General features: G+C 53.8%; 12 protein-coding genes and 1 pseudogene across 28 annotated transcripts; 10 read left to right on the top strand and 3 right to left on the bottom strand.

Annotated features, from left to right (window-relative positions):
- Nucleotides 1-5321: 5321 nt before the first annotated feature.
- Nucleotides 5322-7308, top strand: LOC115831256 (hemoglobin subunit zeta). Its single transcript, XM_030798791.1, has 3 exons — nt 5322-5681; nt 6756-6960; nt 7077-7308. Exons 1-3 carry the CDS (start codon nt 5587-5589, stop codon nt 7203-7205), a joined length of 429 nt encoding a protein of 142 aa, XP_030654651.1. The 5' UTR covers nt 5322-5586; the 3' UTR covers nt 7206-7308.
- Nucleotides 7309-15546: 8238 nt separating this feature from the next.
- On the top strand, nt 15547-17230 carry LOC115831255 (hemoglobin subunit zeta). Its single transcript, XM_030798790.1, has 3 exons — nt 15547-15664; nt 16780-16984; nt 17102-17230. The coding sequence occupies exons 1-3, from the start codon at nt 15570-15572 to the stop codon at nt 17228-17230; spliced, it is 429 nt and encodes a 142-aa protein (XP_030654650.1). The 5' UTR covers nt 15547-15569.
- Nucleotides 17231-18049: 819 nt separating this feature from the next.
- On the top strand, nt 18050-18837 carry HBM (hemoglobin subunit mu). The gene is made up of 3 exons (XM_003269099.3): nt 18050-18159; nt 18339-18543; nt 18649-18837. The coding sequence occupies exons 1-3, from the start codon at nt 18068-18070 to the stop codon at nt 18775-18777; spliced, it is 426 nt and encodes a 141-aa protein (XP_003269147.1). The 5' UTR covers nt 18050-18067; the 3' UTR covers nt 18778-18837.
- Nucleotides 18838-24934: 6097 nt separating this feature from the next.
- Nucleotides 24935-30045, top strand: LOC100583507 (hemoglobin subunit alpha-1). Of its 2 annotated transcripts, XM_030798788.1 has the most exons (4): nt 24935-25076; nt 25198-25402; nt 25546-25722; nt 30011-30045. In XM_030798788.1, exons 1-3 carry the CDS (start codon nt 24982-24984, stop codon nt 25672-25674), a joined length of 429 nt encoding a protein of 142 aa, XP_030654648.1. In that variant the 5' UTR covers nt 24935-24981; the 3' UTR covers nt 25675-25722; nt 30011-30045. The 2 variants fall into 2 exon arrangements, with proteins under 2 accessions (XP_030654648.1, XP_003269148.1); XM_003269100.3 differs by lacking the exon at nt 30011-30045 and having other exon boundaries at nt 25546-25784.
- LOC115830409 (hemoglobin subunit alpha-1-like) lies at nt 29227-30073 on the top strand. Its single transcript, XM_030798787.1, has 3 exons — nt 29227-29365; nt 29486-29690; nt 29834-30073. The coding sequence occupies exons 1-3, from the start codon at nt 29271-29273 to the stop codon at nt 29960-29962; spliced, it is 429 nt and encodes a 142-aa protein (XP_030654647.1). The 5' UTR covers nt 29227-29270; the 3' UTR covers nt 29963-30073.
- Nucleotides 30074-33347: 3274 nt separating this feature from the next.
- Nucleotides 33348-34061, top strand: HBQ1 (hemoglobin subunit theta 1). Its single transcript, XM_003269101.4, has 3 exons — nt 33348-33464; nt 33550-33754; nt 33863-34061. The coding sequence occupies exons 1-3, from the start codon at nt 33370-33372 to the stop codon at nt 33989-33991; spliced, it is 429 nt and encodes a 142-aa protein (XP_003269149.1). The 5' UTR covers nt 33348-33369; the 3' UTR covers nt 33992-34061.
- Nucleotides 34062-44718: 10657 nt separating this feature from the next.
- Nucleotides 44719-87650, bottom strand: LUC7L (LUC7 like). 7 transcript variants are annotated; one of them, XM_030798786.1, is made up of 11 exons: nt 87447-87619; nt 86501-86570; nt 85410-85504; nt 77747-77845; nt 64412-64522; nt 62335-62478; nt 54764-54940; nt 48769-48857; nt 46293-46322; nt 45722-45889; nt 44719-45089 (listed from the first exon to the last, which is right to left on the bottom strand). In XM_030798786.1, exons 4-11 carry the CDS (start codon nt 77840-77842, stop codon nt 44948-44950), a joined length of 957 nt encoding a protein of 318 aa, XP_030654646.1. In that variant the 5' UTR covers nt 77843-77845; nt 85410-85504; nt 86501-86570; nt 87447-87619; the 3' UTR covers nt 44719-44947. The 7 variants fall into 7 exon arrangements, with proteins under 7 accessions (XP_030654646.1, XP_030654644.1, XP_030654645.1 ...); XM_030798784.1 differs by lacking the exon at nt 87447-87619 and adding an exon at nt 86869-87428; XM_030798781.1 differs by adding an exon at nt 83939-84104 and having other exon boundaries at nt 44723-45089; nt 85410-86570; nt 87447-87650.
- A 1585-nt stretch (nt 87651-89235) lies between these two features.
- Nucleotides 89236-89686, top strand: LOC115831251 (annotated as a pseudogene).
- A 3186-nt stretch (nt 89687-92872) lies between these two features.
- FAM234A (family with sequence similarity 234 member A) lies at nt 92873-126761 on the top strand. 3 transcript variants are annotated; one of them, XM_003269103.4, is made up of 13 exons: nt 92873-93184; nt 108811-108916; nt 114009-114309; nt 120196-120312; nt 120682-120873; nt 122091-122221; nt 122743-122875; nt 123074-123203; nt 123893-124033; nt 124330-124405; nt 124636-124791; nt 125238-125340; nt 125435-126761. In XM_003269103.4, the coding sequence occupies exons 3-13, from the start codon at nt 114042-114044 to the stop codon at nt 125644-125646; spliced, it is 1659 nt and encodes a 552-aa protein (XP_003269151.1). In that variant the 5' UTR covers nt 92873-93184; nt 108811-108916; nt 114009-114041; the 3' UTR covers nt 125647-126761. The 3 variants fall into 3 exon arrangements, with proteins under 3 accessions (XP_003269151.1, XP_030653733.1, XP_030653734.1); XM_030797873.1 differs by lacking the exon at nt 92873-93184 and adding an exon at nt 98886-99486; XM_030797874.1 differs by lacking the exons at nt 92873-93184; nt 108811-108916 and adding an exon at nt 112309-112499.
- A 2063-nt stretch (nt 126762-128824) lies between these two features.
- Nucleotides 128825-137714, bottom strand: RGS11 (regulator of G protein signaling 11). 3 transcript variants are annotated; one of them, XM_030797875.1, is made up of 17 exons: nt 137419-137714; nt 136973-137069; nt 136854-136904; nt 136552-136658; nt 135747-135798; nt 135576-135634; nt 135296-135372; nt 135015-135096; nt 134402-134470; nt 133064-133093; nt 132923-132984; nt 132718-132831; nt 132500-132615; nt 132279-132366; nt 132058-132196; nt 130021-130103; nt 128825-129901 (listed from the first exon to the last, which is right to left on the bottom strand). In XM_030797875.1, exons 1-17 carry the CDS (start codon nt 137479-137481, stop codon nt 129787-129789), a joined length of 1404 nt encoding a protein of 467 aa, XP_030653735.1. In that variant the 5' UTR covers nt 137482-137714; the 3' UTR covers nt 128825-129786. The 3 variants fall into 3 exon arrangements, with proteins under 3 accessions (XP_030653735.1, XP_030653737.1, XP_030653736.1); XM_030797877.1 differs by lacking the exon at nt 136973-137069 and having other exon boundaries at nt 137419-137512; XM_030797876.1 differs by lacking the exons at nt 135576-135634; nt 135747-135798 and having other exon boundaries at nt 137419-137712.
- Nucleotides 137715-142678: 4964 nt separating this feature from the next.
- Nucleotides 142679-145246, top strand: ARHGDIG (Rho GDP dissociation inhibitor gamma). Its single transcript, XM_030798701.1, has 6 exons — nt 142679-143045; nt 143987-144166; nt 144266-144349; nt 144546-144622; nt 144716-144779; nt 144869-145246. The coding sequence occupies exons 1-6, from the start codon at nt 142973-142975 to the stop codon at nt 145066-145068; spliced, it is 678 nt and encodes a 225-aa protein (XP_030654561.1). The 5' UTR covers nt 142679-142972; the 3' UTR covers nt 145069-145246.
- A 106-nt stretch (nt 145247-145352) lies between these two features.
- On the top strand, nt 145353-149782 carry PDIA2 (protein disulfide isomerase family A member 2). Of its 5 annotated transcripts, none has more exons than XM_030798695.1 (11): nt 145353-145606; nt 146607-146813; nt 146878-147011; nt 147097-147234; nt 147329-147445; nt 147557-147682; nt 147792-147989; nt 148934-149054; nt 149135-149316; nt 149416-149526; nt 149644-149782. In XM_030798695.1, exons 1-11 carry the CDS (start codon nt 145405-145407, stop codon nt 149686-149688), a joined length of 1581 nt encoding a protein of 526 aa, XP_030654555.1. In that variant the 5' UTR covers nt 145353-145404; the 3' UTR covers nt 149689-149782. The 5 variants fall into 5 exon arrangements, with proteins under 5 accessions (XP_030654555.1, XP_030654558.1, XP_030654556.1 ...); XM_030798698.1 differs by having other exon boundaries at nt 147193-147234; nt 149644-149773; XM_030798696.1 differs by having other exon boundaries at nt 147142-147234; nt 149644-149773.
- Nucleotides 149783-149978: 196 nt separating this feature from the next.
- Nucleotides 149979-216071, bottom strand: AXIN1 (axin 1). 2 transcript variants are annotated; one of them, XM_030798693.1, is made up of 11 exons: nt 215718-216071; nt 209511-210469; nt 176479-176619; nt 172258-172354; nt 166570-166707; nt 160413-160942; nt 159770-159940; nt 156248-156493; nt 153657-153764; nt 151943-152110; nt 149979-150773 (listed from the first exon to the last, which is right to left on the bottom strand). In XM_030798693.1, the coding sequence occupies exons 2-11, from the start codon at nt 210386-210388 to the stop codon at nt 150647-150649; spliced, it is 2604 nt and encodes an 867-aa protein (XP_030654553.1). In that variant the 5' UTR covers nt 210389-210469; nt 215718-216071; the 3' UTR covers nt 149979-150646. The 2 variants fall into 2 exon arrangements, with proteins under 2 accessions (XP_030654553.1, XP_030654554.1); XM_030798694.1 differs by lacking the exon at nt 153657-153764 and having other exon boundaries at nt 149980-150773.
- Nucleotides 216072-216567: the final 496 nt, after the last annotated feature.

Raw genomic sequence — 216567 nt, 5'->3', positions numbered from 1 at the left:
AGAGACGGGCTTTCACCATGTTGGCCAGGTTGGTCTTGATCTCCTGACCTCAAGCGATCCACCTCCTTCGGCCTCCCAAAGTGTTGGGATTACAGGCATGAGCCACTGCGCCTGGCCTGCTTTTGTTTCTCTTTTTTTTTTTTTTTTTTTTTTTTTTTTTTGAGACAGAGTCTCACTTTGTTGCCCAGGCTGTAGTGCAATGGCGCAATCTCACTGCAAGCTCCGCCTCCCAGGTTCACGCCATTCTCCTGCCTCAGCCTCCTGAGTAGCTGGGACTACAGGCGCCTGTCGCCACGCCCGGCTAATTTTTTGTATTTTTTTAGTAGAGATGGGGTTTCACCAAGTTAGCCAGGATGGTCTCGATCTGCTGACCTCATGATCCACCCACCTCGGCCTCCCAAAATGCTGGGATTACAGGCGTGAGCCACCGCGCCCGGCCCTGCTTTTGTTTCTTTTGGGCATATATCTAGGAATGAAATAGCTGGGTCACAGGGCAACTCTGTTTAGTCTTTTGAGGAACTCGCAAGTTGTTTTCCACGATGTCTGCACCATTTGACAGTCTCACCAGCAGTATATAAAGATTTCCATTTCTTTTTTTTTTTTTTTTTTTTTTTTTTTTTTTTTGAGACGGAGTCTCGCTTTATCACCCAGGCTGGAGTGCAGTGGCGCGATCTCGGCTCACTGCAAGCTCCGCTTTCCGGGTTTACGCCATTCTCCTGCCTCAGCCTCTCCGAGTAGCTGGGACTACAGGCGCCCACCACCACGCCCGGCTAATTTTTTTGTATTTTTAGTAGAGACGGGGTTTCACCGTGGTCTCGATCTCCTGACCTCGTGATTCGCCCGCCTCGGCCTCCCAAAGTGCTGGGATTACAAGCGTGAGCCACCGCGCCCGGCCTAAAGATTTCCATTTCTTCACATTCTTGCCAACAGTTGTTATTGTGTCTTTTTAAACATAGTCATCCTAGTAGATGTGAAGTGGTATCTATGGTTTTGATTTGTATTTCCCTAGTGACTAACGATGTTGTGCATCTTTTTACATGTTTATTGGCCATTGGTATATTTTCTTTTTTTTTTTTTTTGAGACAGTCTCGCTCTGTTGCCCAGTCTGGAGTGCAATGGCGCAATCTCGGCTCACTGCAACCTCTGCCTCCTGGGTTCAAGCGATTCTCCTGCCTCAGCCTCCCAAGTACCTGGAATTACAGGCGCCCGCCACCAAACACAGCTAGTTTTTGTATTTTTAGTAGAGATGGGGTTTCGCCATGTTGGCCAGGCTGTTCTCAAACTCCTGATCTCAAGTGATCTGCCCGCCTTCATGTATATCTTCTTTAATAGAAATGTGCATTAAAGCCGGGCACGGTGGCGCACGCCTATAATCCCAGCACTTTGGGAGGCCAAGGCGGGCGGATCTCCTGAGGTTGGGAGTTCAAGACCAGCCTGACCAACAGGGAGGAACCCCTTCTCTACTAAAAATACAAAATTAGCCGGGTGTGGTGGCACATGCCTGTAATCCCAGCTACTCAGGAGGCTGAGGCAGGAAAATCACTTGAACCCAGGAGGCGGAGTTTGCAGTGAGCTGAGATTGTGCCATTGCACTCCAGCCTGGGCGAGAAGAGCAAAACTCTGCCTCAAAAAAAAAAAACAAACAACAAAAACCTGTTAGCCGGCTGTGGTGGTGCACACCTGTGGTCCCAGCTACTCAGGAGGCTGAGGCATGACAATCTCTTGAACCCAGGAGGCAGAGGTTGCAGTGAGCCGAGACTGCGCCATTGCACTCCAGCCTGGGCAACAAGAGCAAAACTCCGTCTCAAAAAAAAAAAAATGCATTAAAATTATTTGCAATTTTTCTTTTTTTAATTATTTATCTATGAGAGACAGGGTCTCGGTCTGTCACCCAGGCTGGAGTTAGGGTGAGATCCTAGCTTACTGCAGTCTCAAACTCCTTAGCTCAAGTGATGCTCCCACCTCAGCCTTCCAAGAAACTGGGACTACGGGCGCACTATGCCTTGCTAATTTTTGTTTGTTTGTTTGTTTGTTTTCTGTTTTTTGAGACGGAGTTTCACTCTGTCACCCAGGCTGGAGTGCAGTGGCGCAATCTCGGCTCACTGCAACCTCTGCCTCCTGGGTTCAAGCGATTCTCCTGCCTCAGCCTCCTGAGTAGCTGTGACTACAGGTGTGCAACACCACGCCCAGCTAATTTTTGTATTTTCGGTAGAGACGGGGTTTCACCATGTTGGCCAAGATGTTCTCGACTTCCTGACCTCGTGATCTGTCCCAATTGGCCTCCCAAAGCGCTGGGATTACAGGACTCAGCCACCATGCCCAGCCAATTTTTTTTTTTTTTTTGAGACGGAGTCTCGCTATGTCACCCAGGCTGGAGTGCAGTGGCGCAACCTCCGCTCAATGCAAGCTCCGCCTCCCGGGTTCACACCATTCCCCTGCCTCAGCCTCCCCAGCAGCTGGGAATGCAGGTGCATGCCGCCACGCCCGGCTAATTTTTTGTATTTTTAGTAGAAACAGGGTTTCACCGTGTTAGCCAGGTTGGTCTCGATCTCCTGACCTCATGATCCGCCTGCCTCGGCCTCCCAAAGTGCTGGGATTACAGGCTTGAGCCACTGCGCCTGGCCAGCCAATTTTTTTTAAGAGACGGGGGTCTCACTGTGTTGCCCAGGCTAATCTTGAATTCCTGGGTTCAAACCATCCTCTCTCCTCGGGCTCTGAAAGTGCTGAGATCACAGGCGTGAACCACCACACCCAGCTGCCATTTTAAAATTGATTACTTGTCTATTTATTATTGAGTTGTAAGATATTTTGGGCCAAGCACAGTGGCTAACACCTGTAATCCCAGCACTTTAAGAGGCTAAGGTGGGCAAATCACTTGAGGTCAGGAGTTCGAGGCCAGGCTGGCCAACATGGCAAAACACCATCTCTACTAAAAATACAAAAAAGTTAGCTAGGCGTGGCCGGGCACGGTGACTCACGCCTGTAATCCCAGCACTTTGGGAGGCCGAGGCGGGTGGATCACCTGAGGTCGGGGGCTCAAGACCAGCCGGACCAACATGGAGAAACCCCGACTCTGCTAAAAATACAAAATTAGACGGGTGTGGTGGTGCATGCCTGTAGTCCCAGCTACTCACGAAGCTGAGGCAGGAGAATGGCTTGAGCCCAGGAGGCAGAGGTTGTGGTGAGCTGAGATCATGCCATTGTACTCCAACCTGGGCCACAAGAGTGAAATTCTGTCTCAAAAAAAAAAAAAAAAAAAACTGTTAGCCGGCCGTGGTGGTGCACATCTGTGGTCCCAGCTACTCAGGAGGCTGAGGTAGGAGAATCGCTTGAACCCAGGAGGCGGAGGTTGCAGTGAGCCAGGATTGTGCCACTGCACTCCAGTCTGGGTGACAGAGCAAGACTCTGTCTAAAAAAAAAACAAAAACAAAAAAGATATTTTGTATGTGTTTGGATAACTTCCCTATCAGATATATGATTTGCAAATATTTTTCTCTCATTCTGTGAGACATTATTCAATTTTAAGACATCACAGGGCTATACTAATCAAGACACTGGTTGTGGTAAAGAATGGACACATACAACAGAGCAGAGAGTCCAGAAATTGACCCACAAACCTATGCCCCATTCATTTTTTATGAATAAGTGCAAGAAGCCAACTGAATAGAAAGCGTATAGCCTTTTCAACAAATAGTGCTGGAACAACTGGACATCCATAGGCAAAAAACAAACAAGCAAACAGAAGAATCTGGACCTGCCCTTCACACCTCAGACAAAAGTCATCTCAAAATGGATTCTACATCTCAATATAAACATAAACTACACAACTTTAGAAGAAAACAGAGGTGAAACTCTGTGTTCCATGGTTAGGCAGACAGTTCCTAGGCATGGCACTAAGTAAGATTCATTTAAAATTTTTTGACAAATTGGACTTTATTAAAACTTTTGCTCTACAAAAGACAATGTTAAGAGAATGAACAAGCTACAGACTAGGAGAAAACATTTGCAAATTGCATATCTGACAAGGGATTGCATCCAGAAGTACACAGAATTCTAAAAATTCATCTGTAAGAGAATAAACCACCCAATTTTAAAATGGGCAAAACAGGCCGGGCGCAGTGGCTCACGCCTGTGATCCCAGCACTTTGGGAGGCTGAGGCGGGCGGATCACAAGGTCAGGAGATTGAGACCATCCTGGCTAACACGGTGAAACGCTGTCTCTACTAAAAATACAAAAAATTAGCCGGGCATGGTGGCGGGCACCTGTAGTCCCAGCTACTCAGAAGGCTGAGGCAGGAGAATGGCGTGAACCTGGGAGGCGGAGCTTGTAGTGAGTGGAGATCGCACCACTGCACTTCAGCCTGGGCAACAGAGTGAGACTCCGTCTCAAAAAAAAAAAAAAAAAAAGGGCAAAATACTTGAAAAGATATTGAAAGATATTGGCTAGGCGCGCTGCCTCATGCCTGTAATCCCAGCACTTTGGGAGGCCAAGGCGGGTGGATCACAAGGTAAGGAGTTCAAGACCAGCCTGGCCAAGATGGTGAAACCCCCTCTCTACTAAAAAAAAAAAAAAAAAAAAAAAAAAAAAAAATGGCCGGGCACAGTGGCTCATACCTGTAATCCTAGCACTTTAGGAGGCTGAGGGAGGTGGATCAGGAGGTCAGGAGATCGAGACCATCCTGGCCAACATGGTGAAACCCCATCTCTACGAAAATACAAAAATTAGCCAGGCATGATGCCGGGTGCCTGTAATCCCAGCTACTCGTGAGGCTGGCACAGAAGAATCACTTGAACCAGGGAGTCAGAGGTGCAGTGAGCTGAGCTCGCACCACTGCGCTCCACCCTGGGTGACAAATCAAGATTCCATCTCAAAAAAAGAAAAAAAAATTAAAAGGAATATTTGCCTCATTATGTTACAATAACTAATATGGAAAGCAATACTGCAGTCCCTATTAGCACATGACATTAGGTGAATTCTCCTTCGTCCCCGGACCTGCTGTCTCCTCCTGCTTGTCAGGGGACAGACTCACTACGTCTCCCCTCAGTGCTGGGTGGACCTAACCCTTGCTTTCTTGAAGGAAACCCACGAATCCCAGAGACAAAGGGAAAGGGCACTGGTATGTGGTTGGGCACAGCTGCCTGAGGTCGGTGTCAGCCGACCGTGGGGCATGTGCCCAGGAGGCTGCTTACTGGGCCCTGCTCCTCTGGTTTCCCGAAAGTCATGATTCTGAAATGAATAAAGACGGTGCAGAACTGGACTGCAAATGCTGGAGTGACCTCCTGGGAGGGTGGGGCCCCTATCTCTCCTAGACTCTGTGGTCAGACTCTGGCCAACTCCCCCTCTAAGGCCACAGGAGAGGAACAGGAGTGACAGCCCCCAAACCCCAGTCCCACCGGCCCTGAGGGCCCCTTTGTCACTAGATCTGATAAGAAACTCCACCCCTGCAGCCCCCTCCCCTCACCTGACCAATGGCCACAGCCTGGCTGGGCCCAGCTCCCTGTATATAAGGGGACCCTAGGGGCTGAGCACTACCAAGGCCAGTCCTGAGCAGGCCCAACTCCAGTGCAGCCGCCCACCCTGCCGCCATGTCTCTGACCAACACCGAGAGGACCATCATTGTGTCCCTGTGGGCCAAGATCTCCACGCAGGCCGACACCATCGGCACCGAGACTCTGGAGAGGTGAGCGTCAGACGGGACTGCCAGAGGGACTGGGTGGGAGGCCAGGTATGTGAGTGGGGACAGTGGGGAGGGGGCGGTGGGGAGGGGACAGTGGGGAGGGGACCGTGGGGAGGGGACAGTGGGGAGGGGCGGTGGGGACAGTGAGGAGGGGACAGTGAGGAGGGGACCGTGGGGAGGGGAGAGTGAGGAGGGGACTGTAGGGAGGTGACAGTGGGGAGGGGACAGTGGGGAGGGGACTGAGGAAGGGACAGTGGGGAGGGGACAGTGGGGAGGGACAGTAAGGAGGGGACCATGGGGAGGGGACTGTGGGGAGGGGACAGTGGGGAGGGGACAGTGAGGAGGGGACAGTGGGGAGGGGACAGTGGGGAGGGGACAGTGAGGAGGGGACAGTGGGGAGGAGACAGTGGGGACAGATAGCCTTCCCTCTCAGTGAGGAGGGCAGGGTAAGGAGGGTACGATTAGAACTTGCACAGGCATCTGGGCTCTCTGAGACCTGGGCAGGCACAGGCCCGGGTTCTGACAAGCAGAGGGTGAAAGGGTTCGTTCTAGGCCTGAAGGGCCTTACGGGGCAGTCAGGGCACTACAGCCTCTAAAGTCCCAGCATCTGGGATAAGGGCACTGTCCCAGCGTCAAAGTCCCAGCATCTGATCCCCTGGGAGGGCCAGGGAGCTCTTCCTTCCCTGGAACGCTGCTGGGAGGTCATGAGCCTGTAGAAGGGGTGGCGGGCAACCCAGTCTGGGGCTGGGAGGGAAGTCCTGTGGCCAGAGGAGACAGTGGAGGGGCTGGGGACACCAGGCGTGCTGGAGGCGGAGGGCGGGAGATTTGGGGACCAGGCTGCACAGAACCGGTTGGAAGCAGGGCGATCAGCCGGGAGCTGCAGGGGCCCGGGGAGCCTCTAGCCCAGGGCAGCCTGGGAGGGACAGCTGCCTGGGCACCCGGGCACCGCGAGGAGGGGCTGGGGCCTGCTGCGGGGTCGCAGATGTGCCCTGGTGCTCGGAGAGGGCCGCAGGGCGCGTGGGCCGTGGGCGGGAGGCTGCGCTGCTGGGAGCTCACGGCCCCCGCCCCCCGTCCCAGGCTCTTCCTCAGCCACCCGCAGACCAAGACCTACTTCCCGCACTTCGACCTGCACCCGGGGTCCGCGCAGTTGCGCGCGCACGGCTCCAAGGTGGTGGCCGCCGTGGGCGACGCGGTGAAGAGCATCGACAACATCGGCGCCGCCCTGTCCAAGCTGAGCGAGCTGCACGCCTACATCCTGCGCGTGGACCCGGTCAACTTCAAGGTGCGCGGGGCGCGGTGCGGGCGGGGCGGGGTCCCGGCGGGGCGGGGCGGGGCGGGGTCGCGGGGCGGGGCCCGGGCTAGGCCCCGCCCCCCGCGCGGAGCCGCCCCCGCCCCCAGCTCCTGTCCCACTGTCTGCTGGTCACCCTGGCCGCGCGCTTCCCTGCCGACTTCACGGCCGAGGCCCACGCCGCCTGGGACAAGTTCCTATCGGTGGTATCCTCTGTCCTGACCGAGAAGTACCGCTGAGCACCGCCTCCGGGACCCCCAGGACAGGCTGCGGCCCCTCCCCTGCCCTCGAGGTTCCCCAGCCCCACTGACCGCGTAATGCGCCAATAAACCAATGAACGAAGCAGCGTCCACCTGGTCTCTGTTTTCCCTGGGCGGCGGGCGCGTGGGGAGGCGCAACGGGAGGAGGGCGCCCGGGCTGTCTCGGGACCACTGCTGGGCCGCAGGGATCCTTGCACCGACCCCAGGGTCTCTAAGAGGCAGAGGGATGTGCAGCTCCCGGGGCGGGAGCGGGGGGCACTGGGGACCCCGGCGTGTGGAAAAGGGGTGCAGTTAGGCCTTTGCGGAGGAGGGAGCAGTGCTGGCGCCCACCCACCGCGGCTCTCCCTGGAACCTCCGTGGTCTTCCTTCTTTATTTCTCCCGAATGTGTCCTATTTCCTGATTTCAGAACGATCAGGACGAAGAGGGAGTGATGGGCCTCTGCGCTCACTCATTCCTTCTTCCATTCCTCAATGAAACATTTACTGGGCATAAGACAGCCTAGGCATGTTTCTGGGCTATGGGTACCGCAGCTGAAATAAAGCCCTCTGCCCCGTGGGGCTGACAATCTACTGGGGGATACAGACGTGATATAGACAGATCACAGTTCACAGAAATGAGACAGGAAAAGAGGCTGAGCCTCACTCATAGGAGAAACGCAAGTTAAACTACACAAAAATAAAAAACCTCACTGAGATCCATGTCTCACCTCCCTGATAGGCAAAAATCCAAGAGTTTGATCAGACTGCAGGCGCCCCTTCTCCACTGGGCACCCCTCATCCAGGGCAGAGGGCGCCAAGCCCGGGGCGCAGGTCCACCGCGGCATCTCATTTGCTAAAGACCTGAAAACCCAGGTGTCCATCATCAGGACTAACTGGAAAAACCAAGGGTATCCGCACCACGGAGAGCTCGACTGAAAAAAAATGAGGGTAATTTCCTTTTTTTTTTTTTTTTTTGAGACGGAGTCGCTCTGTCGCCCAGGCTGGAGTGCAGTGGCACGATCTCGGCTCACTGCAAGCTCTGCCTCCCGGGCTCACGCCATTCTCCTCCCTCAGCCTCCCCAGTAGCTGGGACTACAGGCACCTGCCACTACGCCTGGCTAATTTTTTGTATGTTTGATAGAGACAGGGTTTCAGCCTGTTAGCCAGGATAGTCTCGATCTCCTGACCTCGTGATCCGCCCGCCTCAGCCTCCCAAAGTGCTGGGATTACAGGCGTGAGCCACCGCGCCCGGCCTAAAATGAGGATAATTTCTAATAATGAAAATAAAGAGGTTAGAATAGTGTATATACAATGGTAGAACAGACGGGAAACACGAATATGCGTGTACACATATATGTGAGCTTATGCATAACTATGTGTGAGGCTGTGTGTGGACATGTGTGTGTGTGCACAGCCCTGTATGTTCCCACATGTGCTTATTTCTGCAAAAATGAACCATGGGAGGACAAACTGGAAATGAATACAAATAATAAGGTGGGTAGGGATGGAGGGGAAGGTGGAAGGAAGCTCCTCCAAGTCTCTCTACATAGTTTTGACCTTTGAATTGTGTAAATATTTTACATTATCAAAAATAAATTCAGGCTGGGCATGGTGGCTCACACCTGTAGTCCTAGCACTTTGGGAGTCCAAGGGGAGAGGATTGCTTGAGGCCAGGAGTTGAAGGCCACCCTGGCCAACATAGAGACACCCTGTCTTTAAAAAAAATTACAAAATTAAGGCCAGGTGCGGTGGCTCACGCCTGTAATCCCAGCACTTTGGGAGGCCGAGGCGGGGAGATCACGAGGTCAGGAGATCAAGACCATCCTGGCTAACATGGTGAAACCCCGTCTCTACTAAAAAGTAGAAAAAATTAGCTGGGCGTCGTGGTGGGCCCCTGTAGTCCCAGCTACTCGGGGGAGGCTGAGGCAGGAGAACGGTGTGAACCCAGGAGGCGGAGCTTGCAGTGAGCCAAGTTTGTGCCACTGCCCTTCAGCCTGGGTAACAGAGCAAGACTCCATCTCAAAAAAAAAAAAAAAATACAAAATTAATAAGATTAAAATAAAAAGAGTGGCCTTGACAGTGGCTCAAGCCTCTAATCCTAGCACTTTGGGAGGCCAAGGCTGGAGGATCACTTGATGCCAAGAGTCGAAGTCCAGCCTACGTAACACAGCAGGACCTTGTCTCAAAAAGATTAAAAAATTAACTGGGCATGGTAGCAGCAGATGATTCAGGTTAGGTAAGCCTCCAAATTGGGGGTTAGCCGGGGGGGGGGGTTCTTGGCTTTGCCCAGGAAGGAATTCAAGGGCAAGTTGGTGGTGTTAAACAGCAACCCTGATATCGAAGCCACAGCAGACAGCAGGAGCAGAACACTGCTCCTTACAGAGCAGGAGTACCCCATAGGCAGTGTGCACAGGAGAGCAGCTCAGAGGCACTGCTGCACTCATCTTTATACCCACTTTTAATTATATGCAAATTAAGGGAAAGTTTATGCACAAGTTTCTAGGATGAGTGTGGTAACTTCTGGGTGGTCCAGTCACTGCCATGGAAAGGGATGGTACTCTCTGGGTGTTGCCATGGCGATGGTAAACTCCCATGGCACACTGGTGGGCGTGTCTTATGGAAAGCTGCTTCTGCCCTACTTGTTTTAGCTGGTCCTCAATTTGGTCCGGTGTCCGAGCCCAACCTCCGGAGTACATGTGGAGTCCCACCTCCTACCTCACACCTGCAGTGCTATCTACTCAGGAGGCTGAGGCTGGAGGATTGCTGGAGCCCAGATGTTGAAGGCTACAGTGAACTATGACTGTGCCACTGCACTCCAGCCTGAGCGACACAGCAATACTCTGTCTCTAAAAAAGCAAAACACACAAACAAAAAGAGTGGCTGGGTGCTAAGATTCACACTTGGAATCTTAGCACTTTGGGAGGCCAAGGTGGGATGGTCACTTGAGCCTGGGAGTTAAAGACCAGCCTAGCCAACACAGCAAAACTTTATCTCTACTAAAAAATATATGTATTTTTTCATTAGCCGGACGTGGTGGTGCACCTGCAGTCCCAGCTACTTGGGAGGCTGGGTTGGGGGTGGAGGGGAGTATCACTTGAGCCCAGAAGTTCCAGGCTGTAGTAAGCTATGACTGCACCACTGCACTCCAGCCTGGGCAACAGAGAGAGACTTTATCTATATAAAAAAAAAAAAAGAGAGAGAGAGAGAGAAAATTGAACACTCCTAATTGAAAACCCCCAAACTGAAAACCAACTTAAATAAATGAACCAATGTAAGAATGTGGTGATATAATAATCAGAAAAAAGAATTGTTCCAGGTGACTTCTGAACACAGAAACTTGGCTATGACTGAAAGAACTGCAAAGACACTCTAACACTCTGTAGTTTATTGTTCCTAATAATATATATATAATAATTTCATAACCTTTTATTTTGAAACACATTCAAATTATCAAGAAATAAAAACGCCGTGCAAGAATAAGACAAAGATGGAGAAAGAAGGATGAGTGCTGGTGGTTTGGGGCTTTTAGGGGGTGATGGAAACATTCTAAAATTGATTATGGTGATGGTCGCACAATTATGTGAACACATTAAAAATTATTGAAATGGGCCAGGGGTGGTGGCTCACCCCTGTAATCCCAGCACTTTGGGAGGCCAAGGCGGGCAGATTACCTGAGGTCAGGAGTTCGAGACTAACCTGGCTAACATGGTGAAACCCCCGTCTCTACTAAAAATGCAAAAATTAGCCACGCATGGTGGCACATGCCTGTAATCCCAGCTACTTGGGAGGCTGAGGCAGGAGAATTGCTTGAGTCTAAGAGACAGAGGTTGCAGTGAGCCGAGATCGTGCCACTGAACTCCAGCTTGGCCGACAGAGTGAGACTCTGTCTCAAAAAAAAAAATTATTGAAATGTACACATTAAGTGGGTGAATTTTATCTCAATAAAACTGTTGAATAAAATAACAAGAATATTAAAAACTCTTGAATACTATTCATCCACACTCTCCAGCTGTTGACATTCTACCACACTGGCCTGCCCTCTGTCTTGCACCCACTTGCTGTTTCTCTCGGAGCCGTTGGAGAGGGGGATACAAACATTAATACTCTAAATATCCTCCATATACTGTGTATTTCCTAAAATCAACAAGGACATTAGCCTGCATAGCCAGAGAACAACCATCAAAATCAGATTAGCCGGGCGTGGTGGCGGGTGCCTGTAGTCCCAGCTACTCGGGAGGCTGAGGCAGAAGAATGGCGTGAACCCGGCAGGCGGAGCTTGCAGTGAGCTGAGATTGCGCCACTGCATTCCAGCCTGGGTGACAGAGCAAGACTCCGTCTCAAAAAAAAAAAAAAAAAAAAATCAGGTTAATATTGATCCAAGTCCACTTATCAACAGAAGCACGAACAAGTTCAAGACCCTTTTGAAAGCAGATACCAGCCATTTACTCCATCCCAAAGTACTGAGGGTCCTGCGAATTTAACCGTGTTAATGTGGTCTTTTGATGTTATTAACTGAGGAAAATGGATGTTCTTTATAATATTTATTTATTTATTTATTTTTCTTTTTTGAGACAGAATCTTGCTCTGTCGCCCAGGCTGGAGTGCAGTGGCACAATCTTGGTTCACTGCAACCTCTGCCTCCTGGGTTCAAGAGGTTCTCCTGCCTCAGCCTCCCAAGTAGCTGGGATTACAGGTGCACGCCACCATGCCTGCCTAATTTTTGTATTTTTAGTAGAGACGGGGTTTCACCATGTTGGACAGGCTGGTCTCAAACTCCTGACATGGTAGCCTGTAATCCCAGCTACTCAGGAGGCTGAGGCAGGAGAATGGCTTGAACCCAGGAGGTGGTGGTTGCAGTGAGCTGAGATTGTGCCACTGCACTCCAGCCTGGGAGACAGAGGAAGACTCCGTCAAAAAAAAAAAAAAAAATTCCTGAAGCTCCTCTTGAGCTTACATTCTAGTGGACTATAAACAGAAACATTGTTTTCCCTGTGGAAAAAGAAAAGCAGGGCAACTAGGGGCTTAGACAGAGGAGGAGAGGATTGAGATTTTAAATGGGTTGGCCACTATAGGTCTATTAACATGGTGACATTTGAGGGAGTGGCAACACTAGGGAACAGGCTTCAGAGGAGTGGCCAGGAGCTAGGGATAGAGGGAGGGAGGACAGGCCTCGTCTGTCTTTTCCTCCCTGTGTAAGTTTCAGGAGTGAGTGGGTGGGGGGGGTGTCGACGGTGCTGTGCTCTCTGGCCTGAGCCTCAGGAAGGAAGGGCAGTGGAGTAGGTTTTGTGGGGAATTTCAGGGCTGCATTGTAGAGATGATTTGCTGGAGACACACAGATGAGGACATCAAATACATCCCTGGATCAGACCCTGAGGCCTGAGTCCACAAGAGAGGTCTGTATGGACACACCCGTCAGTGGGAGCACCAGGACACAGACGGAGGCTAATGGCATGTTGTAGACAGGATGGGTGCTGAGCTGCCACACCCACATTATTAGAAAATAACAGCACAGGCTTGGGGTGGAGGCAGGACACAAGACTATCCAGAAGGAGAAAGAAAGCTGAAAAGCTGTTGGTGCAAGGAAGCTCCTGGTAGTGCCAATGGCTTGGGCATAGGCTGTGAGGGTGCCCGGGACGGCCTGTGGGGCACAGGCTGCAAGAGGTGCCAGGGATGGCTTGTGGGGCACAGGCTGTGAGGGAGCCCGGAACGGCTTGTGGGGCACAGGCTGCAAGAGGTGCCAGGGACGGCTTGTGGGGCACAGGCTGTGAGGGTGCCCGGGACGGCTTGTGGGGCACAGGCTGTGAGGGTGCCCGGGACGGCTTGTGGGGCACAGGCTGTGAGGGTGCCCGGGACGGCTTGTGGGGCACAGGCTGTGAGGGAGCCCGGGACGGCTTGTGGGGCACAGGCTGTGAGGGTGCCCGGGACGGCTTGTGGGGCACAGGCTGTGAGGGTGCCGGGGACGGCTTGTGGGGCACAGGCTGTGAGGGAGCCCGGGATGGCTTGTGGGGCACAGGATGTGAGGGAGCCCGGGACGGCTTGTGGGGCACAGGCTGCGAGAGGTGCCGGGGACCGCTTGTGGGGCACAGGCTGTGAGGGTGCCCGGGAAGGCTTGCAGCTACAGGGAGGAAAGACTTGGTGCTGTGGGCCTGCCTTGGGGCTGGGGGAACAGCCCTTATCTCCTGCCCTCAGGATCTCCCGGCCCCTCTCGCCCAGGCCCCTGCAGCCCCCTGCCCCAACCTCTGAGGACCAAAGGCACCCCTGCTTGGGAAGACGGGGCTCAGGGGAGTCCACCTGACCTGGTTCTAACCCAGGCCGATTTACCATTGCTGACATCCTAGCACACGCATCCCTCTGCCCCACGCACCCAACCCCAAGGCCTGGTACACTGCAGGCCCCAAGGTCCTGTGCATCCTTTCAATACCCTCCTCACCTGCCCCCCCTACCCCGACTCTGGCTGGAGACCCCCCTCCAGGGAGTTTTCAAAACAAAGGGTGTTAGTCTCCCGTGGGATCCCCTCACCCCTGCAGCCTGGGGTCTGAAAGCTGCCCCCATGGTGTGCAGTGCTAAACTTCCAACTTACTCCAAGCCAGCGGTGACAGCCCCCCAGGGCAGGAAGGGCACCCACAGTGAGCCTCAAACAGCTAATTTTGCAACTATAAGTCCATATAATTGTCTTGAAAAGTAATTTGTTTCAAAAACAAACCAATACTCTTGAGTTTCCTTCTACTAATTCCCCTTCTAGAGGTCTATCATGAGGAAAAGATCCAAAGCACTGATATTCTTCATGGAGTTGTTTATAATAGAAGAAAATTGGAGCTTCTTCACAAAGGGGAGCTCTGCAGGCTGAAGCCGTAACCAGCCACCGATTCGCACAGGAGCTGCATCGCACCTGTCAGCGGGGATGGGGGCACACTTGCTGACGCAGCAACTGAAAAGAATCAGCGTGTGAAGATGCATTTTCTCTCTACTCCTTTTTTTTTGTTTGTTTGAGGCAGAACCTTGCTCTGTCACCCAGGCTGGAGTGCAGTGATGCAACCTCATCGCAACCACGAACCACCACGTGCGGCCCCAGGAGCAAGCCACCACGCCCAGCCTTTTGTTCCCTTGTTTTAAAAAATCCTCTATTTAAGAAAGATATGCTTGGGCCGGGCACAGTGGTTCACGCTTGTAATCCCAGCACTTTCAGGGGCCGAGGCAGGCAGATCACCTGAGGTCAAGAGTTCGAGACCAGCCTGGCCAATATATGGTGAAATTCCACCTGTACTAAAAATACAAAAATTAGCCAGGCGTGGTGGTGCGCGCCTGTAATCCCAGCTACTCAGGAGACTGAAGCAGGAGAATCACTTGAACCCAGGAGGCAGAGGTTACAGTGAATCAAAATCATGCCAACACACTCCAGTCTGGGAGACAGAGCGAGACTCCATCTCAGAAACAAACTAATAAACAAAATTTTTATATCTACCTTTAATTTATATAAATTTAAAATACATGCATAAAATCATACCCTTTTCAAGCACACGTACTAATGAAAACGAATATATTCAGCACATCACAACGGTCGTCTAATGGAGGAGGGGGTAGTTAATACACAGAGAGGATAAAAAGAAATAAATCAGTAGAGCTGAAGGAGGGTCCCCTCCCGGCTGCGATGAGAACATAGCAGAATTGTAGGCCTGCATGACCTCACCTTCTGTGAAGAGTCCGGCCTCCCAAGCCAATTTCCTGCCTAGGTGCCCGGCTCAGAGTGTCCCCCACAAGGCTACTGGAGGAGAACCCCAGACCCAACCTCATTCAGACGAGGGGGCTACACAGCGGAGGTGGGAGAGGTCTGTCCCTTCCCACCCTGTGACACTGGGCCCCACTTTCTCTCCAGGGGGTCTCGGTTTCCTCATTTGCAAACTGGAGCTCATGAAGTGGGCCAGAGAAGTTTCAGTGAAGTGAGGAATGGATCGCCCCTCTGCCAGGGCCCACGTGCTCTAGGTCACCCTGTCATCACAGGGACACGGAGGTCACGGACAGTCACTCCTGAGGCCAGTCTGGGCTGGGGTGGCCACGTGGACTCTCATGCCCAGATCGGGGCCCCAATCTCCCTGAACCTGGGGCTCCAGCTGTGGCTCAGGGGTGGGCAGAAGGGGAGACAGAAGTGATAGCTTCCTCAGCCCCCAGTCCCACTGGCCCTGAGGGCCCCTTTGTCACTGGATCTGATAAGAAACTCCACCCCTGCAGCCCCCTCCCCTCACCTGACCAACGGCCACAGCCTGGCTGGGCCCAGCTCCCTGTATATAAGGGGACCCTGGGGGCTGAGCACTACCAAGGCCAGTCCTGAGCAGGCCCAACTCCAGTGCAGCCGCCCACCCTGCCGCCATGTCTCTGACCAACACCGAGAGGACCATCATTGTGTCCCTGTGGGCCAAGATCTCCACGCAGGCCGACACCATCGGCACCGAGACTCTGGAGAGGTGAGCGTCAGACGGGACTGCCAGAGGGACTGGGTGGGAGGCCAGGTATGTGAGTGGGGACAGTGGGGAGGGGACCGTGGGGAGGGCACTGTGGGGAGGGGACTGTGCGGAGGGGACGGTGGGGAGGGGGCAGTGGGGAGGGGATAGTGGGGAGGGGACCGTGGGGAGGGGACAGTGGGGAGGGGGCGGTGGGGACAGTGAGGAAGGGACAGTGAGGAGGGGACCGTGGGGAGGGGAGAGTGAGGAGGGGACTGTAGGGAGGTGACAGTGGGGAGGGGACAGTGGGGAGGGGACTGAGGAAGGGACAGTGGGGAGGGGACAGTGGGGAGGGGACAGTAAGGAGGGGACCATGGGGAGGGGACTGTGGGGAGGGACAGTGGGAGGGGACAGTGAGGAGGGGACAGTGGGGAGGGACAGTGAGGAGGGGACAGTGGGGAGGAGACAGTGGGGACAGATAGCCTTCCCTCTCAGTGAGGAGGGCAGGGTAAGGAGGGTACGATTAGAACTTGCACAGGCATCTGGGCTCGCTGAGACCTGGGCAGGCACAGGCCCGGGTTCTGACAAGCAGAGGGTGAAAGGGTTCGTTCTAGGCCTGAAGGGCCTTACGGGGCAGTCAGGGCACTACAGCCTCTAAAGTCCCAGCATCTGGGATAACGGCACTGTTCCAGCGTCAAAGTCCCAGCATCTGATCCCCTGGGAGGGCCAGGGAGCTTTTCCTTCCCTGGAACGCTGCTGGGAGGTCATGAGCCTGCAGAAGAGGTGGCGGGCAACCCAGTCTGGGGCTGGGAGGGAAGTCCTGTGGCCAGAGGAGACGGTGGAGGGGCTGGGGACACCAGGCGTGCTGGAGGCGGAGGGCGGGAGATTTGGGGACCAGGCTGCACAGAACCGGTTGGAAGCAGGGCGATCAGCCGGGAGCTGCAGGGGCCCGGGGGGCCTCTAGCCCAGGGCAGCCTGGGAGGGACAGCTGCCTGGGCACCCGGGCACCGCGAGGAGGGGCTGGGGCCTGCTGCGGGGTCGCAGATGTGCCCTGGTGCTCGGAGAGGGCCGCAGGGCGCGTGGGCCGTGGGCGGGAGGCTGCGCTGCTGGGAGCTCACGGCCCCCGCCCCCCGTCCCAGGCTCTTCCTCAGCCACCCGCAGACCAAGACCTACTTCCCGCACTTCGACCTGCACCCGGGGTCCGCGCAGTTGCGCGCGCACGGCTCCAAGGTGGTGGCCGCCGTGGGCGACGCGGTGAAGAGCATCGACAACATCGGCGCCGCCCTGTCCAAGCTGAGCGAGCTGCACGCCTACATCCTGCGCGTGGACCCGGTCAACTTCAAGGTGCGCGGGGCGCGGTGCGGGCGGGGCGGGGTCCCGGCGGGGCGGGGCGTGGGTGGAGTCGCGGGGCGGGGCCCGGGCTAGGCCCCGCCCCCCGCGCTGAGCCGCCCCCGCCCCCAGCTCCTGTCCCACTGTCTGCTGGTCACCCTGGCCGCGCGCTTCCCTGCCGACTTCACGGCCGAGGCCCACGCCGCCTGGGACAAGTTCCTATCGGTGGTATCCTCTGTCCTGACCGAGAAGTACCGCTGAGCACCGCCTCCGGGACCCCCAGGACAGGCTGCGGCCCCTCCCCTGCCCTTCACCCTCCCACAATTCCTGCCCTGACTCCAATAAATGGATGAGGACGGAGCGATCTGGGCTCTGTGTTCTCGGTATTGGAGGGAAGGAGCGGAGAAGCTGAGTGATGGGTCCGGGGGCTTCGCAGGAACTCGGTCGTCCCCGCTGTCGTCGCGGCCTGGGAGTCACTTAGGGGGCGCTTTGGGGAGGTTCTTGCCCCCGAGCACCGGAGCTGAAGCCCGGGTGCAGCAGAGCAGTCCCGGGCGGCCCACGGCGTCTCCTGGGGTTCTTGAGTCAGACGGGCGTTGGTGCGCCTCCCAGCTTCCCATATCGCACAAAGACTGTCACTTCACTAGCGTATTGGGAGCGTGTCGGGACTCAGGGAACTTTTCCACAAAGCCTGACGTCGGAAGCCCGGGACTCTGGCAGCTGCGGGGATCCCTGAGGCCGGTCCCTCCCCGACTCCTAAGAGCAGGGGGTTTCCTGCCCCGTGTTCTCTCCGGTTCCTCCCGTGTGCTCCCTCCTGGCAGAGCAGTAACCTCACCCGAGGGGAGTCATTACGGATGCCCCTAAAGTCTGCAGTAAAGGTGCCCACGCGCAACAGCGTGGGTTAATGCCAGAAACCCTGGGATCCCGGAGGTCGAGGCCTCCACATAGACGGGAACCCGGGCTGGCTACGTTCCCCGGCGCAGGCCGAGAGTCCCCGCGTTCCCGCCGCGCTCGGGCCGATAAGGACGGGCGGGGTGCCCGGAGGATCTATAAGGAGGCCAGGGAGGCGGGCGCGGCCCCCAGAGCACGTCAGGCGGCGCCATGCTCAGCGCCCAGGAGCGCGCCCAAATCGCGCAGGTCTGGGACCTGATTGCGGGCCACGAGGCGCAATTCGGGGCGGAGCTGCTGCTCAGGTCGGTAGAGGCGGGGTCTCCGGGAGCTCGGGGAGGTGGAGATGAGGGTTTTGGGCGCGTGGGCCGCCAACGCCATCCGAGGTCCTTCGGGTGCGGACCCCCGGGGCTCTGGGCGGTGGGGGCGCTAGTGAAGCCCCACGCAGTCGCCCTCCTCCCCGGTCACTGACCTGGTCCTGCAGGCTCTTCACAGTGTACCCCAGCACCAAGGTCTACTTCCCGCACCTGAGCGCCTGCCAGGACGCGACGCAGCTGCTGAGCCACGGGCAGCGCATGCTGGCGGCGGTGGGCGCGGCGGTGCAGCACATGGACAACCTCCGCGCTGCGCTGAGCCCGCTGGCGGACCTGCACGCGCTCGTGCTCCGCGTGGACCCAACCAACTTTCCGGTGAGGCCTTTCCGGCAGGGGCAATGGCGCAGCGCGCAGCCGGGCGAGGGGCTCTGCGGGTCCCTAGCGGGGCAGACCCTGTCTCACCAGCCCCTTCTCCTGCAGCTGCTAATCCAGTGTTTCCACGTCGTGCTGGCCTCCCACCTGCAGGACGAGTTCACCGTGCAAATGCAAGCGGCGTGGGACAAGTTCCTGACTGGTGTGGCCGTGGTGCTGACCGAAAAATACCGCTGAGCCCTGTGCTGCGCAGGCCTTGGTCTGTGCCTGTCAATAAACAGAGGCCCCAAACATCTGCCCCTGCCTGTGTGGTCTTTGGGGAGCTAGCAAAACGAGGTCACTATTGTTGGCCAGAGAGGCTCAGGGACCTAAAAGGAGCCTCCTAGAACTCTCAAATGCGCCCCACCCCCGGAGGTTTGTCCTCCCATGGCGGGGAGTGCGGTGGGGCAGAGGGAGCACTGTGATGTGGCGGGGGTGGGGGGGTGGCCTTCAATTTCAACTCTTGAATCAGGCTTCCAACCATACTGTTCGTAAAGCACTTCCCCGTTCACGCATTTATTCATTGATTCTCCCTCCATCCCCACTTCCTGCTGGGACCTGTAGATGCTAATCCTGGCCCCTTTTGAGGGAGATGCAGAAACCGAGGTCCCAGAGCCAAATGTGCAGCCTAATTAGTTGGCCCAGAGCAGAGGGCTCCGCAGACCTGTTCCTTTCCCCTTCCTTCCCCCATGGACACTTCCTCGGCAGCAAACCTGCGCTAGCCTGGTTAGCCCTGCCTGTGACCCTGCAGCCCTGGGGGTGAGGTCGGGAGGAAGTCCTCAGTGGCTACAATTTGGCAGACAGGTTTAGGCTTCCAGCCTGCTCACTGACAAGCTGTGCGACCCTGGGCGTGTCCCAGAGCTCTCGGGCCTTTACCTACGGAACAGAAAAACAACGTCCAACTCACGAGAGTTTTGAAATAATTTTTGAAAGCATAACACAGGGTGGGTGCCAGCAGCCTCGTTGCCACCCCACCCGTCCACCCAGCCCCAGCTGCCATGTCTCAGTCTCTGCAGGTGCCCAGGCCAAGGCACTCCCTCCCCCAGGTTCCCTCTTCTCCCTCCCCAGGACGGGGAAGGGAATCTTAGGGCTCCACCCCAGGCTTTTCAGACAAAGAACAGGGGCTGAGGAAAGAGTGGGACCTTGGAGGTCTCCAAACCCCGAATAGGGCTGGCTCCAGGTTGGCCATCCTGGGTCTGTGTGGGGAGCACTGAATGAGGCCTGGCACCCAGGTCTGACCCGGCGGTCAGCAACGAGGGCTGAAGAGAGCTGCTGGAAGCAGAGCCCTGACTGTGAGTCAGCCAAACTCCCGCCAGCAGTCACTGCCAGTGACCTGTTGCCCTGCACTGCCTGGGACACCAGCCCAGTAGTTTGGAGAACTTGGCCCCATGTTATTTATCTACATCCCCCAACTGTTGTTTTGTTTTTGGGGGTCTTTTGTTTTGCTTTGTTTTTGTTTTTGAGACAGGCCCTTGCTCTGTCGCCCTGGCTGGAGTGCAGTGGCACGGTTTTGGCTCACCGCAGCCTCAACCTCCTGGGTTCAAGTGGTTTTCCCACCTCTGTCTCCCGAGTAGCTGGGATTACAGGCATGGGCTGCCATTCCTGGCTAATTTTTGTATTTTTAATAGAGACACAGTTTCACCATGTTGATCAGGCTGGTCTCAAACTCCTGACCTCAAGTGATCTGCCCTCCTCGGTCTCCCAAAGTGCTGGGATGACAGGCGTGAGCCACCACACCCAGCCCCCGCAACTGTTTACATGGATAATTAACAGCTTTTGGTCCGAGGCAGAGCTTGTGTGAACGCAGCTTATGTTTCACTTTGGAAAAACTGTGCTCTTCTCTCCATCCAGGAAGCTGCCTGGGTCTGGGCCATATGTGGATACCTTATGGGTATAAGCGGCTCAGGACCCTGTGTGGAAGCTCAGGACAATGGGAGCAGGAAGGCTACCATGTAGAGAGCTGGGTCTCTGTTTGGGCAGGACTAAGAGACGCAGGGCAGCCTTGGGCAACCTGCCTACTCTCACTCACTCCTCCTGTGCCAGACACCTCCTGGCAACTTGCCAGCCAACGACCCTGCATCCCAGGCATGAGAGCTCCTACTCTCCCCCACCTTTCACTTCTGAGCTTACACAGAACCTGCCACGGTGCCGTCTCCTGAGGACAAGGCTAACACCAAGGCGGTCTGGGAGAAGGTTGGCGACCACGCTGCTGACTATGCCACAGAGGCCCTGGAGAGGCAAGGACCCTCCTCTCCCCACTCACACCTTGGGTCCAACACCCACTCCAGGGCTCCACCGGCCACCCCTAACCATTCTTGCCCTGGACCCAGCCCCCAGCCCCTCACTCTTTGCTTCCCCCTGAAGCATGTTCCTGATCTTCCTCTCACTTGGCCCTGAGTTATGGCTCAGCCCAGATCAAGAAACAATGCAAGTAGGTGGCCAACACGCTGACCAATGCCGTGGCCCACTTAGACGACATGCCCAATGACTTGTCTGAGCTGAGGAAGCTGCACGTCGACAAGCTGTGGGTGGACCCGGGCAACATCAGGGTGAGCTTTGGGCAGGGAGGAATCTAGGCTGTGGGGGCAGATGGCCTTCCTCATAGGACAGACCATCCCACGCGTTCACGGAGGTGGAGCACAGGTGGCGGTCGTATCTACATCCCTTGACTCTCTCTCCACAGTTCCTGGGTAAATGCCACACCCTTCCCAGTTTACCCATGTGGTGCCTCCATGGACAAATTATTTGCTTTTGTGAGTGCTGTGTTGACCTCAAAATACCATTAAGCTGGAGCATTGGTGGTCCTGCCCCCTGCCTGCTGGGCCTCCCACCAGGCCCCCCTCCCCTCGCTGTCCCAGCACGTCCTGATCTTTGAATAAAGTCCCAGTGGGCAGCAGCCTGTGTGTGCCTGGGTTCTCTCTGTCCCGGAATGTGCCAGCCATCGGGGTTTTTTCCTGTTTCTGACCAAGGACCTCTCTGCAGCTGCATGGGGTTGGGGAGGGAGAACTGCAGGGAGTATGGGAGGGGAAGCTGAGGTGGGCCTGCTCAAGAGAAGGTGCTGAACCAGCCCCTGTCCTGAGAGGTGCCAGGCCTGCAGGCAGCGGCTCAGGAGCTGCGGAGGAGAGAGGCATCCAGGGTTCTACTCAGGGAGTCTCAGCACCGCCACCCTCCTTTGAAATCTCCCTGGTTGAACCCAGTTAAACATTCACTGTCCATCAAAACAACACAAAACAAAACAAACTAGCAAAATAGGCTGTTCCCGATGCAAGTGCAGGTGCCAGAACATTTCTCTCATTCCCACCCCTTCCTGCCAGAGGGTAGGTGGCTGGAGTGAGGGTGCTGGCCCTACCCACGCTTCCTCTGTCATGGTAACCCTCTGAGAGCAGCCCAGTCAGTGGGGAAGGAGGAAGGGGCTGGGATGCTCACAGCCGGCAGCCCACACCTGCTGAAGGGGAGACTCTTCAGCAGAGCACCTTGCGGCCTTACTCCTGCACTTCTCCTGCACTTTGCACGGTGCATTCAGAACTCGCTGTGTGTCCAGCCCTGAGCTCCCAGCTAATTGCGCCACCCAGGGCCTCTGGGACCTCCTGGTGCTTCTGCTTCCTGTGCTGCCAGCAACTTCTGGAAACGTCCCTGTCCCCGGTGCTGAAGTCCTGGAATCCATGCTGGGAAGTTGCACAGCCCACCTGGCTCTCAGCCAGCCTAGGAACACGAGCAGCACTTCCAGCCCAGCCCCTATCCCAGAGCAAGCCTCCCCCTCCGCACTCACAGTACTGGATTGAGCTTTGGGGAGGGTGGAGAGGGCCCTGTCACTGCTTTTCTTCTGGACATGGACCTCTCTGAATTATTGGGGAGTTCCCTCCCCTTCTCCACCACCCACTCTTCCTGTGCCTCACAGCCCAGAGCACTGTTACTTAAGAATAAACACTTAAAAAAAAAAAACTAAAATCCGACAGGCATGGTGGCTCACGCCTGTAATCCCAGCACATTGGGAGGCCGAGGTGGGCGGATCACCTGAGGTCGGGAGTTCGAGACCAGCCTGACCAATATGGAGAAACCCCGGTTCTACTAAAAATACTAAAAATTAGCCGGGCGTGGTGGCACATGCCTGTAATCCCAGCTACAGGGAGGCTGAGGCAGGAGAATCGCTTGAACCCGGGAGGCAGAGGTTGTGGTGAGCTGAGATCGCGCCATTGCACTCCAGCCTGGGAAACAAGAGGAAAACTCCGTCTCAAAAAATAAATAAAAAAATAAATAAATAAATAAATAAACAAACTAAAATCCATCCATGCTTTCACACACACACTCACACACACACACACACACACCCTTTGTTGTGTTACTTAAAGTAGGAGAGAGTCTCTCTTTCCCGTCTCCTCACACCCACCCCCAGAAGAGACCAAAATGAAGCGTTTGGGACTCAGCCTATGGGCCCCATCCCATGCTGAGGGAACAGAGCTACATCTACAACTACTGCCGCAGGCCCTCTTTTTGGATGAAAATACCATCATACCATAAACACCTGTGTACAACTTCCTATTCTCAGTGAACTGTCTCCCGTACACCCCTTTCAGCCAGTTCATTCAGCTCTGTGCCACTCCACAGTCTCACTGATTATTTCTATATTTCCATCATGATCCCCCCAAAAATCACCACTTTATTTATTTATGTATTTATTTTTTTGAAACAGAGTCTCGCTGTGTCGCCAGGCTAGAGTGCTGTGGCAGGATCTCGGCTCACTGCAACCTCCAACTCCCTGGTTCAAGGGATTCTCCAGCCTCCACCTCCCGAGTAACTGGGATTACAGGCACGCGCCACCACACCCAGCTGATTTTTGTATTTTTAGTAGAGATGGGGTTTCACTATGTTGGCCAGGATCGTCTGGATCTCCTGACCTCATGATCCACCGGCCTCAGCCTCCCAAAATGCTGGGATTTCAGGCGAGAGCCACCATGTCCGGCCACCTTATTTTTATTTTATTTATTTATCTATTTATTTATATATTTGTTTGTTTGTTTGTTTGTTTATTTTGAGGCGGAGTTTCGCTCTTGTTGCCCAGGCTGGAGTGCAATGGCACAATCTCGGCTCCCCGCATCTCCCTCCCGGGTTCAAGCGATTCTCCTGCCTCAGCCTCCTGAGTAACTGGGATTACAGCCACGTGCCACCGATCCCGGCTAATTTTGTATTTTTAGTAGAGACGGGGTTTCTCCAGGTTGGTCAGCTTGGTCTCAAACTCCCGACCTCAGATGATCCACCGCCTTGACCTCCCAAAGTGCTGGGACTACAGGCGTCAGCCACCGAGCCTGGCCAAACCATCACTTTTCATGAACAGGGATGCACCCACTGGCACTCTTGCACCTCCCACCCTCCCCACCCCGCGCCAAGTCCACCCCTTCCTTCCTCACCCCACATCCCCCCACCTACATTCTGCAACCACAGGGGCCTTTTCTCCCCTGTCCCTTCCCTTCCCAGAGCCAAGTTTGTTTATCTGTTTACAACGACTATTTACCTAGCAAGTCTTCCATCAGATCGCATTTGGAGAGCTGGGGGTGTCACAGTGAACCACGACCTCTAGGCCAGTGGGAGAGTCAGTCACACAAACTGTGAGTCCATGACTTGGGGCTTAGCCAGCACCCACCACCCCCACGCGCCACCCCGCAACCCCGGGTAGAGGAGTCTGAATCTGGAGCCGCCCCCAGCACAGCCCCGTGCTTTTTGCGTCCTGGTATTTGTTCCTTCCCGGTGCCTGTCACTCAAGCACACTAGTGACTATCGCCAGAGGGAAAGGGAGCTGGAGGAAGCGAGGCTGGAGAGCAGGAGGGGCTCTGCGCAGAAATTCTTTTGAGTTCCTATGGGCCAGGGCGTCCGGGTGCCCGCATTCCTCTCCGCCCCGGGTTGGGCGAAGGCTCCCGGCTCGCACTCGCTCGCCCGTGTGTTCCCTGATCCCGCTGGCGTTGATGCGCGTCCAGCGCGTGCCAGGCCGGGGCGGGGGTGCGGGCTGACTTTCTCCCTCACTAGGGACGCTCGGGCGCCCGAAAGGAAAGGGTGGCGCTGCGCTGCGCGGTGGAAGAGCCGACAGCGCCCGACCCCAGCGGGCCGGCCCCACCGGCGCCGCTACCGCCCTGCTCCCGGGCAAGCGGGATGGGCGGGAGTGGAGTGGCGGTGGAGGGTGGACAAGTCCTGGCGCCCGCCCCGCGTGCGCCCCTAGGGGAGGCCAAGCCCGCCGCCCGGCCCGGCGCAGGCCCCGCCTGGGACTCCCCTGCGGTCCAGGCCGCGCCCCGGGCTCCGCGCCAGCCAATGAGCGCCGCCCGGCCGGGCGTGCCCCCGCGCCCCAAGCATAAACCCTGGCGCGCTCGCGGCCCGGCACTCTTCTGGTCCCCACAGACTCAGAAAGAACCCACCATGGTGCTGTCTCCTGCCGACAAGAACAACGTCAAGGCCGCCTGGGGCAAGGTCGGCGCGCACGCCGGCGACTATGGTGCGGAGGCCCTGGAGAGGTGAGGCTCCCTCCCTCCCCTGCTCCGACCCGGGCTCCTCTCCCGCCCTGACCCACCGGCCACCCTAAACCGTCCTGGCCCCGGGCCCAAACCCCACCCCTCACTCTGCTTCTCCCCGCAGGATGTTCCTGTCCTTCCCCACCACCAAGACCTACTTCCCCCACTTCGACCTGAGCCATGGCTCTGCCCAGGTTAAGGGCCACGGCAAGAAGGTGGCCGACGCGCTGACCAACGCCGTGGCGCACGTGGACGACATGCCCAACGCGCTGTCCGCCCTGAGCGACCTGCACGCGCACAAGCTTCGGGTGGACCCGGTCAACTTCAAGGTGAGCGGCGGGCCGGGAGCGATCTGGGTCGAGGGGCGAGATGGCGCCTTCCTCGCAGGGCAGAGCATCCAGCGGGTTGCGGGAGGTGTAGCGCAGGCGGCGGCTGCGGGCCCTGGGCCCCACTGACCCTCTTCTCTGCACAGCTCCTGAGCCACTGCCTGCTGGTGACCCTGGCCGCCCACCACCCCGCCGAGTTCACCCCTGCGGTGCACGCCTCCCTGGACAAGTTCCTGGCTTCTGTGAGCACCGTGCTGACCTCCAAATACCGTTAAGCTGGAGCCTCGGTGGCCGTTCCTCCTGCCCGCTGGGCCTCCCGCCAGGCCCTCCTCCCCTCCTTGCACTGGCCCTTCCTGGTCTTTGAATAAAGTCTGAGTGGGCGGCAGCCTGTGTGTGCCTGGGTTCTCTCTGTCCCGGAATGTGCCAGCCATCGGGGTTTTTTCCTGTTTCTGACCAAGGACCTCTCTGCAGCTGCATGGGGTTGGGGAGGGAGAACTGCAGGGAGTATGGGAGGGGAAGCTGAGGTGGGCCTGCTCAAGAGAAGGTGCTGAACCAGCCCCTGTCCTGAGAGGTGCCAGGCCTGCAGGCAGTGGCTCAGGAGCTGCGGAGGAGAGAGGCATCCAGGGTTCTACTCAGGGAGTCTCAGCACCGCCACCCTCCTTTGAAATCTCCCTGGTTGAACCCAGTTAAACATTCACTGTCCATCAAAACAACACAAAACAAAACAAACTAGCAAAATAGGCTGTTCCCGATGCAAGTGCAGGTGCCAGAACATTTCTCTCATTCCCACCCCTTCCTGCCAGAGGGTAGGTGGCTGGAGTGAGGGTGCTGGCCCTACCCACGCTTCCTCTGTCATGGTAACCCTCTGAGAGCAGCCCAGTCAGTGGGGAAGGAGGAAGGGGCTGGGATGCTCACAGCCGGCAGCCCACACCTGCTGAAGGGGAGACTCTTCAGCAGAGCACCTTGCGGCCTTACTCCTGCACTTCTCCTGCACTTTGCACGGTGCATTCAGAACTCGCTGTGTGTCCAGCCCTGAGCTCCCAGCTAATTGCGCCACCCAGGGCCTCTGGGACCTCCTGGTGCTTCTGCTTCCTGTGCTGCCAGCAACTTCTGGAAACGTCCCTGTCCCCGGTGCTGAAGTCCTGGAATCCATGCTGGGAAGTTGCACAGCCCACCTGGCTCTCAGCCAGCCTAGGAACACGAGCAGCACCTCCAGCCCAGCCCCTATCCCAGAGCAAGCCTCCCCCTCCGCACTCACAGTACTGGATTGAGCTTTGGGGAGGGTGGAGAGGGCCCTGTCACTGCTTTTCTTCTGGACATGGACCTCTCTGAATTGTTGGGGAGTTCCCTCCCCCTCTCCACCACCCACTCTTCCTGTGCCTCACAGCCCAGAGCACTGTTATTTAAGAATAAACACTTAAAAAAAAAAAAACTAAAATCCGACAGGCATGGTGGCTTATGCCTGTAATCCCAGCACTTTGGGAGGCCGAGGTGGGCAGATCACCTGAGGTCGGGAGTTTGAGACCAGCCTGACCAATATGGAGAAACCCCGGTTCTACTGAAAATACAAAATTAGCCGGGCGTGGTGGCACATGCCTGTAATCCCAGCTACAGGGAGGCTGAGGCAGGAGAATCGCTTGAACCCGGGAGGCAGAGGTTGTGGTGAGCTGAGATCGCGCCATTGCACTCCAGCCTGGGAAACAAGAGGAAAACTCCGTCTCAATAAATAAATAAATAAATAAATAAACAAACTAAAATCCATCCATGCTTTCACACTCACACACACACACACACACACACACATCCTTTGTTGTGTTACTTAAAGTAGGATAGAGTCTCTCTTTCCCGTCTCCTCACACCCACCCCCAGAAGAGACCAAAATGAAGCGTTTGGGACTCAGCCTATGGGCCCCATCCCATGCTGAGGGAACAGAGCTACATCTACAACTACGGCCGCAGGCCCTCTTTTTGGACGAAAATACCATCATACCATAAACACCTGTGTACAACTTCCTATTCTCAGTGAACTGTCTCCCGTACACCCCTTTCAGCCAGTTCATTCAGCTCTGTGCCACTCCACAGTCTCACTGATTATTTCTATATTTCCATCATGATCCCCCCAAAAATCACCACTTTATTTATTTATGTATTTATTTTTTTGAAACAGAGTCTCGCTGTGTCGCCAGGCTAGAGTGCTGTGGCAGGATCTCGGCTCACTGCAACCTCCACCTCCCTGGTTCAAGGGATTCTCCAGCCTCCACCTCCCGAGTAACTGGGATTACAGGCACGCACCACCACACCCAGCTGATTTTTGTATTTTTAGTAGAGATGGGGTTTCACTATGTTGGCCAGGATCGTCTGGATCTCCTGACCTCATGATCCACCGGCCTCAGCCTCCCAAAATGCTGGGATTTCAGGCGAGAGCCACCATGTCCGGCCACCTTATTTTTATTTTATTTATTTATCTATTTATTATTTGTTTGTTTGTTTGTTTGTTTGGAGGCGCGCAGTTTCCCTCTTCTTGCCCAGGCTGGAGTGCAATGGCACAATCTCGGCTCCCCGCATCTCCCTCCCGGGTTCAAGCGATTCTCCTGCCTCAGCCTCCTGAGTAACTGGGATTACAGCCACGTGCCACCGATCCCGGCTAATTTTGTATTTTTAGTAGAGACGGGGTTTCTCCAGGTTGGTCAGCCTGGTCTCAAACTCCCGACCTCAGATGATCCACTGCCTTGACCTCCCAAAGTGCTGGGACTACAGGCGTCAGCCACCGAGCCTGGCCAAACCATCACTTTTCATGAACAGGGATGCACCCACTGGCACTCTTGCACCTCCCACCCTCCCCACCCCGCGCCAAGTCCACCCCTTCCTTCCTCACCCCACATCCCCCCACCTACATTCTGCAACCACAGGGGCCTTTTCTCCCCTGTCCTTTCCCTTCCCAGAGCCAAGTTTGTTCATCTGTTTACAACGACTATTTACCTAGCAAGTCTTCCATCAGATCGCATTTGGAGAGCTGGGGGTGTCACAGTGAACCACGACCTCTAGGCCAGTGGGAGAGTCAGTCACACAAACTGTGAGTCCATGACTTGGGGCTTAGCCAGCACCCACCACCCCCACGCGCCACCCCGCAACCCCGGGTAGAGGAGTCTGAATCTGGAGCCGCCCCCAGCACAGCCCCGTGCTTTTTGCGTCCTGGTATTTGTTCCTTCCCGGTGCCTGTCACTCAAGCACACTAGTGACTATCGCCAGAGGGAAAGGGAGCTGGAGGAAGCGAGGCTGGAGAGCAGGAGGGGCTCTGCGCAGAAATTCTTTTGAGTTCCTATGGGCCAGGGCGTCCGGGTGCCCGCATTCCTCTCCGCCCCGGGTTGGGCGAAGGCTCCCGGCTCGCACTCGCTCGCCCGTGTGTTCCCTGATCCCGCTGGCGTTGATGCGCGTCCAGCGCGTGCCAGGCCGGGGCGGGGGTGCGGGCTGACTTTCTCCCTCACTAGGGACGCTCGGGCGCCCGAAAGGAAAGGGTGGCGCTGCGCTGCGCGGTGGAAGAGCCGACAGCGCCCGACCCCAGCGGGCCGGCCCCACCAGCGCCGCTACCGCCCTGCTCCCGGGCAAGCGGGATGGGCGGGAGTGGAGTGGCAGTGGAGGGTGGAGAAGTCCTGGCCCCCGCCCCGCGTGCGCCCCCAGGGGAGGCCAAGCCCGCCGCCCGGCCCGGCGCAGGCCCCGCCCGGGACTCCCCTGCGGTCCAGGCCGCGCCCCGGGCTCCGCGCCAGCCAATGAGCGCCGCCCGGCCGGGCGTGCCCCCGCGCCCCAAGCATAAACCCTGGCGCGCTCGCGGCCCGGCACTCTTCTGGTCCCCACAGACTCAGAAAGAACCCACCATGGTGCTGTCTCCTGCCGACAAGAACAACGTCAAGGCCGCCTGGGGCAAGGTCGGCGCGCACGCCGGCGACTATGGTGCGGAGGCCCTGGAGAGGTGAGGCTCCCTCCCCCCCTGCTCCGACCCGGGCTCCTCTCCCGCCCTGACCCACCGGCCACCCTAAACCGTCCTGGCCCCGGGCCCAAACCCCACCCCTCACTCTGCTTCTCCCCGCAGGATGTTCCTGTCCTTCCCCACCACCAAGACCTACTTCCCCCACTTCGACCTGAGCCATGGCTCTGCCCAGGTTAAGGGCCACGGCAAGAAGGTGGCCGACGCGCTGACCAACGCCGTGGAGCACGTGGACGACATGCCCAACGCGCTGTCCGCCCTGAGCGACCTGCACGCGCACAAGCTTCGGGTGGACCCGGTCAACTTCAAGGTGAGCGGCGGGCCGGGAGCGATCTGGGTCGAGGGGCGAGATGGCGCCTTCCTCGCAGGGCAGAGCATCCAGCGGGTTGCGGGAGGTGTAGCGCAGGCGGCGGCTGCGGGCCCTGGGCCCCACTGACCCTCTTCTCTGCACAGCTCCTGAGCCACTGCTTGCTGGTGACCCTGGCCGCCCACCACCCCGCCGAGTTCACCCCTGCGGTGCACGCCTCCCTGGACAAGTTCCTGGCTTCTGTGAGCACCGTGCTGACCTCCAAATACCGTTAAGCTGGAGCCTCGGTGGCCGTTCCTCCTGCCCGCTGGGCCTCCCGCCAGGCCCTCCTCCCCTTCCTGCACCCGTACCCCCCTGGTCTTTGAATAAAGTCTGAGTGGGCGGCAGCCTGTGTGTGCCTGAGTTTCTTCCCTCAGCAAACGTGCCAGGGATGGGCGTGGAGAGCAGCTGGGACACACATGGCTAGGACCTCTCTGCAGCTGGATAGGGCAGGAAAAGGCAGGGCCGGGAGGAGGGGATGGAGGAGGGAAAGTTGAGCCATCGCGAAGTCCAACTGGAAAAACGCTGGACCCTAGAGTGCTTTGACGATGCATTTGCTCTTTCTCAAGTTTCATTGCCAAGCGTTTCAGATTCAATGCAGGTTTGCTGAAATAATGAATTTATCCATCTTTACGTTTCTGAGCACTCTTGTGCCAAGAACTGGCTGGCTTTCTGCCTGGGACTTCACTGGTTTCCCAGAGGGTCCTCCCAGATATGGGTGGTGGGTAGGTCAGAGAAGTCCCACTCCAGCGTGGCTGCATTGATCCCCCATCGTTCCCACTAGTCTCCGTAAAACCTCCCAGATACAGGCACAGTCTAGATGAAATCAGGGGTGAGGGGTGCAACTGCAAGCCCCAGACAGGCTTGTTCCACTTTCACCCCCAGGCCACCCCAGGGGTTCCACTTTCACCCCCAGGCCACCCCAGGATGCTCACACTCCAGACACTGATGCCCTGGGGCTGTCAAGATCAGGAGGTTGTCTCTGGGCCCAGCTCAGGGCCCAGCTCAGCACCCATTCAGCTCCCCTGAGGCTGGGGAGCCTGTCCCATTGCGACTGGAGAGGAGAGCGGGGCCACAGAGGCCTGGCTAGAGGGTCCCTTCTCCCTGGTGTGTGTTTTCTCTCTGCTGAGCAGGCTTGCAGTGCCTGGGGTATCAGAGGGAGGGTTCCCGGACCTGGTAGCCATAAAGCCCTGGCCCTCAGCTGATAGCAATATCTTTTCTTCCCTGAGCCCATGAATCACTCTTGGTAAATACCTATGGCAGGCCCTCTGCCTGCGTTTGTGATGTCCTTCCCGCAGCCTGTGGGTACAGTATCGACTGTCAGGAAGACGGTGTCTTCATTATTTCATCAGGAAGAATGGAGGTCAGACCTAAAGGTAGAAATATGTCAAATGTACAGCAGTGGGCTGGTTGGAGTGCAGCAGTTTTTACAATTAATTGATCAGAACCAGTTATAAATTTATCATTTCCTTCTCTACTCCTGCTGCTTCAGTTGACTAAGCCTAAGAAAAAATTATAAAAATTGGCCAGGTGCAGTGGCTCACACCTGTAATCCCAGCACTTTGGGAGGCTGAGGCAGGTGGATCACCTAAAGTCAGGGGTTCGAGACCAGCCTAGCCACCATGGTGAAACTCCGTCTCTACTAAAAAGACAAAAATTGTCCTGGTGTGCTGACTCACACCTGCAAACCCAGCACTTTGGGTGGTGGAGGTTGCAGTGAGTCAAGATCACGCCATTGCACTCCAGCTTCGGCAACAAGAGCGAAACTCTGTCTCAAAAAAAAAAAAAATTTAATTTAATTTAATTTAATTTAAAAATTACGGCCGGGCGCAGTGGCTCACGCCTGTAATCCCAGCACTTTGGGAGGCCGAGGCGGGTGGATCACGAGGTCAGGAGATCGAGACCATCCTGGCTAACATGGTGAAACCCCGTCTCTACTAAAAATACAAAAAAAATTAGCCGGGCGAGGTGGCCGGCGCCTGTAGTCCCAGCTACGCGGGAGGCTGAGGCAGGAGAATGGCGTGAACCCCGGGGGGCGGAGCCTGCAGTGAGCCGAGATCGCACCACTGCACTCCAGCCTGGGTGAAAGAGCAAGACTTCTTCTCAAAAAAAAAAAAAAAAAAAAAAAATTAGCCTGGTGGCTGGGCGCAGTGGCTCATGCCTGTAATCCCAGCACTTCGAGAGGCCAAGATGGGCAGATCACAAGGTCAGGAGTTCGAGACCAGTCTGGCCAATATGGTGAAACCTCACCTCTACCAAAAATACAAAAAATTAGCCGGGTGTGGTGGCGCGCACCTGTAATCCCAGCTACTCGGGAGGCTGAGGCAGGAGAATCACTTGAACCCAGGAGGCAGAAGTTTCAGTGACCTGAGATCACACCATTGCACTCTAGCCTGGGCAACAAGAGCGAAACTCCATCTCAAAAAAAAATTATAAAAATAATACATCAGTAGATGAATGGGTAAACAAAATGTGGTGGTCTATACACACAATGGAATATTATTCAGCCATAGAAAGAAATGACGCACTGAAAGGATGTAGCTGCACCTTGCAAATATTTAACAAGTAAAAGAAGCCGGACACCAAACGTCACATATTGTATGACCCCATCTATATGCAATATCCACTGCAGTCAAATCCATAGGGACCAAAAGCAGATTAGTGGCTGCCGGGGCCGGAGTTACTGTTAATGAGTACAGAGTTGGCGTTTGGGGTGATGAAAAAGTTCTGACCTAGATAGTGGTGATGGCTGCATAACACTAAGTGTTCTTAATATCACCAAATTTTATACCTGAAAATGGCTAAAATGGTAATTTATGTCTATTTTATCACTTTTTTTTAAAACAAAAAAGGTATAAGGGGTACAGCAGAGTGTTGCATATGCATTTACTATTATTCTTGGGTTACATCCCAGGCACTCAATAAATGTTCATTGCCCTGAAGAAACACCTGCTACGAGTTAGGCACCTGACAGTTGTTATCCGTTTAATTCTCACAATCTGAGAAGAAATTGTTACCCTCATTTTATATAATAAATGAGAAATTAGACTCGGGCAAGTGTCACAATAGAATCAAGAGGCAGAATAAACTGACTTCCAATCCCAAATCCATGCCGAAATTCAGTGTTATAATAATATATATGGCCAGGCGCGGTGGCTCACGCCTGTAATCCCAGAACTTTGGGAGGCTGAGGCGGGAGGATCACCTGAGGTCGGGAGTTTGAGATCAGCCTGACGAACATGGTGAAACCCCGTCTCTACTAAAAATACAAAATTGGCATGGTGGCATGCACCTGTAATCCCAGTTACTGGGGAGGCTGAGTTTGAACTCGGGAGGCGAAGGTTGCAGTAAGCCCGAATCGCGCCACTGCACTCATCGCACCCGGCCAATTATTGTGTTTTTAGTAGAGACTAAAAACCATATGGTGAACACCTAAGACGGGGGGCCTTGGATCCAGGGCGATTCAGAGCGCCCCGGTCGGAGCTGTCGGAGATCGAGCGCGCGCGGTCCCGGGATCCCGGACGAGGCCCTGGATCCCAGGGCGGCGAGGCTGCAGCGCGGCGCCCCCTGGAGGCCGCGGGACACCTGGCCGGTCCGCGCATGCGTAGCGGAGGCGCAAGGCGCGGCGGGTTCTAGCGCCGGGATGGCGCTGTCCGCGGAGGACCGGGCGCTGGTGCGCGCCCTGTGGAAGAAGCTGGGCAGCAACGTCGGCGTCTACGCGACAGAGGCCCTGGAGAGGTGCGGCGAGGCTGGGCGCCCCCGTCCCCAAGGGCCCTCCCTCCCCAAGCCCCCCGGACACGCCTTACCCACGTTCCTCTCGCAGGACCTTCCTGGCCTTCCCCGCCACGAAGACCTACTTCTCCCACCTGGACCTGAGCCCCGGCTCCTCCCAGGTCAGAGCCCACGGCCAGAAGGTGGCGGACGCGCTGAGCCTCGCCGTGGAGCGCCTGGACGACCTACCCCACGCGCTGTCCGCGCTGAGCCACCTGCACGCGTGCCAGCTGCGAGTGGACCCGGCCAGCTTCCAGGTGAGTGGCTGTCGTGCTGGGCCCCTGTCCCCGGGAGGGCCCCGGCGGGGCGGGTGCGGGGGCGTGCGGGGTGGGTGCAGGCGAGTGAGCCTTGAGCGCTCGCCGCAGCTCCTGGGCCACTGCCTGCTGGTAACCCTCGCCCGGCACTACCCCGGAGACTTCAGCCCCGCGCTGCAGGCGTCGCTGGACAAGTTCCTGAGCCACGTGATCTCGGCGCTGACTTCCGAGTACCGCTGAACTGTGGGTGGGTGGCCGCGGGACCCCCAGGCGACCTTCCCCGTGTTTGAGTAAAGCCTCCCCAAGGCGCAGACTTCTTGCCGTGCTCTCTCGAGGGCAGGACGCGAGTGAGAGGAAGGCGCCGCCCCTCCCCAAGGAAAGGCAAGGGCCTGGGGTGCACCCCCAGTGCCCAGATCCAGGCGCGCCTCGTTCCACCCCCAGCAGGTTTGGGGCCTCGGCCACGGGGGCACCGAACTGCGTGCGGCCTGACCCTCCCGAATGGGGTGGTAGGTGGGAGCCGCGGGTCGCCCCGGGCAGCGGGCTGCGAGGACGGCCGACTCTGCCCATCCCCAGGGCGGCTGGCTTCGTCCTCCCCACTCTGGGCCAAGCACGCAGCCCAGACCCAGCGCGAGAACTCCGCACCTGCAGCCTGAACGCAAGCTGGCGGCCTGAGGGCTTGGGGCTGACTCGGAGCAGGTTAGGGAACAGCGCCCCCTCCCGGCCAGAGCCGGTACGTGCGCAGCGCCCAGCCGCCGCGGCTGTGGCCTGGAATTGGGGACCTGGGGTGCCGGGGGGGTTGTGGTGGGGGAGGTGGGACCAGCCCCAGCACCTAGCCACGTAGCAGGCGAGGTGGACCAGGAACCGACCCAGACGCCTGCCGTCACCCGACACCACTACGGAGAGTGAAGCTTTTTTATATTTGTCCACATAAAACCAATCATGGTCATTGCAGAACTTCGGAAAACAACGCTTGCTGCACCTTCCTGTGTATCCCAGGTCCAGGAATGGGTGCAGCACATCCTTCAGCTCCCGCTTGACACGCAGAAAACTGTGTCATGTCTAAACAAGAACAGGACATGGCTGTCACATCCAAGAGCACGTGTAACACAGACATGCCACACACACACACACACACACACACACGGGGTAGAGACAGGCCCCATCCAGACCCCTAACACTTAATGCGTAGCTGTTCCAGTCTTCTAGGCACATGTAGAGATGCTTTTCCTCAGAAATGGTATTCTCAAGGTGACACTGAGGAAAAGTGGACAGGCCGGGCGCGGTGGCTGACGCCTGTAATCCCAGCACTCCGGGAGGCTGAGGTGGGCGGAACACGAGGTCAGGAGATCGACACCATCCTGGCTAACACTATGAAACCCCGTCTGCACTAAAAGTACAAAAAATTAGCTGGGCGTGGTGGCGGGCGCCTGTAGTCCCAGCTACTCAGGAGGCTGAGGCGGGAGGATGGCTTGAACCCGGGAGGCAGAGGTTGCGGTGAGCTGAGATCATACCATTGCACTCCAGCTTGAGTGACAGAGCGAGACTCCGTCTCAAAAAAAAAAGGAGGGGGAGTCAGGGGGAGGAGCCAGAGAAAATATTTTCTACATGTGGCAGATAAAGGTTATTATCTCTACTACATTGGATCTCCAGGCAGGGCGTGGTGGCTCACGCCTGTAATCCCAGCACTTTGGGAAGCAGAAGCGGGTGGATCACCTGAGGTCAGGAGTCTGAGACCAGCCTGGCCAACATGGTGAAACACTGTCTCTACTAAAAATACAAAAATTAGCCAGGCGTGGTGGCGGGTGCCTGTAATCCCAGCTATTCTGGAGACTGAGGCAGGAGAATCACTTAAACCAGGGAGGCGGAGGTTACAGTGAGCTGAGATCGAGCCACTGCACTCCAGCCTGGGTGACAGAGCGAAACTCTGTCTCAAAAGAAAAAAGAGATAGATCTCCAAATTATCTTTCTTCTGGCCCTATACTCCCTTTCTAGTCAGTCAACCTAACAGAAAAATAAGCCAGAAGATAGGCAGCTCAGATGGACGAAGGGCCAATGGACATTTGCAGTGATGTTCAAAGACATGCACCTAGCTGGGCACACGGTGGCTCACACCTGTACTCCCAGCACTTGGAGAGGCTGTGGGAAGACTGCTTCAGCCCAGGAGTTTGAGACCAGCCTGGGCAATATAGGGAGACCCTGTCTCTATAAAAAATTTAAAAATTAGCCAGGCGTGGTGGTGTGTGCCTGTAATCCCAGCTATTCAGGACACTGAGGTGGGAGAATCACTTAAGCAGGGCAGGTAAGGCTGCAGTGAGCTGTGATCGTGCCCTTGCACTCCAGCCTGGGTGACAGAGTGAGATCCCGTCTCAAAAAAAAAAAAAAAAAAGCTGGGCGCGGTGGCTCACGCCTGTAATCCCAGTACTTTGGGAGGGTGAGGTGGGTGGATCACAACGTCAGGAGGTCGAAACTATCCTGGACAACATGGTGAAACCCCATCTCTACTAAAAATACAAAAATTCGCTGGGCATGGCGACATGTGCCATAATCCCAGCTACTCTGGAGCCTGAGGCAGGAGAATCACTTGAATTGGGGAGGTGGAGTTTGCGGTGAGCCAAGACCCCGCCACTGCACTCCAGCCTGGTGACAGAGCTAGACTCTGTCTCAAAAAAAAAAAAAAAGGAAAATAAAAAATATGATGCAGAACCACTATATTCATAAACAGGAGACAGATTAAATTATGGTAGAGTCACCAGGGAATGCTGTGTACCCATCACAGAGAATCAGTCTGAACGCAGACACGGAGCAATGGCAAGACCTTCATATAACAGATCATGCCACAGCCAGTATGTAAAGCGTAAATCCATGTTTATACTAACGTAACCACAATACAACTTGACAATACATACCAAACACTGGCAGCAGTCTTCCATGGCTGTGGGACTACAGGGATAGAGAAGGCAACTGTTACCACTTGATATAATCCCAGAAAAGGAAGGCAGTTGGGGGGGTGATTTTTCTTTTTTTTTTTTTTTTTTTCTTTTTTGAGAGGGAGTCTGTCACCCAGGCTGGAGTGCAGTGGCGCGATCTCGGCTCACCGCAAGCTCCGCCTCCTGGATTCATGCCATTCTCCCGCCTCAGCCTTCCGAGTAGCTGGGACTACAGGCGCCCACCACCATGCCCGGCTAATTTTTTGTATTTTTAGTAGAGACGGGGTTTCACCATTCACAGGATGGTCTCGATCTCCTGACCTCGTGATCCGCCCGCCTCGGCCTCCCAAAGTGCTGGGATTACAGGCGTGAGGCACTGCGCCCGGCCAGGGGGTGAGTGATTTTTCATGTGTCTGTATGGTTTTGAAAACTTTGCAGAAAACCTTGCTGTGAATATTTATAGCTAAAATTGTATACACATACATTATTTCCTGGAGGGATTTTTACAGATGTGGAATTTCTGGGGCAAGTGTACCCATTGCTACAGCTTTTGGGTAATATTGCCAAAATTGTCTTTATTAGTTTCACCAGTGGGGGCCCAGTGCCTGCGTCCTTGACTGCTCCTCTTCATGGTTGGGAGCTGACATTTATTTGATTAGTGATGTCTTTTTAAAATTTAATCGGCCGGGCACGGTGGCTCACACCTGTAATCCCAGCACTTTGGGAGCCCAGGGCACCCGGGGTCAGGAAATTGACACCAGCCTGGCTAACATGGCGAAACCCCATCTCTACCAAAAATATAAAAATTAGCCAAGTGTGGTGGCGGGCACCTGTAGTTCCAGTTACTCGGGAAGCTGAGGCAGGAGAATGGTGTGAACCTGGGAGGCAGAGGTTGCAGTGAGATCACACCGTGCAATTCAGCCTCGGCGACAGAGCGAAACTTTTTTTTTTTTTTTGAGACGGAGTCTCACTCTTGTTGCCCAGGCTGGAGTGCATGGTGTGACCTCGGCTCACTGCAACCTCCGCCTCCCAGGTTCAAGCCATTCTCTCACCTCAGCCTCTCGAGTAGCTGGGATTACAGGCATGTGCCACCACGCCTGGCTAATTTTGTATTATCAGTAGAGACAGGGTTTCTCCATGTTGGTCAGACTGGTCTCAAGCTCCCAACCTCAGGTGATCCGCCTGCCTCGGCCTCCCAAAGTGCTGGGATTACAGGCGTGAGCCATCTCGCCTGGCCAAGACTCCCCCTAAAAAACAAACAAACAAACAAAAAACACCAAAACCAAAAAACCTTAATCCTCAGTATGATAATATCTGTCATTCCCACCTCCTCCATGTTAATCACCGGTTTTTGTCCTTGGCCTGTTTTCCCACTGCGGTGTTGCCCGTAGGGGCCTTTCTTCTGTGAACCTGTAGACCTGCAGTCCATCTTACATCATGTTTTTCTTTTTCTTTTTATTGAGACAGAGTCTCACTCTGTCACCCAGGCTGGAGTGCTGTGGCACAATCTCGGCTCACTGCCAACCTCTGCCATCTGAGTTCAAGCAATTCTCTCACCTCAGCTTCCCAAGTAGCTGCGACTACAGGCACGTGCCACGACGCCAAGCTGATTTTTTTGTATTTTTAGTAGAGAGGGGGTTTCACCATGTTGGTCGGGCTGGTCTTAAACTCCCGACCTCAGGTGATCTGCTTGCCTCAGCCTCCCCAAGTGCTGGGATTACAGGCTTGAGCCACCGCGCCTGGACACATCATGTTGTTTTTCTGTCTTTATTTTTGGGTGATCCTAACCACCTCTCCCCTCAGGCCTCGGGCCCCTGTACTGGCTCCAGGGCTTTGCTTGCTCTGGGCCATGGTTTTCAACCTCGGCAGAGAGGCTGCAGTTTCATTTCTGTGTAACTAAAAATACTGACTAACATTTTTAAATCTTAAAAAATTTAAAATAGGGCCGGGCGCGGTGGCTCACGCCTGTAATCCCAGCACCCTGGGAGGCCGAGGCGGGCGGATCACAAGGTCAGGAGATCGAGATCATCCTGGCTAACACGGTGAAACCCCGTCTCTACTAAAAATACAAAAAATTAGCTGGGTGTGGTGGCAGGCGCCTGTAGTCCCAGCTAATTGGGAGGCTGAGGCAGAATGGCGTGAACCCGGGAGGCAGAGCTTGCAGTGAGTCAAGATTGCGCCACTGCACTCCAGCCTGGGCGAAGGACCAAGACTCCGTCTCAAAAAAAAGACCGGGGACGGTGGCTCACGCCTGTAATCCCACCACTTTGGGAGGCTGAGGCGGGCTGATCACGATGTCAGGAGATCTAGGCCATCCTGGCCAACATGTTGAAACCCCGTTTCTACTAAAAATATAAAAACTGGGCGTGGTGGTGCATGCCTGTACTCCCAGCTACTCGGGAGGCTAAGGCAGGAGAATCACTTGAACCAGAGTTGGAGGTTGGAGTGAGCTGAGATTGCACTACTGCACTCCGGCCTTGCAACAGAGCGAGACTCCGTCTCAAACAAAAAAAGAAAAAAGCTGGCCCCTAGTCCACCCATGAGCCCCCCTCTTGGGTCCACGTTCTAGTTTCTGTCCTTGGGGTAGCTCGAGTCAGCCTCACCTCAATCATCCTGTGTGCTCCCACAGCACAGGACCTGTGGCTGCTGCACCCTTGCACACAGGAGCAAGCACTTGGAGCCCAGGAGGTTGAGGGGCCCTGGGGAAGCACCAGGCTCTCAAGACTCCTGTAACTAAGTGTGGACACCCTCTTGGGCCTGGGATTACATCTGGAGCATCACTGAAGTTGGAAGAGCCAGACCCCATCCTCCCTGGAGATGTGGAGGTTGGAGGGAGCTGGCCCTGGCTCAAGGGCTCAGCCCACTTGGTACAGAACCCACCCAGAGGTGCAGATCTAGGGGAGCAGCTGTGGGCCCTCCACACTGTTGGGGAGACTCATAGGCCCACTCATGTCCAGGGGAATTAGCACTCTGCCTTTTTTTTTTTTTTTTTGAGATGGAGTCTTGCTCTGTCACCCAGGCTAGAGTGCAGTGGTGCAATCTCAACTCACTGCAATCTCCACCCCCCGGGTTCAAGCGAATCTCCTGCCTCAGCCTCCCAAGTAGCTGGGATTACAGGCGCCCGCCACACCTGGCTCATTTTTATATTTTCAGTAGAGACGGGGTTTCACCATATTGGCCAGGATGGTCTCAATCTCTTAACCTCGTGATCCGCCTGCCTTGGCCTCCCAAACTGCTGGGATTGCAGATGTGAGCCACCGCGCCCGGCCATACTCTACCTTTTCAAAGCCACCCCTGCACAGGTGGTGGTGAAGGCTGCGCAACAATGTAGATACACGTCATGCCACTGAACTGTACACTGAAAACCTGTTACAACAGCACGTTTTGTGTGCACTTTACTGTAATAAAAAATGTTCCATCCTGGCCGGGCGCGGTGGCTCATGCCTATAATCCCAGCGCTTTGGGAGGCCGAGGCGGGCAGATCATGAGGTCAGGAGGTTGAGACTTTCCTGGCTAACATAGTGAAACCCCGTCTCTATGAAAAAAATTAGCCAGGCGTGATGGCGGGCGCCTGTAGTCCCAGCTACTCGGGAGGCTGAGGCTGGAGAATGGCGTGAACCCAGGAGGCGGAGCTTGCAGTGAGCCGAGATCGCGCCATTGCACTCCAGCCTGGGCGACAGAGCAAGACTCCGTCTCAAAACAAACAAAAAAGTTCCATCGGGGCCAACATGGCTCTGGCTCCAGGCTGCCACCCCATCCCCCAAAGGATGCTACCCCAGAAGGGGGTCCTCGGCCTGCTCCAGCACCTGCCTGTCCCATGATGGCTGCATACTGGGGTAGGAAACGGCCTCCGCATCCTCCCCTTCTCCCCCCAGGACTACCCTTAACATACTCAGGGCTTCGGTCAGGGCCCATGCGCTCCCCAAGACCAAGGGGATCCTGTGCAGGAGGCAAAGGTAGCACCAGGCACAGCCCCTGTCCAGCTAGTTTGGCGTCGACAGCACAGCACCTACCAGAGCCATTCACCTTTAAAAAAATCACTGCCAGCTGTGGTGACTCTCACCTGTAATCCTAGTGCTTTGAGGCAGAGGTGGGAAGACTGCTTGAGCCCAGGAGTTCAAGGCTGCAGTGAGCCATGACTACACCACTGCACTCCAGCATGGGTGACACAGCAAGCGTCGTCTCAAAAAAAAATAATAATTTTGGCCAGGCGCAGTGGCTTACGCCTGTGATCCCAGCACTTTGGGAGGCCAAGGCAGGTGGATCACGAGGTCAGGAATCCAAGACCAGCCTGGCCAAGATGGTGAAACCTTGTCTCTAGTAAAAACACAAAAACTATCCAGGCATGGTGGTGGGCCCCTGTATTCCCAGCTAGTCGGGAGGCTGAGGCAGAGGTTGCAGTGAGCCGAGATTGCATCACCGCACTCTAGTCTAGCAGATAGAACGAGACTCTGTCTCAAAAAAAAAAAAAAATTTTTTTTAATCGCCAAATGTTCTGGAGAGGCCCCCTTCTCTTCTGTTCTCCTCCAGCCTGGGCTGCAGGCCAAGCTGGTCCCTGTGGGTGGAGACAAGGGCCTGTTCCACCTGACACTACAGACTCCTTCACATGGGAGGGATACACTTGCAGACCCATTTATCTCCCAGTAGCCACCTTCAGCGAGATTTACTGGTACTGTGGTGGAAAGGAAGGACTCACTGTATTGGATGAAAAAAGTGAAAACATGGGTCTCCCATAGCAGACTCTGACAGCAGAACCTTGTGTGGGTTATTTGGGAGTAGGGAGCAAGGAAGAGCTGTTGTGGGTGGTATCAGCAAAACTGCACTGGGGGCATGAAGCTCAGTTTGGTCAGCACCACCTGGCAGGTGTACAAAGAGTCCACCCGACTGTCACAGTAGAGGCAGGGGCTCCTCTCCCTGCACAGATGGTGCCCCGGAGGCTACCACGGACGGCCGAGGACACCGATGCTGCATCCCAGGAGGACCTGTCCTTCAGCTGTAATCAGCAGATACAGGGGACAGGATGTGAGTACTGAAGGCCAGGGGCACAGCACCTTTCCTGTAAACCCCACGCCCTGACCCTGTGCCCCCCACCAAAAAAAAAAAAAAAAACTGTTTGTCTACACATACAAATTTATGCCTAGATGTAAAAAGATCCAAACGATTCACAGTGGGAATGGCTCTGAGGGTGAGGCTGTCTGCTTAAGGCCCAGGGAAACCCAGGGTGCGAACCAACACTCATCACCCAGGCAGCCACAGCCATGACCACAACGTGGGCTTGGGAACAGGGAGCCCAGACCCAGCCACTCCCTCCTAGAAAACGAAGAGGAAAGCACATCTGCTGAACAAGTACCTCGAGTCCCACGTGCAGGAAAAGGTGCAGCTAAGGGATACTGACACGGGAGGAATACGGACACGGGAGGAATAGCGACACCAGAGGAATACAGACATGGGAGGAATAGCGACACCGGAGGAATACGGACACAGGAGGAATCGGGACACGGGAGGAATAGCGACACCGGAGGAATACGGACACGGCAGGAATAGCGACACCGGAGGAATATGGACACGGGAGGAATAGCGACACCGGAGGAATACAGACACGGAGGAATACGGACACGGGAGGAATAGCGACACGGGAGGAATAGCGACACGGGAGGAATACGGACACGGGAGGAATAGCGACACGGGAGGAATACGGACACGGGAGGAATAGCGACACGGAGGAATACGGACACGGGAGGAATAGCGACACGGGAGGAATACGGACACGGGAGGAATACGGACACGGGAGGAATAGCGACACGGGAGGAACAGTGACACGGGAGGAATACGGACACGGGAGGAATACGACACGGAGGAATAGGACACGGGAGGAATAGGACACGGGAGGAATACGGACACGGGAGGAATAGCGACACGGGAGGAATAGGACACGGGAGGAAGGAACGGGGGAATAGCGACACGGGAGGAATACGGATACGGGGGAATAGCGACACGGGAGGAATACGGACACGGGAGGAATACGGACACGGGAGGAATACGGATACGGAGGAATACGGACACGGGAGGAATAGCGACACCGGAGGAATAGGACACGGGCGGAATAACGACACGGGAGGAATAGCAACACCAGAGGAATACGGACACGGGAGGAATAGCGACACAGGAGGAATAGCAACACCAGAGAATACGGACACGGGCGGAATAGCGACACGGGAGGAATAGCGACACCGAGGAATACGGACACGGGCGGAATAGCGACACGGGAGGAATAGCAACACTGGAGGAATACGGACACGGGAGGAATAGCGACACGGGAGGAATAGCGACACGGAGGAATACGACACGGAGGAATAGCGACACGGGGAAGCGACGGGAGGAATACCAACATGGGTGATGCCTGCAAAGCACAGCATCAGTCCCAAGTGACTACTGTGCAGGGCGGCCCCTTCCACCCTCCTTTCCTTGGAGACAATTGGCTGGGCTAGACCAGTGTCACGGGCTGGCAGAGCAGCCCGTCTACCCATCTGTCCTCCTGGAAGGGACAGCCTGTGGCAGGAGAGCCAGAGCAGGGCCACCAGCTACACTGTGATACCGGTGACGAAAAGACCCAGACCACAGCACCTGTGTGCGCCCACTGAGCCAACCAGCTCAAGGGTGGCATCTGTACCTCTGCAGAAACAGAGTGGATGAGGATGGCTGTGTGTTAACAATGTGAACCTCAGGAATTCCCTCCAAAAAATCTCCCAGAGTGAAAAAGAGAAGGAGCTCCCATCATCTACACGTTAGCAGTTATCTTTTCAGAAGGGCTTCATTTTGGGTTTTTGGGGGGTTTTTTTGAGAGAGAGTCTTGCTGTCATCCAGGCTGGATGCAATCTTGACTCACTGCAACCTCCGGCTCCCGGGTCCAAGCGATTCTCCTGTCTCAGCCTCCCAAGCAGCTGCGATTACAGGTGTCCACCACCACGCCCAGCTAATTTTTTTATGTTGGTAGAGACAGGGTTTCACCATGTTGGCCAGGCTGGTCTCTAACTCCTGACCTCAGGTTATCTGCCTCCCAAAGTGTTGGGATTACAAGCGTGAGCCACCGCGTCCCCCTTTATTTTGGTCTTAAAGTACCTGCCTGATGTACAGCAGGTACGTTAGAAAGAACTGAAAGGTGTTGGCAGGGCGCAGTGGCTCACGCCTGTCATCCCAGCACTGTGGGACGCCGAGGTGGGTGGATCCTGAGGTCAGGAGATCGAGACCACGGTGAAACCCCGTCTCTACTAAAAACACAAAAAATTAGCCGGGCGAGGTGGCGGGCACCTGTAGTCCCAGCTACTCAGGAGGCTGAGGCAGAAGAATGGCGTGAACCCGGGAGGCGGAGCTTGTAGTGAGCCGAGATTGCGCCACTGCACTCCAGCCTGGGCGACAGAGCGAGACTCCATCTCAAAAAAAAAAAGAAAAAAAAAAGAAAGAAGAGAGAGGTGGGAAACATAATCAGCCCACATGGGACATGAGTCAAACCATCTTTTTTTTTTTTTTTTTTTGAGACAGGGCTTTCTTGTCACCCAGGCTGGAGTGCAGTGGCGGAATCAAGGTTTGCCTCAGTCTCCTGAGCTCAACAGATCCTCCTGCCTCAGCCTTCCGAGTAGTAGCTGGGACTACAGGCATGTGTCACCATGCCCAGCCCCATAGGTCTTTGTTTTGTGCTAGTAACTTCAAAAGGGGACGTGCAGTGTAACTCACCTGAGTCCCAAGTTAAGGCTGTGGTAGCAGCTCACAGGACAGCTTTTCCTAAATAAATAAATGCAGAATGGGGACCCCTCCCTCCTCCCCATGGGAGATGGGCAGCTCAGACACTCAGAAGTTTGTGTGGGACCGAGCAAACAAACAGCCATGCACACCTGGGTCCTGTCAGTCAGGTGCAGGGGACAGGAAATGCCCTGCCATCTACTGGATGCCAGAAGACAAGACGTGGCCCACAAGTCACGGTTTCTGTGAGGTGATGGTGGCATTGGTACAGGGTCACAGTGAAAAGCCTCTAAGCAGAGGACAGCAGAAACCCCACTGCAGCCTCAGGAGGCAGTCATCAGATTTATTTATTCCTACTCAACATGACCCCAGAACACAGGAGCAACTCTGTACAATTCTAGAAACTCACAGCTAGCTCCAAAACAATAGAAATTTTAAACTACAAAAGATGAGTTGTATTCAGCAAATATAAAGGGTAATTTTAGACTGTGTGAACGTTTATCAGACTATTTACAGCACCCGGGAGACGGGTTCAGATCTCGCCGGCCTCCTTCTCTTCTGACCTCCGTGAAGCCATCTTCCCGTTGGAGCTCTCAAGCCTCCAGTCCGGGGGCCCTCGCTCGCTCCGCCCGCTCTCCCAGGACTCCTCTCTGGATGCCCGCTCTCTGGAGAACCTGGGAAATGGGAACCAGAGGCTCAGTGGAGGCTGCTGCCCCCCTTCTGCTGGCCGCTCAGGCACTGACAATGGGCCCGCAGACCAGGCCAGGCAAGGCCCTACATCCCCTATACCCAGAAACCCCCCAGAGGCCAGCCAGACTTGCCCACCACATACGGAGTGTTAGCCATTAAAAAATAACCTTTGCAAAGATTTTTAATAAGGAGAGCCTTCACTGTAACACAAACAGTGCAAAGGAGAATACAACACTATATGCAACACAGAACACGACACTACGTAAAAACACAATGGAAAAAAAAATATCAAAAACAAAAACCAAAACAGAGGTAAGCAGGGCCTGGTCAGGACATACGTCTCAGCCACGCTGAGCATGGACACAACAGTGCACAGGCCCCAGGACGCAGGCAGGGAACAGTGTACGTGCAGCCCCTGCAGCATCACCTGGCGCCGTGCGAGCTCCTCCACAGCCCTCTCCCCTCTTCCCAGACCTGAGTCCCGTTCACGACCCCAGCCCTACTCCTGAGTGCGAGCCCAGCCCCATCCCCACCAGACACGGCCCTCAGCAGACCCTGGGAACACAGAGAAGGGCTCACTCCTGGTTGCAGCTACCGAAGGAGTCAGAGTAGTTACTTGTATTTCGCACTCCGGTCCCGGGAAGCCCGACGATGTCCCCGGCTGTGGCTCCGGGAACGGCTGCGGTGGCGCCGATGTCTATCTCGGGACCGGGACCGGGACAACTTCCGTCGCTCTCGGGAGGTAGATCTTGACCGCCTCCGACGCCGATCCCGGGAGCGTGACCTGAAAATTCAGAAGGTTCCAAGGCTGAGACTATATGGGTGCCAACACTACCAGGGCCCCACCCCTCAGCAGATTCTGCTCGCTGCTTTACTGACATTTTCCCCTTTACTCCCACAAATTTAGGTTTAAAATATTTCCATCAGTTCATCTCCAATGGCTAGGAGCTTTCCAATGAGGCCTCCTGAAAACATCTGGCCTGGATACTCCTGTCACCCTGCAGGCCCCGACCTTCCCTCTCATTAACACTGGGAACCCTCCACGGCACCAAGCAACCCCTTGCCCTGTGCGCTTCACAAGCCAGCCCTAACTGCCAGATAACATTTGTAAAGGCATAATCATTAAGAAAAATGCTTATGGGAAAAAAAATTTGACTGAGAACATTTTAATGGACCTGGAAACCTACCTCCTGCGATCTCTGGTTCTTGATCCCGACCTAAAAAGGGGAAAAAAAGATGAACGAGGCCAGGCATGATGGTTCACACCTGTAATCCTAGCACTTCGGGGAGGCCTAGGCGGGCAATCACCTGAGGTCACGAGTTGGAGACCAGTCTGGCCAACATGGTGAAACCTCGTCTCTACTGAAAACACAAAACCTGGCCAAGCGTGGTGGCGGGCGCCTGTATTTCCAGCTACTCAGGAGACTGAGGCAGGAGAATCACTTGGACCCAGGAGGCAGAGGTTGCAGTGAGCTGAGATTGTGCCATTGCACTCCAGCCTGGGCAACAAGAATAAAACTTTGTCTCAAAAAAAAAAAAAAAAAAAAGTGAATGACTTCCCGAAAGCACCTCTATTCCTCACTCTCTTGGGGGAGGACTCCAAATCTAAGAAGTGAGGCACTTCCCCCAAAGACCTGCTGTTTTCAAGCTGCCTGTACGTTCCCAGTCTGAATGAGAAGTGCCAATGCTCCCATCCCCACAGCCACTCTGTGGCAGCCACTCTGTGGCAGTCACTCTGCGGCACACTCAGTGTCACCTGAGCCTCACAGACGGGCCCACATCCAAGCATCCCCACAGCCACTCTGCGACAGTCACTCTGCGGCACACTCAGTGTCACCTGAGCCTCACAGAGGGGGCCACATCCGAGCATCAGATGCAGCCCTGTAACATTACAAGGGCCGTGAAAAGTCTGTGCACACTGACTGTGCTGCACTCAAGTCCTGCAAATGATTCTCCAGTCTTTACAACAGACACCAGCACAGGATGTGTAGACAGCAAGTGGGGCATACCAAAAACACAGAAAAGTGAAAGCAAAGCCCTAAGTTCCAGACACAGGTGAGAGTCATCAGCTCATTCTGCCACACAACCAGAGGCTAAAAAAGGCAAACTATGAGGCCTCATTCTATGCCCATAAGCCATTAAGGTCAAGTGGCCCCACGTACACCCACAACACGAATGGCCTAAACATGACAGTGCATGTAAAAATGTCCAACTCCATGCAAAAAATGGATTGTGTGTTTTGCTTAATACTTTTTTCTATACTGTTTAAGTTTCTGTACAATCAGAATCTCCTGCTGGATCATGAAAACAACAAATGGCCGGGTGCGGTGGCTCACGCCTGTAATCCCAGCACTTTGGGAGGCCGAGGCGGGCGGATCATGAGGTCAACAGATCGAGACCAGCCTGGCCAACATGGTGAAACCCTGTCTCTATTAAAAATACAAAAATTAGCTGGGCGTAGTCCACAGGCCTGTAGTCCCAGCTACTCGGGAGGCAGAGGCAGGAGACTCGCTTGAACCCAGGGGGTGGAGGCTGCAGTGAGCCGAGATCGCACCACTGCACTCCAGCCTGGTGACAGAGTGAGACCCTGTCTCAAAAACAAACACAATAAACATTCGCCCTGAGTTATGCACCGAGGAATTCTTTCAGGAAAAGTGGTTTGGGAACCTTCCTGGACAACGAGCTGTGTCCAGGAGGATGTGGTTACTTCTGGCTCCTATCTCTTCTTTGAACTCCAATCAGACTCAACAGCCCCACCTCAAGATGGCCTCTCAAGCTGAGTGTGGCCAGAGGCATCTTCTACTTCCCACCTCCTCCCACTCCAATACACCACACCCAGCCTTCCAACCTCACCAAGCAGCAACTCCAGGCCAGAAACTGGGAGACCAGCTTCACTTCCTCCTCTGCACACTTCACACACTACCAGCAAATCCCATCAATTCTATCCCAGAACTTTCCCGGACTCCTTCCGCCCCTTACCTGGCTTAAACTGCCACCTCCTCCATCTGGATTCTCCCACCTAGCTCCCCAAGGTCCTGCTGCTTCCACTCCAGCCCAGCACGCTTGCCAAAGGGGAGCAGGCATCACCCCTCCTCTGTAAACAGGTGTCCAATGGCCCCACAGCACTCAGTAAATAAACAGCAGTGCCCGCACCCAGCCTCCAGCAGCTTGGATCCTTTACTTGACTGCCATGCACACACAGTCCTGCACTTGGCCGCGTTTTGTTTTGTTGGACTGAATATGCTGTTTACTTCTTTTTTTTTGAGATGGAGTGTCTGTTGCCCAGGCTAGAGTGCAGTGGCATGATCTCGGCTCACTGCAACCTCTGCCTCCCGGGTTCAAGTGATTCTCCCACCTCAGCCTCCGAGTAGCTAGGATTACAGGCGCAGGCCAGCACACCCAGCTAATTCCTGTATTTTTAGTAGAGACGAGGTTTCACCATGTTGGCCAGGCTGGTCTCGAACCCGTGACCCTCAAGTGATCTGCCCGCCTCAGCCTCCAAAAGTGATGGATTATAGGCGTGAGTACCGGGCCTGGCCTTACTACTCTCTTTTATAATGGCCTATTGAACAGGCCCTGACTATTCCAATCAACAGTGGAATGGACACAGCAGGGAATGCCTGAGGCCAGTGCAGCCCATCCAGTGCCAGCCCTCAGGCTCACCTCCTGCTCAGACGCTCCTCCCGTTCCCTCTCCTCTCTCCTCCTCAAGCGATCCTGATTTCTCTTCTCCTGCTTTTCAGCGACAGTTTTCTAAATAAATGAAACAAAAAATGACGGAAGAGCAAGTTACACAAACCAGAGTGTGAATGCTACTTAACAAATCACCTTTATATGAGCTCAGTATTGGTAATTTAAAAATTGAAGAGACACTTTTAGGATATGGGAACCCCTTTTTTTTTTTTTTTTTGAAACGGTGTCTCACTGTCACCAGGCTGGAGTTCAGTGGCGTGATCTCAGCTCACTGCAACTTCTGCCTCCCGAGTTCAACCGATTCTTCTGCCTCAGCCTCCCAAGTAGCTGGGATTACAGGCACACGCTACCACACCCAACTAATTTTTGTATTTTTAGTAGAGATGGGGTTTCACCGTGTTAGCCAGGATGGTCATGATCTCTTGACCCTGTGACCCGCCCGCCTCAGCCTCCCAAAGTGCTGGGATTACAGGCGCGCGCCACCGTGCCTGGCCAACACATTCATTTTTAAAACTTCTTAATGAAGAAGATAACACATGAAAAAATGCTTTATCATTACATTTTTTTTTTCCTGAGACGGAGTCTTGCTCTGTTGCCCAAGCTGGAGTGCAGTGGCGTGATCTTCGCTGACTGAAGCCTCTGCCTCCCAGGTTCAAGCGATTCTTCTGCCTCAGTCTCCTGAGTAGCTGGGATTACAAGCACGCCAGCACGGCCGGCTAATTTTTGTATGTTTAGTAGAGACGGGGTTTCACCACGTTGGTCTGGCTGGTCTCAAACTCCTAACCTCGTGATCCGCCTGCCTCGGCCTCCCAAAGTGCTGCAACTACAGGCGTGAGGCACTGAACCCGGCCTCGTTTACATTTACTTTTTTTTTTTTTTTTTTTTTTTTTGAGACGGAGTCTCACTCTGTCACCCAGGCTGGAGTGCAGTGGCGCAATCTCGGCTCATGGCAAGCTCCGCCTCTCAGGTTCACGCCATTCTCCTGTCTCAGCCTCCCGAGTAGCTGGGACTACAGGTGCCCGCCACCATGCCCGGCTAATTTTTTGTATTTTTACTAGAGACAGGGTTTCACTGTGTTAGCCAGGATGGTCTCGATCTCCTGACCTCGTCATCCGCTCACCTCAGCCTCCCACAGTGCTGGGATTATAGGCATGAGCCACCGTGCCTGGCCACTTTTTTTTTTTGAAACAGGGTCTTGCTCTGTCCACCCAGGCTGGATGGAGTGCAGTGGCGCAATCACAGCTCACCGGAGCCTTGACCTCCCAGGCTCAAGCAAGCCTCTTTACCTCCACCTCCTGAGTAGCTGGGACTATAGGCATGTGCCACCATGGCGGACTAATCTTCAAACATTTTTTATAGAGATGGGATCTTGCTATGTTGCCCAGGCTGGTCTTGAACTCCTCAACTCAAGCAATACTCCTGCCTTGGCCTCCCAGAGTGCTGGGGTTACAGGCCTGAACCACCCAGCCTATCATTAGATTTTAACAATTTGATAACAAACTGTCTATTCTAAGTGGTGCTATACTTCTAACTCACAGGGAATTGATCACATTGTTTCAAACCAACCCAGATAGCTAGGAGACTCTACAAACTTTATGGTAAAAAAGAGCAGATGTATCTGATCAAACACATCTTGCTACTGGGAGCAGAATCCCTGCAGCCAAAAAGCAGCCCAACCTCAGGGTGCTGGGTGCTACGCTGGCTTTAGACCAAACTGAGTTGAAGGACAGCAGGCCAGGGGAGGTGGACTACAAATCCTCTGCAACTGGCTTTCAACACAGGATGATGTGAATCATCAGGCTTGATTAAGAAAGCAATGTAAGGGGATGAGAAACCTCACCAATGAAAATATCATCAACACCAGCTGAGTGGAACAGCACCGGGCACCGTTCTGTGTACCCCCTACTCCCAATATCAACTCTAAGACATTTAATGCCCCTCATCTGTGTCAAGTGAAGCCCTGAGTGGGAGCAAGTCAGAGCCAGTAAGACAAAGAATCACTAGTCTTCTCCGTCCAGAGAGCCACGACGGCATAAGGATAATCTTCCATACCCAGTGTGGATGACAGCACACTCCCCACAAGGGCAGGGCAAGGATGACTGGCATCTCCAGCTCTACACCTTCACCCATGCTCATCCTGTGTCTGAAGCAGGGCACGCATGGATGGACACCTTTAAGGTTACATTTAAGGATGGCATTTAAGCCAGGTATGGTGGCTCACGCCATTTCAGCACTCTGGGAGGCTGAACTGGGAGGATCATGTGAGGCCAGGAGTTTGAGACCAGCCTGGGAAACATAGTAAGACCTCCTATCTAAAAAAGAAAATAAAATTAGCCAGATATGGTGGTGCATGCCTGTAGTCTCTGCTACTCAGGAGACTCAGGACACAGGATCACCTGAGTCCAGGAGTTCCAGGTTACAGTGACAATAAGCTATCAGCTACCATCACATCACTACACTCCATCCTGGGTGCCAGAGGGAAACCCTGTCTCTGAAAAAAAAAAAAAAAAAAAAAAAAAAAACCTCTGTTGTCTAGGTTGCAGTGTAGTGGCGTGATCACAGTTCACTGCAGCCTTGAGCCCCAAGGTCCAGACAACCCTCTCACCTCAGCCTCCTGAGTAGCTGGAACTACAGGCACACACCACCATGCCTGGCTAATTTTTACATTTTTGGTAGACAGGGTCTCCTTATGTTGCCCACCCTGGTCTCAAACTCCTGGATTGAATCAATTCTCTTGTCTTGGCCTCCTAAAGACTGGAATTACAGGCGTGAGCCACCATACCCAGCCTCATGGACGGCAATTTTTAAAAAAATTAAGGATTAGCCAGGTGCAGCGGCTCTTGTGTAATCCCAGCACTTTGGGAGGCCGAGGCAGGTGGATACCTCTGGGACTACTGTGAGTGAAGCCTCCTCCAATTAGGGCACATAACTCCCACTCTCCTTATCATTAAGAGGTGCACTTCCAAATACATTTTGCCCTGTTACTTTATTAATTGTTTATCAAAGTCTGTAATACAAGTTGTATTGTTCTGGTCAACTCTATACTGCAATGATAAAACAAGCTTTCTAACCAAGTTAATGCTTCTTAAGGCAGAAGGGAAAAACATTTCACAATATTCACATTTCTAATGCAGAGATACACATTAAGGAAATAAGAGATTGCAGATATTAAAAAAAAAAATACTACATCAGGGCCAAGCACTGTGGCCCATGCCTGTAATCCCAGCACTTTGGGAGGCCAAGATAGGTGGATTACCTGAGCTTAGGAGTTCGAGATCAGCCTGGGCAACATGGCGAAACCCCATCTCTACTGAAAACACAAAAATGAGCCAGGCGTGGTGGCACGCACCTATAGTACCAGCTACTTGGGGGGCTGAGGCAAGAGAATCTCTTGAACCTGGGAGGTGGAGGTTACAGTGAGCTGAGATCGTAACAATGCACTCCAGCCTGGGTGACAGAGCAAGATCGTGCCTCAAAAAAAAAAAAAAAAAACTACAGTAGGACAAAATTCTGGGCTGTGAAATGAAAATATAATGTAAAGGAGAAATGGGAAAGTAACATTTCCAGCGGCTAAGAAACAATTTTTTCTTTTTAAGACAAAGTCTCACTCTGTTGACCAGGCTAGAGTGCAGGGGCTCGATTTCAGCTCACTGCAACCTCTGCCTCCCGGGTTCAAGTGATTCTCCTGCCTCAGCCTGCCAAGTAGATGGGAATACAAATGTGCACCACCATGCCCGGATAATTTTTGTGTTTTCAGTAGAGACAGGGTTTTGCTATGTTTGCCAGGCTGGTCTCGAACTCCTGACTTAAGTGATCCGCCCTCCTCAGCCTCCCAAAGTGCTGAGATTACAGGTGTGAGCCACCGCACCTGGCCAAAAGCAAATTTTTAATGGAATGGTAAATGCATACAAAATTGTGATTTATAATTCTATTGGATATATAGATACTTTTACGTCTTTTTTTTTTTTTTTTTTTTTTTTTTGAGACACAGTCTCACTCTGTCGCCCAAGCTGAAGTGCAGTGGCGCAATCTCGGCTCAGTGCAAGCTCCGCCTCCCGGGTTGACACCATTCTCTTGCCTCAGCCTCCCGAGTAGCTGGGACTACAGGTGCCTGCCACCACGCTCGGCTAATTTTTGTATTTTTAGTAGAGACAGGGTTTCACCTTGTTAGCCAGGATGGTCTCAATCTCCTGACCCCGTGATCTGCCCACCTTGGCCTCCCGAAGTGCTGGGATTACAGGCTGAGCCACTGCGCCCAGCCTTCTTTTCTTTTTTTGAGACGGAGTCTTGCTCTGTCTCCCAGGCTGGAGAGCAGTGGCGCGATTTCAGGTCACTGCTACCTCTGCCTCCCAGGTCAAGCAATTCTCCTGCCTCAGCCTCCCGAGTAGCCGGGATTACAGGCGTGAGCCACTGCGCCCAGCCTCACTTTTACTTCTTTCATACCTATAAACTTATAAAAAATTCCAACTTAAAAATGTGACAGAGTACATTGCTTTTCAAAATTCTCTCCGGAACACGGAAGCAAAATGTTTCAAGACCAGTGGCCAAGAATAACCTCACTGCTGCATCAGCTCCCATCACAGTCCCAGGTTCACACAATCACCTATGGGACCCTCCTGAGGTGCACAGCCCTGCCATATGCCGCCTGAGTGAGCAGCTCCTTCCTGGGGCACACAAGGCCCTCAGCTGTGGTCACTGCAGCATTCTGCAGTCAGCGACATGTCTGTCCCTCCACTACACTTCAGGTATACAGGGGGAGGCTGGTTAATTTCCCACCATCCTATCCTGAGGTACCTAGTATGAGGTAAGGGGGGCTCCATCAGTGTGAAGGGAGACAATTCAAAGTAGTGGAAATATGTCCAACCTTCCTTCTTGGCATTCTGTACTCAAAGTTTGTAAATGTCGGTCCGGTGCGGTGGCTCACGCCTGTGGTCCCAGCACTTTGGGAGGCTAAGGCGGGCGGATCACGAGGTCAGGAGATGGAGACCATCCTAGCTAACATGATGAAGCCCCGCCTCTACTAAAAATACAACAACAACAACAACAATTAGCCAGGCGTGGTGGTGGGCACCTGTAGTCCCAGCTACTCTGGAGGCTGAGGCAGGAAAATGGTGTGAATCTGGGAGGCGGAGCTTGCAGTGAGCCGAGATGGCACCACTGCACTCCAGCCTGGGTGACAGAGCGAGACTCCGTCTTAAAAAAAAAAAAAAAGTTTTTAAATGTCTTAGAGCCTTGAAGAAGGAACAGAGGTTATCTCTGGGCCGGGATGGTACAATGCTACCAGAAAAACCCCATCCTCACCCCGCCTTTCTGAGGTGGCTCACAGGCAAGGAGCCAGGATATGTGACATTCTGTCTTGACCAGAGATTCTTTCTCATCTCCTAACAGAAGTTATTTCAGAGATACACAACGAGCGGTACGTATCCTGGGAATAGGCTCTGCCATTTTCTCCCCTTAACAACAGGGTCCAAAATAAATCTCCAAGGCTCCTTTGGACTCTGAGCTATCATGTCTCTTGTGTGAACCCAAGTGATGAAATCTGAGTATTTCACTATAAAACTCAACTTCTTAGAGATCAGAACATAAGTTTTTTTTTTTTTTTTTTTTTGAGATGCAGTCTCACTCTATCGCCCAGGCTGGAGTGTAATGGCATGATCTCGGCTCACTGCAACCTCTGCCTCCCGGGTTTAAGCAATTCTCCTGCCCCAGCCTCCCAAGTGGCTGAGAATACAGGTTCACACCAACACACCTGGCTGATTTTTTGGTAGAGACGGGGTTTCACCATGTTGGTCAGGCTGGTCTCGAACTCCTGACCTCAGGTGATCCGCCCGCCTTGGCCTCCCAAAGTGCTGGGATTATAGGCATGAGCCACTGCACCCGGCCAAAACACAAGGTTTTTAAAAATTAAAGAAATGTGAAAAACACCCCAAGACGACTCAGCTTTCTCCAGAAACAGATGAACGTACCCTCAACTGATCAAGCTTCTCTCGGATCTGAATGAACCCCAAGTGTAACTTGCCGCCGAAGTGGTCTGCCAGGCGACGGTCATTGTCATGGAGACCAAGGTAGGCTGAACAGACCTCACAGACACGCAGCTTTTGCTGCTGAAAACTGGATGCAGGCATGGAATTTCTGTATTCTTCCTGGAGAAGGAAAATGGAAAAATAAAAGTGAGGTATACAGAACTGCCACCACAAATTCAATTTTTCTTTTTTTTTTTTTTTTTTTTTTTTGAGACGGAGTCTTGCTCTGTCACCCAGGCTGGAGGCAGTGGCGCAATCTCGGCTCACTGCAAGCCCCGCCTCCCGGGTTCACGCCATTCTCCTGCCTCAGCCTCTCCGAGTAGCTGGGACTACAGGTGCCCGCCATCACACTCGGCTAATTTTTTATATTTTTAGTAGAGACAGGGTTTCACCATGGTCTCGATCTCCTGACCTCGTGATCCGCCCGCCTCGGCCTCCCAAAGTGTTGGGATTACAAGCGTGAGCCACCGCGCCCAGCCCACAAATTCAATTTCTAAAATGAAAATATTTGATAAGATGACAGAGGTGACTTTTAAGCAAATATTAAAAAAACACAAACAAAACTTGAGATATTTATAGCCAACGCAATTTTCACTGTTTATTTAAGAAATGCGGCCAGGCACGGTCCCAGCACTTTGCAAGGCTGGGGCGGGCAGATCATGAGGTCAAGAGATCAAGACCAGGCCGGGCGCGGTGGCTCACGCCTGCGATCCCAGCACTTTGGGAGGCTGAGGCGGGCAGATCACCTGAGGTCCGGAGCTCGAGACCAGCCTGACCGACATGGAGAAACCCCGTCTCTATTAAAAATACAAAATTAGCCGGGTGTGGTGGCGCATGCCTGTAATCCCAGCTATTCCAGAGGCTGAGGCAGGAGAATGGCTTGAACCCGGGAGGGCGGAGGTTGCTGTGAGCCGAGATCACGCAGGCAACAAGAGCAAAACACTGTCTCAAAAAAAAAAAAAAAAGAGAGAGAGAGATCAAGACCATCCTGGCCAAATTTGTGAAACCCTGTCTCTACTAAAAATACAAAAATCAGCTGGGTGTGGTGGCACATGCCTGTAGTCCCACCTACTCAGGAGGCTGCGTCAGGAGAATCACTCGAACCTGGGAAGCGGAGGTTGCAGTGAGCCAAAACCGTGCCACTGCACCCCAGCCTGGCAAGAGAGCGAGACTCCGTCTAAAAAAAAAAAAAATGCACTAACAGGTTAGGCTCAGTGACTCATGCCTGTAATCCCAGCACTCCGAGAGGCCAAGGCAGACGGATCACTTGAGGCTAGGAGTTCAAGACAAGCCTGGCCAACATAGCAAAACCCTGTCTTTATTAAAAATACAAAAATTGGCCGGGCACGGTGACTCATGCCTGTAATCCCAGCACTTTGGGAGGCCAAGGCGGGCGGATCACGAGATCACGAGATCGCGACCATCCTGGCTAACACGGTGAAACCCCATCTCTACTAAAAAAATAGAAAAAATTAGCCGGGCGTGGTGGCGGGCGCCTGTAGTCCCAGCTACTCGGGAGGCTGAGGCAGGAGAACGGTGCAAACGTGAGAGGCAGAGCTTGCAGTGAGCCAAGATCGTGCCACTGAGTGACAGCGAGAGACTCCGTCTCAAAAAACAAACAAACAAACACAAAAAAACAAAAATTAGCCAGCCAAGGTGGCAGGCATCTGTAATTCCAGCCACTGGGGAGGCCGAGGCACGAATTGCTTAAGCCCAGGAGGTGGAGGTTGCAGTGAGCTGAGATCACGCCACTGCATTCCAACCTGGAGGATAGAGGAAAACTCCAAAAAGAAAAAAAAAAATTGTATTCCAGGCCTGGTGCAGTTACTCACACCTATAATCTCAGCACTTTAGGAGAATGAAGCAGGAGGACCACTTGGGCCCAGGAGACTGAGATCATCCTGACCAACACAGGAAGACTCAGTCTCTAAAAATAAAAAAATAATTAGCCCGATGTCGTGGCACGCGCCTATAGTCCCACCTACTCAAGAGACTGATTCGAGAGGACTGCTTGAGACCAGGAGATTGAAGGGGCAGTGACCTGTGACTGCACCACTGTACTTCAGCCTGGGCGACGCTGGCTGACAGCAGAACCCTCTAATATTAAAAAAATAGGCTGGGCACAGTGGCTCACGCCTGTAATCCCAGCACTTTGGGAGGCCAAGGCAGGTGGATCACAAGGTCAGGAGTCCGAGATGGTGAAACCCCATCTCTATTAAAAATACAGGCCAGGCGCGGTGGCTCACGCTTGTAATCCCAGCACTTTGGGAAGCCGAGGCAGGCAGATCACGAGGTCAGGAGATCGAGACCACAGTGAAACCCCGTTTCTCCTAAAAATACAAAAAAAATTAGCCAGCCGTGGTGGTGGGCGCCTGTAGTCCCAGCTACTCGGAGAGGCTGAGGCGGGAGAATGACGTGAACCTGGGAGGCGGAGCTTGCAGTGAGCCAAGACTGCGCCACTGCACTCCAGCCTGGGCGACAGAGTGAGACTCCGTCTCAAAAAAAAAAAAAAAAAAAAAAAATTAGCCAGGCATGGTGGCTGGCACCTGTAATCCCAGCTACTTGGGAGGCTGAGTCTGAGAATTACTTGAGCCGGGAGTCAGAGGATGCAGTGATGCAGTGAGCCGAGATCGCACCACAGCAATCCACCCCGGGTGACAGAGCGAGACTCTGTCTGAAAAAAAAAAAGAAAAATGTAGACAAGGAAATAGCATGAACTTGAATTTCCATTACAGTATGCTACACAACTAAAAAAAAAAACAAAAAAACACCTTAAGCAACAACAATATAATATTGTGGTACACAAATATTCATAACATTACTCTGTCCCCTTCTATAGTTTTGAAACCTTAAATGCCACCCTCTAACATCTTTCAAAATAAACTCTGATTATGTTGAGTAAAAAAAAGTCAGTCCCAAAAGGTTACCTACTGTATGATTCCATTTACATAACTTTATTTTTTATTTTTTTTTGAGACGGAGTCTCGCTCTGTCACCCAGGCTGGAGTGCAGTGGCACAATCTCAGCTCACTACAAGCTCTGCCTTCTGGGTCCACGCCATTCTCCTGCCTCAGCCTCCTGAGTAGCTGGGACTACAGGCACACGCCACCACGCCCGGCTAATTTTTTGTATTTTTAGTAGAGACGGGGTATCACCATGTTATCCAGGATGGTCTCCATCTCCTGACCTTGTGATCCACCCGCCTCGGCCTCCCAAAGTGATGGGATTACAGGTGTGAGCCACTGCACCTGGATTTTTTTTTTTTTTTTTTTTTTTTTTTTGAGACTGAGTCTTGCTCTGTCACCCAGGTTGGAGTGCAATGGCGCGATCTCTACTCGCTGCAACCTCCACCTCCCAGGTTCAAGCGATTCTCCTACTTCAGCCTCCCAAATAGATGGGATTACAGGTGCCCACCACCACGCCTGGCCAATTTTTGTATTTTTAGTAGAAATGGGGTTTCACCAAGTTGGCCAGGCTGGTCTTGAACTCCTGACCTCAAGTGATGCACCTACCTTGGCTTCCCAAAGTGCTGGGATTACAGGCATGAGCAACCGTGCCCGGCCAAATTTTTAACTTCTTTGTAAAGATGGGGTATCCCTATGTTGCCCAGGCTGGTCTCAAACTCCTGGACTCAAGCAATCCTCCTGCCTCAACCTTCCAAAGTGTTGAGATTACAGGCATGAGCCACCACACCCACTCGCCATAAGCTTTTACTCTGGGCAGAAGGCGGCAAAAGGGGAGTCAGCGTATCACATGGCAACAGAAGGAGTGAGACAGAGAGGAGGACCTAGGCTCCTTTAACCAATCAGCTCTGAGGTGAAATTATCCCAGGGAGGGCACCAAGCCATTGATGAGGGAACCACGCCCATGACCCAAATACCTCCCACTAGACCCCACCTCCAACACTGGAGGTCACGTTTCAACATGAGACTTGGACGTGCCACACATCCAAACTATATCAAGTGTTATTTTTTATCTTTTATACTGTATTTTTACTGTACCTTTTCTATGTTTACATACCCAAATATTTAGGGGCCCACTGTGTTGCAACTGCTTATAGTATTCAGCACAGTAACATGCTGTGTAGGTGTGGAGCCCAGGAGCAATGGGCTCTACCATACAGCCCACATGGCTATACCATCCAGGTAAGCACACTCTATAACGTTCTCACAGTGATGAACATGGAACGCACTTCTCAGAATATTTAATCCTTGTCATTAAGAAAGATATGACTGTGCTAATATCAGAAATTAAAGACAGGACATCATTACGGATCCACGCACTTTATAGGAATAACATAACTCTTAAAAACAATAACAACTCTATGCCCACAAAAGCGATAAACTAGATGAAATGGACCAATCCCTTGAAAGACAGCCAGGAGCAGTGGCTCACACCTGCAATCCCAGCACTTTGACAGGCTGAGGCAGGTGGATCACTTGAGGTCAGGAGTTTGAGACCAGCCTGACCAACACGGTGAAACCCCGTTTTCTCTACTAAAAATACAAAAATCAGCTGGGCATGGTGGCGGGCACCTGTAATCTCAGCTGCTCAAGAGGCTGAGGCAGGATAATCACTTGAACCCAGGAGTTGGAGGTTGCAGCGAGCCATCGCAACACCACACTCCAGCCTGGGCAACAGAGAGAGACTCCATGTCAAAAAAATAATAATAATGTTGAAAGACACAATCTGCCAAAACTCACACAAGAAGAAATAGATGATCTGAATGGATCTGTATATTAATAACCTTCCAAAACAGAAAGTATCAGGTCCAGATGGGTTTACTGGTGAATTCCACCAAAGCATTAGGGAGGAAATCATGCCAATTCTCTACAATCGCTTTCAGAAAATAGAAGCAGAGAGAATATTTCCTAACTCCTTCTATGGGGACATTACCATACTACCAAAACCAGATGAAGGTATTACAAGAGGCCAGGCATCATGCCTCTAATCCCAGCACTTTGGGAAGCAGAGCTGGGCAGATCGCTTGAGCCAAGGATTTCAAGACCAGCCTTGACAACATGGTGAAATACAGTCTCTCCACAAAGTACGAAAAATTAGCTGGGCTTGGTGGCATGCGCCTTCAGTCCTAGCTATTTGAAAGGCTGAGGCGGGAGGATCAAATGAGCCCAGGAGATCAAACCTTCAGTGAGCCAAGATCATGCCACTGCACTCCGTCTCAGGGCGGGAAGCGGGGTGGAGGCAGGGAGGGCTGGGCGTGGTGGCTCACACCTGTAATCCCAGCACTTTGGGAGGCCAAGGTAGGCGGATCATGAGGTCAGGAGATCGAGGCCATCCTGGCTAACACGGTTAAATCACATCTCTACTAAAAACACAAAAAACTAGCCAGGTATGGTGGCACACACCTATAGTCTCAGCTACTCGGGAGGCTGAGGCTGGAGAATCGCTTGAACCCGGGAGGCGGAGGTTGCAGTGAGCCAAGATCACGCCACTGCACTCCAGCCTGGGCGAATGAATGAGACTCCATCTCAAAAAAAACACAAAAAACACAAAAACAAAAACCAAAAAACAAATGACCAATTATACCAGCACCCACAAGAATGAAATATTTAGGTAGAAATCTAACAAAATATGTATAAGATCTTCAGTATGAGGAAAATTACAAGACTCATAAAAGGTATCAAATGGCCTGGCGAAGTGGCTCACACCTGTGATCCCAGCACTTTGGGAGGCCAATGCAGATGGATCACCTGAGGTCAGAAGTTCGAGACCAGCTTGGCCAACATGGTGAAACCCCATCCCTACTAGAAATGCAAAAAAAAAAAAAAAAAAAAATTAGCCATGGGCCAAGCATGGTGGCTCACTCCTGTAATCCCAGCACTTTGGGAGGCCGAGGCAGGTGGACCACGAGGTCAGGAGATCGAGACCATCCTGGCTAACATGGTGAAACCCGTCTCTACTGACAATACAAAAAAATTAGCCGGGTGTGGTGGTGGGCGCCTGTAGTCCCAGCTACTCTAGAGGCTGAGGAAGAAGAATGGTGTGAATCCAGGAGGTGGAGCTTGCAGTGAGCTGAGATCGCGCCACTGCACTCCAGCCTGGGGGACAGAGCGAGACTCCATCTCAAAAAAAAAAAAAAAAAGAAAGAGAAAATAATAAGGAAGAGAAAATAAAATACATTTATAGTACTGTGCTGTAATGATCCATTCTGTATGTTTATACTGCTCATTTATAAGATGAATTGTCTGTCTGAAATGGTAGCAATTGCAGCTGCAGACCTCAATCTTATGTATATATCAAGCAACTCAACTTTTTCTTGTAATATCATGACTGTTCTTACCTTCTTGGGAGCATTTTCAGCATCACTAGTGGCATATGGGTCCTATGGCATTACTCAAAGTTTATGGTACTACAGAGAATACGATGGAAAACGCCTGGGAACCCTGTGAGCTCGCTTTTTACTGCAGTAGGAATGTACTGGAGAGATGAACTGCTCCTTTGGAGATGATGAGTGTCACACGGTGTTTCAAGGGGATACTCACAACCCTTGAGCTCCACACAATAGCAACAGGAAGTGGCATGAATTATTACACCAGTACGGTACCTATTACAGTTACTCTTAGGCAGCCCTGATTTAATACTTCATCTCTGCACTACGTTTGTTTACACCTCTCGACGGCAAATGGTGTCATGTATGGTCTGTAAGCGTTTGCATGTAGCCTTTTCTTTTTTAGAGACAGGGTCTTGCTATGTTGTCCAGGCTGGACTCCAAAACTCCTAGGATTAAGGGATCCTCTCATCTCAGCCTCCCCAACAGCTAAGACTAAAGCCAAGAGCCACCATAGCTGGCCATATGCTTAAGTTTTGGCAAATGTTACCTTTTCATAATAGATTTGTGTATATCTTAGAGCAGTAAATAAAAGACTAGTATCCACATATATTTTATATATTCATGACATATCTAACATTTTCTACAGACTCTGGGTGATAATGACGAGCCAATGTAGACCCACTGACTGGGCAGATCCTAGGAATGGAGGAGGCTGTCTGAGGAGGGGGTACATGGAGAATCCCTGTACTTTCCTCTCAATTTAGCTAAGAAGCTAAAACTGCTTGAAAAAACAAAGTTTATAATTTTTTTTTTTTTTTTTTTTTTTGAGATGGAGTCTTGCTCTGTCACCCAGGCTGGAGTTCAGCGGCGCGATCTCAGCTCACTGCAAGCTCCGCCTCCCGGGTTCACGCCATTCTCCTGCCTCAGCCTCCGGAGTAGCTGGGACTCCAGGCGCCTGGCGCCACGCCCGGCTAATTTTTTTGTATTTTTAGTAGAGACGGGGATTCACTGTGTTAGCCAGGATGGTCTTATCTCCTGACCTCATGATCCACCCACCTCAGCCTCCCAAAGTGCTGGGATTACAGGCATGAGCCACTGTGCTGGGCACAAAGTTTATAAATTTTTAAAAAAATGGGAGCAAGCATGGGCTACATTAATTCAAATGGTCAACTCTGCCAAATTACCAAGATTTCTCTTGCCCTAAGACATTTCTCTCACCAACCTCAGCTTCTTTTTTCTTCGCACGAACTTTTTCCACTTCCATAAGAATCTTCTGGGATTCATCCACATTACCTTCAGCCCCTAGCTGTTCGGCTTTAGCAAGGAGTTTTCCTATTTCTTCATTTAACTCATGTACTTTTTCTGCCTGTGAGGAGAAAGAATGAGGTAAGCAGACATCTAAAAACGAAAGTGAACGCAAAGGCAACAAGGGTTTCTCCTGCTCCATTTCCAGCCTGTTCTACTGAAAATAAGCGGAAGAGCTACAGAAGGCATCCTTACTGCCAGCATTGAGACTGTAACCACAAACGAATCCTGCGTTCCAATGAAACCAGTAGCACCTTTGTCACTTCCAACATGGTTCCAAGGATCATCACAGATTGGTCATTGTCTAGGCTGTCTCGCTTTATGACTTTTTCTTCTGTGTATGGGTAACAAAATGTCTAGGTTTAAATGTACAGATTTAAGCTATAAGCCAAATACCTAATTACTAGGATTTACCTTCTGAAACAAAACAGCACTTTTGGTCAAATTAGCAATTGCGTAAATCCTAAGAAATGCTTTCACAGCACTGAAAAGAAAAAAACAAGGAGAGACTTAGCCCCACTGAAGAGAAAAACAGAAGAGTGATGTAAATGGCACTCAGTCTAATTCCGTATAAATCTACCTCCTTTTTCATTCTACGATATGGATGTACCACAGTATGACCATTTCCTTACCAATTCTTTCCAGTTTTATGTGGAGATATTAAAGTTTAAAACAACATGCAGAGGCTGGGCATGCTGGCTCACACCTGTAATCCCAGCACTTCGGGGGGACAAGACGGGAGGATCGCTTAAGCCCAAGAGTTCCAGACCAGCCTGGGCAACAGACTCCATCTTTATTTAAAAAAAAAAAAAAAAAAAAAAGATGGCTGGGCGCAGTGGCTCATGCCTGTAATCCCAGCACTTTGGGAAAATGAGACGGGGGGATCACGATGTCAAGAGATCGAGACTATCTTGACTAACACGGTGAAACCCCGTCTGTACTGAAAATACAAAAAATTAGCTGGGCATGGTGGCGGGAGCTGTAGTCCCAGCTACTCGGGATGCCAAGGCAGGAGAATGGCGTAAACCCGGGAGGCAGAGCTTGCAGTGAGTCGAGATCACGCCACTGCCCTCCAGCCTGGGCGACAGAGCAAGACTCTGTCTCTTAAAAAAAAAAAAAAAAAAAACCGACAATAATTTCTTTTTTCTTTTGAGGCAGGGTATCACTCTGTTATCCAAGCTGAAGCAAAGTAGCATGATCATAGCTCATTGAAGCCTCAGTCTCCCCAGGCTCAAGTGATCCTCCCATCTCAGCCTCCTGAGGAACTGGGATACGCATGTGCACCACCAAGCCTGGCTAATATATGTATTTTTTGTAGAGATGGGGTTTCTTCATGTCGCTCAGGCTGGTCTAAAACTCCTGGGCTCAAGCAGTCTGCCCCCACCTTGGTGTCCCAAAGTGCTAGGACTACAAGCATAAGCCACCAAACTCAGCGAAGAATGCATTAAAATTAAATAATAATAATAATAAACCATGTACAGAGGACGAAAATGGACAGAATAAAAAGACAGAGGTAGCAGCTCCTGAGGGATGAGAATTCAATGACACATGAACGCTTGATCACAGCCCTCTATCCTTAACTGGAGTAAGGCAGAGAGTACTGTCCACACAATCAGTGCTGAGGGTGAGTTAATAGCTAATGACAAAGCTGGACGCGGTGGCTCATGCCTGTAATCCCAGCATTTTGGGAGGCTGAGGCGGGCAGATCACAAGGTCAGGAGATCGAGACCATCCTGGCTAACATGGTGAAACCATGTCTCTACTAAAAATACAAAAAATTAGCTGGGCGTGGTGGCGGGCGTCTGTAGCCCCAGCTACTCGGAAGGCTGAGGCAGGAGAATGTTGTGAACCCGGGAGGCAGAGCTTGCAGTGAGCTGAGATCGCGCCACTGCACTCCAGCCTGGGTGACAGAGGGAGACTCCATCTCAAAAAAAAGCTATTGACAAGCCAGTATTTTCAAGAACACACCAGACAGCAAAGCCACCCAAGCATACCTTTGCAGAAACTTCCGCACTGATTTCCTCCTGTGTTTCTGCCAGCCGCTTCTTGGCGAGCTCAGTTCTCCGATCACATTCCGCAATAAAGGACTCCAAGTGATCCATTGCCTAGCACGGGAAAAGCAGAGCGCTACAATCAATTCTGTGTAAAAGCGTAAAGTCTTAGAACCCATTTGCTTGATAGGAAATACACTCCTAGGTTCGTTTCTTTAAAGCCTGTCGATTCAAGGGGAAGATCTTAAACTACACTACCACTAACACATTCATATTGCATTAAATCAAGGGGATCTGTTAAACAGAATGATTGTTTGGAAGCATGGTCTTCTCATTTGATTTACTTATTTCCAAAATTTGTAAAAGGACCTCCAACCCTCAATAACATTACAAAGAAATTCTGAGGAAAATTAAAACACTTGGCAGCAATTCATAGAGTTCTCGGAGGGACAGAAGAGGTTGAGCCTAGACTCGTTCTGGAGCCCTCTTCTGGGGAGTTGTGAGAGATGCGTATGATGTACTCACTGGTCTTTGTGAGCCACGTAAATATTATTCCCTCATGTTCTGAGGGTAGGGTCCCCCCTTTCACCTCAAAAACAAAACAATAGAACAAATATTACTGACAGCTATGAGTACATTTCGTTATTGCCTACTGTCTAAAGTACCAGGAAAAACTGGTTGCTATTTACCCAAAGAGATAAAAGAAAAGAAGCCGTAGGCGTCTAATTGCTTACTCTGAAAAGGGTGGTGGGAAACATTAAGGGAACTGTCATATACTAAGGTTAATTCACCATAACTAGGCAAAGGCTAACGTAATTTCAGATAAAAATACAGACAGGAATGGGGGCAGTGGCTCACACTTGTAATCCCAGCACTTTGGGAGGCCAAGGTGGGCGGATCATCTGAGGTCAGGAGTTCAAGACCAGTCTGGCCAACATGGTCTCTAATAAAAATACAAAAATTAGTCGGGCATGTAGCGGGTGCCTGTAATCCCAGCTACTCAGGAGGCTGAGGCAGGAGAATCGCTTGAGCCTGGGGGGCAGAAGTTGTAGTGAACCGAGACTGGACCACTGCACTCCAGCCTAGGCAACAGCGCAAGACTCCGTATCAAAAAAAAAACAAAAACAACAACAAAAAAAGGCAGGGCCCAGTGGCTCACACCTGTAATCCCAGCACTTTGGGAGGCCGAGGCGGGATGATCCATGAGGTCAGAGGTTCGAAACCAGCTTTGCCGATATGGTGAAGCCCTATCTCTACTAAAAACAGAAAAATTAGCTGGGCGTGGTGGCATGCACCTCTAGTCCCAGCTACTCGGGAGGCTGGGGCAGAAGAATCACTTGAATCTGGGAGGCAGAGGTTGCAGTGAGTCGAGATGGCACCACTGCACTCCAGCCTGTGCAATAGCAAGGTTCCATCTCAAAAAAAAAAAAAATAGGGCATCACTTTTCCAACTGTCAGCCAGTGACCAGTAGTAAGAAACACTAACATTAAACCATGAGTCAGCTTGCTAATGTCAGCATCATGATAAACGTAAATAAGTTTGTTTTGCAATGATGACAGGTTTAGATAGCATGATCTTTTACCAAAAACTAAATTTTAGGTGGAGATGAGAAGGCAGGAAAACACTAAGGGGTGATAATCTATGTCACCGCTTCTAAAATGGACAGGAGACAGTAGGTCAGCTGTAATAAACTGCTCCACAATGGATTACACGGACACTGGATAAGATGATGATCTTCTCTAGAAATCTTCAATATTTTTTTTCAAAAACATGCATACTTGGGAGTAGGTCAAGATAGGAAGAAGCTCCAAGTCTCCTGGTGCCCAGTCTCCCAAGAAGCTGGAGGAAGCAGAGGCAGCATCACTGATGAAGGCTGACTCCCAGATATCACTCCATAATTTTGGAATTCAAAAACTGCCTCTTGGCCAGGTGCAATAGCTCACGCCTGTAATCTCAGCACTTTGGGAGGCCAAGGCGGGTGGATCACATGAGGTCAGGAGTTCAAGACCAGCTTGACCAACATGGAGAAACCCCATCTCTACTAAAAATATAAAATTAACCGCGAGTGGTGGCGCATGCCTGTAATCTCAGCTACTTGGGAGGCTGAGGCAGGAGAATCGCTTGAACCTGGGAGGCGGAGGTTGCAGGGAGCCAAGATCACACCACTGCACTCCAGCCTGGGCGACAGAGCGAGACTGGCTCAAACAGTAAAAAACAACTATAAATGGTAAACTTCACAACAGAGAACAAGCCAACCAAGAGCTGCCAAGTTCTTTGAAAGGTGGCTTTCTGTTCTACTGCCCTCTCCATTCAAAGTGTTTCTCAACTTTAGCCTGTTTCTTAAAAGAGCAGATTTAAATGATAAAAAAAGACATTCGATTCCAAAAACTAAGTCCTAATCACAACCTACCACCTACTAGAAAGTCACCCAACCTCTCTATCTCTGAGCGGCGTTATGAAACATAAGCCCTAAAAGCACCTGAGCACAGACAGCACCAGCACAAAGGCCTGTGCCCTAACAGTATGGCAAAACTGGGCAATATCAGCACATCATCTCCACTGAGGAGGCTGTCCCTCCACACATGGACTGCCTGGTGCTGTTCCCAGCTCTCCCGGCCCAGCGGCAATGACACAGGCCGGTGGTCACTGAGCCTAAGAAAAGCCCATGCTGTCAGTCAGAACTGTCACAGCAGACAGGTGCCCTTGTGCTGCGCTGGGCACGTGCGCTAAACACCTCAAAAGAGCTGCAGAGGGGCTGGGCGCAGTGGCTCACGCCTGTAATCCTAGCACTTTGGGAGGCTGAGGCAGTTGGATCACCTGAGGTCAGGAGTTTCAGACCAGCCTGACCAACATGGAGAAACCCCATCTCTACTAAAAATACAAAATTAGCCGGGCGTGGTGGTGCACGTCTGTAATCCCAGCCACTCAGGAGGCCGAGGCAGGACAATCACTTGAACCCGGGAGGCGGAGGTTGCCGTGAGCTGAGATCATGCCATTGCACTCCAACCTGGGCAACAAGAGCGAAATTCCGTCTCAAAAAAAACAGCCGCAGAGGAGCTCGTCGGGTCTCCACTGCATGGATATGAAAGTAAAGTACAGATCGGCCGGGCGTGGTGGCTCACGCTTGTAATCCCAGCACTTTGGGAGGCCGAGGCGGGCGGATCACGAGGTCAGGAGATCGAGACCACGGTGAAACCCCGTCCCTACTAAAAATACAAAAAATTAGCCAGGCGTGGTGGCGGGCGCCTGTAGTCCCAGCTACTCGGAGAGGCTGAGGCAGGAGAATGGCGTGAACCCAGGAGGCAGAGCTTGCAGTGGGCCAAGATCGTGCCACTGCACTCCAGCCTGGGCGACAGAGCGAGACTCCGTCTCAAGACAAAAAAAAAAAAAAAAAAAAAAAAGAAAGTAAAGTACAGCTACCAAGCCACTAAGTAAGCAATGGAGTCAGGATCCAAGGACCCTTGTGGTCTGGCTCCAAAGACCTGCACTTTATCCTCACAAATCTGGGGCAGCCATCGTCAGCCCGGTTTATAGATGAAAAAAAGAAGGTGAAATAGCTTGCCCAGGGTCACACGGGGACTCTAACTCAAGACACCTGACTTAGAAAAATGTAACTCTTATACTGGACATCTGCAAGACAGGAAAACTACATAAAATCAGAACTGGTCTCATGTGGTATATTAAAAACAGCTTTGAAATGAGCCCATATATGTTGTTTGGAAAACTTTTCAAAACATCACATGGCCAAACATGGCAGTAAAGGTTAATTACACTTTTGCTGAATTACAAAGACACATTCATTACATTTTCAGCATGTGAACACTAAAGAAATACACATTTTTTTTTTTTTTCCCAAGAGGATCTTGCTCTGTCACCCAGGCTAGAATACAGTGGTACAATCACGGCTCACTTTAGCCTTGACCTCTCAGGTTCAAACCATCCTTTCACCTCAGCCTCCAAAGCAGGTAGGACTATGGGAACACATCACTATACCCAGCTAAAATTTCTGATTTTGTAGAGACTTTGCCCAGGCTGGTCTCGAACTCCTGGGCTCAAGCAATCTTCCGGCCTCCGCCTCCCACTAAAGTACTGGGATTACAGTGTGAGCGCACACCTGGCCGTCTGTGACTTTTTCAGAGCTTAATTTAATATGATTAACATTGCTGTTTAACAGTTTACAAGTTGAGAAACTTAGTTTATTTATAGACTGCCCTTTAACAAATATAGCACACATCCTTTCCTAGGCAACTCCTGGATAAAACAAATCAAGGCCTGGGTCTGTTGTGTCAGGCTGAGGCTGACTCAGGCTGGAAGGAGCCAATGATGAGGACAGGAAGGGCATCTTCTCCCAGGTAAAATAACTGAGTACTGGGAGGATCCCGGGTAGAAATGTGCCAGGAGTTCCATCCATCAAGCTTAAGGTGATGGTCCAGGCAGAAAATAAAGGCCCACAGTTGTCTTTTCTTTTTGGAAGGGGACGGGGAGACACAGCGTCATCTTGTCACCCAGGCTGGAGTACAGAGGCAACATCTGAGCTCACTGCAACCTCCGCCTCCCAGGCTCAAGCAATTCCCCTGCCTCAGCCTCCCGAGTAGCTAGGATTGCAGGCGCACACCACCACACTTGGCTAATTTTATTTTTGTATTTTTATTAGAGACAGGTTATCACCATGTTGGTCAGACTGGTCTCGAACTCCTGACCTCAGGCAATCCGTCCGTCTCGGCCTCCCGAAGTGCTGAGATTATAGGCGTGAGCCACTGTACCCGGCCAGAAAACTTTTTTCTTTTTTTTTTTAAGACCGAGTCTCGCACTGTTTCCTGGACTGGAGTGCAGTGGCGCAATCTCGGCTCACTGCAACCTCTGCCTCCCAGGTTGAACCGATTTTCTTGCCTCACTCTCCAAAGTAGCTGGGATTACAGGTGCCCACCATCACGCCTGGCTAATGTTTTCTATTTTTAGTAGAGATGGGGTTTCACTATCTTGGCCAGGAAGGTCTCCATCTCCTGACCTTGTAATCTCTCCACCTCAGCCTCCCAAAGTGCTGAGATTACAGGCGTGAGCCACTGTGCCTGGCTTGAGTTGAAATCTTTATATCTTTATATTTTGTGTCTTTGTTTTGTGTTCTCATAAGCAATTTTTTTTTTTGAAATGGAGTCTTTTTTTTTTTTTTTTTTTTGAGATGGAGTCTCGCTCTGTCACCCAGGCTGGAGTGCAGTGGTGCGATCTCAGCTCACTGCAAGCTCCGCCTCCCGGGTTCACGCCATTCTCCTGCCTCAGCCTCTCCGAGAAGCTGGAACTACAGGCGCCCGCCACCACGCCCGGCTAATTTTTTTGTATTTTTAGTAGAGATGGGGTTTCACCGTGGTCTCGATCTCCTGACCTCGTGATCCGCCCACCTCGGCCTCCCAAAGTGCTGGGATTACAAGCGTGAGCCACCGCGCCCAGCCTTGAAATGGAGTCTTGCTCTGTCGCCCAGGCTAGAGCGCAATGGCACGATCTCGGCTCACTGCAACCTCTGCCTCCTGGGTTCAAGCTATTCTCCCACCTCAGCTTCCTGAGTAGCTGGGATTACAGGTGCATGCCACCACACCCAGCTAATTTTTATATTTTTAGTAGAGACAGTGTTTCACCGTGTTGGTCAGGCTGGTATCCTGACCTCGTGATCCGCCCACCTCAGCCTCCCACAGTGCTGGGATTACAGGTGTGAGCCACCACACCCAGCTAATTTTTAGTAGGTTTACTGTCAGCTGGATCGACCCCACCCACCTCCCACAGTGCTGGGATTACAGGTGTGAGCCACCACACCCAGCTAATTTTTATATTTTTAGTAGAGACAGTGTTTCACCTTGTTGGTCGGGCTGGTATCCTGACCTCGTGATCCGCCCACCTCGGCCTCCCACAGTGCTGGGATTACAGGTGTGAGCCGCCGTGCCCTGCCTATCATAAGCAATTTGAAGTCATTAGATAGCTTTCACAAACATTAGTTAGAAGGGCAGAGTCTATCACATAGGTTCATTGTAATTTACTCATTCATTTCCCTTCTTGGGCATTTTTCTTGGATCCAAATTTCAATCTCATAAACAATTTTGTCATAAGTATCATTTATTCATTCATTTATTGATCTGAGACAGACTCTTGTTCTGTTCTCCAGGCTAGAGCACAGTGGGGCAACCACAGCTCACTTCAGCCTTGATCTTCTGGGCTCAACTGATCCTCCAGCCTTAGCCCCTCGATTAGCTGGGACTACAGTTGCAGGCCACCTTGTATGGCTAATTTTTTTGGTATTTTCTGTACAGACAGGGTTTGTCATGTTGCCCAGGCTAGTCTCCAACTGGGCTCACACGACCCACCCGCCCCAGTTTCCCAAAGAGCTGGGATTACAGGCATGGACCACTGCACCCGGCCCACAAACATCTTTACTATAACCATGTTTGCATGTATTTCCAATTACTTTCTTAGGATAGAGATTTCTAGAAATAAGTCACAAGGCAGAGATACTTTTAGGCCAGGCATGGTGGCTTGTGACTGTAATCCCAGAACTTAGAAGACGGGAAGTAGGAGAACAGCTGGAGGCCAGGAGTTGGAGGCTACCGTGAGCTATGATCACGTCACTGCAATCCAGCCTGGGCAGAACAAGATCCTATCTCAATAGTTGTATTACATCTTTTTTTCTTCTTAAAATAAGTTACAATAAACATCTTTTCTCTGCATTCATTTTCACATATCCTTAAGATACATTTCCAACAGTGGAATTCTGGAACAAAATGTTTAAAACACCAACAGTAGGCCAGGCGCAATGGCTCACGCCTGTAATCCCAGCACATTGGGAGGGCGAGGTGGGCGGATCACGAGGTCAGGAGCTTGAGACCATCCTCGCTAACACAGTGAAACCTTGTCTACTGAAAATACAAAAAATTGGGATGGGTGCGGTGGCTCACACCTGTAATCCCAGAACTTTGGGAGGCTGAGGCAAATGGATCACAAGCTCAAGAGTTCGAGACCAGCCTGACCAGCATTGTAAAACCCCCTCTCTACTAAAAATACAAAAAACTAGCCGGGCATGGTGGCGCGTGCCTGTAATCCCAGCTACTCGGGAGGCTGAGGTAGGAGAGTTGCTTGAACCCGGCAGGCGGAGGTTGCAGCGAGCCGAGATCATCGTGCCATTGCACTCCAGCCTGGGCGACAAAAGCAAAACTCCGTCTCAAAAAAAAAAAAATTATAAGAAAATTGGCCGGGTGTGGTGACATGCGCATGTAGTCCCAGCTACTCAGGAGGCTGAGGCGGGAAAATCGCTTGAACCGGGAAGGCAGAGGTTGCAGTGAGCCAAGATCATGCCACCGTACTCCAGCCTGGACGAGAGTGAGACACTGTCTCAAAAAAACAAAACAAAACAAAACAAAAACACCAACAGTGCCTTGACAGATCACTCTCCCACAACACTGCTGCTCTACCACACCCAGCTAATTTTCTGTTTTTTTTCTAGAAACATGTTCTTCAGGCAAAAACTCCTGGGCTCAAGGGATCCTTCACTTTTGGCCTCCGAAAGTGACAGGGTGACAAGCAGCAGCCACCTTGCCTGCCCAGCCCGGTTTACTCTTTTTTTTTTTTTTTTGAGACGAGTCTCGCTCTGTCGCCCAGGCTATAGTGCAGTGGCGCGATCTTGGCTCACTGCAACCTCTGCCTCCTAGGTTCAAGTGATTCTCCTGCCTCGGCCTCCCGAGCAGCTGGGATTACAGGCGCCCGCCACCACACCCGGCTAATTTTCAATTTTTAGTAGAGATGGGGGTTTCTCCATGTTGGTCAGGCTGGTCTCAAACTCCTGACCTCAGGTGATCTGCCAGCCTCAGCCTCCCAAAGTGCTTGGGTAACAGGCATGAGCCACCGCGCTTGGCCCTGGTTTACTCTTAATTCTTTGAGGGAGGAGGACCTTTTTCTTTTCCACATATTTATAAACACTGGTAATCAAATAGTTTTTTTTTTTTTTTTTTTTGAGACAGAGTCTTGCTCTGTTGTCCAGGCTGGAGTGCAGTGGCGCAACGTCGGCTCACTGCAACCTCCGCCTCCTGGGCTCAAGTGATTCTCCTGCCTCAGCCTCCCAAGTAGCTGGGACTACAGGTGCTGGCCACAATGACCGGCTGATTTTTGTATTTTCAGTAGACACGGTGTTGTACTGTATCGGCCAGGTTGGTCTTGAACTCCTGGCCTTGTGATCTGCCCACCTCAGCCTCCCAAAGTGCTAAGATTAAAGGCGTGAGCCACCTTGCCTGACCTAAACATTTTAATATGAGCCCCCTGTAAGGTCAAAAATGACTTTTAGGGAGTGGGAGATGCAGGTAATTCTCAGGGAGTAACTCTTGTATATTGTACATTTTCACATAGGACAAAAAGGTCTCTTATCTGTTCTAGCCCTCTAACCCACTCTCTCAAGGCACATGCCACCACGCCTGGCTAACTCTGGCATTTTTTTGTAGAGACGGGGTTTCCCCATGTTGCCCAGGCTGGTCTCGAACTCCTACGCTCAAGCAATCCACCTGCCTCAGCCTCCCAAAGTGTTGGGATTACAGGCGTGAGCCACCACACGCATGGCCAAGGCTACTATTTTATTTATTTTTTTTTATTTTTATTTTTTAGTAGAGACAGGGTTTCAATATATTGGCCGGGATGGTCTCGAACTCCTGACATCGTGATCCGCCCACCTCGGCCTCCCAAACTGCTAGGATTACAAGCTTGAGCCACCGCGCCCGGCCAAGGCTACTATTTTAAATACAATTTTTTTTTTTTTGAGACAGAGTTTCGCTCTGTCACCCAAGCAGAATAAAGTGCAATGGTGTGATCCCAGCACACTGCAACCTTCACCACTTGGGTTCAAGCCATTCTCTTGCCTCAGCCTCCCGAGTAGTTGGGATTACAGGAGCGCACCACCATGCCCAGCTAATTTTTGTATTTTTAGAAGAGGCAGGGTTTCACCATGTTGGCCAGGCTAGTCTTGAACTCCCGACCTCAGGTGATCCACTCACCTCAGCCTCTCAAATTGCTGGAATTACAGCTGTGAGCCACCACACACGGTCCAAGAATTTATTCTTTACTGGGAATTGCATTCCTGTATCAAATGAAACATCTCAGGTACCCCCAAAATACATACACCTATTATGTAGCCACGACAAATTTTTAAAATAGGCTGGGCACAGTGGCTCACGTCTGTAATCTCAACACTTTGGGAGGCTAAGGCGGGTGGATCACCTGCGGTCAGGAGTTTGAGACCAGCCTGGCCAACATGGCAAAACCCTGTCTCTACTAAAAATACAAAAATTAGCCAGGTGTAGCGATGTGCACCTGTAATCCCAGCTACTCAGGAGGCTGAGGCAGGATAACCACTTGAAACCAGGAGGCGGAGGTTGCAGTGGGCCAAGATCACACCACTGCACTACAGCCTGGGCCACAAGAGTGAGACTCAGTCTCAAAAAAAAAATTCTTTTTTTAATAAATAAATAGAATTTACTCGAGGCTAGGTGCAGTGGCTCACGCCTATAATCACAACACTTTGGGAGGCCAAGGCAGGTGGATCACCTGAGGTCAGGAGTTTGAGACCAGCCTGACCAACATGGTGAAACTCCATCTCTACTAAGAATACAAAAATTAGCTGGGCATGGTGGCAGGTGCCTGTAATCACACCTACTCAGGAGGCTGAGGTAGGAGAATCGCTTGAACCCAGGAGGTGGAGGTTACAGTGAGCTAAGAGCATGCCACCGCACTCCAACCGAGGCAACAAGAGTGAGACTCTGTCTCCAAAAAAAAAAAGGAAGAATTTATGTAAAATGTATTGACATCTTGTAATGCAAGGGGAGGGACCCTTTCCCTTGGGTTTTATATTTTTCACTGGCTCCCTCATCCCATGCTCAGTTCTTTCCCAGTCTTCACTCAAGAACCAGAATGGCATCAAACCCCTCTACTAACCTCTGGTCATACTAGCGATGGATGATTAGGGATTAAAAAATAGTTAAAACTGAGTGAGTTTAAATCATGTATTCTTACCAGGCACAGTGTAATCACACCTGTAAACCCAGCACTTTGGGAGGGTGAGGTGGGCGGATCACCTAAGGTCAAGAGTTCAAGATGAGCCTGGCCAACATGGCGAAACCACGTCTCTACTAAAAATACAAAAATTAGCTGGGTGTGGTGGCAGGCACTTGTAATCTCAGCTATTTGGGAGGCTGAGGCAGGAGAATCGCTTAAACCCAGCAGGCAGAGGCTGCAGTGAGCCGAGATCACACCACCGCACTCCAGCCTGGGTGACAGAGTGAGACTCGACCTCAAAAAAAAAAAGAAAAAAAAATCACGTGCCGGGTGCGGTGGCTCACGCCTGTAATCCCAGCACTTTGGGAGGCCAAGGCGGGTGGATCACGAGGTCAGGAGATCGAGACCATCCTGGCTAACACAGTGAAACCCCATCTCTACTAAAAATACAAAAAAAAAATTAGCCGGGCGTGATGGCGGGCGCCTGTAGTTCCAGCTACTCGGGAGGCTGAGGCAGAAGAATGGCGTGAACCCGGGAGGCGGAGCTTGCAGTGAGCCGAGATTGCGCCACTGCACTCCAGCCTGGGTGACAGAACGAGACGCGGTCTCAAAAAAAAAAAAAAAAAAAAAAATCACGTATTATTTATGGAGGCAGGAGTGAACACTGATTTTAAAGAGTAAAAAAATACCATATATTACAATGGTCTGTGGCCTAACAAAAAAATCATAGTACATAAACAGATATGCAGGTTGACTGTGATATCAAAATTTCATAGTGATGGCAGGGTGAGGGGTGAAATGGGACAATTAGAAGAAAAAGTCTAGGCCAGGCACGGTGGCTCACGGCTGTAATCCCACCACTCTGGGAGCCCGAGGTGGGTGCATCATGAGGTCAGGAGTTCAAGACCAGCCTGGCCAATATGGTGAAACCCTGTCTCCACTAAAAATACAAAAAAACTAGCCGGGCATCGTGGCGCACACCTGTAGTCCCAGCTACTCAGGAGGCTGAGGCAGGAGAACAGCTTAAACCCAGGAGGCAGAGGTTGCAATGAGCCAGGACTGCACCACTGCATTCCAGCTTGGGCAACAGAGAGAGACTGTCTCAAAAAAACAGAAAAAAAAAGTCTAAAAAGGCTCCACTGGGGGCAACAATGAAAAAAAGCTGAAAAGGCCGGGTGCGGTGGCTCACGCTTGTAATCCCAGCACTTTGGGAGGCCAAGGCGGGCAGATCACGAGGTCAGGAGATCGAGACCATGGTGAAACCCCGTCTCTACTAAAAATACAAAAAATTAGCCGGGCGTGGTGGCGGGCGCCTGTAGTCCCCGCTACTCGGAGAGGCTGAGGCAGGAGAATGGCGTGAACCCGGGAGGCGGAGCTTGCAGTGAGCCAAGATTGCGCCACTGCACTCCAACCTGGGCGACAGAGCGAGACTCCGTCTAAAAAAAAAAAAAAAAAAAAAAAAAAAGCTGAAAAATGCTACTCTAAATGGATTTACTGGCCAGGCACAGTGGCTCACACCTGAAATCCCAACACCTGTAAGAGGCCAAGGTGGCAGGATCACTTGAAGGCAGAAGCTTGAGACCAGCCTGGGCAACACAGTAAGACCCCGTCTCTACCAAAAAAAAAAAAAAAAGCTGGCCGTGGTGGCACACACCTGTACCCTCAACTACTCAGGAACCCGACGCAGGGGTATCACTGAGCCCAAGAGGTCAAGGTTACAGCAAGCCATCATCACGCCACTGCCCTCCAGCCTGGGTGAAAGAACAAGACCCTGCCTCAAAAATAAATACGCCGGGCGCGGTGGCTCACAGCTGTAATCCCAGCGCTTTGGGAGGCCGAGGCGGGCGGATCACAAGGTCAGGAGATCGAGACCAGCCTGGCCAACATGGTAAAACCCCATCTCTACCAAAAATACAAAAATGAGTTGGGCATGGTGGTGCATGCCTGTAATCCCAGCTATTTGGGAGGCTGAGGCAGGAGAATCACTTGAACCAGGGAGTCGGAGGTTGCAATGAGCCGAGATGGTGCCACTGCACTCTAGCCTGGTGACAGAGCAAGACTCTGTCTCAAAATAAATAAATAAATAAAAATTAAAATAAATTAAATAAATAATTAGCTAGACATTGTCGTGTGCATCTGTACTACTAGCTATTTAGGAGACTGTGGAAGAAGGATCACCTGAGCCCAGCAATTCACTTACAGTCAGCTATAATCATGCTACTGCACTCCAGCCTGGGCAACAGAGTGAAACTCTGTATCAAAAAGAAAAAGAAGCTAGGCGCGGAGGCTCAAGCCTGTAATCCCAGCACTTTGGGAGGCTGAGGTGGGCAGATCACCTGAGGTCGAGAGTTCGAGACCAGCCTGACCAACATGGAGAAACACCATCTCTACTAAAAATACAAAATCATCCGGGCGTGGTGGCTCAAGCCCGTATTCCCAGCTCCTCGGGAGGCTGAGGCAGGAGAATCGCTTGAACTCTGGAGGAGGTTGCAGTGAGCCGAGATCGCGCCATTGCTCTCCAGCCTGAGCAACAAGAGCAAAACTCCATCGCAAAAAAAAAAAAAGAATTTACTAATGTAGATAAAATAACTACTGAATACTAAAAAACGCAAATTAACATCAGAAAGAAATGCCATTTTACAACCACTAAACTGCAAAAATTAAATAGTCTGATAATACAAAGTGTTGGTGAGCGTGCAGACATTGCTATGGGACTTCACCAAAGAGAAACAAGAAGACAACATTACAAAATTGTCTCGCGAGGATAAATACGAGTATCTCCTACAAACCAGCAATCCCTCTCCTAGGAATATACCCAAAATAAATCCTTATCCACGTGACAAGGAAGTTATGCAAAAATATTCATATTGTCTACAATAGCAAAACTAGAATCAATCTAAATCTCTATGAATAAAGGGAAGATCGTTTGAGAATTATTCAAGCAGCAATTAAAACAATATGCAACCACCTGGGTAAACAGAAACATAATACTGAACCAAAAAAATCTAACTTTAAAGACTCTATACTATGAAACCATTCAAAACTAAGCAAAAATAAACACTGTTCAAGGACTCATAAAAATGTAATTAAAATTTTTAAAAGCAACAAAATGAGATAACACATTATCATTTAGGATAGTGATGGGACGTTGGACATAAGATATAAACAGTACTGGCTGTATTTTAGCTCTCAGCTTCAGTGGCAGGATAACAAGCAACTACTTTACTATTTTGCTTCATAACTTACGTTATGTTACAATTTTCTTGTTAGTTCAATATTGGGTTCTTCGCAGTAGGAATAAATCAACATTAAATAAAACTTACATCCAATTCAAAAAACAGGTCTCTTTCTTTACTTGCAATCTCATAATCTGCTCGGAGGGCCAAGTCGTGGATTTTGGTACATTCTCCTAAATCCATGCGCTGTGGGAAAGAAAAAATGTAGACCTGAGTACCTACATACTGCAGAAAGCACATAACAGGACTTGGTGTTTCAACTGTCACCAACATAAATGATCATTTTTGGAACACTGACACTGCAATAAGAAAATTACGAAAGGAGATATGGCTGAGAAGCCTCATTTCACTTATACCATCATGACTACGTGATACTTGAAACCGATACATTTAATAGTGTAAAGTTTCTATTTTAGACCCAGAGATAATTGGACTGTAATCATGACAACTAAATTAATTGGCTTTTGCCAGTTTTTGAGAAGGAGTCTCATTCTGTCACCCAGGCTGGAGTGCAGTGGCGCGATCTCGGCTTACTGTAACCTCCGCCTCCTGGGTTCAAGCAATTCTCCTTCCTCATTCTCCCAAGTAGCTGGGATTACAGGCACGTGATACCACATCCAGCTAATTTTTCTTCTTTTTTTTTTGTATTTTCAGGAGAGACGAGGTTTCGCCACATTGGCCAGGCCAGTCCCGAACTCCTGACCTCAAGTAATACACCCACCTTGGCCTCCCAAAGCGCTGGCATTACAGGTGTGAGCCATGGTGCCCAGCCAGTTTTATTTATGCATCAGTCCAAGGATTCAGTAAATGGCAACATGTGGGGTGGCAGAGATAGGAAAGGGCCAGGGTTGGGCGTGGTCGCTCACGCCTGTAATCCCAGCACTCTGGGAGGGTGAGGCAGGCGGATCACTTGAGGTCAGGAGTTCAAGGCCAGCCTGCCCAACATGATGAAACCCAGTCTCCACTAAAACTACAAAAATTAGCCAGGTGTGGTGGCGGGGCACCTGTAATCCCAGCTACTCGGAGAGCTGAGACGCAAGAATCGCTTGAACCCAGGAGGTAGAGTTTGCAGTGAGCCGAGACTGTGCCACTGCACTCCAGCCTGGGTGATAAAGTGAGACTCTGTCTCAAAAAAGGGGGAAAAAAAGGAAAGGGCCAGAAAACAGTCTGACTGCAACAAGTTTCTAGGCATTGTCTTGCAATCTTGACTACTTGAGATGCTCGATGCCTAAGATGCAGAGACAGAGGAAGAGGAAAGAGCAGACAGAAGTTAGATTTTGGCAATTACATCACAAACTAACACTTGGCTTTGTGTAGCTGATTGTGTATCAAAGGGAATAAAGGAGAACAAGCTGGTTCATAGCCAAATAAATGCTCTACACATTTTCTTAACCTGGGAAATGACCCTGGACATCTAAGTGAGGACAGATAATTGTCCCACTCAGTTTCTCCATTTGACAAACAAAACGTTCCAACACTAAAACAAAATGATTTATGTTGTCAGTAAGAACAGCATGATGTGCTATTATGTGCACCATATGCAGTACAATTAGGTAGCAGTGTATGATTTTAATCTAAATCCTAAGTATAGGACTCTATGCAGACACCTTCTGCCTCTGGCCATCTACACAGCAACAGGGAGGTTTGTGTGCTGAGGATCATGGTGTCAAGTTATAGAGTGCATGAGTGCATGTTAACAAAACCCAACATCCCAACTAGGAGACACCCCCAGTAGGACAAAAGAACATGTCTACATAACCAGGAAAAGAAAAAAAAAAAAAAAAAGGACGTTAGTACCAGTTGCAGTGGCACATGTCTGTAATCCCAACACCTTTGGGAGGGCAAGATGGGAGGATCACTTGAGCCCAGGAGTTTGAGACCTGTAATCCCAGCCTGTAATCCCAGCACTTTGGGAGGCTGAGGTGGGCAGATCACCTGAGGTCGAGAGTTGGGCGGATCACGTGAGGTCAGGAGTTCAAGACCAGCCTGACCAACATGGAGAAACCCCATCTCTACTGAAAATACAAAATTAGCTGGGCATGGTGGCACATGGCTGTAATCCCAGCTACTTGGGAGGCTGCGGCAGGAGAATCGCTTGAACCTGGGAGGCGGAGGTTGCGGAGAGCCAGGATTGCACTCCAGCCTGGGCAACAAGAGCGAAACTCCATCTCAAAAAAAAAAAAAAAAAAAAAAAAATAAAAAGACAGGGGTCTCTGTTGCTCAGACGAGTGCAGTGGCTCAGTCACAGCTCACTGAAGCCTTGACCTCCCAGGCTCAAGTGATCCTCTCACCTCAGCCTCCCAAGTAGCTGGGACTACAGGCACATACCACCACACCCAGCTAATTGTTAATTTTTTCATAGAGACAGGGTCTTGCTATGTTGCCCAGGCCACCTCGCCCAGCTTTTTAAAGAGACCCGTCTTTGAAAAAAAAAAAAACGGCCGGGCGCGGTGGCTCACGCCTGCAATCCCAGCACTTTGGAAGGCCGAGGCGGGCGGAGCACAGCGTCAGGAGATCAAGACCATCCTGGCTAACACGGTGAAACCCCGTCTCTACCAAAAATACAAAAAAAAATGAGCCAGGCGCCTTAGTCCCAGCTACTCGGGAGGCTGAGGCAGAACAATGGCATGTACTCCAGCCTGAGCGACAGAGCGAGACTGCGTCTCGAAAAAATAAAATAAAATAAAATAAATAAAAAAAGAAAGCACGTGGCATGCTCACTAACAAAACATCCTTCAGTATCACCAATAACAAAGATAACATGGAGGCGGCAGACAACGGGTCTGCCTTGTATGGTGATCTTTATTTTGACGAAAGATTGACTTTTCTCCTTTATCATTCTTACTCTGAAGTCAGATGGGACTCACTTTATGGTTGGTTACACAGAAGACCTAGAGATAGGACAACAGTGGTTCTGGAAGCCAAATTTGCAATTAAAATCACTGTCACTGAAAATCTGACAACTTTTACTTCATTCACTCTGTTTTTTTTCTGAGATGGAGTCTCACTCTGTAGCCCAGGCTAGAGTGCAGTGGCATGATCTCAGCTCACTGCAACCTCAGCCTCCCAGATTCAAGTAATCCTCCTGCCTCAGCCTCCCAAATAGCTGGGACTACAGGGGCAAGCCACCACACCCGGCTAATTTTTTTGTATTTTTAGTAGAGACGGATTTTCACCATGTTGGCCAGGCTGGTCTCAAACTCCTGACCTCAAGTGATCCACCCGCCTCATCGTCCTCCCAAAGTGCTGGGATTACAGGTATGAGCCACCGTGCCTGGCCTCATTTACTCTTCTAAGTTCTGGGTGTTGTCCTTTAAAATATATAGTTTCCACAAACTAAGCACTGTAGCTGAAAAATGAATGGTAGCTATGAGAAAAAATGCTTTAAACTAATCAAGGCTTTGTTGTTCAAAGAAAAAACTACTACCAAAGGAAGTAGACCCTAAAACCTTAAGTACAACAAAGCATTCAGCGCAAACTGATTTCCATTATAAAAACCTCAACTGTCAAGAAAGATATGATATTAGAAAACCTCATGAGTCCAGGCGCGGTGGCTCACGCCTGTAAACCCAGCACTTTGGGAGGCCGAGGCAGGCAGATCACCTTAGGTCAGAAGTTCGTGACCAGCCTGGCCAGCGTGGTGAAACTCCATCTCTACTAAAAATACAAAAATTAGCTGGGTGTGTTGGCGCACGTTTGTAATCCCAGCTACTCGGGAGGCTGAGGCAGGAGAACTGCTTGAGCCCAGGAGGCGGAGGTTGCAATGAGCTGAGATCGAGCCATTATACTCCAGCCTGGGCAACAAGAGCGAAACTCAGTCTCAAAACAACAACAAAAAAAGAAACCTCATGAGGCCAGACGAGGTGGCTCATGCCTGTAATCCCAGCACTTTGGGAGGCAGAGGTGGGCGGATAACCTGAAGTCAGGAGTTTAAGACCAGCCTGGCCAACAGGGTGAAACCCCATCTCTACTAAAAATACAAAAAATTAGCCGGGTGTGGTGGCGGGCGCCTGTGATCCCAGCTACTCGGGAGGCTGAGGCAGGAGAGTTGCTTGAACCAAGGAGGCAGAGGTTGCAGTGAGCAGAGATCCCACCATGCACTACAGCCTGGGCAACAGAGTGAGACTCCATCTACAAAAAAAACACCTCGCATGAAGCAAAATTCAGCACTTACTTTTCAATGTGAGAGCTCCCGAAACAGTCCCTGCTAAAGCACACTGAGGATAGGCTTGAGTTCTATGATTAGCCTCTTTGGATGTACCTTTCCAGCTTTGCCAAGGAGGCAGGGAAAACTACTACTGGCCATTCTCCTGGATGCCTAACGTCAAGCAGAGCTGAAATATCACATTCATTAAGTCCTTCCACAATATTCCAGATAGCTGCTAAATCCAGTGTGTCAGGTGTTTTTTACTCAACAACCTGTATTCTCTTCTGTACCTTCTACTGGTCTAACACTGCTGACCAGAAGGGCACCAAAGGTTACGGAACCTTCAGAAAACAGTTCTGGCCGGGCGCGGTGTCTCATGCCTGTAATCCCAGCACTCTGGGAGGCCGAGGTGGGTGAATCACAAGGTTAGGAGTTTGAGACCAGCCTGGCCAATATGGTGAAACCCTGTCTCTACTAAAAATACAAAAATTAGCTGGGTGTGGTGTTGCACACCTGTAGACCCAGCTACTCAGGAGGCTGAGACAGAAGAATCGCCTGAACCTGGGAAGCAGAGGTTGCAGTGAGCCAAGATCATGCCACTGCACTCCAGCCTGGGTAACAGAGCAAGACAGCGTCTCAAAAAAAAAAAAAAAAAAAAAACAAGAAAACAAAAAAACCCAGCAAGGATCAATCCCTACAACAAACGCCATCTGAATTTCCAATCCTTACTCCATTCGACTGTCAGCAGCCTCTGACATTTGTTCATTCACACCTTTGCAAGGCACTTTCTTCACATGCACACAGGTCTCCTGGGTTTCCTCCTCCCCCTCAGGATGCTTCTCTAACCCCCGTTGCTGAGCTGCCCCTGCCCGATCCCAAACACCGGAGTGACGGCCCTCAATCCATGGTCTCTTGTCATAGGCTTCCAGAACCTCTGCCTCGCTCTCTCGCTGCTAATTCACACCAGTCCAGAAACATCACTGGCATTCCTTCTGTTCCTCTGCACTCTCCTCCACCCAGACCACCAAATCCCAAACTTTACTCATGTTCTTTCTCACCATTCGGGTCTCTGCTCACATGTCCCTGAGAGGCCTTTCCTCATCCTCCAATCTGCAACAGCTCATTATCTACTCATTTACTTATTCACTGGGTATCCTCTTCTCCCACTAGATGAGAGTAGAGACTTTATTGGCACACTATCTCCAGTGCCTGGCACAGAGTAGGTGTCCAATAAATATCTAGTGAATCGATCTATAACAATAAACATTTGTGTGAAATAACCTCACTCTGGCCGGGTACGGTGGCTCACACCTGTAATCCCAGCACTTTGGGAGGCCAAGGTGGGTGGACCATGAGGTCAGGAGTTCCAGACTAGCCTGGTCAACACGGTGAAACCCCGTTTCTACTGAAAATACAAAAATTAACCGGGCGAGGTGGTGCATGCCTGTAATCCCAGCTACTGGGGAGGGTGAGGCAAGAGAATAAGTGAACCCAGGAGGCAGAGGTTGCGGTGAGCCATGATCACGCCACTGCACTCCAGCCTGGGCAACAAGAGCGAAACTCCGTCTCTTTTTTTTTTTTTTTTGAGACGGAGTTTCGCTCTTGTTGCCCAGGCTGGAGTGCAATGGCTCGATCTCGGCTCACCACAACCTCTGCCTCCCGGGTTCAAGCGATTCTCCTGCCTCAGTCTCCCGAGTAGCTGGAATTACAGGCATGGACCACCACGCCCAGCTAATTTTGTATTTTAATAGAGACGGGGTTTCTCTATGTTGGTCAGGCTGGTCTTAAACTCCCAACCTCAGGTGATCCACCCACCTGAGCCTCCCAAAGTGCTGGGATTACAGGCGTGAGCCACCGCGCCCAGCCTGAAATTCTGTCTCAAAAAAAAAAAGAAAAGAAACACTCACTCAGATTATTTTTCTCACCAGTATTCTGCAGCTATGCTACACAGTGTCTGGCCAAGGAAAACATGGTTGAAATCTTCCCAAGAGTGCACATCTATCTGCTCCCTCCGACTTCCTTCACTATGGGTTTATCAAGAATTCCAAGTTGTGCATCCTATGAAAATACCCTACAGTGAAACTGCCTTTGACGAGTTGAAATCATTAATCTGTATTGACCTCGGTACCCACAACAATCTGCGGCAAACAGTAACGTTTTCCCACTCCAGGCCAAACAGCAGACAACACCCCAAGGAACAGAGGCACAAGGTTTGGCATTCATTTCGCATTTGCTGTCAGAAAAGTCAGCTTGAGAAGATTTAATACATCTGAGCGGTTTTCCAGGAGGTGCTCCTCCCTAATAAAAGCAATGATTCATCATGAAGAAAACATCCTCTAACATATGCACGCTCCATTCTTAAAATGAGAGGTAGTTTTTATTTTTTTATTTTTTATTTTTTTTGAGACGGAGTCTCGCTCTGTCACCCAGGCTGGAGTGCAGTGGCGCGATCTCGGCTCACTGCAAGCTCTGCCTCCCGGGTTCACGCCATTCTCCTGCCTCAGCCTCTCCGAGTAGCTGGGACTACAGGCGCCCGCCACCACGCCCAGCTAATTTTTTGTATTTTTAGTAGAGACGGGGTTTCACCATGGTCTCGATCTCCTGACCTCGTGATCCGCCCGTCTCGGCCTCCCAAAGTGCTGGGATTACAAGCGTGAGCCACCGCGCCCAGCCGAGAGGGTAGTTTTTAACCCCCCGTGAGGTGGCTGTGAAATCTTAAAACAGGGGTGGTCTCTACAGGACTCCTTTTCTCTCAGTGGCTTAATCACCATGGATAATCTTCCACTATTCAGTCTTTTCAAATTCTTACTTCGAATAAATGCACAATAAACACGTTTATCTGTTTTGTTCATCTGAAGTGAACTTAAAATTGTAGGGTTCTATATTCATTAGATAGCATGTTGATTTCTTGAAAGGGTGGCACAACACAAAACTACAAAATCAACGTATCCTCAACTGATTTTTAAAAACCAAAGAATTTGGGGAAGAAAATGTGCCTTGCTAGATCAAAAGTCTTCCACACAATCAACTTGAGGTCAAACAAACCCACACAGAATCTCCAAAGAACTTCAGGCTGACCTAAAGCATATTTTTTGCCACAGCCAAATTAGAATACTTGCCCTATTTAGTTGTGAATATCTCAGTATAAATGACTTTACAAAAAAATCTGGTAACTTTACAGACAGAATTTTGTAAGTGAAATTTGTTCCATAATATAAAACCCTACCAAATGAATAGAATCTATCATTTTAAGGGCATCAGGGATTTCTGCCTGTTAAAGAGTGGAGGATTGAGCAAGGAGCAGTGGCTCATGCCCGTAGTCCCAGCTGCTCAAGAGGCTGAGATGGTAGGATCGCTGGAGCCCAGGAGTTCGAGGCTGCAGCGAGCTGCGATCACACCATTGCACTTCAGCCTGGGCAGCACAGAGTGAGACTCCATCGCATGCGTGCATACGTATATACGAGTGGAGGATTACCTGCTGTAATTCAGCCACTTAGAGAAAAAGAGATTTAAGTTAAAACAAAATTCGACACAGAAAAACCATCACTGCCTATACAGCACTCATGTCAGAGTGTTCCGTGAGGTCCCCCAAAATGCACCTACCGTCCCAGCCAGGATGTCATGGGGGCAGCAGTCCAGAAGGTGACTCTTGCAGACACGGTCATCTGTAAACTTGACCCTCTGTCTGGTTTCGTCTCCTGAAATTCATTTGTGGTTTTAAATAAGACAATATTATCACATTAACCACAAAAAAAAACTAGTATAACAATTCACCTGGATGATTTGCAGACTATCATGTCTGTGTTCTCCCCATCAAATACAACGAAAAGCTGATCTAAAGATATTTACAAGTGGAGTGGAATACACGTTTTTTTTGAGGCTAATTATATCATGAAGAATCACACTTAATGAGATCTGACTCCATCATTGTACCAAAGAAGTCAAGGAGTCAGACGTAAACAGCTGAGCACCAAAAGGTCATTGGCTCCACATATACATGTGGCAATGAGATTCCAAAACCCAAGCTAATCAGAGGTCCATGAACCACCAAGGGTGACTTATAGAGCTGGTAACTGCCACCAACAAAAGCTACTTATTAATCTAATCTTTTTGTTACGAACAAATGCAGAGGCAGTATTTTGCCTAAAACTGAATGAAGAAGAAAGCTTTCAAACTCTATCGAAGACTGTTAAATAATCTCGATCTATTCTTCCTATGTCCCTTTCGTTCCCACCCTTAAAAAAGAGAGTTGCTACCTGGGAGTCACTTTTAACAAGACAATACCAAAAAAAGCAAAAAAGGAACTAGGTTAGTCAATACACACTGTGAGCTCCAACACATACTGTACCCATCTGCATTCTTCAAGACCTCAGCTGCAGAATTTTATGCCCGCTGTTGAAAAGTGTTAAAGGAAAAGTTTTCTTGCCCACACCTGCAGTAAGGAAGTCAGGGGAATGATACATAAAAGTAAAGGTAAAGTGGTATGTGACAAATTTTAAAGCTAGTCTGTGTATACAACACAGAGCTGTGCAACGCTAGAGGAGGAATATATTTTAGGATTTGCAAGCATCCAGGATTAATGTAGTGTCTTTTTATTGAAAATGTTTTCTTTCTAAACTACACTTTTAAAGTTACTTGTGAAAAAAAGCAAACACTTTTTTGTTATAACAGCTTAGAAATTGGTTGTGACTCACGGCTCGATGAACATGAGGCTTTCTGCAACTCCCTTGCAGATTGATGTAGGCAGGCAAAGATACACTGAACCTTTATAAATAAAATAGAGGGGCCACAATTGTTCAGTTTGTATGAAATAAAAATATGGGAAGCAATTCAAAAGCAACTCAATATACAAAGAAAGCTAAAAAGCACTTATTCACCTATGAAATAAAGTGCAAATAATCTGCACAGCCCTGAGAATGTGCCAGTGTGAACTTACAACTTCATTACTCAGCAGAAAAGAAAACACAAACCACAGCAGGTATACAGTTTTGCAAAGATGCAACCGCTTTCTCCTGTGACAACCATCACGATCTTGAGCCCCTCCCTACACAGTACAACCTACCTAACGACTGTCAAGCGCTGGCTACACAGAGGCTCTCCTGTGTGCTGGGGGGAAGGGGGCAGCTGGAGAAGGACTCGGCAGAAACCCACGTTAGAAAAGCTCAGTTTACGGCTCCCCTTGCAATGGTACAGAACCACAGCGGGCCAGGGTTTCGAGGCCCATCCGGCTCCCTCGGGTGTAGCTTCTTCCCAAGGAGCCTCGGAAGAGTTCTGCCACCCGGCTGCCAGCGACCTGGAGGCCACGTTGATGCCAGCCCTCCGCCGGCTCCACAGTTCGCGGAGGGGCACGGAGCCGCGGCGCCCGCCGGGGAGGAAGTAGCAGGACGGTAAATAGGAAGGAGGCTGAAGCCCCATCCATGGCGCAGACTCCGAGAGAGGAGCCCGACCTGGACCCACGGCCGCCTCAGAGACGAACCGGCTTAGACAAAGGCCCGGCGCCTGCGGTCGGCGCGCGGGGGAGGAGGAGCGGTGCCCCGCGCAGGCGCAGGCGCAGACGATCGCGGCCCCCGCCTCAGGCCGCCCGGCGGCCTCGCCTCACTCCCACCCCAGACCCTCGCCTGGTTGACCGCTCTGACTCACCGTCCCGAGCCGTGCCCATGAGCTGGTCCAGCAGGGCCCGCATCTGCGCCTGGGCGGACATAGTAGCCGGCGGAGGCGACGGGGTCGGCCGCAACGGCTTCTCTCAGGCAGGCAGTGGCAGCGGCGTCGACAAATGATGGTCGCGTCGGCCTCGAGCCCACTCGGCTCTTTCCCGCCGCGGGGGACGCCGGGAGGAAGTACGACGGCGCCGGCGCACGCCCTGCTGGGAAATGTAGTTTCTGGGGTGGGTGCTTAGGGAGGCCTAGGCTCTGAGTGGTCGCAAGTTGTCCAACGGCGGAACCAAAATCCCAACCCTGATTTTACTCTAGACCCCCAGGAACTCAAACGAGTCTCTACGAAGGGTAAGCTACAATAAAATGAAATACAGTCAATCAAAAACAAGATAAATCCGTGCTTTTTCTAAGCTAGCCATGAAACCGTGGGCATATTATTTAGCTCCCCGACGCTCGTTTTTTTAAATCTGTGAAATGAGGATTCTAAATGTGCCCCTCATATGATTTTTGTGAAAGTTAAATAAAGCATGGAATTTTATTTATTTTGAGCGAGGGTCTTGCTCCGTCGCCCAGGCTGGAGTGCAGTGGCGCGATTACCGCTCACTGCAGCCTCGACCTCCCCGGCTCCTTATCCTCCCTCCTCAGCCCGGCAAAGTATTGGGATTACTGGTGTGAACCACCATGTTTGGCCATCAGTCATGGCATTAATATTAGGTTCTATGATTACAACCTCCTGGTTGTCCTTCTGTGAGCTCATGGTCTACCGTCCCAGGGACTAAAAAAAGCCATATGTAAGCAATTACTTTGTGATAATAGAATTATAGCATGCACTTATGTGTGCATAGTCTGGCATATACTTCTATTATATTAAACCTCTATTATTTATTTATTTATTCTTGAGACGGAGTTTCGCCCAGGCTGAGTGCAATGGCGCGATCTTGGCTCACCGCAACCTCCGCCTCCTGAGTTCAAGCGATTCTCTTGCCTCAGCCTCCCAAAGTGCTGGGGTTACAGGCATAAGCCACCGCGCCTGGCCTTTATTTTTTATTTGTTTTTTTTTTTTTTGAGACGGAGTCTTGCTCTGTCACTCAGGCTGGAGTGCAGTGGCGCGATCTCGGCTCACTGTAAGCTCCGCCTCCCGGGTTGAAGCGATTCTCCTGCCTCAGTCTCCCCAGTAGCTGGAATTTCAGGCGCCAGCCACCCCCTCCTGCTAATTTTTGAATGTTAAGTAGAGATGGGGTTTCACCATGCCGGCCAGGCTGGTCTCAAAGTCTTGACCTCAAGTAGCTGGGACTACAGGTGCCAGCCACCACGCCCGGTTGATTTTTGTATTTTCGGTAGACACGGTGTTGTGCCATATTGGCCAGGCTGGTCTTGAACTCCTGACCTTGTGATCTGCCTGCCTCGGCCTCCCAAAGTGCTGAGATTACAGGCGTGAGCCACCGTACCCGGCCGTATTTTTTTTTTTTTTTTTTTGAGACGGAGTCTCCCTCTGTCGCCCCGCCTGGAGTGCAGTGGCGCGATCTCGGCTCCCTGCATCCTCTGACTCCTGGGTTCAAGCGATTCTCCTGCCTCAGTCTCCCCAGTAGCTGGGATTACAGGCACCCGCCATCATGCCCGGCTAACTTTTTTTTTGTACTTTTGTAGAGACGGGGTTTTGCCATGTTGGCCAGGCTGTTCTTAAACTCCTAACCTCAGGTGATCCGCCCACCTCAGCCTCCCAAAGTCCTGGGATTACAGCTGTGAGCCACAACGCCAGGCCCCTGCTCTCTATTTAAAATAAATAAATAGGGTGTCGGTTGGGCTGCTCGGTTCGAATTCCGCAGTCCCAGCCCTTCCCCATGGCCGACCCTGAGAAGTTGCAGGTTTCTTCGCTGTCCCCGCCGCCGCCTCCTTCTCCCTCCTCTTCAGACGCCTCTGCAGCATCTTCCCCGGGCAGCCCAGTGAGTTTGGGCTGGCCAGTTCCGAGCAGGAGCAGAGGCCGAACGGTGGACCCGCTGGCGGAAGTGGAGCTGCAGATCCGAGACGCAGCCTTTTCATTAACCAAACTTCTTGAAGCCACATCTGCAATATCAGCTCAAGTGGAAGAACTTGCCTTCAAATGTCCAGAAAAGGCACGTTTCCTTAAAACGTGGCGGGACCTCTTGAAAGAACGCTATGATTCTTTGAAACTTGATGACTAATTTGGCATACTTCGTTGTTTAACAATGACTGCAATAATTCATACTTCTTTTTTTTTTTTTTTTTTCTTTTTTTGAGACAGAGTCTCGCTGTCGCCCAGGCTGGAGTGCAGTGGCGCGATCTCGGCTCACTGCAGGCTCCGCCCCCCGGGGTTCACGCCATTCTCCTGCCTCAGCCTCCCGAGTAGCTGGGACTACAGGCGCCCGCCATCTCACCCGGCTAATTTTTTGTATTTTTAGTAGAGACGGGGTTTCACTGTGTTAGCCAGGATGGTCTCGATCTCCTGACCTCGTGATCCGCCCGCCTCGGCCTCCCAAAGTGCTGGGATTACAAGCGTGAGCCACCGCGCCCGGCCGGTTTTCTTGGCTTTTGTGAAAGCAGAATACCGATGCTATTTTTGTTGCGGACCAGTACTTGTTTGTCCTTAAATACTTTATGCCTCTGAACTTTCGTAGAATCCTTTATGAAAGTTAACTTCATCAAAAGATGGTTAATATTAATAGAGCCACAGGGCTACCAGTAGCAAACTAGGTGGACCATTATTTGTTTTGCAACAAGATGCTAAGCATGGCAGAGTTTGAAGTTGCATTTCATCTTAAGGACCAAGGGACGTAACTTTAAGGTTGCCAATGGTGGATCCAGCTCCATTAGGCTACGTTGTCTACAGCTAATGATTGTGCTTTATTCTGTATTCCCAGCACCTAAAACAGGATAACACAACACTCACTGTTTGTTGAATACAAGAGTTAACAAACATAAAAAAATAAAAATAAATACATAAATAAATATAGGCCAGGTGTGGTGGCATGTGCCTCTAGTCCCAGCTACTTAGGAAGCTGAGGTTGGAGGATGGACTGAACCTGGGTGGTTGAGGTTGCAGTAAGCTGTGATCACACCCCTGCACGGCACCCTGGGCAAAAGAACGAGACCCTGTCTCAAAAACGAAATTAAAACTTAAAAAACAGGCCAGGCTGGGGGCAGTGGCTCATGCCTGTAATCTCAGCACTTTGGGAGGCCGAGGCAGGTGGATCACCTGAGGTCGGGAGTTTGAAGCCAGCCTGACCAACATGGAGAAATCCTATCTCTACTAAAAATACAAAATTAGCCAGGCATGGTGACGCATGCCTGTAATCCCAGCTACTTGGGAGGCTGAGGCAGGAGAATCGCTTGAACTCCGGAGGTAGAGGTTGCGGTGAGCTGATATTGTGCCATTGCACTCCAGCCTGGGCAACAAAAGCAAAACTCCATCTCCCCCCACCAAAAAAAAATAGGCCGATCACGGTGGCTCACGCCTGTTAATCCCAACGCTTTGGGAGGCCGAGGTGGGTGGATGACGAGGTAAGGAGTTCAAGACCAGGCTGGCCAACATGGTGAAACCCTGTCTCTACTAAAAATACAAAAAAACTAGCCTGGCATGGTGGCACACGCCTGTAGTCCCAGCTACTCAGGAGGCTGAGGCAGGAGAATCACTTGAACCCAGGAGGTGGAGGTTGCAGTAAGCCAAGATTGTGCCACTGCACTCCAGCCTGAGCAACAGAGGGAGACTCCGTCTCAAAAAAAAAAAAAAACAGGCCAGGAGTGGTCTATTTTGACACTCCACCTCAAAAAAATTAAATTAATTAATTAAAAAATAAATTTTAAAAAATCATTTCACAAATGATAATTTAATATCATTGCTGCCCTGGAAGGGGGAAAAAAAGACTTACTCTGAGAATACAACAAAGACTGTTCATGGGCTGGAAGCATCAAAAGTCCAGACACGGTAAGACAAGTTTTGTTTTCACTTGTCTTGAGACGGAGTCTCAGTCTGTCGCCCAGGCTGGAGTGCAGTGGTGTGATCTTGGCTCGCTGCAAGCTCTGCCTCCCAGGTTCACACCATTCTCCTGCCTCACCCTCCCAAGTAGCTGGGACTACAGGCGCCCGCCACCAGGCCTGGCTAATTTTCTTGTATTTTTAGTAGAGATGGGGTTTCACCGTGTTAGCCAGGATGGTCTCGATCTCCTGACCTTGAGATCCGCCTGCCTCGGCCTCCCAAAGTGCTGGGATTATAGGCATGAGCCACTGTGCCCGGCTGACAAGTTTTAAATAATGTTTTAAGGCATGACTTTGCTTCCAATTGGCCATTTGAACAAAGCAATTAAATCATCTGAATTACACACCTACCAAACTGCCACAGTTATTAGAAATCAGACAACTGCCAGGCACAGTGGCTCATGCTTGAAATCCCAGCACTTTGGGAGGCCAAAGCAGGAGATCACTTGAGTCCAGGAGTTCAAGACCAGCCTGGGTAATATGGCAAAACCCCATCTCTACAAAAAAGTAAAAAAATTAGCTGGGCATGGTGGCTTACAGCTGTAGTCCTAGCTACTCCTGAGGCTGAGGTGAGAAGATCACTTGTGCCTGGGAAGCAGAGGTTGCAGTAAGCTATGATCCCGCCACTGCACTTGAGCCTGAGGGACAGAGGGAGACCCCATCTTTTTTTTTTTTTTTTTTTTGATACGGAGTTTCACTCTAGTTGCCCAGCCTGGAGTTCAATGGCGAGATCTCAGTTCACTGCAACCTCTGCCTCCCAGGTTGAAGCAACTCTCCTGCCTCACCCTCCCGAGTAGCTAGGATTACAAGCATGCACCACCAAGTTCGGCTAATTTTGTATTTTTAGTAGAAACTGGGTTTCTACATGTTGGTCAGGCTGGTCTTGAACTCCAGACCTCAGGTGATCCACCTGCCTCGGCCTCCCAAAGTGCTGAGATTACAGGCATGAGCCCCTGGCCTTTTTTTTTTTTTTTTTTTTTTTGATACAGGGTCTGGGGCTGTTGCCCAGGCCGGAGTGCAGTGGCACAGTCTCGGCTCACTGTAACCTCCGCCTCCTGGGTTCACGCCATTCTCCTGCCTCAACCTCCCCAGCAGCTGGGACTACAGGCGTACGCCACCGCGCCCGGCTGATTTTTTGTATTTTTAGTAGAGACGGGGTTTCACCGTGTTGGCCAGGATGATCTCGATCTCCTGATCTCATGATCCACCCGCCTAGGCCTCCCAAAGTGCTCGGATTACAGGCGTGAGCCACCGCCCCCGGCCCTGGCACAATATTTCATGGCCGAAAATTCGCATCCTCAGTGCCAGCAATTCTCCTCGTGGTCAAAGAGGAGAAACACTGAGGGGAGCACCCGGAGGCGGGGGCGAGGACGGAGATCGGGGGTCTACGTCGAGAAAGAAGGCGGGAAGAGGACAAAGTCCGGAGAGGACGGGGAGGGGAGGGAGGACGCAGGGAAGGAGGAGAAAGAGGACGGAGAGGAGCGAGGACGGAGGGAGGACGAGAACGAAGAGGGGCGAGGACGTTCAGCATCCATTGCGACAGCGACAAACAGGAGACGGCCAAGTTCCCGGCGGAGGCAGCGCCCACCATACGCGTTGCTGAGCAACCGAAGCCTGGCGGCGGGGCGGGGTCCGAGCCCGCGCATTTCCGGCCCCGCCCGCCCGGCTGGTCGGAAGTGACGCCAGGGGGCGGGGCCAGCGGCGCGGGCGGGTGAGCGGGCGCGGCGGCAGGTGAGTGAGCGCGGCCTCGTCCTCGCGCGTGCCCGCCGCAGGGGCGCCGCAGGCCTCCCCTTCGCTCTGGGACGCGGTTCCCCTGCCTCGGCGACCCCGGCCCCCGGGTTCCCCAGTCCCTCGGCCCCTGGAGGACCCCGCCCCGCCCGTGCTGCCGCCCAGCTCCTCGGCCTTACAGGAGTCGGGTGCGGGCCGGGAGGCTGCGGCGGGACCCCAGGTCCCTCAGCGGGTCGGCAGCAGCGCCTCTGGAGGCTGATTCTTTCGGGTTTCCCCCATTGCCGCAGCCTGGGTTTCAGTGGCGTTCAGAACAAGCCCCAGTGTTCCTCAAAGCGGGGTTTTACCTCCCGGCAGGGAGCTCCCCTCCGTGGCGCCGCGTAGGTGAGCCGGCCGTGGCCGCTTTCGCTCTTGGTGCCGCCCGGGTTTCCTGAGTGTTTTTTTATGGTGGAAGAATGTGGATGAGAAGCCTCACGGGGACCAGAGAGGCGTGTCCTCTCTCAGGACGCTGTCTGCAAGCTTGTCCGTCCGGCACCCCGGGAAAGCGCCCCGAGCGCAGCCGAGGTTGCTCGTCTGTGGGAGGGACTCGGGCGTAGAACACAAAACAGAGGCTAGAAGGGAGGAAAACACTGTGATTAGCGTTCCTGGCTCTCCCCTACGTTGGTTGGCCGAGAGTTGTCAAGGAGAGAGTTTGCCCTTGGACAGACTGATAGGTTATCAGGGTAGGCAATTTCGTTTACTCTCGGGTTCTAAACCTTGTGATTCCAGCTGAGGAGGCTGTGATGCGCTCCCTTCCATGTACTGGCTGCCGGTGTCTTTACGGCGCCGGCATCAGATCACACTACTTCCTTTATTGCAATTTCAGTCTGCATTCAATTAGAGCAGAATAACTCAACAAATAATCTCCGAGTGTCTGCTGGGAACCAGGGATGGTTGTAGGAACTTCCTGTCCTCAAGGAGCTTCTATTCTACTGGAGGATACAGATAGTAAATTAGATAAAAAACAGAGCTTGCAAAGCCGGCGCGGTGGCTCACGCCTGTGTCCCAGCACTTTGGGAGGCCGAGGCAGGCAGATCACCTGAGGTCAGGAGTTGGAGAGCAGCATGGCCAACGTGGTGAAATCCCGTCTCTACTAAAAATAAGAAAATTAGCCGAGTGTGGTGGCAGGTGCCTGTAATCCCAGCTACTCGGGAGGTTGAGGCAGGAGAAGCGCTTGAACCTGGGAGGGGAAGTTGCGGTGAGCCGAGATCGCGCCATTGCACTCTAGCCTGGGTGACAAGAGCAAGACTTCATCTCAAAAAAAAAAAAAAAAAAAAAAAGGAGTAAGTGCAGAGCAGGAGAGGAGGAAATAATGAGAATGACCCTGACTTCAAGTGGACATGGATTTGGGCATTTTACCAGTTTTCTGAGTCCTTGCCTCACTGATTGGGATGCTTTTGGCATCAAGTGTGGAGAACATATTGAAACTAGTTCACGCTATGGAAGCGTTCCATTGGCTTTCGCTCTGGGAAGTCCAAGGAACCAGAAATAAGATGGGGTCAAGGGCTTGAATGAGATCATCAGGATTTAGAAATGGTGGAGGATTCCGTCTTTTTTTTTTTTCTTTTTTTCTTTTCCTTCAGACGGAGTTTCGCTCTTGTTGCCCAGACTGGAGTGCAGTGGCAAGATCTCAGCTCGCTGCAGGCCGGGCGCGGTGGCTCGCGCTTGTAATCTCAGCACTTTGGGAGGCCGAGGCGGGTGGATCACGAGGTCAGGAGATCGAGACCACGGTGAAACCCCGTCTCTTCTAAAAATACAAAAAATTAGCCGGGCGTGGTGGCGGGCGCCTGTAGTCCCAGCTAGTCGGAGAGACTGAGGCAGGAGAATGGCGTGAACCCGGGAGGTGGAGCTTGCAGTGAGCCGAGATCGCGCCACTACACTGCAGCCTGGGTGACAGAGTGAGACTCCGTCTCAAAAAAAAAAAAAAAAAAAAAGATCTCAGCTCACTGCAACCTTTGCCTCCCGGGTTCAAGTGATTCTCCCCACTCAGCCTCCCAAGTAGCTGGGATTACAGGCGCCCGCCACCACACTCAGCTAATTTTTTTTTTTTTTGTATTTTTAGTAGAGAGGGGTTTCACCATGTTGGCCAGGCCAGTCTCAAACTCCTGACCTCAGGTGATCCACCCGCCTCCGCCTCCCAAAGTGCTGGGATTACAGGTGTGAGCCACCGCACCTGGCCCTCTTTTTTTCCTTTTGCTTCACACTCCTGAGTATCTGGGACTACAGGCATGTGCCACCGTATTTATTTTTCTTAAAAAAATTTTGTTTTGGGTGGTCACAGTGGCTCATGCCTGTAATCCCAGCACTTTGGGAGGCTGGGGTAGGCGGATCACTAGGTCAAGAGATCGAGACCATCCTGTCCAACATGGTGAAATCCAGTGTCTACTAAAAATATAAAAATTAGCTGGGCGTGGTGGCGCACACCTGTAATCCCAGCTACTTGGGAGGCTGAGGCAGGAGAATCGCTTGAACCCAGGAGGCAGAGGTTGCATTGAGCCGAGATCGCGCCACTACACTCTGGTGACATAAGCGAGACTCTGTCTCAAAAAAAAATAAATAGGCCGGGCGCGGTGCCTAACGCCTGTAATCCCAGGGCTTTGGGAGGCCGAGGTGGGCGGATCACGAGGTCAGGAGATCGAGACCATCCTGGCTAACCCAGTGAAATCCCGTCTCTACTAAAAATACAAAAAATTAGCCAGGCGTGGTGATGGGCGCCTGTAGTCCCAGCCACTCCGGAGGCTGAGGCAGGAGAATGGCGTGAACCCGGGAGGCGGAGGTTGCAGTGAGCAGAGATCGCGCCACTGCACTCCAGCCTGGGCAACACAGTGAGTCTCAAAAAAAAAAAGCCGGGCGCGGTGGCTCAAGCCTGTAATCCCAGCACTTTGGGAGGCCGAGGCGGGCGGATCACGAGGTCAGGAGATCGAGACCATCCTGGCTAACACAGTGAAACCCCGTCTCTACTAAAAATACACAAAATTAGCCGGGCGTGTTGGCGGGCGCCTGTAGTCCCAGCTACTCGGGAGGCTGAGGCAGGAGAATGGCGTGAACCCCGGGAGGCGGAGCTTGCAGTGAGCCGAGATCGCGCCACTGCACTCCAGCCTGGAGGACAGAGCAAGACTCCGTCTCAAAAAAAAAAAAAAAAAAATCCCTGACTGGGCGTGGTGAGTCACGCCTGTAATTCCAACACTTTGGGAGGCTGAGGTGGGTGGATCACGAGTTCAGGAGATCGAGACCATCCTGGCTAACGTGGTGAAACCCCATCTCTACTAAAAAAAAAAAAATTAGCCGGTGTCATGGCACATGCCTGTAGTCCCAGCTACTCAGGAGGCTGAGGCAGGAGAGTTGCTTGAACTCAGGAGGCGGAGGTTGCGATGAGCCGAGATCGCGCCACTACACTCCAGCCTAGGCGACAGAGAGAGACTACGTCTCAAAAATAAAAAAAATACCATCCTGGCTAACACAGTGAAACCCCGTCTCTACTAAAAAATACAAAAAATTAGCCCGGCATAGTGGCGGGCGCCTGTAGTCCCAGCTACTCGGGAGGCTGAGGCAGGAGAATGGCGTGAAACCGGCAGGCAGGGCTTGCAGTGAGCCGAGATGGCGCCACTGCACTCCAGCACTCCAGCCTGGGTGACAGAGCGAGACTCCATCTCAAAAAAAAAATAAAAATAAAAATTTAAAAATTAAAAAAACCCTGCAAACTTGGTGAATTTTTTACCCACTCGTGCTTTGCAAAATTCTTCATGGAACTTAGATTATCTCAGAATGTAAAAAAAAAAAGAAAAGAATGCTGACTCCTAACCAAATAACTATGAAGCAGATGCTGAGAGATCAAAGGAGCAAATCTAAAAATCATCAGAGGCGGGGCCTTGGGGAGAAGTATGCTGGCTTACAGACGAAAATGACTGGCTCTTTGTTGATAACTGTTGATAACTCTTGGACCTGGGTAATGGGTTTATGGGGCTGGTGTTATCTGCTTTTGTTAATGTTTGAGCATTTACATAATAAAGGTTTTTTTTTTTTTTCATCGTATATAGAAAGGAGAACTCACTATGTTGCCCAGGCTGGTCGCAAACTCCTGGGCTCAAGTAGTCTTCCCTCCTCTGCCTCTTGAAGTGCTGAGATTATAGGCATGAGACACTGTTGTACCCAGGCGAGTTAAAAAAACGCCACACTTTGAGACGAATTAAGAGTCCTTTATTAAGCCAGCGGCCAAAGAGATGGCTAATGCTCAAAACTCTTGGCCACGAGGAAGGGGCTCGATTAACTTTTATACCTAGGTTTAGGAAGGGGAGGGGGACTCAAATGTAATAATTCTACAGAAGTAAAAACATGCAAGAATCAAAAGAATCAAAATGGTTACAGAGGGATAAACAACTTAAAAGACAAATGGTTACAAGAAGAGCAACGGTACCAGGTTCAAGGTTCTAAATCTTTCATTATAATTAGATGTAGGGTCTACGCCGCACAGGAAATCAAGGTTGTATGTTGTTATCTCTTGGAGAAAATTCCTGGAAACTTCGTACGTTGTTGGTGTTGGTAACTTATCAGTTAACTGGGCTCCTTCGAAACGCTGAGGATCCGTTTACCCAGGACAACTCCTCACGGAAGGGGGTTGAGTGAGGAGCCCTAGTGTCTTGTAAATTAAGGGGTCAGTTGGAGTTCATCGGCTTTCCTAGCTAGAGAGAGTCTTATTTACATGAGAAGCAAGGCTAGGTGATTTAAAGAGATAAACAGGACAAAATTCAAAGTAACGAGTTGAAGTAAAAACAAGGTTAGGCATTTCAACACCACACCTGGGTCAAAGGTTTAAAAAAAAATGATAAAAGAAGTAAATTGAGGCTACTGTGGGCACACTGCCCATGGGTTAGCCCTGCTGTGCAAGGATCAGAAAAAAAACAGAAATTGAAGCTAAGGCCTAATTAACTGGCTTATCTTGTAGAGTTTAGCAGAAGTGATCAAGTTTAGAGTTTATCTTTTTCTTTCTCTGCCCCCTACTTAATGAAAGACAGAAATGAGTAACATGGCCGGGCGCGGTGGCTCACACCTGTAATCCCAGCACTTTGGGAGGCCAAGGCAGGCAGATCACTTGAGATCAGGAGTTCAAGACCAGGCTGGCCAACATGATGAAACCAAAATACAAAAGTTAGCCAGGCGTGGTGGCGGGCGTGTGTAGTCTCAGCTACTCGGGAGGATGAGGCAGGAGACTCGCTTGAACCCAGGAGGCGGAGGTTGCAGTGAGCTGAGATCGCACCACTGCATTCCAGCCTGGGCGACAGAGCAAGACTCTTGACTCAAGAAAATAAAAATAAAAATAAATAAAAATTGTGCCGGGTGCGATGGCTCACGCCTGTAATCCCAACACTTTGGGAGGCCAAGGCGGGCGGATCATGAGGTCAGGAGATCGAGACCATGTTGGCTAACGTGGTGAAACTCCATCTCTACTAAAAATACAAAAAAACTAGTCGGACGTGGTGGCCGGCACCTGTAGTCCCAGCTACTCGGGAGGCTGAGGCAGGAGAATGGCATGAACCCAGGAGGCAGAGCTTGCAGTGAGCGGAGATTGCGCCACTGCAGTCCAGCCTGGGTGACATAGCGAGGCCCCATCTCAAAATAATAATAATAATAATAATAATTTGTGGGGGAGTCACAGAAAATCTGCCTTGGAATTCAGGAGAAAGGCTTACCCCATGGTATTTTCTGGAGAGACTACAAAACTTCTTCTGTGTAATAGTTACCCATCAGCTGTTTGCCCTCGACTTATTCTTAGGAGGCATTGTGAGCCCTTCTCAAGTACTGTAAAAGTTTTTCAGTTCTGCAAGGGAAAGGAACTTGTGTTTGGGCTTTTTGAGTGCTGACTGCATGTGCTGTGATACTTTTGCCTTTGTCATGGAACCATGATCTTTAAAATGGTTCTGGAAAAATGGTTAAGGGCCTGTTCTTTGTCTTGCGATTATTCTTGGTAGAGAGAGAAATGGCTGCTTGCTGTAAACAACTGGACGCAGTAGCTGTCCTTGTCTGGCATCTGCTTTGCTCAGCTGAAGCATTGTCTCATTGGCTGCTGTGGGTGTCTCTGAAGCTCACGTTGAATTGCTGTCAGATGCCCGGAGTGCTCTTGGTGATGACACAGCCACATTGTGTAAATACATTTCTTAAGTCATTTGTGTGTATAGCAGCTGGATTTGGGGACAAGCATTTGGGCACACTTGCTACAAGATTGGTTAGTGATTATGGACGATGAAGTCTGTCGGAAAATTCAGATCTTGATTGTGAGTTATCTTACTTGTCTTTTAAATTCTCTTTCATCCATTTGGCTCAGGGGGCACAGCAGACATCTTCCTGGCCTTAAATAGCTTTCTGTCTGCCAGGTAAGAGAAGTATGATGAGTGCTTTGAGAGAAAAATACTGAGTTCTCTGGGGTGGAATGTGGTTAACCAGGGTCAGTGGGGGTCACCCCAAACTTACTTAAGGCTTGAGCCACTGCATCTGGGCTTTTTTTTTTTTTTTTTTGAGACAGAGTCTTGCTCTCTTTGCCCAGGCTGGAGTACAATGGTGCGATCTCGGCTCACTGCAACCTCTGCCTCCTGGGTTAAAGCTATTCTCCTGCTTCAGCCTCCCTAGTAGCTGGGACTATAGGCGCATGCTACCATGCCGGCTAATTTTTGTACTTTTAGTAGAGATGGGGTTTCACCATGTTGGCCAGGTTGGTCTCGAACTCCTGACCTCAAGTGATCCAGCCGCCTAGGCCTCCTAAAGTGCTGGGATTACAGTTGTGAGCTACCACACCTAGCTGGGCTTATTATTATTATTTTAATCCATTGACAAAGTCCTTCCAGTTTCTGTTTCTAACTGGTGAAACTAGATAGTAACATTAATCTATAATCACAGTTTTCCTCTAAATATTAACTAAATATTTTATCCATTTAAAACACTGTTTTCTTCTCTTTTTTTTTGAGACCGGGTCTTGCCCTGTTGCCTAGACTGGAATGCAGTGGTGCGATCTCCGCTCACCAGAGCCTTGACCTCCCAGGCTCAAGGGAACCTCGGTTTCTCGCGTAGCTGGGACTAGAGGCACATACCGCCACACCCGGCTAGTTTTGTATTTTTTTGTAGAGGCGGGGTTTTGCCATGTTCCCAGGCTGGTGTCGAACTCCTGAGCTCGAGTGATCTTCCTGCCTTCTGCTTTAGCCTCCCGAAGTTGCTGGGATTACAAGTGTATGCTACTGCGCCTAGCCTGAAAACACTATCTTGACCACAGAGGAGGTCTACACAAAAAGAAAGAAAAAAAAAAAAACTGTCTGCTTCAGGCTGGGCACGGCGGTGTACACCTTTAATTCTAGCACTTTGGGAGGCAGAGGTGGGAGGATCACGTGAAACCAGGAGTTACAAAGAAGCCTGGGCAATATAGTGAGGCTCTCATTTCTACAAAATATTTAAAGATTAGCTGAACAAAAATTAGCTGGTGCATGCCTGTGCTGCCAGCTACTGGGGAGCCTGAGGTGGGAGGATCTCTTGAGCCTGGGGGATTCAAGGCTGCAGTGAGCCATTATTGCACCACTTCATTCTAGCCTGGACAACAGAGCAAGACCCTGTGTCAAAAAAGAAAAGTTTTCATCAAATTTCTGCAATTAAAAAAAGTAGAGGCCGGGCGTGGTGGCTCAGGCCTGTAATCCCAGCACTTTGGGAGGCTGAGGTGGGCGGATCACGAGGTCAGGAGATCGAGACCATCCTGGCTAACAGTGAAACCCCATCTCTACTAAAAATACAAAAAATTAGCCGGGTGTGGTGGCGGGCGCCTGTAGTCCCAGCTACTGGGGAGGCTGAGGCAGGAGAATGGCTTGAACCTGGGAGGTGGAGCTTGCAGTAAGCCGAGATCGCGCCACTGCATTCCAGCCTGGGCACAGAGCAAGACTCCATCTAAAAAAAAAAAAAAAAAAGGGCGGGGGGGAATTAGAGGCCAGGCTCAGTGGCTCACGCCTGTAATCCCAGCACTTTGGGAGGCCAAGGCGGGCGGATCACTTGAGGTCAGGAGTTCAAGACCAGCCTGACCAACATGGAGAAACCCCTTCCCTAATAAAAATACAGAATTAGCTGGGTGTGGTGGCGCACGCCTGTAATCCCGGCTACTGGAGGCTGAGGCAGGAGAATCGCTTGAAACCAGGAGGCGGAGGTTGCAGTCAGCCGAGATCGCACCACTGCACTCCAGCCCAGGTGACAGTGCATGACTCCGTCTCAAAAAAAAAAAAAAAAGCAATTAGAATGAGACTTTTGTTTTTATTTTCTGTTCTCTGTGACTCAATAAGCTTCTTAGAGAAAGAACCCTTGGAGAAAAGGGAGAGAACTGTTACTTCCTTTCTGCATGGCCTGTGGTATTCCTGCCCTAGCCCTGCCGAAATGTTAATGAGCTGTGCAAACTGTTGCTGGATTGTTTTGTTCTTCCTCCTAATCAGAGTTTTCCTCAGGACTGGGTAGCCTGTGGACCCCCTGGAGGACAGACAGGTGTGGCAGCCTCAGTGGCCTGGAGTGGACAGCTGGTTTACTGATAGCCCTTTTTTTTGAGACAGAGTCTTGGTCTGTCGCCCAGGCTGGAGTGCCCTAGTACAATCTTGGCTCACTGCATCCTCTACCTCCCAGGCTGAAGTGATTCTCATGCTTCAGCCTTCCCAGTAGCTGAGACTACAGGCAGACACCATCATACCCACCTAATTTTGTATTTTTAGTAGAGACAGGGTTTCACCATGTTGGCCAGCCTGGTCTTGAACTCCTGTCCTCAAGTGATCTGTCCACCTCGGCCTCCCAAAATGCTGGGATTATAGGCATGAGTCACCATGGGCTTACTGACAGTTGTGTAGGCCAGAGGAATAATCTGAATAACCATATATGAGGTATTGTGTTTATCTTTCTTTCTTCAAGTTATTCTTCAAGTTATTCTTGGTGTCAGCTCCTTTTTTTTTTTGAGACGGAGTCTCGCTCTGTCGCCCAAGCTGGAGTGCAATGGCGCTATCTCAGCTCACTGCAACCTCTGCCCCCCGGGTTCAAGCGATTCTCCTGCCTCAGCCTCCTGAGTAGCTGGGATTACTGATGCGCATCACCATGCCTGGTTAATTTTTTGTATTTTTAGTAGAGGTGGGGTTTCACCATGTCAGCCAAACTGGTCTCGAACTCTTGACCTTGCAATCTACCCACCTCGGCCTCCCAAAGTGCTGGGATTACAGGCGTGAGCTACCACACCCAGCCAGTGTCAGGTCTTTTACCTTAATTAATATGTATTGTAGGCCAGGCGCGGTAGCTCACGCCTGTAATCCCAGCACTTTGGGAGGCCGAGGTGGGCGGATCACGAGGTCAGGAGATCGAGACCATCCTGGCTAACACAGTGAAACCCCGTCTCTACTATAAATACAAAAAATTAGCCGGGCGAGGTGGCGGCCGCCTGTAGTCCCAGCTACTTGGGAGGCTGAGGCAGGAGAATGGCGTGAACTCCGGGGGCGGAGCCTACAGTGAGCCGAGATCACGCCACTGCACTCCAGCCTGGGCGACAGCAAGACTCCGGCTCAAAAAAAAAAAAAAAAAAAAAATATGTATTGTATTGACACATTTTCTTTTCTTTCTGAGCCCTCACTTTTTTTTTTTTTTTTTTTTTTGAAACAGGGTCTCACTCTGTTACCCAAAGTGGAATGTAGTGTAATGATCACAGCTCACTGCAGCCTCAACCTCTTGGGCTCAAGCTAACCTCCCACCTCAGCCTCCCAGGTAGCTGGGACTACAAGCACGTGCCACTACACCTAATTTTATTTTATTTTTTGTAGAGATGGGGTCTCCCCATGTTGCCCAGACTGGTCTCGAACTCCTGGCCTCAAGTCATCCTCCTGCCTCAGCCTCCCAAAGCACTAGGATTATAGGTGTGAACCACCCTGCCCGGCCATGAAGTTAAATTTTTGGTTATTAGCGTGTTGAGTTCTGTTTTCTGTTTTTTTAAATAGCCACATGGCCTGACTCTCTGTGTTCAATGGTATGGATGCTAAAGTACAGCAAGGACAGTGCCTTGCTCAAGTCTCTCTGACCTGGGTCCATGGGGATTTTCTCTGCCAGTCAGGTTCCTGAAGCTCTGGCTACTGCTCCTGGTATTTTTAATGACCACAGTAGAGAAAAACATTCATATCTTCTTGCCGTTGATGAGCAAATCTTTGGACCTATCTCATGGTGTCCTTATTTGCAAACTGGTTGAATCGTCAACTGCCTGGCTTTGGCTGCCTTGCTGTTTTGGCTTGTAATAAGTACCCCTATTTCTGGTGGCTGAGTCAAGTTTCCAAAAAGGAAGTCTTACCTGGAGATCCTGTGAAGGAATTCCTGACCAGCTTTTTAATTTTCCAAAGACAGGCCTTATTAGTGTTAAACACACACCCCTTTTCTGTGGCCAGGCCGGTGTCAAAGCTTGTGCAGAGGCTGTATAGCAGTAAGAGTTCCCACCCCTTGGGGCATTCTCATCGTCACCACATTGCCTGACTTTGGAGACGACCCCTTTTAAACTCTGGCATTTGCTCAGGTAAGTATTTGGGGAGTATTATTATAAATGCTGTGCATATCCGTGTTTTCCCCACAGTGGAAAGGAAAATGGTTTTTTTTTTTTTTTTGAGTTGGAGTCTCACTCTGTCGCCCAGGCTGGAGTGCAGTGGTGCGATCTCGGCTCACTGCAACCTCCTCCTCCCGGGTTCACGCCATTCTCCTGCCTCAGCCTCCCGAGTAGCTGGGACTACAGGCGCCCGCCACCACGCCCGGCTAAGTTTTTCTATTTTTAGTAGAGACGGGGTTTCACCGTGTTAGCTAGGACGGTCTCGATCTCCTGACCTCGTGATCCGCCCCCCCTCGGCCCCCCAAAGTGCTGGGATTACAGGCGTGAGCCATTGCGCCCGGCCGGAAAATGATTTTAATGGATGGTTTTGAGGAAGCCGGTGATCGTTTTGTAATGGAGAATTGTAACATGCCAGGGGTTTGGCTCTTCTTTCAGTATTTCTTCAGGCTACCACAAAACTCCACTATTGATATTCTTCCAAAAATAAACAAAACACTGAAAGAACTCCTGCCTTTGGAACAAAATAGCTTCATATTAAGGTAGCTTTGAGGCACAAACCAAGCTGCCTGTGGAGAAGCTGGTTCTTCCTCTAAAACTTACATGAACCTCTGACCCCACGCCCCCTCACTAAAGGTTTTCTTTTCTCTTTTGATTTTTTATTTTATACTTTTTATTTTGGACTACTTCCACATTCACAAGATGTTGCAAAAATAGCACAGGGCTGGACCCTGCAGTCTGCTTCCCTGAATGGTAACATCTTTTTTTTTTTTTTTTTTTTTTTTGAGACGGAATTTTGCTCTTGTTGCCCAGGCTGGTGTGCAATGGCACGATCTCGGCTCACTGCAACCTCTGCCTCCCAGGTTCAAGTGATTCTCCTGCCGCAGCCTCCCGAGTAGCTGAGGTTACAGGCATGCACCACCACGCCCGGCTAATTTTTTTTTGTATTTTTAGTAGAGATGGGGTTTCTCCATGTTGGTCAGGCTGGTCTCAAACTCCCGACCTCAGGTAATCTGCCCGCCTCAGCCTCCCAACGTGCTGGGATTACAGGCGTGAGCCACCTCGCCCGACCAATAACTACCATTCCGGGGGGAGGCGGGAGGGACAGCATTAGGAGATATACCTAATGCTAAATGATGAGTTAATGGGTGCAGCAAACCAACATGGCACATGGATACATATGTAACAAACCTGCATATTGTGCACATGTACCCTAAAACCTAAAGTATAATTAAAAAAAAAAAAACTACCATTTCAAATTCCCACTACTATTGTACTACAGACCTGTTATCCTATAGTCTCACCAACACATTTTAAAATGCTTAACTTTTAGGCTGGGCGTGGCCCACACTTTGGGAGGCTGAGACAGGCGGATCACTTGGGCCCTGGAGTTCGAGACCAGCCTGGGCAACATGGCGATACTCCGTCTTTACAAAAAATACAAAAATTTGCCCGGTGCGGTGGTGCACACCTGTGGTCCCAGCTACTTGATAGGCTGAGGTGGGAGAATCTCTTGAACTCAGAAGGAGGAGGTTGCAGTGAGCCTAGATCACCACTGCCCTCCAGCCTGGGCCACAGAATGAGACCCTGTCTCAAGATAAAATAAAATGAAATGCTTAACTTTGGTTAATGTCATTGGTCCTGCTGTGTCTATGAGTGAGACTGAGCGTGTTTCCTGTGGGCACCGGCCACTGGCGTGTGCCCTTCAGTGAACTGCCCAGTTTTGAATTCGTTTCCTGTTTCCCCACTGGGGTCGTTGCCTTTCTTTTGTGGATTTGTGAAAACCTTAGGAATATTTATCCTGGTTTGTTTTGTGGAGCTAACGACAATCTTTTGGCTTCCCTGGGCCACATTGGAAGAATTGTCTTAGGCCACACGTGAAGTACACTAACACTAATGATAGCTGATGAGCTGAAAAAAGAAATTGCAAAAAAATCTCTGAATGTTTTAAGAAAGTTTATGAATTTGTGTTAGGCCACACTTCAAGCCATCCTGGGCCGAGGGTTGGATGAGCTTGGGTTAGACATTTCATAATATATTTAGTCCGTCAGTGTTTTTCTTAATGATTTCCGCCTTTGGGGTCATGCTTTCAAGACTTTCCCTAACAATACATAAACATTCTCTTCTATTTTCTTTTAGTTTAATGTTTGTTGAAAATAATGTTTACATTTTTGGCCAGGTGCAGTGGCTCACACCTGTAATCCCAGCGCTTTGAGAGACTGAGGTGGGTAGATCACGAGGTCAGCAGTTCTAGACCAGCCTGACCATCATGGTGAAACCCCGTCTCTACTAAAAATACAAAAATTAGCCGGGTGTGTTGGTGGGTGCCTGTAGTCCCAGCTACTCAGGAGGCCGAGGCAGGAGAATCACTTGAACCCAGGAGGCAGAGGTTGCAGTGAGCCAAGATCACGCCGTTGTACTTCAGCCTAGGTGAAAGAGCAAGATTCCATCTCAAAAATAATAATAATAATAATAATAATGTTTACATTTTTAATTCATCTGGAGTTTATCTTGATTGGTGGATTTTTTTTTTTTTTGAGACAAGGTCTCACTCTCACCCAGGCTGGAGCACAGTGGTGCAATCTCGGCTCACCGCAACCTCTGCCTCCAGGGTTCAAGCAATTCTCCTGCCACAGCCTCCTGAGTAGCTGGTGGTTTTTTTTGTTTGTTTGTTTTGAGACAGGGTCTTGCTCTGTTGCCCAGGCTGGAGTCCAGTGGTGCAATCTCGGCTCACTGCAAGCTCCACCTCCCAGGTTCACACCATTCTCCTGCCTCAGCCTCCCCAGTAGCTGGGACTACAGGCGCCCGCCACCATACCCAGCTAATTTTTTGTATTTTTAGTAGAGATGGGATTTCACTGTGTTAGCCAGGATGGTCTCGATCTCCTCACCTCACGATCCGCCTGCCTCGGCCTCCCAAAGTGTTGGGATTACAGGCGTGAGCCACCGCACTCGGCCTTTTTTTTTTTTTTTTTTTAAGAGAAGTCTCGCTCTTGTCCCTCAGGCTTGAGTGTGATGGCTCAATCTCGGCTGACTGCAACCTCTGCCTCCCAGGTTCAAACAATTATCCTGCCGTTGACTCCCAAGTGGCTGGGATTATGGTATCTGCCACCACGTCTGACTAATGTTTGTATTTTTTAGTAGAGATGGGGTTTCACCATGTTGGCCAGGCTGGTCTCGAACTCCTGACCTTGCGATCCGCCCGCCTCGGCCTCCCAAAGGGCTGGGACTACAGGCGTGAGCCACCGTGCCTGGCCTTATTAATGATTTTTAAACCAGTTTCTCACAAACTCTTTTGATCTTAGATCAGTCTGTGTTTTTCACAAATGCCTCGATGGCTGGCTCACAGTTTTAGAAGCCTGTGTTTGCCAGTTAAAATGATAATCCTCCCAAAAATGTTCAGTGCCATTTTCTACCCTGACCTGGGTTCGCCCAAGTGGTGGGAGAGTGCCCATGGGGGCATGACTGTCTGGGAACCCTCTCAGAGTGGAGCCCAGTGCTGGGTTCAGGTGGATGCTCATTGTTTTGCGTCCCGTAATGGGGCTTTGCCTTCTGAAGCCTCTGTTTCTGTTTTCCCTCACACATGTATGACATGTCTTATTTCATTCCGCTCTGCAGGTGAGGACACTGGCCAAATTGTAGGTGCTCACAAGATAAAGATGACCCAAATCCCCAACTGTGTTACTAATGAGCATTTAGAGAGTTTTTTCCTTTTGTCCTAAATCGTGTTACAGAGATGGTCCGTGCGTGGGGGAAATGTTTGTCCTTTCAGCCAGGCTCTCCAATTCAAAAGGCAGGAATTGAGAAAATGACAGGACTTTCTCCATCCCTGCCACAGAATGCCCAGTTTGGTCTGATTTAACATGACACATCATACTGCAGAGATAAGAAGGTAGTTTGAATTTTATTTTTCCTTTAATTTTTCCTTATAACTCGACCATTCTAGTCACATTTTTTTCATATAGATTGTATACTTTATATACTCCATGCTTATCCTCACAGAGATTACTTCTGGAAGGACCCATATGAAACCGGTACCATGCTTCCCCTCTTGAGCCTGGGAGCCACAAGATGAAAGGAGATTTACCCTTTTATACTTTTTAAGTTTTGTGGGTTTTTTTGAAACAGGGTCTTTTTCTGTTGCCCAGGCTGGAGTGTAGTGGCCTAGCCATGGCTCACTGCAGCCTTGGCCTGCTGGGTTCAAGCAATCCTCCTGCCTCAGCCTCCTGAGTAGCTGGGACTACAGGTGCCCACCACCACACCTGACTGAGTTTTGTATTTTTTGGTGGAGATGAAGTGTCCCCATGTTGTCCAGGCTGGTCTCAAACTCCTAGGCTCAAGCGACCCACCTGCCTCAGCCCCCCAAAGTGCTGGGATTACAGGTGTGAGGCACTGCACCCGGCCTTTTTAAATGTTGCATACATTTATTACTGATTTTTTTAAATTATAAATCCAAACTACATTAATAGTAATTGTCTTGCAGCGTCCTTTGGTCATAGCTTAGGTATTAGAAGAATGATTAAGAAAGGGAGCGATGTAATTTACCAGCTTGAGGTCTGCATTTGGATTGACTTTGCTAAGCTTGCTGTGACCTCTAAGGAACAGAAAACCCAGAATGTAGGCCAGGCGGCATCTTCAGAGGAAGAGGCCCTTTCCCCTTTGTCTTGCTTGCTTCCAGGCTGGCTGTGGGGGGATGGATTCTCCCCTTGAGGGTCAGGAGATGTCTGGCCATCATCTGGTAGTCAGAGTGGGATGAACCGAACAAGGGCAGACTTCTCGGCCTGTCTTCTCTGCTTGGCTGCACCCTGGAATCAGCTGGAGAGTGCCAGCAGCCGCTCCTGACTGGGACCCCACACCCCGAGTGGCCAACTTAGTCCTTCTGGGGTGTGGCATCAGGATTGCGAAAGCACCCAAGTTATTTTCATGCGGAGCCACCGAGAGTCATGTCTTTGGAAGGATCTAAGTTCCTGACCTGACACCTTCCAGGCTGCCTCAGCTGCACTTGACAAGTGGCTTTATGACCCTAGGTCCACCTGGGCTTGCGAAGGCACAGATTCCCTGTCCACAGATCACGACCAGATGCACCAGCAGGAGTCCACATCGAGCGCGTCCTCCGGGCACTCCCACGACCAGGTAGGTCAGGACTCCTGGGCCCATGGATGGATCGGTTGTGTTTTCAGATGCCTGGTGGTGGCGGTTGATGCCCCCTCCTTGAGTAGTACTTTCCTGCACGCTTTCTCTGATGCTCTGGCTTCCACCAGATGAGGACAGCTGAGGCTCAGAGCTCGAATTTCTTGGCTGTAATTTTAAAGCTCTTCAGTGTAAAGCCGTAAAGATAGAAATCCAGAATTGTAGCATTCTGGTTCTTACTCCGTTTTCTTTCCTTTGCCAAAGGAATCTATGTTTTATTTATTTATTTATTTTTATTTTTTTTTTTAGACGGAGTCTCGCTCTGTTGCCCAGGCTGGAAGTGCAGTGGTGCGATCTCGGCTCACTGCAAGCTCCGCCCCCCGGGTTCACGCCATTCTCCTGCCGCAGCCTCCTATAGGCGCACGCCGACACACCCAGCTAATTTTTTGTAGTTTTAGTAGAGACGGGGTTTCACTGTGTTAGCCAGGATGGTCTCGATCTCCTGACCTCGTGATCCTCCTACCTCGGCCTCCCAAAGTGCTGGGATTACAGGCGTGAGCCACCGCACCCAGCCAGGAATCTACGTTTTAAACATTTCACATATCCCTTCCTTGGGGACACGGCGGCTAGATTTGCTGAACAAATGGCCGTCTCCTCTTCTTCAAGCCCTGGCCCCAGCCCCTCAGGCCCTGGCAATGAGACACTCCTACATTCTGTTGCTGGCTTTTTCCCTAGTTACCTTTTCTAGACAGCCCATCCTGCCTTCCCCACCCCCATGCCAGCTGCTTGGGTTTAATGAGGTCCTTGGTCATGACTCATTGTTTGATTTTCCGTGGTCTAACGCATTGCCTTTGATAAGCATATCTTTTCTGACTTCCAAGATGTTAAAACTTAAGCCTCAGCACCTAGGAGAATGCACACATTTTTTCTTATTGTGGCAAAATATACGTAACATAAAATCTGCCATTAGTAGCATTTGGTATAATCACAGCATTTTGTAACCGTCACCACTGTTTTCATCATCCCACAAAGAAACCCCACAGCCCACAGCGGTCACTCCCGACTCTCCCTGTTCCCAGCACCTGGCATCCACGTGTCTACTTCCTGCCTCTGTGGATTTGCCTGTTCTGGGCATTTCTTTTTTTTTTTTTTTTTTTGAGACGGAGTGTCGCTCTGTCGCCCAGGCTGGAGTGCAGTGGCGTGATCTCGGCTCACTGTAAGCTCCGCCTCCTGGGTTCACGCCATTCTCCTGCCTCAGCCTCTCCGAGTAGCTGGGACTACAGGCGCCCGCCACCACGCCCGGCTAATTTTTTTGTATTTTTAGTAGAGACGGGGTTTCACCGTGGTCTCGATCTCCTGACCTTGTGATCTGCCCGCCTTGGCCTCCCAAAGTGCTGGGATTACAAGCGTGAGCCACCGTGCCTGGCCTGTTCTAGGCATTTCATAGAACGGGAATCACACCACAGGTGACCTTTGTGTCCTAGTTATTTCATTTAGCATAATTTTATAACGTGTCAGAATTTTATTTTTTACTATGGCTGAAAAACACACCACTGCATTATGGTGTAATTGTATTATGGATAGGCCACATTTTGTTTATCCATTCATATGTTTTGTTTTGTTTTGTTTTGTTTTTGAGAAGGAGTCTTCCTCTATTGCCCAGGCTGGAGTGCAGTGGTGCAATCTTGGCTCATTGTAATGTCCACCTCCCGGGTTCAAGCGATTCTCCCGCCTAAGCCTCCCGAGTAGCTGGGATTACAGGCACCTGCCACCATGTCCGGCTAGTTTTTTTTGTATTTTTAGTAGAGATGGCTTTCACCCTATTGGCCAGGCTGGTCTCGAACTCCTGACCTCGTGATCCGCCCACCTTGGCCTCTCAAAGTGCTGGGATCACAGGCGTGAGCCACTGAGCCTGGCAATATGTTCATATGTTGTTGGACATCTGGGTTGTTTCTGTGTTTTGGCTGTTGTTAATAATGAACCAATATCAACATTTATTTACAGGTTTTTGTTTGAGCTTCTGCAGTGGGGTTTTTGTTTTTGTTTTTGTTTTTGAGACAGAGTCTTGCTCTGTCACCCAGGTGGGAGTGCAGTGGTGTGATCTCAGCTCACTGCAGCCTCCGCCCCCCTGGACTCTAGTGATCTTTCTACCTCAGCCTCCGGATAGCTGGGACCACAGGCAAGTGCCACCATACCCAGCTAATTTTTTTGGTATTTTTAGTAGAGACAGGGTCTCGCCACATTGCCCACGCTGGTCTCAAACTCCTGAGCTGAAGCAATCCACTCACTCGGCCTCCCAAAGTGCTGCGATTACAGGCATAAGCCACCATGCCTAACCAGGTTTTGTTTTTTTTTTTTTTTAAGAGATGGGGTCTTGGCCGGGCGTGGTGGCTCACGCCTATAATCCCAGCAGTTTGGGAGGCCAGTGTGGGCCGATCACGAGGTCAGGAGATCGAGACCATCGTGGCTAACATGGTGCAACCCCATCTCTACTAAAAATACAAAAAATTAGCCAGGCATGGTGGCGGACGCCTGTAGTCCCAGCTATTCGGGAGGCTGAGGCAGGAGAATGGCGTGAACAGGGGAGGCAGAGCTTGCCGTGAGCCGAGATTGTGCCACTGCACTCCAGCCTGGGCAACAGAATGAGACTCCGTCTCAAAAAAAAAAAAAAAAAAGATGGGGTCTCACTCTGTTGCCCAGGCCAGAGTGCAGTGGCATGATCAGAGCTCACTGCAGCCTTGAGCGATCCTCAAGGGATCCTCCTGCTTTGGCCTCCCAAAGTACGGCATTACAGGCATGAGCCACTGTGCTGGCCATGTCTCTGTTTTTCTGTTTTTTTTTTTTTGTTTTTTTTTTTTTGAGACGGAGTCTCGCTCTGTCACCCAGGCTGGAGTGCAGTGGCGCAATCTTGGCTCACTACAACCTCTGCCTCCCAGGTTCAAGCCATTGTCCTGCCTCAGCCTCCCGAGTAGCTGGGACTACAGGCACCCACCACCACGCCTGGCTAATTTTTGTATTTTTAGTAGAGATAGGGTTTTCACCATGTTGTCCAGGTTGGTCTCAGTCTCTTGACCTTGTGATCTGCCTGCCTCGGCCTCTCAAAAGTGCTGCGATTACAGGCGTGAGCCACCGTGCCCGGCTGGAAAGTCTCTGTTTTTAATTCTTGTGGGTGTACACCTAGGACTGGACTTGCTGGAGAATATGGTAGTTCTATGTTTAACTTTTTGAGGGTCTGCCAGACTATTTTTCACAGCAGCTGCATCATTTTACAGTCCCACCAGCAATGTACGATGGTTCTCATTTCTCCACATCCTCACCCAGACTCGTCGTTTTTCCCTTTTAAAATTAAAGCCATTCTAGTGGCATACACAGGTTATTAAGTGAATTACTTTTATTAGATAATTAGGAAAAGACAAAGTCTGAGTGAACAGTTGAAAACAAAAGCCAGCAGTCCCTTATCTCTCTGTCTTCCTGACCCTTCCCCAGAGGGTGTGGCTTTCAGCTCAGCTTTTCCTCGCTGACCTCCGCACGCCCTCTTTCATCTTTCACCCCTCCCTTTGCTGTGAACTGTTGACTTCCTTTTTGGGTAGGTGAAGGTTTTACCTCAAATCTGCATGATCATGTCCAGTCTCTCAGTATGATGTGTTAGGACATCGGTTTGGTTGTTTAAAAGGGACCAAAATAACAAACATCTTGCCTGAGACATGGAAGTTTGTTTTTTTCTCCTTTTATACAGTCGAAGCAGCTCAGGCTGGGTGGTGGCGGTTGGCAGATACCAGGGGCCCTGTGCCCTTCCCATCTTCAAATGTGTTTTCTGTTTTTGTTTCTAAGACAGCGGCTGCCGGTTTCCCCACCACATCCACCCCCAGTCCAGCCAGCGGGAACCAGGGCAAGGAGAGGGCATGTTTTTCCCCTCAGAATCAGGGCTCAGAAGTTACTCCCAGCACCGAGCTCACTCCACATGGCTGTCCCCTGTCCTCCCCTGCGGACTTCTGTTTGAATATATTTTATTTATTTTTTTCTAGTTAGTCTGTGCTTATCCATGAACATATTTTATTAATAATAATTAGGTAGTGTTTGAATGTTTACTGTGTATCAGATGATCTTATAAGTACTTTATATGCATTTTTTTTTTTTTTTTTTTTTTTTTTTTTTTTTTTTTTGAGACGGAGTCTTGCTCTGTCGCCCAGGAGGGACTGCAGTGGCGCTATCTTGGCTCACTGCCAGCTCCGCCTCCCGGGTTCACGCCATTCTCCTACCTCAGCCTCCCGAGTAGCTGGGACTACAGGCACCCGCTACTGCGCCCGGCTAATTTTTTTTGTATTTTTAGTAGAGAGGGGGTTTCACCATGTTAGCCAGGATGGTCTCGATCTCCTGACCTTGTGATCCGCCTGCCTCGGCCTCCCAAAGTGCTGGTATTACAGGCGTGAGCCACCACGCCCGTCTGCATTTAGTTATTTAATCCTTAGACCAGGCTTCTAAAGTAGATATTGTTTCTTTTACAGATAAGGAAACTGAGGCACAGTTCAGTCGAAGCACATGTCCTGGTCACACAGCTAGGGAGGTGCAAGGCTGCCCACCCAGAGCCCATCTTCACTCCGGGTACTTTGAATTTTGGGTCTGTGGCCCTCCAGGGAGTCCATGTGTGCGCACCTGGGTCACGTTTTCCATCTGTGCGTGAGGCTGGTGGAAGGTGGCTCAGATGTGCTCAGAGGCTGAGTAGGTGGCGCTTAGTTAACATGCTGGGTGTGGGTTTCAGCGTCCTCAGCCCAGGCCCGGCACTGCCCTGGAGCTCATTCAGCATTTCCTGGGTTAGGCAGGCAGGAAGCACCGGCGTGTTCAGGATGAAAATAGTTCCTGCCTGCTGGCTCTACACAGCTAATTCGCCTTTCCATATTAATTAGAGACCTTCTTAAGTATGATCTGTTAAGACTGACACCCTAAACATTTATTTAGCTTTTATTTCCTGGGCTGATTGCCCATAGTTACAGCTGCAGCCAGCTCCCCAAGAAGCTGACGCCAGCAGACCCCTCTGTGCTGCAGCTTTGTGCCGTGGGACTGCTGGCCTCACCGACCTCTTGCTTTATCAACACAGTGACCAGGAGTTAAACTTTGGGATGTGCCCGTGATGTTGGACCACAAGGACTTAGAAGCCGAAATCCACCCCTTGAAAAATGAAGAAAGAAAATCGCAGGAAAATCTGGGAAATCCATCAAAAAATGAGGATAACGTGAAAAGCGCGCCTCCACAGTCCCGGCTTTCCCGGTGCCGAGCGGCGGCGTTTTTTCTTTCACTGTTTCTCTGCCTTTTTGTGGTGTTCGTCGTCTCATTCGTCATCCCGTGTCCAGACCGGCCAGCGTCACAGCGAATGTGGAGGGTCGACTACAGTGCCGCTGGTAAGCCTCGGCTTCCCCGCCCAGTGGTGTCCAAAGCAGCTCTTCCCAGGGGATGGGGCGGAGGGGGCAGAACTGTGTCTGTGAGTCTAGAAGTGGCCTTTAAACAGTGAATCAATCCCAAGTGGCTGCCAGTTCTACGTCCAAGGTTTTCCTGGAGTTTTAGGGAGCGATAGAGCAGCCTTTTTATTTTTGAGATGGAGTTTTGCTCTTGTTGCCCAGGCTGGAGTGCAATGGCACAATCTCAGCTCACCGCAACCTCTACCTCCGGAGTTCAGGCGATTCTCCTGCCTTAGCCTCCCAAGTAGCCGGGATTACAGGCGTGCAGCACCACGCCCAGCTAATTTTGTATTTTCAGTAGAGATAGGGTTTCTCCATGTTGGTCAGGCTGGTCTTGAACTCCTGACCTCAGGTGATCTGCCCACTTCGGCTTCCCAAAGTGCTGGGATTACAGGCATGAGCCACCACATCCGGCCTCAGTTCTCCCCTTTTTTTTTTTTTTTTTTTTTTTTTTTGAGAGGGAGTCTCAGAGTCTCGCTCTGTCGCCCAGGCTGGAGTGCAGTGGCACGATCTCGGCTCACTGCAAGCTCCGCCTCCTGGGTTCACGCCATTCTCCTGCCTCAGCCTCCTGAGTAGCTGGGACTACAGGCGCCCACGACCACGCCCAGCTAATTTTTTCTATTTTTGGTAGAGACGGGGTTTCACCGTGTTAGCCAGGATGGTCTCGATCTCCTGACCTCATGATCTGCCTGCCTCGGCCTCCCAAAGTGCTGGGATTACAGGCGTGAGCCACCCCACCCAGCCAGTTCTCCCTTTTTTTAGGAAGGATGAGTCGGGTAAATAAACAAAAGTAGCCTATTTGGGTAGTTTTCTAAATTAAAAAATTTAATGAAACAGACCTTCTGGGTGAAAGATACAGAGAAGGCTGTCATAAAATGTAAAAAACATGTACCAGCTTGTATGGTCCAGTCTTGCTAGGGTGACCCAACTCACATCCTGGTTAGTGAAAGGAAAGTACCCACTCATTCCTGTCTCCTGACCTTGCCATTCTGGAGTCTTGGCTGTTAGACGAAAAGCAATGGAATCAGCCTTAGTCAGGACATTGTGCTTCTAGAAGAACAGCAGCTGCAGTCACCCACGTCAGTGGGCGTGAGCACTGACAGCCGCAGTGCTTCCTGGCAGAGAATTCAGGGCTTCTCCAGTGCCCTCAATAGGGTTTCTTGTTGAAACCTCACTTAGGGTCAGTTTGTGTTCAAAAAAAATTTTTTTTTTTTGAGATGGAGTCTTGCTCTGTCGCCCAGGCTGGAGTGCAGTGGCGCAGTCTTGGCTCACTGCAAGCTCTGCCTCTTGGGTTCATGCCATTCTGCTGCCTCAGCCTCCCTAGTAGCTGGGATTACAGACGTCTGCCACCACACCCGTCTACTTTTTTGTATTTTTTAGTAGAGATGGGGTTTCACCATGTTAGCCAGGATGGTCTCCATCTCCTGACCTCGTGATCCACCTGCCTCGGCCTCCCAAAGCGCTGAGATTACAGGCATGAGGCACGCTGTTTGGCCATTTTTTTTCTTTTTTATTTTTTCTGAGACGGAGTTTCGCCCTTATTGCCCAGGCTGGAGTGCAGTGGCATGATCTTGGCTCACTGCAACCTCCACTTCCCGGATTCAAGCCATTCTACTGCCTCAGCCTCCCTAGTAGCTGGGATTACAGGCATGTGCCACCATGCCTGGCTAATTTTGTATTTTTAGTAGAGACGGGGTTTCTCCATGTTGGTCAGACTGGTCTCAAACTCCCTACCTCAGGGGATCCTCCTGCGTCAGCCTCCCAGAGTGCCGGGATTATAGGCGTGAGCCAACAGGCCCAGCCCAATTTTTGTATTCTTTTTAATTTTTTTTAATTTCTATTTTAATTTAATTTTTTTTTTCTTTGAGAAGGAATCTCTCTCTGTCGCCCAGGCTGAAGAGCAGTGGCGCGATCTCGGCTCACTGCAAGCTCCACCTCCCGGGTTCACGCCATTCTCCTGCCTCAGCCTCCCAAGTAGCTGGGACTACAGGCACCCGCTGCCACGCCCAGATAATTTTTTGTATTTTTGGTAGAGATGGGGTTTCACCATGTTAGCCAGGATGGTCTTGATCTCCTGACCTCCTGATCTGCCCGCCTCGGCCTCCCAAAGTGCTGGGATTACAGGCATGAGCCACCACGCCTGGCCAATTTTTGTATTCTTAGTAGAGATGGGGTTTTACCATGTTGGCCAGGCTGTTCTTGAACTCTGTTTTTTGTTTGTTTGTTTTTTTTCTAAAGAGACGATGTCTTGCTCTGTCGCCCAGGCTGGAGTGCAGTGGCGCGAGCTCGGCTCACTGCAGGCTCTGCCTCCGGGGTTCAAACGATTATCGTCCCTCAGCCTCCCGAGTAGCTGGGATTACAGGTACATGCCACCACACCCAGCTAATTTTTTGTATTTTTAGTAGACACAGGGTTTCACACGTTGGCCAGGATGGTCTCAATCTCCTGACTTGGTTATCCGCCCGCCTTGGCCTCCCAAAGTGCTGGGATTATGAGCCACTGCACCTGGCTGGTCTTGAACTCTTGGCCTTGTGATCCACCCACCTTGACGTCCCAACGTGCTGGGATTACAGGTGTGAGCCACAGCACCTGGCCCTAATTTTGTATTTTTCGTAAAGATGGGGTTTTACCATGTTAGCCAGGCTGCTCTTGAACTCCTGATTTTTTTTTTTTTTTTTTTTTTTGAGACGGAGTCTCGCTGTGTCACCCAGGTTGGAGTGCAGTGGTACGATCTCGGCTCACTGCAAGCTCCGCCTCCCGGGTTCCCGCCATTCTCCTGCCTCAGCCTCTCTGAGTAGCTGGGACTACAGGTGCCCGCCACCACGCCCGGCTAATTTTTTGTATTTTTAGTAGAGACGGGGTTTCACCGTGGTGTCGACCTCCTGACCTCGTGATCCGCCCGCCTCGGCCTCCCAAAGTGCTGGGATTACAAGCGTGAGCCACCGGGCCCGGCCTTGAACTCCTGATTTTAAGTGGTCCTCCTCCCTGAGCCTCCCAACCTGCTGGGATTACAGGCATAAGTCACGACACCTGGCCCAATTCAGTGATTTGTAGTCAATTTGTAGAGTTATGTAGCTGTCTGTACAATTCCATTTTAGAATATTTCCATCATCCCTAAAAGATTCCTCGGCTGGGCGCGGTGTATCACGCTTGTAATCCCAGCACTTTGGGAGGCCGAGGCAGACGGATCACGAGGTCAGGAGATCGAGACCACGGTGAAACCCCGTCTCTACTAAAAATACAAAAAATTAGCCGGGCGTGGTCGCGGGCGCCTGTAGTCCCAGCTACTCGGAGAGGCTGAAGCAGGAGAATGGCGGGAACCCGGGAGGCGGAGCTTGCAGTGAGCTGAGATCGCGCCACTGCACTCCAGCCTGGGGGACAGAGCAAGACTCCATCTCAAAAAAAAAAAAAAAAAAAAGATTCCTCAAGAGGCTGGGCACAGACCCCATCTCTACAAAAAATACAAAAATCAGCCAGGCGTGGTGGCATGCAGCTGTGGTCCCAGCTACTTGGGAGGCTGAGGTAGGAGTATCACTTACACCTGGAAGGTTGAGGCTGCAGTGAGCTGTGATGGCACCACTGCACTCCAGCCTGGGTGACAGAGGGAGACCCTGTCTCAAAAAAAGAAAAGTCCTCATTACCTTTGCCATCACTCCCTGTTCCCTCCTCTCCTAGCCCTGGGCAGCCTAGTCTCCTGTCTGCAAAGATTAGTCTTTTTTTTTTTTTAGACGGAGTTTTGCTCTTGTTGCCCAGGCTGGAGTGCAACGGCACGATCTCGGCTCGATCTCGGCTCATCGCAACCTCCCCCTCCCAGGTTCAAGTGATTCTCCTGCCCCAGCCTCCCAAGTAGCTGGAATTGCAGGCGTGCACCACCACGCCCAGCTAATTTTGTATTTTTAGTAGAGATGGGGTCCCTCCATGTTGGTCAGGCTGGTCTCAAATTCCCGACCTTAGGTGATCCGCCTGCCTCAGCCTCCCAAAGTGCTGGGATTACAGGCGTGAGCCACCACGCTCGGTCGTAACTTTTGTATTTTTAGTAGAGGCGTGGTTTCACCATGTCGGCCAGGCTGATCTCAAACTCCTGACCTCAAGTGATCCGCCTACCTCGGCCTCCCAACGTGCTGGGATTGCCAGTGTGAGCCACTGCACCAGCCTGTTCCCTCTCTTGATAGTGCCCTTTGGTGCATAAAAGCTTTCAGTTTCAATGAAGCCCATTTTTCTTTCCTGTGCTTTTTTTTTTTTTTTTTTGGAGACAGTCTTGCTCTGTCATCCAGGCTGGAGAGTGCAGTGGCGTGATCTCAGCTCACTGCAACCTCCACCTCCCGGGTTCAAGCGATTCTCCTGCCTCAGCCTCCCAAGTAGCTGGGATTACAGGTGCCTGCCACCACGCCTGGCTGATTTATGTATTTTTAGTAGAGACAGGGTTTCGCCATATTGGTCAGGCTGGTCTCAAACTCCTGACCTCAGGTGATCCACCCGCCTTAGCCTCCCATAGTGCTGGGATTACAGGCGTGAGCCACCACACCTGGCCTTGTGTGTTTTGGATCAAAGAAACCACCAGATCCCTTGTCATGAAGATTTTTCCCTGTTTTTTTTTCTAAGAGTTTTATAATTTTAGCTCTTACGTTTAGGTCTTTGATTCATTTTGAGTTCATTTTTGTGCATGACATAAAGATTCAACTTCATGCTGGGCGCAGTGGCTGACACCTGTATTTCCAGCAGTTTCAGAGGCTGAGACAGGAGGATCACTTGAGGCCTGGAGTTCAAGGCCAGCCTGGACAACGTAGCCAGACCCTGACTCTAAAAAAAGGAGGGGCGGGGTTCAACTTTATTCTTTTTTTTTTTTTTTTTTGAGGTGGAGTCTCGCTCTGTTGCCCAGGCTGGAGTGCAGTGGCTCAATCTCAGCTGACTGCAGCCTCCACCTCCTGGGTTCAAGTGATTCTCCTGCCTCAGCCTCCCAAGTAGCTGGAACTATAGGCGCCCGCCACCACGCCTGGCTAATTTCTGTATTTTTAGTAGAGAAAGGGGTTTCACCATATTAGCCAGGCTTGTCTCAAGACTCCTGACCTTGTGATCCACCTGCCTCGGCCTCCTAAAGTGCTAGGATTATAGGTGTGAGCCACCTCTCCCGGCCTATTTTTTTGTTTTTGTTTTGTTTTTTGAGATGGACTCTCGCTCTGTCAGCCAGGCTGGAGTGCAGTGGTGCAGTCTCGTTCACTACAACCTCTGCCTCCTGGGTTCAAACGATTCTTCTGCCTCCGCCTCCCGAGTAGCTGGGATTACAGGCGCGCACCACCACACCCAGCTAATTTTTTGTATTTTTAGTAGAGACAGGGTTTCAAACATTGGCCAGGATGGTCTCAATCTCCTGACCTCGTTATCTGCCCTCCTCGGCCTCCCAAAGTGCTGGGATTACAGGCGTGAGCCACCTCGCCCGGCCGACTTCACTCTTTTGGTGTTTGATTTTAGGGCATAAAGTTTCTCACTTGAGTCCTTGAATGAAAGGAAGTGTAAACCCTGACGAGTATGGAGTGTGGACTGTCTAGATGCCCCCTGGTCTAGGGAGGGATTTATCCCTGAACAGAATGTGCCAGAACATCCATTCTTAATGCCCAGATGTCCTGCTTCTTCCTTTCTGAAGGTTAACACTGGGCATTGTTGTCCACCCCCTTGTGTTCAGGAAGGAAATGACTCATCCTAGTGAGGAAGAAGCCACCGTCCTCGCTGGGTGCCCTCACAGTGGCGGGTTCCATGGAGCAGAGAAGTAGGTCGTGGTGGGCCTGATCGTTCCTGGAAACCAGGCATATGGCCCGTGGTTTTCTCTTTCAGTTATCTATGACTTTCTGGCTATGGATGATATAAACGGGGACAGGATCCAGGATGTTCTTTTTCTTTATAAAAACACCAACAGCAGCAACAATTTCAGCCGATCCTGTGTGGACGAAGGTAATTGCATTTTATATGAAAAAGGAGGAGCTCCCTGTAGAAGGAATCGTCATTTTGGGTCACCCTCTCGCTTTCAGTGTTTGGGGGAAGCAGGTGGTGGTGTTTCTGGAACCCATCTTGTCATCCTTCTTGACAGGACCAGAAAGAGGCATGGAAGCCCAGTCCCAGCACCGCCCTGGCCACTGAGCCCCTATGGGGTCAGCATTAGAGCCCTGGGAGCCTGCAAGATAAAGGAGATCCACCTGGGAGGGAGGGGCTGTGGCCTAGGAGAGGTGTGAGGAAGACAGACCTGGAAGAGCACATGCTGGGGCTGGCCAGCCTGCCTGCCCGGATGCTGTAACAGTGAGGTGTTGGTGTCTCTCCCTACAGGCTTTTCCTCTCCCTGCACCTTTGCAGCTGCTGTGTCGGGGGCCAACGGCAGCACGCTCTGGGAGAGACCTGTGGCCCAAGATGTGGCCCTCGTGGAGTGTGCTGTGCCCCAGCCAAGAGGCAGTGAGGCACCTTCTGCCTGCATCCTTGTGGGCAGACCCGGTTCTTTCATTGCAGTCGACGTGTTCACAGGTAGGCCAGCCAGGCAGTGGGGTTCTCACTGAGGGCCTCTCACCTGAGCCGCCTCACCCTGAGGGCCAATGCCAGGAGGCCCCGACGAGGCTCAGCCCTGTGATCTTGAGGGTGGCTGGATGCGAAGGAAGGTTATGGGGAGAACCTCTAAGTGAGGCTGCAAGCGTGTGGAAGGCACGCGCCTCGGCTGCCTTCAGCTGCACTGTGTCTGTTACCTCCCGTTACACCTTGCTGGTGGGCTGTAACACACAGGGGCAGTCCGAAGTCACCTGCTGTGGGGTAGCAGAGAGGAGGAGCGGCTTGGCCGCTGGCTGCTCTTGGGGTGTCAGTGGTGGCAGTGCCCAGGGCGAGCCCAGAACATGAACCTGCATTCATCCCGTCGGGGAGATCGGGGCCTGTCAGTGCCCCTAAGCCTGAGGGTGCAGGCGAGCCGCAGCGGAGCTGGCCTCGTGGAAGCACGAGGGAAAGAATTCGTGGTGCGGGGGGCCGTGTGTGTGCGGGCTCCTTGCACCTCATCACGGTCTGGAAGAATTCTGTGCCTAGATTTGGTGAATATTCACATTTCCCTTACAAGTTGTCATTTTAAGGATATGGAGGAGAATAAAGAGCAGGCTGAAAGTATTTTAAGAATCAAGGAATCTGTCTTTAAAAAAAGGTTTGGATGAGATTGTATGTGCGTAAGGAGTTGCATTGGGACCTGTGGTCAGTAGATCGCCTCCGAGCGCACACCTCCATTCTTGCCTTCTATGTGGAGGGCAGAGGAAGGGGCCACTCAGCCGGGGCCTGCATGGCACCAAGGGCACGCCTGCAACCCCAGCAGGAGGCAGGGGTTTCCAGAGATGGGTGAGGTCAGGCTTCATCCACTTGGGCGGGAGGGTCGGCATTAGCCCTAGATGTTCTAGGACACGCAGATAGGAGAAAAGGAAGGGGGAACTCTGCGGTTCCCAGGAATGAGGCTGTCAGCGTTTGGCGTATCGCCACCGAGTCTCCATACACGGGCAGGACGTGTGTCCACCACCTCCGCGTGCTGCTCCTTTACAAGCACAGCAGGGCCGCCCTCCCCTCCTGTTGGCATCTCTGCTCTGAGTGTGCAGTGAGCCATGGGGTCACGAGGGTGACGCCTCAACAGGAGCCTGCCTGTCACAGGCCGTGCAGTTGCCCGGCTGCTGTTGAAGGGGACTCAGGGCCACGTTCCGTGACCGTGTGCTTGATTTTAGGGGAAACCCTATGGAACCACAGCAGCAGCTTCAGCAGGAATGCGTCCGTCCTGAGCCCTCTGCTGCAGGTGCCTGATGTGGACGGCGATGGGGCCCCAGACCTGCTGGTTCTCACCCAGGAGCAGGAGGAGGTACAGCCCAGCCCGGCTTTCCTCCCAAGTCACCAAGGCCACCTGCCCAAGGCCCTGCTCTGCCTCCCCATCTGCTGCCACTTCCCAGACAGGATTTGGGTCTGACCACTTGTCGGGGACTCACCCAGAGCCCCACGTTCCCAACTCCCATAGACCCAGCATACTCAGGGGACTCCACCTCTACCAGGAAGCTTTGGGGCCTCCCCAAGAACGGTGGAGTACACACTTCCCATCTGTGCTGTTGCAGTGTTGGGGGTGAAGCTCTGAGGGCTGGGAGCACCTGCGAGGCACTGGGGCTGCCCTGCCTGCCTCGTGCCCCGTGCAGTGTGGAGGCACTGACCATCGTGTCAGACTCTCTGATGTCAGCGCCTCTTTCCTCAAAACCAAGAGCCTGTGGGCCCCTAACCCTTCCACATCTCCCGCTGTAGAGTGCCCTGCCCCTGCGCTCAGGTCCCTCCCTTCCTGGGCCTGTGTCATTGCAGGTGGTCCCTCTCTTCCTGTGTCATCCTGTGTCCTTGCAGGTTAGTGGCCACCTCTACTCCAGCAGCACCGGGCACCAGATTGGCCTCAGAGGCAGCCTCGGTGTGGACGGGGAAAGTGGCTTCCTCCTTCACGTCACCAGGACGGGTGCCCACTACATCCTCTTTCCCTGCGGTATGTTGTTTCTGCCATATCCCTGGCCGGCCTCACTCACGGAGCATGACTACCCTGCAGCTCCTCAGGTCCTGCTTCAGCTCTCGAGGTGCTGGAGTCAGGAAGCCCAGGGACCTGGCTCCATGTGGCACGGCATGCTCCTGGTCCGGGTTCACAGCGTGACCCTGGTGACCTCGCGCCCTTCTGTGTTTTGAATAGCAAGCTCCCTCTGCGGCTGCTCTGTGAAGGGTCTCTACGAGAAGGTGACCGGGAGCGGCGGCCCGTTCAAGAGTGACCCGCACTGGGAGAGCATGCTCAATGCCACCACCCGCAGGGTGCTTTCCCACAGGTGGGTCTGGGCCGCGGCCTTTCTCCACGCAGAGCGCCCACCCCGTGGCTCAGCTCCCCCCAACCCAGTGTTCGGACAATCTGTGTGGAGCCCAGAGCAGCCCCACAGGCAGGGAGGTGCTGGGGGTACCGCAAGGTCACCCTGGGCTCAGATGTGAGAAATGGTCAAATAAAAGCCGAGTAAAGAGAAGAAAGGTTCCCGACGCTGTGCCTGTCTCCACAGAAAGTGGGGGCTTTCTTCTCTTTTCTGTTTTGTTTTGTTTTTTTAAGACAGAGTCCTGCCCTGTGCCCCAGGCTGGAGGGCAGTGGTGCGATCTCGGTTCACTGCAACCTCCACCTCCCGGGTTCAAGTGATTCTCCTGCCCCAGCCTCCTGAGTAGCTGGGATTACAGGCACGCGCCTCCACGGCCAGCTAATTTTTGCATTTTTAGTAGAGATGGGGTTTCACCATGTTGGTCAGGCTGGTCTCGAACTTCTGACTTCATGATCCGCCCGCCTCAGCCTCCCAAAGTGCTGGAATTACAGGCGTGAGCCACTGTGCCCAGCTCTTCTCTTTTCAAGCTGTAGAACTGAGAAACGGGTTATGGGGGCCTGAGAGGAGCCCCCTGAGATGGGCGGTGCCAGGGCCTCCACTGGGTGTCTGAGGCTGCCCCGGGACCCGGTGCCCGTTTCTCCCACTTTCCTGTCTAGCTCTGGAGCAGTGCGCTACCTGATGCATGTCCCAGGGAACGCCGGTGCAGATGTGCTCCTTGTGGGCTCAGAGGCCTTCGTGCTGCTGGACGGGCAGGAGCTGACGCCTCGCTGGACACCCAAGGCAGCCCATGTCCTAAGGTACGGGGTCTCCCCAAGGACTGCGCAGGTGCTGCACCCCTTCCCAGCACCCCGGGCACGTCCCGTTGGCTGGCGAGGAGACAGCGCTGGGGGTGGGGCCGGAGGCTGTGTGCTGCTGCCAGGGCCTCTTGCCTGTCTTTGGTACTGCCCCTTGCCCCAGACGTCAGCTCCATGTCCTGGGCCCTGGTCCAGATGTGGCCACGGGAGGCTGAGGGGCGGACCTGTTCCTGGGTGCTTCCTTCATCTCAGTCTCCTCACTGAGACCCCTCGTGAGCGCTTCCTCCATATTGTTCCAGAAAACCCATCTTCGGCCACTACAAACCAGACACCTTGGCTGTAGTCGTTGAAAACGGAACTGGCACCGACAGACAGGTTCGCTGTTCTTCCTTCGGAGGTGGCACCTTTGTTCTTAGCTGAGGAGAGACTGGTCTAAGCAGACAGGCTTAGGAGCTGCTGCCCTCAGAGCTGCTGAGAAGGTTCTGCCTCCCTCAGAGCATCTGCCTCCAGGGCTGGCGTGGCTGAGGGCACGTGTACCTGTGCAAGCCTCGAGGTTTTCCCGGTAGCCCCCACGTTGGCCCCCACAGTGTCCCCTCCCCCGCCAGATTCTGTTCCTGGACCTTGGCACTGGAGCCGTCCTGTGTAGCCTAGCCCTCCCGAGCCTCCCTGGGGGTCCACTGTCCGCCAGCCTGCCGACTGCAGACCACCGCTCAGCCTTCTTCTTCTGGGGCCTCCACGAGCTGGGGAGCACCAGCGAGACGGTACGGGGGCCACCCTTGGAGCAGCCATGGTGGGAGCCAGGGCCAGAGACCCAGGCCTGAGCTCTACCTGGAAGTGCCCAGAAGCTCATCGGTGCCTGGGCAACCTCAAATAAGTTGAAGTCCAGTGACAGTCAGTCAGGATAAGGTGGTGCAAGCTGAGGGAAAGTGACCTTAGAGCAGTCCAGCGAGAAGGGGCTGATGGCCTTGGGTGAATAGGGGAGCACACAGCCATGCCCTGAAGGGAGTGGCTGCCGGCAAGGACCAGTGTCAGGACCAGGTTGGGCGGGAGGACCTGGGAGGTGGCCACAGAGCAGGGGGCTGGCGTTTGGGGGACCCAGATAGGGCTCCAGGCGGACCTAGAGCTCCAGGCATGGTCACTCTGACGGCAGTGTCCTGTGGGAGTGCTCAGTGAAGGGTGCGGGGCCCATTGCTGGTTCTCGCTCCAGGAGAGCGGGGAGGCCCGGCACAGCCTGTACATGTTCCACCCCACCCTGCCGCGCGTGCTGCTGGAGCTGGCCAACGTCTCTACCCACATCGTTGCCTTCGATGGTGAGCGCGGCCTCGGCCAGGGACCCGGGTGTTCCGCGGGGTCTGCCCTGGCTGCTCCTGAGCTGCCCTGACAGCTGTGTCCCCCACCCTGCAGCCGTCCTGTTTGAGCCAAGCCGCCACGCCGCCTACGTCCTTCTGACAGGCCCGGCAGACTCAGAGGCTCCTGGCCTGGTCTCTGTGATCAAGCACAAGGTTCGGGACCTCGTCCCAAGCAGCAGGGTGGTCCGCCTGGGCGAGGGTGGGCCAGACAGTGACCAGGCCATCAGGGACCGGTTCTCCCGGCTGCGGTACCGGAGTGAGGCATAGAGGCATGCCAGCCAGAGCCTGTGGAGAGCCTCCGCCTGCTGACACTAAACGTCCTGGGAAGTGGGCCCTTCCCTGGGTCTCTGCACTGACTCCCCGACTCCTGACCCTGGTGATGGTCGCCACTGGGCGGCAGCAGCCTTCCCAGTCCTCCATGATCACACCCACGGACGTGCACGGGTGAGGGGACACCCTGGGCCTCTCTCCCACCCAGCGTCCTCCCTGAGTCCCCACACGGCCTCACTCTGCACCCCACCAGGGTCCTGCTCACACCAGGCAGCCTTCATAGTGGTCTCCCTGGGCCACCTTGGGCAGAGCTGGGTCGTGCAGCACCCCATCCTTACCCGGTGCCCTCTCCTTGCCAGCTTCTCCCCAGGCCAGAGCGGCCAGCGCGTAGAAAGAACCAGGGTGTCCCCAGGACAGGCCGTCCCCCACCCCATCCTGTAGAAGTCCATTCCCCTTTTCCCTCCTGTGCTCTGCCCCCCAGGGAGTCATGGAGCTCAGGGCACTAGGCTCTGGGGCAGCCTCAGGGCCTCAACGGGAACCTGAGACAGCTCCAGCTTTGCAGCCCTTCCCGGAGCCACAGGGGGATCCTCTAGCATGGGGCGTGTGACTGGGTTCCTTTGACCAGTCCTGTGAGGAAGCCTGGAGCAAGGGTCTCTCCCAGCAGGATGGGTGGGTCCTGCTCTGGAGCTGAGCCCGTGGCCGCTCACAGGTGTCCTTAGTGGTGTTGCAGCTGTGTACTGGCTGCATGTGCTGTGACTATCCCGAGGAACTGCCTATGGAATGCGTGTTTGGGTCAGTCTGTGCCCTCTCAGTAGACACTGGAGCTGCTCTATCCCTGAAGAGGCCCCGTGCCCCAGGCATGGCAAGCACCTGCCTCTGCCCTTCCGGTGCTCACATGCCCCCGCCGTGTCACCCGATGCAGGACTCACCTCTGTGCCTTGCTGCTCCTGAGGCCCTAGGGCAGCCATGGTGCTCTGTGCTGCTCAGGCCACCCAGGCCACAGAGCCTGAGCTTCGTAGCCAAAGCAGCCTGATGACCCACCCACCAAGGAAGAAAGCAGAATAAACATTTTTGCACTGCCTGAAAAACCCCCGTGGTCAGGCGTGAGCCTAGCGTGTGTGCGTCTGCCTGTCTCTGTGCTCCCTAAGGAAAATGGATTTGTTCCTGGAGGAGTGACCAGGAATTTGCTGGCCAGCCTGGGTCAGGGTGGGGAGGGCTGCTGAGGCTAGCACCCTCACCCAGACCCGCTCGGTCAGAAACTGGGCACCCAGCAATCTTGACAGCCTCAGGGGGTCTCCAGTTTGAGGACCCCTGCCCAATAAGCCGGGCACCCTGGCCACGTGCAAGTGGTGTGCTCCCACCTGGAACAGACGGTGGCCTCGGCACCCTGTGACGTCTGAGGGCAGCGTGAAGGGATGATGGTGAGGCGGGGGTGAGCTCTGGTGACCCTGCAGGCAAGAGGAGCCCAGGCAGGGGCTTCCCAGAGATGCAGCTTTGGGTGTGGCAGCAGTGAGGGGCAGGCAGGTGCTTTAGAGAACCCTGCAGGAGTGTCTCACGAGCACGTATGCAAGTATGAAAAGGCCTGCTTCCTGGCCGCACAGGTATAACCTTGTTCCTGGTGCTCCTTCCAAGGTGTGGGAAGGGACAGGGAGAATGAGGTTGAACAGGTGGGTGCTCTCGTGCCAGGAAGCAGTTCTCTTGTCCCTGAGAAAAGTAACCCTGCCCAGAAGGCCTTGAGTATGAAAGGGCCATAGGGCTCTGGGGACACGTCCTATAAGTGAGAACCGCCAGACGGGCAGGGTGGGGGCTGGAGGGAGAGGGGAAGGTTCACTGGGGTTGCAAGAGCTGCCCCTTGACAGCGTGGGAGGGAGTGCAGGGGGTCACCAAAGGGAGGGGACACCCTGCAGGTCACAGGAGCAGCTGTGCCCTTGGCCACAGGGGTGGGCGGGGCCGTCAGCCCCACCTTGAGAAGCCAGAGTTGAGGGGCTGGGCCAAGGAGTGCCGTTGCTGGTGGGCAGAGGTTTCCCTCCCTGCAGGAACAGCCTGCACCCCTGGACTGTGAAGAAGGGATTCTTGCCCTGTGGTCACTGCAGGCCCTAGGGTCTGGGTCATGCCATGCCATACACTCGGCAGCTCTGCGGCCTTAGGGCAGGCTGGGGACAACTGCCCCTGCCCACAGGCTTCCTTAACAGTTTCCTCACTGTTCCCCCTCTGGAGGGCAGGCGTCCCCACACACTACCCTGCTCACCCTAGCCCACCAGAGCACAGTGCCCCTGGCTGTCTCCTCCCAAAGACCAAATGCCCCAAGTCTGCTGCCTGGGTCTGAGAGGGCCAAGTCCCTCCTCCACCATCAACTCCACACACCTGGGATCTGCCCCTCCCTCACCACACAATGCACACATCACATGCACAATACATTCACACATATGTACTATACATGTGCACACCTCATACATGCAGTGTGCACCACACATGCATCCTACACAACACATGCACACATGCCACATATGCATGCCTCACAGTACACCTGCACACATGCACTACACACAATTGTGCATGTGCTATGCATACACACGTATGCCTCACAGTGCTACACATGCATCATACATGACGTGCACACACCACATATGCATGCCTCACATTACACCTGCATATGTGCACTACACAATTGTGCATGTGCTATGCATACACACACGTGTGCCTCACAGTGCTACACATGCATCATACACATGACACATGCACACACACCACATATGCATGCCTCACATTACACCTGCATATGTGCACTACACAATTGTGCATGTGCTATGCATACACACAACGTGTGCCTCACAGTGCTACACATGCATCACACACTATACGTGCACACAGACCACATATGCATGCCTCACAGTACACCTGCACACGTGCACTACACACAATCACATGCTATGCATACACACCACGTGTGCCTCACAGTGCTACACATGCATCATACACATGACACATGCACACACACCACATATGCATGCCTCACAGTACACCTGCACACGTGCACTACACACAGTCACACGTGCTATGCATACACACCACACGTGTGCCTCACAGTGCTACACATGCATCATATGCACACGCACACCACACCTATGCATGTGTCACATGCACAGTCACACCACAAGCTGCACCCACAGCAGGATGGGCTCAGAGCCAGGGCCCAAGGGTCCTTTATTTGTGTGCTGGAAGCTGTTGGGAGTGACTGGATGTGAGCCAGCCCTATGGGTGGGGATGGCACCGCCCTACCGCCGAGATAGTTGAAGCTGCACCCCCAAAAGGAGCCAGCGGTACCTTCACCCAGTCCGGGGGAGTGGTGGGGCACTTGGGGGATGGGGAGCAATGCCAGCTCACGAAGGAAGGCTTGGGCAGGGAGGATCAGGGACACCTGGCAAGGATCCACCCTATGGAATCGGGGGCCTCGTCAGTGGGGTGACAACGTCAGAGTTGTCTTTAAATCTGGGGGGGAAGCCGCGGCCTCGAGGTGTAAAAGCAGGTGCTGGCGCACCTGTGGACAAATTCTGGAATGCGTTTGGCGAGGGAGGAATAGGCGCAGCTCCGGAAGGCAGTGAGCTCGAGGCAGCCTCAGCACCGCACTCTTGGGTCCTCTTCCAGGGTCACACTGGGCGACAGAGGAGAGGCTTGGATGGGGCAGAGCTCGCGCTGAGACCTGCATGTCCACATCTTGTGACGGGTGTGTGGGAAGCCACCCGTCTGTGCATCTTGCTTCTGGGTATTTGCTGGTTGATTTACTGGTTTTGGAGATGGGGATGGGCACCCGGTGCTGGACTGAAGACCAGAGAAGGTGGAGCTCCGTGCGGCCTCGGTCTCACCTCTCTTCAGGTAACAGGCGCTGCCCTGACCCAAGCTGAGCCAGTGAACCCCCTCCCTGGGAACCCACACCTGGACCCGTTCCTTCTGGGCAGGGAGGGCTTGCTGGAGGGAGGGAGGCTGTGCACCCCACAGCAAGACTGGGCCCCCTGGGCACAAGGGGACACTGGCGCTGGGTTCAGCAGCCACCAGGACCTGGGCCAAGACGGGGGTGGCTGCTGCATTCACGCAGGATGTTGAGCTGCAGGGACTAGAGTGGCAGATGGGCCAGGTCCACTAGGCCACCCCATCTCCACCCCCAGGGCCACAAGCCGCTGTGGGCTCCACAGGGGTGGGAAGGAGTGCAGGGCTGGGGCTCCAGTGCCGTGGCCTCCACGTGAACGGGAACATGCTGTGGGCGAGAAGGGGGCTGAGAACAGGCTGGCCAGCTGGTGTCCTGCACACCTCACTGCAGGGCCTCAGCAGACCCCAGGCCGCAGCCGCCAGCCACAGGGCACTGCCTAGGCTCACCGTCTCTTCGTCTCCAGTGGGATCCCAGCCTCTGCCAGGAGGCCCTTGTACGTGTCAGACTTCAGGAACCTTGGGTAGGAGTCCTACAAGAGACAGCGTCCAGCCCCTGACCCTTCTGCCTCCTCACCTCTCAGCCAGCTCCCCGCAAAGGGGCAGCCAAACATTGCTGGAGCCTCCTCCAGCCACAGAGTCTCCGGCGGCCAGGGTGCTGGAGGCAGCCCCCCCAGACCTGCCTAGACCAAGGCAGACTCAGGGAGACCTGAACTCCCGTCTGCCTGGGCCATGTCACAGCAAAAATGGCAAGAGCCCTGGTGGCCATGTGTAGAGGAATAAACCGCAGCACCTCCTCAGCCATTACCAGGAACCAGGAATGGCTCCGTGTTCCCCACAGAGTGAGGGCAGGGTTGTGGAGTCAAATAAAAAAACAAGGTAGGCCGCGTATGGTGGCTCACGCCTGTAGTCCCAGCATCTGGGGAGGCTGAGGTGGGCTGATTGCCTGAGCCCAGGAGTTCAAGACCGGCCTGGGCAACATAGTGAGATCCCATCTCCAAAAAAAAATCAAAAATTGGCTGTGTGTGATGGTGCGTGCTGGGAAGAGAGCCAGGAAGCCAGCATCAGGTGCCAGGGACGCAGCACGAGGCTCAGGGGCTGGCAGCCACACGTGGGGCCATGCGAACGTCATGAAAGAATAATGCTGGTTACAGTGAAACCCATCAAACACGGTGAGATCTGAGTCTGCAGTGCTCTTAACAACATCCAAACTTGGCCAGGCATGGTGGCTCACGCCTGTGATCCCAACACTTTGGGAGGCTGAGGCAGAGGGATCCCTTGAGTCCAGGAGTTCAAGACCAGCCTGGGCAACATGGCAAAATCCCTCTACAAAAGATTTTTTAAATTAGCTAGGTGTGGTAGCGTGGAGAGGCTGAGGCAAGAGGACCACTTGAGCCTGGGAGGTTGAGGCTGCAGTGAGCCAAAATTGAGCCCGGCCGGAAATTTTCAAATATCAACAAAAATAAAGCCTGGCTCAGTAGCTCATGCCTGTAATCCCAGCACTTTGAGGGGCTGAGGCAGGCGGATCACCTGAGGCAGGAGTTGGAAACCAGCCTGGCCAACATGGTGAAACCCCATCTCTACTAAAAATACAAAAATTAGGTGGGCATGGTGGTGTGCACCTGTAATCCCAGCTACTTGGGAGGCTGAAGCAGGAGAATTGCTTGAACCCGGGAGGCAGAGATTGTAGTGAGCCGAGATTGTGCCACTGCACTCCAGCCTGGGTGACAAGAGTGAGACGCTTTCTCAAAAAATAATAATAATAATAAATAAAAGGGCGGGGCTTCATGTCTCACAGCTGTAATCCTAGCACTTTGGGAGGCCAAGGCGGGTGGAACCCGGGAGGCAGAGGTTGCAGTGAGCCGAGATTGTGCCACTGCACTCCAGCCTGGGTGACCGAGTGAGACTTTATCTCAAAAAAAAAAAAAAAAAAAGCAAGAAAAGGCTGGGCGCAGTGGTTCATGCCTGTAATCCCAGCACTTTGGGAGGCTGAGGCGGGCAGATCATAAGGTCAGGAGATCGAGACCAGCCTGGCCAACACGGTGAAACCCCGTCTCTACTAAAAATACAAAAAATTAGCCGAGTATGGTGATGGGCGCCTGTAATTCCAGCTACTCGGGAGGCTGAGGCAGGAGAATGGCGTGAACCTGGGAGGCAGAGCTTGCAGTGAGCAGAGATCGTGCCACTGCACTCCAGCCTGGACGACAGAGTGAGACTCACCTCAAAACAAAACTTTTTAGATCGAAGCTTGACCCTTATTAGGCATGTATCTGGGCCAGGCCTTCAGCCCCTCTGAACCCGGAGTGGGTTCAGGACGGAACGCTGACAGGAGAGCGGCCAGGGCGGCCCCAACCAGGTGGGGAAGGCGCTCCCCAGGGGCAGAGTCAATGCGGGCAGTGCCTGTGCGGACAGAGCCCTTGAGGGTGGGGACATGGAGGCCTGTCTGGGATGCCCCCTCCCGCCCCTCCAGGCTGGCCCAGCACCCACCTTCTTCATGAGCATGTATATGTGTAGCTGGGCGTCATCCAGGACGTAGCGGTGGGGCTGGCGCAGCCCCTCCAGGGTCTGCTCCATGGTCCGGCTGTCAATGTTGACCCAGCGGGCAGCTCCGGGGGCCAGGAACTGCCTAGGGGTGGGGACAGCATTGGGTAGTCCTGGCTGGGTGCACCTGCCCGTTGGCCAATCGGTGCCCACCACACGGCACTTACTGGTACACGGCACCCACCAGGGTGGGGACCTGGGCCTGCGCTCCATATCGAAGCTCCTCACATGCCTCCCAGAAGCTGAGGTTTTCTCCTGGGGGGCCGGGCACCCAGTCAAGGATCCCATCCAGAGTGGCAGCCAGGGCCAGGGGGGTTCCCAGGGAGCTGATGGAAACTGAGGCGGGAGCCTCCCCACTGGGACTGGAGCAGGGGCTGGGGGTTCTCACCGCTGAACTCCTTTCCCAGAAAGTCCATGAAGTGGGCCCGCCCCACGGGGTCCTCCAGGAGCTCCCGGAAGCTGAAGCCCCATCTCTCCACACGGAGCTTTGTGGGGGCAGCCACCCTGGGGGGAGGGTGGGGCTGTTGGGGAGGGTGGGGACTGACCCTCCTGCATCCCCCCAGACTGGGAGCACAACCGCAGTCCCCCTGCCCCGCCTGGGCTCACGTGGGGGCATTCATGACCCAGTAGGCGTCGTGGTCTGAGATCCAGGGATTGCTGGGCAGGCACCCCGACACGAGGGGGTCGTGGGGTCCATGCTGGCCGCAGAAACTCAGGTACCTGGAAGGGGGTATCGGGGCTGGTGCAGGAGGGGCCTCAGGAGCCAGGGCACTCAGCAGGGGTCTCCAGCTGCCACCCTCACCCCACTCACGCCTCAAGGCAGACGGAGGACTTCACCCGGGTCCTGTCCAGCGCTCTCCTGCAGTACTCGATCTAGGGTGTGGGGCCTGTGAGTCAGGTCCCGGGCTGCGGAAGGCACCTGGCACCCTCCACTCCCAGCCCCAGGACTTACCTCCCGCTTATAGAAATCTGCACTCTTGGTCTAGAAGGGGACAGGTGGGCTGCAGTTAGACGCAGGTCCCCTGCTGGGGCCAAAATCCCCAGCTGGAGGGCACCTCCCCAGGCTGAGCCCCTGCCCCATAGACCTGGCAGAGATGGTGGCCCAGGTCCCCAGTCCCGCCCCTTGGAGCCCCTTCTTCCAATCAGGGATCTGACTTTCGAGGAGACCTCTGGGGGCCTAAGGTCTGGCGATCTGCAGAATATTCCACGGAACCCTCAGGTTCTCAAAGTTGCAACTGTGAGTAACATGTCATATTTTTTCTTTTCTTTATTATTTTTCTGAGACAGAGTTTCACTCTTGTTGCCCAGGCTGGAGTGCAGTGATGCGATCTCGGCTCACCGCAACCTCCACCTCCCAGATTCAAGCTATTCTCCTGCCTCAGCCTCTCAAGTAGCTGGGATTACAGGCATGCGCCACCACGCCCAGCTAATTTTGTATTTTTAGTGGGGACGGGGTTTCTCCATGTTGATCTGGCTGGTCTCGAACTCCTGAACTCAGGTGATCCGCCTGGGTCGGCCTCCCAAAGTGCTGGGATTAGAGACATGAGCCACCGCGCCCGGCCATGTCATATTTTCAAACGTATTTAAATTATGTTTTTAAACAACACATTCTTGAGAAATACTACAAATGGGAAGCACTGGGGAACCAGGTGTGACTCATTGAGTTCATCAGTCAGGGCCTCGCTGGGGCCAGAGCAGAGGAGGCAGACGCGCTGCGAGTCCTAGCCTGTGTCCCCACTCTCTCTGACCAGCTTTGTATGGGGAAATGTTAGGGTCGTGAACTTAAGAAGTTTTATCAGTGAGGTTCTAGGTGCATCTTTGTGATGTTGGGTCTGGATGGGACTTGGTTTGAACAAAGGGTTTTGCTGCTGCAGGGCTCAGATTCTCCCTCTGGTCTGGTCCCTCTGGTTCTGGAGGCCTCCACCTGGAGGGAGGTTGCTGGATCTGCTCAGGTCTGTCAGGCCGTAACCCTGCTTGTCACCCCTCCAATTCCCAGCAAACCCTGATACTGTTCTGGAGAAGAGCCCCCTTCCTCCCTGCCAGCCCCCTCGTCCCCACCACTCCACTTACCTGCACCCAGGGCAGCAGGTGGGAGGGGAGAGAAAGCGAGAGTTAGCAGGGGCCTGGGGAACGGGGAGTGACTGGGAGTGAGCAGGGGCTTGGGGAGGCTGCACCAAGTGCCCTCTGGGTGGACTAAATGACGGGCAGACGGGCAGTCCCATGGTGGGTCCAGCAGGGTGCAGCTGGTGTGCAGGGCGAGAGGGCGGCCAGCACGCACGCAGGGGCTCACCATGTGCACACGGCTGGCGGCACAGGATCCCCGCCCTGGACCCTGCTCCAGCACGTTGGGGGCCCCGGGCTGCGGAGGGGAGACGAGAGGAGGTGGGGATGCAGTTCCGGTGGCCTGCTGACCCCCTTTAAGGCTGAGTCTTCCTCCCAGACCCCCATGTGGAAACTGACACTCAAAGGAACTCGGAAAGAGTCCCGACCTAGCCTTCAGCTGTCTCTTCTCTGCTCACCAACTCCAAATGGCCTGTCCGCCGGGCCTCCCCACAGCCCCAGTTGCTCCCGGCCTGTGAACTTGGTCCCCACACGGCAGCCAAGGCCGCCCCCACTCTGCCTCCTCTTGAGGCAGTCTGCAGTCCCCCCAGTCTGGCATCCCTGTGACTCTCCCTTGGGCCCAGAGAGAAGCTGGCTTGTCTTGTGGTCTAGGGATGGAGACCTGGGTTCTGATTAGCAGAAACGCAACTAAGTCACAAAGTGAAAACGTCCTGCCCCCACCAGGAGCTCCAAGGCAGGCCCTTCCACAGGCTCAAAACGGTGGTCCTGAGAGCTCCTGTCAGGGAAGCACGCTGACCCCTGCGCTGGCCAGCGACCCCCACCCTCACCGCAGGTGGGCTTACCGGGGGCCTGTTCACCAGCCAGTAGGTCTGCTCCTGGCAGGCAATGACCAGCCTGTCCCCCTTCCTGCGCTGCTTGGCTGCCCTGGGAGGAGGAGGAGGCTGTTAAGGGCTTGCCCTGCACACAGCAGCCCCTCCGACCCCACCCTCAGGCCTGGACCTGGGCAGGCAGCCACACCCAGGGGTGCCCTCCACGGTCCCAGGGCCACCAGAATCTGGCCTGGGCTGGGCTTCCTGAGTAGCCTGGGTTGGGCGCCTGCAGGTGGGGCGGGGCGGGGCCTCACCGCAGCTGCTCCCTCGCCTGCATCAGCACCAGGTCCCACGCGTGGTTGATCTTCTTGTGTAGCCGGTCGTAGCACTCCTGGGGGCAGCGAGGTCTCCAGTGGGTCACCCCGGCCCCTGCCCCAGTGACACTGTGTGGGGAGTTGGGGGGTTGGGGACTGTCTTGGGTTTTGGGGCCTGGGCTGTATGTTCTGGGGTAAACTGTGAGGCCCCGGGGGCCGTGAGTGAGGCTTCGGTTCCTCCAGCTGTACCCGGCTGGGGCGGGGAGGGTGGGGGTCCCACCTTCTCATAGTCCACCAGGGTCCCCCGTTTTCGGATGTTCTTCTTGGCCAGGTAGATGGCTGGAAGGACAGGGACAGCCTGCAGAGGGACCAGCTCTACCCTGCCCCACGGCATCACCCTGAGGTCCCCAGTCCTGGGAGCTTATCTGGGGCCAGCCGTCCCCTTGCTCACCATAGTCCAGCTCTGCAGCCGGCCACAGGGTACTTGTCCAGAAGTACGGGGTCTGGTGTGGTGCAGGGAGAAGGTGTCCAGGACGCCTGCGTCTGTGCCTCCCCAGTGTCACCCCACCCTCAGACCTCCCTGGGAAGAAGCCTGGGCTGGGCAGGGGGTGTCTGAGGGTCTCCTTGCCTGCCCACCACCCAGAGACTCCACTGACCACTGGCCAGTCTCTCCACCTGGAACTGAGGTCAACTTGATCCTTGGGGCCCTGTTCAGGGACTGCCTCCCTCACTGGTCACCCTAAGCCCCCATTCATGGCGGGGTGGGGCCTGGGGGAGGGGTACAACATGGCGGGGTCTGTGCCTGGGGAGGGGTACAACTGACAGCAGGTCTGCCCGGGACCCTGATGTGGTTAGGGAGGGCAGGAATAACTGACGGCAGGTCTGCCCCAGGACCCTGACGTGGTTAGGGAGGGCAGGAATGCTGTCCTTAGGCCTCCACAGCCCCTCCCTCAGGGACTGGGCCTAAGGACCCCCAGGAAGACGGCAGAATCCTCTGCAGATACGACCCCTTGTGGGGCCCTGCTGTGGCCCCCAGGAAAACAGGCTCCGTCCCTCAGCCGGTCCTTCTCACCACATCGGTATTTGCAGTCCAAGACTTTTGGGGAGGGGACGATGGACCACCAGCCCACGGTGACATGGTGGAGTCCCACTCCAATCCCAGCAAGCTCGGTGCCCCTCCTGTCTCCCCAAGTTGGCAAGCTGGGTGGGTGGGGGTGGGGGTCCCACTGGCTCCCACCTGCGCCCCCGAGCCTGACCTGGAACCTGTAGGGCGTCTCGTCTGGCCGGAGCATGAGGCTACGGGGGTCGCGCAGCGGGTAGATGTAGCCATGCTGCACCAGGACGGCGCCCAGGTGCAGGGCCTCTGGGGAGGAGTGGGACGGTGAGCGCGGGGCCGCGGAAGCGGGCGAGGGCGGGACGAGCCGGGCCTCCTCTCCCGCATGTGCTCCCCACCCCAGCGCGCTCTGCAGGGCTCTGAGAACTGCCAGCCCCCAGGAAAACCCAGGCCTAGGCCACCAGCCCAGTGACCCCAGGGCCCAGTGGGCCGCAGGGCGCTCACCCTCCTCCGAGACGCAGAACTTCTGGGCCAACCACTGCACGACGTTGCTGCCTGCACGGGAGAGACGGAGGTGGAAGGAGGCCGAGGAGCGCACGCAGCCCCGCCCCGGCGCGCCTCACCTGTCACCGCGTGGGGAATGACGGTGACCAGCAGGCGCTGGCTCCGCATCTTCACGCCCTGGTCGGGGTCCTGCATGCTCACGACCACCCGCTCCATCTGGGCGGAGGGAGTCGTCAGGGGGTGCTCTGGCCGCCCCCGCAACCCTGATTCCCTGGCACGGCACCGGCCGGGATGCCCCAGATCCGGGAGCGCGGAGATTAACGCGCGGCGGCGGCAGATTCCAGGCCACAGCTGGCGGCGGGCACGCGGGGCGGGCCGGGGAGGGCCGGGGAGACCCCGGGAGACCCCCAAGGGGCCCCTGGCCTCGCCGCCCCGCCCGGCCTCGCAGAGCCGCCGCCCCAGGCCCGCCCCGCCCCGCGCGCCCCCGTGCCCCATGCTCTCCGGCCCCTCCCGGCCTCGGGCGCCGGGAAATCGGGGGACGGCGGGACACCCACCCGCCTCGCACCTTCCTCAGATGCGGCATCTGCGCCCCGGGGCGGCCGGGGGGCGGCGCGGGGCCGGCGGCCATGGCTGCTGGGCGAGGCCGGCGGGGATGACCGAGCGTCCCGCCCAGCCCCGCCCCGCGCCGCGCCGCGCCCGGGTTAACCCTCGGGCCGCGAGGCCAGAGTGGCCGAGGCCCCAGTTCGGGTCTAAGAGACACGGCCAGAGTCGCCCAGGCCCCAGTTAGGGTCTAAGAGTCACGGCCACGGCCCAGAGGCAAACGAGCCGGCCCCCCAAGAGCGACCCGAGTCACCCCGCCCGGGTCCCGGGACGCTGAGGCCCTCGTGGGTGGAGGCGAAGTGGGACGGGGAGGGGGTATGTGGGCCGGGACCGTGGGGGGATGTGAGGGGATGGAGCTCAGCTGCAGCAGGGGTTGGTCTCTGGGAAAAGGAGAAGGGCTCATCAGGGAGGGGAGGTTACTATGGGGAGGGTCTCAGGGAGGGCAGCGGAGGGGATGGGGGTTCAGAGAGGGAGAGGGGTTCCCTGAGTAGAGGAGACCCGTAGGGAGAGTGAACTGGGGTGGAAAACGTGGTTTAGGGCCCACTGTAACCCCGATCCTATGTGTGGGGCCCTGAGGACGTTCAGGGACCAGAGGCCTGGCTGTGGGGCCGGGGCCGGGGCCAGGGGCCTGACTGCCCGAGGCCTTGTGTCCTGCGATGCTTGTGGCCAAGGCTGCACACGTTGCTGTGACAGCGGCTGGTTTGGGGCAGGGTACATGAGAGATTGGGTGCCCACACCAGCTCTCTACATGGGCTGGATGCCGGGTGTCAGTGGAGCACGTGGCTGCTGCAGAGTGTGACCCAGCTGTCCCCATCTCCTGCTGTGGGTCCCTTATCGGGGGTCCTTCCAGGAGAGTGGCTGATGGCTCATGGCTCACTTCCCTCAGTTTCACACAGGCCTGGGTGGGCCCGCTGGGGAATGGGCAGAAACCCTGCCCAGGGCACCCTGACACTGTTGGAGAGGAGCTTTACTGCAGGGAGGACCTCAACAGACACCCACCTAGTGTCACCGACAGCCGCCTGGCTTCAGGCCCCACTCCACTCCCAGCTCTCTCCCTCCTCCAGTGGCTGTGTCTGTCCCCCAGGTGCACCCCAGCCAGGGCCAGGCTCTTCAGGCCCCACTGGGCAGTCTCGGTTCACTGCAACCTCCGCCTCCCGAATTCAAGCAATTCTCATGCCTCAGCCTCCTGAGTAGCTGGGATTACAGGCTCCCGCCACCACGCCTGGCTAATTTTTATTTTTGTTTTTGTTTTTGAGACGGAGTCTCACTGTGTCACCCAAGCTGGAGTGCAGTAATTCGGTCTTGGCTCACTGCAGCCTCTGCCTCCTGGGTTCCAGCGATTCTCCTGCCTCAGCCTCCTAGGTAGCTGGGATTACAGGCACACGCCACCACACCCAGCTAATTTTTGTATTTTTAGTAGAGATGGGGATTCACCATGTTGGCCAGGCTGGTCTCGAACTCCTGACCTCAGGTGATCTGCCTGCCTTGGCCTCCCAAAGTGCTAGGCTTACAGGTGTGAGCCACTGTGCCTGGCCAATTTTGGTAAGTTTAGTAGAGATGGGGGTTCACCATGTTGCCCAGGCTGGTCTTGAACTCCTGACCTCAGGTGATCCACCTGCCTCGGCCTCCCAAAGTGCTGGGATTACAGGCGTGAGCCACTGTGCCAGGTCGGATAATTTTTTTTTTTTTTTTTTTTGAGACGGAGTCTCGCTCTGTCGCCCAGGCTGGAGTGCAGTGGCGCAATCTCGGCTCACTGCAAGCTCCGCCTGCCGGGTTCACACCATTCTCCTGCCTCAGCCTCCCGAGTAGCTGGGACTACAGGCACCCGCCACCACGCCTGGCTAATTTTTTGTGTTTTTAGTAGAGACGGGGTTTCACCGTGGTCTCGATCTCCTGACCTCGTGATCCGCCCGCCTCGGCCCCCCAAAGTGCTGGGATTACAGGCGTGAGCCACTGCGCCCGGCTATTTTTTTTATTTTTATTTATTTTTTTTGAGACGGAGTCTTTCTCTGTCCCCCAGGGTGGAGTGCAGTGGCGCAATCTCAGCTCACTGCAAGCTCCGCCTCCCGGGTTCACGCCATTCTCCTGCCTCAGCCTCCCGAGTAGCTGGGACTACAGGGGCCCGCCACCACGCCCGGCTAATTTTTTGTATTTTTTACTAGAGCCGGGGTTTCACCGTGTTAGCCAGGATGGTCTCGATCCCCTGACTTTGTGATCCGCCCGCCTCGGCCTCCCAAAGTGCTGGGATTACAGGCTTGAGCCACCGCACCTGGCCGGATAATTTTGTAAAAATTAAGTTGAGGTCTCACTATGTTGCCCAAGGTGGTCACGAACTCCTGGGCTTAGTCCATCCTTCTGCCTCAGCCTCCCAACGTGCTGAGATTACAGGCATGCCCAGCCAGCATCTTTTTTTTTTTTTTTTTTTTTTTGAGACTGAGTTTTGCTCTGTCAGGCTGGAGCGCAATGGCGCCATCTCGTCTCACTGCAACCTCCTCCTCCCAGGTTCAAGCAATTCTTCTGCCTCAGCCTCCTGAGTAGCTGAGATTACAGGCGCCCGCCACCACGCCCGGCTATTTTTTGTATTTTTAGTAGAGACAGCGTTTCACTATGTTGGCCAGGCTGGTCTTGAATTCCTGACCTTAGGTGATCTGCCCACCTCGGCCTCCCAAAGTGCTGGGATTACAGGCTTGAGCCACCGAGCCGAGCCTCAGCATCATTTTTAAAAGGTGTAAATGAGTCTATTTCTGCTTTCTTTCTTTTTTTTAATTATTCATTTATTTTGAGATGGAGTTTCACTCTTGTTGCCTACGCTGGAGTGCAATGGCGCAATCTCAGGTCACTGCAACCTCCGCCTCCCGGGTTCAAGTGATTCTCCTGCCTCAGCTCCCAAGTAGCTGGGATTACAGGCATGCGCCACCATGCCTGGCTAATTTTTTTTTTTTTTTTTTTTTTTTTGCATTTTTAGTAGAGATGGGGTTTCACCGTGTTGGCCAGGCTGGTCTCAAACTTCCTGACCTCAAGTGATCCACCTGCCTTGGCTGGTCTTGAATTCCTGACCTTAGGTGATCTGGCCACCTTGGCCTCCCAAAGTGCTGGGATTACAGGCATGAGCCACTGCGCCTGGCCACTACTTTTTTTTTTCTTTCATTTTTATTTTTGTAGATAAATATACACGTAGCCCCTTGCTTATCCCTGTCTGTAAGGGCCTCAGTTTCTTGCTGTGTTGCCTAGGCTGGCTGATCTTGAACTCCTGGCCTCAAGTGATCCTCCTGCCTCAGCCTCCTAAATGTTGGGATTACAGGCATGAGCCATGGCACCTGGCTATGTATTTATTTTTTGAGGGATGGTGGTCTCATTGTGTCACCCAGGCTGGAGTGCAGTGGTGCAATCATAAACTCACTGCAGCCTCAAACTTCTCAGCTCAGGTGATTCTCCCACCCCAGCCTCCTGAGTAGCTGGGACTACAGATGTGCACCACCACATCTGGTCTATTTCTGCTTTATTGGAGGCAGAGTACCTCTCCCCATCCTTACCCACTCAGAGGGTGCTAGGGGCTGGGCAGGGTGGGCGGTTGGCCTTGGGCTAGGAGCCCCTAACATAGTGGTCTGTGGTCTGAGTGCATTTCCCTTGCTGGAGAGGCCAGGTTCGGCATGAGCTGGGGCAGGGGGCTTGTGGGGTCTCTTACTCCAGGGTACCATCTCGCTTGGATCCCAGTGAGCCGTCCCATGCCCCACACAGGGGGGTGAGGTGGCCCAGGTGTGGCTGCCCTGTCTGCACGGGTGGGCATCCATGGTAGCTGTGAGGCAGAATAGGGAATGAGGGTAGCCAAGGGTTGCGCATAAGAAACGGAACAGCAGGTGCAGCCAGTTCTACGCAGGATTGGGCAGCACACAGGCCACATCCTGGCTCTTGTGATAACAAGACAGAAGTTTTCACTTCACCTCTGATTGGTCTCGGGCCAATCCTTCATAGGGTGTAGCCAATTGGAGGCCTCTAAGGGGCACGAGGGCTGTGGTCAGTTTCCTTTGCTTAATAAAAATCCTAATTACAGAGGCTCTGGAGCTGCTTGCTCGAGCCCACTCCCACTCTGTGAATTGCCTTGCGTAAATCTGTGCTTTCTTTACTCCGTTCTGACTCAGTTCTTTTGTTTCCTTGTGTTTGGTTGTTCTTTTGTTACTTTGTGCGTTTTGTTCAATTCTTTGTTCAACCCACCAAGAACCTGGACAACTCACCTCCAAGACCTTCTATCCGGTAACAGCTGCAGGAGCTGGAGCTGTGGGCCTGGAGACAAGTGTCCTAACAGCCCCCGCTCCCTGCAGCGAAGGGTCAGCAGAGGTGGCGCTCTAGGGGGGCCTGGGCCCAAGCTCATAGAATTCTGCCCTGGAAAGGTTGTGGGCAGTTGGGGGGCCAAGGGAGACTGTCCCCACCCAAACCCCAATGCTCCCTAGCACTCAAGGTGGTCTTCTGCTCAATCGAGGAGCTCCTTGGCAAGGTCGTGTCTAATTTCTGGGGTCCCTGGAACAAGGAATAGGTGGCCAGGGGTGTCTAAGAAAGGGACTCAGGCTGGTGTTCGGACCCCTTGTCCCTTATTCAGACCGAGGCCTTTGGTTCTGCTGTCGCAGCCAGGGGCTGCTCACCCCTGTCCCCTGCCGGTTCCCATCCCATCCACCCACAGGTCTCAGTTTAGCTGTCAATATCAGAAGCCCCCTCTGTGCTTCGGTCTCTGTACTCCGCCCCCTTGTCACTGTCCTCTCCCTGAGGACGTGGGGGCTCGGTGATTGGGTTTCCAAGAGCCCTGCAGGTCACCCCCTCGGGAACTCACACAGCCCAGCCAGGTCGCTAAGCCTTTGAGGGGCCCTTGTTGCCTCTGTGGCTCCAGACGCACCTCGGTGTGTGTGCGACCCGTGCCCACTGTGGTCCCGCCCTGCTGATGACTGTGAACCTGTAGGGTGTTGGGTCAGCCCCTCACCCCAAGGCTGGGCAGGCCCCAGGAGTACCCCTCGGCCCAGACAGAAGCTCCGTCAGGAATGGGGGAGGGGGAGCACGGTCCGGCCCCAGGTGTGTCCGCGGATAATGAGACCCTGGGGATAGGGGCGCACCTGCGCCACGGCGCCCCGCAGAGGGTTTCCCAGGAGACTCCCTCAGGCTCCCGCCGCGCCGTGGGGGTGGGGCAGCCCTGCTGGTCAGAGCCGGGCACGGGCCGGGCGGGGATCGTGACCGCGGCTGCGTGCGTCCGCGTCCAGGCGCTTCTGTGCGGGGTCCTGGCGCGGCGGCGGGGGCGACCCGGGTGCCGGCGCCGTGCGGGCGACACGCGCGTCTCTGCGGGGCTGCGCGGGGTCCGCGGAGCGGCTGGGGGCGCGCGGCGCGGGCGCGGCGCTGGGCGCGGGGGGCGCTCCCGGCCGGGATGAGCTCACCGCAGTCGCGCCGGGGCTGAGCGCCGAGCGGGGCGGCGGCGGGGCGGCGGCGGGGCGGGCGGCGGCTCCTCGGCGGCTCCGCGGCTGCCCGGGCCGCGCGCCACCATGCTGGGCCTGGACGCGTGCGAGCTGGGGGCGCAGCTGCTGGAGCTGCTCCGGCTGGCGCTGTGCGCCCGAGGTGAGCGGGCCGGGCAGGGGCCGGCGGCCAAGTGGGCGGGGGGCTCGGCTGGGTCTCAGCCCCGGGCGGGGAGTAGCCCCTCCCCCGCGGCAACTTTGGGGGCGCGCATGGGGACCTCGCGGCGCAGATCCCTGGCTGGGGTCTGGCAGGGGTGGGGGACTTCATCCAGGCTCCACCCCTGTGGGGAAGCGAGCCAGGTGCGGACGGGTCCGCTTGTGAAGCGGCGGGGCTGGGACCCTCTCCCCCTGGACACCGCCGTCCGGAGCCCCTTTCCCCTGGGTGGGGCTGGGGCTGGGGCTCGGGCTCAGGCTCTGTAGGGTGTGTGGTGATCCCCGAGAAGACTGGAGCGAAGTGGGCAGGGACTCAGAAACCCCTGCCCAGGGCACCAGGGAGAGGGGCTTCAGGAGACCACCAGCCCGGGGCACCATGGGAGGCGGCGCAGAGCCTGAGCCCAGGGATTTGGAGAGAGCCGCTCCCAACACCCCAGCACCATGGGGAGGAACTCCTCGACTGTGGGAAGGTGTTCAGAGACCCCGGCCCAGAGCAGGATGGTAGAGGACCCTGGAGGGCCTCTAGGTTTGGGGGGCCGCCGAGGGCGGCTGCTCTCTAGCAGGTAGCCCCTGACCCTGTGCTGCCCTCATTTGAAGGCTTTGCTCCCCCACCCTTTGGTCTCCGAGTCAGGGAGGGGGCCCTTGCGGACATCTGGGCCAGAGAAGCTGCAGGCCTGCCGGTCTCTGGAGGCCCCTCCTGAAGGTCTGGGTGCGGTGCGGCACCTCCCCAGGCCGCCCTGCCCTCTCTGCTGGCTCTCTCCCTGAGCCCCCAGAGGCTTCCTTGAGTCCCTTTGGGCAGTGGGAGGTACAGCTGGCCGGAGGGGCTGCAGCCTGATGCCCGAATGCCAGGGTCTGCTAGTGGCTGCTGCTCACGCCCCTCCCCACCCCCAGTCCTCCTGGCTGACAAGGAGGGTGGGCCGCCGGCAGTGGACGAGGTGCTGGATGAGGCTGTGCCCGAGTACCGGGCGCCGGGTAGGAAGAGCCTCTTGGAGATCCGGCAGCTGGACCCGGACGACAGGAGCCTGGCCAAGTACAAGCGGGTGCTGCTGGGGCCCCTGCCACCGGCCGTGGGTATGGCAGGGGCCTGGGCTTGGAGGGCTGGGTCTGGGGGGCTGGTGGGGAGCCCGGTGGGGGTGGGGGGCATCCTGCAGACTTCCAGTTTCTCCTCAGACCCAAGCCTGCCCAATGTGCAGGTGACCAGGCTGACACTCCTGTCTGAGCAGGCTCCAGGGCCCGTCGTCATGGATCTCACAGGTAACTCGCAGGATGCTGCACCCTGAACCCAGGTAGGGCCCTCCCAGTCACGCTTCTACATCCCTGCGTTCCTCGTTCCTCGCCCTGGGCCATCACAATCGCAGACCTCGTGGGTACCACACCCCACGTGGGGGATCCTGGATTGGGTCTCAGCCTGTAGGGGGAGTTCGGACCCTAGCTGCAGTTTCCACAATAGGGGACCTGGCTCTTCTGAAGGACCAGGTGTTTGTCCTGAAGGAAGGTGTTGATTACAGAGTGAAGATCACCTTCAAGGTGAGAGCCAGGGCAATGGGCGGAGGGGATGGGGGTGGGGGCAACAGCCAGAGGCCTGGCCCCCAGAGGAACCCCTAAAGCCTCTGTTCCCAGGTCCACAGGGAGATTGTCAGCGGCCTCAAGTGTCTGCACCACACCTACCGCCGGGGCCTGCGCGGTGAGGACAGCGGTGGGGGGAACGGGGGGGGGGGGCGGAGGGAAGCGGGGTCGGAGAGAGGACAGCCCTGATGCCCTCGCCCTCCCTAGTGGACAAGACCGTCTACATGCTGGGCAGCTACGGCCCGAGTGCGCAGGAGTATGAGTTTGTGACTCCGGTGGAGGAAGCGCCGAGGGGTGCGCTGGTGCGGGGCCCCTACCTGGTGGTCTCCCTCTTCACCGACGATGACAGGACACACCACCTGTCCTGGGAGTGGGGTCTCCGCATCTGCCAGGACTGGAAGGACTGAACCCCCAGTCCTTGTCTCCTCCACCTCCCTCAGTTGCTGCACAGGGACCCCCAAGCATCCCCAGCACCCCCCCGTGAGTGACCAGACCCTCCCCTGCTGTCCCTGCTCTGTGCCGGGAGCCCCGGGGCCTGGCGCTGTCCCCCTGAGCTGTACCATTAAACATGGCCCTGTCTCGGTGCCCTGCGTGTCGTCTCTTTCTGCCTCCCCTCCCCTGGGGGCTGGGGGCGGCCGCATGGGCCTTATCTTTGCTGGGACTGGGCCTGTGTGCCACGTGGCAGCTGCTGCTTGGCTTCTGGCCCCCTTATCTGCCCCTACCCCACGCGCCCTGGCAGCACCATGAGCCGCCAACTTCTGCCTGTCCTGCTGCTGCTGCTGCTGCTCAGGGCTTCGTGCCCATGGGGTCAGGAACAGGGACCCAAGAGCCCCTCGGAGGAGCCTCCAGAGGAGGAAATCCCCAAGGAGGATGGGATCTTGGTGCTGAGCCGCCACACCCTGGGCCTGGCCCTGCGGGAGCACCCTGCCCTGCTGGTGGAATTCTGTGAGTGCCGGGGCCAGTGGGGCTGGGACCGGCGGGGACCGGCAGGGCCCACTTGGGGGCCCCACCCTTTGCTGGCAAATGCAGGGCATGTGCCCAAGAGGGGCCTCCCGGCAGGCACCTGTCCCCACTGTGCCCAGGAGCTCTCTAGGAGGGGCCTGGGGGTCTGGTTGGGGCAGGCAGGAGCAGTGGTAGTACTGGGGGTACCCACAGGACATGAGAACACCTGTGCCTCCCTGCTCGGCCAGCGGCCACGGTGCCAGAGTCGCTGCCTTGCCAGCCACTACTCTGGCTGCCAGGGGATCTCACAGGCTGCAGAGGCCCAGGCAGTGTTCAGGCTTTGGGGGCCCATGGAGGTCCCTGGTGCGTGTGCCCTGTGGTCTTTTCCCAATGCTTGACACACATGGGAACTGTTCTTGCCCGGGAGGCCTTCACAGGCAGCCACATGGGCCCGGGAGCGCCAGCCTTACAGAGCATGAAAGGGAGGGGTCTTTTTATTTTTTGAGATGGAGTTTTGGTCTTGTTGCCCAGGCTGGAGTGCAATGGCCCAATCTGGGCTCACTGCAACTTCCGCCTCCCGGGTTCAAGCAATTCTCCTGCCTCAGCCTTCTGAGTAGCTGGTATTATAGGCATATGCAACCAATCCTGGCTAATATTTTTTGTATTTTTAGTAGAGATGGGGTTTTTCCATGTTGGTCAGGCTGGTCTCGAACTCCCAACCTTAGGTGATATGCCCACCTCTGCCTCCCAAAGTGCTGGGATTACTGGTGTGAGCCACTGAGCCTGGCTGTAGGGAGGGGGGGTCTTTCAAGCTCTCCCAAGCCTTGCTGGTCCCTGTGCTGCAGGCTCGGGGGCCACGAAGAGGCGCTGGTGCTCGGCTTGTCCACGGCCAGGGCTCAGGGCAGAATGGAGGAGCACGCTTGTTCCCTGCTGGGTTGTCAGGTGTGGAGAGGGTGCTCCTGGGGTTGTGGTGGCCTGGGGCACTCACGGCCCCGTCCCCCAGATGCCCCGTGGTGTAGGCACTGCCAGGCCCTGGCCCCCGAGTACAGCAAGGCAGCTGCCATGCTCGCGGCCGAGTCAACGATGGTCACGCTGGCCAAGGTGGATGGACCTGCGCAGCCCGAGCTGGCTGAGGAGTTTGGTGTGACGGAGTATCCCACGCTCAAGTTCTTCCGCAATGGGAACCGCACGCACCCAGAGGAGTACACAGGTGCGGGGCAGGCCGGTCACTGGGGGGCGGTGGCCAGGCCCAGGCTGAGGGGGACTCCCTGCAGGACCACGGGAGGCTGAGGGCATTGCTGAGTGGCTGCGACGGCGGGTGGGGCCCAGTGCCATGCGGCTGGAGGACGAGGTGGCCGCCCAGGCGCTGATTGATGGCCGGGACCTGGTGGTCATCGGCTTCTTCCAGGTGAGCCACTGGGCGTGGGGGGCCAGGCCGTGGCGGCAGTGACTGTGGGTGGGACCTGGTGGCCTCACAGGGCCGGGCCCCTCAGGACCTGCAGGACGGGGACGTGGTCACCTTCTTGGCGCTGGCCCAGGATGCCCTGGACATGACCTTTGGCCTCACAGACCGGCCGCGGCTCTTTGAGCAGTTCGGCCTCACCAAGGACACTGTGGTTCTCTTCAAGAAGGTAGGTCAGGCCGAGGCGTGGGTTGGGGTCCGGCTGCAGCGCCCGCTGTGACCCACCTGCTGCAGCGCCCGCTGACCCACCTGCTGCTGTCCAGTTTGATGAGGGGCGGGCAGACTTCCCAGTGGACGAGGAGCTTGGCCTGGACCTGGGGGATCTGTCACGCTTCCTGGTCACACACAGCATGCGCCTGGTTACCGAGTTCAACAGCCAGGTGCGTAGGCTGCAGTGCCTGGACTGGGGGTGCCCCAGGGTGGAAGAGTCCAGAGATGGGGGTGCCTAGGCTGGGGGTCCTGTGGAGTCGTGAGCACCCTCTCTACTTTAGACGTCTGCCAAGATCTTTGCGGCCAGGATCCTCAACCACCTGCTGCTGTTTGTCAACCAGACGCTGGCTGCACACCGGGAGCTCCTAGCGGGCTTTGGGGAGGCAGCTCCCCGCTTCCGGGGGCAGGTACTGGGGTCCAGCGGGAGGGGCAGCTGGATGGGGGTAGGTACTGGGGGGCTGGGGGGGGAGGGGCAGCGGGAGAGTGGCTGGTGCCAGCATGGACTCCCTGCCACAGGTGCTGTTCGTGGTGGTGGACGTGGCGGCGGGCAATGAGCACGTGCTGCAGTACTTTGGCCTCAAGGCTGAGGCAGCCCCCACCCTGCGCTTAGTCAACCTTGAGACGACTAAAAAGTACGCGCCTGTGGATGGGGGCCCTGTCACCGTAGCGTCCATCACTGCTTTCTGCCATGGAGTCCTCAACGGCCAAGTCAAGGTCCGCTGCAGACTGGTCATAGCAGAAGGGGAACCCTGATCTCACCCGACCAGCTTGGCAGGGGGTGGGAACAGCACCTCTCAGGGCCCCCCGCCTGTGCAGGCCCCACAGAGGCCCCCCCGAGGCCCCCCCTACCCCGCAGAGGCCCCCCCTACCCCGCAGAGGCCCCCCCTACCCCGCAGAGGCCCCCCCTACCCCGCAGAGGCCCCCCTACCCCGCAGAGGCCCCCCGTACCCTGTTCCCCGCAGAGGTCCCCCCGTACCCTGTTCCCCGCAGAGGTCCCCCCGTACCCTGTTCCCCGCAGAGGTCCCCCCGTACCCTGTTCCCCGCAGAGGTCCCCCCGCACCCTGTTCCCCGCAGAGGTCCCCCCGCACCCTGTTCCCCGCAGAGGTCCCCCCCGCACCCTGTTCCCCGCAGAGGTCCCCCCCGCACCCTGTTTCCCCGCAGAGGTCCCCCCGCACCCTGTTACCCCGCAGAGGTCCCCCCGCACCCTGTTCCCCGCAGAGGTCCCCCCGCACCCTGTTCCCCGCAGAGGTCCCCCCGCACCCTGTTCCCCGCAGAGGTCCCCCCGCACCCTGTTCCCCGCAGAGGTCCCCCCGCACCCTGTTCCCCGCAGAGGTCCCCCCCGCACCCTGTTCCCCGCAGAGGTCCCCCCGCACCCTGTTCCCCGCAGAGGTCCCCCCGCACCCTGTTTCCCCGCAGAGGTCCCCCCCGCACCCTGTTCCCCGCAGAGGTCCCCCCTGTACCCTGTTCCCCGCAGAGGTCCCCCCCTGTACCCTGTTCCCCGCAGAGGTCCCCCCTGTACTCTGTTTTCCCAACCCCGCAGCGGCCCCCCTTTATCCCACAGAGGCCCCCCTACACCCCGCAGAGGCCCCCCTACACCCCGCAGTTCTCCCAACCCCGCAGAGGACCCTTGGCAAAGTGCCTGTCCTGGTTTCCCCCAGCCCTATCTCCTGAGCCAGGAGGTACCCCCTGATTGGGATCAGCGGCCCGTTAAGACCCTCGTGGGCAAGAATTTTGAGCAGGTGGCTTTTGACGAAACCAAGAATGTGTTTGTCAAGTTCTGTGAGTCCTGGGGAAGGCAGACGCGGTGTGGGCTGGGCAGGGGGTGCCCAGATAGCCGCACTCAACAGCCCCCATCCTAGATGCCCCGTGGTGCACCCACTGCAAGGAGATGGCCCCTGCCTGGGAGGCGCTGGCTGAGAAGTACCAAGACCACGAGGACGTCGTCATTGCTGAGCTGGACGCCACGGCCAATGAGCTGGACGCCTTCGCTGTGCACGGCTTCCCTACCCTCAAGTACTTCCCAGCAGGGCCAGGTCGGAAGGTATTGGGGACAGGTGGCTGGGGAGGAAGCCGGGGCACCATCTTTCTGGGCGTGGGGCTGGGCCTGGTGTGTCCTCCAGATCCCCCTGCCTCTCCTCAGGTGATTGAATACAAAAGCACCAGGGACCTGGAGACCTTGTCCAAGTTCCTGGACAACGGAGGCGTGCTGCCCACGGAGGAGCCCCCGGAGGAGCCGGCAGCCCCGCTCCCGGTGGGTGTCCCTAAGCCAGGGCTCCGGGTCTCTGCACAAATCCTCTTTACACAGGGCTGGCAGGGGCAGGGGTAGGCTGGGGGCAGAGCTTCGAGCTGCACTTGTGACCCTTTCTAGGAGCCACCAGCCAACTCCACTATGGGCTCCAAGGAGGAGCTGTAGCTGCCCCCGTGTTACCCCCCCCATCACTGCTGGACAGGAGCCACCCCCGTGGGTACTGGAGGGAGCTGTGCATTGTGAATAAAGAGCTTGGTTCCGCACTCTGTGTGCCTGGTCCCTCAGCAAGGCTGGCCTGATGCAGCTCTGCCCTGCCGGGGGCTCTAGCTCTGCCAGCCTGAGTCACAGGATGACCCCCAGGCCTGCTGGAGGCCAGTGTGCCCTCCTTTACCACGGGGGCTGAGGCTGGGAGACCCAGGCCAGGCCCCACCCACAGCAGACACACCACAGCCAGGGCAGGTTCAAAAACAGTTTTATTTCATTATTATCCAAGTACCTTTGAAAAGATAATTGTACAAGTGTCATCGCCTGAAAAACAGACTCGGGCAGCCCCTGCTGGCCCTGGCCTGAGAAATGTACATATTTACACGGGCCCTCAGAAAGGAGGACCCGGGACCGCGCAGCCGGCGGCTGGAGGCAGGTGCAGTGCTCCGTCGCCGATTCACACAGTGGCAGGCAAGAGACAAGCTGTGTTGAAGGCACTCGGTGGCGCGAACAATTGACAGAGGCCCTGCAGGCCTCTGCACCCGGGCGTGGGCCCCAGCCAGACCAGGGCACGAGGGCAAATCCCAGAGGGAAAGTAGATCCCAGCACACATGCCCAAGGGAGGTGCCGTAGGGGTCACCTGAAGCTGGCAGCAGGGACCTCGGCTGCCCCAGTTGGGCTGGGCCCCCTCCAAGTATTGCTATGGGGAGTGGTCCAGGCTGCCTCCTTGGGGGCAGGACAGAAGCTTGTGGACCACTTGGAGGGGCCCCTACCCACATGGACACGGGTAGACTGCAGGGATGGGTGGTACACCCAACACTGTCCCCAACGGGCTCCTGAGTACGAGGCCATCCACCTGGCTGTGACACCTGTGCCCGCCGAGGGCCTTGCCTGGTGCAGCGGCCAGCCCACCAGCCGGTCAGTCCACCTTCTCCACTTTGCCGATGATCTTCTCCTCAAAGACGGGCAGGACGGCCTCGTCCTCTCGAACCTCCTCAAACACCACCCCACAGTCAAACTCGTCGCTCACTTTCTTGAAGTAGTATCTGCAGGACGGAGGTGAGGAGCGCGGTGAGCAGGCAGCACCGCAGATGGGAAGGAGGCCTGTGGCAGGGGACGGCGTGTCCACACCCCCATCCCGAGGAGCCTCCTGTCCATGCCCCACGGCCCCCACTGCATGTGCGCCCCCTCCCAGGGCAACAGTGAACAGTGCAATGACCACATGTGTGTGAAGTGGGCAGCCACGGAGGGTGAGTTCACTGCCTGCTGGGAGGCACCCGGCACCCCCGTGGGAGTACCTGCCCCAGCCTCTCAGGACTTACAGGGGGGATGTGGACGGGTGTGGGGTATCTGCTTCCCAAGGGCTGAGCCCCGTCATGGAGGTGACCCCAACTGGGGCCCTCCCTCAGCACCACATCTGCAGTCATGGGGCGTTTGCACAGTGGCTTGCAGACGGTGGGAACCACCCGCCAGGCTGTGCCAGGCTCTTGGGGTCAGGCCCCCTCTGCTCACCCCCGAGTGCTCACTCAGGAGCCTCCGAGGCTGGCTGCAGGCAGGGCACTGCAGGGCTGAGTGGCCCAGGGCAAATGAACCTTGGTAGGAGGACGCCTGGCTTTGCAGTCGGGCAAAAGGAGAAGAATCCAGAGGCTGGAGACAAGGCCGGCCCCGGGGAGCCCAACACAAGGTTGAGACCATCGTTGTCTAGGTCTGTGTGAGGGCCCTGGACGGGGGTCCCTTAGGACCCTCTCAGTCCTGTGGGGCCGAAGGCCTGATGCCACCTCAGCCTAGGGCTTGGAGAAGTGGCTTTAGTTGCAGATGAGAGACATGAGCTGAAACGGCTGGAAGCCCTTTTTCCTTTTTTTCTTTTTTGGGTAGAGAAGGAGTCTCGCTCTGTCACCCAGGCTGGAGTGCTGGAGTGCGGTGGCTCAATCTCAGCTCACTGCAACCTCCGCCTCCCGAGTTCAAGCAGTTCTGCCTCAGCCTCCCAAGTAGCACAGCTGGCTAATTTCTTTTGTATTTTTAGTAGAGACGGGGTTTCACCATGTTGCCCAGGCTGGTCTCGATCTCCTGAGCTCAGGCAATCCACCCGCCTCCGCCTCCCAAAGTGCCAGGATTAGGACGTGAGCCACTGTGCCCGGCTGGAAACCCTCTTTTTCGTACCGTTGGGCACCCACATACTCGTGCAGGGAGTGGGCACCCCAGCCCTCACACTCACCTGTAACTGCCCTTTTTGGTCAGCAGCTCTTTGAACTGGCCCAGGGTGACAGCGCGGCCCCTCACCAGGGTGCGGTAGGGGATGGGTTCCCCGCAGAAGTAGTACGCCACAACGATGCTGTCACACGGCTGGGCACTCCCGCCGCCCGCCTTCCTCTGCGATCTTGTCCTGGGGAAAGAGATGCAGCAGTGGTCCCTGGTTTTGGACTGAGGTCCCACAGGGTGCCTCCTGCTGGCCTCAGGCTGCCAGTAAAAGTGGGCAGGCCTGCAGGGCTGAGCGGCACCCCATTCAAACACCTGGGGCCCCAGGCCCCACTGCCCTGCCTCCCACAGCATCTCAATCTGGGGTCTCGTCCACTAGCAGTGGAGTCTGACTCCACTCACCGGGAGCACGAAGGTCCCCTGCCTCACAGCCTCAACGGGCCAGAGCCTGGCTGCCGGGCGCACTGCCCACCTCTAGGAGGGCAGGGCAGGCTGCACGGCTCCTATCCCAGGAAGACCTACGGCCCCCAAACCTTAAACATCTGAAGGGCAGGGATTGGAAAAACAACTGCACGATTTCTGGATGAGCCTGACCCGGCAGCGAAGTTTGTCTGAGGACTCGTTGGGGGGGGGCGGGGCTGGCACCGTCTCCTGCCCGGGCTGAGCTGGGCCCTCTTACAGCTGCTGTGCTTCCACAGCCGTGCCGGGATGAGGGGCGGGGTCTGGTTGCTCTCGCACCCCCCGCTCGGCTCCCCCGCCGCCACCCGTCCTTCAGATGACTCCAGAAGCTGCCCCTGGCCCGCTGGGGTTCAGCCCTTGGGCCTCCTCCTGGAACACCATGGCAGGAAGGCCTTGTGGCCACCTGAGCCATGTGACTGTCCTCTTCACACACCAGGCCCCTAGCCACCTGCGCTCTTGGACTTTCTCCCAGTGCCACATGCTTGGAACCTCCTGGAGCCAAGCCCATCGGAGAAGAGCCAACACGTGGGGGCTGCCCCAAGACCGCCTGGAGGATGAGGACCACAACAGACCTGCATCTGGGGCAAGGCCTGGGGGACCCCTGTTCTCAAGGCCCCTTTTGGGGTGTGCCCCCTCCTGCCACCTTGAGCACACAAAGGCGCCGTCAACACGACCCATGTGGGGTCACATGGTGTGGACACAGCAAGTCTTTCTCATGGGCTCGGAGTGGTCAGCACTGTAGGTGGAAGCAGAGCCCTGACCCACTGACTGCACGGGCTGGACAGACGCGCACGGACGAGACCCACACTGCAAGCAGACACACCTCGGGTACCTCAGCACCTGCAGCCCCGACCCTGCTCAAGTCAGGCCTGGCAGGGACCGGCCAGTTCTAACCCGGGCGGAGGCGGGTGCAGCTCTCTGCCCCACAGGGGGCCTGGCCGTGACACCTGTGTGGACGCAGGCCTGGCCGTGACACCTGTGTGGACGCAGGCCTGGCTGTGACACCCGTGTGGACGCAGGGGCTGGCTGTGCCCAGGCCTGCAGCCGGGCCTGCTGGTCACTTGTCATCATGCTGGACAGTCAGCGTCTCCTCTGATGGAGACAGGAGAAGGCTCTCAGGCAGCTTGGAGTCTCATGCCACGGGACCCTCTCCTGCTGCTTCTGAGCGTGGTACCCGAGCTCAAGCCGCAGGACGGCGGCCCTACGACAGGACCTGGCTTGGGACGCCCGGGCTGGGGTGGGCAGGACCGGGAGGACCCTCGGGACGCACGTACTCTGTCTCGGAGAGCTCCATGTCCGACACGGCTGGTACCACGCGCAGCACCGGCGCGCACGCTGGCCTGACGCAGGCGCGTCCCCGCCGCATAACCTCCTGCACATACCTAGGGAACAACCCACGTCAAAGGTGGCTGCGCCGGCGGCCACCAGCCCTGGGGAGGGAGCCTCGACCAATGCTGCTGCGCAGGGACGGACGCAGCGTGAAGGGGCTGGACAACCGCCCCGCGAAGGCTCCAGCTTGCAGGGGGGACAAGACACCGAATCCCCTCCTAGGCCTGCCTCGGTGGTGCCAGACACTGCAGCGCGCCCCACACACATGATGTGGGCACCGACCCCCCGAGTTCCCTGGACCGCACTTTGGGGAGCTTCTGATCTGGGGTGCTGGGATCCCACCGCCTCATCCCCTCTGGTGGGACATCTCCCGAGAGCCTGTCCTTCGGTCTCTTGCCATGAATTCCCCACGGATGGCGTGGACACTGGCTCTGGGGCGTGGACGCTGGCTCTGGGGCGCGCCAACTCGGTCTGCACCTCAGGGAGGCTGAGGGCCCCCTGGTGTCACGACTGAGGCCATCCTGGGGCAGCACAGCAGCTCCTCTCACGGGGACACCTCCACCGGGGTGCACTGGGCGACCTTGATGGTGGTTTCTACTCTGACATCCTGACAGGGCCCAGCACCCAACCTGCCTCTGGGCCTTCACTCCAAGTCTCCACAGCTGCTCGCAAAAACCCACATCCCCTGGATGGACAAACCCAGCAACTCTGGGTTTCCCCAGGTGGGGATGCTACAGCCCAGCAGCCAAACAGGGGCGGGAGGGTCGTGTCTCAGAACGGCAGGACTGGTCCCACGGCTCAGCGGGCATCCCCTGACATCATGTGGGGCCTGTGGGTACCAGGGGCAAGGGCAGACGCAACCTGAGAGACCCCTGCTCAGCCCAGCAAGGATGGGCTCAGGAAGCCCCGGCAGGAGAGCCCACACGAGTCCAGGGCCTCGGACCTGCTGCACACGAGGCCCGCGCACGGCTCATCTGCCAGTCCGGTCACACGCCCCGGCTCCGAGCACCACACCACAGCCCCCCCCCCCCCCCCCACACCACAGCCCGGTCACACTCCCCAGCTCCGAGCACCCCCCCCCCCCCCCCCCCCCCCCCCCCCCCCCCCCCCCCCCCCCCCCCCCCCCCCCCCCCCCCCCCCCCCCCCCCCCCCCCCCCCCCCCCCCCCCCCCCCCCCCCCCCCCCCCCCCCCCCCCCCCCCCCCCCCCCCGGCACCACACACCCAGCCCGGTCACACTCCCGCTCCGAGCACCACACACCACGGCCCGGTCACACTCCCCGGCTCCGAGCACCACACACCACGGCCCGGTCACACTCCCCAGCTCCGAGCACCACACACCACGGCCCGGTCACACTCCCCGGCTCCGAGCACCACACACCAGGCTCCTGCATGGCACAGAGCTCTGGCTCCTTGTTGGCTGAACACGATTACAGTGTCACGGATGTTTGGCCATAAAGAGGTCACCCTTTGGGTTTGAGGTAACTGTGACCCTTTCTGGCCCCAGAGCTGTCATTAGGCTCACAGCCTGGCAGAAGCTCGGGAACCTTCAATAACTTGTGAGCACACAGGCTTTCGGCTGGGAAGGGCCTGAACCCTGATGCTGGTTGGGCAGAATAAGGCCCCAGCCCCAGCCTCCCTGGAGTGGCACAGCCCCAAAGCTGGAGGCCCGGGAGGCGGGCCTGGACCCCAGGCCGCAGGTGACCCAAGGTGGACAGGAGGAGCTGGTGACCTCTGAAGGCAACCATGGCCTCTGTGACCAAAGCCCCAGGGCCTGAGTGAGCTACAGACTCCCAGCACCCTCACAGAGATGCTGATCTGTCGGGAATTCCAATGACCCAGAATGGCCAAGAAAACTGGCTTCATGAGCAAGCTGAAAGTGGAGAAGCCAGGTTCTGGCCTGGAGCGAAAATGCTGCCCACACAAAGGGGAGGCCTCCCTGCAGCCCACACAGAAGCCTCCCTGCCCTGGGGAGAGAACAGAGTCTGGCTACGGGGCCCAGAAGGCCAAGGAGGGCGCAGTGAGGAGGGCTGTGGGCTGGACGTCCAGGACAACAGTTCTACATCTGCACAGGTTTCAGAACCAGGTAGCTTTCCAACCGTGCAGAGCCACTCAGGGCTCCTGGGATGCAACTGTCAAGAGGCAGCCGCCATGTCTCCAGGACCCCTGCCTCAATGCCTCAAAGCCCAGGCTGCCCAGCAGTCAGCAGCCTCTGGCTGGGGACCAGCGTTCCCCACACACTGGGGCCGTGCAGCCTCCCTGCAGACTCGGCTCAGGTTGAGGAGGGACCCCCTCCTCCAGAGCAATGAGCACAGCGGCCAGGTGTGTGCAGGCTCCAGCCCCAGCCCTCCGTCCACCGCAGGGTCGCCTGCCACATGGCCCCTCAGTGGTTCTCAGTGGAAGGAAGGGCCCAGTATGGCCAGGGGATGCCCAGAGGGCTGTTTTTCCCCTGACGACCTCAGGCCTTGGGGAGCTTCAGCCCCAGGAGTGGTGCTGTTGTAACCCCCAAGACCCACCCCACCCCACGACGCAGCCGTACCTCTGCTTGGAGGGTGCCCGGCTGGCTCTCTTTTCTTCCTCCTCCAGACGTCGGCGCGCCTCCTCCAGCTGGGTTAGGGGGTTGGGAGCTGGGTGGGGTGGCATCGTGGGGTCTTGGATGAAGAGGTGGGAGGGCTGCACGGAGGTCCGGAGCTGAGGGCCGACCCAGGGGTGCACGGCCCCGGGGCGCTCAAGGGACAAGGGTCTGGAGTTCTCATGGGGCTGTGGCTTCCTCATCCCTGAAGACCTTGGGGAACAAAAGAACAAGTTGTGGCCGTGGCCAGTGGCCAACACCCTGGCCAGGGGGCCTGGTGGGGCTCCACTCATCTCACGAGGGCAGCCTCCTTGAGGGGTAGGATGGGATGGGGCACTGGGGCCTGGCCACCAAGCCACATGGACGTCCTCCACGGACCACACAATAAAAACATCCCGGCCGGGCATGGTGGCTCACACCTGTAATCCCAGCATTTTAGGAGGCCGAGGAGGGTGGATCACCAGAGGTCGGGAATTCGAGATCAGCCTAACATGGTGAAACCTCATCTCTACTAAATATACAAAATTAGCTGGGTGCCTCTAATCCCTGCTACTTTGCAGGCTGGGACCGGAGAATGGCTCGAACTGGGGAAGTGGAGGTTACAATGAGCCAGGATCACGCCACTGCACTCCAGCCTGGGTGACAGTGAGGCTCGGTCTCAGCAAAAAAAGACAATAAAAAAACCATCCCTCATTTGCCTGTAATCCCAATACTCTGGGAGGCCAAGGTGGGTGGATCGCCTGAGGTCAGGAGTTCAAGAACAGCCTGGCCAACATGGCAAAACCACGACACTACTCAAAAAATACAAAAAATTAGCCAAGTGTGGTGGTAGATACCAGTAATTGCAGTTACTCAGGAGGCTGAGGCAGGAGAATCGCTTGAACCTGGGAGGCAGAGGTTGCGGTGAACTGAGATTGCACCACTGCACTCCAGCCTAGACAAGAGTGAGACTCCATCTCAAAAAAAAAAAAAAAAGTGGCCAGGCGCAGTAATCCCAGCACGTTGCGAGGCTGAAGCGGGTGGATCACCTGAGATCAGGAGTTCAAGACCAGCCTGGCCAACATGGTGAAACCCTGTTTCTACAAAAATACAAAAAGTTAACTGGGCATAATGGTGGGTGCCTGTAATCCCAGCTACTCGGGAGGGTTAGGCAGGAGAATCGCTTGAACCCAGGAGGTGGAGGTTGCAGTGCGTTGACAATGGCCTGCTGCACTCCAGCCTGAGCCACAAGAGCGAAACTCCATCTCAAAAAACACAAAAGGCCGGGAGCAGTGGCTCATGCCTGTAATCCCAGCACTTTGGGAGGCTGAGGACGGCGGATCACGAGGTCAAGAGATCAAAACCATCCGGGCCAACATGGTGAAACCCCATCTCTACTAAAAATACAAAAATTAGTTGGCCGTGGTGGCGGGCGCCTGTAATCCCAGCTACTCGGGAGGCTGAGGCAGGAGAATTGCTTGAACCCGGGAGGCGGAGGCTGCAGTGAGCCGAGGTTGCACCACTGTATTCCAGCCTGGGCAACACAGCGCGACTCCGTCTCAAAAAAAAAAAAAAAAAATTTCTTTCATGGAGACTTTTTTTTTTTCTTTTTTTGAGACAGAGTTTCACTCTTGTTGCCCAGGCTGGAGTGCAATGGCGTGACCTCCGATCTCGGCTCACTGCGATCTCCGCCTCCCAGGTTCAAGCGATTCCCCTGCCTCAGCCTCCTGAGTAGCTGGGATTACTGGCACTCGCCGCCACACATGGCTAATTTTTTGTATTTTTTTGGTAGAGATGGAGTTTTGTCATGTTGGCCAGTCTGGTCTCGAACTCCTGACCTCAAGCGATCCACCTGCCTCAGCCTCCCAAAGTGCTGGGATGAGGCTTCTTTTTTTACATTTTATTTTTAACAGCTTTACTGGGATACAAATTATATACTAATCCTAGAAGCCGGAGGATAGCTTTGAGTCCAGGAGGCTGAGGCTGCAGTGAACTGTGTCACTGCACCACTGCACTTCAGCCAGGGTGACAGAGGGAGACTCTGTCTCACAAAATTAAAAAAACGTCTTAATGAATAGAAAGTATAAATATATCTCAAAGTGGAATGTATTAATACTTACCCTAAAATATGGGACATGCAATATTTAGTATATACAACAGATATTTAAAAAAAGGATTCGGCCGAGCACGGTGGCTCACGCCTGTAATCCTAGCACTCTGGGAGGCCAAGGCGGGCGGATCACCAGAGGTCGGGAGTTCGAGATCAGCCTAACATGGCAACCACCCCCTGCCCCGGTCTCTACTAAAAATACAAAAATCAGCCGGGCGTGGTGGCGCACGCCTGTAGTCCCAGCTACTAGGGAGGCTGAGGCAGGAGAATTGCTTGAACCCAGGAGGTGGAGGTTGCAGTTAGCCAAGATTGCACCATGCACTCCAGCCCGCCGGGCGACAGAGCTAGCCTCCGTCTCAAAAAAAAACAAAGACTCGAAGGCCAGGAGTGGTGGCTCATGCCTGTAATCCCAGCATTTTGGGAGGCCAAGGTGGGAAGATCGCTTGAGCCCAAAAGCTTGAGACCCACCTGGCAACACACTGAGACTCCTCTCTACAAAAATGAGCCAGGCATGGTGCTGTGCACCCCTGTTCCCTCGGGAGCCCCAGAAAAACGATGAGCCCGTCCCCACCCCAGTCAGCACCGATGGGGACCCCAAGGCCTTGTGGAACAGGCTTCCAACACAGGCAGTGGGGGCCGCGCCCCAGGCGCTCAGCTGCCTCACAAGTTCTCACCAAGTAATGCGGAGGAAGGTGCGGCCTGGCCAGGGCCTGGGTGTGGGGGGTAGATCAGGACCTAAGATTGAGGAAGCTGGGGCCACCCACCCACCAGGGCCAACACTTCCCAGCTGACCTGCCTCTGACCACGACGGGAAGGTGGGAGGCCCCACCTGCTGGGTTCCGGGCACGAGTGCAGGCCCAGGGGGCAAGACTGGCCCGGCGGGCAGCGGCAGGGGCTGCACCTGTGGCACCGGGGCCTTGCTCCACACCACACATGCGGCCTCTGCTCTTCTGGGAGGAGAGAAGTGCTCAGGCTCCACTAGAGCCTCCCCAGCCCTCAGCAGGACGGCCAGGTATGAGCACAGAAGGCTTCTCCATGGGCACCTCGGGAGTGACGGTCAGCGGGGGCCTTCCCAGGTGACTTAGGTCATTCTCATGTGGGGGTGAGACTGGAAATGACCTCCCGAGAGCATCTGTGCTGCCTGCGGGGTGACAGCCACATCGGCTTCCCTCCTGCTCGGGGCTTCAGGGACAGCCTCTCTCTGGGGACATGAGGTTTTCCTCCTGGAGACATGGGGCCCAGGGAGCCTGCCGGAGGGTGCCACAGTGACGGGAAGTGTGAGGCGTCACAGGCGACACTCGCCACACACACTGAAGCTGCACACACTGAGCCTGTGCGGAGGCCAGGCGTGGCAAAGCAGGCCCCACGAGCACAAGGCTGGCTGCGTGCAGGGTGCTCACCCGTGGCCGGTCCTGCGGTGCCTGCTGATCTCCTTTTCCCCCTCAATGATCCACTGCATGATTTTCTGGTTCTTCTCCGCATCCTCCGAGGCGCCTGGCACCTCGGTGCTGGCGCTCTTTCCCGACTCGGCCTTCTTGACATTTCTTTTGCATGCCATGCCCGCCTTCCCACTGCAAGGGCAAGACCAAGAGCTGCGAGTCGCCCTGGCCTCCCGTGGCCGAGGCTGTGCCACCTTTCTCGTCTGCGAGGGCCCCTCCTGGCCTCTGTAAGGCTCCCGTGGTGCAGCCGCCGCCTGCCGTCCCCAGCCCGCTGTTCCCCACCCGCTGTCCCCTGCCCGCTGTCCTGGGGCTGTCTGGGGGTTGGTTTCCTCTTTAAACACACAGGTGGTCACTGCTCACCCCCTGAAGACTGAGGGCCGGAGCGGGAGCCGGGGTCGGGCTGTGGCCCCTAACCTTCATCTCCCACCTGAGGTCACGGCGTGGACTCCCCTGACCCAGGGCCCAGTCCACTCCCTCCAGCAGAGGGGCCTCCTGCCTGTTGCTGGCGTTCCTGGGTTTCCTGAGTTTTATGAGGAGGTTCTGGCCTTCTGCAGGGACACAGCCTCACCCCGAGCCCCCTCCTCGCTGACAGGCGCACGCTCACCTGTGGGCCAGGCCATCACTGGTGTTGGGGGCAGCGCCCACATTCTCTGAGTAGCCTCGGGACTTTGCCCCATGGCTGTGCGGTTCCGGGCCCCAGGCGAAGCTGCTCTGGGCCCTGCGGGCGGCCTCGGCCTCCACCTGCTCCTTGGGCCGGGCTGTGCTGTGGTGGACGTGGTGGTGGATGTGCCGGTGGTGGTGCAGGCCGGCCGCATCCAGCTTCGCCCCTGACTTGGGTGCGTGCTTCCCGTGCCCCGAGGCGGCACCCCCCAGTGCCACTGGCATCTTGGCCACGTGCCCACTGTCCGGGGAGCGGTGGCCAGGCCCAGGTGACTGGCGGCCAGGTGTCCTCAGCACACGCTGCACGTGCTCATCCAGGATGCTCTCAGGGTTCTCCTCGTGTGCGTCCCGGAGCCCGGCACAGCCCACGTCCACACAGCGGGGTGGGAAGTGGTGCCAAGCGGGGGCGGGAGGCAGCTTGTGGCACGGCCCTGGGGGTCCTGAGGATGGATCGCCGTCCTCACCTTCCTCCTCCTGTGTGGGGACAAGCAGCACCATCACCTCAGCACCAGCTGCACACTCGGGGAAAACAAAGAGCATCAGCAGCCCTGGCAGATGCCATCCCAGCCCAGGGTGGCCGGGGGCCCCTCCCCACCGGTGCTGTCCCTGAGGATGGAGAGGCAGAACGGGGCATAGACAGAAGGAGCGGAGACAGCAGGGCCTCAAGGAATGCAGTGTATGTGTCGGCTGTGGGCAGAGCTCTGCACGGATTTAGTTTAGATTTATTCTTTTTTTGAGACAGGTTCTTGCTCTGTCGCCCAGGCTGGAGAACAGTGGTGTGATCTCAGCTCACCGCAGCCTCCGCCTCCTAGGCTCATGCGATCCTCCCACCTCAGCCTCCAAAATAGCGGAGACCACAGCCGTGTGCCACCACACCCGGCTAATTTTTTTTGCATTTTGGGGACAGATGTGACTCTCACCATATTGGCCAGGCTGGTCTCGAATGCCTGAGCTCAAGCAATCTGCCTGCCTTGGCCTGTATATATATATATATATTTTTTGAGACAGAGTCTTGCTCTGTTACACAGGCTGGAGTGCAGTGGTGCCATCTCGGCTCGCTGCAACCTCTGCCTCCTGGGTTCAAGCGATTCTCCTCCTTCAGCCTCCCAAGTAGCTGGGACTACAGGTGTGCGCCACCACACCCACCTAATTTTTGTATTTTTAGTAGAGACAGGGTTTCACTATGTTGGCCAGGCTAGTCTCGAACTCCTGACCTCATAATCCACCCGTCTCGGCCTCCCAAAGTGTTGGGATTACAGGCGTGAGCCACCGCGCCCAGCCTCCCATTATATTTTAAGGAGAAACTCGCCCTTATACAGAACAGCTCTTGGGTTATGTACATGTTGTGATGCTGCCTGGAGAGCTTCCACATGAAGCCAGTGGAGTTTCACTTGATTCTCCAAGTTAACAGGTGCCAAAGCTTGTCTGTCAGAGCAAACATTTGATCAATTCCAAGCTGCATCTCATACTTATTTTCTCATCTTATTGGAATGACAAACTAAAACAGTGTTGAGTAAATCTGGTGTTAACACAAAAGAGAGGGAACTAAGCTACCACGTATGTATGTATGTGTTTGTTTATTTACAGTCAGAGTCTTGCTCTGTTGGCCAGGCTGGAGTGCAGTGGCACGATCTTGGCTCACTGCAACCTCTACCTCCTGGGCTCAAGCAATCCTCCTGCCTCAGCCTCCTGAGTAGCTGGGATTACAGGAGTGCGCCACCACGCCTGGCTAATTTTTTTGTATTTTTAGTAGAGACGGGGTTTCACTATATTGGCCAGGCTGGTCTCAAACTCCTGACCTCAGGTAATCCGCCCCCCTCGGCCTCCCAAAGTGCTGGCATTACAGGTGTGAGCCACCGCACCCGGCCTATTTATTTTCATTTTTATTGAGACAGAGTCTCGCTCTGTCACCCAGGCTGGAGTGCAGTGGCACGATCTCGGCTCACTGCAACCTCCGTCTCCCGGATTCACACCATTCTCCTGCCTCAGCCTCCCAAGTAGCTGGGACTACAGGCGCCCGCCACCACACCCAGCTAATTTTTTATATTTTTAGTAGAGACGGAGTTTCACCGTGTTAGCCAGGATGGTCTCGATCTCCTGACCTCGTGATCTGCCCACCTCGTCCTCCCAAAGTGCTGGGATTACAGGCGTGAGCCACCGTGCCTGGCCTATTTTTAACTTTTTTTTTTTGAGGTGGAGTTTCACTCTTGTGTCCCAGGCTGTAGTGCAACGGTGCAATGTTGGCTCACTGCAATCTCTGCCTCCCAGGTTCAAGTAATTCTCCTGCCTCAGCCTCCCAGGTAGCTGGGATTACAGGCACCCGCCACCATGCCCAGCTAAATTTTTTTATTTTTAGTAGAAACTGGGTTTCACCCTGTTTGCCAGGCTGGTCTCAAACTCCTGACCTCAGGTGATCCACTCACCTTGGCCTCCCAAAGTGCTGGGATTACAAGTGTGAGCCACCACACCTGATCGCAGTGGCGCCATCACAGCTCAAGGCAGCCTCAACCTCCAGGGGTCAAGTGATCCTCCTGCTTCAGCCTCCCAAGTAGCTGGGACTACAGGTGCATGCCACCATGCCCCATTAATTTTTTCTTTTTCTTTTTTTTTTTTTGTAGAGATGGGGAATCTCACTATGTTATCCAGCCTGCTCTTAAACTCCTGGCCTCAAGTGATCCTTCCGTCTTGGCCTCTCAAAGTGTTGGCATTACAGATGTGAGCCACTGTGCCCCACCTACCTCTGTATTTTAATATCAACAAACCTCCCAACGTTTAGCACCAAACTCTCACACCTGCAAAACTATCAGAACGCAACTGGAACAGGCGTGCCCCGGAGCTGGTGTGGGTTTGGCTGTGGGCACCTGCACTGGGGCTGAGGGTGAAATATGGCACTAAAGAGGACAGACGGACGCTGGGGCAGAGCCGGGGGACGGGCGGGTGGTGGGCATCCCCTGGCAGATGCAGCTACGCTGCCTCCCTTTCTTTGGTTTTGTAGGACTAAAGGGCCCGGGCACTCTGGGGAGAATTCTTAACTGAGGGTCTTCCTAGGGACTAACAGTGTTTCGAGTTTTGATGCCGTTCGCTGCCTTGGCCGAGCTCCACGTCAGCAGGGATTCCATCATGGGGCTGTGAAATGTTACAGATTAACTTAACCGCTCAGCTAATGGTTTTTGTTTTCTTCTTTGTGCTTTAATTTCCCAAATTTTACAAAGAAAATAGGTTATTTAAAAAATCTGGAGTTCCCACCTGTGGCTACGCCTGCCTTTATCGTGTCTTGCTCAAGGCTGGGCGTGGTGGTGGCTCATGCCTGAAATCCCGACACTTTGGGAAGCTGAGGTAGGAGGATCACTTGAGGCCAGGAGTTCAAGACCAGTGTGGGTAATACAGCAATATTCCATCTCTACAAAAATATTTAAAAAAAAAAAAGTCTCACTCAAAATGTGAACCTGCCCTACTAGAAGCACACACATTGCAAATGGGTCAAGGCGCAAAGATCGGCAGAAAATTACAGAGGGCCAACATGACGGCAAAGGCTCCCACAGAAAATTACAGCGGCCAGCGACTGACTCAACAACAAAACAGCAAAGATTTCCGCAGAAAAGGACAGCAGCCAACACGGCAGCAAAACAGCAAAGGCTTCCTTTCCTACATTTCTTTTGTGAGCATGCTTGTTTAAGGGCTGCTAACCTTCACCTGCCACCCAAATGATGATGCTGACGTCACAGCCCGTGGGCCCGGATGTGGCCTGCTGACGTGTCCACATTCATGGCAACTCTGTTCCCAATGTTTGGTTTTCTGACAACAGCCCAGTAGGGCTCCCAGGCAAGCCCCAATGCCGCTGGCCTCGCATGGGCACAGCCAGCCTCCCCAGGGCCACCCCAGGACGCAAGGGAGCCGCTCCAGTGACCACCAGGTCTGCAAGGCGAGGCGTGACTCACCGCCACAGGAGCCACGTGGCACTGATGCTGCGCCTGCTAGCCCTGTGGCCCTGGCTAGGTTCCCGATCTTGGAGGACACATTCCCTGAGTCCTTTCCTTGGGGGACTGTGGAAAAGGTGAACTCGGCACCCGCAGAGCCCTGGAGCTGGCACCACCCACACCTGTGCCCTACCCAGATGAGGGTCACCCTCAGACCAACAGCCAGGGGAGACGAGAGGATGCAGCTCCACATGGTGGCAAAACAATTTACTGAGGATAAAAAAAATCGATGTGTGTGTGTGAGACGTTTTCACACAAACCCCTTCCTGGAGAGCTCCACCAGCTGCAGCGACCACACCTGGTCCCCGCCATGAGTCCCGGCTGCTCAAGGAGCTCTGTAAGGTCTGCCTGCCTTCTCAATGGAGTGCCCGGCACACGTTTCCCAGCTGGGCACCACCAGCGGCACCCTGGTGGCATCTCCAGGCTTCAGGGCACAGCTCACCGGGGTTGTGACTGAAACAGTGGGTGTACCAAGGGGTCTCCTGTGGTCTGAGGAGAGCTGAAGGTCTGCATTTTACATCCAGGATCAGGTGAATGGAAAGGCTCAGAAGTGGATACATTTTCTAAGTATTCCTATTCACAAACATTGAAAGGAGAACGAAGGACCACCCCTGACTTGAAGGTGCCCATTTACCTCCCATAGGAACTAATCTGGCTAAGAGAAAAGCAAAGGCATTTTTGTTTGTCACCCAGGCTGGAGTGCAGTGGCACAGCCTTGGCTCACTGCAGCCTTGACCTCCTGGGCTCAAGTGATCCTCCCACCTCGGCTTCCTGAATACCTGGGACCACAGGTGTGTGCCACCACACCCGGCTAATTTTGAAATTTTTTCTAGAGACAAGAATTTGCCACGTTGCCCAGACTCGGCTCAAACTCCTCGGCTCAAGTGCTTCACTCGCCTCAGCCTCCCACAGTGTTGAGGTCACAGGTGTGCACTGCCCGCCCAGCCAGCAAAGGCAGCCCTGCAAGTGAGACAGCCGGGTAGGAAGGTGTCTCCAGAGAAACTCCAGCCGGCCTGCGCACTGGGAGGAGCGCACACTGGGGTGGAGCCACAGAAGTCTGCACCATTTGCAACGGGGAGGAGCCCGGCCCCGCCTCTTCCCAGGTGGAACCTGGGATTCAGTCTGCAAGGCGGGAAGCACCCTAGTGGAACTCTGACTTTGTGGGAAGTGATTTTTTTTTTTCAGGTAGAGTTTCACTCTTGTCACCCAGGCTGGAGTGCAGTGGTACAATCTCGGCACACTGAAGCCTCGCCTCCCGGGTTCAAGCGATTCTCCAGCCTCAGCCTCCTGAGTAGTTGGGATTACAGGTGCCCGCCACCACACCCGGGTAAGTTTTGTATTTTTCATTAGAGATGGTGTTTCACCATGTTGGCCAGGCTGGTTTCAAACTCCTGACCTCCGGTGTTCCACCCGCCTCGGCCTCCCAAAATGCTGGGATGACAGGCGTGAGCCACTGCGCCCGCCCGTTTCCCTTTTTACCTTTTCACCCAATAAACTCTGTCCTTCTAACCCTTCAAATTGTCTGTGAGCCTAATTTCTCGTGGCCATGTGAAAGGGACCTGCCTTTAGCTGAATTAAGCAGAGTCGTACAACCGAAGTGCCTAGAGCGCTGTGCACCACGGCCTCAAGGAACCAAGAGTGAACAGGAGGCGGCAGGAAGTTTCAGGATCACAGCCCCCAACAGCAGGTAGAAGAAACTCCTGCATGCTACTAGCCCTTCCTGCTCTGCACATGCTCATCTCACTTGCCAGCCACATGGGGTGAAGAAGTTGAGATCACCCTGCTGCAGCCTCAGCTTGTGGCCCTGCCACCCACAAAGGACCAGGCACAGCAGGCAGCTGTGTCACCCCCGGCCCCTTCAATGCGGGTGACCGAGGTGCGTCTCTGGGCCTCTGAGGGTGGGATGGGGCCGCTGGGACACCCCATCCTGAGCTGGGGCTCGGCTGCAGAGAAAGGGGCACGGGGGATTCAGCCGGGAGGCCTCGTGGGTCAGCAGGCCTCGGCCAGCTCTGGGCATCCCCACAGAGAATCGGGGCCAAAGCTGTCCTGAACATCAGGACATCCCAGCTGTAAGTAAACAGCACGACACCGACGTGGAGTGTGACACCGACGCGGCCCACTCACCATGCGCACGCGCTTCAACCGCTCCTCCAGCTTCTCCTCAGCCTCCCGCGTGCGCTGCACGGCCTCCAGGCGGTGGATGAGCTCCTGTGCGAACTTCTGGGGCTCCACGCGGACCTCCTTCGGCACCCGGTACGTGCGCTGTGAGGGAGAGGACTGTGAGGCTCGGGGGTGGAAAGGTCACTGGCTAAACATTTCTTTGTGAAGGGAAAGAGCGTGTGCTATCTATGTTGTATTTTATTTCATTTTTTTTGAGACAAACTCTCGCTCTGTGGCCCAGGCTGGAGTGCAATGGCGTGGTCTTGGCTCACTGCAACCTCTGCTTTCCGGGTTCAAGCGATTCTCCTGCCTCGGTCTCCCAGGTAGCTGAGACTACAGGTACCCACCACCACGCCTGGCTAATTTTTGTATTCTTAGTAAGGATGGGGTTTCGTCATGTTGGCCAGGCTGGTCTCGAACTCCTGACCTCAGGTGATCCGCCCCCTTCAGCCTCCCAAAGTGCTGGGATTACAGGTGTGAGCCACCGGGCCCGGGCTTTGTTGTATTTTAAAGCAAGAGTTTACTTTTTCCTCCTTTCAGTTGGGAATCAACTTCCTCACGGCCCCCCTTATCCTGTCCGGCCAGTCTGTCCTTCATTCCCCACGGACCCAGGACACAGGGCTGCTTCTTTCCAACGTCTCCCGACCACCAGATCAAGAGGCCTGAGCAGGGCAGCTTTGGGACACACAGCCGGCGCTCCCCACCCGCTTCAGAGAAACACTTGAGGAGACGCCCGCAGAAGGTGTGAGCAGAAGACCGTCAAGGCCCCACGGCAGGGAAGGACGCACGGGATTTGGAGGACAGGGGAGGTCTGGGAAAGGCGGGCTTTCCTTTTTAAAAGAATGTAAAGGCCAGGTGGTGGCTCATGTCTATAGTCAGCATTTTGGGAAGTAGAGGTGAGCAGATTACTTGCGCCCAGAAATTAAGAGACCAGTCTGGCCAACAAAGTGAGACCTCATCTCTACAAAAAACATTTTTTTTTAATTAGCCGGGTGTGGTGGCACCTGTGGTCCCGACTACTTGGGAGGCTGAGGTGGGAGGATCGGATCGCCTTAAGTCCTGGGAGATCAAGGCTGCAGTGAGTCGAGGTCACACCGCTGCCCTGCAGCCTGGGTGAGAGAGTGAGACCCTGTCTCAAAACAGTAACAATACATCTGCAGTGTGTTTTATAGTAATACCGTATCGTTTGCTTGTTTGTTTTGAGACGGAGTCTTGCTCTGTCGCCCAGGCGGGAGTGCAGTGGCGTGATTTCAGCTCACTGCAAGCTCCACCTCCCAGATTCAGGCCATTCTCCTGCTTCAGCCTCCCGAGTAGCTGGGACTACAGGCGCCTGCCACCACGCCCGGCTAATTTTGTTTTTGTATTTTTAGTAGAGATGAGGTTTCACCGTGTTAGCCAGGATGGTCTCGATCTCCTGACCTCGTGATCTGCCCGCCTCGGCCTCCCAGAGTGCTGGGATTACAGGCGTGAGCCACTGCGCCCGGTCCCCGTGTAGCTTTTTTAAAAAATAGAGATGGGGTCTTGCTGCCCAGGCTGGCCTCGAACTCCTCCCACCTCGGCCTCCCAAAGCACTGGGATTACAGGCGTGAGCCACCACACCCGGTCCTGTGTAACTGTCAAGGGTACTTCATTTTAAACTTCAGACTTCAAAACAGCTGCAAAAATAGAACGAGGAATTCCTGTCCACCTTCACCCAGATTCCCCAAGGGCTCACATTCTGCCATAACTGCTTTATCATCCCCTCACCGGCAGGCACATGCGTACACACACACACCCACACACACGCAGGCACACACACCCACACACGCACACACACGTACACAAACAGGCACGCTCACTTTTCTGAAGCAGTTAGAGTGTATTTAACAAAAGCAAGGTCGCTCTCATATCTAACCACAGTACAAATATGGATGGTTAAAAAAACTGACCCTGATACAATAACATCATGTGGCAGATCTTATTCCAATTTTGCCAGCTGCTCCAATAACATCCTTCATAGCAAAACACGCTTTAAAATCCAGGCCGCCAGCGTCTAAGCCGCGGAGGGATGAAGCCAGGGACAGCTCCCTGTGACAAGCAAGCAGAGTGGCAGATGGGAGGTGGGACCCTCCGTGTGTGTGGCCTTCCTGCCCTCCTGCCGTGGGCTCTGGCGCAGTCCTGGCTCTGTGCACCCCAGTTTCTCATCTACAAAATGAGAGTACAAACAGCACCTAAACCTCAGAAGGATGTGGTGAGACTGGACACGGAAGCCACACAAAAGGCGTCCTCCGGGCTCAGATGCTCCATAGTAGACGGGGCTCAGAGAGAGGCCGGCCCTGGAGCCACAGGCTTCACTTCAAGGAACGTGGAGTATGAAGGGGCCAAGGGCACACCCAGGACACTGGGTGATGCCGGAGAGCCGGGAAAAGTCACTGCTGGAGTCTGGGCTGTGCCCAGTGCCAGGAAGGGGTCTGTCCTGGAGCCAAGGAGGGGCATCCAGTGCTTCTAGAAGATGATGAGGAAGGCTGGGGCTGGCACCAGCAGGGATGTGGGCCGGTGTGTCCGGGTGTGTGGACAGCAGGGCGTCCACACAGACGGCAAGGAACAAGCCGCCCTTTCCTGCCGCACCCGGGGCCTGGAGGCTGGGGGGCTGGGGGGCCATGCGGGCTTTTCCGTGCCCAGTGCTGGGCAAGGCGCAGACCTGGGAGTGGCACACACAGGACTGGGAGCTGCCAGCACTGCAGGGACCACGGCTGCTGTGTCTGCAGACAGCCAGAGGCACAGACAGGAGCGCTCACGGTCTGAACAGTCAGCACCACAGAGACCAAGAGCAGGACGAAAAGCGCATCATCAGGCCCAGACAGCAGCACAGCTGAGGGGCCAACAGGCGCGCTGAGGCCGCCACGCGAGCTCCATAGAAAGTCTCCAGGTGGCCCTGCAGGCTGCGTCACCACAGTTCTGAGAAGAGCAAAACTGTCAGAGTCATCAGATTTACAGAGAATGGCAACCTCTCCAGCTTTAGAGGGACAGAAAAAAATATCATAAAGGAAAAAGCCAAGTAAATGAAAATGTGAAACTTCAAAGCAATTGCAAAGGCTAAAGATGAAGAGGCCCCTCCCCGCAAGGCAGGGATTCTGGGACCAGATGCTGTGAAGCCACGGCCCCCAAACCTTTTGGCACCAGGGACCAGTTTCGTGGAAGACAATTTTTCCATGGACAGTGGGGGGAGGAGGGGTTTCCGGATGAACCTGCTCCAACTCCGATGGTCAGGTGTTAAAGAGTCTCACACAGTGCACGCAGCCTGGGCCTCCGTGGGCGCAGCCACAACAGGGTTCTGCTCCTATGAGCATCTAAGCTGCTCCCCTCCTGCTGTCCCTGCTGCAGAGCCACGGACCCACCAGAGAAACGGCATAGCTTTTGCAAAACCAAGGCCCTCAACGGAGCAGAAGCGGGCGGTGCGGCCACGGCACATCCTGCTATAGCCCATCGGCTTCCTGGGCCTCCCCCCGCCTCTGCTCACCACCATCCTCGGGTCCAATTTCCCAGCAGCAGCAGTGAGCAGGCCCCGGGCAGCTGTGCCCATGATGTGGGTTTCTCACTTGGGCCTCTGGCTGAGGGACTGCCCACCGAAGGTTCCAACCACACCCCCGCCTGACAGGCCATACGGACCTGATGCAGGTTCCTACTGAGCCTCAGATGAGGTTGTTTGCTGCAGACTGTTCACACAGAAACACACACTGCGGCCCCCACCCCACCACACAAGGGCCCTCCGCGGGTGCAGAACGAAACAGGGCCTGCTCCTGCCTGTGCCTGCCGCCTCTGTTGGCTTTCATCTTCCTGGCGACTCAACTGTGACCCTCCGGGACCTGAGGGCTCTGTGCTTCCCTCGGTTCTGGAAGGTTCTGACGATGACACCAGGGACTCGCCGTCGGCCTCCTCTTTTCTCTGTGATGCATCCTGAGGGGTCTTTCCAGGTCCAAGTTCCAGGCACCAACGCACTCCTCAGCTTTTGTCCTTCCTGACCCTCCTGAGGGGAGGTTGCCTGCCTGACGCCCCCTCATCCAAGGTCTGTGGCGTGCCGTGCACTTTCTGCACACGAAGACTCTGACCAGCACCCCAAAATCGGGGCACTCCTGTGGACAGAAGCCTCCCGCAGGCCTCGGCCCACTCAAGCCCCGTCCTCATGGGCACACAGGGCTGGCCCGGGCCTGTGGTCGCTCAGCTGTCATCTCTCGGGCCTCCTTCATCCGAGCAGCTCCGCGGGTTCTTGACGTTCAGGACCTGTGACTTGAAAATCAGAGGCCGGTGGCTGTGCAGGAGCCCTCGACTTGGGCTGTGACCTCATGATAGCCTTGGGCCATTCCTGGCAGGCAGGGCCCCAGATCTTCCGCAGCACACGCACGCACACGCACACACACACGCACCCACACACAGCCTACAACGTCAGCCACTTTTTGTTAAGTAGACACCACTAGCGCCTAGTTTTAGCCAAACCTGAGTCAAGGGTTGGCTGGCATCTTCTCAGAAGTGAGAACAAACCAACATCCTTTCTTTTCAACCATAAAGAAATTCCTGACTTGGAAACTGATGTCTGCAGAAAAGCTAAAAGGCTAAGAAGTCCTGATCAAAACTGTGTCAATGCTCTCAGGATGCCGACTTCCCTGCACAGACACTCAGATGGTCACACGGTTCAACCTCAGACACCGCGGCTAACAGTGGGTTCAGAACAACCCACTGTTGGGGCCGGACGCGGTGACTCATGCCTGTAATCCCAGCACTTTGGGAGGCCGAGGCGGGCGGATCACGAGGTCAGGAGATCGAGACCATCCTGGCTGACACGGTGAAACCCCATCTCTACTAAAAATACAAAAAATTAGCTGGGCATGGTGGCGGGCGCCTGTAGTCCCAGCTACTCGGGAGGCTGAGGCAGGAGAATGACGTGAACCCGGGAGGCGGAGCTTGCAGTGACAGCAAAACTCCTATCTCAAAAGAAAAAAAGAAAAAAAAAGAAAACGCTTTTCTCATCTTCCCGCGACATCTTTCCTGTTCAAAGTCAACCCATCAAAATGAGGAAAGATCATTAATCCGTTCATCAACGCAGGAGTGCTCTGCAGACGGAGTCAGGCTGTGCTGGGGCTCCAGCCGGCACTCAGCTCCACGACCTGCTGCCCAACCAAGCCCCCACGCCCGAGACTGGGCAAAGGTGCCATCATTCTATCCAACAGCAAAAGCCGAGGCAGCTTTAAAATCCAGACGTTCACCTGGAGACGACCACTGTTCAGCCACAAAAGCACCAAGTTTTCCCCAAGGGCTATGCAGGGGCCAGGCCTGGGCTGAGTCATGAGAAAGGCTCAGAGCTCCCCTTCTTGAGGGGAAGCATCCAACTTCACAAGGCAAGACACTTCCTGCCACCAGGGAGGGTGTGGCCCTGGGGCCTGGGGGCTCTTCTGAAGGACCAGCTCCCTCTGGACCCTAAATGCTGCCTGAGACTTGATGTCCCCTGCTGCCCTCAGGGACTGGCCACTTGCAGATGTTTCTGGGATCACACGCTTACGCCTAGAGGTAAGCCTGGCTCGTGGGAGGCCAGGCAAGTGCTTTTCCCGCGCACCAGTGCACCAGGCCCACGCTGAGTGGGGAGGACGATGGGCTGAGGGCCGCAGAGCCGGTACTTACGGGAATGTGAGGTAGGGGCACCCGCCCATTGACCTGCACGCTCTCCTGCATCTCCCTGCGGTGCTGCTTACGGATCCTGTATGGGGGGATCCCATCCCTGTCCAGGAGAAAGAGGCAGCCGTTAACTCAGAGAGGAGCAGGAGAGCCAGCACCGTGCCTATAGAGCTACCAGCCCCGACCGCTAGTCAGCAGGCAATGGTGACGACACCCGTGAGCCGCCACCATCACTGAGACACGTGCACACAGGTGATGCAGGCACCCATGTGTGCACAGGGGAACATGTACACACAAAGGCTCACATGTGATGGTAAAGCCCAGGTGCCCAGCCACGCGCCCTCCCAGCTGGTGTTTACTGGGCACCTCCACAAAGCCTCCTTGTACCTGCCTGTTCTTTAGGGCCTGACAGCTAAGAGAGGTTTCTACATTTTTAAAGGGTAGGGGAAGAATCTGTGACAGGGACTGCATGTGGCTGCAACGCCTCACATATTCACTGCCAGCCCTGCACGGGAAACGTTTGCTGGCCCCTGCCTGTGGCCTAGACCATGGTGCAGTATACCTGCCTTGGAGGGCACTGCTAAATGGACCAAAAACATTTCAGGGCTGCACCGTGGGCAGCCAGGACAACCAGTGCCCCACGGAAAGGTAAGAGATGCCACGGCTGCACACACTGCTTCTCTCCAGGAGCTGGCAGGGCCGCGTGGTCTCTGAAGGAGGCACAAGGTAGCTCTTTCGCAACAAGTTTTCTTTTTTTTTTTGAAACGGAGTCTTGCTCTGTTGCCCAGGCTGGAGTGCAGTGGCGCAATCTCGGCTCATTGCAAGCTCCGCCTCCCGGGTTCACGCCATTCTCCTCCCTCAGCCTCCCGAGTAGCTGGGACTACAGGCGCCCGCCACCACGCCTGGCTAATTTTTTGTATTTTTTAGTCGAGACGGGGTTTCACCGTGTTAGCCAGGATGATCTCAATCTCCTGACCCCGTGATCTGCCCGCCTCGGCCTCCCAAAGTGCTGGGATTACAGGCGTGAGCCACCGCACCCAGCCCGCAACAGGTTTTCTTTATGAACCCTTTAGAAGATCATAAAAAACACGGAAGTCAGATTATACATGGTCTGAATAATTACCCTAGGGTTAAGATAACTCATGCACAACCATCCTTCATGAAAGCTCTCGCCCTCTCCCAGCTATCAGAAAAGCTGCCTTCAGGCCGGGCGCAGTGGCTCACGTTTGTCATACCCGCATTTTGGGAGGCCGAGGCGGGCGGATCACGAGGTCAGGAGATCGAGACCATCCTGGCTAATACGGTGAAACCCCGTCTCTACTAAAAATACAAAAAATTAACTGGGTGTGGTGACGGGCGCCTGTAGTCACAGCTACTCGGGAGGCTGAGGCAGGAGAATGGCGTGAACCTGGGAGGCAGAGCTTGCAGTGAGGTGAGACTGCGCCACTGCACTCCAGTCTAGGGACAGAGCGACCGTCGAAAAAGACAAAGAAAGAGGAGGGGAGGGGAAGGGAGGGGAGGGGAGGAAAGGAAAAGCAAAGCCGCCTTCGGAAGCACGGCAACTCCAGGGATCTCTGCTGCACCCAGGGGCCTCCCAGACCTGCCAGGAGACACAGGACGACTGGAGAGAGCGCCCGACCCAGGGCTGCGTGGCAGACACGGCAACTCCTGAGGCGTCCTCGGCTGTCACAGCACCACTGAGTGGTGAGAGAAGTCCAGGTCTGGCTCAGCCACGGTGGGCGTCAGGAACAAGTGAATCTAAAACTCACCTAACACTTGCCTCGGGGTTTGTTCAAGTGTCCTGAAGCCACCAACCTACTGGTTTCTTAGACATGATACCTGAACTGCGCAACCTCCACAGGCCTCTGTGGATGAGACACTGTCCCCACATCCGTGTCCACAACCCACAGCCTCTCGAGTGTCATGTGGAATGGTCGTGGGCTTGCCGCCAGCACAAAAGCTGAGCCCAGCTGCCCCACCGGAATGATGCTCTTCACCTGTCCACTGTTTACCTCTGATGTGCTTTCAAGTATGTGTAGCAATTTTACATTCTAAATTGTTAAACACTTCAGTACAAACCAAGATGAACAGAATATCAAGGAAAAAAAAATCTATTTATTTTAGGTCCTCCCTTTAGGAAACATATGGCCCTTTTCTTGGAGAGAATTAGGAGACTTTTTGAGAAAACTGAGCCGGCAGGTTAATTTTTGTTGTAGTAACACAGTTTTGGGGAAGATGCTAGGATGCATGGTCCGCTCAGGCGCTCCGTGGGCTGCACTGCACCTAACCACCTGGCCTGAGGCTTCAGGACCATGGCAGGCACTGCTTCAACTCCAGTAACCTCACGTCAGGTGCTGCTAAAAGCACGTCAACATTTTATTTTGAAGATTCAAAATTAAATGAGGATGAAAGAAACCAGGAGAAGCCACACACAGCAGCTCTGCGCACCATCACAGTTACCTGGGGAAAAACGAAGGGGCCAAGACCTACCGCAATGTGGGCTGGCTGAATTTGGTTCAGAAATAGAATCTGACAACTTGTTCTGCTCATCTGAAATTCAGGTTTTGAAAAATGTCTAAAAACAGGCAAAGGAAAAGAACAAACCAGCCAGGCACAGTGGCTCATGCCCATAATCCCAGCACTCATGAGGCTGAAGTGGGTGCACTGTTTGAGCCCAGGAGTTCGAGACTGCATAGTGAGGCCTCGTCTCCACAAAAATAATAATAATCATTAGCCGGCGTGGTGGTGCACGCTTGTAGCCTCAGCAACTTGGAAGGCTGAGGCAGAATTGCTTGGGCCCAGGAGACGGAAGCTGCAGTAAGCCAAGATCGCACCATTGCAGTCCAGCCTGGGTGACAGTGAGATCCTGTCTCAAAATGATAAGAACCATAAAAATGGTACATAGAGTGGGACCATCACTTAAAACACATTCATAAAAAGATGGGCAGAACCACCAGCAGGTGAGAAGTCCCTCTCTCCTCCTTCTCCAGCCCTATCCAGATCTCCAGGCTTTCATGGAGAACCCAGCTAAGCGGGAAAGACATCTGGGACACCACGGGCTGCAGTGGGGATGGAGGGTGGTGGTCCGCGGGCTCCAGCTGCTCACAAGTTCATAGCCGCTGGCCTCCTCCAATGCTGAGGCTGCTGCAGGGAGACCCTGGTGCCTGCGGCTCGGCCCCAGCCCTAGCTAGGATGGCTGGTGGGCGGGTGGCGTGTGGCACACAGACCAGAGCTGGGAAGGTCTGAGCTTCACGGGTAACCAAGACCCCAAATGACCCGCACAGGCTGGCAGCCAATGCCCTACTGCGACAAGACTGTCGGCATCATCTAATGCCTGGGGTGTACACAGGTCCCGAAAAGCCAGCTGCGAAGCACAGGGGAAGACGTCATAAAACAAGCACGTTCCTACACATGGGGTTTCCCTGGACAATGAAAGAATAAGCTTCCGCCTGTCACCTCGAGGGTCACACATGTGTAGCCCAGGCCGTCCCTGGGCCACTGAGGCCCTGGCCTCAGCACAACCACAGCATCTTCCCTCACTCCTGCTCCCAGCCCCTTGCCAAGTGGGTGACGGGGACAAGACAGGACCCGGTACTGCACCAGCGTCGGCAGAAACGCCACCCTCGGCGACCGCATCACTCGCCACAGCCAGTGGTGAGGCAGCTGGCCTGTGCCTGTCTTTAAGCTGAAACCCCAGACTCTGAAAACCAAAGAGCAAACTCTAGCCGGGGCAGCCTATGACTGTCTTAGGTTCACCCTCGATCCTTCCTCATGGGGAGGTCCCAGCAGCCCTGGTCACAGAGAGAAGCAACCGAAACAAAGCTGACCCCTCACTTGTGCTGCTCGGAGGACGGCTTCTGCAGTGCGCCTGCCTGCATGTCAGATGCCGTCTCACTGAGACCCGGGGAGCCAGGAAACGCTTTCCCTGAAGACAAAGCCCAGGCATCGCTGGGTCAGCACGAAGCCCCTTCTGAGCGGGCCGTGCTCTGCAGCAGGGTGGGACTTACGCGCTGCCATCCGCGAGAAACAGGGTGTCCAGGGCGGGACTTACACATTGCTGTCCTCAAGGGACAGGGTGTCTGGGACCGGACTTACACACTGCTGCCCGTGAGGGACAGGGTGGCCAGGGCGGGACTTACACGCTGCTGCCCGTGAGGGACAGGGTGTCCGGGGCGGGACTTACACGCTGCTGTCCGTGAGGGACAGGGTGTCCGGGGCGGGACTTACACGCTGCTGTCCGTGAGGGACAGGGTGTCTGCATCGCTGGACAGGCTCTGCTGCTCACTGTCGTTGGCACTGGTGGCTGGCGCCAGGGCGTAGCCGGCATTGACATAATAGGGGTTGACTGGCTCCCGCCAGGATCCATACCTGCAAACAGGCAAGCAGGGCACGTTAGTGACAGCCTGCCAACAGCCTCTCATTTTATTCCACATTTTCATATTATCTGAATATCTCAACGTATTAATTAAAAACACAGGCAATTTGAAGAAAAACACGGAGCATGGAGAAAAGACCAGCATCTCCACCTGTCCTCTCATCCCTCTGTCCTTTCCAACGGGGTGCATTAAAGCGCCGGGCATCTTTCCAGATCTCTCCTCTGATTTCAGGCACACACAGAGCATCCACACATGATCGTTTGGGTTTGTTTTCCGTGCACGGCACTAGAAATGGGACACAGATGTTCTGCTCATTCCAAAGGGCGCATCAGGAGAGGACACTGGGTTTTGACCAGGACGAGGCCCTTGGGATTCAGCTCAGCCATCTCTGCACCCGTGCCCAACTCCGAGCATGGCCACGGGACTGATGTCAGGGCCGGTATGTGACAGTGTGTGTGGGTGGTGCCACCTCCTGTTCCCCTACCTAGAGCAGAGGTTCCTCCCCAGCTCCTGGGATGATTCACCTCTTCTTGTTACCACAAAATTAGCCGGGAAATGACACCTTGTTTCAATCTGCATTTCCCTGATTAATGGTCAGATTGGCAGTTTAGGGTATTTGTCATTTAAACTTCTTCCTCTTTATCTGTTCAAATGGTTTGCCATTTTCTATGGAGTGGATTATGAGTTTCTTAGTGATTTACAGAAGTCTTCAAATAGACTTGTTACTAATCTCTGGTTATATATGCGAAAAACATTTTCTCCCTAAACGTCATTTTTCTTTTTAACATTGCTCAGGTTGATTTTGGTCAAACAAGTTTTTCATTTCTATGAAATCAGACAGGCTGGGTGCGGTGGCTCATGCCTTTAATCCCAGCACTTTGGGAGGCCGAGGAGGGCAGATCATGAGGTCAGGAGATTGAGACCATCCTGGCTAACACAGTAAAACCCCGTCTCGACTAAAAATACAAAAAATTAGCCGGGCATGGTGGCGGGTGCCTGTAGTCCCAGCTACTCAGGAGGCTGAGGCAGGAGAATGGCGTGAATCCGGGAGGCGGAGCTTGCAGTGAGCTGAGATCACGCCACTGCACTCCAGCCTGGGCGACAGAGCGAGACTCCGTCTCAAAAAAAAAAAAAAAGAACAGCCTGACCAACATGGTGAAACCCCATCTCTACTAAAAATACAAAAATTAGCCAGATGTGGTGGCGTGCACCTATAATCCCAGCTACTCGGGAGGCTGAGGCAGGAGAATCGCTTGAACCCAGGAGGCAGAGATTGCAGTGAGCTGAGATCGCAGCACTGTACTCCAGCCTGGGAGACAGAGTAAGACTCTGTCTCAAAAATAAAATCAATCAATCAATCAATCAGGTATTCCAATCTTTTCCTTCATTTATTTATTTATTTATTTTCTATTTTGGAAACACAGTCCTTCCTTATTACAAAATTACAAATATATTCCATTTTTCTTTAAATGCTCCAAACAGTTTTTTTTAGACCTTCACCTGAAATGTGTGTATACAAAATCTAGCCCAGTGCAGCAGAGCCTAAAGGTAAAAAATAAAATAATAAGAAATAAATAAAATCTAGCTCACTCCTTCACGTCAAAATGGAGAGCCAGCCGTTAGCATTAAATACTGAATAATCCATCTTGTCCTAAATAATTTTAAGCACCTCTCTCCACCACATCTAACTCCTGTCACAGGCATGTGCCCCTTCCGGCTGCTCTGCTGCGCTGCCAACCAACTGGCGTGTGGACTCTGTAGGGTCCCTAACTGCCAAGGCCCCACAGTGTGCCCTGAGGCTGCCTCTCCCTTCTAGCGGCTGCCCCCACTCGGCTTAGCTTTCCCTAGTTTCCGTTACTCGCGTTCAGCCAAGGTCTGAAGCTAGATGCATACAGAGCGGTAAGACTGCGAGAGAAAGAGACCAGCTTTATGGGGTGTTTATCACAGTGCACCCTTACAGTCGTCAGCCTCACGGTGTTTATCACAGTGCCCCTTACAGTCATCAGCCTCACGGTGTTTATCACAGTGCACCTTACAGTCGTCAGCCTCACGGTGTTTATCACAGTGCACCTTACAGTCGTCACCCTCACGGTGTTTATCACAGTGCCCCTTACAGTCGTCAGCCTCACGGTGTTTATCACAGTGCCCCTTACAGTCGTCAGCCTCACGGTGTTTATCACAGTGCCCCTTACAGTCGTCAGCCTCACGGTGTTTATCACAGTGCCCCTTACAGTCGTCAGCCTCACGGTGTTTATCACAGTGCCCTTACAGTCGTCACCTCACGGTGTTTATCACAGTGCCCCTTACAGTCGTCAGCCTCACGGTGTTTATCACAGTGCCCCTTACAGTCGTCAGCCTCACGGTGTTTATCACAGTGCCCCTTACAGTCGTCAGCCTCACGGTGTTTATCACAGTGCCCCTTACAGTCGTCAGCCTCACGGTGTTTATCACAGTGCCCCTTACAGTCGTCACCCTCACGGTGTTTATCACAGTGCCCCTTACAGTCGTCAGCCTCACGGTGTTTATCACAGTGCACCTTACAGTCGTCACCCTCACGGTGTTTATCACAGTGCCCCTTACAGTCGTCAGCCTCACGGTGTTTATCACAGTGCCCCTTACAGTCGTCAGCCTCACGGTGTTTATCACAGTGCCCCTTACAGTCGTCAGCCTCACGGTGTTTATCACAGTGCCCCTTACAGTCGTCACCCTCACGGTGTTTATCACAGTGCACCTTACAGTCGTCACCCTCACGGTGTTTATCACAGTGCCCCTTACAGTCGTCACCCTCACGGTGTTTATCACAGTGCACCCTTACAGTCATCAGCCTCACGGTGTTTATCACAGTGCACCTTACAGTCGTCAGCCTCACGGTGTTTATCACAGTGCACCTTACAGTCGTCACCCTCACGGTGTTTATCACAGTGCCCCTTACAGTCGTCACCCTCACGGTGTTTATCACAGTGCCCCTTACAGTCGTCAGCCTCACGGTGTTTATCACAGTGCACCTTACAGTCGTCACCCTCATGGTGTTTATCACAGTGCCCCTTACAGTCGTCACCCTCACGGTGTTTATCACAGTGCACCTTACAGTCGTCACCCTCACGGTGTTTATCACAGTGCCCCTTACAGTCGTCACCCTCACAGTGTTTATCACAGTGCACCTTACAGTCGTCAGCCTCACGGTGTTTATCACAGTGCACGCTTACAATCATTCTGTTTGATTCACAATTGTCTTTAGTCTCTACTGTACCTAACTTGTAAGTTAAATTTGCTCAGAGGTGTGTTCCCAGAAGAGAAAACAGTATATACAGGGTTCAGCACTATCACAGTTTCAGGCCTCCACCAGGGCCTTGGAATGTGTCCCCCGAGGGGTGATGACTACCTCAGGTGGATCTCCACAGGTCACAGCATCACAAGATAACCAAGACACCTCCCAAGGCTACCACAATGGGCTGCTCTGCACGTGCATGTGGCCGGAGGAACTGCCACGTCGGAGGTGCAAGCACACCTGAATCGGTGACTGCACACCAGCACATCAGAGTCCCTGGTGTGGAGGGAGGGACCAGCGCGGCTTCCCGCCGTCCACCTAATGAGCAGAACCTAGGGAAAGCCCCAGTTCTACTCACGCCAGGAAAGGCCCTTTGCCGAGATGGGAGAGAGGCAGGCAGCCCGGCACCTTGGACTCTGGTGACACGGGATGCCTGGGGAGATGAGCTAGCGCTGCGAGCTGGGGATAGCCTGTGGCGCTGGTGGGTGGGGCCTTGCTGCACAGGGTCATTTCCCTGGGGCTGTGGCCTCCTTGCACTCTGGAGGGCATCGCATGGGGCCAGAACACACAAGCAGGGCCTTTCATACAAACAGTGCGGATGACCGTGCTGACCTGCTCAGGAGGCAGACGCAGGGCACCATATGCCACAATGGAAAACACAGTTCACGATGTCAGGGCCCTACCAGCGCCAATGCCCGCGAGTCCCTCTGACCCACCCACTGTGGCCTGATCGCTCACTGCAGGCCACGGACAGTCATGGCCGGGTGACGGCAGCCTCAGGCTGACAGCAACCATGGGGCCGCTCTTGGGAAACGGGTTCTCTGGGAACACCGACCACCAGTGGCTGGGCTTTGTAAGTTTGGTTCACCCCTCTTCTCCTCTCTGTACCTGACATAGAGCAGATAAAATGATACCAGCCTGCAGCTTCAGGCTCTTTGCTTTAAGCATCATGCAGTTTTTTTAAATGACACCATTATTCCTTTGATACTTAAAGCCACAGCTGCTCAGCAGCCACTGATATTATCACTCTAACAACCACTGCAGCCAACCTCAGATCTCACGTTAAGTATAAAGTTTCCCTGTTACTATGAAGGAACGCTGAACTCTGGTAACTTTCTATAAACATTAATTTGGCCAAATAAAAACATTTTAAATGGAAGAGAGAAGGCCACTGCCGCGCAGAAGTTTAACAAGTCTACGCCCACGGCACACGGCACGTCTGTCTTGGCACACACTGGAAGCATGTGCCCTGCCCTCGTGCTGCCATGGGGCTCACACCTGTCCCGTCACTTGGCAGCCACATACAGCAGAACGAAGCCTTCTGTGTTCATGTGTCCGATTCCAAATCCTTCTCCCACTCTGACTTCCCAGATGTGCCTTTCACATTTGTGAAAAACCTGTTTCTCTTTAAAATGAAAAGCAGGAGAAACACAAGTTTCCCACTTCCCACAAGCTCCAGCACACAGCAAGTTCCACCGTACACAAGCACCAAGGTCAGGCAGCAAAGGGGAGAGAAGCGGGAGAAGGCGGCTGGGAGAAAAGAAAAGGAAGAAGGGCAGCCTGTTTACCAGTGATCTTCGTGAACAATCCCAGACAACTGCCCTGGCTCCCAGGATCTGCCCTCAGCACTCAGATGGCTCCTGCACCTGAAGACACAGGCAGCCGGGCTTGGCCTTAACTACCAGCGGATGTGACCAAGAACGTTCTGGTCAAAGACACGTCCAAGGGGAGGCCACATGGGAGTTCCAGGATCCCCCAAATATAGATGGGATCCAGTGGCGGGAGAGGCGTGTGCTCGCATGCCTGCCTGTGCATGCACCTGTGGATGCGTGCTTTGTGTGTGCGTGCCCGTGTATCCATCTGTGTGTGCGCCCGCATGCCCATGTGTGCACCTGTATGCCCGCCCCTCATGAGCACCTCCACCTACTCCTGCACTTCTCAGACACGTGGAGACGCTGTGGGAGAATCTGACCACTGGCTGTGCGGTGAGAATGCAGCCGGGGCCTTGGTGAGAGCGGATCTGAGCCCTGGCTGTGAGGAGAGAATACGGCCGGGGCCTTGGTGAGAGCTGATCTGAGCCCTGGCTGTGCAGTGAGAATACGGCCGGGGCCTTGGTGAGAGCGGATCTGAGCCCTGGCTGTGCAGTGAGAATACGGCCGGGGCCTTGGTGAGAGCGGATCTGACCCCTGGCTGTGAGGAGAGAATACGGCCGGGGCCTTGGTGAGAGCGGATCTGAGCCCTGGCTGTGAGGAGAGAATACGGCCGGGGCCTTGGTGAGAGCGGATCTGACCCCTGGCTGTGCGGAGAAAATGCAGCCAGAGACTTGGTGAGGGCTCTGCCCAGCCCCCCACGCTGAGGACCTCAAACAGGAAAACGTGCACAGCTCTTCTGGAACAGGCGCCAGGACTCAGGCAGAGTCCAGGGACACAGAGGCTGGGAGACCCTGCAGAGCCAGGTGACAGACTCCTCGCAACTCTTCTGTGTGTTCAAAGGCTTTCTTTAGGGTCCGGTGTGGTGGCACACACCTGGAATCCCAGTGACTTGGGAGGGTAAGGCAGGAGACTCGCTGGAGCCCAGGAGTCTGCAGTAAGCCATGATCACACCACTGTGTTCCAGCCTGTGCTCCGGACTCTGTCTCAAACAAAAATGTTGTGGAGAGGAGGCATGAGAAGACACGGTGACTTAGGGAAAAACGTGCCCATCACAGGAGAGAAAGTCCAGTGAAGTGGTGAGGAGGGGCTGATGACAGAATCACTGCCCAGGAGCTGTGTCATAAACAAACACCTGTGGGGTTTGACAGCTACAAGGACCCTATTAGCTTCAAGGCAACAGGAAATGAGAAGCCGTGAGGCGGCCAGCGCACTCTAGGCTGGCCTAAGAGGCCCAAATGTCAGGGCCACACAGAAGGTCTCCCCTGCCCAGGTGTTCGTGGATGGTGGAGAAAGGTGCTCCTCCTGCCGCAGGAAGGCACCTCTCTGGGACTCCCGCGGCTGCTCCCACATCCAGCATGGCCACGGCACCGGCTCTCTGGTCACTGCGGTACTTTTATCTTCCGTCTTTTCACATTTAACCATTCTATATTCTTGAACTTATGTAAGCAGCCTGCCTTTTTAAAAGGTAGCATGACAATTTTTCCTTTTAATGAAGCTGTCTGGTCCGGTTACATTTAGTGTGATGTGGAGGGAGCTGGGCCTCCGTCGGATCGGGTTGCTTTATCACATCTGCTCTACTTCCTTTTGCTCTTTCTTGCCTTCTTTGGGGTATTTTTTGCTTTCCATTTCCTCCCTCTGAAAAAGTAAATGTTGTACAGTTCTTTCATTGGTTCCTGTGCCTGGACATGTCTCAATCCCACACATCACACCTGCCTCTTCCCAGGCCGCATGAGAACCTCAGAACTGACGGCCCCCCACACACTCGTGAGCAACACATTTCCTGCACTGACATTTTCTTTTTTTTTCCCTGGGCTCCCACCTCAGCCTCCCGGGCAGCTGGGACTACAGACACACACTACCACTCCTGGCTACTTTTTCATTTTTTATATAGATGAGGTCTCACTATGTCGCCCAAGCTGGTCTTGAACTCCTGGGCTCAAGCCATCTGCCCACCTCAGTGTCCTAATGTGCTGGGATTACAGGCGTGAGCCATCGTGCCTGGTCACAAATCAGATCATTTTAATTACTGAACTGCAAAGGGGTAAATGCTTTAAAAGGATTCCAGCAAGGTAAGATGACAACACCAATAATGCAACACAGGGGCGGATAAAATCTAAACAGAAAAGTTACACACAATTATGAAGCTTCGCTGTGATGGTTTCATGGAGAAATTTAGAAACAGGTCAAGCTTCACACCATCCCTCCACATCCCTTAACACACACGTGCAAATTTGAGGGAGTTCCAGCTTTCCTCATCAAATACCTTTAGAATTACTAAGTACACTCAAGAACATAAAAATTAAAAACAAATATATATATATATATATATATTTTTTTTTTTTTTTTTTTTCTCTTCTTGAGACGGAGTCTCGCTCTGTCGTGTCGCCCAGGCTGGAGTGCAGTGGCGCAATCTCGGCTCACTGCAAGCTCCGCCTCCCGGGTTCACGCCATTCTCCTGCCTCAGCCTCTCCGAGTAGCTGGGACTCCAGGCGCCCGCCACCATGCCCGGCTAATTTTTTGTATCTTTAGTAGAGACAAGGTTTTGCCATGTTGGTCAGGCTGGTCTCAAACGCCTGACCTTGTGATCTGCCCGCCTCGGCCTTCCAAAGTGCTGGGATTACAGGCTTAAGCCACCACGCCCGGCCACAAAAGATGTTTAATGCCAAAAGACCACCTGGGTGTGACAGATGCCACCCAGAACAGGGGAAGAGGGGCTGGAGGTAGATCTGGCCCTGGGAATCACCCGAAGCCACTGCTACAGGCCCTCCTGCCTCATGCTACCCACGCTCTGGGCCCGCTGCTCTCCGTCCCTTCCATACCCAGGCAGGAGCCGCCACCCTCCCTGGTAGTAAGGCACCACGTGGCACCTGCTGGTGACAACCACTATGGGGAAACAGCAAACAGCAGCCCCACGTGAGCTCTGCATAGCACGTGCCCCACCCCGCCAAGACCTCTGTGTTGTTAAAAGTAAGTTCGGATGGTTTTGCTTAAGCAGCACAGGTCAGTACACCACATAAAATAATTATAGCCATTTTGAAAGGCAAATCGCCTTTTTCTCCAACCACAGAGCTCCCCAACTCATGACAAGGCTGTGTCCTGACAAACCTCTCACAGCTGGGAATATGAGGTGGAAAGTGGATTCTGACCTCAAAGGGTTATCCACACACAGCCCTGCCCTTCGTTGACGGGCACCCTGAATGCTTCAGGCTGGCTGTAAAGTCGAAAAGGCCTAAGTGGAGCCATCCTAAGTTGGAGACCAGCTGTATTCTGAAAGACAGAGGCTGGAATTAGTAAAAATGGCTGGGAACACACAGCTGTGAGCCCTGGATGATGAGCCAGGAATGAGCCAATGAAAGCCCAGTTCCAAGTGGGCTGGACATGAAGACGGAGGTGGCCGCACAGACCCAAAGATGCACGACCTTCTGAGAAGCACAGAGCGCCCATCTTGTGGCCAGGGAAACCCAGGCAGCGCATGTCGCAGGCATGAGGCCGGGTGCTTCTACCAGGCCTGGCTCAGGGCAGGGTGGCTGCGAACAGTGGTGCACACCCCAGGCTTCAGGAGGAGGTGACCGAGGGGCAGCTGGGGAACACGGCGCACACCCCAGGCTCCAGGGATGGCCCTGAGGGGCGGGCGCTGTGCGGGACCCTGCTGGTAGTGGGGTCTAACGGGAGGCAATGACTCATGACTATGTCTCCCCTCAACCCATCACCCTGCACCTGCCCGCAGTGGAGTGTGCACCTGTGCCCAGGTGTGGGGACAGATGTGCTCCTACAGCTGTGTTTCCTCTGCACAGGTGTGGGAGGCCTGTGCAGGAGCTGAGTTAGCATGGCAGGTGCTGGTGCTGACCTGTGCCTCACCTGGGCACAGAGGCAGAATCCTCTGAGCCGCACATCCTCATCTCTGAAGCAAGTGGGACCTGGCTGTCCGCAAGGCAAGGAGTCCATGCAGACTCTGGTGTGCGTCTGCCCCTCAAGACACCATCCATGTGTCTCCAGCCACCTCAGTCCCACAGAGCCACTGATAATGGTGGGCGAATCCAACACACAGAATCACTGGCTCCTGGGGACTCTCTTCATTTTCTGGAGCTGTGGGCAGTGGACGGATGAGTGCACCCTTCAGAGCCCAGACACTGGCAGACACAAAAGCCTGGCAAGAAGCAACACAGGCAAAAAAGGCCTCTGCGGATGGCAGGCAGTGGCCTGGGGGAAGAGGTGAGCCATGGCCTGCAGCTGCGTCCCAGCTCTGGTCTGCACTCATGTCCAGGGAAGAGGCTCTGGCACCAGATGGCAGGGAGCGGTCACCTGGCAGAGGCCATGGATGCCAGCGCCACTTGCTTCCCAAAACTGACAGCCAAGAGTGGCTCAGGCCTGAAATCCCAGCACTTGGGAGACTGAGGTAGGAGGGCCGCTTGAGTCCAGGAGTTCGAGACCAGCCTAGGCAAGAGGTCAAGACCCTGTCTCGAAAGAAAGAAAGAAAAAAGAAAAGAAAAGACAAGAAAAGGAAAGAGGCTGGGCGCGGTGGCTCACGCCTGTAATCCCAGAACTTTGGGAGGCCAAGGAGGGCAGACTACGAGGTCAGGAGACCGAGACCATCCTGGCTAACACAGTGAAACCCCGTCTCTACTAAAAATACAAAAAATTAGCTGGGCGTGGTGGCGGACGCCTGTAGTCCCAGCTACTCGGGAGGCTGAGGCAGAACAATGGCGTGAGCCTGGGAGGTGGAGCTTGCAGTGAGCCGAGATCGCGCCACTGCACTCTAGCCTGGGCGACAGAGTGAGACTCTGTCTAAAAAAAAAAAAAAAAAAGAAAGAAAAGAGAAAGAGAGAGAGAGAGAAAGGAAGGAAGGAAGGAAAGGAAGGAAAGGAAGGAAAGGAAGGAAGGAAGGAAGGAAGGAAGGAAGAAAGAAAAAAGAAAAAAAAGAAAACCAAAATAAGATTAAAAAAAACAAACAGGTGGGGCACAGTGGCTCACAACTGTAATCCCAGCACTTTGGGAAGCTGAGGCAGGCAGATCACAAGGTCAAGAGATCAAGACCATCCTGGCTAACATGGTGAAACCCCATCTCTACTAAAAATACAAAAAATTAGCCAAGCGTGGTGGCGGGCGCCTGTAGTCCCAGCTACTCAGGAGGCTGAGGCAGGAGAATGGCGTGAACCCGGGAGGCGGAAGCTGCAGTGAGAGGAGATCACACCACTGACTCCAGCCTGGGCTACAGAGCAAGACTCCACCACACCCACACCCACACCCACACCCACACACACCCACACACACACACATACACCCACACCCACCCACACCCACACCCACACCCCCCCACACACACACACCCACACACCCACCCACACCCACCCACACCCCCCCACACACACACCCACACCCACCCACACACCCACGCACACCCACACCCCCACACCCACCCCCCACACCCACACACACACACCCACACACACACACCCACCCACACCCCCACACACACACACACCCACACCCACCCCCACCCCCACCCACCCCCACCCACCCACACCCACCCACACACACCCACACCCACACCCACCCACACCCACACACACCCACCCACACCCACACACACCCACACACACACACACACCCCCACACACACACACACCCACACCCACACACACCCCCCACACACACACACACAAAACAAAACACTGAGGGGTGTGACGGGTTCTCACCTGCGTCTCTCTAGGAGCATGAGCACAGGTCTTCACCACTCTGGGTGCAAAGGGAAAAGGTGTAAACTGACACAGGCGATGGAATACGGCACAGAATGAGCAACCCACCCTGGAGACACCAGCCTGTGGGAACCCCAAAGCCCACGGGAGAGCCCCACAGCCCACGGGGAACCCCACAGTCCATGGGGAGACCTGCCCATAGGAAAACCCACAGCCCACAGGGAGACCAGCCCACAGGAAACCCGGCAGACCATGGGGAGCCCAGTGCATGAGAGACCTGCAGCCCACAACACTCACATCTGAAATACCCACGACCATCCGCACTGACCAGCAGCCTCCATGAGGGGCAGATCTGGGGCCAAGTGTCAGAGAGCAGCCTTGGCCACATTATGGGTCAGCACTGGGCACGAGGCCACCTGCTCAAGGACGCCGATTCCATAGCATGGGGGCTACATTTGCTCCGCAGGTCTCCTGCTGGATCCTTTCTGAGCCCTCCGAGGGGCTGGGGGCCAGAATGCGGGTGCATAGAAACGCCTGGAAGCAGCGCAGGGCAGAAGCGATATGGAAAGGCGGGCCAGGCACAGGCCTCAAGGGCCTGCGGTCGTCCGGGGGGGTTTGCAAGGACCACGTGGCCAAGGGCACCATGAGCAGCTTCCCACCCAACCTGCCCAGTGTCCCGCAGAGTTTGTGGGGATAAATAGAAGCCTGACAAACACAACTGAGCAGAAAACGCCCGCAGGTGGTCAGTGGACGCTTGCAGTGTTATCACAAGACCACACGCCGCACGTTAGCACATGACACGGACACACTTACTTGATCCCTATTTTGACAAGGTAAGTCATAATTTATACCAGCAGGAGGAGGGGCACCCCAGGTGAGCGGTCCACTCCTCAGACACGGCCAGTGCCATCAGCGACCTGCATCCCGACCCACCGGAACAGCACAGCCAGCAGACGGAACCCGCCACGCAGAGGCAGCTTCCAGCAGCCGCAGGCCCTTCCCAGGCCCAGCCCCATTAGAGTCCCGCGCAGTGAAAAGCTCTGCCCAAGCCTTCAGGGAGGCAGCACCGCCCTGTGCACAGTTCCTAAGGGTGCACAACTCTGGGATGAACAAAGACAAGGAAACGGCTTTGTAAAAATCAGCTCTACTGACGCACAGCTGGATGCTCCGTGGACCGGCACAGAACTACAGTCCTACCTGCTAAGTTCTGATGCGCACCAGATCACAGCCTCAGCCCCCGTGGGCGCGTCCCAGGAAACCATCGATTCAGCTCCGCGGGTGCCCCCGCACCCCAGAAAACCATCACCTCACCCCCGTGGGCTCCCTCGCTCCCCAGGAAACCATCGCTTCGGCCCCCGCGGGCTCCCTCGCATCCCAGGAAACCATCGCCTCAGCCCACATATTCAACCCGGTCCCCCAGGCTTCCCTTGGGGAAATCCACCTGTTGCTCGAGGTCAGTGGGCCTTTTCCAGAGTTCTGGATAAACGCAGTCTCATGGGGAGCTTGTGCCCCCTCTGCTCCGGCGCCCCCTCCGCTCTGGCTCTCCTCACTGGCACAGGATCCTGAGATGCACCCCTGCCTCCATGGTTACCAGCGACTCATCCCTTTTATGCCGTGTGCCATGCCAGGATGCACCATGGTGTTTTTCTCCAACTGCTTGGCAGTGCCACTGGATTTGGGGCAGCGCTTCCCAGCGGGCAGAGTTGACCCCGAGGCCAAGAGCCAGGCCACAGCCAGCGCCCTCCCCATGTCTCGCCTCCCTCAGTCCAGACACAAACCTGGTCAAGGGCGCCCAGACCAGGGCTCAACCCACTGCCCGCAGAGGCCGACTGCTGAGGAAGAGTCACCGCCCCAGAGTGATGGCTGCCGCAGCGTCGTATGTACAACTTATGGTCTATCCCACGTGGCTGCAGCCTCCACCCTGAGAAGAGAGGAGGGCCATTCCCCAACAAGGCACCTTGCTCTGCGTTAGCTCCATCTTCTCTTATGACGGGGCCTTCGGAAACACCAAGAAACGACCAAAGCAGACAGGCACTGGGAGAAGCAGGGCGAGCATTTCCTCACCTCACACGAACTTCCATATGAATGTGACAAAGGCACAGCGCACAAAATGCAGATAGTGACCACAGAGAGGGCCCCTCACTCACGCAGGCCACAGAAAAGGCCTGCCCTGGTTCACACCGGCATGGAGAGGTCTCGCTTCTGTTTTAGCAATACTGACAATTGGCCCCCATTCATGCAGATGCTATCACTTATATACTATATATATAACAAGGGCCGGGTGCGGTGGCTCACGCCTGTAATCCCAGCACTTTGGGAGGCTGCGGCGGGCGGATCATGAGGTCAGGAGTTCAAGACCAGCCTGGCCAACATGGTGAAACCCCATCTCTACTAAAAATACAAAAAATTAGCTGGGCGTGGCGACGGGCGCCTATAATCCCAGCTACTTGGGAGGCTGAGTCAGGAGAAGCTCTTGAACTCGGGAGGCAGAGGTTGCAGTGAGCCACAATCACACCACTGAACTCCAGCCTGGGCAACAAGAGCGAAACTCCGTCTCAAAAAAAAAAAAAAAAAAAATTATATATATATAGGTATATATATACCTATATATAAAACAAATAACCTACCTTTGCACCCAAAGGTCACAAAGTTTATACTAAAAAATGTGATTGAGAGCCAGACACGGTGGCTCACAACTGTAATCCCACCACCATGGGAGGCCAAGGCGGGCAGATCATGAGATCAAGAGATCGAGACCATCCTGGCCAACACAGTGAAACCCTATCTCTACTAAAAATACAAAAAATTAGCTGGGCGTGGTGGAACACCTGTAGTCCCAGCTACTCGGGAGGCTGAAGCAGGAGAATCACTTGAACCTGGGAGGCGGAGGTTGCAGTGAGCCGAGATCGCGCCACTGCACTCCAGCCTGGTGACAGAATGGGATAAAAAAAAAAAAAGTGATCAAAATCAGGCCACCGTCAGCTATAAAAATCTCTATTTTACTTCCTCCATAAAACCAGGGATGTGGCCTCTGCCTGAAGCATCAGCCAAGATTGCCAGCACCGGCCGGGTGTGGTGGCTCACACCTGTAATCCCAACACTTTGGGAGGCCGAGGCGCGGGGATCACGAGGTCAGGAGATGGAGACCAACCTAGCTAACACGGTGAAACCCCGTCTCTACTAAAAATACAAAAAAAATTAGCCAGGCGTGGTGGCGGGCGCCTACAATCCCAGCTACTCGGGAGGCTGAGGCAGGAGAATGGCATGAACCTGGGAGGCAGAGCTTGCAGTGAGCCGAGATCGCGCCACTGCCCTCCAACCTGGGTGACAGAGCGAGACTCCGTCTCAAAAAAAAAAAAAAAAAAAGATTGCCAGCACCACCATCAGGTCCCAGGATACCCCACCTACGTATCTTCTGGGTGTTCTGCATGGCGGCAGACACTTGGTGTCACCCTCAGGGGCAGGAACAGGTGATGGGCTGACCAGACAGCATCGACTGACCGTGGGGCAGGGCACTCTCACCCCTTCTGCTCACAGTGAATGAGCAGGTGATTTCTCGGTCACTCAGGGTGGCAGACACGAAAGGGCAAGAGAATGAGTCACCAGGCACCAGGCAGGAGCTTCCGGCTCAGCCCTGTCGCCTGTGCCTAGGAGGCCTCGCTGTGGTTCCACTCTGCGGCCAGCCTTTTATTTATTTTATAATACCATTGGTGCACCCCACCCACCTACTGTGAATTGCACAACACATCAAAGGCCCTTTATGGTCAAAATCAAACAGTGAGGATAGGGAGGGCATGTGTTTCTGCAGACTGTCTACAGGCGCAGCACAGGCGGGGCGGCCCTGGCAGCCACCCACACCTGCCATCCCGGGAGGCCAACAGCTCAAACTGTGGCCAAATGCCCCTCACCAGCACTTACTGGCTACGGACCACAGGCAGTCTGCCAATTCCTAGCTTACAAAGCGGAAATGACACTGGCCACTTCTTTATAAAGTTTCTGAGCATCTCAGCAAACAGTGCTTGGGTGAGGCCAGGCACACGATGCAGAAAGCCCTCACTATAGCCCAGCAACCAAAGTGTCCTGCACATTAGTTAGGGGACTGGGTGGGAAAGGCTGCAGGTCACAGTTAAACCCACAATTCCAACTAACTGTCCGTGAGAGTCTAAACAAATGCTTCACCAGGCTGCGGACAGTGGCTCAAGCCTGTAATTCGAGCATTTTAGGAAGCTGAGGCAGAATGCCTTAAAGCCAAGAGTTCAAGACCCACCTGAGTGAAAAGGCCAGACCCTGTGTCTACAAAAAAATGTTGCAAAAATTAGCCGAGAGCTGGGCAAGGTGGCTCACACCTGTAATCCCAGCATTTTGGGAGGCTGAGGTAGGTGGATCGCTTGAGTCCTGGAGTACAAGACCAGCCTGGACAACAAGGTGACACCTCGTCTCTACAAAATATTTTAAAAATTAGCCAGGTGTGGTGGCATGCACCTGTGGTCCCAGCTACTCAGGAGTGTGAGGCAGGAGGATCGCCTGAGCCCAGGAGGCCGAGGCTGCAGTGAGCCATGATCATGCCACTGCATTTCAGGCTGAGTAACACGGCAAGTCCCTGTCACTAAAAAAAAAATAATAATACGGCTGGGTGCGGTGGCTCACGCCTGTAATCCCAGCACTTTGGGAGGCCAAGGCCGGCGGATCACCTGAGGTTGGGAGTTCGCAACCAGCCAGACCAACATGGAGAAGCCCCATCTCTACTAAAAATAAAAAATTAGGCAGGCGTGGTGGCGCATGCCTGTAATCCCAGCTGCTCGGGAGGCTGAAGCAGGAGAATCACTTGAACCCAGGAGGCGGAGGTTGCAGTGAGCCGTGATCGCACCGTTGCTCTCCAGCCTGGGCAACAAGAGTGAAACTCCACGTCAAAAAAAAAATAAATAATTAAATACTTAAAAAGAACAGCATATTCACAGAAACCCAAACACTCATGATTTTGAAAGGCACATGGCAATGAGTGCTACAGACAGGAGAGATGACAGGCAGGGAGAGTGTGGCCAGGCACCCTGTCCTCTCTGCAGAGCCCCGCAGAGACAGAAGCTGCCGCTCCACCTCCCAGGAGAGACGGCGGGCAGGGAGGGTCTGCCAGGTACCCTGTCCTCTCTGCACAACCCCCAGGTGCTGCTATGCTGCTCACACCAGTAACTATTTAAAATGATAGTGGGCTGGGCATGGTAGATCACGTGTAATCACCTGTAATCCCAGCACTTTGGAAGGCCAAGGCAGGAAGGAGGATCACGAGGTCAGGAGTTCCAGACCAGCCTGACCAACATGGTGAAACCCCGTCTCCACTAAAAATACAGAAATTAGCCAGGCGTGGTGGTGTGCACCTGTAATCCCAGCTACTCAAGAGCTGAGGCAGGAGAATAGCTTGAACCCGGGAGGCACAGGTTGCAGTGAACTGAGATCGCGCCACTGCACTCCAGCCTGAGCGAGAGAGTGAGACTGTCTCAAAAAAAAAAAAAAAAAAAAAAAAAAAAAAAAAAAAAAGATAGTGAAAAACATACAGAGTGGGTAACATGAATTAGGATCCCATTTTTGATGAAAAAAATATGCTAAGAAAAATCTAGAGGGACCTAGATAGAATAGTAGTATCTCTGAGCAGTGGATATCAGACCATTTCTTTGTTCTGTGTTTTCTTTTTTTTTTTCTTTTTTTTTTTGATATGGCATCTTTCTCTGTTGCCCAGGCTGGAATGCAGTGGCGTGATCTTGGCTCACTGCACCCTCCGCCTCCCGGGCTCAAGCAATTCTCCTGCCTCAGCCTCCCAAGTAGATGGGACTACAGGTGCACAACACCATGCCCGGCAAATTTTTGTTTTTTGTTTTGTTTTGTTTTTGAGACGGAGTCTCGCTATGTCGCCCAGGCTAGAGTGCTGGAGTGCAGTGGCACGATCTTGGCTCACCGCAAGCTCCGCCTCCCAGGTTCACGCCATTCTCCTGCCTCAGCCTCCCGAGTAGCTGGGACTACAGGTGCCAGCCACCATGCCCGGCTATTTTTTTTTTTTTTTTTTTTTTGTATTTTTTAGTAGACATGGGGTTTCACTGTGTTAGCCAGGATGGTCTCAATCTCCTGACCTTGTGATCCACCCGCCTCGGCCTTCCAGAGTGCTGGGATTACAGGCATGAGCCGCCGCGCCCGGCCAATTTTTGTATTTTTAGTAGAGACAGGGTTTTACCATATCGGTCAGGATGGTCTCGATCTCTTGACCTCGTGATCTGCCAGCCTCGGCCTCCCAAAGTGCTGAGATTATAGGCGTGAGCCATCATGCCCAGCCTGTTCTGTGTTTTCTAATTTCCCACACCAAATATCTTTTTTTTCTTTTTTTTTTCTTTTTGAGACAGAGTCTCACTCTGTCACCCAGGCTAGAGTGCAATGGCGCGATCTCAGCTCACTACAATCTCTACTTCCCAGGTTCAAGTGATTCTCCTGCCTCAGCCTCCAGCACAGCTGGGATTACAGGTGGGCACCACCACGCCCGGCTAATTTTTGTATTTTTAGTGGAGACGGGGTTTCCCCATGTTGGTAAGGCTGGTCTTGAACTCCTGACCTCGTGATCCTCCCGCCTCAACCTTCCAAAGAACTGGGATTACAGGCGTGACCCACTGCGCCCGGCCCTTTTTTTTTTGAGACAGGGTCTTTCTCTGTCAACCAGGCTGGAGAGCAGTGGCACATTCACAGCTCACTGTAGCCTCAACCTCCCGGTCTCAGGTGACCCACCCATCTCAGCCTCCCGAGTGGCTGGAACCACAGGTGCGTGCCACCACACTCATCTCAATTTTTCTATTTTTTTCTAGAGATGGTGTTCTCCCTATGTTGCCCAGGCTGGTCTCAAAATCCTGGGCTCAAGCAACCCACCCACCTTGTCCTCTCAAAGTGCTGGGATTACAGATGTGAACCACTGTGCCTGCTGCCAAACGTCTTTCATATAGAACTCGGACAATCTGTCTTTGCATTGACTGAAAACTATGAACTGATGTACATGAAGAACACTTTGAAAACTATAATGCACCAAAGAACTCACTAATGAGACTCACTAGTTAGTGCTCAACACGATCAGTTATGAAACTGAAGACCTCCTTCCTCTGCTCAGCGTAAACACTGTGCATTTAAATCAGTTCTGTGCTGCTCACTGCCAGCTTTCTTAAATGTCACAAAAGTCTCTTCAGAGCCTGGAACTGCACAAATGGCTTCACATCACATTTTTAGGTTCACAAGGATCTGATGAGAAACACTTTACGTAATGAAGAGTGGTAACATTTAAAAAGCAGAACAAAAAATGTTTTATGCTTTCCTTCCCAGGAGACACTAGCCCCTTCACTCCAGCCTTGACCCCTGGAGCAGAAGCCCCCAGGAATTTATCAGTTCCAAAGCAGAGCCAATGACCTTTCACAAGCTCAGATTATCTACGCTGCAACAAACATTTGGAAGTGGCAATTCCCAACAAATTGCAGGCAATTTAGAGTCATTTGCCAAGATGCAATCTGACCTATTGCTCCGGGGCCTTTACAAAGGCCAGCCGCACTGCAGCCCTTGCAGATTGCAGGGTGGCAAGTCTCACGCCAGCCTCAGAGCCTCAGCAGAAGTCAGAATCCATCATTTACCCAGAACCAGGCTTACAGTCACGGTCCCTGAATCCTGCATAAAACTCACCCGAAGGAAACCAGCTGTCTAATGCTGAAGGTATGAGACAAAGATAACAACTTCTGAAAGCCACGTCTTATTAAAAATTAAAACACCTGACACTTATGAATCTAGTTAAGGTAAAAATTCTGTACGTGAAAAAAAAATTCTGTACGCGAAGCACTCTGATTTGTTTCCTTGAAGTAATTTAGAAACTGCAAGTTCCAAGCTGAGTCTATCCTCTTTATGACATTGTCAGGGATCCTGGAGCCCTTCCCTGGGCTGACAGCTCACGGACGTCCCTAACACTCCAAAGCAGCTGTGTCTAGTTTCCTTGACTCTGAGTGTGCAGCAGGAAGAAGCCTCCGTCTGGAGAGAAACACTCTGAGGCAGAAATAGACAATCTTTATTTTTATGACATATTTAATTTTTTTCTGCTTCTTTTAAAAGCAGTTGCACTTTACCCAAATGAACCAAACGCAACCAACTCATGAGAATCTATCAAACACTCCTATCGGCGTATAGAATGCACAGCAGTAAGCGGACGCATAACAAAGCCAAAACAAAAACTGCCTGGACTGCTTTTATTTGCAAACTTTTTTGTTCACCGTGGAAATGCTTCGTCTTTATGGTATCTCCAACATAACTCCACACTGCACCATGAAGCTATAAATTCCAAAGCTAATGGAATTTCCAAGCAAAGGTGCAAGCTTGACACTGCATGAGGGGCCCTCACGCCAGTGCCTCTACTTACGTCACCCTCAGATCTCCACACAGGCACACCTCGGCCACTAGTCTGACCCCCAGCCTCACTGAGCCCCTACTCAAAAGCGCCGTTTCCAGGCCTGTGGGGTCCAGAGACCAAGGTGACTAAGGGCCCGACCCTGACTACAGCAGATGGGAAGTTACTTAATCTCCCAGGACCTCAGTTTCCACATGGATGGCATGACACTCCCACACCTCATTAGGGGCTCGCGGATGGCCTGATGCCTGACAGAGGCAGTACGAGAGTCCACAGGTTCAGCAGCGACAATAGTCCCTGACAGTCCTCTGTTCACAGCTCCTGCAGGTGGTGGTGGACCAGCAACAACTGAGAGCCCCACGGTCCAAGGACAGTTTAGAGAACTCGCAGCAGCAACATCACAACCACAAGTAAAGCATATTTAACTTTCAGAAACAGGATATAAAACCTACAGCCAAGCTGGGCGCAGTGGCTCACGCCTGTAATCCCAGCGCTTTGGGAGGCCGAGGCGGGCGGATCACAAGGTCAGGACATCGAGACCGTCCTGGCTAACACAGTGAAACCCCGTCTCTACTAAGAATACGAAAAAATTAGCCGGGCCCTGGCTTGCGCCTGTAGTCCCAGCTACTCAAGAGGCTGAGGCAGGAGAATGGCGTGAACCCGGGAGGCAGAGCTTGCAGGGAGCCGAGATCGCGCCACTGCACTCCAGCCTGGGCAACAAAGCAAAACTCCACCTCCAAAAAAAAAAAAACACCCTGCAGCCAGGCGTCATGGCTCACACCTTTAATCCCAATGCATTGGGAGGCCAAGGCAGGAGAACTGTTTGAGGCCAGGGGGTCGAGACCAGCCTAGGCAACACAGCAAGAACCCATCTCTACAAAAAAAAAAAAAAAAAAAAAAATTAGCCAGGGCCAGGCGCGGTGGCTCACGCCTGTAATCCCAGCACTTTGGGAGGCAGAGGTAGGTGGATCACCTGAGGTCAGGAGTTCTAGACCAGCCTGGCCAACGTGGTGAAACCCCATCTCTAGTTGAGGCTAAAGTGAACAGTGGTCACACCACTGCACTCCAGCCTGGGTGACAGAAATAAAAAATAATAATAAAATAATAGAATAATAAAATAAAATTAATAAAAATTAAAAATAATAAAAGAAGTTAAAATAATAAAAACTTTTTTAAAAAGGCCAGGCGCAGAGGCTCACACGCTTTTAATCCCAGCACTTTGGGAGGCCAAGACAGGCGGATTACGTGAGGTCAGGGGTTCGAGACCAGCCTAGCCAACATGGTGAAACCCCGTCTCTACTAAAAATACAAAAATTAGCCAGGGGTGGTGGCACACGCCTGTAATCCCAGCTACTCAGGAGGCTGAGGCAGGAGAATTGCTTGAGCCCGGGAGACGGAGGTTGCAGTGAGCCGAGATCGTGCCACTGCACTCCACCCTGGCCAGCAGAGCGAGACTCTGTCTCAAAAAAAATAAAAAAATAAAAAATAAAAAATAAAAAATTACCCAGGCACAGTGAGGCACACCTGTGGTCCCAGCTTCTCAGGAGGCTAAGGTGGGAGAATTTCTTGAGCCCAGGAGGTTGAGGCTGCAGTGAGCTGAGATCACACCACTGCACTCCAGCCTGGATGACAGAGCAAGACTGTCTCAAGAAAAAAAAAAAGCCGGCACAGTGGCTCATGCCTGTAATCCTAGCACTTTGGGAGGCCGAGGCGGGCAGATTACAAGGTCAGGAGATGGAGACCATCCTGGCTAACACGGTGAAACCCCGTCTCTACTAAAAATACAAAAAATTAGCTGGGCGTGGTGGTGGGCGCCTGTAGTCCCAGCTCTAGGGAGGCTGGGGCAGGAGAATGGCTTGAACCCGGGAGGCGGAGGTTGTAGTGAGCTGAGACCCCGCCCCTGCACTCCAGCCTGGGGGACAGAGCAAGACTCCTTCTCAAAAAAAAAAAAAAAAAAAAAGAAAAAAAAATTACACTTAACATCTTAACATCTCCAAAAAGATTCTGATCTAAACAATGTTGATCTAAACCAAAAAAACAAAAAAAGGATAATTTTTGAGTGTATATTCAGAAAGCAAGCACAAGAAAAGAATGTATTGAAAAGATATGAAAACACAACAAAAAAATGCAAAATATATGAAAGATTTAAAATTTAAAGGATCACTCTAAATGGTCCAAAATCTAAATAAGATCTCAAATAAGTTCTAAAATGGGAAATGGTAAAGCTGGAGAGAAGGAATTATCAAAGAACTAACATTTCTGGCCAAATGCAATCAATGGCTCACACCTGAAATTTCAACTCTCTGAGAGGGCAAGGTAGGAGGACTGCTCAAGGCCAGGAGCTTGAGACCAGCCTGGGCAACATAGGGAGACCTTGTCTCTATAAAAAACTGTAAAAAAGGCTGGGCACGGTGGCTCACGCTTGTAATCCCAGCACTTTGGGAGGCCGAGGCGGGCGGATCACGAGGTCAGGAGATTGAGACCATCCTGGCTAACACGGTGAAACCCCATCTCTATAAAAATACAAAAAATTAGCTGGGTGTGGTGGCGGGCACCTGTAGTCCCAGCTACTCGGAGAGGCTGAGGCAGGAGAATGGCGTGAACCCGGGAGGCGGAGCTTGCAGTGGGTGACAGAGCGAGACTCTATCTCAAAAAAAAAAAACAAAACAAAACTGTAAAAAAAGATTAGTGAGGTGGGCCGGGTGCGACTGCTCACTCCTGTAATCCCAGCACTTTGAGAGGCCGAGGCAGGTGGATCACCTGAGGTCGGGAGTTTGAGACTAGCCTGACCAACATGGAGAAACCCCATCTCTACTAAAAATACAAAATTAGCTGGGTGTGGTGGCACATGCCTGTAATCCCAGCTACTCAGGAGGTTGAGGCAGGAGGATCGCTTGAGCCTTTTTTTCCAGACTCGCCTCAGAAAAAAAAAAAAAACGAATAGCATTTTTTAAAGTCCAGAATTAAAGGACAAGTTTCTTCAGCACAATGAAAGAAAAAAGCCCCAAGCAAAACACAATATTATGAAATAACACTGTTGATAAACAAAACATCCAAAAAATGTCTGGAGGGAAGAAAAAAGGCCCCATCCACACTGTATGAAGAGAATGGAGCCAGATCTTTCCAATGCAGCTCAGAAAAACAGAAGGTGATGGTGCAATTCCTCCAAATTTATGGGGAGGTGCCACCCAACCTAAATCCTAAACCCACCTCATCTCTCCTTCAAGTTCTTTTGGCATGAGCACATAACACCAGTACCACAGCACACCAGTAACACAGCACCAGGTACCACAGCACCCAGTACCACGGCACCCAGTACCACGGCACACCAATAACACAGCACACCCAGTACCACAGCACACCCAGTACCACAGCACACCCAGTACCATGGCACCCAATACCACAGCACCCAATAACACAGCGCCCAGTACCACATTACAACAATAAAACAGCACCCAGTACCATGGCATGCCAAAAACAAACCATCCAGTACCATGGCACACTAATTACACACCACTCACTGGAGAGAAACACTCTGAGGCAGAAATAGACAATCTTTATTTTTACGAGATATTTAATTTTTTTCTGCTTCTTTTAAAAGGAGTTGCACTTTACCCAAATGAACCAAACGCAACCAACTCATGAGAATCTACCAAACACTCCTACTGGCGTACAGAATGCACAGCAGTAAGTGGACACATCATAAAACCAAAATAAAAACTGCCTGGACTGCTTTTATTTGCAAACTTTTTTGTTCACCGTGGAAATGCTTCGTCTTTATGGTATCTCCAACATAACTCCACACTGCACCATGAAGCTATAAATTCCAAAGCTAATGGAATTTCCAAGCAAAGGTGCAAGCCTGACACTGCATGAGGGGCCCTCACGCCAGTGCCTCTACTTACGTCACCCTCAGATCTCCACACAGGTGCACCTCGGCCACTAGTATGTACCAGGACACACTACTAATACAGCACCCAGTACCACAGCACACCAATAACACAGCACCTAGTACCACAGCATGCCAATAACACAGCACCCAGTACCACGGCACCCAATAACAGCACCCAGTACCACTGCGCCCAGTTACACTGCATGCCAGTACCACACACACCAGTGCCACGGCACCCAGTACCACAGGATGCCTAAAGAGTAACTGTTTCAACCAGAGTGGGAACATGGAAGACTTCAGGACACATGTCTTCCAGAGAAAAAATACTTTATCCAACAGGTTTTACAGTCAGGAGAAGAATATTCACAAGCACTCTACTGAGCTGAAGAATATGGGAAGATTTAAGTTGGAAAGTAAAATATTTAATCAAATGCAAAAAACAGCCATTATTAACTCAAAAACAAACACACAAAATTGTACAGGAAAGAAAATGGCCGGGCATGGTGGGTCACGCCTATAATCCTAGCACTTTGGGAAGCCAAGGCAGGTGAATCACTTGAGGTCACGAGTTCAAGACCAGCCTGGCCAACATGGTAAAACCTGGTCTCTGCTAAAAATACAAAAATTAGCTGGGCATGGAGATGCACGCCTGTAATCCCAGCTACTCGAGAGGCTGAGGCAGGAGAACTTCTTTTTTTTTTTTTTTGAGACGGAGTCTCGCTCTGTCGCCCAGGCTGGAGTGCAGTGGCGCGATCTGCGCTCACTGCAAGCTCCACCTCCCGGGTTCACGCCATTCTCCTGCCTCAGCCTCTCCGAGTAGCTGGGACTACAGGCGCCCGCCACCACGCCCTGCTAATTTTTTGTATTTTTAGTAGAGACGAGGTTTCACCGTGGTCTCCATCTCCTGACCTCGTGATCCGCCCGCCTCGGCCTCCCAAAGTGCTGGGATTACAAGCGTGAGCCACCGCGCCCGGCTGGCAGAAGAATTTCTTAAACCCAGGAGGTGGAGGCTGCAGTGAGCCAAGATCGTGCCATTGCACTCCAGCCTGGGGAACAAGAGCAAAACTCCGTCTCAAAAAAGAAAATGCTTGACCCACTTGGCTCAGAAGTGAAAGCACCAAGCCCTGGTGCATGAACACCTCAGGGCAGGGGTGAGACCGGAGAGCAGCAGAGCTCTCAAAGAGCCAGTGGACACAAGACAGCAGTGAGCATGTTACTCAGAAAAGGCACTAAGGACCGAACCGTGTCCCCCAGTTAATATGTGTCAGCCCTGACCACCACGTGGCCGTGCTTGAAGTAAGCAAGTGTTGTTGTTAGATGAGAACGTAAAGGTGGGGCCCTGACCCAAGAGGGCTGGTGTCCCTAAAAGAACACACACCGGCCGGGCGTGGTGGCTCACGCTTGTAATCCCAGCAGTTTGGGAGGCCGAGGCGGGTGAATCACGAGGTCAGGAGATCGAGACCACGGTGAAACCCTGTCTCTACTAAAAATACAAAAAAATTAGCCGGGCGTGGTGGCGGGCGCCTGTAGTCCCAGCTACTCGGAGAGGCTGAGGCAGGAGAATGGCGTGAACCCGGGAGGCGGAGCTTGCAGTGAGCCGAGATCGCGCCACTGCACTCCAGCCTGGGCGACAGAGCGAGACTCCGTCTCAAAAAAAAAAGAACACACACCAGCTGGGCGCAGTGCCTCACACCTGTAATCCCAGCACTTTGGGAGGCCAATGCAGGCAGATCACGCGGTCAGTCCAAGACCAGTCTGGCCAACATGGTGAAACCTCATCTCTACTAAAAATACGAAAATTAGCCAGGTGTGGTGGTGCATGTCTTGTAATCCCAGCTACTCAGGAAGCTGAGGCAGGAGAATCGTTTGAACCCAGGAGGCAGAGGTTGCAGTGAGCCGAGGTTGCACCACTGCACTCCAGTCTGGGCAACAGAGCAAGACTCCGCCTCAAAAATAAATAAATAAATAAATAAATAAATAAATAAATAAATAAATACAAGAACTTAACCAGGTATGGGCCAGGCACAGTGGCTCACGCCTGTAATCCCAGCACTTTGGGAGGCTGAGGCGGGTGGATCACGAGGTCAGGAGATGGAGACCATGCTGGCTAACACAGTGAAACCCCCTCTCTACTGAAGACACAAAAAAATTAGCCGGGCGTGGTAGCGGGCGCCTGTAATCCCAGCTACTGCGGAGGCTGAGGGAGGAGGAGCTCTTGAGCCTGGGAGGGAGAGGTTGCAGTGAGCCGAGATCGCGCCACTGCACTCCAGCCTGGGTGACAGGGCGAGACATCTACGCGTATCCTTTTTAAAGAAAAAATGTGCTTTTGAATAGCTGCATATTGTAAAGCTTTTATTCTTTTAATAATATACTTTCTAATTATAAACATGCTGTTACAGGAATTTGGAAAATACAGAAAAACAAAGAAAAAAATTAAAAGCCCACATATCCAACTGTACAGAAAAAAAATGCCTGTGTAACCAACCAGCCTGCCACTGGGCATTCAAATCATCCTGTTTGCTGGAATATTACAAGCAGCACTCCTTAGGGTTATTTTAAATGTTTGTTTAGGAGCAGACACCAGTCCCATAGACTACAGGTGAGCTAGTAAAGATCCAGAGTGGGTCAAAACCGAAAAAAAAAGCACTGGAGCAACCTCAAAGGAGGCAGGAGGGTGAGTGCCGTGAGCAGGGCCCAGGACCAAGCAGCCCACTGCAGCTCACAGCGAGGACAGCGCCTGCCCGGACACCCGGACGCCCGGCTCCCTGACCACCTGGCCACCCAGCCAGCGGCTGAGCCAAGAGCTGAGCCCATTTGCCAGCAGATGCCTCAACGGATCAAGAAGGAAGCCCGTGGGCCGAGGCTGCAATCCACACAAGCCAGCGTCCAACTCCGGACAGGGCCAGGGTCCTTGCTGGAGGAGAAGGGGCATGGAGTCGGGGCCCTATGCGCACTCACCCGGGCGTGTGGCCTCTGGGGGGCCCCCGGATGTCATAGCGGTATGGCGGAGCTGTGTGTGTTTTAACAGAGCCCCGTGACCAGTCTCCATCTCTCAGGGAGTGGAGAGACCAAACACCTTCTGGAGCTAATGGGTTCTGAGAGGACACTGAGTGGTTATTCTCACAGAGGTGACACGGGGAAACTGAGGCAAAGGTGCTTCCTCCATACGCACAAGTAGGCAGCGGAGGGGCCCAAGAAAGAGCCAAAAGGCGGCCCTCTCTCCCTGACAGCCACCATGGCCCAGCCTGGCCCCCACCTCCGATAATTGCAGGGTACGCTGCTACAAATGACGTCTGCGTTTGACAAGGATGAGCAGAACTGGAGTGTGTGCAGTCAATTCAAATCTGTGACACTGGCGCAAAATGTGAGAATGGGCTGGGGTGCCAGGCAGCCAGTCACGGCTACGGCTCAGTTCCGAGAAGGGCCACACGGGCCCACAGGGACACTTGCCCCAAGCCCTCTAGAAACAGCTGCCACAGGTCAGCACCAGCACCAGGGCCAGGCACACAGTGTCATCAGCACATCTGCCACTGGCTGTCTGCAAAGTGCTTCCCTTTCACAATCCACCCACACAGCTCGGGACTGAGGTCCACCCAGGCAAAGGGGCCTCTCGGTTCCAGAATCCTTTGGCCTGACAGGCAACTACAGATACTTTCGTGGACTCTGTTGAAACCTGTCTGAGACTATGGAGCTTTACACGGCTAACGAAGAGAAAAAATATGTTTGGAGTCCTTGCCCACTGACAGGTGCATAAAAATACAGGATGGACTGGGCACAGTGGCTCATGCCTGTAATTCCAGCACTTTGGGAGGCTGAGGTGAGCAGATGACTGAAGGTCAGCAGTTTGAGACCAGCCTGGCCAATATAGCAAAACCTTGTCTCTACTAAAAATACATAAAGTAGCCAGGAGTGGGGGCATGCACCTGTAATCCCAGCTACTCGGGAGGCTGAGACTGGAGAATCACTTGAACCTGAGAGGCAGAGGTTGCAGTGAGCCGAGATCGCGCCATTGTACTCCAGCCTGGGCGACAAGAGCGAAACTCCATCTTGGGGGAAAAAAAAAAAAAAGTTGGATGCAAGCTGGTGCTGTGGTGACAGAGTCCAGCAGAGTACCAGCAGAGTCCAGCAGAGTCTGGGATTACAGGCGTGAGCCACCGTGCCTGGCCAGGAATCATTTTTAAAGTTTTCCTTGGACATCCACAAACAAAAAAATTTCTCTTTGGGCCGGGCATGGTGGTTCACACCTGCAACCCCTGCACTTTGAGAGGCCAAGGCAGGCAGATCACTTGACGTCAGGAGTTCAAAACCAGCCAGCCTGGTCTCAAAAAAAAAAAAAAAAAAAAAAAGGCTGGGCGCAGTGGCTCACACCTGTAATCCCAGCATTTTGGGAGGCTGAGGTGGGCAGATCACAAGGTCAGGAGATCGAGACCATCCTGGCTAACACGGTGAAACCCCGTCTCTACTAAAAATACAAAAAAAAAAAAAAAAATTAGCCAGGCATGGTGACACACGCCTGTAGTCCCAGCTATAGAGGAGGCTGAGGCAGGAGAATCGCTTGAACCCACGAGATGGAGGTTGCAGTGAGCCGAGATCGTTCCACTGCACTCCCACCTTGGCGATAGAGTGAGACTCCATCTCAAAAAAAAAAAAAAAAAAAAAAAATTAGCCGGGCATGGTGGCGGGTGCCTATAATCCCAGCTACTGGGGAGGCTGGGGCAGGAGAACTGCTTGAACCTGGGAGGCAGAGGCTGCAGTGAGCCGAGATTGTGCCACTCCAGCCTGGGTGACAGAGCAAGACTCTGTCTAGAGAAAAGGAAAATTCTCTTTAGATCTGATCAAACAGGGGAAGCAAATACCCCAAGGAGACTAGAAAACCCCCCACACCCAGGCAAGTGGAGCCCACTCAAGGGGCAGTATGGCTCACAAGCACCTCTGCCCCCTCTGCACCACAGCAGAAGTCCCCTCAACAAGACAAGCCTGGGGGTGGCCCCACCCTGGGCCACCCCCTCTGCACAGGAAGCAGAGTTCACCCTTGCAACACAGCCCCTCTGCAGCCGGCCACCTTCAACAGCACCACTGCCTGAGGTCCAACTGACACGGAAACCCAAAACCAGTCCTCCACAGACAACTCTGCACGCGTTTTGGGCCCTTTCTTTTTCTTCTTTTTTTTTTTTTAAACCATTTCTTCACTTAACCTTTTAGGCCATTACCAGAAACACAGTCAATAAACTAATGAGCAGGTCAGACAGTTCCTCAGGCACCCCTGTGGGAACCTGAATAGCAAGGGCTGGCTGCCCACCTTGAAGGGACCCACGGTCCTCTGAGCAGCTCTACGAACCAGGAGCCCAAGACAAGCCACCGTGCTGCTCCTGCTGTGGACATGTCTGTCGTCCACTCTCTGGCCACAGCCACACTGACCAGCCCTATCCACAAGTGCATCACTGGACTGGCCGGGGAAGACCCACGAAAATATCTAGGAAGACCCTGTCCCCAGCCAGCGAGGAAGGTCAGGGCAGTCAACAGAAGGGGCCAGCGGCAAGGGGACTGCGGGCCTGACCAAGCGGACCTGGCAGGGGCATGCAAGGCCAGCCCTGAAGGCCACCTGGTGGGCCAAGCCACCCTGAAGGGGAGCAGAGCCTGAGCCCACCGGCCAGGGAGTGCAGGCCCTGGGCCTCCCACCCAACACGCAGTCAATAGCAGAACCTGCCTGCTGATCCACACCGCTGAAATGACAGGGTGAACCAGCCAGCTCTGTTCAAAGTTCCACTGACAATGGGAACAAAGACCCGGAGGGTGCAGAAAGTGTTCCCACAGAGGCAGAACGGGGGAGCCAGGGAGGAACCCCATGAAACCCTGGCACAGGAGCTCCAAATGACAGCGGCTGAGTGGGACAAATGCACGGAAGGGCCAGCAATGGACTCTTTCCTAGGCTGAGACAAAGACCTAAGCGGAACACTTCACTTTCCTCAAATCGAGTATGTGAAACCACCACGCAGCTCACGCACGGACCAACAAGGACCCGCACCCCGGCCTCCCACAGGGTAACTGGACGCCTGTGGCCGTGCTGGACCGCAGCAGCCCCACCGCAGGGGATGAGGGACTGTGGCAGAGATGCAGGCAAAGCAGCCCCCAGGACAGAGGGGTCAGCACCCGAGGCCTGGCCCTCCTGACACGTTCCTCCACACAAATTCCACCCCGGGACGAATAACCGGCTCTCCACGGGAAATGCATCCCCCAACACGTGAGGCCTAAGCTGCAGGCCTTGTTGTGGTAGCAATGCTTACAACCTGCCTGTTCAGTACCCACTCTCCTCTTCCCTTTGCATTACCCGCAGCCTTCCTTTGGAGGACCACCCCCAGCTCCCCACTGGGCAGCAGCCATCTGTCTGGGTGGAGCACCCCACTTTCCTTCAGGAGTGGCCCTGCTGCACAGCCCCCCGCGCACGCACCATGACTGTGCTGAGACAGACAGGACACAGCGGCACACGTGCCCTCCTCAGAGCAACAGCAGGCCCGTCCGTCAGAGCTGCGGGAAGCATCTGCAAACAAGGGAGCCCCGAGCCCAAGGTCACTGCAGCAGCCACCTCCAATACAAAGCCCACGAAGCCGCCCACCAGGCAGGCAAAGTCAGACTGGCATAAAGCAAAGGTGCCAGCCCCTGACTGAGGCACACCTGACGCTCTGCCTCAACAGCGCCCTTCAGGGTTGGGCTCAGGTGGGTGGGTTTCCAGACTTCCAACCCAGTGCACCCTCACCCACACCCGGCAGCACAAAGAGAATGGTCCAAACGGGAGGAACACAGCCTGGACTTCATGCCCCGTCCATGATGACAAGCCACCATTCCAACATCAGAGATCTTCAAGCCACAAGGCTGCACCACTGACCACCTCCCACAGAGAGGATTCAACCGCAGACGGGAATCCCAAGCCCCAGGGTCCTCTGCCACCAGCAGCCCCAGAGCAGGAAAGTTAGGACCCAAACTGTGTAGACACAGCTACACAAAATTAGACAGGAGAAGCCAATGTATTCCACTAATTTCATAGCAAAGGTTGCTTATTACAAATACAGCAAACCAAGGACAGACGGCAAGGCTACTGCTCGCAGCCAAGAACTGAAGAGTGGCTGGGAGGGAGGCACTGGGGTTGTAATGGCGGAAATCAGAACGGAGCTCATTTTCTTCCTGCAGCCCAGCCCTCAACTTCAGCCCCATCTTAAAATAACCAGCCAGAGCCAGGGGCAGCGGCTCACACCCAGAACCCCAGCACTTTGGGAGGCCGAGGCGGGCGGATCTCTTGAGGAAATGAGTTCGAGACCAGACTGGCCAATGTGGCAAAACCCCATCTCTACTAAAAATACAGAAAATTAGCTGGGCGTGGTAGCTCACACCTCGAACCCCAGCACTTCGGAAGGCTGAGGCAGGAGACTCACTTGAACCCAGGAGGCAGAGGTTGCAGTGAGCTGAGATTGCACCACTGCACTCCAGCCTGGGCGACAGAGCCAGACTCCATCTCAAACAAAAAAAAAGCAAAAAGAATAACCAGCCAGGTTCAGTGGCTCACACCTGTAATCCCAGCACTTTGGGAGGCTGAGATCACTGGATCCCAGGAGCTCGAGACCATCCTGGCCAACGTGGTGAAACGCTGTCTCTACTAAAAATACAAAAATTAGCCAGGCATGGTAGCACACACCTATAATCCCAGCTACTCGGGAGGCAGGAGAATCACTTAAACCCAGGAGGCAGAAATTGCAGTGAGCCGACATAGCGAGATAGTGCTACTGCACTCCAGCCTGTGTGACAGAGCAAGACTCCATCTCAAAAAAAAAAAAAAAAAGAAAGAAACTCTGAGTTATACCAGCCTTACTCAACAAGATAACTTTACGGCATACTGTGCCCTAAAATGCTTGCTAAATAATTAGCACTTGGCTAAAGACAATGAACAAAAGGAAAAAAAGGCCGGGCGTGGTAGCCCACGTCTGTAATCCCAGCACTTTGGGAGGCTGAGGCAGGCGGATCACGAGGTCAGGAGATTGAGACCATCCTGGCTAACATGGTGAAACCCCATCTCTACTAAAAATACAAAAAATTAGCCGGGTGTGGTGGCGGGCGGCTGTAGTCCCAACTACTTGGGAGGCTGGGGCAGGAGAATGGCATGAACCCGGGAGGCGGAGCTTGCAGTGAGCAGAGATGGCGCCACTGCACTTCAGCCTGGGCAATAGAGCAAGACTCTGTCTCAAAAAAAAAAAAAAAAAAAAAAAAAAAAAAAAAAAATTAACCTAGACGGTCCATTTTTTTTTTTTTTTTTTCTGAGACAGAGTTTTGCTCTTGTCGTCTTGTCGCCCAGGCTGGAGTGCAATGGCATGACCAAGGCTCACTGCAACCTCTGCCTCCCAGGTTCAAGTGATTCCCCTGCTTCAGCCTCCCCAGTAGCTAGGATTACAGGCATGCGCCACCTCACCTATCTAATTTTTGTATTTTTAGTAGAAATGAGGTTTCACCACGTTGGCCAGGATGGTCTCGAACTCCCGACCTCAGGTGATCCGCCCGCCTCGGCCTCCCAAAGTGCTGGGATTACAGGCGTGAGTCACCGCGCCCAGTCGACAGTCCATCTTAAATCGTATCACTTAGACTACAAGTTTAACCTTAGACATGTTTAATCCTGTGTTTATGAGCGAGTAGCCAATTTCTGTGTCACAGTAAGCTTGAAGAACTAATTCGAGTTTTTAATAACTCCTCGGGAGAGTCCCAGCACATGGGGCTGTGCTTTCCGAGTCTTGATTGTATCAGCAGGGGTCGCATGAATTCCAGGCTTTCAAAGTTACACAGGCCGGAGCCTCTGGTCACCAGCTCTAGGGAAAGGGTGGGAAATGCATGCGCTCCGCTCACAAACACAGTAGATGCCAGCCTGAAAGCCACATAAACCTCCAGGAACCAGGCAGGGATCACAGGGAAGGAAGAACGAAGAAACAGGTTCCGAGGCTGAGCACCACTCTACTCCCTCCCAGGCAGCACACGCACCCCACACGCCCTGCCAGGATCGCCTCAGGGTCCAGGCTGCTGTGGACTACACAACAGCACCAACACATTTTGTTGGCAGGAAAAAAGGCCCAATCCTGGAATGCCCACCATAGCCACAGGAAGTTTTCAAAGTACTCTGACCATTCCCCACACGTAAAACGTCCCCCCCTACTATTTCTCAGCCTCTAGGAAGAAGCTTAGAAGATCATTATAAAAGCAATCATCTGGCCGGGTGCGGCGGCTCACGCCTGTAATCCCAACACTTTGGGAGGCCGAGGCAGGCAGATCACTCGAGGTCGGGAGTTTGAGACCAGCCTGGACAACATGGAGAAACCCCGTCTATACTAATAATGCAAAACTAGCCGGGCGTGGTGGCGCATGCCTGTAATCCCAGCTACTCAGCAGGCTGAGGCAGGAGAATCGCTCGAACCCGGGAGGCGAAGGTTGCAGTGAGCTGAGATTGTGCCATTGCACTCCAGCCTGGGTAACTAAAGTGAAACTCCGTCTCAAAAAAAATAAAAATAAAAAAAGCAAGAATCCAATTCTCCAATTCTTAGCGATGCCCTGAAACGTCCACTCCTCCCTTTATTAAGCACAAAGGACCATGTCTACTGGGTAGATCCAGCTCCTATTTAAGAGGTTACAGACTTTACTGCTGAAGGGTAAAGTTTACACGTCATTGTGACTTCTAAGAATTCCGATGCTCCTAATGACTCATAAAGTCATATATTTTAGTCTGTTCTCAGTAAAAGTATTCTCAACATCACAAATATAAAAAAGTATCTAATGACAAATGCAAAAGTATCACAAATAAGAACAGAACCAAAATTCAACCCCAGCGGCAGCAGGACATCCGGTGTGGGTTAACGCCCGCCTCCTCAGCACCTTTCCCTGGCTTGTTCTCCAGCTCTCGGAGGTGAGTACAGAAAGCAGACGCCTGGCGTCGGACTCACCTGAACTCTCTGCCTTCGCTGTACCGTCTACTGGAGGAGGCCCTCGGGGCAGCTGTCTCCAGGAGCAGCTTCTGAGGGAGTCTTCCGGGAGGAGCCGCGTCTCTGCTGTCGTCCTCGTCCATGTCCTGGTCACACTTCCATTCCTCATCTTCATTTAAAGTCGGCAGGTATCCAGACATGCCCTTCCCTGTCCCTGACCCAGAGCTCTGGTCACTACAGACTTTCGGGCTCTCCGAGCCTGTCCTCGTATATTCCAAATAAATATCAGACTTAAGGAAGGAGGGATAGGTGTTTTCCTCCATGGTGGCCTGGATTTCTGTCTGGGCCTGGTCAAACATGGCAGGATCGATCAGCTGCTTCATGATGCAGCCCTTTATGAAGCTCTTGGTGGCTGGCTTGGTCTGCCGGGACACGATGCCATTGTTATCAAGAATGTACTTTCGGTAGATGGCTCTCGCCAGCTTCAGCCTCTTCTCCTCGTTCGAGTCACAGGGCTCCAGCTTCCTGAAGCCAGTGCAGGCAAACCAGAAGTCCAGCAAGTCGGCACAGCCCTCCTGCTTCAGGAAAGTCCTGAACAGGCTTATCCCATCTTGGTCATCCAGCAGGGAGTGCAGTGACTCAGCCCACTTCAAGTATGGTGGGGTGGGGGAGGCACTGCCCTCAGGCTCATACCCCAGGTCCAGATCCGAGCGCCTCGGAGTGGCCGTCGAAGTCTCACCTTTAATGCCAACGCCTTTCCCGGGGCAGAAACTGTAGCTGGCGGGCCTCGGGTCTGCGGACACCAGTTCTCCCTCCTCACCAGGCACTGGGGGTCGGGGAGCATCTTCGGTGAAACTTGCTCCGAGGTCCAAGGGGAAACCCTGCTCTTGGATATTCATTTTGGGACTCTGCGTCAAGGAACAATGAGCGCTGCACCCTAATACATCAGTACTTACAGGTCCAAAGTGAATCAATCTGTCCTGTTGAAACCATTAAGAGGACAAGGATTAGGAAAGGTGGGTCCATGAAACACGACCAGAGGTTTTCTCAAGACAAGACTCACGATGACGCCCTCCCGCTCAAACTCAAAGCAAGAAACTCAGTTTAAATGTTCAATCAAGATATATTTTGGCTACAAGCATAGTTCTACTTTAAAGCAATTTCTGGAAACTTTTACATCTAAAGGAATGCCTCCCATGCTAAGAAGGGATGCCCAGGACATGGGAATGCCACTCCCCACAAGTCTCACTGCACGAACATCACGGAGACTGGCAGCTTGAGCACCTCCCACCTCAGCTGCAGAGCTGAGGGACAGGGAAGGCAGGAAGACCGGAGGAAGGAAAGCTGCCTCTAGTCCTGACTGTGTATAAACCTGAACGAGGGCTGGACCCTCACAAGTGAGATGGAGACAATCGCTCCACCAGCCCCAGCGACACTCAGAGAGAAAGGAAGGTGCGCTACAGCCCCGAAGGTGGTGGACGTCTTCTGAACCCCACGTCCTCCGGGCTCACGGCCACTGTTTTTCGCCCGCTGCATCACGTCACACGCGGTACACCTTGCAACACATGAGAACACACTGCAGGGTGTTCCTCCGAGTCTCAACACACGCCTCAAAGACAGATGATCATGGGTCACCTTCAGCCCCATCGACCGAGGGATCAAGGACACCACCCACGCCCACAGGGGCACTAGGACACCATCACTGGAGACAATCTTAAAATGCTCTGTCAGAATGCTGCACTTCTGAAAAGCCTCTCTGATGAGGATTCAGATAGCAAATAGTAAATGGGTACTTTAAGGAACAGAGAAGGTACAGAACAAAAGGAAATGAAAACACAATTTTTAGCTAAGGAAGCTATAGTTCATGTGACTTCACTCCTTAAGCTGAAAACTAAACCACCCACCCTCTTAGACATCAAGGAACTATAGAATTTGCTGCTACTGCTACTACTGCTGCTGCTGCTGCTGCTGCTGCTACAAGCCTGCAAGGGGTGTGCAAAAGAGAGTAGATAAGGGCTCCAACAGAACCCCTGCCATGGTCTATGGTCCTTCCTGCCACATGCTACAGGAGCCCAGGAGCTCTGGCTATGCCTGTCAACCCAGCCATGCAGGTGACTGAAACAACAGCCTGCCATGATGTAAGTGGTCATGGCTAAAAGGGGCCGGAGAGAGGGCTTTAGAGAAGCATGTTGGGTTCAAAAGCCTGGAGTGCTGAACAAGTCACAGGGAACAAATAAAACCCTAAAACCCAGGACCAACTCAAGGGGGATCTCCCAGCCACCACTCCACACTGCTGTCCCTTGTCTATGTGGAATCTGTCCCCACACCAACTTCCTCACGTTGCACACACTTTAGCAGCCAACAGCTGCTCATGGCTGGAAGCAAGAAGGATCCACAGAGCCAGGCGTGGTGTCGCGCACCTGCAGTCCCAGCTATTCAGGAGGCTGAGGCTGGAGGATCCCTTGAGCCCAACAGTTCAAGACTAACCTGAGCAACATAGTGAGACCCAATCTGTACCAAAAAAAAGTTCTTACTTAGCCGGGTATGGTGGCATATGCCTGTAGTCCCAGCTACTTGGAAGACTGAGGCAACAGGATCACTTGACCCCAGGAGTTCAAGGCTGCAGTGAGCTATAATCGCACACCACTGCACTCCAGCCTGGGCAACAGAGCAAGATCCTATCTCTAAAAAAAAAAAAAAATAGGCTGGGCACAGTGGCTCACGCCTGTAATCCCAGCACTTTGGGAGGCCAAGGTAGGTGGATCACGAGGTCAGGAGATCGAGATCATCCTGCCTAACATGGTGAAACCCCGTCTCTACTAAAAATACAAAAAATTAGCCGGGTGTGGTGGTGGGCACCTGTAGTCCCAGCTACTCGTGAGACTGACGAAGGACAATGGCGTGAACCCGGGAGGCGGAGCTTGCAATGAGCCGACACTGTGCTGGCCGCTGCAATCCAGCCCGGGCGACACAGCGAGACTCCGTCTCAAAAAAATAAAATAAAATTAGTAAATAAATAAGAAGCACCCATAGATAGAGGATGGTTTGCAACTATGTGTCCCCAATGACATTTCAGCAGCTAAGGACTTTTTGTGAATGCTGCTGGGTAGTGTGTCATCTTGGCCTCAGCAGGAACACACAGCTTCTAAAGGTCAAGGCCCAGTGAGCTGTGACATCGTGCTGCTCACAGACCACTTGAGCGGCAGTCACCCCGTGAGCCGCATCAGCATGGAGGGAGCACCCTGGGCGTGGGCACCACCACACTAGCTCACGGTCATCTGTCTGGGAAGCTGTCACAGGAAAGAAGGCCTGCACCCCGACCACCTGAGCCTTACCGTTATAGATGTCCTGCCATTCACTAGCTTGAAGAACCAAGTCACCACAAAGTGGAAGGTGACTACCCAGACAGTGCTCAGAAGGGAGGCTAACCACAAGCCACCATCGTGCTCTCGTAAGGGACTTACGTCTTCTGTGTCAATTATGGGTAGTGGCGGGACGCACAGTACCCAGCACAAGGTCTTGCAACTAACGGGCACCAATAAGTACTTAATTCATTGATGTAAAAAAGACATTTGTCACAGACGCCAAACCCTGGCTCTCTACAGAGGCTGAACTACTGTACCACAGAAAACAGCAGCAAATTCTTCCAAAACTAATGGGTTTTGTTGTTTTGTTTTTTGTTATTTTGAGACAGGGTCTCGCTCTGTCGCCTAGGCTGGACTGCAGTGGGGCAATCTCAGCTCACTGCAGCCTCAGCTTCCCAGGCTCAAGCAATTCTCCAGCCTCAGCCTCTCAAGTGGCAGGGACTTGACAGGCACGAGCCATCAACGCCCGGCTAATGATTGTATTTTGGGTTTCACCATGTTGGCCAGGCTGGTCTCAAACTCCTGAGCTCAAAGCAATCCACCCGCCTCGGCCTCCCGAAGTGTTAGTGTTTGCCTGGCCCCAAAACTAATGTTTTAATTCATGTGTGAACCAAATTTTCAGAGCCCAGAAGAAAATTTTCTTATAATCATGTGTATTTTTGGCTGTCAACTGACAGAAGACTTTTTGGTGTCCCTGGAAGCACATGAACCCTTTACATGTTACTGATATTGTTGCAACATGTCCCAATTCCTGAAATCTCTGGGTTCCCACAGGGAAGCACACCAAGCATTTAGTGTACACACACGTACACACCACACATAAAACAGTCACGTTTACTCAGTTCTGTATCAAATGCCTGCAAGCACTGAATCTGGCCCACAGCCTGTAGCTACCATCAGTAAAGTGAGTCCATAAAACGGGCGGGATGCCTACAAGTCTGATTCTGTATTTAAAATTCCCTTTCGTCACTGCTTAGGCATATGCTCCGGGCACCATGGCAGCAAACTCAATGCTACCTACGTGTGTAGGTATTTATTTTACCCAAACTAACTTCTGACATTTTGATTTACATGGAGGAGGCAAGTAACACAACACGACTCTGACATCTTCCCAGCTGTCCACTGATTTAACTCTTGAAGGTTCACGGCTACTATTTCACATGTAATTTGTTCCCCCATCACTGAAATTCTCAATGACCAATGTAATCCGAAAAAGTCTGCTTAGCTTTTTTGAAACTACAAATCCAAGACAAGTCAACACCAGCTGAAAATCAAACAAAAACACTGTGTTTTTCAAGCTTTCCAATCCTTGTCCCCGAATGGAGATCTTAAAACCGAAACCAAGGCCAGGTGAGGTGGCTCACGCCTGTAATCCCAGCACTTTGGGAGGCCGAGGTGGGCGGATCACCTGAGGTCGGGAGTTCAAGACCATCCTGACCTACATGCACAAACCTCATCTCTACTAAAAATACAAAATTAGTCAGGCTTGGTAGAGCACGCCTATAATCCCAGCTACTTGGGAAGCCTGAGGCAGGAGAATCGCTTGAACCTGGGAGGCGGAGGATGCGGTGAGCGGAGATCACGCCATTGCACTCCAGCCTGGGTAACGAGAGCAAAACTCCGTCTCAAAAAAAAAAAAAAAACAACTTGAAACCGAGCTATTGCTGAGTATCTCGGGTAGCCGGTTTAGGCTGTGTTTTCTCCAAAACAGGGCCTGTGGATCCAAGTAAGCTCGAGATTCTTCCTGAAGAAGCAGAGAACAGAAGTGTGAGCAAAAACAAGGGGCTGACATGCACAATAAAAACCCTTTATAAATTATCTTAGAAGGGGCCAGGCGCGGTGGCTCACACCTGTAAACACTTTGGTAGGCCAAGGTGAGCGGATCACCTGAGATCAGGAGTTCCAGGCCAGCCTGGTCAACATGGTGAAACCACGTCTCTACTGAAACTACAAAAACTAGCCGGGCGTGGTGGCGCATGCCTGTTATCCCAGCTACTCAGGAGGCTGAGGCAGGAAAACTGCTTGAACCCGGGAGGCGGAGGCTGCAGTGAGCCAAGACAGCGCCAATGCACTCCAGCCTGGGCTACAGTGCGAGACTCCGTCTCAAAAACAAAAAATTATCTTAGAGGGGACGGTGGTCACGCCTGTAGTCCCAACACCTTGGGAGGCTGAGGCAGGTGGATCGCTTGAGGCCAAGAATTCAACACCTGCTGGGCAATATAGTGACACCCCGTCTCTACAAAAAAAAAAAATTATCTTACAGATGGGCTGAGAAAAATCCCCAGAGAACTGACATGCTTTTCTCTACTTTCTTCAATGCCAAGCCGAAAGTTTCAATGCTCGGGCAGTGCAGTTCTGGTTTCACGGGGGGCTAAATTCCAAAGTGCGGGGCGGGGGTAGAATCTAAGAACCACACCCAAGAGAGAGACCAGTGTTTGGGCAGCGAGGCATCAACCTGGAGGGTACGGACGCCGGAGCACGCGGCTACTCAGGCCGAACCCCGACCCGGACCCGGCACACGGCCTCGGCGAGGGCGGGCAGGAGTGCCCTCCTCCGGGGCAGCCGGACTCCTGCCGACTTCTGGGAGGCGGGGAGGGCTCCAGGCCCGGCTCTCCCGGGGCCCCCGCACGCGATGCGCGGCCCCTGCAGCTGCTCCGCGCCCCGAGACGCGCCCGAGGCCTCGGACCTCCAAGCGGCCACCGCGCCGCCGGTCCCGCTGCCCAGGGGCACCCCGGCCCCAGTTCCCCGCGCGCCCACCCCCTCGGTCCCACGCGCGTCAGCCACCCGCGCCCCCCGCCGCTTCCGGGTCCCGCCCGCCCGGCCTAGCGCGGCCTAGCCCGCCCCGGAGCCCGGCCCTACTCACCCGCGCGCGGTGGCGGCGGGACCCCGGGCCCGGCTCCCGGAGCGGCGCGGCGCGGCCCGGCCCATGCGCTCAGCGGCAGCGCGGCGGGCGGGACCCGGCGGGGGCGCGGCCCGGGGCGGCCCCCATCTCGGCGGCTGCGGCTCGGCGGCCCGGAGGCGGACGCGGGGCAGGCCGCGGGGGAGCCGCAGGGGCCCAGCCGCCAGCTCCCACCCGCCCGCTCCGCGTGGACGCGGCTCCGGGCGGACTCCGGCCGGCTCTGGCGGCAGCAGCGGCCACGATCGCCTCCCGAGCCGGAGCCCGAGCCAGAGCGCCGAAGCCCAGGCCCGAGCGCCCCCGCCGGCGGCGTCCGGAAGTGCGGGGGCGGGGCCGGTGCGCGGGGACGAGGTGAGAGCGCGGGGCGGGGCCTCAGCACGGGGCGGGGCCGGCAGCGCGGGGACGAGGTAAAGGGTGTGGGGCGGGGCTTCAGCCGCGGGGCGGGGCTGAAAGCGCGAGGATAAAGGGAGGAGCGTGGGGCGGGGCCGACAGCGAGGGGACAGGTGAGGAACGCGGGGCGGGGCAGGGGCGCGGGCGGGGCCGGAAGCGAGAGGACGAGGTGAAGAGCGCGGGGCGGGGCCTCGGGCGTGGGGCGGGGACCAGGGAGTAAGGCGGGGGCCCGCCCCGAGCAGAAGAGGTAAAGAGCGTGGGGCGGGGCCTCGGGCGCGGGGCGGGGCCGGAAGCGAGAAGACGAGTGAGAAGCATGGGGGCGGGGTCTCTGCGTGGGCGGGAGAGGGGCGTGGTCGGTGCCTGTTGGGGGCGGGGCGCGGCGGGGGCTCGGTCGCGCCGTCTTCCCGAGGGGCGGCGCGGAAGCGGA

Source organism: Nomascus leucogenys, chromosome 18 (genome assembly GCF_006542625.1).
Source record: "Nomascus leucogenys isolate Asia chromosome 18, Asia_NLE_v1, whole genome shotgun sequence".
In the NCBI taxonomy this organism is placed as follows: domain Eukaryota; kingdom Metazoa; phylum Chordata; class Mammalia; order Primates; family Hylobatidae; genus Nomascus; species Nomascus leucogenys.
The sequence above is the reverse complement of the archived record's forward strand: the minus strand, read 5'-3'. Positions and strand labels throughout refer to the sequence as shown.

Excerpts from the sequence above, each read along its gene's own strand:
- AXIN1 (XM_030798693.1), bottom strand. The coding sequence starts at position 210,388 with ATGAATATCCAAGAGCAGGGTTTCCCCTTGGACCTCGGAGCAAGTTTC. Across the intron at positions 176,620-209,510 it reads AGCGAAGGCAGAGAGTTCAG|GTATGGATCCTGGCGGGAGC; the intron begins GTGAGTCCGACG and ends GCCTGTTTGCAG. Across the intron at positions 159,941-160,412 it reads AGTGATGGCCTGGCCCACAG|TGGGAAGGCGGGCATGGCAT; the intron begins GTGAGCGTGCGC and ends TTGCCCTTGCAG.
- LOC115831256 (XM_030798791.1), top strand. The coding sequence starts at position 5,587 with ATGTCTCTGACCAACACCGAGAGGACCATCATTGTGTCCCTGTGGGCC. Across the intron at positions 5,682-6,755 it reads GGCACCGAGACTCTGGAGAG|GCTCTTCCTCAGCCACCCGC; the intron begins GTGAGCGTCAGA and ends CCCCCGTCCCAG. Across the intron at positions 6,961-7,076 it reads TGGACCCGGTCAACTTCAAG|CTCCTGTCCCACTGTCTGCT; the intron begins GTGCGCGGGGCG and ends CCCCGCCCCCAG.
- RGS11 (XM_030797875.1), bottom strand. The coding sequence starts at position 137,481 with ATGGCCGCCGGCCCCGCGCCGCCCCCCGGCCGCCCCGGGGCGCAGATG. Across the intron at positions 135,799-136,551 it reads AGACGCCCTACAGGTTCCAG|ACCCCGTACTTCTGGACAAG; the intron begins GTCAGGCTCGGG and ends GCACCACACCAG. Across the intron at positions 132,985-133,063 it reads CAGATTTCTATAAGCGGGAG|ATCGAGTACTGCAGGAGAGC; the intron begins GTAAGTCCTGGG and ends CCCACACCCTAG.
- HBQ1 (XM_003269101.4), top strand. The coding sequence starts at position 33,370 with ATGGCGCTGTCCGCGGAGGACCGGGCGCTGGTGCGCGCCCTGTGGAAG. Across the intron at positions 33,465-33,549 it reads GCGACAGAGGCCCTGGAGAG|GACCTTCCTGGCCTTCCCCG; the intron begins GTGCGGCGAGGC and ends TTCCTCTCGCAG. Across the intron at positions 33,755-33,862 it reads TGGACCCGGCCAGCTTCCAG|CTCCTGGGCCACTGCCTGCT; the intron begins GTGAGTGGCTGT and ends CGCTCGCCGCAG.
- PDIA2 (XM_030798695.1), top strand. The coding sequence starts at position 145,405 with ATGAGCCGCCAACTTCTGCCTGTCCTGCTGCTGCTGCTGCTGCTCAGG. Across the intron at positions 147,683-147,791 it reads CTCCCCGCTTCCGGGGGCAG|GTGCTGTTCGTGGTGGTGGA; the intron begins GTACTGGGGTCC and ends TCCCTGCCACAG. Across the intron at positions 149,527-149,643 it reads AGCCGGCAGCCCCGCTCCCG|GAGCCACCAGCCAACTCCAC; the intron begins GTGGGTGTCCCT and ends GACCCTTTCTAG.
- LOC115831255 (XM_030798790.1), top strand. The coding sequence starts at position 15,570 with ATGTCTCTGACCAACACCGAGAGGACCATCATTGTGTCCCTGTGGGCC. Across the intron at positions 15,665-16,779 it reads GGCACCGAGACTCTGGAGAG|GCTCTTCCTCAGCCACCCGC; the intron begins GTGAGCGTCAGA and ends CCCCCGTCCCAG. Across the intron at positions 16,985-17,101 it reads TGGACCCGGTCAACTTCAAG|CTCCTGTCCCACTGTCTGCT; the intron begins GTGCGCGGGGCG and ends CCCCGCCCCCAG.
- LOC115830409 (XM_030798787.1), top strand. The coding sequence starts at position 29,271 with ATGGTGCTGTCTCCTGCCGACAAGAACAACGTCAAGGCCGCCTGGGGC. Across the intron at positions 29,366-29,485 it reads GGTGCGGAGGCCCTGGAGAG|GATGTTCCTGTCCTTCCCCA; the intron begins GTGAGGCTCCCT and ends TTCTCCCCGCAG. Across the intron at positions 29,691-29,833 it reads TGGACCCGGTCAACTTCAAG|CTCCTGAGCCACTGCTTGCT; the intron begins GTGAGCGGCGGG and ends TTCTCTGCACAG.
- ARHGDIG (XM_030798701.1), top strand. The coding sequence starts at position 142,973 with ATGCTGGGCCTGGACGCGTGCGAGCTGGGGGCGCAGCTGCTGGAGCTG. Across the intron at positions 143,046-143,986 it reads GCTGGCGCTGTGCGCCCGAG|TCCTCCTGGCTGACAAGGAG; the intron begins GTGAGCGGGCCG and ends CCCCACCCCCAG. Across the intron at positions 144,623-144,715 it reads GAGTGAAGATCACCTTCAAG|GTCCACAGGGAGATTGTCAG; the intron begins GTGAGAGCCAGG and ends CTCTGTTCCCAG.
- FAM234A (XM_003269103.4), top strand. The coding sequence starts at position 114,042 with ATGTTGGACCACAAGGACTTAGAAGCCGAAATCCACCCCTTGAAAAAT. Across the intron at positions 122,222-122,742 it reads TCACCCAGGAGCAGGAGGAG|GTTAGTGGCCACCTCTACTC; the intron begins GTACAGCCCAGC and ends GTGTCCTTGCAG. Across the intron at positions 123,204-123,892 it reads CGCAGGGTGCTTTCCCACAG|CTCTGGAGCAGTGCGCTACC; the intron begins GTGGGTCTGGGC and ends TTTCCTGTCTAG.
- LUC7L (XM_030798780.1), bottom strand. The coding sequence starts at position 87,507 with ATGTCCGCCCAGGCGCAGATGCGGGCCCTGCTGGACCAGCTCATGGGC. Across the intron at positions 48,858-54,763 it reads AGAAGCTTGATCAGTTGAGG|AAAACTGTCGCTGAAAAGCA; the intron begins GTACGTTCATCT and ends TCATTTATTTAG. Across the intron at positions 45,890-46,292 it reads AGAACCAGAGATCGCAGGAG|GTCACGCTCCCGGGATCGGC; the intron begins GTAGGTTTCCAG and ends CTGAATTTTCAG.
- LOC100583507 (XM_030798788.1), top strand. The coding sequence starts at position 24,982 with ATGGTGCTGTCTCCTGCCGACAAGAACAACGTCAAGGCCGCCTGGGGC. Across the intron at positions 25,077-25,197 it reads GGTGCGGAGGCCCTGGAGAG|GATGTTCCTGTCCTTCCCCA; the intron begins GTGAGGCTCCCT and ends TTCTCCCCGCAG. Across the intron at positions 25,403-25,545 it reads TGGACCCGGTCAACTTCAAG|CTCCTGAGCCACTGCCTGCT; the intron begins GTGAGCGGCGGG and ends TTCTCTGCACAG.
- HBM (XM_003269099.3), top strand. The coding sequence starts at position 18,068 with ATGCTCAGCGCCCAGGAGCGCGCCCAAATCGCGCAGGTCTGGGACCTG. Across the intron at positions 18,160-18,338 it reads GGGGCGGAGCTGCTGCTCAG|GCTCTTCACAGTGTACCCCA; the intron begins GTCGGTAGAGGC and ends CTGGTCCTGCAG. Across the intron at positions 18,544-18,648 it reads TGGACCCAACCAACTTTCCG|CTGCTAATCCAGTGTTTCCA; the intron begins GTGAGGCCTTTC and ends CTTCTCCTGCAG.